We start from the raw sequence: 245526 nt of genomic DNA, 5'->3' as shown, positions 1-245526 counted from the left end.
AATTACATCTGACAAGCCTCTTCCAGTCTCGTTGTGCTCCTACCACTCTCACCTAGGGGCTATGGAGCACACCAGGCACTCCTCTCTTCCACTGCCTCCCACAGTTTGGTCAAACTCATGCTGGTAGCTTCGAGAACACTGTCCAACCATCTCGTCCTCTGTCATCCCCTTCTCCTTGTGCCCTCCATCTTTCCCAACATCAGGGTCTTTTCCAGGGAGTCTCCTCTTCTCATGAGGTGGCCTAAGTATTGGAGCCTCAGCTTCACGATCTGTCGTTCCAGTGAGCACTATGGAGATACTGAATAATTTAACAAGGGTCCTTTACCACCCTGCGAGCAAATTTGTCATAAGCTTTTGTAGTCTCAAATCCACTTCATCAGATCTGTGTTACTGTGTGCTACTTGATCTATAAAAGGGTGATTCTCTGACTGCACAAAGATCTTAGCAAACTGTACTGAAATAGGCCATTGGTTCTGTTAAGTTGTGGGTGAACATATCAGACAACACAGCGATTCTTCAAAAGGCTCTTCTTTATTCAGAGGCCAGAACAGAACAGAACTGAAGGGCTCAGTCAGCCTGCTTATATAGAGCTCCAGTACCTTGTTACTGTAACAACTTTCTAAAACTATCCAATCACTGAACGTCACTTTCGATCTTTCATTTGCATAACTATCTACAGTATCCATCCAATCACTGAATGTCACTTTCGAGCCTTCATTTGCATAACTATCTACAGTATCCCCCTGCTGGCCCAGGGTGAGAACTTCAGTACATAACAGGTTTACCTAGCTCAAACTTCATATAGTTTACAGTCAAGTTTTCAGACAGCCCTACTGAGATTCCAGCGATTCAACCTGGGCCCACAGAGCTATGGCATTTCCCTTGTCCTGCTCCTCACATTCTGATTATGAATCTCCCGTATGATGTCTAGAAGCCTAAAACAACTTGTGGGCACTGAATTAATTGCTGTTGCCTCATTAACATCTTCAGGTGCTTTGCAGAGCTCTAAATATCCCTCAGTAATGTAACTCAATTCTGAAGAGGATTCACTCCACTCAGTGAATGAACCTGGTGTATAAAGAAATACTACCAGCTCTCCATTGGTTACATCAAATATGGAGTATCTTTTTTAAAAGTCCTCTTCCAAACACAAGAGTTCCAAGACATGCAAGTGGAGCATAGCTCTACAACAAACTGCTGCTTGCTCAAAGGTATGTAATTGTCAAGTGGGCAAGAGGCAGGAGATATAGACAGGTTGTAGGTCCAATCCTATATCAGGCAAAACAAGAATCATATGTCAGGGACAGAATGCATAGTCATTTTTATAAATTGTAGAGTTTGGGGAATTAGGGGAATAGCAGTATATTTGCACTGGCCATCCTTGGCTGTGGTAATAATCCCTTCAGAAGTTGCCTGCATCAACTTTCTGTTGAAAATGACAGTTCTGTCTCTTCAACTATATTATATCTGACACAATGACCTAGTCTACTTAGAACATCAATAACATTTGTACTTCCCATCACACTATTTATATCCATGCTAAACTTTGCAGGCTTCCCTCTTCCATTAGCTGCATATCATAAATATATCATGAGGTAATTATTTCACTTTCCTTTTGTGAGGAGAAATCAAGACAGATCTGGACAGAAATGAGCTGACTTTCAAGTATATATGAGGGTCTTTTACGTTGGGGTGACTAACCCACAGCCCACGAAGAGGTTTTGGGAGGCCCCTGAGAATCCTAGCATAATTCTGTAGCTGCTGCTTCTTTTTTACAAACAGTGGGTTGTGCATGTGTATGGGTGTGCATATATGTCCTACTCCAGCTAGATCCATTGAAATTAATGGACCTAAGTAAGCCACATCCATTAAATGCAATGGGCCTCTTCTGGCGATTCCCTCCACTTTTATTGTTGTTAATTACCGTACTTTCATTGGGCTTTTCCAAGTGCCTTTGGGCCCTTTTTAGAAGTCAACTGAGGCTTCAAATCTCTCCCTTCCAATCTTTTTTTCTTCTGTAGCTTCCTCTGGGTGCTATTAATAACATTTGTTTGAGGGTGTCCTAAAGAACAGAAACCACAGCTCTGCAGAACAAAAATGGGCACATAGATCTGAAGCTCAACTTTCTCAGTCCCCTAGGAATTTATGAGCTGTTCAGCTGCGTAAGGAACCGTGTACATTTCCCAGTGCTAACACATTATGAAATGCCACAGCCTTGTGTGAGAGTGCCAACATTCCTCATGCAGTATCAGAATAAATGCCTCATTTAAAATACTCGGCAACTGCAGCTTCTACTGTCGTGCCATGTATTTGTGAATTACTACAGTATCTGTGAGTCACACTTCCTTCGGTCACATTCCAAGTAGCACAAGATGTACATCAGCCTAAATAAAGTTTATACACTTGATGATGAAGCCTGCTGTGTAATCTGTTTCTCTTACCGAGTAAGCCTTGGTAACAGTAATGGATTCTTTATTGAATGAACAAACCAAAGGACACTGTAATATGTTATTATTCTAATAATATTTGGCAAATATCCTAAGTGTATTGAATGCTTTAGGTACATTATGTCAATAATCCTAAGAGGGGTGGCACTTCTGTGGTGGGTCAGATCAGGTGTGCCTAGTCACTTCAAGCAGGCTGCCAAGACCTCAGCAAAACCAATTATCTTGAAAGGACACTTCTTCTCAAACTTCCAAAAGTGTCACTTCTTCCTATTGTACACCACCATTGCTAGCAAGCTGGAGTGCTCTCTTCCTGTTTCTAAGCACCTCCAACCTGCTAGCAATGGCAATGTACAAGAGACTCCTCTCCTCCCAGCCCAGCACTGCAATGAGAAGTAATATCACTGTCTCTGCTCTTCAGAAAGGTAGTGTTTCATTCCCATCATCACGTTGCAGTGGGAGGGGTAGTGGTGCTGTCTCTGTTCCTTAGAAAATACATTTTCCTCCCCTCCCCACTTTCCCTTTCTTCATTATTGCAGCATTTGGAGGGTCCCCTAATGACGCTGCCCCAGCAGTCCCAATGTCTTGCTTGTTATTTTTATTTTTCAGTGAAGCCCCTGACAAGTCACACACACAATCTTTAATTCCCCAGAGTGCCTCACTTTGAGAAATGAAGAGGACAGGCGAAACAATTCAGAGTTTTACTTCACCAGCATTACATTCAATGAGAAAAGCTAACAAGAAGAAAGATGTTGTGAGAGTGGTGCTACTGTCAGCTTGGTTGGTAAAGAGGAGGCAACAAGGGGAAAGCAGGCTGACGGCAAGTAAGAGACCCTCCCATTTTTCTAAACTTTGTACAAAATTTATTAGAGGTTATTGGAAGTGCTGGGAGGCAGCATACCACAAAAACTTTTTAAGTTGTTTTGGGGGGAAAAGTTAGAAAAATGAAAATCTCTTCTCTGCTGCCTGGCAAAAAGGGTAAGGAGAGAATGAGTTCTTTTCTTTCTTTTTGGACAGATAAAGGAGCCCACTTCCCCCTTCTTATCAAGTTTAGTTCCCTTCCCTACAGTCTAGTAAGGAGAAGAGTGAGTAAACAGAGCAGTGCATAAATTAGTGGTGGTGTAGGGCCCGTCAAGAGGGTTGTGAAGTGAAAATGCATATTTGTACAGTCTGTATGCCAGCAGTATGTATGTGACCACTTTGGCCACAACCACTGCTGCCTCGTGGCCTTCAAAGGGTTAGCTAACCTTGAACGTTGCCCTCAGACCAAACCCCTGCAAGCCTGTATTGTTATTGCCATAGTAAATGGTGTGCTGGGGCTAAAAAAGATTTGCTTGCCTAAAGTCACTCAGTAAATTTTCAGTCAAAATTTTAATACGGATGACTACCGTCTAACTTTTTTCAAGATCTCAATAAGTTTCCTTTGGGGAAACCATTTTAGTCTGTAGCAGCAAAAACAAAGACGACTCTTGTGACACCTTAAAGCAGAACTTTCCAAATTTTTCATGTTGGTGACACACTTTTTAGGCATGCATCATTTTGCGACACGGTAATAAAGTTTTACTAGCAAACCGGAGATTATACTAACCCCTTATAAGATAGGAACACACATCACACAACACATACTGCAGCCGACACACAATGTCACGGCACAGAGTTTGGAAAGCTCTGCCTTGAAGATTACTACATTTATTACGTAGCAAGTTTTCATGGATCAGAGTCCACTTCATTTGGAAGAAAGTAAATGTTATCTAGGAGATAACAAATGGAACCCTTAAGCTGCATGATAGTGCCACAGTACCCCCCCCCCAAAAAAAAACACCTATAACCACAATTCATCTCATGTGCAAATATATGATCTTTATTCACAGACTGTACCACAAAAACGACAGATCTTATACTACTATGAAAGCCACTATGGCACAACAATATGGATCCCTAAGAATTCACTTGTTTATACAGGTTTCTCTACCCACTCCTGCAAACCACACCCACATTCCACAAAAGCGACAGATTTGGTGAGCTGCCTTGGGACAAAAACATAGATCTGGAGCACTGATCCTCATGGGAGTTTCTAGATTTTTGACACAGGTCTTGCCACCACGAAAAAAACCCACGAGGTGCTACAGACATGACACTAAAAACATGGTGATCCACGGGTATCTCTTGCTGGTGGATGGGGGGTGTGAATAACGAAAATTCAAGAGCCTTTGACTTACTGGATCCCCTTTTACCCAGACCTTACTTCACGCATCTTGTGAACCGCCCTGAGGGTATAAGGCGGTATACAAATTTAATAAATAATAACGGGCCTCTTCCTTCGCTTTTACTCCACAGCAGTCTCCTCTTAGGATACACAAAGATAACTGTATGACCCGATAACAATGAGAGTAACTTGAGATAATAGGCGTCTTTGCAGCACTCCTGTGAAGCCTCCTGTGCTCGGATTAGTCATGTTGCTCCCTCCCTTTTCCCGCCTCCTGGGCGCTTCTCATAAGTCACGTCCCGCAGCGGGCGCCCGCGCTCCCTCCCCTGTGACTCCGAAGGCGCCGCGCTCCTCCCTTGCTAGAGATTTCCAGGCACCGCAGATCAGACCCACCATCCCCAAAAGGATCGGCAGTCTCCCTCTCCCTTCCCCCGCCCTTCTAGCCTCTCCGCTCCCTCATCCCACCCCCGCCAGCGGCTGACTCAAGAGGCGCCGCCAGACTGACGCAAGGAACAAATAAACTTGCCCCTTCCGCGCTTCTCCCATTGGAAGAAAACCAGGCCCGCCCCCTCCCAAACTTTTCCTGCTGCGCGGAGTTGCGGGGGGGGGGGAGTGCGAGCGGGGGAGGAGAGGGGGAAGGAGAGACTCCGTCAACGGCCACCTTCCACCGACTTCCTCGTTGCCCGCCGGCCAATCAGGAGGCTGAAATGTCCACCCGTCGCCCAATCCGGAGGGGCGGCTCGGCGTCGGCGACGCGGAACGCCCGGTTTCTGTGATGTAGCGGCTGGGGGGGCGCGGCGTCATTGGCTGCCTGGTGTCCCGGCCCCTCCCGCTGAGTGTGGCGGCGGTGGGTGGGGGGGAAAAGGCCGCCTCTTGTCTGTGCGTCTCGATCTGTTTACTCCTCGCGCAGCTGCGGCAGCGCTGAGTGGGTGGCGGCAGCAGCAAGGGAGAGTCGGCAGCGCGGATCGGCACCTCGCAACAACCCCCGCTTATCTCCCTCAGCTCCTCCGCAGCCTCCCGCAGCAACGAAGCCAACCCCCCACCCCATCCCCCCCCCTGCGCGCGCACACACAGAGAGTGTGGGGAAAGATAAGGACCGAGTGAGGCCGCGAGGGAACTGTGGAGGGCCATGAAGACGGAGATCTCTTCGGCTGCGGGCTTCATCACCCGCCTCCTGCGGACGCCCGGCGGCATCGGCGACGAGGAGCTGCGCTGCTTCAGCGAGTCCCTCCAGGAGGCGCTGCGAGGTGAGGCGGCGGAGGAGGATAGGGGCGCCCCCATGACTCCCAAACCTCTCCCCCCCCCCCACCCAGCGCCGTTGTTGTTGTTGTTGACGACGACGACGACGATGGTGATGGGGGAGTGGAAGAAAAAGAGCCCCGAGAACCCCTCAGCCGTCGCACGCGGGGGGTAGGGGAGTCGATGCCTCCCTCCTGCCACAAAGAGGAAGCCACCCCCCAAAGAAAGAACCCCCCCCAACGAACAGAGCAGCCTCTCGTCGCTTTTCTCCTCCCCCCCCCTCGCCCCAATACCCGGGTTGGATTTCGAAATATCTTTCCCCAACTCCTAACTGTCCCTGCTGTGCTCCTATTGGGTTCTTATGGACCACTTTTCCTTTCTCCTTTCCCCCCTCACCCCCCACTTTTCAACGGTTAAGGAGCTTAAATTCGCCTCAGTTTGAGCCCCTCCGACTTGGAGGGGGAGGCTGGCGACCTGTCTCCTTGGCAGCCCTCCTTTACTTTCAGTGATTACAGTACTGACATCCTCGTTATTTGTGTTTCTAAACAGGCTCCCCCCCCCCCTTTGTCGTTTTCTCCTCTTCTCTGTGTTTTGAATCCCTCTTCAGGCAAGACAGCTGAAGGACGGGGACTGTGAGCCAGAGGCTGTAACTCTTCTTCCTCTTTCCTTTGTTTCCCCCACCCTCTGCAGACCATTATAAGCACCACTGGTTCCCCCTGATGCCTTCCAAAGGCTCAGGATACCGCTGCATTAGGATCAATCACAAGATGGACCCCTTGATAGGAAAGGCAGCGGGTATGATCGGACTAAGCCACGAGAGACTCTTCCAGCTCCTGCCCAGCGAATTAACTCTTTGGATCGACCCCTTTGAAGTGTCCTATCGCATCGGAGAAGATGGGTCGATCTGTGTCCTCTATGAAGGCCCTCAGCCAGCAGTGAAGAATGCCAAAGCTCTTGAGAGCATGAGCAGCTGTAAAGAGGAGTGGAGAATTGGCAGAGCCAGCCCTTCCAAAAACTACAACATGATGACAGTTTCCAGTTAAAAAAATTAACATTCCCTGTACAATGATGTATGTATGTATCCCGCTTTGATAATGAAGTTAGATGATGTAATTGATATGTTGATTTTCACCCCATAGTCATTAAAGTTGTAGTAGTACTGCCAAATTCTTTGTTTTGTGGCCAAGGGCTAATGTATAAAAACAGTTCTTTAACTGTGTACTTTTTCTGGATTGTATACTGTAAATGAAATTGTACAGTCAAGATGATTGTTTTACAGATTTATATTTTGGAAAAAAATCCTTGGCTATTTGTAATAAAAATGAAATTAATTTAAATCTTTTTTTTTTAACAATGGCTTTCAGTTCGCAGTAGCTATCCCCTACCACCTCTGCATTTATTGAGCAATAATTGGAGGGGGGATAGGGAGGAGGCAATGTGGGTGGTGGGAATTAGAAACTCTGACCAACTGGAATTTTTAAACCTCTCTAGTGACTTGGCAGCGCAGACTATTTCAGGATCATAAACACAGCTGAACAGAACAAATATGAATTGTCTAATGTAAATATCCAGGCCAGCTTTTTATTCCCAAACAGCTGTCATGCATGGAATCAAATTTCTTGGAAGTAAAGTTCTAGAAATTTACTCCATACTTCTTTGCCACTTGCCCAAGAAAATACCTTTTTAAACATCTATTTACACCAATAATATTAGATAAAAATAGGTCAGTTAAAACAGAAACATATTTTGGTTTATATAACATCCCAGTGAAATAATCTAATGTGTACAGTATGTACATTACAGAATGTACAGTAATGGTTGTTAAAGCTTTTCTAGAATATCATGAATCTAGGAATCTGCTGCGCTAAATGGAAATTATTGTCTTGATCCCAAACACCTTTTGTGGAACTTCCATTCATTTCAGTAGGAGTTATTTTCATATAAAGTTTTTGGGATTAGGGTGCAAATTTAAAGTTAGCGTGCTGCTTCATGTTTTAAAACATTTTAATCTGTTAACTACTAACTCCCCTTTTTATTTTCTATTTAAACATGTTTGTCATTCACTAAACATTAAACACCACTCAAAATTAAGTCTTTCTGCCCTTCCCCAACAGTCTCCAAAGCCAAGAACTGATCCAAAAGACTACCTTAGATACGCCTAAGGCCTTTGGTCATGCTAAGTGGAATTCTTGGTAGTTTCTGAAAGAGAGCAATGTAGACTATTAGCACATCAACAAACCTAGCAAAATATCACATTAGCATGGTAAAAGAGAAAGTTAAGGGGGCAAGTCTGGGCAAATTCAAAGTGATACTTCCAACTTGGCTGAAAAGGTAGTGGGAGTAGGAAAACTTTTTTAAGTTTAACATTTGATTATGGGAATCTAATGCCTGTTTTTAAGTAAGAGTTCTAATAAAAGCTATTTTTAAGACTTAGGATGTAACATTTCAAAATACATAATGAATAAAGTCTGCTTCTGAATAATATATTTCAAGAGATTGGTTCAATTATCTCTTGTTAGCTGACGACAAAGCCCAGTGAATTCAGTGGGGCTTCTCAGTAGGAAGACTTTGGACTGGAACTTCAGTTAACAATTCTGTGCATTGATAACAAAACAAAACTTACTGAAAATCATTTTATTTTTACTTAGTTAACACTGCTGATTTTTATTGTATTGCAATGATTTTTGGTTCTTGCCAGTGAACCAAGTCGCATGAAAGTTATGGTGAGGACCAGACGCTGGAGAGAAAACAGAAAAATAATCCTAATACATCTTTTGTTTTCAGACAGGTAAACCTCAGTCTAACTGGAGCTCAAAGAAAGGGAGCAGGGGAACCTCTATTACTGTTAGGCAGGTCTGGTTCTGGAGTTGGGTGGCCTGTGGGGGGGGGGGTGCTATCAAAGCCACATTAAAAAAACACATTAGAACATTGGATGTTTCTCAGCCCTCTCCCTGGAGGAACAAAGATTCTGTTACATTAAAAGGCAGCCATGGCTCCCCTGCTACCAGTGTTGGGAGCAAGAGCCCACAGCAGCCCATGTAGGTGCTGAAGGTTTATAAAGAGTAGGTGCTAGGAGAGATGGGGAGGGACAATCTATTCAACTACAAAAGCCCTAACAGCATCCACCAGGCTTTGGCCAACGTCACTCACAAGAAAAATCTCACCCTTCAGGCAGCCGTAACAGTCTCTGGATTGCTTGGCATTGGTGCCACACATGTCCTTCAGCCATTCACAGAAGAGGTCCTTGTCCTTGAGCACTAAGAACTGCCCCAGAACCATGTAAGCCTTGTCAAAGTCTGTCTTCCAGCTTCCAAGTACATCTCAGTCCCAGTGATTCTGTCTGGTAGTCATATTGCCTGCAGCTCTGACTGCTTTCTCACCTCAGCTGTCGCTCCTGCCCCCCCCCCCCCGAAATTTCATTTTAGGCTTCTGAATAAATGTTAGCGAGTGACCTATAGGTTGGAAACATTTCTTGTTAGAGCATATTTCCAAGATAATGCTTTAAGCTGTGAGCCTTGTTTTTTATATACAGTGGTATCTCAGGTTACATACGCTTCAGGTTACATACACTTCAGGTTACAGACTCCGCTAACCCAGAAATAGTGCTTCAGGTTAAGAACTTTGCTTCAGGATAAGAACAGAAATCATGCTCCGGCTGCGCAACGGCAACAGGAGGCCCCATTGGCTAAAGTGGTGCTTCAGGTTAAGAACAGTTTCAGGTTAAGAACGGACCTCTGGAACGAATTAAGTACTTAACCCGAGGTACAACTGTACCTAAAACCAAGAATACTGATTGGCAGTAACAACAGTTTTTCTATTAGATAAGGGTATTATACACAGAAAATTGAATTTTAAGTAACATAAAGGCAATCTTCTGATACCAAGACTCTGAACATTTTACAATTACTTCCCAAATGCTTTCTTATGCTCTCATAGACAGATCCATGAAGGATAAGAAGAAGAAGAAGAGTTTGGATTTGATATCCCGCCTTTCACTCCCTTTAAGGAGTCTCAAAGCGGCTAACATTCTCCTTTCCCTTCCTCCCCCACAACAAACACTCTGTGAGGTGAGTGGGGCTGAGAGACTTCAAAGAAGTGTGACTGGCCCAAGGTCACCCAGCAGCTGCATGTGGAGGAGCGGAGACACGAACCCGGTCACCCAGATTACGTGACTACCGCTCTTAACCACTACACCACACTGGCTCTGTTCTTTGTTCTACCATTACTGGTAGAAATAGTGCAGTTCAGAATATCAGCTGGAAACAGCAGGATTAGAGAAGTCCTACTTGTGGTCTTCCCATAGGTGTCTATTGGCCACTGTGAGAACAGGATGCTAAACTAGATGGATTATTGGCCAAACCCAGGAGACTGTTCTTAAGTTCCTTGGCAAAATGATTTCTAATGTGAGTTACAAAGCAACAGATCTGTTACTGTACTTAAGGAGAGCTGGATTGTTACGTAATTCTGTGCAAGGCAAAATGTTGCAGTACAATCTTATACATGCCTACAGTGGTACCTCGGGTTAAGTACTTAATTTGTTCCAGAGGTCCGTTCTTAACCTGAAACTGTTCTTAACCTGAAGCACCACTTTAGCTTATGGGGCCTCCTGCTGCTGCCACGCCGCCGGAGCACAATTTCTGTTCTCAACCTGAAGCAAAGTTCTTAACCCGAGGTAATATTTCTGGGTTAGCGGAGTCTGTAACCTGAAGCGTATGTAACACGAGGTACCACTGTACTTAGAAGTAAGTTACATCAAATTCAGTGGAAAACTTGCATCGGCAGCTGAAGAGTCACAAACAATTATGAGGGGAGTTCAACATAGTGCGAAGGCAAGCTTTCTGTTAGTGCAAGGAAATCTTCTTGTGCCACAAATAGCCCCCCTCCTCCCCTATGTGCTCCCAAAATATGTTCTAGGAGTTCTCCCAACCCTCTGAAGCAGAATTGGAGACCATGCAAGGTGTGTGCATGGGAGGCAAGAGGTGAGGAAATTCCTGTTGTGCAAGTGAAAATTGATCCACTTAGACATTTATTTAGTTGACTACCATCTTGTGTTTGTAATATTTATTACCAGTAGGTTGTAAATGTGCATGTAAAAGGTGCACATGCGATCAATAGGAGATAACCAAATGGGAGATAACCAACATTAGTCATACTCACAGAAGACTCGTTAAAATCAATGGACAAATTGGATTTCATCCTATATGGGTACAGAGGATTGCACTTCATAATACTTATGAATTTCTAGGTAGTTCTGTCACATTTATAAGAATATATAACCTTAAGATTGGTCTTAACTAGTGTTTGAAATATATATATGTTACACAGCAGCATGGAATTCCATATGATCATTATTTATGTTTGATTTTATCCTTGAGACACCAAAAAGTGCTATGTATTCAATGTACTTCCCTAAGTGTAAGACTTTTTTCTGAATTAGATACCTATTTGTCTTCAAACATTATATGTTGTAATGCAATATTCTATATTAGTTCCTTCATACTGCAATCCTCTCAGAGTAAGTCCCATTGAATATAGTGATACTCTTAGTAAATGTGTATGGGATTGCACTATCACTAGAATTTCTCTGCTAATGTTATTGTAGATATAGTTCTAGTAAAAGCAAACTTTTAAAAAGCTAATGTAGTATAATTATAAACTATTTCATTAGGCCAACTCAGGTTTGTTTAATACACACAAACGTTGGGGGAAAGATATGGTACAATGACATATTTAAATCTACCTATCTACTTATATAAAAACCTGCATAAAATTACAGAAATAAAAACAAGATCAGTTCTGACAGAAATGATTGTGTGAAAAAATATTATGTGAAAATAAGTGATGGTAATACTTACAACATAATTATTAGTCTTTATGATCTATCTTGTAAAATCTACACCCAAAACCAGAGAAATGCTGTAATTTTAATATTAGGTGACACCCACTTACGACTGTCCACTGAAAAAAGGAATCTGCCAGCAGAACAAGGTCGTTCTCCAAACAATGAAGGCCATTTCTGCCGATACTCTTCCCACCCTCTGCAGCACCCTGATGCATCTAAAAGTCTGTCCAGATATCTAGAATTTTGATGTGTGTTTTAATCTGTTTTAAGTTTATCACTGATTACATTTTAAAAAATGCTTTAAATAGTTTTTTTTAACAATAATTTTATGGTTTTCGTTTTGCAAACTGCTTGAGGAGTTTTTTTTCAATCAATCAATATAGACATTGTATGAAATAATGATAAATAAAACAGTTCCAGAGGGCTAGAGATGAAAGGGGGGGGAGTGTCACAAAAATGACCCCCTTCCCCATTCTGCTAATGAGACTGCTGCCATCTATGAGTGGACAGTCGTCATTGAATGTCAGCCAACAGAAAAGCCCAGGAGAAAGGAATAAAATCCAAATGTAAAAGCTAGACCAAACAACCAGCGTGGAAAAAGCTGGAGATGTTTTACATATGGTGGAAAGTAACAAGGGTGTGGGTGTTTGTGTGTTTTTAAAACAGCAACTATGCTACAATATAAAGCCCAACAAATTCCAGGGGTGTCTACTATACCATTAGTATCTGCTGCCTTAGATGTTTTGTTTTTATTGCTGCTGTTTTTGCTTCTACCATACTGACGATAAAAGAATTTGGAAGTTCCACAATATACAGTAACTGGATGCTGGATGCAAGTAGCTCTTTTGCAATTGAAAATGACTGGCTTGACATGACTAAGGATTACACAGGAAGAAACACTAGATCTCAAAAGGTAAAAGCAGAAAGGGCGGGCGGGCACTCAGTCAACAGAAACTATGAAGTATCTTTTTTTCTGCAATAACCTGTTTTTTTAAAAGTCATATTTGGGTAGATCCTAATGCAGTTGCTGGGATTCCATGGAAAATAACTGCATGCAATTCAAAACATGGAACGCTCAGCTGTATGACAAACCAAGTTAATATCTCTGTATTAGGTAGTCTGAATCTCTTGGTAGCGACTTTGTTCTCTGCCAAGGCTGGTATCAGGGCTAAGCATCATTTGAGACCTGTCAAGGTGCACAGCCCTGCAAGGGGACCACGGTTGACCCTCCAAGCCTCCTGCTTCTCTTCCTTCTTGCTGTGCTTTCACTGCCTGTTCACCTGCCTTTCCTGAGCATGCAAAAGGGAGGAGATAAACCAGCATCTTTCAGCTGCCCTGTGCTTTCCCCCTCTTCCCAATCTGCCGAGAGGCAGAGTGCAAGTAAACAGGCACTGTGGCCTTCCTTGATGAGAAGGCCCCCAATGCCCCTCAAAACTTGGAGCCAATACCATTCTCTACAGTCCATGCATTATTCTTCCTGTTTCAAGACTAGGTTACCCCTATTTCTCATTCTCATCTACTATGAAATAGATTTGCAGAAAGCAGGTGTAACTCCCGGAAAGTGCTTTTGACCTATGCCTTTCCTTGTCCCCACAGAGACACAATTAGCTTCCTGAACTCACCCTAACAACACAATGCTGTGATTACCTGTTTTGATGTCTGAACGCCTTGCCTCAGCTAATGCAAAGAGATGTCAAAGAGAACAACAACTACCAGACTTTTAGAAGACATCTGAAGGCAGCCCTGTTTAGGGAAGCTTTTAATGTTTGATGTATCACAGTATTTTAATATTCTTTTGGAAGCCGCCCAGAGTGGCTGGGGAAACCCAGCCAGATGGGCGGGGTATAAATAATAAATTATGATGATGATGATGATGATGATGATGATGACGCAGGACTTTTTAAGTTATAACTTTTGAGAAATATTTAAAAACAACAACACTTGGCGGCATTGAATTAAGCCAATCTTTCACATTCACTTGTGGTGGATGTGCCATGGAGAAGGGGATGACTATCAGAGACTAAGTTTCTCCTACCTAACAGCATGTATTGCTCACTGAGAGTCTTGCCCTGAGTGCATTGTAGTTGGACATTTGATTGACCAGGACACAGGATTTGGCTTTTTCCATAGTGGAGTCCAGATTGTGGACTTCCCTCCTCTGAGCATTCTGATTGGTCCCTTAACTATTGGCATTAAGATGGAATATTAAGACCTTTTTGTTCTGTTGCATCTTTGTTATTTCCTTTTTGGTTGTTTTATGCATCTGCTTTAGCCTGTCAATTTTTTGTTTCTGTTCTTGGATATTATTTTATTATTGAGTGTATCTTGTAGGTTGTTTAAAATTATGTTGTGAGCTACACTGAGGGCATTTGGAATGGAAGGCAGGTAAAAATATTAAATAAATACATAAACAAATATACAGTATAAACAAGTTGTATGTATTTAAAGCGTTCTCTGTTGTAACTCTGTTGTGACCACTTGAAAAAGTGAACTTTTAATGTACATGAAGAGATGCCTACACAACAGAGTTGACAGAGTTTTTAGCAAAGAAATAATGGCTGTTATCCTCACATCCACTGTTCCTAATTGTTATGCCCATCATGTCCAGCATAACAGCAGGGCTGTTATGTTCTTATGTTATCTATATATGGTGACATGGGTGAAATTGTGCAAATTCAGCATTATATTGGCTGGAAAATATAGCACTAGCAGTGACTGGTGCATGAACACATTTCTAAGATTTTGTCTGAGGGCCTTATAGGGCCATTTTTGTTTGTGAAATAAATAAAACACATCAAAAAGTACACAAACAAATAGAACAATTTCCACATAAATCATAGATCTAAAATAAATATACACACAAAAAAAATCAATAACAGCAACACCCCCCCCCAGCAAAAAACCCAAACAATACCCCAGCCCAATAGTCTCTTCCGCAGCTTCAGCTTTTGTAGCTGGAGTCAGTCAGTCCCCCACCCTCCCTGGTCAAGTGAGAAAAGGGCTGCAAGGCAGGGAGTAGGCCTTCCAGGATTCCCAGCCAATATGGCAACACTCCCACATGACTAGACAGCATCTTGACATTTTTTAAAGTTAGTCATCAGAGCTGTATCAATCACATTGTTGTCTTTGTGTCTCATGGGGTTAATCATCGGAAACATGTTTAAAACTGAGTCATTTGCTAACACCTTTAACCAATCCTGAGAATGGTTGGAGTTGCTGATTAAAAACTACTACTGGGATGCCTGTCCTTATGACAAACAGAAGATGGTTAGCAGTCCCTCCCTCACCTACCCTGCTCACAAACACCTCTAGCTTCCAAATTCTGGCTTGTTTGGGAGCCATTAACTATAGTTCCTGGGACATGGATAGCGCTGTGGTCTAAACCACAGAGCCTAGGGCTTGCCGATCAGAAGGTCTGTTCGAATCCCCGTGACGGGGTGAGCTCCCATTGCTCGGTCCCTGCTCCTGCCAACCTGGCAGTTCGCAAGCAAGTCAAAGTGCAAGTAGATAAATAGGTACCGCTCTGGCGGGAAGGTAAACGGCGTTTCTGTGCTCTGGTTCGCCAGAAGCGGCTTAGTCATGCTGGCCACATGACCCGGCAGCTGTACACCGGCTCCCTTGGCCAATAAAGCGAGATGAGCGCCGCAACCCCAGAGTTGTCCAGGACTGGACCTAATGGTCAGGGGTCCCTTTACCTTTACCTTTAACTATAGTTCCCACTTCACACATAGTGAGGAGCTATGCTTAACTATAGCTTTCTGATTCATTTCCCTGCTTGCATAAAGGGAGCAGCCAAGCAGGAGCCAAGTGTGTTTGAGTGTGTGTGTGTGTGCCAGAATTTGATCATGAGAACTGAAACACAGAGCACAAGCTTTATAAAAGTCTTCACCTCCTTACCTGCCTTCCATTATAGTCCCTATGAAGTAAATCTAAATCCCATTATCTTCCTTAACAGGAATAAAACCAAAATTAGTATTGGTCTTAGTCTTGTTGGCTAACAATCTATCCTAAATGCAGGACCGGTTTCAAATCCTCTGGGGTTCCATTCCTAGTTCTGTTTATTCAAACCACAGATACAGCCTTAGGTTTAAAGATTCTGACCTGTCAGAGCTCATTGGAGCTCTGTGTACAGATGATTGTTACCAAGTAATTGCAAGTATATCCTGGCATGTGATGCATATACAGTATGTTGTTTGCTTGAGGTGAAACAGGGGCTTCATTAATAGAAATACTTATTGTGTAAGATGCATTTCTGCTGTACATTAGTATTTTATTGTTTGTACCGAAATATGCAGACTGTGAGACGGTTTGCACAACAGACATGGAATAAAATACAAAAAGTGTATTTAAATGTTGCAAAATGCACACTGGAACTTGAGATAATTATGCAAAGCATGTTCGACAAAAACATTATGGGTTTGGATAAGGGTGGTAGAATTTTTAAAGTCCAGTCACCACCTCTATATTTGACCTGAATTTGTGAATTTCAGCAGCAGCATTAAACACATTATTTTACAAAACAGCTGCCTTATCATTGTAACCCAGAGTCTCTTGTGGTTTGTCCTCCTGTTTTTATCCTCTAATGTGTTTGTCTTTACTGCAGCTGCATCTGTTCCTGGGCTGATGAAATATTACTGAAAACAGCAGTGAGGCCCAAACCTTTTTTTCAATTGCTGCATTGAATGATTGTTCTGTTGAGCAGAACGTCCCCCACTCGGTACATGTGCTAGACTAATTATATTGAATATGACTGCATTGACTGCAGCGGGTGCACTTCACCAGCCCAGTGACCTAAATAAAAGTCTTTACGCATCTGTGTCCTTTATTCCCTTTGACTTAACGTCCATTTTAGTTTTATTTGCAAAGCGTATGATTTGTTTCCTATAGTGTCTGAAGAAAATCTCTTTTAAAGGAACTCCTTATATATATTACTCACAACCATTTTTCTACCATTCTGAAAGTCCTTGTTTGAGACATTGAACTGTTTTGTATCAATATACCATATGCTTTTGGCTGCAATTCTGTACACTCTTACTTGGGAATAAGTCTAATGGACTTAACTTCTTCACAGACATATATAGGATCGCACTGGTAGTCTTGCCTTGTAGAATCCCCAATTTGCAGAATCCCAAATTGTCTTGTAGGACCCCAAATTTAGAAAAATGTAAATCTGATTTTCACGATGTTCTGTTAGGACTGGGAAGGTGTACCGAATTAAGGGAGGTAAGCAAGAGTTTGTTATCACTAATAACATCAAAATGGACCCCATGGTTTCCAGCTTCTTGTTTCTTGTGCTATTACATTGCACATATGCACTAAATTTCACATTTTCCAATGCTTGGAAATGTTTATGTTTATGCAGAGTCGTATGGTATGTATGCCAAGTGCCTGAGGCTCCTTTGACCTGTGCTAGCAGTTGGAACTTTATCATTTGTTAATTTTCTTACTGAGCTCTCTGCTTATGTATTTAAGTCCAGATTATTTATTTTGTAATACTGAATTTATGCTATGTTTGCTAAATGATTTTTGTCCCATTTCAATTTACTAATATGTGTTGCAAACTGACTTCTAGGCCTCCACCCCAATGATTTGTACTTTGATAAGATAAGCAAGTTTTAAGGCTGCTTTGGGCACAGCTCACTGTGGAAAGGTGGCATATTAAAAAACCTCAGCCAATCAGTTAGCCTGGCGCAAGATTCCATAGGCCACATCATTTAGCCAGTAGGAAGCCAGTATGTAAATTTTTTAGAAATAAAATAAAAATTGAAGCAGAATATTATTTTCATTTTAATCAATTGGCTTTCTTGAAAGAAAAAGGAAACAATGGATGGTATATCAGATGTCTGTACTTCTACCCAGTGAAAAACATCTAGCGAAGGACCACGAAAGATGTCAGTACGTACAACACACTGAAAATAAAGCACTTTTAATCAGCATGAAAAGAAAACATAGTAATAAACAGTGAGAATTATGTCACAGCAAGGAGTCTTAGCGTTCAGCAATTACTGATCCGCTTTATGCATTATTCTTGATTGCCAATTCACAGAAATCATTTTTGTCAGTAGCATTTTGAAGGAAGGTGGTGAATAAAAAAGCAATACAATTACCATCATGTAGGCTGATAGTGAGAAGCTGAATCTTGCCACCACTGCATAAAGAATGAAAGGGATGTAGCCCTGATTTCGTAACAAATATTTTCATTGTTCTCTAAGATTTCCTGGTTCCTCTGTGATGTGGCACGGGGATAAAATCAGGTATCTAATTCTATCAAGAAATCTCTCCCCACCCCCTTTCTTCTTTTACTCTCAGTAAAATTTCTTTAAGCAATTTTAACTGTATACATTTATTTTTTTACACATGCTTTCTTTTTAAGCGCACATGCAGTAAAATGAATGGTACAGCTCCTCATTCTATGAATAGTTATTATTTCTTTTCTGGAACAAGACTGGGTTTCTTTTTCTCTGAATTCTGTTTAAATATAGTGTTCAAACTGTTCAGAAAATTACTATTATATATGTGGTGTGGGGCAAGTGAGGGCAGAGCCAAGCAAAATGTTTGGAAGTTCAAACGTGTCTTTGGGACATTTAGGCTAAAGCACCCACAATACATATTCTGTGAACCACCCTAAGACCTTATGATGAAGGGTGGGTTTAGAAATCAAATAAATAAACAAAAATAAACAAAACATAGACTTTCCTTTTTCTGTTTTACCAAAGGCAGTTTGGTATGAATCACAATCGCTATGATTTATGCATAGATTAACAACCTCACCCTGGCAACAGTCTGCTTTATTAAGCCCCCTTCATCCTATCCAATCACAAGTTGTTTATAAAATCTCAAATGATTATTTCCCCACAAAGCTGCTTATTGACTACAGCACTGCTTGGTTCATTTCACAAGTGGGTGTCAAGATGGATCTTGAGGTCAGACACATCACTACTCCAATGGAAAGGCTAGGAAAAAATAAAGCCCTGGGGGCTTGCGGCCATGGCGAACCCACTTTGTGTTCCCTTGTGAAGACATCAGAAATGGGAATGGGCTACTGGCCAGGGATGGGAATCTGCTAGCCATTGCAAAACCAGAGACACAACTAAAATAGTCACAGCTTTTCTGGAACAACCCCTGTGGTGGAATGAGTGCTGACAGAAGCATGCTGCCAACCTTGGTCCGAGCAAAGTTGTGTGTGAGAGAAGCAACAGGCACGGTTTTCCTTGTCTGAGTGATGCATGGGAGCCCTCAGAGGGAAAAGGTGAGAATATGTGGGAGGCCATGGTGGCTGGTCCCCACTGGGATTAGGAGGGCGGAAGGGAGGAAGGCTAGCAGTAGGTGGGGTCAGACCCAGTCACAGGCAGAGCTAGCTGATTCTAGTTGCTGTCTCCATCCTGCTCCCTGCTGAGTTCTACAATGGCAACACTGACATTGAGAAGCAGGAAGCTGACAGACCCTGCTACCATGTTGACTGAATGGAAGTAAAAAAGCAGGCAAGTCAAGGCTGAGGTAGTGTAGTTAGTATAACTGACCCCTGAGGGAACATAGTACAGTAGTACCTCGGGTTAACTTCTTAATTCGTTCCGGATGTCCGTTCTTAACCTGAAACTGTTCTTAACCTGAAGCACCACTTTAGCTAATGGGGCCTCCTGCTGCTGCCGTGCCGCCAGAGCACAATTTCTGTTCTCATCCTGAAGCAAAGTTCTTAACCTGAAGCACTATGTCTGGGTTAGTGGTCTGTAACCTGAAGCGTATGTAACCTGAAGCGTATGTAACCTGAGGTACCACTGTATTCTGATTGTGTCTGCAGCTCTTCCACATCTTCTCAAATGCCGCTCCATATCAACAGCCCTGCTGCATCAGACCCAAGCCCCAATCTAGTCCAGCATCCTCATAGGAGCTAACTCCTACAGGCTGAGGGGTCTTTGGCCCCCCAATAAAATATTTGAGGGGGCCAGACCCTCCAAAGTTGACGGGCATTCCCATTCAAATGGTGTGTGAGCATCGCATCATGTGATTATGTGGGACAGGGCTTACCTGCCCCCATATTTTATTCAAGTTGGTACCCCTGGGCATCCTGTTCTCACAAAGGCCAACCAGATGCCCAGGGGAATGCAGAGGCATAGCATGGTGGGGAGGCCTACCAGGACGATTACCCCAAGCACAAAAAAATTAGGGGTGCGTTTCTGCAGCTGCCTCCCCGACTGGAGGTGCTTTCCGTCCCACACACCTGCCTCATCTGAGCAGCATGCCGAGCAGGAGCTGTTGAGAGGGTGGGCCCTTGTATCTATCTCTTGGCCACACGGTGTCCCCACATGCAGCGGTGGCAGCGCCCCAACCCATGGAGATGCACACGCATGTGCTGCCACTGCTCCACAGCTCCCTCCAGCAGCAGCAGCAGCACTGCATGGAGTTGCTGGTTAGGGAGCACAATACTTTCCTTGCCCTGGGCCTTGGAAACCCATGCTATACCACTGTGCAAACGGAAACTGTGTGTAACAGCGACCTCCCCCCCGTGATTCCCAGTAACTAGTATTTGGAGATATACTGCTGCATATGAATGCAGGACATTGCTTTATATGGAATCAGACAATTGATCCATCTAGCACAGTATTGTTTACATGGGCAGCAGCTCACCAGGAATTCAGATAAGCGTCTTTCCCAGCCCTGCCTGCGGATGCCAAGGGTAGCCATTTGCACGCAAAGGATGTGCAGTACCGCTGGACTTTGGCCCCTCCAAATACTACTCCCTCTCCCCGTCTCAGTCAGCAGGGCCAATGGTCAGAGCTGACAGAAGCTGTAATCCAACAACCTCTGGATGACTCAGGTTCCCCATCTGTGTTTGAAGACTCCAACAGCTTCTATGAGAAGAGGCAGTCACCAAGATATGCTGAACCTTTTGTCATTTTCAGCTTTATTTCCAATAAATATCATTTACAGTGTGAATATTACCTTAGGCAATGGGGCAGCCTTAGCCAAAATGTTGCCCTCCATTTGTTTTGGATGGTATCTCCCACCAGCCCCATATAGCAAAATAACAAACAATAAAACGAGATATCTTACATATAATTTGAACTGGATGCTCAAAAGCCGAATAGCTGACATGTTGCTTGTGCAACGTTGTACACTATTAAGTTTTCTGTGTGCATGAAGTGCAAATGGAATTGCTATTACGGACAGAATTTTTAAAAATAAAGGTTTTTCATGTTTTATGGTTTCAAACTTCAGAACCTGTTCAAAATCCATGATTCTAGCAAATAGTAATGATGATCTATTTCTTAGAATAATGTCAGCATACCCCAGGAAATTTAAAAGCGCCAGCCCCATCTTTATTGCACTTAAATAACATGTAAATAACTTGCCTTAAGCAAGTAACCATGAGAGGAGGAAGCTGAAAAACATTTTATAAAAGAGGCCCAATATTATTTCAACCACTAGGTGGTGCAGTTTAATACTAAACCTATGCCTGAGTTGGGCGCTGCCAGAATATTGACACCTCTCTCATGCCCACCCACATATCACATGTAAGAAAATGCTTTTCTTACAAGTATCTTCTACTAAATAAACAAGCTACAATTAATAAATGGTTTGTCAAAACACAGAAAGGGGGAGAATGTGTGTGTGTGTGTGTACATAACAATGAGTTTGTTTGTTTGTTTGTTTGCTTGTTTGTTTGTGTATACATAATAAACTAATTAATGCATAGGAAAAACAATCTCAAAGGATGCTAAACTATTACTTAAACTGTTTCCAGCAAAATAGGTGGGCAGATACTTTGTGGGGTTTTTTTAACATGCAGACGTGGGTGGAAGAATGAACTGAGTTACATTATGTTTAGATAAACTAACAGGAAGGATTTGAAACTGGCGGGACCAGAAATTCACGGAAGACTGGAGTAAATTTACGGACTATCTGAAAAGTATTAGTGAAGATCAGATGATGTATGTAGGTTTGCAAGAAGTTTTGTGAGGAGTATTATTGGAAGTATTGCAAAAATGGATTGGGGAAGGATGATCTGTTAAGAAATGTAAAGGCAATATAAAGTTAAGAAATGCATAAGAAGTGATTAAAATGGTGGGTCATCAGAGGTGCTGACGGAAGTCTAAAAAGATTGTATAAGTGATAAGTTTTGTGGTACATTTTATAATTTATATGTTAAAATCAATTACAAATATATAAAAATAAAAAGAGTTGCATTATGTTTAAGCAATGCAAAGTGTTCCTCATTTTACCAGTTTACTATTAATTTAACAGACAGAATCATTACTACACTTCTTTGGAATTAAGTGCTAAGGAATATATTGGATTTACTTCAAACTAAATGTGGATACGGTTGGGCTGCATGTAGTAGATCTCTTTTCTGCATTGTGTCAACTGGGCTTGTTTCTAGACATGGATCTAATTTGTCAACATACTTGGTAAACCCAGAATTCTATTTACAAATACAAGATCTCTCTTATATCACTGTTATCACAAATAGTTTTAGTTTCAAGTAAGAACATAACTTGAGTCTTTTTCCATGCAATTGTATTCACAAAATACAGAGTCCTTGATAAGAGCATACACATCCTGACTCATTGTGTGGCTCAGGATTAGACTAGAACTAGATGTTAAAAGTTGGTTTCTGGCTGCTGCCGCCACCTGTATTTCTCCTTCCTCTTCTTTTTTAACATTTCATAATGTCATGTGTAACACAACATCATAGATTTTCCCTTGTCCTCCAAGCCACAACTAATGAGAATTGAGGAAAGATGTGGAATGTTGTCATTAAGGATGCAGTTGTGCTCACTGAACATTTTAAACATTTCAAAATACTGTTGTTACATTATGTTTAACATGCATATTGTAGCAGGCTGTCTTATTTCTGTGTTGTGTGCATGGCATAATGGATTTTTATATATGAAAAATAGCAGTAGTGGCATACACATACACAAATGCTGTTCCAGAATGCATGAAGAGTTCAGTAGTTTGAATGTCCCACAGGTTAAAAATTAAAATTCAAACAAAGCAATTCTTTGTGTATAAACCTAGGCATGCTAAAACCCTTCTCTCCCTTACCATTTATTTTATGGGCACCAATTTTCTTTTATATAGATTATATATAATAATGCAATCCCCTACAGCACACTGAATTTATATAGCCCCAGTATGGTTGTGAAGAGAGAAGTGCCTGGCGTGCTCTGGTCCATGGGATCACGAAGAGTGGGACACGACTAAACTACTAAACAACAAGAGGTATGGTTGTACTGTGTTTATTGCTGAACATGTACATTTGTCTTAAGGCAGACAAGAAAGAGGTGGAGGGAATGATAAAAATTAAATATCTGAAGTGGGGTCGTAGAGGAAATAATGTGACAGGTACAGGCCTAGTGCTTGCATAATGCATTAGAAATAAAAAGAGTAATAAGAGGAAATGAGAGAAAAGACCTCGCAACAGTAGCTGACAACTTTAAATACAAAATGGATGAAGAGAGCAACAGACATTGAAGTGTAGTGTGTGGTGTGATTAAAAGAACAGGTGAAGATTTCAGTATTTTCATACAGACAAACTGAATTAATATGGGAAGTACTGCAGTAAGGAAAGCTAGAAAGGAGGAAGTGAGTATAACATGGCAGATATGACCAGACCAGGCAAGAGTTTAGTACATTCAGAAGGAACAAAAAGGTCGCTCTATGAGATGTCATGTCATGAGTCATCAACTATCTCCGCACAAAAGAATAAGGAACGTGGCAGTTAAAGAATATCCTCCAAGTGGCAGAGAAGAGTGGGTAAGAAAGGACACGAGCAAAAGGATCATTAGGGCTTCCATTTTGACATTTTTGGTCTAAAAAGACAGGATTTTAACACCATTCATGGTTACCATGACACTGGAATGTATGTGAGCATTCTGCACCAGTCTAGCAGTACTGCCAGAATATGGGATTCGGACAGCAAATAGAGAGTAAGATAGACATGCCGAAAAAAGAGGTGCTAGATAGTCACAGCTGGGGATTTGAACTTGTACCAGTTTATGATGTACCACTTTCTAAGCAGCCTTGACATGTTAGGTGAAACTCTGCTACCCCTTTACAGGACCTGCTGGAGGAATGGTGGCAAGACTGGGTAGTGGACAAGGATTAAAATCAGATTTGGAAACTGTCAGCATAAGTAGGATTGCTGTCCTGTCGGGTTTTCTGGCCTTGTAAATAAAAAGAGGCTAACAGGGCATGAGAGAAACACAGTAACGGAGCAATCCAACCCCATCCCTCTTGCCTTTCTTTTTTTTCTTTTATTAAAGATTTCTTGGTTTACGAAAGTATGTGCAATGTCTCTTTTTTCAAGTTACATTTTATACAGATCAGTTTCATTTGTTGAGACACTGGTGTTACATTAGGAAGAAAAGGGGGGAAGAGGTGGAGGGGGCCATGGTGAGTGGGGGTGGGGTCCGGTGGCGATGTTTCTATTTTACTTAATGTATGTGGGGGGTTTTGTTTCAGCGTCGTTTGTGCAGGTTCTCTTTGGTATTCACTTGTGTTCCTTTGGTGGTGAGAGGGGTTGGGGTTGGCCTAGGGTGTGGTTGTTTGTTTGCGATTGGCTGTGGTGAACTTTGTTTTCATGTGTGAGTGGGGTGGGTGGGTGTTTTTGAATCAGGTTGGTGGATTCTTGTCGTTGTCTTGTTGGGCTGTGTATGTGAAAAAAGGGAGCCATACCGGGGTGAAGGCGTCTTCTATTTGTCCCCATGTCGGTTTCAGTTTATTAGTCAATTTTTCTAATAAGGCTGTTTCCCATACTATTTGGTACCATTGGTTCCTCTTGCCTTTCTTTAGATGTGATTTGAACATGTGATCTTGCCACTGTCACTAGCACCCTGGGCTTGAGTTAATAAGGGAGGAACAGTAAACAAGGAGCTGTGAAAGAGAATAAAATGGATAAGGTCAGCTTTGACCTTAGTTTTCTTCTAAAAACACACAGTAAAGCATGCTGACATGTATATCCTATACTCAAAATATCAATCTAATTGACGTTTTAAAAGCTTTCCTTCTTTCCAGCCTGAGGACAACTGAGATGTGGGGTGAAGAGCCAATGTATTTTTTGTTTGTTTGTTTTATAGGTGAATGTTCCAGTGCTTTCCATATCAGGAATATAAGACACAAACATGGCAAAGTAACACTAACATAATTTGTAAGCATTTTACCACCCCTTTATTACAAGGAGGACATTTTGGTTATAAAATTGGTTAGGAAAAAAATGTGTTCTACAGATCCTCTGAGAAGCAAACTAAACATTTTAGGGACTAGTGTTCTGTGGTTCTTCTGCTGCAAACTTTGAATTTATCCAAGACAGTTCATTGTTTGTAGATAAGCCTTATGAAATTCTTTCATATAGGTAGATTGGAGACGCAATCAAATCTAAACATTATCTTTTTTAAAAAATGTATTTTTATTAAAGATTTTCTTGATTTACAAAGGTATGTGCAATGTCACTCTCTCATATTTCCCCCCCCATGTAACACTTTAAAAAACAAAAAACAACAACAAATTGGTTTCATTTGTTGAGACATTAGGAAGAGGTGGAGGAGGGGGGGAGGAGAGTGGGGGTGGGGTCGGGTGGTGATATTTCTATTTTACTTAATATATGTGAGGTTTTGTGTCAGCGTTGCTTTTGCTGGTTCTCTGCTGTTATCTAAACATTATCTGAACTGCAGATTCCCATTTATCAGAGAGACTTCTTTAACAATCTTCAGGCTCAATTATCATAGTACCCAAGGAAGCAAAGTACCTTGGGTTGGGCTATTGACCCTGGGAAGGTTGTGACTAGTCTGTTTACTCTGCTTGATGCAAAGTAGGGTATATTCCTCTGCAAGCAATGTATGGTATGAGAAGCTACAGAACCCATACAAATAAAAGGAGTTTGAACTGATAGTTTAACTTAACGTCAAGGATGTACAAAGGTTTGCTGTGTGTGCTGCTAAATTCCTAAGGTTTAAGCATCTTTCTGAAGATCTCTTTCTCAGCCTCAGAATTAAGTTTCCTGCTTTCATCTGTCTTTATAATATTATTTTATTTGTTTTGTTGCCTGCCTAATAGTAATCAGCGACAGTTCCACCTTAGGAAGGGAATGACCAAACCTCTTTTGGTAGTGGGAGGACGTACAACAAGAAAACCAAAAGGCTCTCTTCTCACAAGGAAACTGACCCAATCATTTTGCTTTTTACTATGTCGGGAAGTAGGCAGGACTGCTGGTTTATGGGTAACAACACTAAATTCCCCGGAAACACAGCTCTGAAAAGCCTGACTCACATTTCAAAGCATTGTGCTGGTCTCCTGCTCAGGTGATTGAAGACTACTGTGAATGTAAAGAGACACCTTCAGTCCAAGAAAGATTACTGTGTGTGCAAATGTCATTGGCAGCATTAGGATTTATACAGATGCATTTAGATGCATTTATGTTTCAGAGCCTTAATTCATATTAGTCACTTTGGGAGTGTTCTGACTGTAATAGTCAATAAATCTCATTTCTAGATACATAATGTCCCTTGAGCAGCAATGTGATCAGAACTGTACATTCCCGAACCTTTTGGAGCCATTCCATTTAAGACTAAATCGCAAAGTGGCACATTACATCAGCTGACTGCAGGTTTTATTACCCCATTCTGTAATATAACCCAAGGGGTCCAGCATTCTTTGGAAACAATCAGCTCTTTTAAAAATAGAAACATACAAGTCATTGATGTGGTGCCAAAAATATCCAGCCTTAGTTCGTGACACAAACACCATTCACTGCATTAAATTATTCTCCCTCAACTACAAAACAAAGAAAGAATACACTGGCTTCCTTTATGCAATTAATTTTTTTTAAAAAAATACGTTTTCCTGGCTTGCATCTCTCTTGCAAAACACAACAACAACAACAGCAAACCCAACACATTTTCTTAATTAGCCTTAAGTTTTTCCAAATTTAATATTTAAAACATTTAAATAATGAACGGCTGTAGTGCACAGGCCATTTTCTGAAGGTTGCCTCATCAAGGCATTCAGGCATCTGGCCAAGTCAGGTGAAGATTATGTTATGGCTATGTAAAACTAAATTATCAAACAATATTGCCAACAATGTCAATCCGGACTCTGTTATGCCTGCAGAGTCAACAACTACAGCAAAATTAAAAAAGTGCAGCAGAGACGCCATGGTAGATCAAAATGGGTGACTGTGTCATTTCTGTGCAAACTGCTTGGAATTTTGTGCTAGGTTTCCCTCATGCTAAGTGAGAATCTGGTGTATTGAGTTATGATAATAATATTATGAATTTACAGGGTGCCTTAAATTCTTGGGTCTAGTAGGTATCAGAATTTAATCAATGCTTGGAGTATTCACCTGGTGACAGACGCTGGATTTAGTGAAGTATTAAAATACGGGAAGAAACAGCTTCCTGTGTTCAGGAATTGTCTGGGAGATTAGCCATTAACCAAAGACAAAGGAAAGGTAATGGGCCATTAGGAAAGTCAGAGAGAGGGGACCCTCCTCCAGCTCTGAGTTTCTTAGCAGGATAAAGGCCAGAGTTTTGAAGGAGAGCAGTTACTTAGGATTGCAGTTGGCTGGGATGTGAACTCAGGGGAAAAGGCGACACTGTTAAATGCAGCAAGATAGAAGCAGAGAAAGAGCTGTGACTGGTGCCTGTTTAAATCCAAGGCTGCTGTGGCTATGGGAGAAGCAGAACTCTCTTGGAGTGTTAATGCTGTGAGCCCCTCCATCACAGGCCCAGGTTGCATATATGTGTAAATAAACCATATGTCGTAAAGACACCCCAAGCTCCAAGCACCCAGGCACCATGGGTCTGTGTTTCCTTTTGGAAAATGAGAGGGGGCATGACTACATTCCAGCCAGAAGGCATTTAAGTATATCCTAGCTGGATGTTAGAGAGGGTTGCTGTATGAAAGGTGAGCAGCTAGGTAAGAGATAGCGGGAAGTTGAGAAGAGAGGGTAGGGGCAAGGTAATTCAAAAAGCTAGGCACTGCAAAGAACTAGTAAAGAGAGATTTAAGAGACAGGAGATTTGGCTAGGGAAACATGAGGATGTTAGAATAAAAGGAGAGTGGAAAGGAACAAGGGCAGGGGAGGAAGGGAACTACTGGTCTGGGGAGCCAAGGGTTAGGCACTTATCAGAAGCCATTAGGGCTGTTCCTCAAGAAATGAAGGCTTGACATTTGCTGAGTTCTCCAAGTTGCAATGCCTTCATCTGGGATTTTTGACCCAAGTGGCAAGACCTCCACTCCATCTTCCAACTAGGAAGCTTATAGTTGCTGATCCTTACCATTACAGAACTATTGGACTGAAAATATTTCCTGAGGAGTTCCCAAGTGCTGTAATTAAATTAAATCGAAGAATTGTACAGTTGGAAGGGAATCTTTTGCTCAAAGAGATTAAGAGTCTCATGCTCTACCAAATGAGCTATCCCAGCAATTACATTACTGTTACATTTTATTTTATTTCTGTTTTGTTGTGCCCTGGCTTTGGGCTCATTATGAGGAAGGGTGAGAAGGAAATATTTTAAAATAAATGACAAAATAAATAAAGTATTAGTCTTAAAATAATTTAAAGTCTTTGACAAATGCACGTTTCAGGACATTTCACACTCGTATGCATGCAAACTTCACGCAAATAATTTACTAAGCCGTTGCTGGAGTCAGGTCTAAAAGCATGACGACATACCAGTATTCCCAAGTTTCAACATTACATTGCATTATTCTCCATTCCAGGAAGTGAGTCACAATGCATGGAATTATGGATCTAGGAAAGGGCAGCAGTTGTGTAACATTTTTCCTTAGAACAAACAATTGACCTCATCTCCAGAAACCTGTAGTTTCTAGCCCAAGGTCTGTGTTTCAACAAGTTAAAACTATAAAACTATTCTTTTGGAAGTTTTCACAAACCTTTTTTGTTTTTGCGACCCTACACAATTTGGTGGCATGATCAAGCCTGGTCACTATATTGCTCGCCTTCAAGTCATTTATGAACATGTTAAAGGCACATGTCCCAAAGCTGATCATTTGGGAACCCTACTGCTTACACTCCTCCATTGTGCTAACTGTCCATTTATCCCCACTCTCTGTTTCCTCTTCCTTGTCCTCTTATGGATCATTAACCAGTTATCTCTATTTATTCCATGACTATTATTCACGAATCTTTGGGAAGGGACCTTATTGAAAGCCTAAGTACACAGTGTCTACTGAATCACCCCTATCCATATGCTTAATGAAACAAAATGTTAGTTAAGACAGGATTTACCATTAAATGGCATCCTATCTATTTGCTTAATGACACAAAAGTTTAGTTAAGACAGGATTTACCATTAAATGGCATTTAATCTAGGTTTCTGGTTACAGTTTACTGTGGCACCTCAAACCTGCCTTGCTAGAGCAAAGCTAAAAACTAATCTTCTACAGGTTTAACACTCCAAGTTTCAGCTCCTGAGCTGTAAGTTACCTATCTTCTGGCTGTAGGAGGTGCTTACCTCTTTTGGATCTCTTAGCACACAATGCCTTTGCTGTGTGCTTGTTAGTTTTAGCAAATGCTTTCTCACCCCTTCCTGGATATGCCTGTTAGTTTTAGCAAATGCTTTCTCACCCCTTCCTGGATATGCCTAGGACTGAACATGTGACTTTCTACATGCAAAGTGCTTAGTCTGTCACTAAGCTACTGCACCTCCCTTGAACGGTTCATACTGCAGGTGGGGGAATCCTTTTTTTTAAAAAAAAATCCCCTATGGAAAAGCCTCAATGCTGAAGGAAAACTAGGAACATAGAGAGCTGCATTATACAAAGTTAGAGCATTGGTTCATCTAGCTCAGTAGTGTTCACATTAGCACAACAGGGAGGGGGCTGTGGCAGAACCTTTCTCCTAAGTAGTAGTCTTTCATTTGCAGAGTGCTTATGCAAAAATGTTCTTCACTTCTGCAGTGCAGGAACTGCAGCCTGAATCGCTAACAGTCCACTCTGCCACCTCAAAATCCTGTGACGCCATTGTTGTATGTATGCAACAGCCATCACAGATAGCACAGCTGGGGAAAAGATCTCACTTAAGGCATCATAGCATTGCTGCTGGAGTCAACAATATTGATAGACCAAATTTCTGATTTTGCCTAAGGCTGCTTAATATGCTCCTAAATGCTGTAAGCCAGGACTGCAAGAAGCTGCCCTATACCTGAGTCAGAAACATAGTCCATCTAGCTGAGTACTATCTTACCCTGACCAGCAGCAACTGAAACATGGTTTCAACCAGGTCTTTCACAGCCCTACCTGGAGGGTAGCAAACTGCCCTGTGAGGGCAGGGGCCTCTGAAATGTGGGCTGGAAGCCTTTTAAATATGCAAATGACTAAATAATTATTTTAACTAGTGTGCAACTGGATATTTTAATTTCGTTTTTAACATGTTATTACATACTCCAAGCCTCCATGGTAGGGGGCAGAAGATATATTTAAATAAATGAATAAAATAGTGAGCAGACTCCTGTCTACCTCCGATGCTAATGAAAGCCAGGGTCTGCCGTACAATCAGATGTAGGCCATGTGGTTAAAATTATATATATATAAGAAGAGGCGACCATTTTGCAATCAATTCCTGAAGCCGGTTTAGAAGGGACGGCGGCCTCTGAACAAACCGCCAAAACCAGCTTGCCGCCGCTCTTCCTTATCATATCACACACGCACACCTATGAACCGCGCTAAGGCTCCTGCGCATGCCCAGGGTCTTCCCGGTCAAGGGTGACGAACCTCTTTCTTCCCGAACTTGCCAGAAATAAAGATGGCGCTTGCTACAGCCGTAGCCTTGCGGGAAGAATAGGAGCTGAGGCTGATGCCCCCATTAAATAGGGCCGGTTAAGGAAGTCCCGCCCCCCATACAAACCTGCAGTATATTATTTTCTCGGGTGGGTGACCTCCGCGTGCCCCAAGGCGGAAGGTGGAACTTCCTGTTCCGATCCGGGCGAGGACGCTAGTGTGGGCTGGGAAACAACCAGGTGGTCGGCTTCGTTGAGCGCGTTGTCCAGAGAGGCTGCGCCTCATCGCTGTGTAGGGACTTGTGGGCGGGAGGCCGCGCGCGCAGTGGGACGGGGTGAAAACGGAGGCCGGAGCTGAGGGAGAAGAAGCGGCGAGGAGAAGCAGCAGCAGGAGGCGACGACGACGACCGCCCGCTCGCCTTGCCGGAAACCAAAACGGAGGGGCCATTGGCTGGGGGATGGAAGCGGAGAAAATGGATGAGAATGAATGGCGATACCACGGGGAAGGCAACAAGAGCCTCGTCGTCTCCCACAGACAGGTAAAAAAGAAAAAAGGCGCCGGCCGCCTCTTGCCTCGCGCGCGCCTGAGGTTAGCTGCCAACCGCTCTCCTGAGTCTCGTGCTTAACGGTTTGGGCTTTTTTCTTCCTTTTTTGAAAAAAACAAACCCAAAAAAACCCCAGCCCCCACCCCCGCCTTCCACCCTTAACGGAAATTTTGGCCGGTCAGTTAGAGGGGGGCGGGGAAGGAGGGAACTGAAGGCCCATCAGTTCCTCCCGCTTCACCTCTTCAGGGCTCCCTCCGCTGCTCCCCGCTTCCCTTGCCTCGGAAGAGGTGCCCGGGGGAGGCGGGGAGGGGAGGGAGGACACCCCCGCGGAAAGCTCGCCTTTCTCCTTCATCAGCGGGTGAGCGAAGTGGTCCAACAGCCTCTCCTCCTCCTCTCGCTCCCCTCAGAAGCATAACGGTAAAATCAGACGCTCCTTATTTCTCTCTCCGTGACACTTTTTTGGGGGGGAGTGGGGGACATAAAACATTTTTATACCGCTTTCGTTAAGCTAACAGACTTTGAAAGAAGTTGGTATCTTAAAGTATAACAACAAAAAACTGTGTCGAGACAACGAACTCTAATCGCAGTTGATCAGCAAATCAGATCTTCGGTTTTTTTGTGGGGAGGGGAGTAAGTTTTGGAAACTCCCCTCATGTATAGGGAAACTCACACTGTACATGAAAGATATATAGCTAAAGGCTCCATCCCTGCCAAAATGGGTGCCATCCCCGATTTGTGTGCCGGAGAAGCATCGTTTTATTGGATGCCCATGGTCCTTAATCACACTGTGCCTTAATGTGTGTTGCGTTGTGATAATTCAAGCTGAGTGACTTTCTTTTTCAGTGCTGAAAAGGGCTTGGGGGAGGAGAAAGAGTATCTTAAAGCTGACTGGAAAGGGCCTGAGTCATGGTTGTGGAGCAGATCTTACACCTCTGACAAAATAAGTGGGGAAAATGGCTATGATGTCCTGGGAGGAAGGCTATTCACTGCACCATGGCAGGAGGAAAAATTCCAAAATGGTGCAAGTCACTATTTAAAAGTGCTGGTGTGTTTAACATAGATGTCTTCTTTCTTCACACATCAAATGTAGTACATTTTATGAAATGGCAGACTTCTTTTCTAGGAAGGTGTAATCTAATGAAAGCTCTGTGCTAATTGAGATTTTTTTCGTTGTGTTTCATCTATTGATTCCCTCCTCCAGTGACAGCTAATGTAGTATAGACCAGGAGACTCATATTAGAATCCGTGCTCAATCACAAGGTTGCTCTCAGCCTAACTTAACCTCACAAGGTGGTTATGAGGATAATATGTGAAGGGGGTATGTGCTTCTTGGAGTGGAATAAAAATGTACATGTAATTATTAATATTATAGCATTATGGTACCTTTTTTGGGACCAACCAAGAATGTCACAAAAACATGACAGGCTTTCAAATTCTCCAGAACCTTTCCTCAGGCAAAATTTTGCACAAAGCAGGGGAAAGGGTGATGAGGAAGAGGAAGCAACTTGAAAGAAATTAGGCTGATACAGCCATGAGGTTAGTTTATAGACTTGGTTTCAAGATTAATATTTCAGGATGAAAATGTCCCTCACATGTGCTGCTGTGATATATATACTTAGGGCTCTGGGGAAAAGAAGCAATGGCTACTTTCCATCTCTGAGAAATTGACGTCTGGCTTGTAACTTCAGGTTGATAAATAAGAATCTAAGCATCCTTTGTCTCCCATTATTTGGCACAACCATAACCATCTGTTTTAGTCCTCCTAAAAGAAAGTTGAATGATGCTGTTGCTGACTTGATACTGAATATATGTGGTGTGTACTGGGTTTTAGGGGAGGGGTAGTACCTCCCCTCATCATGCTTCTTTTGGAGTAGTTTGTTCACCTTTGGTCCCCACCTTGCACTCAGCTCTCACCAGTGACTCCTAGACACTGCCAGCTCAGCGTGCAACAGCAGCCATACCTGAGGTAACGGCTTTGACTAGTTGGCTAAACCAGCTGAGGGTAGCTAATGGATCTCAAAACCTTGGTGACTTAGGAACGTCTCCTGTATGCAGACACTTTCCAGCAGATTGAGTGGATGAAACCAATAGCGGGCCCAATGGCCAAGAAGGTGGTTTCTGTATGTGCTGTAGAGGGAAGTGAGAGACAGATGGGGCTCATCAACATGGGAAGGTATCCCATCTAGGAGAAGGAAAACTGATCCTAAATTTCCTCTGCCTTGAGGGATATCTTCTGGAGAAGAAATCTGGAGTGGAGTCCTTAAGGCGCTTAGATTGTGCCTTGTACACCTTCTGGCAACTCCCGCAGCCAAGCTGGTGTCAAACATATTGCTCTGCTTTCCTTTGGACCACATCATTATGCCGAGAGGGTATTGTTGTCTGGGCAGCCCAAGATTTCCATATACCCTTTCCAGGCTTGTGCCCCAAGGTCACGCTGGTGCTGCTACAGCAGCGTTTTGACTTCACCCCCAGAGGTGTACCCCATTGTCTCTTGACAATGCCAACAACTGAATATATTTACCTGCCTGTTATAGAATTAGAAATGTGACTTGTGCAAGTAATTAATCCCTGAAACATGGGTCCAGTGCAAATGTAACTCTGCCCAGTTGCCTAATTCCTCCCTCATCTCTTTATCTTTCAAAGCTAATTGTGGTTAGCATTACAACTAAAGTGGCATTTTCAATTTTAATTATTGTCAACAAATCAGTTAATTTTTTGAAATCACGGTTGCAAACTGTGGTTTGGGTTTACTGTGGTTAGCATTAGCTTTATTGTAAATGTAATGCTCATCATAGTTTGTTCAAAAAGCAAAGAAGGGGAAATACCTTTGTGAGAGGAGATAAATTCATGTGCCTGCATCAGGGATGGGGAACCTTTGGTCCATGGGCCTAATTTGGCTTGCCAAGCCTGCCCACTTGGTCCATGAGGCAGTTTTGGCCAAGCCATGTTTGCCCTATGCCTGGCATGTTTGATATCAGATGTGGGGCTTGGACAAAAGGGGCTGATGCCTGCAAAGCCCTTTGTGCAGTGCCTCTGAGTAACTATTTTAGTTATTTTTTTGCTCCTCTATTGGCAGGGGTAGAAAAAAGGAAACAGGTGTGTGAAGAATTGTATATTTGCACGGTATTCCGTGAAATATTCTGTCCCTTGCTGATCCTGTTCTTCTTCTCTTTGTAATAGAGCTTGAACATGCACACGGAAAAGGTCTGAGCAGGTTCTGCTGCTTTTTCCTTTTGTGCGCAAAGTTTATTGATCTTCCCAGTGCTGTTCTCACCCAAGTCTCGGTGTATATAATATGCTGAGCTAGTTTTGGTGCAGTGCTTGATGTTCGGCATAGTTGCATCTCTCTGTTCCCAGCATTTGGATAAGCTGAAGAAACTAGTTACTAGGATATGAGGCTTGTATCTTTTTCTGTGGTGCCAAGATACTTGCATGTGATACCTAAATACAGTTGCATTTTCAGTTAACCAAAGTAATAGCAACAGGGCAGAAAATATACTAGTTTGTGGTAGCTTAGCACAACCAAATGCATGTTCACGCATAATGGTGCATATGTGTGTCCTTGTCAATTTCAGCATCAATTGAACAGCAGTGTGTACTAAAATCTGACATACAACAGGACATTTGGAGTAGTAAGGCATTCAGTGATTATTGTGTTTAGAAATAATACTAAGCCATGAAGTTCAGTTTGTGCAACTCTGCTGTGCAGACAACTTTTCAATGTCGAAGCTAGAACTTGGGGCTTGTTATCAGCTTCCTGAACATGTTTTGTTTAGGAGAAATAAAGTGTGAATACTGTATTTATAGCATATCACAGAAAGTACTTAGACACTTCCCTTAAGCAACTGGTTACATAAATATTGTGGGAACTGTGGGATGCTTGCTGGAACATGCATAAGACTGCATGTAAGGACTTACAGCACAGCTACTTCCACAACATGGTTAATATAATCACAATAAACAGTTGGTATTTATTTTTGACTAGTGAAGTCATGATAAAACTGAAGTAGCTCAGTTCCCTTGTGTTGACCAACAAATATTTTCCCTTGACCAACAAATATTTCCTCCCGCACCTTAATTGCCTGACAGAACAATGGGACTTGCAAAAGCATTTTTGTATTCCATTTTGGAATATGATGTTTTTGAACTTGGGGCTGGGGCTGCACAGTTTTCTTAATCCAGTTATATTCACATGTTTCCAATACATTGTTAGACACAGAATTCAATTGTTAAATCTGTCTTTTTCAAAAGCAGGTCATACTAAATCTCAGAAAGAAATCTTCCTTTCACTGTTGAAAATAAATGTTCACTTAATTTATAGTATTGTGACTATATGGTAGCTACAGCTTTCTGAGAAACTCCTATTTACTTCAATAATTTGAAAAATCCTTTTTTAGTAAGATGAACCTACGGAAAATGTGAGGGACGTGCTAGTAAGCTTACAATAATAGAAATATTCAGGCAAGCATTTTACTTCCATGTAAGCAAATATGCAAAGGAGAGTTTCGGTGTTCTGCCAAGCCCTGCCCCCCTCTGTACATCACTTTCACCCTGTTTAGAGCCTTGCTTGTGGAGGGCTGTAATCATGTTGAAAGTTATACAGATTTTTGACTTGATCAGTGTCATTGTAACCACATATAATGTAGAAGCAACTGATACTAATCTTATTAAAATCTTGAGTCTGTTGTTAACCCTATAAATTATTTTTAAGAACCAAATTCCCCTGTAGTGCTACATAGTACTAGTCAGAGTCCAATACCATTCATTAAATGCTCATTTTTGCCTTTGTTATTTTGGAAACAAGGACAGTATAATAAGCTAAGTTTCCCCAGAGACCATATGTAATGAATTAAGAAGCAACTTCACTTCTTGTTGAGAGACAATTTGATGGTGTTAGGTAAATGGGCACCAGAGCTTGAATATATAAACTACTTTAATTGCTTTTACCCAATGTCTAGGCTTGCTGATTAAATGTTCACAGAACAGGTGGTCTTGAGCATTGCCAGAATTAGTGTTCCCAAGTTAAGGACAACTTCTTCTTGTTGCTTAAAGCTAAGTTAACACTCCCTTTTATTTTAAGGGGTGCTGCAGTAGAAATAAGTATGAGAGATGTATGCTGTGAAGTCTGCTTTGAGATTTCCAAGGGAGCAACACCATGTGCCTCACTGTAATAGTTCTCCTACACACAAATAGAACATTTTGAAGAGAGGGCTTCATTACATACGCAGCCACTGCTTGAAGATGTTGAGAAATACAAATTGAAGTTGTAGTCTTATTGGACAAGCATATTATCCATTTGTTTGCATCTCTACGATGCGGTGGAAAAACCCATTTCAAACTTGGTCATCAGAAGTACCAACATCATGTCCCCTCTCCCACACCACCAGAATGATTGGTCCTATTAATCTTGAAAAACCAAGCTCAACTGATCATGTTTTGTATTGCATTCTTGGCACAATGTTAGCCTGAACAAAAGCAAGGGAACAATACACACAGCCCTGCTGGTTTGAATAAAATCTGGATTATCAGCAGTATGGTAAACATTTTAACTGTAGCTGACCACAGATGTGGCTTTTGAAAGTCCTCCTATTTGGCTGTAAGAAACAGAAGAATTTACTGGAATCTAGTTCTGTTATTGAAAAGTTCATTTGCTGTGTATTTTGTTCTTGTACTTTTCAGAGTAAATAAGAAAGCAAGTTAGAAAAATAATTTAAACATAAAAATTCTTGAAAAACATGGAATATCAGCAGAATGTTACTTAATTGTACAACTTTTAGTCTTACGTTTGTTTTTTTTAAAAAAACTTGATTTGATTTCAAGCCTGGCAAATTCAGTGCCATGTTACTGTAAACAAAGTGAGGAAATCTTTGCTTCCTGTAGCTTTCAAGGAAGTATTGCACATACGCCAGCAAAGGACATAAGGTAAATGAGTTTGAAATAACAAAATTCGCTTTTAGTGCCTATTTGTGAAATATTTCTATAAGAACATTTAGCTGGTTTCCGTAACAGCTGACAAACTGTAAGCTTATGAATAGTTGTGTTTACTGTGTTTCCTTAAGGAGAAAAGCTGTAAAATAGATGTGCATGCAACCTCTGTTGCTATAAAGCATAGAGGGATACATTATTTCTAAAACACCACTTATGGACTAAAATAAATATATTTTGTATTAAAGTAATGATCATTATCTACATATTGAAAATAATGCCTAAAAGGTCTGAGATTTGGAGAATAATACAGGTTGCACAAATGTGTATTTTTTAAATAATGACTAGGTCTGCAGAACATGTTAAACTTCTGTATTGCCTTTTTTCAAAGTTTGATGTGTATACAAATTCATAAGATAACATGTCAACAGACAATAGAAGGATAAAAGAATAAAAAACACAAAATCACTGTATATACTCGAGTATAAGCCGACCCGAATATAAGCCGAGGCACCTAATTTTAGGACAAAAAACTGGGAAAACTTATTGACTTGAGTATAAGCCAGTTCACCACACCACAAACCTGGTGGTGACGGCAGCGGAGTAGGAAGAACAAGCGGCCCGAAAAGGCTCCTTTTGGGCTGCTCGTTCCCGCTCCGCTGCCGCCAATAGCAGCAAAGGCGGAGGAGGAGAAAGGAGCAGCCGCTTGTCCCTCCGCCACCTCCTCTGCCACTTGCAAAAGCAGGCATTGGAGCCTGGTTGGGAGAGGCGCAGCACAGCGTCTCTACCAGCCGCGGCTCCTGTGCCTGCCCTCGTCCCTCTGCAGCCGCCCGCCTCACTCGAGTATAAGCTGAGGCAGGCTTTTTCAGCATTAAAAATATGCTGAAAAAGTTGGCTTATATTCGAGTATATACAGTAGTATTAACTTAAATAATAGCTGTCTGAAACACAGGCAGTTATAAAACTTTCTCTTACAACTGTTTAGATATTTCTTTTTTTGGTCTTCAGGCTAAATACATGTACAGTGGTGCCCCGCAAGACGAATGCCTCGCAAGACGGAAAACCCGCTAGACGAAAGGGTTTTCCGTTTTGGAGGTGCTTCGCAGGACGAATTTCTCTATGGGCTTGCTTCGCAAGACGAAAATGTCTTGCGATTCCTGGGGTTTTTTTTTCGCTCCCCGCCCCCTTTTTCTAAGGCACTAAGCTGCTAATAGCCTTTCAGCAGCTAATCCGCTAATCCCTTAAGCCTTTAATAGCCGCTAATAGCCGCTAAACCTCTAATAGCGCTAATCCGCTAATGGGCTTGCTTCGCAAGACGAAAAAACCGCAAGACGAAGAGACTCACGGAACGGATTCTTTTCGTCTTGTGAGGCACCACTGTACCCCATGTACAGATTTTCATATTTTTATTGATTCTAGGATAGTTGTTTCTGTTTTCTTGCACTGAAGACAGGGGAGATGTTGAACGTAATCAAGGCAGGCACATTCTGATTTTTGAGACAGTCTTTAACATCTGCTCATATTTGCTGTGTAGCAATATTTGCAGAAAATAACTTCTAGGGCCTACCTGATCTCAAACCTATCATAGGGAAGATCTATCCTGGTGGCTAGGGGAAAAGGAATGGCAAACTACAGAGATTCCAGGGAAAGTGCATTCAAAAGGAAGAGAATACAGCAGGTCTTTAGGAGCAGGAGCCCTGTGATTCATGTTGCCTGGTATCCAAACAACTCATTTATCACTGGCTTCACTCAATTGTTAAAATATCTGAGAAACAGGAGCAGACAGATTGGCTTATTTCACAGAAATTGCTATGAATACCTGCACATTTTGGTTTATAAATTTCTTTCTTGGAGTGCTAGACACTTTTTAAAAAAATCAAATGAAAGTTTATAGTTTAGGGCCTCTGGCACCAGTGTTTATAGTTTATAGTTTAGGGCCTCTTTTTTAAAAAAAATCAAATGAAAGTTTATAGTTTAGGGCCTCTGGCACCAGTGAAGGCCTTTGTGGGTACCAGGTTGACAGTTCCCAATCTAAATGGACTGCTGATCTGATCCAGTAAAATCAGTTGATATGCTTTGTTTGATAACTAAATAAAGAATGCACAGAATACTGAGCAAATGTATGCTTGCTTCCCCTAAAAGCAGGGGCACTGCTAAGTACTTAAAGGCTTCAGGAACAGGCTTACAACACAGATTTGCAAATGAAGATAGTGGATGGCTGGGATATTATGGGCAACGCACTTTGCATTGAGCCTAGCTGCCATGTAAACAAAGTAAAAAAATAAAAAGGTAGAAAAGGGCAGGAATCCTGAGGTCTGCCACATACAACAGTGCCCCTGCTTAATAGATAAAGTGGTTTACTTGTGCAAATTATTTTACTCCAATGGGTTGGTACAGCTTGTTTTCCAAATTACAAATCTATATTAATTCACTCATTTTTTAAATTAAATTTCAGCGTTGTGTGGTACTACGTTTTTTGAAGTTTCCTCCAAATCGAGACAAGGTGAGACCATTATCATTTGTTATTCCCTTTTATCCTTCTTGTTTCCCACCAAAGAAATTTCAGCTAGTTCTATTTAAAAAGGAGAATTAATTTTCATTCCCACTTTCTGTGAGCTCAAGAAGGCCTCAGCATAATTTTTTTTAAAAAAACCAACAGCAGCTTGATTAAAACATTATCCAAGATCTGAGGATTTGCAATCCTTTGATTAGCTGGGCTTTTAACCAATTAGTAGATTGAGATATTGCCAGATCTTGATAAACGTGCTTTTGATGATCTTCAGTGAAAAGCACTGTAGAATAGTAACTATTCATATGAATTATTTCATTGTAATAAGCAAAAATGGCTCCAGTAGAAGAAACAAAGTCAATGCATATTAGTATTGCAGAAGACTTGGGATTTTAGAACACAGTTTGATAATCAGTTAGATCCCCCTGTGGAGAAGTGTCTTTGCTAACCGGATTTTGAAAATCAAGTTTTGCATATGGGAGCAGTAGTAGAAAAACTTGCTGCTTATAATGGCTTGATTCTCATGTCACATTAACCCATAGTTTAAAAATATGGTTCGATATGAACATGCAGCATGCTGTTTTATGTTGTAAACCTCCCTATGATCTTTGGATGAGGGGTGGTATATAAATTTAATAAATAATGCTTGAGTACACTGCTAAAAAGCCGTCATTGTGCCTTTCTCCCACTTCTGCTATTGCCACTCCACAGGGACACAAGCCAGTATATGGCTTGTCGTGACGAAGGCCTGGCCCGGCTGCAGCTTGCCTCTCTGCAGCTGCAGGAGCTCAGCTACATGGCATTGATGAGCGGGCCTGTAGTGAGGACACCTGGTTGCGCCCCTTCAGAATTTTGTGCCCAGAGCAATTGCCCCTATGGCCTTGCCACACCACTGCGTACAGCAAGAAGATTTAAGCAACATGTCACTTCTATTTAAATTCATTTCTGACTAATATGACATGTGAGTCAGACCATTTTGTTTGGTAGCTTATGGTGGGTGTTGTGAACTTTGCAAATTTAAAGTACAGTGGTAGCTCAGGTTACATACGCTTCAGGTTACAGATTCTGCTAACCCAGAAATAGTACCTCGGGTTAAGAACTTTGCTTCAGGATGAGAACAGAAATTGTGCTCTGGCGCCGTGGTGGCAGCGGGAAGCCCCATTAGCTAAAGTGGTGCTTCAGGTTAAGAACAGTTTCAGGTTAAGAACAGACCTCCGGAACGAATTAAGTTCTTAACCAGAGCTACCGCTGTAATCTTTTTCAGATGTTGTTTCTAAGTGGATTTAACTGTTATCTAGTAATGCTGCATAATCTGTGTTTCAACAGCAATTTATAATTTGTTTTTTAGACACCAGAAGAAATCTTTCAACATCTTCAGAACATAGTATACTTTGGCAAACATATAATGAAGCAGTTTTTTGGGGAGAAGTATGTTCACCATGGGGTAACTATTATTTCTTGTTTCATTTAGTGTTTTTCCTACTGTTGTGTTTTTGTTAACATCTGTAGCCAAGCTGGTTGGTTTGGTTTTTGTATGAAGGAACATTGCATTAAATCTCCATATTTAACCTGCTTTTAGATTGCTCATATAGAACATAGAGCAGTGGACAAAATGTCTATTATGTATCTCTAGGATTAGTTGTGCTCACCTTTGCAGCATAGACTGAGCTGTAGAGTAGCAACAGGAGTGTGTGGGGGTTTCCTGCAACTCTATTGACTGTTGAGTCTTAATTCTGCTACTAAAATTTTAAAATACCCCAATTCTGATAGGTTATCCTTCAGTTGAGTGAGGAATGCAGTAAACATTTACTCCTTTTTTTTTAAAAAAAGGTCTTAAAATGTTTATGTGAAAAGAATCTCTGAAGGAAAATGTAACTTGTATACTACTTCCTTATGAAAATGTAAACTGTTGCATATGAAAGAATCCCAAAGCTCTATATTTGAAGGAAAAGAACCCCCCCCCCCGATTAGCATGATGCTACCTTTATATCAGACTACTGTTTCTTCCAAGAAGAACTCTTCTCTGATGTGTATGTTCTTAATGTCTTTAATTTTTTTGTATTGTCTGATTCCCTGGGCTCCTTTTATGAAAAAGGGCAGGATGAATGGATAGTTACAAAGCTGACCTATCAGAAAAACTGCCCTACTCTTACAGGGCTATTTTCTGTGCTTCATTATCAATTGATCAAAAAATTTAAAACTGTTCTGGTTGATTGCTACTTAGATATAAAAGAGAAAATACTACTTAAATATTCAGCAGTAACCTGAATATTCCTAAGAAGTGCATATTGCTTAAGATTGAGTCTCCTTTGAGTTCAGTGGAAAGCCTAATCAGCCTTGTCTCTTCAAGGAAAGGTGATGGAGCGCTGGGGACTTTCCACTTAATTTATTCTTCTGAATTCCAGCTGGAGTGTTTAATGCTAATGATTAATGACTTAAGGGCTGTTTGCTCCTGACTGATAAACTTAAAATGTGAAGACATTTTATCAGTCACTGCTGTGGCTACAGAAGTGCTTAGGAGCTTAGCACATAGTGACAAATGGGACGAACTGTTAATGTAAACATGAGTACTTCTTACTAGGAATGTGACATAACTTGAACACCGGTTTTTCCCATTTGTCACAATTACGGTTTTATAAGAAGAGTTGGGCAAGATTGCCAGACAAAACTAATTTTTGTCTTTTTTTATTCCACCTTTCCACCTAAAGGATCCTCAAAGTGACTCTGTTTCAAGTCAGTGCTCTTTCACTTTGTTGCAACTGTGCAATTCATTGTGTAAAATATTGTTTCCTTTTTTCTTTAGGAAGTTGTGCAGCTGTCTTTGGACTTTCTGAAACAGCTTTGTTTAAAGATCCAGTCAGAGAGGCCAGGTAAGGAATTAAAATAATGGCATGACTACTTGCACAAAATATGGAATGTGCCTTATCTGAAATCTGCTTTAAAAAAAATACAGAATTGCAAAATGTGTCACACACGTTAATCAGTATTGGAAATGCTTTCTTGGTTGCCTTAGAGAATTGAATTGCCTCTCAAGTGAGCAGGCAAGAGAGCCATGTGTGCGCCCTCTGCAATTTTGGGGTTGGTGTGTGTGAGTTTTTACTTTTCCCATTTACTGGAAGGCAAAATGGGGCTGTTATGTGTCCTTATTTCTGGAGGCAGAGTATAGGGGTTGCTTTTCTGAACACCCTCCCTCCTTGGAGACAGAGAAACATCTTTGTGCACTGCTCCAGAATGGAGCACCAGAATTCTGAAGACTACTGCTGACTGTGAGTCTCTTTCCTGGAAGGGAAGGGTGAGGAGAAAATGTCACACGCTGCCTCCAAAAGTGAGACATTTTCTGGCTAGATCAATTCCTCCAGTATGTGAGCTCTTTGTTTTCATTTGAGTCTTTCTTATCCAGCTGGGGCATAAATGAAATTTGGATGGATTCTGCCCACCTGATTCTCATATTGTCTACTAGTTTCATCTTGTCCAAGGATTTTTGTTAGGGGGCAAAACAGCTGTCCCCCCCCCCCGAATAACCCTACAAAAATGATTTTTCCCCTTCTGTGAAATTAATAAAGGTAGGTGCTGCCCTCAATTACCTCTGTCTACAGATGCATCTAAGTTAAGCATAACCTGAATAATCCCCTGTATGTATTGCCTCTCTCCATCCATACCTCCCATGGAATGTTTGTGGAGTTGAGTTTCTGTTTGGTAGCAGGTGGGCACTAGTACTTTACTAAAGGAGTGTTTCAGTTATGGTGTATGTTTGCATTTGAATCGAATTGTTTGGCAGTGAAGCTTGTGCTGGTTAATAGTTTAAGGTGGTGTTTCTGAAAAGTTAGCCAGGCCCATGCAAACATGTTATATCACCAAGATGATAAAGAATATAATCCCTCTTTCAAAATAAACTTGCCCTAAAATAAACTTGTCCTCATTAGGGATAAAAAATAGTACAATGGCCTATTGTTTTGGTAAAGCTGGCGCATTTGTATTTGGATGCAAAATGATACACAACCCGAGGCCTTGCTAAGAGGGAGAAAATTTGCTTAATATTTGAATGGTGGGTCACTTAGTCCTGGTGAAATTCCAGTTCCTGTGATTAATGGAGCCTAATTTATTTGTGCACATAATCCTGGTGGATGAATTATTCACTTCTCTTCTTAGATCTAACAATATTGTGCAGTGTTGCTGGCTCAGATAAATTCTGTTCTAGGTGTCACACCTGTTAAGTTAGCCATTTTCTGCAGCATGGTGCAGATTCTTCTGTCAGGTCAGGTCAGGTAAATTTACAGGCTTGCATTTTTCAAGCAGCTACTTCACAACCAGTGCATAAAATAACAGTGGTTTTTCTGTAAAGGTTTCAAAGATGTGCTGGTATTCATGCATATAGTTTCAGCAAACCAAATTCTCTAACTTTGGGAAGCATTTGCAAAAGGAAAGTTAAAACTATGCATGTCGAATGTTATAAAACACTCTGGCTAGAAAATAGCTTATGCTCTATTTATAACTGCACTTGACTGAACTTTTCTCTGGCATTTATGTTGCTTTGGAGAAGGGACACAAAACAAAGTTATTGACCTCTTGTAGTAAACTTCATGGAGGCTTTTGACAGAATGATGTTGCCTGCAATTTTATTCTACTCTTCCTTCCTCCAAAGAACTCAGAGCAGCACTTGTAGCCTCAACAATTATTCTGAGGTAGGTTAAAGCTGTTTGTGCCTCATAGTCAGCAGGGCCTTAATGTGGGTTTCCCATGTTGAAGCCCAGAAGCTTAGCCATGGTACCACATTGATTCTTTGGTCAGTTTAAAAGATTTGCTGAACTGCCTCTGGCCTTACTGTCCTGTAGTTAATGTACAGTGGTACCTCGGGTTAAGTACTTAATTCGCTCCAGAGGTCTGTTCTTAACCTGAAGCACCACTTTAGCTAATGGGGCCTCCTGCTGCCACGCCGCTGGAGCACAATTTCTGTTCTCATCCTGAAGCAAAGTTCTTAACCCGAGGTACTATTTCTGGGTTAGCGGAGTGTGTAACCTGAAGCATATGTAACCTGAAGCATATGTAACCCGAGGTACCACTGTAGTTCTTTCTAAGTAGTAGTTTCTTTTGCAGCGTCTTGTACAAAGATGTTAATAGATTATGCTTTTAGTCTAAAGATTGTATATAATTCTGGACTTCAAAGAGATCTTTCTGTGTTTATGGAAAATTTTACAAAATAGTTTCCAGTTGTGCGAATAACTTAATGGAAGTCCTGTTTTATTAGTGCGTAGCTGGTAAAAATCAGAACCTCTTAGATATTGTATGATGCAAACATTTGTAGTAAGTGTAATCACACTAGCTAAGTGCTTTGAAAATGCAGGGTTTGCTGGACGACTTAAGCAATGGAACCATGCCTCAAGATTGTTGGTCCTGCTTCACACACATGACTTCCTCTCTGGAATAAAGCCACAAAATACAGTTTGTCCTTGCATTTGAAGTGTCCTGCTAGCTTACTGTGGCTGTCAAGTTGTCTGTGCACAACAGCATTGGTGCTACATCATGCTTGATGTAGCAGTTCTTTTTGCCTGAATGACTGTGGCACCTTGTGTCTCCCACTACATGTTTATGGGATCTGCCTTTCTTGCACTTTCTTCAGGAGACATGAGTAAAGAGTGATACTTAATTTTGCTTCTGAGGAAGATGGGAATAGGAGAGAATGGCCTTTTCTAAAAGTATTTTTGATGCCTGCTAGACGGGTGGACTGTTATGTATTAAAGAGGCAGGTTGTTTGGGTGAAATGCAAAGTGTTCTTGCTCTTATATAGGTGAAAACATGCTTGGAGATCCCTTTTACTCAAGTTTTTGAATGTTTGGCTTGACTGTGCTGGTTCACAAAAGCCACATCAAAGGTGTTTTCTGCTTAAACTCTGAAACATTTGGTGTAGTTCTTCTATTGATCGGTTTTATTACACTTATAGGGACACTTCCTTTGAAGTCCAGAGTAGCTTACACTTGGGCTCTAAGGTAGCTTCACAGCCAAGTACTGACTAGACTTTTAAGGCATGCTTATGTTAAGCAGTGGAACAACATTGTGTGATTTCAGTATATTCACAAAGGTAAATGAAGCAGGAGTATCTCCTGCATGCAGGCGAAGCAGTGTAATGTGGGTTCCTGTCTGTTTTCTTTTTACTTATCGCATTTCATGATGGATACAGATGCGGGAGAGACTATTTCTGGAAAAATCTTCTACAGTGTAATGTAAGACAACATTTCCTCTTAAAGGTGGTAAACTGATGGCTGTGAGTTTATTTGTATTGCCCATAACACTTCAGCACTGAACATGGATGCAAACAGTTATTTCTTTTTATCCACAGAGTCTCGCTGTGATAAAGACATGGATGCTCTTAGTGGTTATGCTATGTGCCTTCCTAACCTTACTAGGCTACATGTTGTTGAACATCGACCAATACTTTGTGTAGAGATTAAGGTGAGTCTGTCAGGATTTTGAAAGCAAAAAAAAAACCACCCTCAACTTTGAACAGTCCCATTCGCCTGGCAGCTGGTCTGTCAAGAAAAATGTGTCTCATTTTAAATTATTGGAGCCAAGGCCTGTTCTTGTATACTCACTTTGTGTTTAGTAATAACTAGTATGAGCCCCTGTTTCTTTGGTCTTGCCACCCCTTCAACTCCCTGTGGAGCTATTTTGCTAGAAATTATGGGCCCCAAAGTACTTTGAATTTGAACAGTCTAAATTCTGTGTCACCATTAGAGGTACAGTGAAGAGGTGATTTGATATAATAGGTGAAACATTTTATGCCAGCCAGTTGTTTAACTTTGTATAAACAATTGAACCTGTAGAATTAGAAGCTTAGAGCAATAATAATAATAATAATAATAGTAATAATAATAATAATAATAATAATAATAATAATAATAATAATAAATAATACAGACTGTTTTCCCTCATGCTGAGAGTTGCTCTTGTCACAAAGGAGATAGGAACAGACAACAGGACTACAGAGAATGATTTTGTATTTCTATTTGATAATACAAAAGACATGTATAAATGACCTCTTCTCATATGTTAATTTTTTGGCATTTATGCAAATTTAAATTATTTACAAACCTGAAAACTGAACAGTTAACACATAACTCTTTCTAAAAACTACCAGTTATGCGTTGGATTGGTTAAATGTTAGTTTAACTGAGATGTTTTATAAGTATTGAGGGAGATACTGCTTTGGGATGTATCAGAAATCATTAAGGTAGCCCTTCTCTATATTAATCAGAGAGCATGAAGAGAGATAATCCTGATGTTCACATGTATCTGGGGTGGTGCGAATATATACATTTCTACCAAAACTTGTTTATGGAGAAAGGCTAGATCCAGAGAGAAAGACACTTCAAATGTCATTTTAGACCCCCTCGCCCAAATAGTGCCTTTTAAATACAAAGTGTGCTAATAATTTTAATATATTTAAATATTTATTCTTGCAGCCCAAATGTGGCTTCCTCCCTTTCTCCAGTCATGTTTCACAGGAAATAAAGCACAAAGTATGTCGTTACTGCATGCATCAACATCTAAAGGTAATGTCTTATCTACAAGATATCCCCCCCCCCTTTGGTTAGTAAAATGATAGAACTAACATTCCATCTTGGGTACAGTCTACCAAACAAGAACTATTGAAATTGTGCCTATTGCTTGCTTTACTGAAACATATTTTAAGGAGATTAGTACTTGCATATAATTTTGTTTTCTCTAAGGAATAAATAAAGTACCATTCTTAGTTGAGCATTTTTGGGTGTACCGTATTTTTCGCTCCATAAGACGCACCAGACCACAAGACGTACCTAGTTTTTGGAGGAGGAAAACAAGAAAAAAAATATTCTGAATCTCAGAAGCCAGAACAGCAAGAGGGATCGCTGCGCAGCGAAAGCAGCAATCCCTCTTGCTGTTCTGGCTTCTGGGATAGCTGCGCAGCCTGCATTCGCTCCATAAGACGCACACACATTTCCCCTTACTTTTTAGGAGGGAAAAAGTGAGTCTTATAGAGCAAAAAATACGGTAATTTGTAATTGAGAACTGGGATGCCTCAGAGCATGAGACTCTTAATCTCAGGGTTGTGGGTTCAGGTCCCATGTTGGGTGAAAGATTCCTGCATTGCACTGGGTTGGACTAGATTACCCTTGTGGCATCTTCCAACTCTACACTTCTATGATTCTGTGAATGCCTTTATGATAAAAAATATATGAAAAAACTCATTTAACCCACTGTGTCTTCATCAAAAAGCATTAGTGTAACTTCTTCTATTCCTTGACATATTGTTTTCATTGAGAAACATATAGATTTATGGGGAGGAGAATTTCCACATCACCATAGACCTTTCTGCACTTGCAAAAATTCTCTGCATTACAGTGAAACTAGAGACGAAATGCTTTTGTTAGAGAAAACAAAAGACAGGTAACTGCTAGCTGATCGAATCTTAACATTTAACAGGTGATGTTATATGACAAATAACATGTGGACACCACTGAAGTTTAAATTGCATGAGCTACTTGTATATTTGAGATCCTAAAGGTTCTACAGGTGTAATGCTTGTTGCAGATGTTTTCTAGAAAATGTGAATACATAGTTGGGATCTCCCCTTGTACTCATAAATAATGTGTTTTAACAGGTAGCAAAAGGAAAGTGGAAACGGCAAAGTAAATACTGTCCTCTGGATCTCTTCTCAGGGTGAGAGCTGTTACGTTTTTATGAATGCTTTGTGTTAGGTTTGTATCACTACCATTAATACTTCTTATTTACTGTTACTTAATTTATTTATTTTTAAATTTCTGTATTGCTTTGTATTTTTAATAAAAATCTTTTCAATTTTGTGTAGGGTCAGGTGCTATAGGTGCTGAATGAAAGGCAAGGACAGTATTCCTAGCTTGAGAATCTTCTCTGTTAGAAAAAAAGGATGGGTTCTGGTGGAGATATCAAAGGGGCAAGTAATGTGGCAATGGCAGTTACGGGCAAGTGTAAATGTGGCTTCAGAAAGACCTTGCTGAAGAAGGAGGTCTTGAAGATGGTGCCCAAGCATTAGAGGCAGGTTCCTTGAGAATAAAGGTTAGGAAGGAAATATTGAGTACAGATTAGAGGCAGCAAGAGTGTTTTAGTGTTTGCCTGGTCACATTTCTTCATTTTAAATAGTCCAATGTGGTTTTCCTTTTAGAAATAAACAGCGAATGCACTTTGCCTTGAGAAGTCTGCTACAGGAAGCACAGAATAACTTAAAAATATTTAAGGTAAGGTGCACTGGAAATTGCAATAAGTTTTTGTTCTTCACCATGTCTGTTGCCCCTTGTTAGTATGCTTTACTGGGTGATCAGCTGCTAGTCCCACAGACTTAAATACAACAAGGTCAGTCTTTACTGGATAAAAATTGGATACATATTGATGCATATAGAAACAAAGTTATTTATTTCATTTCCTAAAATAAAAAAATCTGTAGAGATAGGCAAGGAAATGGAGGAAGTTCAAATATGGTTATGTAAAGTTGAATTGAAGTGTGAAACTACTGCCTGTTGCTGTCAAAAAGGACACAGAGGCTTATTTTTGATCTTAGTACTAAGTACTACAGTACCAATATTTGCAATGTCAGCTACAAAGATCATATGATGAGAAAGATCTGTCATCATATGACTTCCGGTGGCTGACATGTTGGTGTGTTTTACTCAAAATGATCTTATTAGCCAAATTCAAAGGCCTGGTGGGATTAATTAGACCTGAGGGCTAAAGGTTCTCCTGCTGTACTAAGCCATATTTTAGCATTTGGCTTGCACACTTTTGAGATGTGCTACAAGGAGGTGTTTGGAAGTGTTTACTTCTTGTTTAGCTTGACTGCAACTTGCCGTGTCTAAACATGGTCCAACTGGCTTAATCTTTCCTATAGTTAGCTAAAATGAGCCTGCTTCAAACCATGTTTTATAAAGCTGCTTTATTTCAGTTAACCATAGTCAAGATTAACTACATTTTAGGGTTCAGGCAACTTGTAAACTGGTTAATATAAAATGAAAGAACTTGCTGATTTCATGACTGAATAGCTGTGCAGTGTGATCCCAAGGGTTGCTCACTCAGCCTTATTATTGCAGTGCCAGCTATAGATAAGCATTGCATCTCAGCACAACCACTGACTGTCCTCCCGAGTCTCCTTGGTTTATGTGATGGTTCTTTTGGTGAATCCTACCACAACAGAGACCATGGGAGGAATTCAATGTCATAATCTTCTGATTGTTCTGTCAGTGCAAGCATTTCAGCTAGCCAGATGAAATGGTTCTCCATTTCCCCCACCCTGCATATACTGTTCTGGGGGTTATCCCAACCTCCAGAGCCATTTTTTTTTGGGGGGGGGGTGTACTGGGGAGGAGAGGGTAAACACCCATTGTGTAAGCGTATGTCCTCATTAGGTGTATCCCGCCTGCTTTCTCATTTTTTAGCCCTGTATTAGCCAAATTCAACAGGATCTTTCCTTCCTAGTGGCATTCAGATAAGGTGTGTGGTGAACATAAGGAATTGTTCTATAAAGGAAGTCTTTATCTAGCACTTAATCTCATTATAAACCAAAATAGCAAACTTGACTAGTTGTACACCAGTACATGGCTGTACATACTCTGTGTTTTAAAAGTGCAGAGTCTGCTCCATGAAAAGCTTAATTCTAGAAACTACAAAAGTTCATAAGCAAATGTTTGTGTTTTGCATTACTTGTTCCACTTTAAACTGAAATAGTGAGAATTCTGAAATCTGCACCTGCATGGCACAGTTGTAGATTAATGGCATACATACACCCTGTCTCCCTCTGCTGACTGTCTTTAGTTTTTGATGGTACTGTTAGTAATTTGATCTGTTCAGTGGTGAGCCTGTATGTTAGCACAATGATCAAATAATGTTTTGAACAAACCTTGCCTTTATTAATTTGTTAATATGCTTTGTACCGATTTATCAGATAATTCTGAAGAAAGCAAAACGAGAGGAAAAAGACTTGCTTGCTAAATATACATGGCTAAACTAATTCACTGAAGTCAGTGGGTGTCTTTCTATCTAATTTGTTTTTAAGTTGTGTTCTGTGTCGATAACTTTTTTTGTTTATCTTTTTTCCTGTCAGAGGCTAAGCTTCTTCCTCATGACTTATAATTAGTAGTATCCCACTTAGCAATTGAATAAGCTCCTTGTTTTAACTTAGGTTTGTATTTTGGCCTTCTTCCAGAGAGCTGAGGCTGGAACTATGCTTGGCAGTAGTTCTAGGTCTGAGAAACCAGGTTGCTGCTTAGCTCTTGAAAAAGTGGTAGTGGAGACTGAAATTTGGAAGAGGAAAGCAGCAGCATGGCTTCTTAATCTCTAGCTAAGGTTTGCAGATGTGTTTGCCCCTTCCTTTGCCTGCTGCTTTCCTTGCCAAATCACACCTTTCTCCTGCCACACTTCAATCTGGCTACCCAGATTGTCCCCAGACTTGATCTGCTGCTGTACATTTAGTTCACAACCTGACAATATCTCTGTGAGGTAGGAGAAGTGTCCCCTTATGCAAGGTTATTTTGTGTGTTTCACAGCTGAGCAGGAATCAGTCCTTAGCTTCCCACTTTGAAACCCAGTTTTCCAAGCCACAAAAACACAGGACATACAAGCATGCAGTGTCTGTTACTCCATACATTTTGCTAATATGAAAAAATAAAATTTTAGATGTATGACTTCTTTTTCCTTCCTGTTACAGAATGGTGAGCTAATTTATGGTTGTAAAGATAATGAGGACGCTCTCTCTGATTTGAATGAACTTACTTGCCACCTGAAGCCTTTTTTCTTTCCTTCAAATGGCCTGGTCAATGGAACTCATTGTACACGGACAGTTCTGAAAGAATTAATCCATGTAATAACAATGGCTCTACTGAGTAGCACAGATGCCTGCAAAGCAGGTGATATGAAGACAGTTCCCTCCTCACAAGGAAGGAGTTTCTGTGAAGCTAGTGCTTTCAGTAAAGAAATAGCAAGAAATGGTAAGCAATTTCTGAGTTTCATCTGCCCATCTAGAATTCAAATGATAAAATACTGTACAGCAAGATATGCATTGCTGTCAGTGTGGTTGCCACTGGGTTGAACTGTAAGTAATCTCTGTCTAATCTGGGTTTTCTGGCTTCCCAATAATGTACTTAGCTTTTAAATCAGAAAATCTGCTATGCTTCCGACCTTAATACTTGTCAGGAAAGCATACAAGTTGAGTCTAGATGTGCATATGCTTCCCCACTGTGTCTGCATAATATACATAAAAGTATGTGAATCAATCAATTACTTTAGTAATCATTTTTCAGAATGCATTGATAAAATTATTGTCTGCACTGTAATTTTCAAGTTGTTTATTTGCTGCAAAACCCTGTGTGTTTCACATGTATATTGCAGAGTTTCCAAGAGATTTTTCGGTGTAGAAAATGCAAAGCTAATTCTGGGCATCCCACTTCTTCAGACTTGTAGAATTTGCATATTTTGTTTTTCTAGGCCTATGCTGTTGCTTTTAGAGCTGTAGTTAATAGAATATATCAGCAGCTTCTGCACTTCCCCTTCTTGCCACGGACTGCTTGAAAATTGATGAGTCCTGACAGCAGAAGCCCGTGCAAGAACTTCGGTTTGTGCATTGGGGCTTCCTCCAACTGTGCCTCCCTAAATTATCTCATGAGGGTGTAGGAAAACCTCCAGAACAGCATGTGGTGGGAGATAAGTAGTACTTGCCCTAATGAAACAATCAACATAGTGCAACATTGAAATGTTGAGAAATAAAAGTGGCAATAAAAACACAATTAAAAATCAATATGAATACTGAATGCACTGTACGTGCTGTTCACAATTGCTGCTCCTGCTGTTCTTCATGGCCACACTTGCAGACCACCTGAATGAAGCTTGCAGACCACTGATGGTCTGTGGACCATAGTTTGGGAACCCCCGGAATATGGCATTAAAAATCTACACTGTGTAAAATGTGCCTTTTATACAAAACTTAGATTTGCAAAGATGTGCATGATTAAAAATCAATTAAATCAGTTTGGTGAAATTTTTCTTCTGAATAACTTGAGGGTGGGGAACTGGGTATTTTCAAAATGTGCTAAGATAATATTTCTTCTTAGGATTGACTCTCAAATATTGTACAACTTGAGGCCTTGACATTTAAAAATGTATGCCATTTGCAATAGCATTAGCATATCACCATAAATCTTCCCTCAATATTGGGAGCAGTAAAGGACTTACATTTCTCTGTTGTTTTGGAAATGTCCTTTCTAACTAGAGCTGAACATTGAATTACAGTGCCTCATTGTTTCCTTTTTTGAACTGGGGGTACAAATCTGGCTTTTGTTTTGAAATACGTAAATTGGGCATGGTTAATCTCCCCTGCCCCATAACTTTGCTTTTGTTAGTTGTGAGCAGAGAGGTTTGTATATATATTTTTGTCAAACCAGTTTTGAAAACATACTTTCCTTTCAGGCAAAAATAAAATGGAGACCTCCGGCTTGCCCAAAGAATGTCTCCTCTACAAAACACTCCAGGCTCAGATGCTGGATATGCTGGATATTGAGGGTGTATATCCTTTGTACAACAGAGTGGAGCAATACTTGGAAGAGTTTCCCAAAGAGAGGTAAGATTTCATGGCACCAGTTTTTAACTTGTCAAGTGGAATGGAGTAGAGCTTAGTGAAGCTCACTGAGCAATGTGGAAGATTGTTCTCAAAGGCTCATTAAGGTTTCTTTAAAACTCGGAGGGCCTGTTCAGCTATTCTAGGATTATCTTCACCATGATACTGGGGATTAGGGCTTGCGGGAAGATGCTGCATTTATTTGACCCTTCAGATTTACCAGTTTAAGAAAACAATGATGTCACTCTTTGTACAGCTCTGAGTCGTAATATACAGCTTAGCTTAGCGTCTTGAGTAAAGAAGGTGGTCTGTAATATTACAACCTCTGCATAAATCCAGAAGTTATACTGCAGAAATTACCCACAGTTCACTGACCCAAATGCCACACTACCAATATTGTTGGCAACTGCCCTTCTTTCATACCACATTGGATAAAGGACTCCTGTCACAAAATAGCTTTTTTGACAGTTCTTGTTCTTATTTACACAGCTTTTCTTTAACACAGTAATAGTTATTCACTTTCTGTGTTGGGAAAAGAAAGACAGTAATGGGCTGGTTCTCATAAAATGCACACTCCTCCTCTGTTGAGAAGAGGATCTACCAACAATATTGCAGTGTGGCATTTGAGTTAGTGACATGTGGATTATTTCTGCAGTTCTGGAATATAACATTTGGACTGATGCAGAGGTTGTAATATTCTTTTCTGCCAATATTGCTTTTGGTTTCAAAGAATATAACATATAACATAGTGTTATATGTGAACCAGGAGTCCTGGTTTAAAACAAACAATGGTATCTGATAAACAAGCCAACTTCAAACTGTGGATGGCGTTTTCAACTAACCATTGCTTATTTTAAACCAGGATTCCTGGTTCACACACTAAGCTCAGTTTCTTCGAACCTGAAATTAAACTCAGTGGAAGTGGACATTGTTCAGGTTCACCCACACAGCACTACATGCAGGGGTGGGGGAACCTGTCTGCTTCCAGACAACTCCCATTATCCCCTGACCATTGGCCACGTTGGCTTGGGGTGATGGGAGTTGGAAGTTGAACATCATCTGGAGGGCCATAGGTTCCTCACCTCTGGGGACTAAACCAAAATTTAATGTTAAGTGCAAGCCAGTGGATTCTGCTCACATTAGGAATTAAAGAGAGACTTCTGCATTGTTAGGGACTTGCTTTGTTAGGGACTTGCTTCTTTCTAAGTCAGTGTAGACCCAAAAAACAAGAGTGTTGCTAAGTATTTATATACTGAATTTCTTATTTCAAAATGTACACACAAAGTACACACAAATGGACTGACAAGTTGGTCTGGACTATGAAGAGCATCTTGCAGCAGTACAAAAACACTTTAAAATGGACATGATAGACTAGACGGAACTCTGAACAAAAGCACTTTGCTCTGCAACATTTTTATTTCAGGTTCTATTTCAAAAACAAGACTAGAATGTTACTTTGGAGATGTCTTGTTTTTGCAATATTAGTTCCATGGCTCATCTCTTGTGATTTTAGACAAAGGTCAGTAGAGGGTGCAACAGCCTCACTTGTTAAAAACACTTTTTTTTTTGAGCAGCTAGATGTACGGTAAGAAAACAGCAGCGGAAACAAATTTGGTGCAATTGTTTAATGATACACAAATATAGATAATTGGCAATACAGTTATGTAATTCTAGTTTTTGACCTGTTCTCTAATTGGTTTCCCCCCCTGTTTTTTAAGGAATGTGCTACAGATAGATGGGCCTTATAATGAATCATTCTATGAGAAGCTACTAGATATCTCAACTGAAGATGATGGAACAGTAGCATATGCACTGACAAAGGCAAGGATCCGAAGTTCCTTCTTATTAATTATTAGTAGATGCCATTTTCAGATAATTATTATACTCGCATATGTTCTGAACAGTTGCTGAAGAAAGAGAGGCTAGGGCCTAGCATAGCAGAAGATCTACATCTCAGTCCTAATGCCAGCTTCTCTGTTGGGAGGCAGGGGAAGATGGGGTTCCTGCTGCAGGCGGCCTCCCTGCCTTCTAGGCCACCTGGTACCAACTGGCCTGTGAGAAGATACAAGGAGGAGACAGACACCAGATGCCTGCTCCAGACACACTCATTTTGTTTGGCTTTTTACATATCAATTTGCATTTCATAAAAGTTGTAAGCTGTTCTGAGGACTCCAGTTGAAAAGGAGTTATTTACATCTAGTAAATAAATACAATTCTGAACATAAGTGCAAAGTAGGAAAGTTGTGATAAGCCAGCTTAGACTGCTTGTCCATCTATTCCATTACTGTTTCATCTGACCGGTGGTTTATCTCCAGAGTATCAGGCAGGAGTCTTCCCTGTTATCTGCTACCTTATTCCTTTTATTGAAGACGCCAGGAAATGAACCTGCATCTTTCAGTATGCATAGCGTGTGGTCTACCACCAAGTTATGATCTTTCTAGACTGAACATAGATTCAGCCTGGTAGTGAGAAGGAACATCTTTTTGGAAGCCTCTTTATGAGGCCTCCCTCTCCAGGACTTAGGATGATCCGAGGCAGCAGGTACTTGTGAAATATAGTTCCCCAAGGCATCTGTGCCTTCAGAAGGCCTTCTGATGGGTAAGATGTAGTGGTAGCGTACCAGTTACCAGACAATGATTCACTTGCTCAGATAACAGTCCAAACTGGAGGAAAACGTCTGAGACAAATCATGCTTAGTTTATAATACAGATGAGGTAATTACAATTTTTGGTGACACCACTAATTACTATGCAGATTTTGCTAATGGTACCGTATATTAAGACCAGCTTTGCATGGAAGGCATTGCCTTACTTTGAACCAATTTTAAGTAAAGATAAGAAGTCCCCCCCCAAGGAATTCTTAATGCACTCCCAATTCAGTTTGTATTAGCAATACAAGTCCTTTGCCTTTGTACACCTGGTCAAAGGGAACAAGAAATGGTTTCTTTCTTTTAGTAAGTAAAATGCTGTTATTAATAGCCACCACCCAATCATTTCACTCTGCATTAGAAGTGGAACAGGGCTTCATCTGACCTTGCCACATATTGGGGCTGATGTGATTGACGCAACCTGGGTGCTTTCTCCCACATTGCCCCTGGAACCAATGAAGCCATCCACCTATGCTTGAATTCTTTATGTGCTTACGTGACTCAGAAGTGATGGATCACAGCATCATTTGTGTGCTATATAAATAGAGACTAACATTCTAATTGGACACTCCTGTGGCAGGAAATGGAAGGCAATTTTGAGCAATCCCCCAAACTACCCCTGCTGTCTCTGCACTACCTCTCACATTGTTCCAGGGAATACAGTGGTTTCCCGCAAGACGAATGCCTCGCAAGACGGAAAACCCGCTAGACGAAAGGGTTTTCCGTTTTGGAGGTGCTTCGCAGGACGAATTTCTCTATGGGCTTGCTCACAAGACGAAAATGTCTTGCGATTCCTGGGTTGTTGTTTTTCGCTCCCTATCCCCTTTTTCTAAGGCACTAAGCTGCTAATAGCCTTTTAGCAGCTAATCCGCTAATCCCTTAAGCCTTTAATAGCCGCTAAACCGCTAATAGCGCTAATCCGCTAATGGTCTTGCTTTGCAAGACGAAAAAACCGCTAGACGAAGAGACTCACGGAACGGATTCTTTTCGTCTTGCGAGGCACCACTGTACTCTGACTCTCCAGAGCTTGTTTTCATTCAGCATAGGATGCTGCAGGTGGGAGGAATTGGTGTCAAAAATTGCCCCTTCCCCTTGTGTCAGTGGGAGCCTCCAGTTAGCAAAGTTCGGCCAAAGATAAGTCTGGAGCCAGCACAATGAAACCTAAACACGTTAAAGCTCTAATAAGGCTCCAGGTGTAAGAACTGCTGAATTTTTTTTTGTTGTTTTATGACTTGGTTTTATTAGCAGCTTTGAGGGAAAGTGGTGTATTAATGTTGAGAATAAAACTGTCTGCTAAATGTGTTGGCTGATATTTCTCTGCTGGTTACTAGTGTTGTAGGCTCCAACATGTGGCTCAGTAGAACAGAGGTAGGGTTGTAATGTTGTCAATTAATTGGTTACTTGACTACTTGGAGTACAGTGAAATATTCCATGAAGTTGATGTACCTATAACAGTGTGGCCTACCAGTGGCATAATTTGACAACAGCATGAATACAATCTGATTTTTGCTTGATCAAATTCCCAAACATATATAAATGTACAGGATTGTGTAGAGGAACATAAGACCCATTCATGTGGGTAAGGGGCAGCCTCTTGCATCCATGCAGAGTTGGTGTCTGACCAGGGGAAGGCTTGCAAGCATAGGTCTCCCTATATGTATATGTTTCCATGCAGACTGCATGGAAGCTTACACATAGGCTTCATTGTAGGGGCTAGGGCCGGCAGCATGCCCTGCTTCCTAATAACTACTTAGATTCCTCTTCCTTGATTAATACAAGAAAGGGACTCTCTCATACCCCAGATAATATACGGGTACAATCAACAGTGGCCAGCAGCTCTTTCTGGTACCATATCAACTGGCAAAATTGAAATGGGGGCAGACCCTTGCAGTATTTATCTTATGTATACAGGAGGTCAAGATTTATACTGTTGTTTTGCCACACAATACAGACAATAAAGATGTAAGAGGCTGGCTTGCATTTGTGATTGGCTGAGTCACCTTTATAATTCTTAAGTAATTGTCTGTTAGATGAGTCCTGTCTTAATTTTGTTGCAGATTCAGCAGTACAGAGTTGCAATGACAGCAAAGGACTGCTCCATTATGATTGCCCTCTCACCTTGCCAGCAGGATGAATGGTAAGATGATCTAGAATGTTATGCATGCTTCTTGGAGGTTCTCTGTCTGCACTCTTCAGAATGATCAGTATACATTGAAGTTAACGCTGCTTTGGTTCAAATTTTATTGTCCATTGATCATAATTTAAGCTCCAAACCCCATTCAACTAAAAGCATGCAAAAGTGATGATCCCTATGACAGCCTTTATTGAAAACCTAGTAATCTATTTTTTAGATGTCTTAATAGTACACATAGCTTGGTCAAGAGGTTCGTGACATATTAGAATGTTTGGGGTGACACCCATATGTACTGGCCGATGGGCACTTCTTCCCTTGAGGGGAACTCCTTCATTTTGCCCCTTGCTCTGTCAGCATTGGCCAGTCATTGATAAATATGTCTGCTACATTCTAACTCACTTTGCAAAGTTCTGAATGTCTCTAGAAAGGCTCTGGTTTTAATTTAAAATATAATTATGGTAGTTACATTGAAATTTATATATATATTCAGTTAGGGAAACAGTTAAAACATATAAATAGGGGTTCTTCTGGAAAACCTTGTGTGCACATCTACCAACCACTGAAAGAACTTTACTCAACTAAAATTTACCAGGATAGCTTCTGCTCCCTGCTCTTATGCCAGTAAGGGAATAATGGTAAAGTCTTTGTCCCATGAGGATGGGAGTCTCATATTGTGGTTAGCAACTGCACAGATGATGCACCTTCCAAGGGACTAGCCATTAATGCTGGTTTCTATCTGCAGTGTCAGGGGCACATAAATGAATGGAATACTTGACACATTCCTGTACTGGTATGGTAGCACCAGAATGAATGACTTGACTTACCAGGGAATCTTAGAGAAATGCCTCATGGGACCACAGCTATATTATTTACCATATTTTTCGCACCATAGGGCGCACCGGACCATAGGGCGCACCCAGTTTTTAGGGGGGGAAATCAAGAAAAAAAATATTTTCCCCCCCCAGCACCAAAGAGCAGCGTACAGGCTGCGTACAACCTCTCCCTGCCGGAGGGGTTGCGGCGGCTATGGAGGAAGCCAAGGCAGAGAGCAGGATGGATCCCGCTCGGTGTTTTGGCTTCCTCTTTAGCCCAGCGCAACCTCTCCTTGCCAGGAGACGCTGCGCAGGGCTAAAGAATCCATAGCCCCGTGCAGCCTCTCCTTGCCGGAGGGGTTGCGCGCAGCTATGGAGGAAGCCAAGGCTGTTTTGGCTTCCCATTTAGCCCGGTGCAGCTTCTCCCTCCGGGGAGAGGCTGCGTGGGGCTAAAGAATCCATAGCCCCGTGCAGCCTCTGCTTGCCGGAGGGGTTGCGCGCAGCTATGGAGGAAGCCAAGGCAGAGAGCGGGATGGCTTCCCCTTTAGCCCCGTGCAGCCTCTCCTTGCCGGGAGACGCTGCGCAGGGCTTTCCTGGCTTTACTGGGAGGTGGGGGGATTCCCTCACCTCTCCCAAAAGCCCGCAGAAGCCACGCAACCCCTTTAAAGAGATCGTGGCTTCTCCTGGCTTTCCTGGGAAGTGGGGGAATTCCCCCACCTCCCGCAAAACCGGCAGAAGCCGAGCGCACTTTAAAAGGGCTGCACGGCTTCTCTTGGCTTTCCTGGGAGGTGGGGGAATTCCCTCACCTCTCGCAAAAGCCCGCTTTAGCCCCGTGCGCGCTCTCCTGGCTAGAGAGGTGACGCGTGCCTATAGAGGCTCATGCTATAGGCGCGCGTCACCTCTCCAGCCAGGAGTGGGTCGCGGGGGGCTGCTTTAGCCCCGCACGCGCTCTCCCGGCTGGAGAGGTGGCGCGCGGCTATAGAGGCTCATGCTATAGGCGCGCGTCACCTCTCCAGCCGGGAGAGGGTCGCGGGGGGATGCTTTAGCCCCGCGCGGGCTCTCCCTGCTGGAGAGGTGACACGCGGCTATAGAGAATCCTGCTATAGGCGCGCGTCACCTCTCCAGCCCGTGGAGGGTTGCGGGGGGCTGCTTTAGCCCCGCGTGCGCTCTCCCGGCTGGAGAGGTGGCGCGCGGCTATAGAGGCTCCTGCCATAGCCGTGGGTCACCTCTCCAGCCAGGAGAGGGTCGCGGGACTATAGCGTCTTCGCTCCATAGGACGCACACACATTTCCCCTTCATTTTTGAAGGGGAAAAAGTGCGTCCTATAGAGCGAAAAATACGGTACATATCAGAACAAAATTTGTGTAACAGGACATACTGCTATATTAACTTCTATGCAGATCTTTATTTCTTCAGATTTAAGACCTAAATGTCTTGGCTTAGGGATATGATTATTAATACTAGATATTCTCCCTGTGTTATAACTGATGCAATAGAATCTGGTGAAAATGGTGACTTAAATTTAAGTAAGCAGATTGCTAACATCTCAGTGCAGTTCATTTTTATGGCGGTGTTGGTGGTATAACAATTTAGGGATGCTTGGCATAAACTGAGGTGGAAAATGATCAACATGATCAACTAAATTTTCATTCCACCACATTTTGGACTGGAAAAGCTGTATCTTATTTAAGACCACAGCTACTTCAAAAATGCAGCATCAGCTGAAGCTGGTCATGATTAGGTAATGGGTAAACTTTTTCATGTGTAGAAGATTTTTAAAAGTCTATTAATGTCATATTTTTTTCTTGGGGCAAGAAGTAACTTTTCTTTTTAAATTCAAACTACAGTGCAGTGCAGAGGCCACTGGTTTTAACTTCTAAATCAAGATTCACCTTTTCTGTCTCCGTCTTGGACCTAGACCTTAAGCCATATGAAAGCATTCACCATCAGTACAAACTTGATAGGAAGATAGTAAACTTCTATTTGAAGAACACACAGGCCAAAGACGACTCGGTGATGTCAAATCTCTTGAAAGAAAATGAAGACTGCACACTACTTCTCCATAAAATGTAACTGGCTAAATATTTATCAAACACAGAATGGGAATAATTAAGTTATGTTGGTTTTCTATTATTTTCAGTTGTGCTTTAAATTTATCTGCCTTTCAGAAACACAGAATACCACTCAGACTACCTTGAAGGAATGTATTTATGGTAAAAGAGTTAGACAGACATATGCACCCTACAAACCCTTAGTAAACTGGTTGCTAGGAAAGTAGTTAAGTTTGAATCAAATGACTACTGTATGAAGCAGAGAAGTGAGTATCTTGAATTTAATTCTTCAATGCAGGGAACCAGTGTTCCTATGAGGTTTGCAGATGAAACTTTGCAAACAGTAGTATGTGAACTGCTGAACAGCACTTGCTCAAATTAATTGTAAAAGTGAACCAGCTCCTATTTAAAGTAGTTATTAAGCTGGAGACAGGATATATGGTGCTGCCTAGGTTTTCAGCTTGAATCTTAATATTTTTTAGTCTTGTGACAAAATATGAGTTTGGTTGTTTCCAAAAATGGTATTGTAGTAGCCATTCTAAAAAAGCGATTGGAATACATGCGAGTAAACTTACAAAACAAAGGAAACTTAATGGTATAGAGAAAAACAGCCGCGTCCTTACTCAAATAGGTGTTGCTTTTAAAAGTTCACTAGAACGATTTAATTATGAAGCTCTTTCAAATGGTCCAGTGTTAACACAATTACATTCAATTGTCCCCCCGCCCCCCGATATTTTTAACTCCATGTAAAATAACTATACATGTGCCTCATTTATATACAGAAACCTTCCAGTAAAGCAAGCCATCCTGTGTTTTCCTGCTGTGGGAAGCATTTGTGAAGTTAAAGAGTGGCGTTGATTTCCCCCTTCTACATTAAACACCTGCAACTCTCCCAGAGCTGGGTAAAATAAAGTCATTGCTAATTGAGATGTTCCTCAAAGTGAACTCTATGAATTTGAAACTTACCTCACATTAGTTATTAGTTAGCAAGGAGCATTTTCTCTAGAAGTGCCTGTGCATGATTATTACTGTCTCTTACCCTATCTTGCATACAGATAATAGGATATATGCCTCAGGTTTGGCAGGCTGCAGGGCTCATCTGCTCAGACTCTTTTCCCACTGTGCTGTGCAATGGCAATAGGCTTCTCTTATTGTATAGGAATATTACTGTTCTTATTCTGGCTGCGTGACTTGAGCCTCTGAATTCAAAATGCTGGAAAGGCAAGTCATGTCATGGGCTTTTTGTAGAACAGGAGAAACTTTCATAGGGGTTGCCTGGGGGCATGATACTTGAAGTGGGTGAAGGCTATCTGTGAGAAACCCAGATTTTAAGCTGCTTTAGCTATTCAAAAATTAGTATCTATATTCAACTGTAGGCATTTATGTTCTAACTGACATTTTGTGTGTGTCATCAGTGATCCAGTTTATTCATTGTTTTTAAGGTACAGTATCTATCCCTAAAAATCTAAAAGAATACTCCTGCCATTACCAATTAAGCTGCTACAGTTAACATTAAATATAATGGTAACATTTCAAAACTTGTATAATTTGAATACTTGTTCTCATCTTACACAGAACATAATTTTGTTAGTGTCTCTATTCATTCCCATTACTTCTAAAAACTGTCTTGTGATAGCTGTACAGCTTAATTATAAGATGTGGTTATATAGAGGTTACAGGCCTCAATTCACAGGATGTCAAGGAACCCAACTGCAGGTTAAGGCCTTTATCTAGAATAAGACTTATAACTAGGTTGAAGTTAGTAAACTGCTATGCCTAATGGTTGGTTACAATCAGTACTTAAATTTGTTAGCTGACTGAAGTGTCAGGTAATATCTTATATCAGGTTTCCTCTTGGTATGTAAAGGTTCTGCAAGGAAGACTGTCATTCCCATATTCCTGAAGCAATAAGCAAAACAAGGCAATGGCACAAATAGATGTGCAGCAATGCTTATTTGATTTTGCATATTCTGGTCAGAAGTAGGTAAAATTCTACATTTATACTCTAGGGCCAGGGAGTCAAGTGAGTTAAATTGCTGTTTAAGGGGTTTGCTTGAGGACTAGGTCTCCACCTTTTGAGAACAGCTACAAAGCTTGCTTTTATGCAAATACTGTTGCGGCACTCAAAAAGAGCAGGGAGACCTTTGAAATGGTTGTGCTACTTAACTTGGAAAGCAAAAAAACAGCAAGTACATGGGATAAGTTGTATGTGGGTCAATGATCTTGACCTTGCTATTTTCATTATAAGCAATCCTGGGACTAAAAATAAATAGGTTACATTTTGTAAATTGTAGCTATGCCTTCTGATCCATTGTACATTAAAATTTCACAATTCTATTTTATGAAAGGTTTGATAAACCTGGTTTTGCCTTTAATCACTGATTGAGGAAAGAAGCTGTTGCGATACTGAGTGAAGTTTTTTGCATCTTGAAACTTCCTTTCATTTAACTTTTCAGTGTCATTTCTAATCTAAGAATCTGTTACATATACAGCTGTGAACAGAAACTGTCACTTTTTATAAACTTGAGTTTACCAGGTCGATCTGAAGAGGTTCTAGGAAATGCTATTGAAGGGGGGGGGGAGAAACCACTTCGATTCAGAAAGTTAACTTTTTAAAAATAAAATTCACTTATCTATTTGGCATTTTGTATTTAAAATGGCTGTATTTATTTGTCATGATGATTTATATATATATGTGCCATAATTGTACAGATAGCATGTTTTATGGGTTTGATTTCTAAATGAAAAATAACTTAATGTTTATATTCAATAAACTATAGATGCATATTTTATTGTCCTGGTATTCATTTATCATTGCAAAGTGACTTGATCAGTGTTTCAATGCATGCTTGTATTCCAAGCACATGTAGTAGACTTCTGAAGCAGTACGGAGCATCTGATGCAAACTTGTTAGCTTCCACCACTGTAAGAGGGGAAAAAATTGAGTTAACAATTCACTTTAAATACTAATAATGACTTGAAATGGTCTAGCACTGCAATTTTGAATGAGGTCCAGAATTTATGCATTCATCTGTATTTAGGAAGAAAATACTTTTTTACATTAGCAGTATACAACCCATTTCTACCTCTGTGTCATTAGGATTTGTACTGTCTCTCAGGTGTGGATAAACTAAGCCTGGCTATGTACTTTCAGTTGCCTACTGGATTACCTATAAGGGGAGGTAGATGGTGGGAGTACATTCCTGTTATTTCCCTAGAAGTCTGAAGTTTTTGATTATGCTGGTTATGCTACCCTTTGCAAACTGGGAGATGGGCTTGGAAGGTGTCAGGGGTTCAGGAGCAGAGGCACAGGGAAGAGAGGAAATGGAGAGCGAGGGGGAGGAGTCTGAAGGAAATGTCAGCGATGACAACGGTCCGAGGTCTCTGAGTCTTTCCAGTGAATCGGATGATTCACAGAAAGGGGCTCCCATGGTCAGGGCAAGGGGCGTGCCTAGGGGGACACCCCAGGAAGAAGGGGCCAGAGGGGACTCAGAGAACAGCAGCTGGAAATCCGGACCAGCGTCCACACCAGAGAGCAGTAGGGGGGAGGAGTCCCAGGCATCGGGATCAGGCAGCGCGCTGCCAGCAGGAGAACATGAGGGAGGATTGACCACGCCTCCGTCGGGGAGCGAGGAAACGGTCAAGAGGAAGGTTGAAGGCTGTGCGAGCGCGCCAAGTTCAAATGTACAGGAGGGCGGCACTGTTGGCAGCCCGGATAGGGAGCCAGGTCCTAAAGCCCGACGAAGAGAGAGGGAGGACTCAGGGGGGTCAACGTCTGCGTCGGAAGAGTCCAGGAAGGAAGGAACCCCGGGGGGTAGCAGGACCCAGAGGAGAAAGGAGAGACGGAAGAGGTGGAGTAAGGCTAGAGTCTTAAACTGGTGTACAGGGGGCGGAGATTCAGACGGAGCTTCGCCGGTCTAGACCCTAGATGTAGAGCTGGGGTGCTGAGGCTTGGAAATGGAAACTATACTTCAATAAAGACTTTGTTACATTACTACCGGCTAGCGTTGGTCCTCTGTGAGCTGGGACCAGGAGCCAGCTCTGACAGAAGGATATTTTGGTTTGGTGGCTTGGATACTTTCTTGAAGGGAGGCTCCCTAAAGAAAAGGGGGGGGGCACTAGAACTATCAGTTCTACCCCAACTGCACAGGCCTATAGGTACACTAAATATATATAGTCTGTTCTCAACATCTAGCATGTCTATCACTGTATATATCTTTGTCTTATTCTAAGCTTTGGTAGTTTTAAAGACACTTTGCCTCCACACTCAAGAATGTGACTTGAGTGTAAGATAATAAATAGATGAACTAGGTATGCCGTACGAAGTTGCATAGCAGCCTCACAGGGTGAATCAATCCCTGGCTTCTGTATATTACCCCAGGATGGTTTAAATTTTAATTTCCTGATAATGATTTTCAGCGTAAAGTTTGCAGTCCAAAATCGATGTAGGGGGCATCTAACGGATAACTAATAGGATGCATGCCATATCATAATTATCTAATTTATAACTTGCCAACTGTTGCAAACATTTAATATTTATAATTTGTATTGCCTCTGTGGCTTTGCCAAACTGCCTAAGGAGCAACACTGCCAGAATTTTCACAGAAGAAAAAGGAAAATGAGGTGTTGAAGACAGGAAATCTTGGGCATCTGGCTAAAGAAAATGGTAGTGGCTGAAAATCAGTGGCAGGTCTAAAGAAATTGAGTGGAGAAAAGATGATCTCCCTGTCCCCCCCACTTCTTTTCCATCATTTCCTCACTCCAATGGGGATGAACAAAACCCATCCCCCCACTGATCTACATGGGCTGTGGGTGCGTGTTCTTGCTTTAGGGTCTGACTCCACCCACAGCTAAAATGCAGCCCCCAAGAGCTATCCAGCCTGAAAAGGGGTCATAACTTGGTTAGATGCTTGAACGGGCTGCTGCTTAAAACAAGCAAAATTAGGTCAGTTACTTTTTTATAAAAATAATAAATGTATAATGGAAATTGCAAATGTTAATAGCCAAGTTGTAATAAGGGGCAACCATAAACCCTTGAAATGTGTGTTCATTATTTGCCATCTCTGAAATTTCTTGTCAGATTGGCTAGTCTCTGTGTCACAGAGATTCCACTCCTTCAATACAGGAGATTTATAATTAATATTTTTGCTCTTCTGGATAAATGCCAAACAAATTTGATGTTTAGTTCACACTACTCAATACCAGTATTCAAGCATTTCTAAATTTGGGGACAATTCAAACAAAATATGGAGAAAATCAGCTATTGGTTGAAAGTAATTAAACCCTGTAGGTCTTGAATTTCTGTTTATGTAGGAAGTTTGGCAAGATGAAGAGGGCCTATACTGAGTGAATTGAAAACTTGCAACCCAGTATGTCCCCCCCCCCATTAGTTGTAAGTTGACAGGTAATGAATGGGACAATTATCATTTACAATTCTTTACTAAAAATCAGACTTTCAAAGGGGGTTTCAGGTCCCCAGCCTTACATTCTCAGTTGAAAATACTGAAACAGAGAGAAGTAAATTGGTTATTTGGTGGCTTAAAGAATTTCCTTCTTGGACTACCTCCCTAAACTGTGTAGTATTATAGTGGATCCAGTGGAGATTACTCCCCTTAAACAAGAAAGTCACAAATGAAGCAGTAGTCAAGGCTTCATGCGTACTACTATCACAGCTGTATTTTGATCTGATAGCCTACAGGGAATAACAAGGGCCAAGAAGCAGGAGGAAAGTAGCTGAACATCACATACCAACTGAACTAGCCAGCAAAGTCTTTGTAGGCATTTAATAAACAGATGCGGATTTTGTTGAACTACATATTATATGCAAGTGTGACATACTAAACCCATTGGGGGCTTCATTAAACTAAACTGAGCTAATCTCAGCAAGCTGCAGCTTGGGGCAGAGAAGCAGGAAGGGTGTGTGTGTGTGTGTGTGTGTGTGTGTCTCCAAGATGCTTTTTCTTTCCAGAGAAAAGGCTAAATAAGTTGCTTTCTATTTAAAACAAAGCGAACGAGGACTTTATTCTTGTTATTAATATGTATTGTGTAGTTTGTCTTTAAGTGCTGCCAAAAGAATACTGTTATCAAGACAATGAATGTTTTGCAGGATGTACTTTCAGGAATGCAAAGCAAGAAGACTTTCAGAGAGAGAATGAAGCTGGAATTAAATGGTTGGAACAAGGAAAGAAATACTTTATACAGTACTGTGTAAGCATACCTGACATTGGTATTTTGTGGAGGAGATCCAAGACTGGTGTAACTTGTCCTTCTCCATCTACATCTATCTTCCAAACAATCATTAACTCAAGTCTATAAAAGGCAAATGATATTAAATGTCAGAGCTTCAGAGGTCAAATTCTGTATTGCAAAAAACTCTGCAGTTAGCAAATACACACTACTAGGCGTATGTATACCTGCTGCTGCAGAATTTCTGATGCTAAGGAAGAATGTTATTTTGCTCTTAAGTCTTTTTCAGCCTTTTCTCTTCGGGCTGCTGCTTTAAGAGGCAGGAAAACCCTACAGTTACCCCTTCAAGAGATGTGCCTGGTACCAATTGTGTAGTTGCTAAACACACTTTTGTACACCAGGACTACCACCTCAGCCATATCCTGCTAAGGCACATTAATGCTGGGCAAGGTCAGTTGCAATGAAAGCAATTTCCTGTTCCAAGACTTACCTACCTATTGCAATTTATTCATGTAAAGGAAGGTTGGCTCATAGGAGAAGTGCACTATGGAATATGGAAGGGCACTTACAATGACTGAGTTTTCAAACAAAATAATGAAGGGTGCGTACTTTCTGGTACTAGACTTTTATCATGGCCTTGAGGCCTTTATAAGAAATGCTAGAAATTGTAAATCCACTTTGAGGATTTCAACATCTTTTTAGCGAAGACTATGAACCAAATCATTAATTTACTTTCAAATGTTGAAGCAGGTAAAGTTATGAAACTCACCTTAGTCTGCATTTTGAAGAAATGCATTTTGCAGATTCTAAAGAGATTTTATTTTGAGAAATTTTCCCTGCTAAAATATGTGTTCCTGCTCAATCAATAATACAGTGGTGCCCCACAAGACGAATGCCTCGCAAGACGGAAAACCCACAAGACGAAAGGGTCTTCCGTTTGCAGAGGCGCTTCGCAGGATGAATTTCCCTATGGGCTTGCTTCGCAAAACGAAAAATGACGAAAAAAGTTGAATTTTTTTTTTTTGCTCCAAAACCCCTTATTTTGAATCGCTAAGCTGCTAAAAGCATTTTAGCAGCAAAACCGCTAATCCCCCACCCCTTAAAAAGCCGTTTTTAGCCCTTAAATCGCCAATAGCGCTAATAGCGCTACTCGGTCAATGGGCTTGCTTTGCAAGACGAAAAAACCGCAAGACAAAAAGACCCGTGGAACGGATTCTTTTCGTCTTGCGAGGCACCACTGTATTTCTATTGCCATCAGTTTCAAATACAGCAAATTGTGTCATCATGTTTCAATACTGTGAACCTTTGAAAAACTACACCACTTTTCCATTATGTCAGTTTCTATGCAGTTGCTGCCTTGGCCTCCTTTGGAAGGAAGGAAAGGCTGTAAACAGAATAAATAAATAAATTCCACTTATAATTTATAACTATAACCATTCATCAACAACTTTCATTAATGTGTATCATAAAGCTTCCTTACCCAGGAAGGTTAGCACTTCTTAAGATCATGTAATCTCCAGATGATCCTTCGGGAAGTACTACAACATCAGGATACTTGTTCTATTAAATGTAAAAGAAGACAATACTATAGCCAGTCTGTAAAGATATTAATAGGTACAATCCTACTGATGAGCCAAATATTAGTTATAGCCTGCCTCCCCCCACCCCCGGAAGTATACATGAGTTGAGATTCAATATGAAGTAATATTGAGTAGACTCTGGACACTGATGATGATCCAACAATTGTGATTTTCAGGTAATTATTATACTTGCATATGTTCTGAAAAATTGCTGAAGACAGAGAGGCTAGGGCCTAGCATAGCAGAAGATCTACACCTAAGTCCTAATGCCAGCTTCTCTGTTGGGAGGCAGGGGAAGATGGGGTTCCTGCTGCAGGCGGCCTCCCTGCCTTCCCGGCCACCTGGTACCAACTACCCTGTGAAGAAGATACAAGGAGGAGACAGACACCAGATGCCTGCTCCAGATGCACGCATTTTGTTTGGCTTTTTACATATCAATTTGCATTTCATAAAAGTTGTGAGCTGTTCTGAGGACTCCAGTTGAAAAGGAGTTATTTACATCTAGTAAATAAATACAATTCTGAACATAAGGGCAATGTAGGAAAGTTGTGATATGCCAGATCAGGCTGTTTGTCCATCTATTCCATTACTGTCTCATCTGACCGGTGGTTTATCTCCAGAGTATCAGGCAGGAGTCTTCCCTGCTATCTGCTACCTTATTCCTTTTATTGAAGATGCCAGGAAATGAACCTGCATCTTTCATTATGCATAGCATGTGGTCTACCACCAAGTTATGATCTTTCTAGACTGAACATAGATTCAGCCTGGTAGTGAGAAGGAACATCTCTTTGGAAGCCTCTTTATGAGGCCTCCCTCTCCAGGACTTAGGATGATCCGAGGCAGCAGGTATTTGTGAAATGTAGTTCCCCAAGGCATCTGTGCCCATGGTTTGAACTAGAATTCCAAGGCCTTCTGATGGGTAAGGTGTAGTGTGCACGGATGATGATACAACAATTGTGATTGCACAAAAGACCACTTGAAAAATTCTTATGGGTTGGACATAATGAGACAAGGTGATTTTTTGCCAGTGCCTCGTGCAACCCTCTGGTATGGCCTCCCCACAACCCTCTGTAGCAGGTTTTAGTTGGGCATTGGGGGCTGTAGGGAAATTAGCAAATATGGCCTCCCCACTTTTCCTCCAACAGAGTTGTTCAGTTAGTGGATTTCCACTCTCACCAAGTCTGGATTTAACAATATAAAAACAACTATCTGACAGCCCTGTTTAGGGAAGTTTTTAATGTTTGATGTTGTAGCTTTTTTATTATTATTCTGTTGGGAGCCGCCCAGAGTGGGTGGGGTATGTATGTATGTATAAATAAATATTACCATACACCCACATTCACTGGGAAAAAAGTCCAAGTACAGCAGACTGTTTCTGCTATGATAAAAAAAACCCTTTCCATTATTCTTTATTTTGTGTCCAAGTAAGAGGAAGCAAATACTTCTACAGGGAACTTTATATGAGTGTCATGAAACGAATTCTCATATAATTACTTGTGTGTGTATTAGATCACTTTCAGTTTACCATGCTTGCAGAGAACTTTGAATTGCATCCTTTTTTTTACACTGTACAGTACTTGGATTTATATCCTGATCATATAAACAAATATAAACAAACAAACTGAAGTGATCACTGGAGCTATTATTCCTGAGTAACTGCTGCATTAATAAGCATGATCTAAGCTGAAGATCCTCAAATTGCTATGATGTGTTTACAAAAAAACCAACCCACATTACAAACAAACAAACAAAAACAAACAAACAAACCACTTTCTTCCTGCTTGATATTTGGCTGGTTTACAGAGTAAGAAATATTGTGAAATGTGAAAAGAAACTAGTTTAAATTAGTTTACACAGATCAAAGCAGGAAGAGAATAAATGGTAGTGATAAAGGGTCAGGATGTTTCTTTGAAGTGCACTGGAGACAAATCATTTTGCAAGATCCTATCTACATCTGGCAAACAGAAATGGCTACCACATGCTCCCTTTTATTGTTGCTTGGGAATACAATACATTAAACTGCGATCTCAGTGTAATGTGCAGACCTTGCTGCTGGAATCCATATTGTCAGGAAAACAAGAAAAACAAAAGATCTTGCACTGAACTGAGTAGTGACAAGAGATTTATTACAAAAAAGGCAGATAACTAGTATGCTATTTTACTACAGTGAGAAAAGCATGGAAGATTATGATGCAAAATTATGATGCTCAGTACCTAGGCCCAGGGAAGTCCACCCTTCCCTCTTCCCAATAAAACACTGCAAACTGCAGTATGCATATGATTTTGTGACATATTCAAATTGTGGTTACCTAAGTCAGCAGATTTGGGTCATGATCTAGAGGTGTTTATGTACTGGACTTTTCCAGTACATGAGGAGTTTCCTCCTCGGCAGAGTCTTCTATAGAACCCCCAGTGTTTGGAATTTGCTTACATAAACTTCTACTGACAACACAGACTATTTTTGCAAAGGCTGTAGGCAAATAAAATGCTAGACTTCCTCAAACAATGAATATAAAAAGAAGGGTTTTCTCAAATGTTTTCCAACCTTAACTTGAATGGTCAGCAACTGAGCTGGCAAAGGAAGGTGAAGGGCAGACAAAGAAAGGGAACCCACAACAACCCACAATGGTTTTCTCATGATTATTTCCAGAAATCTTATTCCAGTACGGAACAAACTGGATGGTTAAAGAAAAGAACAAGGATCAAAGGAAGGAAAGAAGGATAGCATTTTTCTTTGGCTGGTATCTCAGCTGAGGGCCTGTAGTCAACCACTGAATAAGTCTTGCTGCATCAAGTCCTGCTGGACCAAGCTGTTTTTTATCTTGTATTTTATTCTGTGAACTTCCCTGAGATCTTTTGATGAAGGGCTGTATATTTCCCCCTTTCAGACCTTGTTTCCTTCCTGTGCCCCCCCAATGCTATCTGAGGTTCTACCGCCCTAACAAAAGCCTGCCCCCTAACAAAAATCCTGGCCACGCCCATGCCCCCTCCCAGTCCTACCGGTAGAAAGGTAGCTATTTAAATGTTTTCTTTGTAAATTATGACTGGTAGCCACTGGTAGCCTTATCCTCCATGAATTTGCCTAAATCTCTTTTCAAGCCATTCAGGTTGATGTAAATCATAACATATGTAAGAATGAATTCCACAGTAACAGTGCACTGTATTTCCTGTTATCTGTCCTGAAACTTCCAACGTACAGCTTCACTGCATGACCTCAGCTTCTGCTATCATGAGAGACCGAAAACTTCTATGTACTTTTTCACAGCATTCCTTATTGTCTTTTTTCATTTCTTTTGTCAAAGTTTGTATTTCTTTTTACTCCCTACATTTAGACAAAACTTCTATTTTTCAAAGGTAGCCTTGTTGTGCCCAGATAGCTCCCTTTACTCTTTGTGGCCCTGGTCTGCAGTATACATTCTAGCTGAGTAGAATATCTAGCAAGAATTACAGAGAAATTTGACCTGCTTCACTTTCCCTTTCAGCTTCCTTTTTACCAATCCCGTCATTTTTGGGAAGCTTCCTTTTCTGAACTCAAAAGTTACTGGACTTCCTTGGCAATTTCCCCACATAAATATGTGTTGAACCTGATAGCACTGGGGTCATTATTAGTTTAATAGCACTTACATCTCACACCAAGCCCTGGGCATAAGCCATAAATAACTAAAAACCTAGCTACAGACATTGGTTACTTTGGATGATTTTTGCAACTTCAACTTCCTTGACATGTTCCTAAGACAAAGGAAATGGATTCCCCAACAAAAAGATCTAGAATATTCACAGGGTATTTTTCAACAGAGACAGAGATTCACGTGTTGACAACCTCCATTCTTAGAAGTCCTGGATAAAAAAATATGATTGTGTTAGGATTTCCTCACAGGAATGAAAAAACTTTCATATCCAAGGTGAAAAGCAATCACTCATCTTTTAATGTTTCTACACCTTTGGGAGATAACAAAGAAATATCTGTAGTCCACATTTGATGAAACAGAATTGAAGATTTCCAATAAGACACATGTTTCAGTTTAGCACACAGACAAACCCAGCTGTGGTATGCATATTTGTTCCAAACAACTTTTGAAACTGTCAGTTTTGAGAGAGATCCTGCCCTTTTAAGGTCTGCATAGAAGGGAAAGTGATTCTGAGAGAAGACATGTCAGTCATTGCAACCCTGTAGTTGGAAAAGCCACCCCTAGATGCTTTTAGGTCTCGGCCTGGACAACCTACCCAGAGCTTGTTCCAGATCTCATGTAACTGTCCTCAATTTCTTGTTCCCTTTCAGAAGATGCCATACAGTCTGCAGAAGCTGCATATTGATGTGACACCTATCTCTTCTCACCTACCTTCCACTAGCTGCTGTCGAGACAATAATACTATTGAGCAACAACTAATTTAACTTATTGCTAATTTAACTTATTACGCTCTGGCTCTTAAACTCCTGGATGCTCTAGGAACACCTAGCTATAAAAATAATGTTCTAAACATTTTGCTAGTGCTGGGAGAAAGCATTTTCAGGCAGTGTATATTATTTTCTCACTCACCCAAACTGAAAGCCTAAAACTGATATCCTGATATAATTAGAGCACACTGCTTATAAGCTTGATGTGGGACATGTGGTTGGGTGTCCTTCCTCTTATATAGACTGCTGAAAGCAAATAGCTGAGTAGTAACTTATCATGGTGTACACACAAGGGATATCTGGTAAGTGTGTACTCTTCTGGAAAGTGGCGACTCATCTCTTGTCAGGAGAATACAGATGACTGGCGGTCACATACAGTGTGGTCAATTATCATTTGGTAAATGATCACCTATATTCACCCCCCTTTGCAGATGTAGAACAACCAGAAGAAGGGCGATGGAGAAGAATCATCAACAGAGACTGCTTTCCAAAGTTAGACTCAGCTGTCATATGTGTGAAGGCATGCAGGCCTCTGTTGAACAACTCCACTTAGGTAGATGAGAACAGTTTCCTAATCCCTTTCAATCGCATTGATCTTACAGTGGATTGGACTTTGCTTAAAACAGAGGTGGTTAACCTTTGGCTTGCCAGATGTTGCTGGGCTGCAGCCCATGCTGGCTGGGGCTGATGGGAGTTTGAGTCTAGTAACAGCTGGATGGCCAAGATTAGCCACCCCTAAATTAAAGGGAAATTTTCCATCCAATAAATCTGTGACCTAACTAAATAAAGGAGAAATGGGAAGCTAAACTTTAAAAACAACGCTGTGAATGCTTCACAATCCATGAAAAATATGTTTCTCTAGTTTCAGTGCCAATTGTATTACAGTTTCAAGGACTTTTTAAAGGGTAGGCAACTGATTCATTCTACAACTCAGCTGGGTTAAAAAAAGTGCATGTCAGACACCTCAGAATGTACACCGTTTTTGTTATTGGAGTAGATGAGGAAATGGAAAGTATTTTTGGTTGAACCAAACACTTCACTTCATTTGAAAATCCATTATTTTTCCAGGATCTGGTTATACTTTGCAGCAAGTTAAGAGTTTAAATGGATGTTCCTGGGATTTTAGAAACATTAAGTAACTGCCCTGTCTGGAATTGTTTTCCAAGTCTCACAAGCACTGTCAGCTACAACAGATGCCAAAACCAAACTGACTGAGTAAGAACTTTAGTTTGTACTTGCTAGTTGATTTTTTATTTCTTATTACCTTTGTGCCTCTCCCACTCCCAACATAAAAGTTGTGTAAAATGTAGAATCTATTGAGTTGGAGATTTTTGCATAATTGTAACATAATCCCAGGGTATATTCTGGAGGCACACGAAGCCACCATCTTGCTGAAGATGAGCAAGCAAGATAGAAAAGCACCTGGAATTTGCGTGTATACTTTGGGTCCTTGATAGAAGAAAGGCCAGATAAAAATGTAGTAATTTTTTTTGGAAGTATACTTATTTCATAATTTTTTTACACCAGGTTTATATCCACCCAACTCTTTGCTGGATTATGGTCAATATCTATGGGAAGTTGTATATCACATTCTTTTCAGCACAGAAAATCTCATCAGAAAGTGGATGGAACAGCAAAGTGATAGTACAAAAGGACTTATTAATTCCTATAGTGCTATGGTCTGAAAAAGTTAAAGATCCATTAATTGCTTTTTCAGGTCACACCCCTTCACCACAATTTAGCATTTTGTAATGGGAATGCTGTGTGATTATTTGCAGTCCATGTGCTATTGCTGTCATCATGACATATTAGAATCAAAGAAAAGCAATCTGAAATTTGACTACTTAAGCTCTGTACCACAAATTTAAATTTAACATGTCGCAACAAATGTAGCTACTGAAACAGCAATACAAAACAAGAAAGAAACAGCACACATAGGGTTTGTGTGACTTTTACTGGAAAAAGTGATGGATTAAGACTTAAACCTCAAGGACTTTTAAATTAAAATCATCTGAACAAAGAATGTAAATTAAAAAACATGAATGTTATAGCTTAAATACAATTACATAGTCAGCAGTTTTTCATAGAGCAGACTAGAGGATTGTTTAGTATACAGCACATGGAAAATATTAAATGTAGACACCACCACCACCGAGAATTTTATAAGCTACAGAAAGTAACACACATTTACAGACACAATTCCTTTAATTTCCAAGGGGAAGCTGTGTTAGTTTGTTGGAAAAACAACAATAAGTCTTTTGGCACCTTAAAGATTAACAAAATAATTTAATATGACATAAACTTTTATGGACTAGAGTCCCCTACATCAGATGAATGGAGTGCAACCCTCATTTTACCTGCAACTGAAGGTGACACTTCATGCACAATCAATTATGCCCTATTTAGATATGTTAGTTTTCAAGGTATCACAAGACTTTCCATTATTTATTTCCTTAATGGAAAGCCAGAGTATGAAATTCTATAACCCATTCTATTGATGTGCTGTTTCCTCAACTTTGAAACACAGTGTTGGTAGTAGGTTACCTTACTATCTCACAGATGCAACAAATGTGCAGAGGTGCCAATCCTCAGAGCCAAGGCTTTCCTACCCATGGAACATCCAATGAGGCTGGACTCACTGAAAAGGGTTAACTGTAAATAATCTGAAGTAAGCATTGCTTGTTAGATTAAAAACCAGACCTTATAGGTTCATTAATCCTTGTTGGTTATCTTGGATTTCAAGGGCTGTTCCATGCCTAGCATTCTTATGCTTAATAATTAAGACTGGTGTTCATACAAACTTCTGTGTTCCACTGCATTAGCAGATTCCAGAAGTGTGGCTGTGTTAGGCTGTTGTAGATTTAAATCAAAAGTTTTTAACCTACTAGAGCATCGTTTATCTGATAGATAACTTCAAAAATATATATTAGCCTAGGTTCTGTCAGTTTAAATGCTAATTAGTCACAAGAATGTACAAAATATAGCTGTATTGGGTGGGGTGGGGTGGAAGAAGAATTAAGATCCAATTTGTGGTTGGGAAGAGTTAAGATACTGGTGCCAAGAAGTTTAGAATTGTTTTCATGTCTTTTCCCATGCTCTTGGGACAGACACAAATGATAGTACTTACCCAGTTTACTGACTCAGAAAAATCCCTTGATAATAATTGTGGTTTTTTTAAATTATATATAACAATACATTAGTATTATTTGGAAGGAAATATACTATATCATCAGCCAAGGTTCCAGTTGCTATTATAAAAGTTTTTATAAAAGACTCTTTCTCAGGAAGGAAGGCCACTTCCCCAAGGAGTTACCGTATTTTTTGCACCATAACACTCACTTTTTTTCCTCCTAGAAAGTAAGGGGAAATGTCTGTGCGTGTTATGGAGCGAATGCCTACGGGTGGCGGGGGGATCTGCTGCAGTCGTGAGCAGAGGATCCATGGTTCCCCTTCCTTCCCTCCTCCGTGGTTACAAAGCATGGATCCACATGGATCCTCAGGATTTTTGCATTGGGCTACTCCAAACTCACTGTCAGATCACATGTCTGTGGCCACAGCATGAACCACAAAAATCATATATCCACTATTTCATTTAGAATATTTTTTTTCTTGTTTTCCTCCTCTAAAAACTGAGGAGTTAGTGAACAGAACTGAGCAAACCATCATTCTCTGTATTATTCACTGCTTTAAAGGGACAAGGAAAACGAGAGTAGTCCTTCCTTTCATACTCTTAATAGAAATATGGCATCCTATAGTCAGGGCTTGAAGTTACTTGTCTCTCTCACAGTTGTAAATATAACAAAACTTTCTCAAAAGGGCTGTCACATGATGTCTTTCCAAACGAAAGATACTTTTGACTTCTTTTGACACTAAGTGTATTCATGCAGAGGACAATAAATGGCAGAAATAACTGAAAGAGATACTATTGTTGTACAAGTTGCCTAGCAACTAAAACAGAGATATGGCACAGGAATGCTTTTCAATGCCCTTAGTGCAGCACTTCAGAGGCTGGGTATAATATTCATCAACTTGGTATGAAACTATTCTAAAATGTTGTTTATGTACACATTCCTGTTCAAGGCTTAAGTGCACTGGACAAAAGGAGGGTTCCCCCTCCCAACCCAAAATGAGATTCTGTAGGCTGCTTTTAAATAGCTGCAGAAACACTATGCCAAATTTACGTAAGAAGACTGTACTACGACATGTACTGAAACTTCAGATTTTGTGGGAAACAACACTGTTCTCTAGAACATTTTAAAAAGTAGTAATGCATTTTCAAGACTGGCAAATTAGAAGTCGTTCAGAAGAGAGCTTTGAAGATGTGGGGTAGGCTTAGTTTAGTCCTAGAACAAACTATATATTAGGAGGCTTACTTTGGTCAGAATCGAGTATATACTTCCAGGTAAAGGTAAAGGGACCCCTGATCATTAGGTTGAGTCGTGGCCGACTCTGGGGTTGTGGTGCTCATCTCGCTTTATTGGCCGAGGGAGCTGGTGTACGGCTTCCGGGTCATGTGGCCAGCATGACTAAGCCGCTTCTGGCGAACCAGAGCAGCGCATGGAAACATCTTTCGAACTGCTAGGTTGGCAGGAGCAGGGACCAAGCAATGGGAGCTCACCCCGTCGCAGGGATTCAAACCGCCAACCTTCTGATCGGCAAGTCCTAGGCTCTGTGGTTTAACCCACAGTGCCACCCGTGTCCTTATATACTTCCAGAGTTAATGCTAAATACATTACTTCTGGTAAATGAGCCATCATAGCCACCAGAGGGCCATGAAAATTTGTGTACCAGGCCTTTTAAACTCAGCTTCCCATAGAACTTATATTCCACTTTCCCCCTCCACAAAGGAATTGCTCAAAGTGGCTTACAAATATAAAGGCAATCATAAGAGCACAACTATTAAAACACATTTGAGATGCTGATATTGCTTTCATATCAATACTTTGGCATAGTCTAGAATCATAAACGCTTTTTTTTTTGGCTAAAAGAAACTTCAACATTTCTTCAATAAGCTTTATGAGGCTTGTAGAGCTTATTTTCTTGTTGTTAAAGAGTGTTCAGGTACCTTTTAAATTATGCACACATGCCTTAATATTGGAGGGAATTGCTATCAAGACTAACTCAAACCATGTCTGAAGTTTCAGGTAGTCTGGATGCAAGTTATTGCACTTCTGAATATTATGTGCAGCATAATGCTATAAAATTTTCTTGATGAAAAGCTTGGGTAAATTAAAATAATTACCTCAACACTTGGCATTCTGTGTTAGATCCTGCCTTTATGCAACAGATATTGTCTAAAAAGCCCAAGTTAACACTAACATCATTGTCATGAAAGAAACAAGAACAGCTTTTAAGCTTGAGCAGTTTTTCAGGAATGCAACCCATTTTCTTTTTGTCCCAAAGAAGATATTTGTGATATGAGAGAGTTTCATTACTTTGTTTTCCCCCAACTCATACAAATGAATTCCAACTCTCTCTCTCTTTTTTAGACCCAAAGCTTCATCTGGTAATTTAGTATCACAGGCACTTCACTTTGTATATCTCTTCAGGTTGTTTTACATAGAGCAAAGTAATTAAATAATGTTTTCTCTGTATGCACTTTTGATGATGATCACAAAAATGTACAACAGTCTTATTAACTAATGTGGTGGGTACTGCCGAGATTATTATTTTTTAGATTAGGCATTTGACAGAAATTGAAAATTCCTGAGTTATGGTGAGGATGCCATCATGAAAACAATCAAGTGACCCAGTCTTAAATTTGGATGTGTTGCCCAGAGACTTTGAAATCCCTGATCAACAATAAATATCACATCACATATACAATATACTCATATCACCAAAAGGTTCCAATCTCGCTTTAGATGCAGAGTTGCCAGCTGGGATTGGGAAGAGTTTTGAGTGTATCTCAGAAAGGCTGAGACAACCAGTAAAATGCGCTGGTTAGTCTGAATGTCTGGAGTACAGGTATGGTGAAGAGGGAAAATATATAGAGAGAACACTTCCCATGATGTGATTCCCCTTGTTCACAACCCCAGTGTAGGCTTGGGTACTGCATGCCCTGCAAGCAGAAATAACCTGAATGTGGAACTCTGTCCCAGATGGCCCAGACTTCTGTAGTGAGATTCTAGAGACCTTGCCATTTCCTGCTCTGGTTCTGTGGTTCTGTGGTATGACAAGAAAGGTGGGCTCCACATACACATTTGCCTTTGGAGGCTGAATGAAGATGCCAGTGACACAGTGTCCCACAATCCCAATGAAGGCCTCTGCCCTCTGTCATTCATGCCTATGACTCAAGGAGTGGCTCATGGTAAGAGTACAAACTCATCATGTAATGCCATCTTTCACAAACACAAGAAGGATATTACAAATTTAAGTGCAAATATTCTGAATAAGTTGAAGGGAGAACTATTACTTTATTGATTTATTTCACTATGGGTTGGAGTCTGAATTTATTATCATGGGCTGAATGGAGTTCTACTCATCCCAGCACCACCTCCCATGCTGTTCTGGGATTGTTCAGGGGGGTATTTTTACTTTAAGCAATTTTATCACAAATCTTCAAAGACAGGGAGGGTTGAGTTTCAAATATGCTGTTATGAAAGAAGAAAAAGTGTTTTTGAGAAGCTCAGGGATCAAAGCTGAGAATTGGTTAGATGAGGTTTTCTGAACTCTCTTGCTGGGATAACTGGGCAATATCACCATGTGAAAAATATCAGAAAGCCATAAATTAGCTATTAAATTCCTGTACTTCTTTGAATCCTATTGAATCTTTGTCTAAAGAAAGCAAATTCTTCCTCATATGTACGCACTAGACAGTTTCATGTTGAGCTTGAAGAGTCTTACTTTACAACTGAATGTTCACATGCTATGACTACATATGTTTCCTATTTATTCATTGATGAGATGAAAATCTGACTAAAGTGCTTACTTTGATGTTTAGTGTTAAATCAAAAGCATATTAAATGTACTAAACCAAGGTAGAATATGCTTCAAAAACAATTTGAAAACCTGTGAGAAATTTCTGATTCCTGTAGAAGTCAGTGTCAGAATATGAATTATATATATTGGATATGGCAGAGTAGATACGATTTATGTCCTGACACTTCTACATTTTCAACCCAAGGCTTGCATTTCCCTATGAGCAACTTTTCAGAGGCCAAATGCCAGTGGTGAACATGGCCAGAGGCAAATGTGGGTGAGGTAACTGATGCAACTCTTTTGTTTGAACAGTAGGCTACATTTCAGCCATGAAAAAGCCAGAGGCTTCTACACTCCCTCCTCATCTCTTCATCTTCCATCCAGGCATTATCACACTTCAAGTACACATTCCAGTCAGGCAAAAGCACTCAAGGAGGATGCGGAGCAAAGTCAGTGAGGAACTGTGGCTTGGGAAAGAGGTGTAGCCTAGGAAATTTCCCAAGAATCTGGTAGAAAAGCTGGGAGGAATGCATTTGTCTTACCCACCTTCTAGGCCTTAAGTTCCCTGCATAATTATAGCGAGTTCCAGAGCATAATTATAGCCATTCTGGGTGGATGCTACAGACTTCTGATTCTATTGCAATTAGAAAATAGTGTTGGTGGCATCCATTTGTCTCGGGAGACAATGGAGGAGTGCACATTTGGGGGTGAAAATGGAATCCTGCAAACTGTTCAGTTGGGAAAATTTACATTGCTGGAATGGGAAATTCTGTATCTGTTACTGTTCCAGAAATAGCTGTTCCCCGTGTGTTTCTGGAGGATAGTGAAAATGATTACTTTAATATTTGCATTAATTTTTTTAAAAAACCAATTGATAATAGAAGTAAATGTGAAGCATTTTACCACACACAGTAACCGATCCAATCTAACAGTGCAATGTTTTACACATCTATTCAGAAGGAAGCACCACTAAGAACAAGGATACTTTCATGTCCTATTTGTGGGTTTCTCATAGACATCTGATTGGTCACTCTGGGAATCTAAATACTGGACAAGATGGCTTAGACTGCATAGAACTGTAGCCTAAAATAATCATGTTCACACTTACTGGGAATAAATTCCATTTATATTAATGGGTATTAATTATAAACAAGCATGCATAAGTTTGTACTGTATTTTTAATAAGCATATAAATATTGAAATTATACATTTGTAAACATAAATATATAAAGACAAATGGGGCCTGCAACAAAATGTTGCAGTATGGAGTGCTTCTGTTCAGAGTTGCAGCAACTCTATTCCATTCCTTCTCCAATGCAGTTTGCTGTCCACCCGGCTTTACAGTCAACATTACATGGTCATTTATGCCCAGCCCTCATTAGACTGCTTTTGGTCCTGCTCTTAGGGTTGTCTCCTAAAGTTTGTACTTCTGCAAACCTTGGGGCTCTCCCAAGCCTAGTGATACCTACCTCCTGTGAATGGGTGCTGACATTTTGGCTACATAAGCAATGGTACTCACAGCCTGAATACTGCAAATAGAGGTAATGATAGCCATGATTGTAAAGGAGTGATTCATGGGGCAAACAACAAAAGACTGTAATGGGAGAGTTATGTTTAGTTTTTAGTTAAAAGACTTCCTTCCAATAGCATAGTCTTTTAATAAATGGATTTCGAATGGAGTCCTAATTTTAGCTTATTTGAAGACCATGCAGCACGACATATAGGTCAGAGAGACAGTAAAAGGTGATTCTGTGGGATATATTTATTCTGAATGTATTTACAGAGGTACCTCGGGTTAAGTACTTAATTCGTTCCGGAGGTCCGTTCTTAACCTGAAACTGTTCTTAACCTGAAGCACCACTTTAGCTAATGGGGCCTCCTGCTGCCGCCACGCCGCCGGAGCATGATTTCTGTTCTCATCCTGAAGCAAAGTTCTTAACCCGAGGTACTATTTCTGGGTTAGTGGAGTATGTAACCTGAAGCATAAGTAACCCGAGGTACCACTGTATTTAAGAATGTAAGCAAAATAGTCTTTTATGAAGTGAAAGGTGTCCGGCTCTTCATGTTTTTGTATCTGCTCAAAAACCTGAGTCATCTGAATTCAGACTGAAAATAACACGATTCATTTTCTCCTTTGCCATACTCCAGTCCAGCTGTTTTCAGTTTATTTCACATGAACCAAAAAGGCTGTTTGCAAGCTCAAAACTTGTGTCTGTAAAATTCCCAGCCCATTTCCCCCTCCTAAGTCAGTAGGAACTAGAGAACCTCTTGTTCACCAATGAAATCCAACCAAAAATGATTCATGACAAGTTGAAATATATATCATCCTATTCAGCATAAACAGATTCCTTACTACTACAGAAACCATACTAATTTAGAAACCTAATCTATATTATTTTCCTAACTTGAACTAAATAGTATGTCTGCAGTAATGTAATAGGATTCTTTATGCTTAAATGGCACTGCTTTATGTACCTTAGAAAAGCATTTGCTTTGAATACAGCCTCTTTAAACAGTAACCACATGTGTATAAGTATAGGATATTTTAGGTATTGTTGTAAACCTAAAATGAAGTAGGAACAAAATGGATCCAGGCAATGACCACACAATGAAAGGCCAGCAACTGAGAACTGGGCTGGGTTTGTCTTACACTATGGAATTATGAAGAAGTAAACATGATAAAGCATTCTCTGATGTGGATCCCCCAGCAACCTATGGCCCAGACCTATAAGCCGCTGTGCAAAATCAGTTCATAGAATCCAGCCCAAGGATTGTAGCACCAACCAAAGGCAGACTTAAATTCTGCTGGAAATTTCTATTCCATACCACAGATGAACCCTGACATATGTGAAATGTGTATTAAGTAAATTTTAACTGCAAAGATGAAGTGTGCCTTTCTTCAACAATGGAAAAGCCACAGCCTATCTGCCCCACCCCCCAAAAAAATTAAGAGCAAGGAACAAGACTTCTAGACAGGGTTGAGCAGCAACTTTTTCTCTTAGAAACTATACATCAGGCTACAGGAACAGAGCTGCCATCTTAAATTCAATATGAGTCATGAAGCCAAGTAGGAGGGTGAAGATTACAGAAAACAACACGAAAAATATATTCTTTTTAAAAATGAAAACCAATATTTATTCAAGAGTCCCGATGCATTTCAAACCAAAACATTTCTTCAGAGCAGTTCATTGCAATTCACATGTACAGAAAGCAGATCTGTCTTTTGACAACCTGAATTCCCCTGAAGAAACAGGCTGTGACTCTTGAAAAAACACCGGCTTACACCATTTTGAATTCCCCCTTTTGTCCTTGTCCTTAAATTTAACCCCAATTCTTGTAAAAGAGTATTTCTTTGCACCCTACTGTGCCACTGTTTTTCCTTTAGGCCTTGTATGGCACAGTTGTGTTGTAATACCATGTCACATATTGACATGCGATCATCAAGCTGTTCTCTGATTTCTAACAGCCACAAAACAATTCTACAACAGAATGGCACACATATTCTACCTATTTTCAAGCACAACCATTTTAAAAAGATTGTTTGTTCCCATTTGTAGAATTACTTCAGTTCTCTTGGAAAGAAACTTGTTTTGCAAAGAGAACAAGTGTTAGCAAGCATGGCACAGATTCTAAGATAACGTACGCATGCTAAAAAGGTAAAGGGACCCCTGACCATTAGGTCCAGTCATGACAGACTCTGGGGTTGCAGCACTCATCTCGCTTTATTGACCGAGCGAGCCGGAGTACAGCTTCCAGGTAATGTGGCCAGCATGACTAAGCCGCTTCTGGCAAACCAGAGCAGTGCACAGAAATGCCGTTTACCTTCCTGCCGGAGCGGTACCTGTTTATCTACTTGCACTTTGACGTGCTTTCGAACTGCCAGGTTGGCAGGAGGAGGGACCGAGCAACGGGAGCCCACCCCGTTGCGGGGATTCAAACCGCCGACCTTCTGACCAGCAAGTCCTAGGCTCTGTGGTTTAACCCACAGCGCCACCCGCGTCCCTTATACACATGCTGCTATTAGTCAATTGGCTGATAAAAGATATAGCTGAAAGTAGGGAAAAGGTTGTTTGCTGTACATGAGATGGTAGTCAATGAATACTCTAATTTCATTGTGTGTTTTGGCTTTAAAAATAAAATTGATAGTGTGGGATTGATTGTAAAACCAAGCAGAATGAGCACGTATCTATTCAAGGGTATCATCACCTTTGTTTGTTATTTTATGTTGCTATTGTTTGTGGGGGTTGAATAGTGGTACTCCACAATGAGCATCTGGCACAGTAAGGAAGTGCATGTGGAGTTTATCACAGTCCCTTTGTGATGGCTGGAGCTTAGGTGACAGCAGCCTTGGTGGATCAGGGCATAATTGTATGCCAGCTGCAAATTTTAATGGTTTGAGCATAGTGAATGATTCTTGAGTTCATAGTGTGTGGAGATGGGTGAATGTAATAATCTTTACCTTACTTGTTAGCTGCTGTATTGACAGTACTATTTTATCATCTATAATTATTTATAATGGTTTTAATGGTGTTTGTTAATTATGCACAGTGCTATTTTTCTATTAAAAGGGGTGCCAGCACTCACCATGAACACCTCCCTTGTTCTCTAAGAATGGCAATGGCGCCAACCTGAAAGGTGCTCTAACTGAATTTCAGTGAGTTCTGGCTGGAAAAAAACCTTGATTATATAGGCGGTGACCATTTTAGGCGCATCAAATTGATGCACAGGTCCTTTTGAACCCAGAAGAAGGCGGAACAGGGAGGAACATGCTTATATGCGCTCTGCCAGTGCACGTGGGGGCCAAGTATCTAAGATGTGGTGTAACTAAGATGTTATGTTATATCGCTGCTGTTTATCATTTGTAAGACATCTTGGAATACATTGTATGGAAAGTGGCAGAGAAATACAATAAATCAACCATATTGTATCAGTCAATCATGAACACAGGTCTGCACAGCTTAAAGGCCAAGAGTCAATTGCTCCCCCCAATTTGTCTGTTTATGCTACTTCCAAAGGAAGTCTTATATTCACTGTCTGTGTTCCTTTTTCACTGTTGGTAAGAAAATCTAATTCATCATATGTGGTAGAGGGAACAGAATAATGCCTCATCACTGTTTTTGTAGCTTCTCTGCCATGAGTTAGAAGTTCATGGCTGAGTTACCTCCAGTTTTTTTCATCACAATGCAGCCAGTTCTATTGAATGGTCTAGCTATGCTCAAACCCCCTTTGCTGGTGTGGAGTCCTACAGACTGAATGGCTTGTGTGTTGCTGCTGCTCAAGTTAAAAAAAAGAGGAGTGGAGATAAGGAGGAACTGGCTGAGAAAGGAGGCTCCAGAGGGCCCTGTGGATGAATAGCAGAAAAAAGGAGGAAAAAAACAGGGTTGCAGTGTTCTCTTGACAGACAAACAAACAGCACGGAATAGAAGAGATAGAAAAGGAGAGGAAATTAACAGAGTGGTTCAGAAAGAGAATATTTTTATGGGGTGAACATAGAAAAAGAGTGTTAAAGGAGAATGTATTAAATAGAAAACAATAACTTGCAAATGATTTTTTTAAAGCAAAAAAATGTGGTGCTTTGGATATAGCAAAAATATAAAAATTGCATTCAGTGTGATCTGAGCTTTGTACCCTGCTTTAATTTAACAGAACCAATACTTAATGCCATTAAAAATATTATACACAAGTGATAATTTTTCCTTTTCTAATTGACACTGGGAGTCACTGGGCATGCTCACTCCACCTGATAGGTTCCCCTGTTTTAATGTTTTGCACTTTTGCATTCTTCCAGAACATATCAATACATTAATCATGCTTCTTTGTGGCATCATTTTGGCTCCAGTCTTAATGAAATTCAGCTATGAGAAGGAATGACATCAACTCTCAAGGCAGCAATTTAAAAATTCATTTCACATTAAAATTTTGAGGGGTTGCCGCCTCTTCCTCCTCGTTTGTGCTTCATGCTGTTGCCTCCCCCCCCCCCCATATTTCACTGGCTCCCAAGTCAATAGCTGGTTAATCTTGGATGGTTTTATAACATTTACGTATGGAAATGTTGCAAAATCATATAAGATTATCCAGCAATTGGTGCATATTCCATTTGCTATCAGCCAGAGATTCTATTTTGATATAGTTTTAATTCTTGCATACATGTGTTAAATAAATATATGCAGTGCATTTATACCTTGATTTCATTTGTTTACTTGCCTTCAAGCTGGGCATCATCTTTGCAATGTAACACCCAAAAAGCTATCTAGCACTTAAGGAGATTGCAAAATATTATTATTGTAATTTGCTAAATCTCTGAAGATGTGTTTCAAACCATTCTCAAATGCACATGCTTTCTTTAAAAAAAAAAAGTCAGAATGACTATACAGCACTAAATCATTATTTGGAAAGGTCTAAGCAGACATGTTTTATGATCTCACATCTTAAGTATTGTTTGTTTGATTCAGATCCTTTGGCAATGAAGCACTGGGTGGAAAATTATTAAAATATGCTCCAAGGAATGGCTTGATTTATAATGCGGCCTTTCCTTTTATTTAATAAAACTTTTTGGAGTTTAAAACATAGCCAATTAAAAAATATTAATTTTCATTAATGAATTTTTATATAAAATTAACATTTTTACACACACACAATTGTTATTTATTAAAAATTTACTGAATTCTTAACGTATTATTACTTAATATTTTAAACACATTAATTTTTTTAGCACAGATCTTCATTGCCTATTTAACAGAAATGTCCCAAATGTCTCCAAAACAAAAGTGACAAAATTTACCACTTTTGGTTGTTTGAACCATAATTCAAGGCAGTATCAGATATATCTGGGAAGGAGGGAAAAGGTTTTCATTCTTATTTCAGAACTATTAAAAAAACTTTTCAGTGAATTGCTTTAAAATGAAGGGGGCAGGGAATCACATTTGCTGATGATTTGTTATTATCCATTTCAATCCAGACATGATGTGAATCTTGGTTATACATGTGTTTCAGGAATGCAACACATGTATAACCAAGGAAAATCATATTTTCCTAGCATTCAAATTGTAGCAATTGTCTCTGTGGACAACTAGTGACAGCATCATAATGTTGATTGTTGTTTGGAACAGGGTTGTACAAGTGCCATGGGGACTAACTGAATTGTTCCTCTGATATCACTGATCACTTTCAAGGTGTTTTGTCACCCTGCCACTAGAAGGGATTTTCACAGGAGCTGAAAGAGCCAAAGACAAAGAGCCTTCCAGCAAAGTCATTGTGTAAGAGGAATGTTTCCTTGCACAATTAAATCCCCCCCTGCCCTGCCCTGCCCTGCCCTCTCAAATCTGCTACCTCAACCCTCCAGAGCAGATATTTTTTACTAGGTTGCTGATAGTCTAACATGTCTGTGTGCTGCCAGAGCTTCCTTTGGCTGTTATGTTTGTTTGCTTGCTTAGTTTTATGATGTAATATAATTAATTTGTGTTTTTAATAATGTTGCAAGTTACTTGGAGACTTTTGTGAAATAAGTGACTAACAAGAGTAATAGATAGTAATAGACAACAACAACAACAGACTGTCAGCTCTTGTGCAAAACCCATTTCAGTACAGTGGTACCTTGGTTTTCGAATTTAATCCATTCCAGGTGTCCGTTCAACTCCTGATATGGTCCAAAAACCAAGGCGCGGCTTCCAATTTGCTGCAGGAGCTTCCTGCACTCAATCAGAAGCCGCAGAAGCCACAGAGGGCTTCCGAAAAATGTTTGCAAACTGGAACACTCACTTCCGGGTTTGCGGCGTTCAGGAGCCAAGCTGTTCAAGTACCAAGGTACCACTGTACATTGAAATGAACATCCATATTTATGATTACAATAAAAACCAATTGTACTGTTGAACAAGCCTAGATTCATTAGCTAGCAGCATATTGACTACACAAGGGCATAACATGTTATGCTTATACTTAAATTTGTATGTCAGACAGAGGACCAGATCTAGTTCACAAGCTTATATGCTGACAGACCATAGCAGCTATGATTAATTACTGCCTGGGGTCAAAGGAGCAGGGGACACAGACTTGCTGACAAAGGGAAGGGCAAAAGTTAAGTAATGTAAAAGACTTCTTCATGCATTTGTATCCATGCCCTTCTCCAAAGGAACACAAAGTAGCATACATCTAGTTTCCAGGCCATCTTACTTCCAGGCCAAATACGGGTTAGCTTCAGAGATGGAATTTCCAGAGCATGTTCTGGGACTTGCTGTTCTTGATACACAGTCATAGTAACTCTGTATTTAGTTATGGAATTCTCCCTACAGTCAGAATATTGAAGGACTATTTTTATCCTTTCTTCTTCAACCTGTTTTTATATTACTTGTTTTCAACATTCCTGCAGCTCTAGAATTTTTCATTCAACTACCAGAAAATGGTTTCTGCTTTCTGCCATTGGTATTAACATGTGCTCATATTCTTTGCATCACTGAACTATTTCTAGCTGGATAGCTAGACAAGGAGATAACTGATCTGCCAACATGTCTTTTAAAAAAGCAAAGCAAAGCAACATGAATATTGGGCTTGGACAGTCTTTTGCACATACCAAACACTAAAAACATATGCTACTCCTGGATTCATAAAAAACAGAACTTAATTCCAAGGGCAGGAAAATTACTCATTTTTATATACTCTGCATCCATTTTTTTATAAACCACAAGGGTGGAAAGGTACTTTACAACTGCAATTTCTATCAGACATTCATCTGTTCATGTTCTGACATCACAGTCCTTGGTACTTATAATACAAACAAAACACCAGGCCAATAGTTCAGATTGTATTCTCATTGACTGGTGTATAAGTAAAAAAAAATACTGTCCATGCTTATTGGAATTATAATGAAATTCTATAAATACAGATGAGATCAGAATTGGCCCACTATTCTAACTTACTGCAACTTACAATTCTTGAAACTAGATCTGCTTAATACCATCTGAAGTGAGATAAAGCCCCCTAACTGGTTCAAACTAGTTTTCTCCTTCAGAAATCAGGAGTAACTGAAAGGGAGGTGCAAAATTACAGGGAGGAAGAGGTTCCCGGGGCAGTTAGAGCCACTCTTTCCCTATGAGCTAAGAACTAGGGGGACTGAATGGCACACCTTGGATTTGTGAGGATGTATGCATCCCTGGTACCCACATCATCCCAATTTGATTTGGGAAGAAGAAAGATCAGTTTTTTCTAACAATAGTCCCCTGTTTTAGGAGACCGGAGATGTCCTACTCATCTATACTGTGTTGGATAAATAACTCAATCCACAATATTTTCCTGCATCAGGAAGCTGCCCATAAGGATCTCTGTGTTAAACAGATTAGTATGGGGGTGAAGGGGTATAAGGTAGAGCGAGTTCAGAAGGGGCTAAATTCAGAATGTCTGAGAGGCATCACACATCCGATATCCAGAAAGGCATTATGTTTTCAGCTACCTATAATGTGGAAGTAAATGAGTTGTCTTCAGTTTTTGGAAGAGCAGTAATATTTATTTATTTATTTCACAGGATAGCTGCTCCTTATGTTGCTCTTATGTTTATTATGACATTTTATTATTATTTTGCTCTTTTTTGTGAACTTGGTTTCCTATTTTATTTATCTAAGATTTGTACTGTGAAAAGTACTTAGGAGCCTTACTGGATTGAAAGGCAGTATGTAAGTTTCAGAATAATGCAAGCTAAGTATTCCTGATTCCTTTGATGAGAATGTATAGTTCACAGGAAGTAAATCAAGCCCAGCTCTACCAGACTCAGACTGAATTTGTTATTACAGTCATACCTCGGGTTAAAGTTGCTTCAGGTTAAGCGTTTTCGGGTTGTGATCAGCGGTGACCCGGAAGTAATGGAACATGTTACTTCCAGGTTTCACCCCTCGCGCATGCACAGATGCTCAAAATGACATCACGCGCATGTGCAGAAGCGGCGAATTGCGACCTGCACAGATGCGGGTGCTGTTCGCTTCAGGATGTGAACGGGGCTCCGGAACAGATCCCATTTGCATCCAGAGGTACCACTGTATTTAAAAATTTATTAACATTCAGCTTTCAGTTTATAGTGCTAAGCAGTATAAATTGAAAGAAAGAAAAGATTAAAGCAGTTAAGACTAATTTGTGAGGAGTATTTTGGTCTAGTACATTCTTAACTTTAACCTCCACCCACTCCCCCCAAAAATCAGTTTTTTAAAAAGGTACCCAGAATTTATATTTTATCCATAGAAATATTTTCCAGTTTACAATGTAAGAGGCTTTATGAGAAGTTGCTCAGAAAAACTAAACTGCATAGTCTCTTCTAAAATACTGAACTAAACTTCACTTGAGTTTATCAAATAAATATGTCCTTCAGATTCCACCAGTTGTGTTGTCAGCTTTCTAAATCCTAGAAGTCCTCACCCATAATATATTTGTGACTGGACAATAATGATCATACAATCAAAGCTTTCTATCATAATGTGTGTAAGCCTATTTTTCAGGTACTGAGTTCGCGAGAAAAAATGGATCTGAACAGCAGCCATCTGAAAAAGTCCCAAAACCACTACATGGTCTGGCCCTCCAGGCAAGAGAGAGAACCTGTATATGTAGTGACATGTCCTTTCCAGGAGGACTTTTCCATCATGAGCATCTATCTGAGGGATAAGATGGAACTAAAGGCTGGAGAAGATAGTTAAGACAATTTCTCAAAAGACAGTCCAGGGAGATGTGGCAGATAATTAGCAGTTCCGATGAGAATAAGAAAATAAAGAAAAGCCTGTAAGAAAGGTGAGCAGGCCAAAACATGCCAGTGCAAACCAAGGGGAAGAGTTTTTGTGCTGCACAAAGTCTGCTAAAACATGGATGAGGTTTGAGGGTATAATCAGAGTGGGATGGGGTGAAGAAAGGCAAACCAATAAACGTGATTTAGGTTCTAGGAGCTGTTAACAAAAGCAGTGGCTCAGGGAGTTCCATCCCTCACTTCTCTATACTCCATTTCCCTTCCTCAGACTAAATATCCTATTTATCTATTTGTCTCCCATCTAACTGGGATTCAGTTAGTAATTAGCAACTGTTATTCAGAGGCATACCACCTCCAATAACGCAGTTCGTATATAGTCATGGTTAGCAGCCAGGATAACTTTATCCTCCGGCTCCCTCACCCTGAAAGCAGAGATGAGCACCACACCCCACAGTTGAATTCAATTGGATTTAACCGTCCAGGGATCCTTTATCATCCATTAATTTACCTAAACCCTTTTAAAGTCATCCAAGCTGGTGGCCATCACTACATCTAGTAGGAGTGAACTCCATGGTTTAACTATGTGCTGTGTGAAGAAGTATTTCCTTTCGTCTGCCCTAAATCCTCCAACATTCAATTTCACTGGATGCCCCTGACTTCTAGTATTATGAGAAATATATTTCTCTTATCTAATTACACACAATGTATAATTTTATACACCTCTATCATGTCCCATCTTACTTTTCTACTAAACTAAAAAGTCCCGAATGTTTTAGCCTTTCTTCATAGTGGAGTTGTTTTTGTTGTTTAGTCATTTAGTTGTGTCCGACTCTTCATGACCCCCATGGACCAGAGCACGCCAGGCACTCCTGTCTTCCACTGCCTCCCGCAGTTTGGTCAAACGCATGTTGGTAGCTTCAAGAACACTGTCCAACCGTCCTCTGTCATCCCCTTCTCCTTGTGCCCTCAATCTTTCCCAACATCAGGGTCTTTTCCAGGGAGTCTTCTCTTTTCATGAGGAGTTGTTTACCCTATTATTATTTTGATTGCCCTTTTAAATTTGCAAATATTCAGATAATAACTAGACTAATATGAAATAATGTGACTGTAAACATGTTAACCCTATAGTTAAATCCTTAAATGGAATCATGCCTCTATCCAACAGAAAAGCCTCCTTTAACTCAGTCTATGTAAATGAAATACCAATTTGAACCTTCTCCAATAAGGCTCTTTACATTCAAATATAGGCAAATGGAAGAATAAAAAAATTAAATCTCTTTCGAAAGCTGATGTAGATCAAGGTCCAAAGATGTTCCTGGGTGTCTACAAATGTTCTCCACAAACCTAGACTTTCCTAAATTCCCTTTCTGTCCAAAGCTCCTCATGCTGTATAAAAAGTTAAGTATTAATGGACTATGATGAGAGCTTGTGGTCCCAAAAGGAGATTCTAAGACCTTGCCCATGTAACCCTTTTGATCATATCAATTACAGGTTAGTATCAAATAGCAATGCACATTATTTTTCCGCAGCACAGAATGTGTCACAACTGGAATGTGAGCTCTAGACAGGTCTTCCTAATCAAGTTTGACATTGTCTTCAAAAACTGTTTTGAAGTATTCCAGCTCAAGGTGATGCTGACATTGCACAGATACACTTGTGGAAAACTGAACAAAATCTTTCTTGTCCCACTTTAAATATGCCCAGTTTCATGTAAACTGAAGTAATAATGAAACCATGCTGACATTTACTTTGCAAGGAAAAATAGGGCTAAAGAAACTTGTTAAAATAAGGATGAACATTTCAGACATATTTTATACATTAAGAGAACACAAATGTGACCAAACTATTTTTTTAGCCGGTGAATCATCTTTTTATGTCTTGCCAGCTGGGCAGGCTAACAAAAACACAGCCAATGTGGCATGGTGTGGAAGACCTCAGACCTCTAATGGGAAAGTGGGGAAACTTAGGTACAAATCCCAGCACAACCACAAAGCTCACATTAGGTCAGTGACAATTTGTCACCCTAGCCTATCTCATAGGACTATTGTGGAAATAAAATAAGAGCAGACTTCATATCTACTGCCCTAGTTGCTTGGAGGACTGGAAGGACATAAATCTAACAAACCAAAATACATGGCAGCTGCATTAATAAAAAATAAATATAAAACAGTTATAATTTCCTTCCTTCAGGATTCTCAAGGGTGACTGAACATCCAACACATCAAGCTCCTCACTTTTAAAAGGACACTGAATAACATTTACAAATATAATGAATACAAAAATGAATGCCAACATTTCTTACAACTTAAGTATTAGACTTTGCAGTCATTGAGATTATTGTGAAGATATCAAAAGTCTTTAAGTAAAGCATGCCAACTGAAAATTAGTATTTTCCTAGAGCCATAGGCTCAAATATAGTATTTTCTAAATATATAATATTTTTGTAAACTAAGTCATGCTGCAGTTCCTGTGGCTGACAGTACTCAGTTACCCAAATTGCAGTTTGATAACAGCGGGCAGAGTGATTGAGCAAAGCAGGCAACTGGCAACATGAGTGAGCAGGCTGGCAGAGCCAACAAATGACTGGGAAGGCAGGCCTTCCCATGTTTCCCTTTTGTTGTTGCAGCCACTACGACAACCACCTGCGTATCCACTTGATTACTTGCTCTCCACTGTTACTGCTGCTATTATTACCATGGAAGCAGGAAGTCTTTCTCCACTTTCTCTGTTGCAGGAAGGAAGTGGGTTGGTGAGGATTGGGCAGTCTGGGTGTGGAGTTAAAAGCCTATGAGAGTACAGGGGTTTGTGGGGAGGAGGTAAAGGGAAGGAGTGGGAGTAGGCAGGGTCAGAGAGCAATATGATCAAGGATGATAGCCCCTAGTGGAGTAATACCTAAGGAATAACAGCATAATGAATTATTGCCTCACTGATTGCACTTTCCTATTAAAAACTAAATACTGATCACTTGATATCTCTGGTGATATTCTAATAAATCTGAATAAGGATTTATTACTGCTGCAATACAAAATTGGTTTTAAAATTACTGTAAAATTACACAGTGATTGCTGAAGCAAAAATAACAAATTATAAGATAATAATGTTTACCCATTTAAACTATTGATATGATTCAAGGCTTTCACATCAGACTCATTAGATTTAAATGTTGTCAATGAACTCAGACTATTCATAAACAGATGTGTTGAAAACAGCTGAAAGTTGCCCATCTAAGCTATTCCTGAATTAAATAGGGATGTTTTCTGAACAAGCAGCACAGTCTGATACATGTCCACTCAGACATAAGCCCCACTGAGTTAAATGGGGCCTACTTCCAGCCAAAGGTTGCAATCCTAAAGATACATTCCATTGAATATAGCGGAACTTACTGCTGAGTATTCCTATAACTGTTAAGATATATTTGTTCAAAGGGGACATATTCTCAGGAAAAGAACTATGAAGAATGGAATCTATATATTCACTGTCTAGCTTATTGTTTATTCTTTTATTATGTAATCCCTGGAATGTTAAGGCTGAATGCTTGTAAAAGAAAACAAACAAAACACGATTTTTTTTATAAGAAAATGTTGAAGTGGATACAGATATAATAATGATCCCATGAAAAATAACTCTGAAAATGCAACATCATTGGAAATACATACAACTAAGATTTATTCAGCCAAATAATTGCTTAGGTTTAGGCAGTTAATCACTTCAAATTCTAATAAGTTTTAGAGAAAATAATGCTTATAACGCTTATAAATACAATGAAGTCAACTGTCTGACAGGGAGCAGCAGCAGAAACAGAACTTATCTAGCAGATATATGGCTAGGATCCACGGCCTGCTGATGCTCATGTAAGAGGTTTGTCTGAGTTCAGTGGGGTTGACTTTTTCATAGAACATCAGACCCATTTACTATATCAGAATCTCTTTTTGACATTCCTCTTGGTTTAAAAAGTCATTTGCCATGTTACTGATGTGTGTGTATGTGAGTTGTTGTTGAAGAGAAGAAAATCTGGGGTCACAGAATTAATGTCATATTTTTACAAACAATATTGCCCAATAACACTTAAAAATCACTACTCCTAAAGGTTCATCCTTACACAAACACCCCTCCCACTTCCACTGAATACATCTGTTTCTAATATTACAGAATGTCTTTCTGTGTTTGTTCCCCCCCACAATTCTTCCATATTTATGGTTGTAAAGGAATTAGAGACCACTCATTAAACAAAAGAATGCAACTACTCATGGTTTCATATATGTAGTTTACTGTGCCAAGCCACTTCTTTTTGCATTTTGCTGACTATTATAAAAATAAATTGCTATGGGTTTGAACTCCCATATGGAGCAATGGGTAATTTTTCCCAATAACATAAGAAGAGCCTGCTGGATCAGGTCAATGGCCCTGTTTCAGACAACCAGATGCCTATGGGAAGCCTGCAAGGGGACCAAGCGCAAGAAAAATCTGATCTACTGAGGTTTCTAACAACTTGTATTCAGCAGCGTACTGCCTCCAACCACTAGGCAGAGCACAGCTACTGATAACCTTTAGCGCCATGCATTGGTGGTCATTGCTGCCCCCTGTGAGAACGGATTCTGGAGTTCAACTATGGCAAATGTGGTAGCAGTAGTGGATGAGATCAAACTTCAGCTGATTTTAATCTGATTTCTTTGGCTTCAGCATTTATTTTTTATTTATTTATCAAAATATATACCAATATACCATGAAAATATAAAAGCAGATTTCAAAAATATCTGTATATAATCACATAATAATTTAAAATCAGAAACTACCAACTAGCCCTTATGGAAAGATCTATTCTTAACTGACAGTGCAAGTTCTGCTAGTTGTTGCTTTTTAGCCACTGGTGCAGTTTTAGAGTCAGTTTTCTGCTGATCCCACAATTGCCTGATTTATTGTGGGCAGGCATACACAATCCTAGAGTTTTTAAGCTCACCTAATGAGAATGAGTTGGGCTAAATGGTAGGACTATGGCAGAAAAGAGCAGTCATGATTCTGTAGCATGTGTGGAAATAGCATGATGGAAGTGAAAGGGGGCATCCATATGAACTGGTAATCTCACTATTAGTTCCAGTTTTTGTTCTTTCCAGGTTTGTTTGTGTTTGTTTTTGCAGGAGTGGGGGAGAGATAATTCATGAACAGAGAGCCCTAGTCAGCATGGTCAATGGTCAACAGAGAGTTGAACAGCAGCTGGAGGATCACAGGTTCCCAGCTCTATATGGCTGGCTATTTGTGCAGAGGAACTGGCTTATACAGAAACTTAGCTGTCTGGTGGAGGGACTTGTGCCACCCCTCCACCGAGCTATTTCAGTGTTGGCCTCAGTGTGTCTATGAGCTGGGCCTAGGAGCAGAGGCTCATTTAGTCTTCCCAGATATTTTTTTTTTTAAATGTTCAACATATGTGTTAAGCTGCTCAGCAGTAAGTGCTATTAAATGTTAAACACCTTTCCACTTTGGGAGTTGTTTTAAAATAGACAGTAAAAATAGTAGGATGGTGAGGGCGGTGGAATATACTCAGTACATACTAAGGTTACAAGCAGACCTCAGTGAGATGGCTGCTGTTAACACCTATAACAAATTTAAATGTATTTCTAAGAATGATTCAGATGCAGAAAAAAACCATGTGGGTTTGAGGCACTTTCCTGGACCAAGAAACAGAAAGCATAACTCACTTTTTTATCCAAGAACACAACATTTTCACCAAACGCAGGTATGTGGTGGGGGTAAATATAACATGTTGAGTATAACTTTTACTGCTGGTCCATAACTTTATGATTTCCTGGGTTTTTTTCTTTTCTTTTGTAAATCACCAGTATTAGAATTATAACGTTCCATTCTCTCAAAAGGTGGATCTGCACTCTACTCTGGTATTTGCAGGGTATATCATGGAACAAAGCTATCCATGTTTTCATTAAAAAGTGTTTATGCAATTATCTGAAATCAGCAATCAGACAAACTCCCTACCGTATTAAGCTTCCAGTCAGAGAATTTAAAGGCCTCACTAAATTTCATCAGTACTTACCCACGTGAAATCGTTCTAGGTACAGAGCCATTTCCCCCCAAAGTAACAACTGGCACCTTATCTATCATAGCTTGATACTTCAAGGAAGAGGAGGAGAAAACTTTCCTAGCAATTAAATGCACTTTTCTCCTTTTATATTGTGGAAAAGAATGTAGCATTTTTCCTTGTGAAGAGGAAGCTGTTCGGACTATAGCTGCTGGACAAAGTGCTTTGAAGCCAAACTGTTTCTTCCAATCTCCTCAGTGAGACTCTCTGACTTGTTGTCTGGCAATGACAGGGAGCCTCAGATGCAAAAGAACAATTAGAAGTGCTCTTTAAGCTCCCGATGTCAGGTGTGGGACTGGTGGACATGGTGTGAGGGAAATGGCATTGTATGCCAAATTGGGACTCATACCAGGCCCAATTAGAAGCAGTGATGAGCTGGGTGTGGACCAATAAACAGAAGGTGAATCCTGAAAAGACAGAGCTGTTAATGTGTCCTGAGTTCTCATGTATGGGAAATGGGGAGACAGCCTGTCCTGGATAAGGCTGAACTCCAGTGATAGGAGATCTGTCGCTTAGGGGTGCTTCTGCATTTAATACTCACTGGAGGCTCAGGTGACTTTTTGGGGGGAGGGGAGTTTGTATCAGCTATGGCTATGGCTCCTTTGCAACAGAAATAACTTGGTCACTGAGCTCCATGCTCTGGTGGTATCCAGACTGAATTATTGAAATGCACTTTGTGTGGAGCTGCCCTTGAAGATAACTCTGAAACTTCAATCAGCTGACAATGAAGTGGCCAGATTACTGACCAGCAGTACCTATTTATCTACTTGCACTTAGGGGTGCTTTCGAGCTGCTAGGTGGGCAGGAACTGGGACTGAAAGACGGGAGCTCACCCCGCCGCGGGGATTCGAACCGCCAACCATATGATCGGCAAGTCCTAGGCACTGAGGTTTTACCCACAGCGCCACCCGCGTCCCGTTTAGATCTTACACAACCCCTATTTTTAAACAGCTGCACTGGTTTCCAGTTGGTTTCCAGGCCCAATTCACAGTGGTCAAATTAGTGACTCCAGTCCCAAATACCTGAAAGACTATCTTATTCCTTGCAGACCCTCTTGGGTGTTAACATCAGCAGAGGGGGCCCAAGTGGTTGTTGCGCCAACCTCAGAAGCTTGAAGAGTGGTTGCATAGCATATATCCTGTGTGGCTGCCTGCAGCGGTGTAGCTAGCCACATGGGTGCCCGGTGCGGTGCGCACGTCCTGCAGCTGGGGGTGGGGCGAGCAGCCATGGGGCGGGGCACACTGCGTGGAGCCTCTCCACCGCATCCCCCTCAGCTGTAGGGCAGCTGAGGGAGAGGCGGTGGGCAGAAGCAAGCCCCAGCTGCCGTTTCAGGCAGCGTGGAGCCTGCAGGCGCCCAAACCACCATGTCACTCCCGGGAGAGACGCGTGGCTGGGGCACACTGCAGGCCCTGCAGTTAGTGCCGGCTCCTGCATGGTGGCACCCAGTGACAGCCACGCTTCATTATGTTTGTTGATTGAACTAAAAAGGTTTGTGGGCCCAATTTTTTAAAAATTGTTTTTTAGAACTCATGTTTTTGTCATTTTGTCACCCCACCTCAGTGATCACACCCGGGGTGGCCTGCACCCCCCACACCATCTTTCTCTGCCACTGGCACGCTGGCATCTTCATTAAACAGCTTTTGGCAAATGTGGAAGGCATATTTTTTTACTCTGGCTTCTGCCACCTAGATGTATATTTTTAGGACCCAGCTTATTTCTGGGATTGCAAAGTTTTAAACTGTTTTAACATTGAGATTTAATTGTTGTCACCCACCGTGGGACCTTTGGGTAAAGGGTGTGTAATTAATAATATTGATGATGATGATAACAACAACAATAATAACAATGCCTGAAGACCGAAATGTCCCCTCTGACATAATACGAGTTTGCTACATATCATTGAGTTTAGGATTGCTCATTAAGGATAAATGATCACATAAAACAGACCTAAAGTGAAGCACACCTCAACCTTCACAAAATGATAAAATGATACTTTTTTTCCTAATGTGACACTGACTTTCAAGTTCTAAGCATCTATTATGACAAATTAAATGATGTGACTTCAAACAAAGGATTGTTCAAAGGTTTTGTTCTGTTAGATGTTTTTAGCATTTTTGAAACTGTGATACACTAAGAAACATATGCCAAACAATGGGAGACTTCACCCCTTTGGCACAAAGAGAACTTGTGAGTAATGTATACTTTCCTTTTTTGGTTAAAAATCCACTGTAGTTTCTACAGAGCTATGTGCAAGTGTCATATTTCAGGACCTAGTTACTCTTTAATGGCAAGGCAAGAAGAAATGCTTCAGTTACTCAGTTTTCAAAGTGCAAAGATTTCTGTTGTGACTAAATCTATTACTTCAAACAAAGCAGAATTTGTATTCTAAATAAAGCCTGCAGCACAGAGGGGAAAATGAGATACAGTGTTAGCAGAGAAACTTGGTCATTACATAAGGAAATAATGAGTTCTTGGGGTGCTTCTACTTAAAATTTATGATATGTATGTAACCTGTAAAATTTATAAACCTACAATGAACTAATACTAAAATGTTTATAAATCAGGATTAAAATACCTGCAAATGATTATCAAGTTTGAAAATAGTCCTGTTTTCTTTTCCTTATGTAAGCATATTGTTAAAGGAAAGTTTCCAGCTGTGCCTTGTCAGCCTAAGGACCTAAAGTATTGTGCTGCTTTTCATTTTCTCTAAGTGAAGTTTGCACAATTCTCAATAGCTGTATTAGCAGAATCTTTGCACACAGGGCAGAGCAGTGCCTTGTCCCCAGGGAAAGGAACTATTTCAGCCCCTAAGGAGTCATCTTACATGTTTCAACATAATTCTACTGTTGCTTTCTTTATTTTAAAGGCAGCCGAAGTTTCTTTCTTTTGCAGCTGGAGATTAAATAACAGCAAGCAGAATCTACTGTTAGATTAGATTACCAGGTAATATATTGCATTTACATTTTAAATTATTGCTTAAAGATTGGTAGATTCATGTGAAATATATGTAAAACTTTGCTTAACAATTTGAGGTTTAAAGTATGATGTACTTGCATATGATAGAACAAATGTCAAATATATTTGCAGAAAGTACTATGTATTTAGTATCATTAATTTTAATAAGCATGAATGCCACCAATAACAGAGTTATATAGCAAAAGAAAATGCAATGTGGAGTACTGTTTATCCATTTTTATGAATAATAGTAGTGTGTTGGCAAAGTTTTAATTGCTATGTAGCTAAATTCACAGCTGTGAAAATATGACTTGATAATTAATAATGGTGTTGTATAACTATCAACTCCTTGTTCCTAGATATATTGCGTAAGTCCTACTTTTACTGTTTCAACAGTAGTTCATTGGAATATCAAATGTAATGTTTATGCAATTTAGCTTAGAGTCTAAGTACCTTTAATGAAGATCAGTTGAAGAAATTAACCATTTCCTCTGCCTTGCTGACAGAAATGTACTAACTATAAAGAATGACCAGCATTCATAATGCAATATTACGGTACCTGGGAAAGTATATTTTTCTAAGCATTCAGTGACATTGTGGAGGATGCATTTGTGCAATGCTGGCCAAATCAGAAGTTACTTCTTGAATGTGGTATGAGAGGGAACAAATAATAGAATCATAGAATTGTAGAGTTGGAAGGAATCTCCAGAGTCATTTAGTCCAACCCCCTGCAATGCAGGAACTTCAAAAAAATCCTGTGCGTAACATGCTCCCAGTCACTGTTGCACACTCCATTCACTACTGCTAGGCAGGAAGCAAAGTCTGATTCAGCTGATCACATGTTCATTCCCATAAAACACACACCAGCACAATGAAGAATTGCTATTGCCTTCTTATAGATTTTATGTAAGGATAGTTGGCATGTTATCAAATCTGCTCGTGACTATATGCACATATATGTGAATACATGTTCACAGAGGTATCAATTTGGGGATCTTTACAGCAGTCAGTTGCTGAACCCAGGAGTTACTCAATAGAAACAGTTACATTAGAAATGCCCAAACTACCTTCCATGCCCATGGGAATTAGCAAGAACCAACCAATCTCAATACAAATGAATATACAATATTTATTTCAAAAATGCCTTTGTGGATTGAAGAACAAGCACAGAGATATAAAAAAGCAAGATAGATAGTTGCTACACATTACACAAACTACCTGAGTCCATATTGCTAGGCCTGTAAGCATAAAGATTCCTACTACACAGACAGTCACTACATTATATGATGTGAAGATGGATGAATTATAGAATTGTAGAGTTGGGAGGGCTCCCAAGAGTCATCTAGTGCAACCCCCTGCAATGCAGGAATCACAGCTAAAGGAAGCTGGTAAAATGTGGGTTTAATGAGGTAACTGATAGGTGGATTTAAAGCTGGTTGACTGACCGAACCCAAAGAGTACTCATTAATGGTTCCTTGTCATCATGGACAAATCCTATATTTGTGCATCTGATTATTTCTGCCTTAAGTGTACAACTTTACATTTGTCCCTATTTAAATTCATTTTATAAGTTGTGGCTTAGTTTTCCAGTCTGTTAAGGTCATCTTGAATCCTGATTATATTTTCTGAGGTATGTATTAGCTACCCTTCCCAGTCTGGTGACATCTGCAAATTTGATAAGCATCCCCTCAATTTCTTCATCAAAGTCATTTATAAAGGTGTCGAACAACATCAAGTCCAGGACAGAATCTTGAGGCTCACCACTTGTCACTTTTTTCCATGATGACGAGGAACCATTGGTGAACACTCTTTGGGTTCAGTGAGTAAACCAGCTACAAATTCCCCCTTGTCTAGCGCCTTGTCAAATTTTACCAGTTTCTCTGCAAGAATATCATAGGGGACTTTGTCAAAAGCCTTACTGAAATCAAGATATATTACAGACACAGCATTTCCCTGATCCACCAAGCTTGTAACTCTATCAAAAAAGGAAAAAAGGAACAAAAGATTAGTCTGGCATGATTTGTTTTTGAGAAACCCATGCTTGCTTTTAGCAAATACAGTAGCCTTTTCCAGCTCCTCACAGACTGACTGACTATCTGTTCTAAGACCTTTCCTGGTATGAACAAGGTCCCAGGCAAAATTGTAGTGGAGGAATCACCACTACCAATTTCAGTGAGTCTGCTGTGAGTATGAATAACATTGGATATAACCTACAGATTTTAACAAATCTACCCTGAGTGTGCTTTAGTTGGATACATCCCATATAGTATGACCTACACTGACAAGCAACAAAAAAGCCCATTGAGAATCTTGGCAATAGAGAACCATGAAAATAATGTATCAATGCTCCATCCCACATCTTCAGATATTTTAGGCTAGAACAAATCCTTGGCACTTGGTCACACACCTCACTGCCCAATTTAAACTATAGAAAGCTGGCCAAAAAATAGTGGGCATTAATAATCACTGCAACAGCTGGGTACAAACATAATCCACTTCAGAGAATTTTCTACAGTACTATATCCTAAGGTAAAGGTAAAGGTACCCCTGCCCGGTACTATATCCTACAGTTCCATTAATCTCGAAAACTCCTTTTTTGTGTTTTCTGTAGGATACAACACTAGAAGGAGAAAATGCAAAAAGCAGCACTATTCTGTTACATTCTGCTTGTTTCTCTGTGCATTGCTGTTGTTCAGAATGAACGCAATGTAATGCGTAGGAGGGCAAGGAGGAGAATGCGCTATAGAGGGTTAAGAAAGAGCTCCTCAGGAAATCATAGACTAAACAAGAAACAAGAAATCAAATCCCCAGTCTTTATTACTCCAGTACCAAGCATTCCGCTTATTAATATTGATGGTGATATCACTGAAGTATTTGACTCTCTGATTGGTCAGGGTGGACAAGAATCCAGTTACAATATTTTACCAGGTAAGCAGAGAATATTTACTTTATTATTATGCTAACTAAAATGCCAAGCCTATACTCGCTCACTTATATACTGAACTCACTTATATATCTGAACTAAAAAGGACTTATTTCTGAGTAGAAATGCAAAGAGTTGTACTATCCACATATTTACTAAACATATCAATTGCTTCCCAGAATTCTGCAAACCATGTATGTACTTTGCCTGCTGTAGAGAAGTTACAGAAGCTGAGCACCCTGTGCAATGAACTAAGCAATAGGGACATGAGTAGCGCTGTGGTCTAAACCACTAGGCCTCTTGGGCTTGCCAATTGGAAGGTTGGCAGTTTGAATCCGTGCAATGGGGTGAGCTCCCATTGCTCTGTCCCAGTTTCTGCCAACCTAGCAGTTCAAAAGCATAACAGTGCAAGTAGATAAATAGTTACCACTATGGCGGGAAGCTAAATGACATTTCCGTGCGATCTGTCACTCATCACGGTCCTCCATGTGCCAGTAGCAGTTTAGTCATGCTGGCCACATGACCCAGAATGCTGCTTGTGGACAAATGATGACTCCCTCGGCCTGAAGCGAGATGAGCACTGCACCCCATAGTTGCCTTTGACTGGACTTAACTGTCCAGGGGTCCTTTACCTTTTTACCTTTTACAAATAAGCACACTAATTTCTCAAGACTTTTATACCACTGTTCATACAAACATATTTCAAGGCAGCTCAAAATTGGAAACAATAAACTAATACAAAAACACAATTCAAACAAAAGATTTATATGTTGACTAAGCTTTTGTTATTACAACACCAATGCCAAAGAACAAGATATGCTTTCAAAATACTCCTTTTCTCAATAGATAGTAAATAAAAATCAGTTCCAAATTATTCATTTTTTTCTTTTTGTCCTTTACTCCTTCTTTAAAACAATAATCCAAGAAACAGGCAAAGTATTCTCCTTCATATTCTCATAACCTTGCTAGCAAAACACATGGAATTGAGTGAACTATTCACTAAGTAAGCTTCAGCACATAATTTCAACTCTTCATTGTTGAAGTATTGAATCTGATCCAGCAATTGGACAGTTCTCCAGTTAACATTTTCACTACCAATAAATGGGCAAACTGTGCATGATCCAAAACCCATCTGTGACTCATAAACAATGACAAGAAACCAACCTCTTAAATATGTATGCATTATACAGCAGAAATAAATATGAAGCAATGGTCCAAAAAGGGGGAGGGGGGAGTTTGATCATTTCTCACAGTCTCAGCAGGTATGAATCAAGGCCCAGCAATGAACTGCTGAAGAAATGCATTCCACATGTTCTATCATCCAGAATGCTCTTGCCCCCCTACTGCAATTCAATCATAAACTCCCAGAGTATCCTTCAGAATGCAGTGATGCTTTTCTCAGTTAAAGTGCCTCCTATATACTGAAAGGTATAATTTCTCACAAAGAAACAATGTGAAGAATAACACACTTTGCATGGCAACGTATTAAATAACATTTTTCAAAACTGAAATGTTTGTGGTAGAAACAAACTATCCTACCAATCTATATGGGAAAGGGTGGGTAAAAATATAAAATAAATATGTGTTTCACCAATAATAACAGAATCCACAGATGGGGAGTTTAAATTGGAAACTTGAATATAAAAGTGAAAACAGAAACATACATATGCTCTGAACTCCTCCTATTAGTAACCCCATACCCTGCTTTATAATGCAACTAGTTTATATAACACTAGTTGATAGAAATTGCACATGAAAATGTTCAGAATGACATATATGCATTGGATTTATCAAGAAGTTACTGCAAACTTAGCAGTATATGACAGTGTGAATACATCTACTACATTGCGGTCACTAAGGTGCCAGCTTGGCTGAAAATTGACCATGTTACAGAATTCTAGCCATGCAACTGGTTGAGAAAACTCCTCTTGCCCCAAACGGCATTTGGCTACTTTAGAGAATTGTATTACTGTTGCATATGAAACTGGATCATCTTCAAACATATATTCACCCTTCCTTCTAAGGCATGATAAACATTGTGTTGGACAAATAATGTCAACTTTAAAAGAAATGGCTATGATAAAAAAGAATCTGATCAGAAATGATAGAGAACTATCATGTCCCATTTATAATATACATTGTTGATTGAAAACTGTTCATTTTGAGGCATTTTTTAAACATTAAATACAACTGGCAATACATGTACCAAGCATTTCATTAACTATTTCAAATCTTGCTGTCAGAAATCATCAGCTGAAGTAATATGTGGTTTCCTCCTTTCCCCATTGATTCTTGTCTTTTTAAAACTGGAATTTTACCCAAAAGCTGAGCTAAACCACTAGACATTTTAGTTGAAATATTGGATCTGTACCATATTTCCAAAGGTTGAAGGCATTGAGATATCTGCCAATGATTTAAACCACAAGGTATTTTTCTAGTCTAGTATTTAGAATACAAGTTAAGGTCAGATTTGGAAAGAAGCCTATTTAACAACAGATCCTATAATCAATCTTATGTCCATATTTTTTTTTTTTTAAGGAAGATCATAAGCATCTCTGGCTTTAGCAGAACTCCACATCTTTCTTTCTTCAAATCTCCTTTTGTGTTTTCTTTTCATGATTCACATTTTAATAATATATATGTAGTGTGTAGACTGCAAGCAAGCTTTTTCAATTGAACTAGCGATACTCTCTGTTCCATTACCCCTCTTCCTAGCCTAGTCCTACAATCAGAATTCTTTGATGGTGGCTTAGAGATTAGCAAGCCTTAACATTGCACTCTGAAAACCATCAGTGACCCCTGCAAGTAGCTTTCCTACTTCTGTCTGATGGTGATAAGGAGATCTTGCATGTGAGGCTGGTACCTGATCCGTAACTATAATTAAGGCATGGTGGCTAACCTTTGGTCTTTCATATGTTGCTAGACTATGAATCTCCTGATTGTTGGCATCCGCCTGTCTCAAGAGACAATGGAGCGTGCCTCTGGGGGTGAAGTCAAACTGCTGGAGAATCACAGTGCTTGCTGTGGCTGCAGAGGCCGGAAACACTCCAAATCCCTAGCACGTGCTAGGCCGTGCTAGGGAATTGGAGACCCACAACAGCTGGATAACAACTGATTAACAACTCCAGCTCTATACTGGACAAAGTAGGTGTACCGAAAGGTAGCAAGTAACTTCTGAGACACATGTCTGATATATGAAAACAACCAAGCAAGCTTTGTTAGGGTTGTCAGCTATTATCATATGAAATTAAGTCCTAATCTTGTATTTCTCAACTGTTGGATGAGGATTAACATCAGGTGCTTGGAAAGTATTGCATTTCCTTTTAGAGTTTTAGGAATGACCACTACCCACCCTGTTTTGAATGGCAAAACTAATTATGCTCCTGTAAAATGCTTTCAACTGTAGTACCTGAAACCCAAGATACCAGGATTGCAAACTATACCAAATAAACAGGAAAAAAACACAGTAACATCAGTAAAAACAATCTAAACACTAGACATATTAAAGAAGCAGAAAAAGCAGAACCATGAAATTCTGCAAAAGCTTGCTGAAATAAAACTTTTCATTTACTATTTGGTGGGTGGAGTTGCTAATTTCCGTTGGCATATTGTGGACCTCTCTTGAGTTTAGCTAGCTTTTTTAGACTAAGGACTTGGATTTTAAGGATTTTAAGATTTTAAGATTTAAGGTGCTGCTTTTGACCTTTAAAGCCCTTCACGGCCTAGGACCCTCGTACCTACGGGACCGCCTCTCCTGGTATGCCCCACGGAGAGCCTCAAGGTCCATAAATAACAACACCCTAGTGGTCCCAGGCCCTAAGGAAGTTAGATTGGCTTCAACCAGAGCCAGGGCCTTTTCAGCTCTGGCTCCGGCCTGGTGGAACGCTCTGCCTCATGAGACCAGGGCCCTGCAGGATCTGATTTCTTTCCGCAGGGCCTGTAAGACAGAGTTGTTCCGTCTGGCCTTTGGCTTGGAGCCAATTTGATTCCCTCCCTCCCTCTCTCTCTCTCTCTCTTTTTTTTTTCTTTTCCTTCTCCTCCTGCGATGAGGCTACATTTTAATATTTTAATGTTACATTATTTTCATGTTGTATTTTACTTTTGTTTTTAAGTTGTAATCATCTATCTTGTTTTATTATTGCTTGTAAGCCGCTCTGAGCCCGGCCTTGGCTGGGGAGGGCGGGGTATAAATAAAAAATTATTATTATTATTATTATTATTGTTGATCAACAGAGGTTAACAGGCAGTGTAGAAGGCCAAGTAAGTTTATTTCTGTAGCAGAGTAAAATCTTACAAACATTTACACTAATTTAAAATTTAGGTGATCAAAAACTAAGCCTACATGTAAATCTCAATAATGTAATATGACTAATTAACTGTAGAGGGTAGGGTTATAGATTTAGAGATACTATCTATGTGATAACAAACCTCCTTACAATGTTAAATAAAACTTATTTTGATATAAAATAATGCAATTCATGTTTGGTAATCAAACCACCAGGATAGACAGGTGGCTACAATGACACAATCTTTTTGTCAACGATATCTAAATTAAAAATATTTCTATATTAAAGATATTAACAAAAAAAGTATAATTTACATGGCTCTCCCAAGACAGAACATGATCCCTCAATTGCATCACCCAGTTCTTTATTATTTCGTTCTTTAATTTATAATAGTCCTTCTTCTAAGAGCTGGATGCAGTTTACATGGTACTTTACACATAAACATTTACTCTTGTAAAAACCCTATGTTGTGTGCTAGGGTGAGAAATAGTGGTTAGCTTGAGGTTATCCAGTGAGCTTCATGGCTAAGTGGGGATTTGATCATGGGTCTCCCCGAGACCTAGTCTGACATTACGCTGTATCTCCCATGTTGGATACATACCAAGGATGGTGTGTAGCATCCTTCTTGTCCATGCACAGTTGTTTTCAACATTGATTTGGCTGGGGAGTCTTTGCTCATGCATACACTAGAGCCCCCACAGAGATTTGTATGAAGTTGGGTATCTGGAAAACCAACCCACCAAATGTTTTAATTTACCAATACATTTTATACCAATTTTAAAACTTGCTTTTGTTTTCCATTTATCAGGAAAAGAAAATAAATGTTTTGCAAATGGGATGATTATGTATGATAAGTCTGTGTGGTCTCCTAAACCCTGTGTTACGTGCCTCTGCTCAAAAGGAAAGGTGTTGTGTGATGAAACCTTGTGCCATCCTCTGACGTGTCACAATACCAAGATACCTGAAGGAGAGTGTTGCCCAGTGTGTATGGATATTGGTACAGTATATTGATTTTTTTTTGCATACTTCAGACACACAGTATATATACAGGATACAATTTAGTGTAAGTAATGTAATCCTTTGAATATGTGCAACTGTTAAAAGGCAATGAAATTAGGAATTATTCTTTGACCTTTTATTATTTGCATAGATTATGGTAGGATGTATATGTACACAGGCATTTCCACTGGGGATATCTATTGCTGTCCTGATTGTCCATGATGATGGTGGCATCTTTTTTTGCCCCTGTCAGCGCAACAACTAGGCCAACACGGACACTCTTACCCATATGGAAATGTCAGCAGACGTGAACAGCATATCTGCACAAACTTAACTGAGCCACAAGCCCATGAACAGATCTGCCTGCTTTCCTCCTCCCTCCCTCCAGTGAGGAAACAAACCACAAAGCAGCTGACTTAACGTTATATCTGAATCAGGATTTGTGGTTTGTTTCTCCCAAGCAAACATTGATCAAGATGCCTAGAATAAACCTTGGTTTGGTTTATCTTGGTTTGCTTAGAGGGAAATAAACCATGGACACTGGTTCTGATGTAATGCTACATCACCCACTGTGCTTGCGTTTTCCTACTGGAGGAAGAGAGAAGCAAAGCAGGAAAGCTCAAGCTGCATGTAGGAGCACATAGCTCATGCATAAACTAATTTCCTAATAGTTTATGGTTTAGTGATGTGTCCAAACATTGCCAATGTGTAAGCACATGCTGCCATTAAATCAAAGGTGGGAAACAAAGCAGGATAATATACATTTTGCATTTGAATTTTTCCTTCATAATTTTGAGTTAATAACTGAAAAATTATATACGGTAGCTATTGGCACTACCGTTGAAAAGGGCAAAATTACCAGACACCTTAACTCAGTCTGTATATATGTATGTGCGTAAACATACAAAAAACGCACCAGCAAAACCACTGTAATTTTCTTATCTTAGGGATTTTATGCACAATACTGTATTTTATTAAAATTCTTCACTATAATAGAATAATTATTCTCTTCAAGCACATATATATTAATGCCTGCTACTAAAAACTGTGTTATCATTTTTCTTTATATTGATATCGACTGTCCACTTTCAACACCATGACCTCCTTGCTTTCAGAGCTAAGTACTATTTCACTAGGTGACACATCTGAATTTTCTGGTGATAATCTAGAGCCCAATGACCATACTGATCCAGTCTTGTACAACCGACAAACACAAGATCAAAATGCTGAAAAGAAGGGGAAACGGCTTGAAAAGAAAGAAATTACTATAAAAAATAAAGAGAAAGAGAACCAGCAAAGAAGAAAAAGCCATGAACAGAAGGAGAAACATGTACACACAAAGGATCAAAGGGAAGATGAGAAGATGAGAGCAGCAGAAGAAAGGAGAAGAGCATATGAAGAAGAAGAGTTGAGAATAGAAAAAGGACTCAAGAAAGAGGAAGAAGAAAATGAAGAAGAAAGTGAACAACCTGAAGGAAGTGAGGAAGAAGAAAAAGAGGAGGAAGATGTTTTGCGTGGTGATGTATTCAGAATGCCGCCTCGTTTCCCAATTCCTGAGCCTTCTACTGAAGTGCCTACTTTGCCAACCGGATGCTCCATCCTGGACAACACAATCAGCTGTGTTAATGCCAAACTCAAACAAATACCACCAATCATGGATGCAGAGCTTACAAGCATAGAGCTTGTAGGTAAGGACAAAACTGACCAGTTTATTATAATAATTTTCAAATGCATCCCACATTAATGTTAGCTCTACTATTTCTATTTGCACCGGACAACTAATGTCCAATGTTCTCATTGTAAAAAATGGAGGAGGGAAGGGACAATGTGATGTAAGTTTTGATATTCATTGCCTGGCTATATCAAAATCCTTGCTTTGTTGGTTTATGAAGAAGCAATATGGAGACATCGTAATGTTTACTTGACACTAAATATGGTACTAAGCATCTGTGTGATAAAACCATAAGGGACATGGAAAATGATTAAGAAATGGAAGTGAGTCTTAAAATTCCTATTGCTATTACACACCTTTCCTTTTCCTAGGTAATACTATAACTTCCATCCCAGATGAAGCTTTTAATGGGATTCCCAATTTGGAAAGGATTGATCTTCGTAGAAATAATATCACATCATCTGGCATAGGTCCACGGGCATTTAAAGTAAGAAAATCTAGGATTTTTTTAATTCTGTGTGTGTGTCAATGTATAGCAATGGCTGTTTTGCTGAAATTGTTTGTCAAAGAATCCATGAGAGTACATTAATGAATACTCTGTAACTCTTCACAATTGCAATCAATAATGAAATCATTGACAGAACAAAGTGAGATCTGGGGATATTTTGTGAGAATTACTACTTTTACAGGTTAGGGAGGTGAAAATTAGTGGCTTCAATTTAATTTTAAATTCCCCATGTGCTAGTGTAAGACAACGCAAGGCACATACAGTAATATTCATAAAGCACACGTGAACCTAAAGCAAACAGTGCTAGAAAAAAATATTTTAAAACTTAAAAATCAAAGTTAATTGGATTTCTCAATTTGTATCTTCCCCAACACAGATATTGAAGAATTTGCAACGTTTATATTTGGATGGAAATGCACTAGTACATATTCCGACTGGTTTGCCATCAACTTTAGAAGAACTTAAAATAAACGAAAACCAACTACATGCAATTGATGAATACAGCTTTGAAGGTATATTGTAACTATGAATGCAGATGACTAAGGTAATAAAAGCTTACAAATTCATGACAAGAAAAAAAGTAGGTAGAACAAAAGTAGGTGGAACAATAACTTCCATATTATTTAAAAATGCATCCTACAATTTTTTCGTTTAGTAACTATGAATAAGAATACCGGAAGAGGCTGCATGGGGCTAAAGAATCCATAGCCCCGTGCAGCCTCTCCTTGCCGGAGGGGTTGCGCGCAGCTATGGAGCAAGCCAAGACAGGGGGCGGGATGGATCCTGCTCACTGTTTTGCTTCCCCTTTAGCCCCGTGCAGCCTCTCCTTGCCGGGAGACGCTGCACAGGGCTTTCCTGGCTTTACTGGGAGGTGGGGGGATTCCCTCACCTCTCCCAAAAGCCCGCAGAAGCCGCACAACCCCCTTAAAGAGATCGCGGCTTCTCCTGGCTTTTCTGGGAAGTGGGGGAATTCCCCCACCTCCCGCATAACCGGCAGAAGCCGCACGCACTTTAAAAGGGCTGCACGGCTTCTTCTGGCTTTCCTGGGAGGTGGGGGGATTCGCTCACCTCTCGCAAAAGCCCACAGAAGCCGCGCAACCCCTTTAAAGAGATCGCGGCTTCTCCTGGCTTTTCTGGTAGGTGGGAGAAGGGACTGATGCGGCCAGTCAGTCCCTTCTCCCTCCTGTGGAAAAGCCCGCAAGAGCGCACGGAGCTTGTGTGCAGCTCTTGGGGGCTTTTCCCGCCTGCCTGCCCCCTGCATTCGCTCCATAGGACGCACACACCTTTTCCCTTGCTTTTTAGGAGAGAAAAAGTGCGTCCTATGGTGCGAAAAATACGGTAGCTACACGCTTTACAAGAGGGACAACCGCCCTCTACTCAGATGCATAAGAATGTAGCTGTAGCCTTGATTTTTACCCAGTAATCTGCCTAGAGGAGATATACTAGGTAACATACTCTTTTTAATTCCACCTACTCTATAGAACGCAGGTGGCGCTGCGGTCTAAACCACAGAGCCTATTGCTTGCCGATCAGGAAGGTCAGCGGTTCGAATCCCCACGACAGGGTGAGCTCCCATTGCTTGGTCCCTGCTGCTGCCAACCTAGCAGTTTGAAAGCACGCCAAAGTGCAAGTTGATAAATAGGTACCGCTCTGACGAGAAGGTAAATGGCGTTTCCGTGTGCTGCTCTGGTTTGCCAGAAGTGGCTTAGTCATGCTGACCACATGACCTGGAAGCTGTTCGCTGGCTCCAGTCGTTCACGACTGGACCTAACAGTCAGTGGTCCCTTTACCTTTACCTTTACAGAAATGTATGTAAGCTGCCTTAGGATTGCTTTTCCTGAAAGTCAGTCTAAAAATACTGGAAGTCAATAGATTATTTATTTATTTCATAAAATATATACTGCTGATTATAAGAAAAACCTCAAAACAAAGTTTACAAAAAGAAACTGTGTACTGGTGTGGCTAAAACATGTAAATTACCCGGTTCAGAATGTGAATTGATCTAGCTCTTAATGCTGAAAAGCAGTATGAACAGAACATTATTTCACTCAAAATTTGTTTATAGCTTGGGATGCAAAATAATACACAGTATGTTCATTTTGCTACTTAAAAATTGTTCAAAATACATATCTTCTTTTTAAGACCAAATATCTTCGAAGGCATTAGTTGCTGATAACAGAGAATCTGGTTAGTTTTAAAAGTCTGTTGCCAGTGACTCATTTGCAGTATCTAGATGCCACCTTTGTGAAATTAAGTACCTTCTTGGGGGCACCCTAAAGTGAACCTCTCCTGGCCCAAGAAGCACTGCAGAAGATCCGGGAAGACCTGAGGCTCCCCTGTTTCTCACAACAGGAGATAGAAATGGGAGAAGGGGATGAGAGATCCTTCTTATGAAGGACAGGAACTTTTATTTGAATCATAGCACAAAGGTTAAAAAATAAGTTTGCTTATCAGACTCAGAACAAGGCACAGTTATATTTTCAATGCATGTGGTTTCTACTTGAAAACTAGAATAAAAAAATTAGTGTATTCCATAATTCTTGTGTATTATATTTATTCCTAATTTATTTAATTTACTATAATCATAGTTGTGTCTTAGTGAACCAATAACAAACAAGTGTGGAGAATTATAAATTGTATTCAAATAAACATGAAGTTCTCCTGCTATTATTAAATAACATTAGGATTAAAATTTCTCTCTGATATTCTGGAGGCATAGGTCAATGAGAAGAGAAATTGGTTAGAATATTGGTTAGAATATTAAATACCAATATTCAGATCTTACCGGATGAGCACAAACATTTCACCATGTTTGCTTTATTTTCTAAAGGTTTAGAAAAGTTGGTGACACTGGAATTAGAAGGCAATAAACTCAATGAAGCTAATGTTAGTCCATTAGCCTTTCAACCTTTGAAGAGCCTGTCTTATTTGCGCCTTGGACGGAATAAATTTAGGACCATTCCGCAGCGCCTTCCCAATTCTATTGAGGTAAGTTTTTTTAAAAATAAAAAAGATGATCTGTTTCCTTTTCCATAATAGTCAGGGCTCCTCTAGGTGACCTATCCTGATTTGCTTGCACAAGGCTTACTGTAGAGGTTAGGTTTAGCATTCTTTCTGATTTGTTTGTGAGGCAGGTATATGACAATCAATATTCATCCTGATATGCTTGTGGGGCATTAATATGTTGTCCTGCTAATCACTTGTTTGTTCCATACTTTTAAATGCATTTTCCATCACTTTCCTAATAGCAAAACCTCATTTTTAAAAAGTGAATTTGTTGCACCAGAGCAACAGAGAACTTTAAATTTCGTGGCATGTGCAAGAATCTCATATCCCACATCCCCCCATGGCACAAAATACTGTGAGATTGGAGACAACCTTAAGCTTTGATCCTGGGCATGCTTATTCATTAGTAATTGCCAATAATTTCAAAAGCATTGAGTCAGGATTGAAGTCTAAGGGCAGGTTTAGGGACATGGGGAAAATAGATGCAATACTCAATCACACAACCCGTGCAACATATGAAGGGGGAACTTGGGCTTCTCCCCCTTTCATTTGGAAGTAATGCCTCTGAACTAACTTTGTCTGGAAATAAGGAACAACTTTGTTGCCACTTTTGGAAAATAAGTAAAGCAGCTTTACGCCACATATTCTACATTTTAAAATAACCACTTTAATGTATTATACAATACACTTTTCACATATTTCTTTCTTTTACCGTGCATTCTAAATAGGAATTATATCTCGATAATAACCAAATTGAAGAAATTACAGAAGTTTGCTTTAATCATACCAGAAATATAAACACAATTGTTCTGAGGCACAACAAATTAGAAGAAAGCAGAATAGCTCCTTTGGCATGGATCAATCATGAGTAAGTGTAAACTTTGTGTTATTTTCCAATCACAACATTTAATTAATTAAAGTATAGAATAAAGAAGTTGTACTACATAGAAGATGGAGGTTCCACAAATGTTTTTCTTGGCATATTAACCAACTATTTGCTGGTATACAAAGAGAACTTGGGAGAGAAGAGTGTGGTCTTCTTACCGTGCTTCCTTTTGGAGAAGGCAGAGCAGTGAGAGATACACATGCTGCTTCTGCTTCCTGTAGAAAGCTCAGGGCAATTTGAAACTAACTCCAATGTCCCACTCCCAGTCTACTAGCACAGTACGGGGTACTAGGGTATTTTTCATCACTTTGCACAGAGCTTTGTAGGAAGATGGCTTCAGTGAAAATACATTTCTCAATTACTTGATGTGATGTGGGATATAAGTAACTTCACAAACGACTCTTTCTAACATGATGGAAGGACTTTGTGTATTTCCTTCTAAACATCCAAAATGAGAGAAAATCCTTTCTCCTGTCCCAGTGAGTCTTCTGTGCATGCCAATGGATTTGGGGGCTGTGCTGGCTCTTGCTTGATTTTGCACAGAATTTCTGGAGAACAGAACAAGTCCCTTACACTGTTCTATCTTCAGGACAATTTTATTTCCAGACCCTTTCTCTCCAGATTGCTCTACTCTTAGTGAACTACTGAGGAGTGGAGAGGGCCAACAATGATCATGATAGCAACACGGCAAATGAATTTGTAGACCTCTGACCCAGAAAACTGTCACCTTAAAAAAATATCAAACTATTTCATACTCCCCAGGCGAGCTTATTTTTGGATTTTGACAACATATACCACGCAGGTGTCTAGTTTACTTAAAGCAAAATTATAAACACCGGAAGCATCTTCCTCTGAAGAAAGGAACTCTTGTGTTTTTTTATTCTTGGTGTTAATGAGATAGTTATTCACTGTAAGCAGGTTACATTCTACCAATCTATCTCAGTAGATAGTAGAATCCCGATGTCTGGAGGAAAATGTCCAATTAAAGGATGTGGCTATTAAGTAAACATTATGCTAATGTGTTACCTTTTAAAATATAAAAATAAGGAACTATGGGTACAGTTAAGATGGGCAGGAAGAGAGCATACATGTAGCATTTATTTATTAATTAATAAATAAATAAATAAGCGACCTCGGTCCAGTATACCTGAAGGAGTGTCTCCACACCCATCGTTCTGCCTGGACACTGAGGTCCTGTGCTGAGGGCCTTCTGGCGGTTCCCTTGCTGCGAGAAGCCAAATTACTGGGGACCAGACAGAGGGCCTTCTTGGTAGCGGCACCCACCCTGTGGAACGCCCTCCTACCAGATGTCAAAGAGAAAAACAACTACCAGACTTTTGAAAGACATCTGAAGGGCAGCCCTGTTTAGGGAAGCTTTCAAAGTTTAATAGACTATTGTATTTTAATATTTTGTTGGAAGCCGCCCAGAGTGGCTGGAGAAACCCAGCCAGATGGGCAGGGTATAAATAAATTATTATTATTATTATTATTATTATTATTATTATTATTATTATTACTACTACTACTACTACTACTACTACTACTTTTTACTGCTTTTTGTGCAAAAATGCCTCTGATCATATACAACATAGATTCATACAATCCAATAATAAAACTACTGACCAATTAAAACATTTCAATCCAAAGTACACAAACCAGGACTCTGGATGGAGATAGATAATGCTATCATCCTGGCAATAATATATATTGTTTCTTCCTTCAAAGGGAAATGCATTTGAACACTTGAGATTTCTGATGTGTCAAGTATTACAAATTGTATTTAAAAAAACTTGACTAATGAGATAACTGAGAGTGGGGAGAGTGGTTTTAACTCCAAAAGAGTACTTGAGCACAGATGTCCTGAACTAATGGAAGAGAGGAAAATTAAATAGAAGGTTTGGCCTATGAATGTGACTATAGTTATTATTCTTTTTCTTATACAGACTTGAGCAATCTGTCAGATCCTGGACAGTGACAGTTATGTAAACATGTTTGGACAATAGCTATGGGAAAAGAGTAGGTGGTAGGGAAAAAGTTCTCTTTAGTGTGAATTTGTTTTGGAGAGCTGAGATATGCCCTTTGACTTTTTACAGTCCTGCCCTTTTATTAATTAGTGCAGAGTAGAATGTACTGCAGGCTGAAAACTACCAGTTGCTATGACAAAGAACAGCTGCTCTCAGGCAACCCAAATAATTCACCATTTCTCCTTATAGCCTGCTAACTCTTTATGGCTAGAAAGCAGGATGGCAGCCCATCCCTGCATTGTACATGTAAAAATGCCCATGGATGGTTAGGAAGATAGAAAGAAGTACTGCCAGTGTGGTGTAAGTGGTTAAAGCAGCCTTTCTTAACCTTGGGTCCCTAGATGTGGTTAGACGACAACTCCAAGCATCCCTGACCACTTGTCCTGCAAACTAGAAATGACGGGAGTTGGAGTTTTAGAGCCGAACAACATATGGTACAAATATTGCCCAAATGGTTTCCAGAAAAATAGATAAGACTGTACGCTTCCAATCTTCCTGAACTCTTAAAATGCATGTTATGTATGAAGACAAAATTATTTACTTTATGCTCTTACTTTTTAATATCTTTTCACTTTATTTTAGGAACCTGGAATCTATCGATCTTTCTTACAATAATATATATCATGTTCCCTCCTATCTGCCAAAGTCATTGGTGCACCTTGTGCTTATAGGCAACCAAATTGACAGAATCCCAGGATTTGTGTTTGGACACATGAGGCCAGGGCTGGAATATCTGTACCTTTCATTTAACAAACTTGATGATGAGGGAATTGATCCTGTGTCATTCTATGGGGCATATCACTCTCTAAGAGAAGTCTTCTTAGATCACAACCAACTGAAGTCTGTACCACTTGGAATTGCAGAAATGAGATCCTTAAATTTTCTGAGGCTCAACAATAACAAAATAAGGTAAATAAATAAATACACATCTTAATTGTAAATACAATAATGTTATACTGGCTTTCTATTATAAATGTTCAAACACAGCAAATCATGGTTTATGGAATTCTTGCTTACTTCTTTAACTGAATCTTTGAGGCCACTAGTGCAAGACATTGTTGATTCAATAGGTCATACTGATCCCAATAATTGGGATGCCATATTTTAGGTGGTCCTGTTTCACTTCCAGACCAATGGTCCCTCAAACTCTGAAGCCCCCTACTAGATGACTTTGTGGAAGACTGATTTTATGAACCTCAATTAACCCCGATGGCAAGACTGGATATCCACATTCAGATGCAGCATAGCTCTGAATTGCAGATGCTGGGGGGAAAGCCATGAGGAGGGATGTTGCCTTCCTACTCTGTTTACCCTGGATGGGCACTGAGGGAAACAAATGCTGAACTAAATGGGCCTTTGATCAAATATGGCAAGGCTCTTCTTTTGTTCTAACTAGTTATTGTTGAGCAGTAGTCATCTGAAAATTCCACAGTGAAGTGTAAATAAGCATACCGCATTCTTCAGACCAAACTTCCCTTAACAATCCAAGGATGGTGCCTGACATGCACTTAGGACATTTAAAATTATAGTGGTTGAACATCAGACTACAGCAGAAAGAAAATAGTATGCTCCCACTAAGTCTTTTTTCATTTTCTTTTCTATATGAAGATGGCAAACAGCAGTAGGAAATGCTCAGATACATTCTTCACAAAGCCCACAATATAGAAGATCATTGAATAAATAACTGCATATATTAGATTTATATCACCTTATTTCCAAACAGGAAATTAGATTTATATCACCTTATTTCCAAACAGGTTTACATGGCCTGAGCATGTAAAAGCAACATGATATGAGGATAGCAGCATTCCCATTCATCAGCAATATTTGGTATCGAGAAAGTAAGAGGCTGTCTAACCCTCAAAAGCAGGATAGGAAGTACGTGGTACTGTCATGAATAAAAATAGTGTCTAAATTTTAGGCCAGTATTAAGAAATAACAAATGTGAAGGTTGACCAAATTTTCTAAATGAGTGAACCAAATTTCCTGTTCTGAGGATTTTCTGCAATGCTGCATAGGTTTCTAAATGTGACTAGACATCAAAACATGTGTACACAAACAGAAAACACACGTGTATGTTATAGAGGTACATACTGTGTTGATGTTTTTAGTAGTGTGTGCTATGTGTGCAAATGAGAAAATGCTTGATAGTGGCTTATAATATGCCTAACCAGAATATATGGGGACCCATAAAATGAAAAATTCTGGATACAGCTCTGTGTTTTTTCCACACATTTTACAATAGTTTCCATCTTGAAAATGAGCTGCAAAGAAAAAGGAAATTTGCTAGCAAAATGTAATAGTTAATCTCCTTTAACTATTTCATATATGGTTTTACAGAACAGTCCCTACTGAGCGCATCTGTAGGAGTAGGTCGGATAATGAAGAGGAAGAGGAGGAGGAGGAAGATGATGACAGTGAAGAGAATCATGATTATGAAGATTCACAATTAGAACACCTTCATCTTGAATATAATTACATCAATACAAGGGAACTTTCACCATATGCTTTTTCATGTGTCAGATCATATTCTAGTGTGATTCTGAAACCTCAGAAGAGCAAATAAAAGAACTGTTTTTGCATGTAAATACTATAATTAGAATATTTGTTCTCCACAAGCAAGAAAACCAAAGCACAAATTATGAAAGGTGCCTCAGCACTATTACTTAACAGAATTATTTATTATTAATGAAGGCTAAGGTATAATTGTAGGAATATCTCCAGGAAGCTGTTCGTGTACATGCCTAGAAATATACTTGCAGCCTATTTTTCACTTCTAGTAAGATAAATATTGCATACCAACGTGATAAGTGAGTACAAGAAAGATTCTTGAACTTCATTGACCTTCTGATTTTCCTCAAAAAATTGACTTGATAAATATTTTCAATGCAATGAATTATAACCCTACAGAGAGGGGAGGGCTGTGTGTGTGTGTGTTTGGAATTGCATTTCAAATTAAGAAAATACTGTAAAATGCACATATAAATCAAGACAGTACCAAATGTAGAACATTTGGGGCCTCTTCATACATGGCATTAATGCTAACCTGTGCTGTAGGTTGCTCATGGGAACTGCAGTTTAAAAAAACAAACAATGTAATACAAATCAATACATCACACAACATTATTTGAGTAACACATCTCACTAAGCCTCGTTACTGAAAAGCTCAAGGAGCAAGGAAGTCTTGGTGGGAGTAGTTGCAAGCATAGTCTGACTATTCCTTTAAGGAGTGAAGGAGGCATGAACCAGAGCTGGGAGAGGGGCTGTGCCTGAGAACGTAGTAATAGTCTACTATAATACCACAATAAGGGAGAACTTCTGCTTTGCAGATGCAGAAGGTCCCAGTTTCAATCACTGGCATCTTTTGGTAGAGCTGGACATGTCCCATGTCTGAAGAGCTGCTGCTAGTCCATGTAGACAGTACTGAGTTACATGGACTTATTCAGCACAAGGCAGCTTCCTCTGTTCTAGGAGAATATGTGATGGCATTTAGTTCATGCAAAAATAATACCTGCTTGAAAACAGGCACATGTTCCAAAGCAGAAGTACACTAAGTTCCAAATAAGCTCCAAAGCAGGGAAAGCAGTGGCTCCATAATATACAAGCATTGAAAATCTGTAGCAAAGGAATGGCACAGTCTGCGCTAGTTCCTCTTGAGACTAGATTGCTTGGGAGCAGGATAAAAATAGTTTCAAAATAATAGGCAGAGTTGCCTCTATCACAGTTGCTTACCATTCACACTTCTCATAGTACAACTGTCATCTATTACCTCCACTTGCAGACAATGTAGATTACGCTCAGAGCAAACTTAGAAACCGTACAACACTTTGCAGATTTAAAATGGTATCAAATACCATGAGGAAATGGCATGTTGCTTATGGATAGGATCTTAAAAAGGACAGAATTGACAAGTGACTCTAGCTTATGAACATATGGATCTGCCTTATACTGCGCTGTGTAGCCTAGTGTTGCTTGTTTAGACTAGCAAAGGCTCTCCAACCTGAGATACTTTTAACTGAAGATGGCATATGCTAAGCTACACCTCTGAGCTACACCCTCTTCACTGTTTGATGCATCCTGACCATTATGTGGTGTGATAAAGAAGCAGAGGATAGAGAAGCTTTCTTCATATAGATGTGTGCTATTTGAGGCATAATCAAAAGCTATGCAACTTGCATTTATCATCAAAGGTCAATGCAAGCTGACGTCTTTGTCATCCACTAATGATATGCAGTTTTTGCTTGCATCATTAGCAAATTAAAAGGCAAAATTCCCCACAGAAAGTAATTCCATGCTAGTTCACATCGCAGTATTAAAGCTTTCATGGAACTGTGAACACTAACAAATATTTCAAAGAAATAGAACAAGTACTACAAAAAAAAAACAAAACATTTTGACTGCACTCATAGTTGCCTGAGGCAATCCAAAGTATGTTCAATGAAAACAAGATAAATTGGAAAATCCACCTCCTAACAAATCTGTGTTAATTGAGGTGGTGACAAGAATGAATTACATGCCTGAGATGTAGCGGCTGGATGGCTTTCCCCAATAATTCACATTCCAGATAAAAACTTGAAACCATGGAAAGCAGACATAGGATGATACAGTTGTTCCACTGTAAACATTCTTAGTTCCAGCTGCGGAAGCCGCTGCTGAAATCATCATGTGTACATGTTCTAAAAAGATTTTGACAGACAACAGCTTTTTCTAAATTTGGAGGCTTCTTCCACAATCATGAACTGAATGGCTGTTGTCCCTGAAAAGAAGAGGTGACTCTAGAGTCTGGTCACAAAATGTATATCATGCCAGTATCCCTTTGTTTCAATAACATGCTCTCACTATTCAAAGAGCCACTAAGAACTGAGGGAAATTAAAACAAGGTGTAGGAGCAGGAACTCTGATTTTACACTACCCCCTGCCAGCTAGCATTTTGCATTACCTGCTTGCTCCATTATGCAACATGGATACTTTGCCAGACTTCATGACACATGATATTTTACTACAAAATACACTAGCAAAACACACCAGTCCAAAAGTAAGCTAATGGTCAGGAACCCAGGAATCTGACAATGTGATAAGTAAATGGTGGGAAATAAAATGTTTTGTATACTTGCTTAAGATACAATAAGATTTGTGACCTTTTCTCTCTCTTATTTGTGCCTTTAAGCATCTTTGTGGTCAAAAATATGACTCAATATCTGCTAATATGTAATCCTCTTGAGAAATATTTTTTACCCCTAATCTGAATTATTAGATCACAACTGTGGCTCTCCAGTTGTTGCTAGACTGCAACTCCCATCATTCCTGACCATTCGCCATGCTAGTTGGGGCTGATGGGAGTTCAACAAAATTTGGAAAACAACAGGCTCCTCACCCCAGATCTAAAGTAAAAGGAAAGGTGCCTTGGTAAGTGATATATTTTTGGTCTTTTTGTAATTCTTATAACGTTTTCAAGTTATTCTATCAAGGTTTTATTACATGTTCTCTTACATGTTATGCACTTTTACAGTATGGTATAAGATTGCTCAAATATTACATATAACATATGTGTTTTCCAGGAAACATACATGGAGTGGGTAGCATATTCATGGGCCAATAACATGCATAATACATGTGCTTGCAATTATGTGCATATATATATGCAAACAGACACACACATATATACACAGATGTATCTTTGGTAAGATAAATAACATAAAAAATCTAATCAAATGATAACGTATATTTTTAGCTTTGAAAGTACTATTGTTTGATAGCCATTTTCATGCTATATAAGGAATATTAGTAATTATAACTGTCTTCAATACTATAATAATTATAGTATTAGTAATTATAACTGTTTTCAATACTATAATAAAGTATTTTCAAAATACATATTGTCTTCATATTGGTTAGTACAATTACTTGAGCACTGTACAGTACTAATAGCAGCTGGATAATGGGAAGATTTGGAACCACAGCCTAGCTGGAGTAACTTGAATAACTGGGATGAATGGGGACTAAAAGGGAACTGGTGATGAGGGTTACTAGAGTGTATAATGCTAAAATCTAGAGTACTGAGGGAAAGTTAGGGTATTAGTAATGATTGGAGATATTTGCAACCAGATTACGGGACTGGAAAAGGAATTTGGCAGCATGGAAATGTAATAGAACAAATCAATTATCGGGAAGACGTCAACTGCACGTCTTTTACAGATATTGTCTTTTCAACATAAGCAAACAGAACACTCCATTCTGATGAAAGTATAAGCTCAGAAAAAAATTCCATGGTCTCCTTTGTAATTCTTCCATCATTTCTATTTACCTTACCATTTGCCAGACATTTCTCTCATATTTGGTGAACTGTATTGGTATGGTATTATATGGATTGGCTATTGCAGTGGTAGCCAAAGTGGTGCCGTCAGATGTTCCCAGATTTAAACTCTCCTCATCCCTACTGGCCATGCTGGTGGAGGGTAATAGGAACTGTAGTCCAACAACATATAGAGGGGATGAGGTTGGCTACCCCGAGCTACTATGTCTCATGAAACTATGTAAATATCATTGTACAACATTCCAGTGCTGGGTACAGTAGACAGTAATGGAAAATAAAGCCTGTTCTTTCTGGAACAGAGGTTGTTTAAAAAAGTGAAGGATGTATGATCTCAGTGTTTATTCCTTCAAATCCCATGTCAAATTCCCCAAGACAGTTACCAGTAAGTGGCTTGTGATTAATACAGCAGTCATTCTTAGCAATTTTTATTTTGTAACTTGAAAAAAATACTGAAATTATATGACAGGTTAGGAGACCTTTATTTTCAATATTACTGGTTTTGCTTCACTCACCTTTACATGATCTATAATACTATAGTCTTTCTGTCCCAGTCTAGGATGGTTGTAATAGGTCTGAGCCATTGCCTTAGGCTAGTGATAGATAATTAAAACAATACAGAAGTGTTCTTTGTAGTAAGGCCACTGACCTAATGACTGGGTGGTACTGTGACTTTATATGGTTGCATTTCCCTTCAAAAAACAGCTTCACAACTTTGGGGTGGTTTCTTTTTTTTAAAAAAAAGATATTTATTAAAGGTTTTATACTTACAGGAAAAAAGAAAAAGACAGTATATATATATATATATATATAAAGAGTGGTTTCTGATGCTCAAGAGGCAGCTGTCCACTAGCACATATTTTTCAGCTTTTGCTGGTGCATCAAATGTGCTAACTCTGGGAGCAGTCAAACCTGGCCGACAGTCACATTTAGTTACATTAGTTATCACTAGTTACATTTAGACTGGACTACTGTAATTATGAGGGACGCGGGTGGCGCTGTGGGTTAAACCAGAGCCTAGGACTTGCTGATCAGAAAGTCGGCAGTTCGAATCCCCACGACAGGGTGAGCTCCCGTTGCTGGGTCCCTGCTCCTGCCAACCTAGCAGTTTGAAAGCACGTCAAAGGGCAAGTAGATAAATAGGTACCGCTCTGGCGGGAAGGTAAACGGCGTTTCCGTGCACTGCTCTGGTTTGCCAGAAGTGGCTTAGTCATGCTGGCCACATGACCCGGAAGCTGTACGCCGGCTCCCTCGGCCAATAAAGCGAGATGAGCGCCGCAACCCCAGAGTTGGTCATGACTGGACCTAATGATCAGGGGTCCCTTTACCTTTACTGTAACTATGCCTTATGTAGAACTGCCACTGAAAATTGTTCAAAAAGTTCCACTAGTGACAAATGCTGTTGCTAAACTTTTCACTGGTGGTACATTTCAGGAGCTTCTCGCTCCTTTGCTATACTGGTTGCATTTGTTGTCAGTTCGCCTCAATGAGATTTAAATCCCGTAATGAATTAGGACCAAGTTACCTAGAAGCAAGGGAGAAGTGGGGCATGTACAATCTTAGAAGTGTGTACTAACATGCTGCTTATTCACAGTAAGCCATGGTTTGTTTTGGACTATGTTTTACCATGATGGGTGAATGGGGCTGTGGACCTCACTGCATGAGAAGGTTAGGTTATCTTCTACTTTGCCAGTGTTCTATTGTCATTTAAATACTTTTATTGTCCAGTGTGCTTTTAATTATTTTTCTGCTTAAACATTTTTCCATTTTTGGCTTCCTTGCTATTTATTAGTTCTGTAGAGTTTATTGCATTTTTATTGCATTTTAAAATTGTTTATATATTTTGCTAGTTGTTTTGGGGCATCTCCATGTTTGAGCTGAAAAGTGGGATACCAAACCCTAAATAGATAAACAAACAAACAAACAAACAAACAAACAGATTCCACTGTGTACATGGGGCTGAGTTCTTCCACTGATGAAAATCAGAAACCTGAGTGCTCATGACTACCAAATTCTTGATGCCTTATAAAGAAAGATTGTATCCCAGTTTAATCTAAGAACTGAGAAACCGAATAAAAAAAATGGATGATAAAATAAGGCCCAGAAGCTGCACCCAATGATTCTGCTTACTTCATTTTTTCGTACTACTTTATGCATGTGATTTTGAATTGCTCCCTACAATTATGTTTGGTAATTCTCCCACAGAAATATAAATATTTACAATTCTGGTGAAAGAACAAATGCAGAACACTGTATTTTCAGTAAATTACTAGTTTATTCTATAGTCCACATACCTCCTAATCAAATGATATTTTAGATTTTTGTTTTAGAGGAGGTAAGTATCTGGTTTATAAGTTAAGCATTATTGTTTTATATCTTAGATAAAAGTCAGATATAATCAACTGCATGGTTTCAAGGAGGAGCCAAGTTTTAAGAAGAGTATTATTTAGCTCATGTATGTATGCATGCTCAGAGACCAATACCCCAATGGCTTAGTCTTCATGCTGGTAAACAAAAAGGAAACGAAAATAGAAGTAACATAAACTCTTGGCTTTCAAGAATCATATAATTGTTAGCTTTTGCTTTTTAGACATCTTTTATAAAGCAATGGGTATTTTTTTCCAGGCCACGCAAGCATAAAATACGAACAAGCACTCCATTAAATTACAATAATGCTACCCAAAAATGTTGTCCAAATACCAACATTATTTGATACTTCTGGGAAGGGAGTGGAAGAGGACATGACAAATACAGTTACAGTACAGCAAGTGAACATTTCCTGCAACCAATGAATGACATAAACCAAGCCTATATACTGGAAACTTTTGATGACCTGCTCAGATAAGATTCACCCCATTCACTTGTTAATCAAAAGAACGGTGGTTCTAAGTAAAGGCAACTGAATGTTTCCGGGGGGCAGTGCCCCCAGACGGTACTCAAGGGTACGCAGTACCAGCACCTCTTTTTGTTGTTGTTAAAAAGTGTGACACTTACTGTACAACTTCATGGTGAGTACCGGCACCTTTTATTCTAGAGACAAAGCACTGCCATGGGGGTTGCATTCTGGGTCAACACTCACATTGGTCAAACACACATAAGCCTGCTACATCCCCATTCTTCCCTCTTTTGGGTCCAGAAAAGGACCCAAATGTTGGCGGTCGCATATCAATTGGACATGTCTAAAATGGTCGCCACGTGTACTACTGCTTTGAGACCTAGATGGTGAGAAGTGGGATATAAAATTTAAAAAGAAAATAAATGACAGAGACACTAATCAAACTTCTTGATACTAATTGTGATGGTAGGACAAGCCAGAACCTACCTATCTGGAACATCCTCTATAAATCTGGTTGTTAAATTATGAAATTCTGCCAAAAAAAGACATGTTGCAACTCTTTGGTTTTCATTTTTCCTCCGACTTTTACATTTATTGAGCGAGTTAGCCTTTCCTCCTTTGATATTTGGCCAATGGGGCTTCAATCTTCAATAAGCTTTCTTTTTATTTTTAAAAATGCAAGCTTATCTAAAAACTTTAATCTTCCCAAGGCTACTCTGTTCATAGCAGAACGCAATTTTCTATGGCCCGAATTCAAGATTGTATTCATTTCATCACAATGGTGCTCTACTAGTCATACACCTGTACTCTTACTACTGTTTCAGTAATTCCATGATGGCATTACACTTCTCACACTTGTAGATATATGGTTTACTTCTCCAGTCTGTTCTTCTTGCATGCATTGTATGACAGAAAATAGGGAACACAGGCATTTGATATCTTGTTTTCTGTTTACTGATATTTCAGTTTGTCCTAACTATTATCAACACCAATATAACTTACCTTAGTACACTTAATATACAGTTGCAATCAAAATTATTCAACCCCCATTGCAAATCAGGTTTATTATCAAAATCAAACAAAAGCAATTGAAATAGCTCAACACAGTGGATGCTTCAAGTGGTTTCTCCATTTTTTTCTGTTTGCAAAAACTCTTGCACAAATATGTTGTGTTGCACAAACTACCTCTCAATATCTTTCCATGGATTAGTAAAGATTATATACTACAGCCTCTATCTTTCTTGTTCACCATTTTTCTCATACTGGAATGTAGCCCTCAATATATCAATCTTACAAGTTCCTACATAAGAGTTCATTACTACATTTTCTCCTTTTGTCCGTTCATGATTCTTTCTAAACCTCACTGTACATCTCACAAATCATGCCTGGCCTTCTTGCTGGAACTGCATGCTGTTAACTTCATGACTTCTATGTTTCTTATTGTTTAAAAATCACCAGAACAGCTTATGCTGTGTGAAAGGACTGACAACTAATGAATGAAGCACCAAATCAAAATGCTTGACTGATCCCAGAGAGCACTGAATCATGACCAGTACACAAGACAATCAAGAGCAAGCATAGCTTTCTTTCAGGAACATTTTCAAATTTCAAGTAGCTATATTTATCATCTGGGTGCAAAAGTTTAGAAAAATGTATTGTGCGGTTGAGTGTACAGCGTTTATTCTGGTTCTCTAACCCAACATACCAGCATATTTCAATACAATAGTCATCCGTCCAGCACTTTAAAAAAAGCATTGAATTTTACAGTGCAAACAGAGAAAAAAAAGTTACAGAGAATGAGCCAAAACTTCTGAACAAGGTTTAAGTATGCATTAATAAATAAAAGAGTAAAAAAGCTTCTGTGCAGTATTTGTGTTTATGTAAATGTTTATGTTATTTTTTTTTCTTTTGACATCTGGTAAAAGATCAAAAAATAACTAAAGTTCTGAAATAATGGATTTTCCATAGTCAAGCAACATAAACAATGTACAGCTTTTTAAAATAAGCCAGACTGAACTAAAGTCAAAACATATCACTAGAACATTATGTCATATTAAATCATCTTGGCCCAATTCAAAAATGAGAATTTGTATTTTCAGGAGCTAGTATCATGAAAAAACAATGGGGGGAAATCAGCGAAAAATGTATTGCAGGATGTTCATATGGAAATATCATTTTAAAAATGTAATGCAAATGTTATATGAGTATATAAAGAAAATGGATGAAAAGATACTTGAGATTTTAAAATGTGTGTACTAGTGCTAATCATATTGCAATAGGACAGGAACCCCAAATATGGCTGCTATTTATAGACACTAACTGACATATTACTATTGCATAATCTAATGGCATTTTTATATTACACAAAAGGCCAGTTGGAGCATACTCTGCCATAATGTCAACTATTTTAAAGCAGTGCTATTATTCTGAATTGATTTGCTAGGAAACTGCATTTTGATTAGTTTATGTTGATTTAACTAGAATCAGCTGTTGTTGTAATAAGTTTTTTTAATATAAAAAATAGGCTTAATATACACAAGGTTTGCTCACTATTATTAGTCTGATTATTGCTTTACTCAAGATATGTAACTTCTCTGCTAAGCCCTAAAAATCATTCAAATTATGGAAGAGACACTTGTTATCTGATTATTTTCCCCAAATGTGACCTCTGTTACTTTACTATAGTAATGTCTGCTGAGATGATTACCCACTGGGCCAATTGTTGCAGGATCTGCCAATAATACCAGTGTGTTGTTATGACCTGATGGAGATGAATTGGCCATGGCTGGAAGAATTAACTGTGGCAACTGGGAACAGACAAGAAAACTCATGAGATCTCAGAATCTTATGCTGTATTTGAGTGGAAATAAAGAAAGACTGAAAAGTAAAGGACTCACTATGGAGCTCCCAAAGCAGGGCTTGCCTTAGGAAGGAGGATGAGGATCACAAGTGCAGCTAAACCTTGTCACTTACTATGACAGATGGCCCAGGTAAAGTGAAGTTTGATGGTGCAATATGGGCAAAACTCTACCAGAGTGATATAGCTCTCAGTATGCTGAGCTAGAGCTTCACTCTGATTGGCTGTGGGTACGGCTAGCCAGAAAGGGGTAGAGACAACACTTTGAGAGGGAAAGGGAAAGAGGGGTTTGGTTCCTGGCATTGGACTTCATAACAGCATAATCTCTGAGCTGTATAAAATCCTCCCTGAGGGAATATTTGCAGCCAGAGAAGTCAGACTCTGAGCAGAGAGTTAGCTTGAAAGATAGTGTTTATTATCTTTCAAGGGTATACAGACACGTGAGAACTGGGAAGCTCAATTTTGGGAGCAGAGAAGTGGAGTTGTGAGGGAATACTCTATGTCAGTGGTTCCCAACTAGCTAATTACTGAGGACCCCCTATTTTTCAAAAGCCAAGCCACAGACCCCTACTTTTGAAAATTTTGATCACCTATGGTAGTTACCTGTGGCAAAGCAATTTTTTGAAAAAAATGTGTGGTAGCCCCTAATAAGCAAAGGATTTTAGATATACTAAAAAACAGACCATAAAAGTTGTGATATTACCACAAATTGCCTATCCCCAGACAGTAGTAAAAACTTGTCTCCATTGCTCCACTACAACTGAATTAAAAAAGCAATTGTGTCCCTAACTTGTAAGTGTTCTATATGCAGAAGGCTTTTTATATGAGAGAGTGTTCCTTATTGAGATGGTACATCTTAGCAAAACTAAGGGCCAGGCTTAGATTTTGCATAGTTGCGCTTTTGTTTTTGTTTGTTTTAAGGTGCACTCTGCATCTATTCTGGGTCTGAGTCATATACCCAAGAGACAACATTTCTGAGGTGGGACAATATATAGAACTAAGCCGAAGAACTACACACACTACCACAAGGCTAGCTCAATTGCTTCAGGCTTTCTGGTTCCCCAGTATTGGTGGTAAAAATCTGCCTCAAGCAGGAAGAAAGGTGCAGGTTCAGATTCACCTACATTTCTGCATCATGGGATGGGAAAATTACCGTATTTTTCGCTCTATAAGACGCACCAGGCCACAAGGCGCACCTAGTTTTTGGAGGAGGAGAACAAGAAAAAAAATATTCTGAATCTCAGAAGCCAGAACAGCAAGAGGGATCGCTACGCAGTGAAAGCAGCAATCCCTCTTGCTGTTCTGGCATCTGGGATAGCTGCGCAGCCTGCATTCACTCCATAAGACTCACACACATTTCCCCTTACTTTTTAGGAGGGAAAAAGTGAGTCTTATAGAGCAAAAAATACGGTACATAAATTCATGGAGATTATGGCTATCAATGGCTAGCTGTCATGATGGACTACCTCAGTCCATCATGGAGCATGGAGCATCAGTGTCTCTTTTTTTTACTATCAATGCTCTGTTATGTTACCGTTTATGTTATCTAAGTATGGATAATGCTATGTCATTCTAAGATGCTATTAAAGTGCAGAGAAGTCTTACTTTAAGACACACCTGTACAAATTACCCTGCTGTTAAATTTTCTAGTGAGTAGATTGTCCCCATAAAAGGAACTTTCCCAGTAAACTCATTGGGACAGCCACATGGAATTATCTTCCTTGAAAGGCTCAGCATGCATTCTACTCTTGCTTGGTGTGCTTGGTGTTCCCCTGAGCATCTTGAATGGATTCTTGACTATTTCTCGGAACATAACATAACATAACATAACATAAGCCCTGTTGTATCAGTTCAAGGTCCTTTTAATTCCATGGCTAATCAGATGCCATTGGGAAGCACATAACGAATCTCCATTCTTTTCAACTTGGAGAATAGGGATCATGTATGGGAGAGGGTTGTTGTATCCATTCCCTGCTTACGAGTTATGAGAGAGGGGAAAGACCTCTCCCTGCTGTTTCATAATGTGCTTTTTGAAGTTCAAGTTATAAAAGATATTTGTTATGTGGCATGGGAAATTACAATTTTAGAAACATAAGCTGAAGTTCCTTTGAGTGTTTGGACTTTGTTGACCAGTTTGTAGGATCTTGAGCAGCGTGTTTCCAACCAATCTGCTGGAGCATACTGAAAAATCATAGTATGCTGGCCTCTTCAAAGAATCCAGTTCAGTTGGATGTCCTACTTCTTTTATGCTGACTAAGAATGTGTGTGTAAATGGAGTGGTGGTCTTTTCCTCTCTCTGCCCAGTAATCATTAAGTGAGGTAAGTGGCTGTATTTGGTGCAAAACTTTAACTAGATGCATTTTGGGAGAAGGGTGTGTCAGCAAACTCACTATGCACCCCAGTGGGCACCTTGCTTGAGAGCTACTGCCATATGATCTATATGATCATCCTGTAACTTAATACATAGCTGTTTCTTTAAATACCTCTGCCTTCAGCTCTAATGATATCCCCTTAAATATAACCAAGATAGAATAATTCATTTACTGTTAGGTTGCCCTGGGTAGAAAGATGGAGACGTCTTCATTTATGTAAGAAATGGCACACTGCAGAAATTTTATGAGGTGTGTACTTGCACATCAGAAATGGACTTGAATGAACCATATGGGGCTTGCACTGGCTTTGTGCCATGCATTATTAAGCTTCAAATTTAACCACATCTTCTGCTTAGACGTCTAGAATTAAGCTAGAAGTTTTGGCTGTGATACAAGCAGTGATGAAAAACACATGAGTAGTAACAAGTTTTCTTAACATCATTCTTCAGTGCTCAGATAGACTAATCTACAGAAGCAGTTTATTCAAGTATCACCCAGAGTGCCAGAAGGAACGGGAACTTTAAAGCGACTTTTTTTTACCCTTTTATTATTTATTGTTCATTTTACAGGCTTGAATCTGAGTTCTATATAGTAAGGAACTGGATATAAACTTCTCAGGTGGATTTTTATCTTTAGAAGAATTTGACAAACCAGAAAGGTATGTTTTAGTTTTGGGTTTAAAAACAAAACAAAAAACTTTTCTCATTGTAACTTAACAATGTGCTTTTATCATTACTAATGTAAGCTAATTGACTACTGTTCAGTATTTTAAAGGATATATTAGATGATTGTACACTGTAGTAGAAATGCTTTTATATTGTGAACTGTATGAAGAAAGGAAAACAGGAAACCTGTACCTTTTGAACTGGTCTACCATAGCACAGTTATATTTATCTAGGAGAGAGAAAATAGCATCCTATATAGTTTTATAGACATTTAATGATATTTTTTAAGTTTAGCAATGTTTACAGGCATTCAGAATCTGATATTTACCAAAAAAGCAAAACAAACTGGAAGAAACTCACTGCCAAATAATTGTTTACAAAAACAGGAAAGCAGTATAAAGTGCCTCTTCTTTGATGTTTTGAAGAGATGAACATAATTAATTCCCCTCCAAGACATAGCAAGTCTCTGCATTTAAAAAATGTTTGACTTCCAATATTATACAGTAAACATTTCTGCAATGTTTCACCTTTATGCTGTAGATATTATAAACACAAAAGAGCTTTAAATGAATCAATTTATCTGGGAGAATGTATGAAAGCTTAGTAGATGCTAAGTTTATAACTAACTCACTGCTCAGGATTCCTCTTTTCCTTCCATGGTTTCTGTTTTTGTGCAGAGCAATGACTGGGGGTTACTAGCAAACACAAGAATTTCCCATGGCTCTTCACAAAAAACCACAACATTTTCTTGCTACTGATTTACATTATTTAGAGACAAGGTTGTGTGAGCACCCAGCTCTAGACAATGGAAATTTTAGCACTTTTAAAATCTGCCTTTTAACCATTTAGAATACACTCCAGTGTCAGCTCTGTCATGAAAACAAGTACCAAATATTATAATATTATGCAACTGGCATTTTGCCACTAGACAACTAAATGGTGTTCACTGTAGGTTTGCATACAACCCAATAATTGTTTTTACACTCTGTTCTATAATTGGTTATTTTAATATAATTGAGATGCTTTCCATCCTAGTACTTTTTATTATTTTGACTGCACCTTAAATTTTGCATAATTGCACATGAGTTACCTACTAATATCCTGACAGACAGCATTTTAAAAATACTATATAAGAAAGAGCACTGACTGCTGCACCAAGTATTAATGTGGAAAAAGCACCTGTGTTCTAATCCTAATCTATTGAGTAATTTTATTTATAAATATTAATACTTAGTGTGGCACCCTACCATTTATGCAGAAAGAAATATATCAGAAAGTTTAAGGTATTGACTTGATAGTAAGGCTGCTATCTTGTGAAAGTCACTTAGGCTGCAATCCTATCAGCACTTGCCTACAAGCAAGTTCCACATCTACTTCTTAGCATAGAATCGTGCTCTCAGTTTCTCAGATTTTCCACATATAAAAGTTAATTTGTCTTGATAAAGGGGCCATTGTGGTTTTTCTTTGTACATGTAAACCTGTAGCTTTAGTTTTTAACTGTATACATACATTGTTAAAGCAAGAGCAAATCAAGAGTGAGTATTATTTGGCAAAAGTCAGACAAAAAACATATTCCGACTACTTTTTATGTTCCATATATACTTGAAGTACATATCCCCAATGTCTCAAATCAATCTAACTCAACTTTCTGATGTAAAGTTAATTATTGAAGTTACAACATACTTCTGGCCAAATTGGCAGCATGAAACAATGTTTCCCTACCTTCTCTAAAATAATGATTTCCTGTGCCAAAATAAAATACTTAGGAAGTTTTTCCCGTAAGACCAGGGGCTTAGTTAGGACTTTTCCTACTGTTAAGACAGTATGTCAACAGCACAGTTTAACAGCATGCAAAATCTCTGAGGTCAGGGTATTTTTTCCTATTACAGATGTTGAGAAAGTAGTTAGGTTTCAGTGTTATTTCATTTACCAATCACTTGGTTCAAAGGAATGCCATTTTTTTGCATTTCCACCAGCCATTCAGGATTTGTGTTTGGAGTTTATCATACTGTTAGGGCCAGAATACATATTATAATTCACATTTAGCTTTTAGACCATAATACATTTTTATATATTTTAAGTATATACCTAAAAAGGTAAGTGCTGATTTACTCATTGGGAATTGTGTCTGGCTGTAGTTTCTTGTTGAGTGTGCACTCAGTGGCAGAGCTGAATTTGCATCTTCATTATATGTGAAATTACTCTAAGTGAAATGGGAAGAAATTATTGCCTTGAGGAGAAAACTGAACAATAGTAACAGAGACCACAGAGTTTTATTAGCAAGGAAGGAGAGATTTCCTTAATTTCATGTGTGGACAGAAGTTTCCTTCACACAGCATACATATGGAGGGAACTCCATATAATAATAAAGTAGCAGTGCTGCTGTCCCTGCCCCCAGCATCAGGTGCTGAATGTTTTCTGGTTAAAACTTTGTGTATCCTGAAGTATGGGGAGCTTTTCAGACAATCTGGCCACAGCAATGAAAGCACATAGTCTGTTTATTTAATTGCTTGCGCTTCTTATCTGTGCAACTATGAACGAAACAGTAAGAAGAAAGTCATACAGGCCAACAGATTTGTTTTAAACATTATTGAAAGCTGCTCTGTTTTGCTGTGAGGGTGCCTAAGTATATAGAATGGAACAGAATAGTTCCTTCAGAGAGGGAGGGATGAGAAATGTATCCACGGATTCATTATAAAAATCACTTAATAAAGTTGTATCCAACTAAATTAACTTTGGGAATGAAGGCTAGGTTGCAATTAATGTGCCAGCCTTTAAAAAGCCACAAGATTCTTTGTTGCTACAAGTGCTATGCATATGGAATAATAAGAGAGTCATTTCCTTGAATGAGTTAATTCCAAAATTCCAAAGAATGAGAGTGTAATTGTGTACACACCCTCAGAAGTATGAGAGTTTCGGTAGTTCATAAAGTTCCCTTCCCTTGTTGATTTCACTTCACTGATTCAGCAAGAGCCCTGGACTTCTTAAGACAATTTAATACAATACTGCCAAGTAATAATACACTAGTTTTAATCTTCATGCACTATATAACGGCTGCAAATCTCAAATAATTCTACACCTCACAGTGTCATATTGGCCTTGTTCTCATGTTATATTAAGACAAACTATGGCACACAAGTATGAGCAACCCAGGGTTAAAAATGCAGCTGTGCTGCTCCTGCCACAGTCATGCCGGTACTGTGCTATCTGGAGCTAAGTCAAGGCTACCCTGAGGTAAGCCATAACGCAGCTCACAATTTGCCTACCACAAACAAGCCATAAGCAATAAATAAGAACAAACATTGGTTGTAGCAAGACAAGCCACAAACCTGGGTTTGTCTGTAATGTATAGCCCTAGATAGAATGATAGCTGCAGGACCAGGGAGGAGCAAAGTGGCTTCAGTTTTTGTTCTGGATAACTGAACACTTGTTTGTTCTTGCTAAACCAAAGTTTGGCAAGTTGGTACATTGGATATTAAGGTGCAAATAATGCAACACAATACAGTCAATACCCCCTGTCCAAGAACTAGGAATGAAATCTGACCCACTTTATGTGCACATTGGCTGAAACTCTCTAAAGCCATTAGGGCAAACTCAAAGTCTTTGTAGTATTTCTTTTCAAACCCAGGCTATGAGGCCATGAGTTCATCAAAGCATCTAAATGGGCCCCATTAAAGAAAACTTACATCCTGTGAAAATTCGTTTTTATGGGCTGCAACAGGGAAACACTTCATATTGGAAGTACAAACTTCTAAGAAGAAGTTCCAGACAACAGCATACAAAGAAAGGAAATGCATAAACAAATTACAAACTAGCTTGTATTTTTTACTAGGAGTGTGTTCTCTGAAGATATGAGAGAATATGTGCTTCTCCTCCTCTTGGCTTTGTGCTCTGCTAAGCCTTTTATAAGCCCTTCATACTTCACCTTCAAGAACATGATGCTCATGGATATGGAAGACCTTGACGACGACGACGACGACGATGACGACAAAGATGACGATGACAGAGATGATGACAATTCTCTTTTTCCAACTAGGGCACCCATAATACCCTTTGATTTATTTCCTGTATGTCCCTTTGGATGTCAATGCTACTTGAGAGTTGTACACTGTTCAGATTTGGGTAAGAATAAATCTGTACTTTATTTTCATTGGATCTATATTGTTTATTTGTAATACCCACACACTTTTTTGAAATGGCACAATTTGGAGGTGGTAATAGTTTTTTCTCTAGAGCCTATGAACTCTAAGAGTATTTCCCAGAAATAGAGTTCAATAAAAGTCTGTTCAGTAAATTAATATGTTAACCAGAATTATTTCAACAGCTGCCATCACCAAGGTATTAGGGTTATTTGGACACCTCAAAAATAAACACAAGCCTAGGGAAAGAACTGCTTTGCTATCTGTTACTTTCTTGTGTATCTCTAGCATAGCTTTAGATTAATCTTATGCCTAATTAGATATAAAGTCATTTTAAAAAAGCATAACCATGCCACCAGAGCAGTCTTTTTGTAAGAGTTCAGTAGAATCTCATCTGTTCAATTTATCGGATGCTACCTTGCCCATGTTGAACTCTCTGATAAACTGAAACCTGATTCCAGGTTTCTAAATATAGCTTCATCTGTTATTCAAACAAAGGAGAAGGGGGCACAATCAGCATTAGATTTTATTGATAGTTGGAAGGGGTCATAGCCAACCAATTCATATTTAGAGTAGACCCAGCAATATCAATGGGTCTACTATGAGTAACATTGGCTATACCCAAAAGTTGGAATTAATGGTTACAAAACATTTTAAATTATTGCAAAACTGAAACAAACATTTCAGCATAATACAAACAAATGGAGATTAAAGGGTCTTTTGTTTGTAGATGAATATTTATTTTTTATTTCTAATTAATAGGTTTGACCTCAATACCAAAGAATATTCCCTTTGATACTCGCATGATAGACCTTCAAAATAACAAAATAAAAGAGGTCAAGGAGAATGATCTTAAAGGACTCACATCGCTACATGTAAGTCTGCTTTCTAGCATTCCTAGTATTTGTCTCTATCAAGGACTATGGCAATCTATCTTATGTCAAGTTGATGTTTTCTACCCTGACAGCCATTAACATAAAATGTATGGAAAGCAATGTGAGAAAAGATCAATAACACTTATGGGAAAAGTCAGTTACAGTGGTACCTCTGGCTAAGAACTTAATTCGTTCTGGAGGTCCATTCTTAACCTGAAACTGTTCTTAACCAGAAGCACCACTTGGGGCCTCCTGCTGCTGCTGCGCCGCCGCCACGCAATTTCTGTTCTCATCCTGACGCAAAGTGCTATTTCTGGGTTAGCAGGTACTATTTCTGGATTAGCAGAGTCTGTAACCTGAAGCGTATGTAACCTGAAGCGTCTGTAACCCGAGGTAGCACTGTATTTGGTATCTAAAGCACAGAAAAAAACACTTTCCATACACAAAGTTGATCAATATTCCTGGTTTATTGTTTACCTAAACTACAGACAACCTTCAGTTCACCATTAACTGACAGATCTTGGGCTGAATTCACCCCTAATGAGTCCTGCCGTAGAAGCCTGTGCAAGGACTTTCACTAGTGCAATGGGGCTTATGCTCTCTTCTCCCACTATGTGCCCCTTAAATTGGCTCAGGGTATATGTGTGTCTGTCAGGAGAACCCCCAGAACAAAGGGGAAGGAGAGAGGGGATCGTTCTGCCTCGCAAGCTGAAATTGTTGCACTGACAGAAAGACTGCTGTAGCTCATGTTGAATTCCTCCCCTTATGTCAGAGTGCAAATGTCTTCATATGCCGAAGTAAAGAAAATCTCATACATTTTTTGTATAAACTTTCCCGCGTCTTGGATTCCAGCTGAATGGCCAGTTGAATGCCTAACTAACAGAAAGTTCTTGGCCATATAAGAAATACATTTTGTTTAGCCTAGCACTTGAATTATAAATAAATTGACTACAGTCTTTTAAGACAAATAAACATTTCATAGCTTAATGTAAAATCCTGTTGTTTACTGACAACCAGTAGCAAAATATTGTGCCTAGCCAACATACAGCCTTCTGTTTAAATCAAACTAGCACACATGTTTTTTGAAATCTCACTGAACAGGACTGGGAAACTTTTTCCAGCCTAAGGGCTATATTCCTTATTGAGCAAATGCTAGACACATGTCAGCGATGGACATGTTTTACAACGCCCTCTTGCAATTGTGATTATTGTTTCAAATGTCTAAGATTGGTACTGGAATCAGGAAACTAAATGGGGGAAAAACACATTTTTAGGGTGGCAATTCTGCCAGACCAAGAGAGGTCTGTCCCTAAGCACAGATTTCAGCCTTCTCTAGGAAAAGGGTCAAAGTTCCTCTTCCTCAGCTGCCTCAAGCTCTTGGGAATAGTCATGCCAAGGTACCTTAGGTCACCTGACTGAAGTTTCAGCCACGTGATGTTCTAAAGTCTTACCTGATGCTCAAGGGGGAGAGCATACACAAAGTTCTGATTCAGGTTAGTTAATGTCCAGTTCTGCTGGAATTTACTTAGAAGTTGTGATTTTTCTCTCACCACTGCAAAAAAGGAAGGGGGACAGTAGACACCATCTTTGGTCCCCCTGCTTTGAATGAGACTAAGCCATTCACGCAAACTTGCGTTTGAGAGGGAGAGTAACACTGGGAGTAACACTGGGAGCAGAGCAAGGACATGATGGGCATGAAGTTTGATGTAGAATTTGCTTTGGTGGCAAATGAATTGCCATTCCACCCTGTCAAATATTTTATAAACACTAAACGACAACAGAGTTACATGGCATTTAATGCTACCACTGTGGTGTATAGCATTCAGTGTTCTAATTACAGGATCTGCCAGCAAATTGGTAAGAGCTGCACAGTGAGATAGACACTGTGGTGTCATAGTTCAGGAGGGCTGTTGGGTGGGACAGATCCAGAGACACTGGATCTTTTCCCATCTTAAGTACCACAATCAATATGGACCATAACCAGGATTCTGGGAAAGCACTTCCCTGCATAATTTCACTAAGCAGCATCAGCAGTTGTGGGACCGTTCCAAAATATTTTGCAAAATTCAGCTCTAAAGTTATCCATGGCAGAAGACTTCTGTCACAATCACACACAGTTGGGATACAGCTTACGTTTTGACAGTACATCTAAGTGAAACTAAATGTTAATTCTTATTTCCCATTCTTAAGTCCTGACTGATTTCACTCCCTCTTGTTACTTGTTACTTCTTCAAATCTAAACACACACACACACACACACGTTTCATTTTGGAGCTTTCTGACGCGTAGATGGTGTTTTTGAATTCAAATGTGCAAAATACATATATGCAGTTTTAAAAAATATGACATCTTCTGAATGTGAGACGTAAAATAAAATAAATATTCTAACTTCACCTTTTCACATTTTGCCTAGGCACTTGCACTGAACAACAACAAAATAACCAAGATCCACCCCAAAGCCTTTCAATCAACAAAAAAGTTGCGGCGCCTCTACTTGTCCCATAATCACTTAACTGAGATTCCAGCAAATCTGCCAAAGAGTTTAGCTGAGATAAGAATTCATGATAATAAAGTGAAAAAGATACACAAAGAAGCATTTAAAGGAATGAAGGCTTTACATGTGTTAGGTAAGTGTGTTTTTTATAAATCAAGCTGTTGCATAACACCAGGGGGGAAGCAAACTACAGTACAGTATTATTTCATTCATCAGCAATGTGATAGAAATCAGGGATTAAATGAGCCCTAGATGAAAGGAAGGCTCAGAAACAGAGCTGAGACAGAGCTGTCTGCATCCAAATGCAGCCATGGGGTTTCTGCTGAACAAATGGTTCCCAATAGTAGATTATTTTTTCTTAGCCCAAGCTTTGTAGGTAGAATTCAGATTCCTTTTTGGCTGCCTGTTATTTTCTACTCTACCCAGCAAATGCAAACAGAATGGTTGCTTTATAGGGCAGAGAAAAAAACAAACCATCACCTGCACATGGGAGTGAATTGTGTGGGAATGATTTCTTGTCTGGCTACAGTTCACACAGAAACAAGGCAGGGAGCCCAAGTTACTGCATGGTTCTCTCATACATCCCTACCCCATCTGAGCAAACTGTGTGCATTTGTGTGTATTAGACTTTGTCCCAGCTGGTTGAGTTTTTCCAACTATGCTCTCCTGCTCTGTGTTACATGCCTAAGTGGTCAAACTCTCATCTGCACCAGGATGACAAATACTGAGATCATATTCCTAAGTGTGGGTGCTCCTAAGTTTCAGATGACTAGTTTATTTTTATTCTTTAAATAAGATGTTTTAGAGGGGTGATTCACTTTGGGCAAGTAAGGTCAAGAAAAGTGTCTTGCCAGGTTACTTAAACATTTTAGAAATACGACAAACTGAATGTAAGGGGATAGTACAACTGCATTCCACCCTCACTGTGGAAGATTCTGCCATTTCCCAATAGAACAAATTAAGGAACTGATATATTGCATTGTTTTCTTGTAAGAATGTTTGAGGAAAGATTTGTCAGGTAAAATAAAAAGTATGGATTTCACCCTGGCACCCTATCTCCTCCATCCCTTAAAAAAAATTAAATCCAGGAAAGTGCCCTTCCTTATCACAGTCATATGGAGATAGGTTCTGTTTACTCCATGATGGGAGGCACACTGTACATAATCAAACATTATTTTATTTATTACATTTATATACCACTTTTATCTTCCAAGGATCTCAATAATATGTACATGGTTCTCCTCCCTGCCCCATTTCATCCTCACAACAACCCTTTGAGGTAAGTTGGACTAAGAGATGGTGACTGACTCAAGGTCACCCAGTGAACTTAATGGCTGAGTGAGGATTCAAACCCTGCTCCTCCCAGGTCCTAGTCCAGCAGTCTAACCATTATGCCACACTGGAACTGAACCATAGCTTTGAAACTAGATTATGCTGCTTTGGAGGGCCCTGGCTTAAAATAAACTCTCACACTGGTCTGTGTGACATGGACAATTAAAAACATAAGGAGAACCCTGCTGGATCCACAGACAAGTGCCATTTAGACCAGCATCCTGTTTCCTACAGTGGGCAACCAGATGCCTATGGGAAATCCACAAGCATGCGTAAGGGCAAACAACTGGTATTCAGATGCATGCTACTGCCTAAGGGATTGCAGCTTAAGGCTACAAAAGCAGACTGAAGGTGCAAATTTACATGCCTATGCAGAAGTTTCAAAGAGTAAGATAGCATATGTCATGATCTTGAGGAGAGACAGCAGGGAGTATAAAGGACATTGACTACTTGAATTAGGAAGAAAAGTAAACTGAATCCTGAGAGTGAGGTACATTTCTATTTTACACTTTTTCTGCCCCAACACTAGGTTGCGCTGCATAACTCATCATAATGAACTTCACCAACAACAGAATTAGTGAACAGACTTACATGTCTATTCCAAGTTCCAAGGAGTAAGATAGCATATAGTCATAGAATCATAGAATAGAATCATAGAATCATAGAGTTGGAAGAGACCACAAGGGCCATCGAGTCCAACCCCCTGCCAAGCAGGAAACACCATCAGAGCACTCCTGACATATGGTTGTCAAGCCTCTGCTTAAAGACCTCCAAAGAAGGAGACTCCACCACACTCCTTGGCAGCAAATTCCACTGTCGAACAGCTCTTACTGTCAGGAAGTTCTTCCTAATGTTTAGGTGGAATCTTCTTTCTTGTAGTTTGGATCCATTGCTCCGTGTCCGCTTCTCTGGAGCAGCAGAAAACAACCTTTCTCCCTCCTCTATGTGACATCCTTTTATATATTTAAACATGGCTATCATATCACCCCTTAACCTCCTCTTCTCCAGGCTAAACATGCCCGGAGAAGAGGAGGTTAAGGGGTGAGATAGTCATCAAGGTTAGCAGCCAATGACAACCTTATTCTCCTTGAATTTGGCCAATCCTTTAAAGCCATGTAAGTTGGTTGGTATCACATCTTGTGGAAATTAATTATTTCCATCTTTGATAAATGTTTGCTTTATGAAAGGTTGACTGAAGTTTTTGAAAGAATTGTATGCAACTAGGAGCAAGTGTTCCCTGACATTTTAGAAGCTTTGATGTGCATTGCTTTGGTTTTTGGTTGTATTCTCCTTAAAAACAATGCACGACTTCAAGAATTTCTGCCATGTGACATGGCTCAATTTCTAAGCAAAAAACATTGGAGCTCAACTTTGTCTGGGAGTCATGCCTTCACATGGAAGCCACTACCCATACCTATGAGTATGAAGAGAACATTTATATTTCTGAATGGAGGAAATCGTGCTACACATGTTTAAAGACATTCTTTCATTTCTTAATGCTGTAAAAGCCTCAACCAAGGAAAGGTGTCTTAAAAACTACAGCCTCACAAGCCACAACTGTTATTCTTTTGGCAGAGATGAGCGCAAATCCTATTAATAATGAAGGAATAGAACCTGGGGCCTTTGAAGGTGTGACAGTCTATCATATAAGAATTGCAGAAGCTAAATTAAACTCTGTTCCTAAAGGTATGTGATCTTTTTTATTATATAAATCAGGTTTTTTATCTTACATTTTCTCATGTACATTGCTTTCTAATTTTGAGTTTGGTATTATGCTGATTGAATTAAAAATAATGGTGGTGATATACTTTTTAATTACAGTGCATAATAAACATCAGAAGCCTATGGACACACCAAGGATCACCCACAGAACGGCCAAAATATGCAGATACCTGGGCAGATAGCAAAAAACTTGGAAGCACAAATTTAAAGGATATACCGTAGATTTCGGTGTATAAGGCGACTTTTGAACCCCGGAAAATCTTCTCCAAAGTCGGGGGTCGCCTTATACGCCAGGTATGTGTGGCACGGAGCTGAGCCCGCCCCCCGCTGCTGCTGTGCCGGCGGCTCCGAAGCAGCAGTAGTGGGCGGCAGACTCAGCTCCGTGCCGGGCAGCTTTCTCCCTGACCGCGCCCCTGTTGCTGCTTCTGAAGCAGCAACAGCGAGCAGGAGGCTGAGCTCCATGCCGGGTGGCTTTCTCCTGGCACGGAGCTGAGCCCGCCCCCTGTTGCTGCCCAGTGTATTGGGCAACTGGGCTTATAAGACGAACCCTCAAATTGCAGCTGCCAATTTGGGGGGTCGCCTAATACGCCCAGTTGCCTAATACACCGGAATCTACGGTACATTTTTTTCTTAAGTGCCTTAAAATTCTGAGAAATCCCAGAAGTAGGTGTTTCCTGAGGGTCACTACTGTAGCTACTCTAATGACTATCTACCTAGGAAACCTGATCATTTGGAAATACAGATGAACTCATAATACATTATCTCCTTTCATGACTCAGGTTCATAGAGGTGTCACTGCACAGTGGCAGAGGGTAAAGCTGTAGAGTATCCAAGTCCTAGACAGAGGACTTGTCTGTCTTGTTGGACAAGCAACAGCAAATAGCTGTTATCTTGGGATCAAAACCTGGGGCAATGTATTATGGGAACTGGGGGCAAGACTAAGGCAAAACTAAGGCTAACCGGCAGGCAATCTGAAACATTGCTCCAGTGCTTGTTTGAAGCCAGCTGACAACTGAAATACTCTTTTAGAATGGTACATGTTGTTGAAGGCCATCCTGGCAGTCAGTCTTATTTAAAGAGCCAGAATTCTCCTTTTGAAGTGTACACTGACTCTAGGATTAGCACAGTGGTGAAGGCATGATGCCCAGAGCTGGGCCACCTTCCAGGAAGAAGTAATCAATATTCTCAGGAGAAGTCAATGAGGAAGTATGGTCTGTTTATGTTACTCTTCCTCTTTAAGCAAGGAAGAAACCTCAGCAACCGCTTCTTGAGATGGTCTAGGGAGAAAACCTCCCAGCTTTCCCAGGGTCCTGATGTCCCAGGAGTTCTCTTTTGCTGTTGAGATATCTAGTAATGAGCCAGGGATACATACTCACTATGTAGTCACTACAGAGGCAAACTTCTCTGACATTATTATGACAACTTGAAAGAATTCATAGAACTCTACAGAAAATAATTTCCTAAACTAGTTATAACAACTTAGTGAGGGTAGAGAACTACTAGCTCCTTGTACCATTTTCGGGAAATATTTGCCTTCTAAATAAAAACTCCTGGGGAAAGCAAGACATCCTTTCATGACATGCCATAAAACATAGGAAATCAGCCTGAATTGAAATCCTCTTTGCTTCCCAGTTCCTGAATGAACACAAGTAACCGCACAACTTATGCATGTTTACCCCAAAGTAAGTCCCATTGAATTTAGCAATGTTTACTCCCAGTTACTAACTGTAGGCTTGCAGCCTTAGGTGATCCTAAACCCACCTAACTTTTTGTTGACTAAACTCAGGGTCACAATGCAAGAAAATGTTAATGAGAAAACATTAATTCTCCCTTCTGAGTAAAAATTAACATTGGTAGGCAAACAAGTGTGAACAAACATTTTTGTTTAATTTACCAACAAATGACCAGAAAAAACATGAATACATACACTAGAAAAATATTAGCATGCTAAAAAGAGTAGGGAAAGAAAACTATTAGTTGGTATTTTCATACTAGTGTTGCCAGAAGTAATAGCACTGGCGATTTAATATTTTCCTAAGCCACTATGGAAATTAGAAACATGCTTGAGGTCATGGTACTGCACAAAAAATGATAACTAAATATAATAAACAGAAAGCTCTTGGAATCTAGAAGTACTAAATGCCTTCCATCTCTAATTTTAAAGCACACCACAGAAACAACTTTTGGCTATTCCCTGAATACAGAGGCCAACAGTTCTGAAGTATGGGTGGCTGCTTAGATTTAACTTGGAAAGCTATTCTGCAGATCAGCATGAAAAGAACACAACAAGGATACTATTATGCTTACAATTTCCACAGCCTATGCTATCATAATATCCTTGACAAATATAAAATTGCAACTCCTATATCCTTTGGAAAAATCCTACATGCGGTGATGATTATCACATATTTTTATTAGAAAAAAAAATGAACTTGCTCATCAGCTGCTGAGAAATTGCACACAATGTTTGTATCTGGTTTTGTCCATTTTAGGAAGTACTAGGGCAAACTCAAAAGTCTAGCAAAAGATACATGGTGAAATTATAACATTTGAAATATCACAAATATATGCAGGTCCACTATAACACTAGATGTTGTGTCCTTGCCACTTATGAATAAAGTGGGTTATGTGGTTATAAGGCACCACGGTGCACAATGCTGTCTGCAGTGTCATGCCTGTATGCATGTAAAGCCACTCATAGACATACTTTATAACCCTAGGACTAAGGAAACCCTATTCCTGCATCCCAGATTCTTCAAAATAGGATATGGTTTGAACAGATCTCAACAGGCAAGAATCAACATATAGGGAGATATATTTTCCATTTACCATGCTGGGTAACCTTAGGCTTGTCACTCTCACCCTAACGTACCTTCAGATTGCTGTTGTGATAAAGTAAGATAAATTAGAACTATGGATGCAATATTACTCATTTACTTGTTAATGTTAAATCAAAACTATTTGACAAAAAATTGTTGCCAATTAATTTGGTAGCTATTTTAAACAAATCATGTATGATTTTTAATACAAAAACCACGAGTGTTTTAGAGGACTCTCACAGGACGAAGTGTCTCTTCTAAGATGCATGCCCACTGCTACACATGCAGGAATCATCTTTTTCTAAAGGAGTGTTTTTCTTCCAAAACTATTATTTTAGTGAATGGAAATACAACAATCCTAACTGGGTGAAGTGATGGACACTTGCAAAGCCCTGCTGGCTTATGGTGGAGGTGAAAGAGTGCCTTTTTTTATTTTCGTCTCCCAGCAGTTCCAAGACTGCCTCTGACCCTCTGTTTCAGAGTCTACCCCATCAAATCTTTCTGCTGATGTATATGTGACCACCAGAGCATATTACACACACACACACACACACACACACACACACACACACCAGCCAGGTGGAGAAGTATGATTGCCCCATTTTACCCCTTCTAGCCAGCAGATCTAGGGGTTAGGATTGCTCTCTAAGTCAGTAAATCCCACTGTGTCCAAAACAGTCCATGGAAAATGTACACAGGATTGCTGTTCAACACCACAAGCCTATATATGCCTATTCAAAAGCAAGTCCCATGCAGTTCAATCACGTTTACTCCCGGATTATAGTTTTGCAGTCTAAAACTTAAGCAATAAATTGAACAAGATTTTTTTAAAAAACCACCCTAATAAAAATTTGCCCTAGGTCTTTTATCTAATAGTAGGAAAGGGAATGACAGCATAGAAAAATTCCAGAAACTTATTGCAGAATTTCTGCACAATATTATTTACAATAGTGAGACTTTTTCTATCAGGTGCATTAAAAATAACATCTTAATGCTAAAGGCAGAAGTCCTGCAAATGAAATAGAACAAACTATTTTCCTCAACACAATTAATACATTGCCTCTTGAAACTCTTTGTGTCCAGCTTAAACACTTAATGTGTGTCTCTCCCTAATAGGATTGCCTTCCAGTCTATTGGAACTTCATGTAGATGGCAACAAAATTTCTGCAGTAGAACTCGAGGATTTTATTCGTTATAAAAACCTTCAAAGGTAACACTTAATATGGAAAATTCTTTCCAAACATTTGATATTATGTAAACATTTTAGGATTTTCTTATTTTTAAAACTATGAGGAATGGTGCAGTGATTGAAACAGCCAATATTTCCTAAAAAACAATAAGGGCACTTCGAGGTGGAACATTTCTCAAGTGATTCAGTGTACCTGGCAGTGTACCTGGCATCTGATCAGTTATGTAGGAACTGGGCCAGTCCTTTTGTTCATTCATGTGGCATTTAACATAGTCAAAAAGCTGGTGTCATGGTCCAAGCAACAGGTCACAGCAAGCTGTTAAATTTCCATGCAACACTTTAGCCATGGGCATTGCTTAAGGAAGCGTGGCTGTGTAATCCATTTGTTTCACTCAAATTAATTTAAACCTTGCTTTTTTTACTTCACTAAGATGTGGACAGTATTGTGATTATATTACAGTCTCTGAACTAAAGTGCCTTTATCTTGTAAGACTCACCACACATAAAATCCTTAAGAGCTATTGCTAAGGGGAAAAACAGCACTTACCATGAACTTGTTTTGCTGTTTAATTTAATTAAATTGAAAAATATGAAGAGCAAATGGGAACTTGAGCCAAAGTATGCTGAGGGACGCGGGTGGCGCTGTGGGTTAAAGCCTCAGTGCCTAGGGCTTGCCGATCGAAAGGTCAGCGGTTCGAATCCCCGCGACGGGGTGCGCTCCCGCTGTTCGGTCCCAGCGCCTGCCAACCTAGCAGTTCGAAAGCACCCCGGGTGCAAGTAGATAAACAGGGACCGCTTACTAGCGGGAAGGTAAACGGCGTTTCCGTGTGCGGCTCTGGCTCGCCAGAGCAGCGATGTCACGCTGGCCACGTGACCCGGAAGTGTCTTCGGACAGCGCTGGCCCCCGGCCTCTTGAATGAGATGGGCGCACAACCCTAGAGTCTGTCAAGACTGGCCCGAACGGGCAGAGGTACCTTTACCTTTTACCTTATGGTGAGTAAAAGACAGCTTCAGCACAACTGAGAGAAAAAAGTAAGATTAAAGACCTGGTGAATAGTAGTTCTCATTATTTGTTTCACCAAGTAATTTCAGAAGACAGTGCCCAGTGCAACTGATTTTAGGAAGACAGGTTTACCTATCTTGAGAAAATAATAAAATAACGCGGAGGGTGTGTGAGGAAAACTCAGGACAATGGCTACAGTTCAGAGGGCTATACAGTACGTTCACAGAGTACAGAGACTGTTGTTTGAAAGAAAGAAGTCAAGAAACCTGTGTATATAACCAAGCCTTTCGATCTCAAATAGAATTGCCAGTTTAGGTTGCACATGAGGTCAGCTGGAGATTTGGATTACTTCCAGATGAGCATTGTTGCAAAAGAGAGAGCAGCTGGCTGAAAATAAGACACTGTTTGTTTGTCCAGGGAGCAACACAAGGAAGGCAGAGTTGCTATAGAGAGGGAGCGGATGGAAGAAGCCTTAGAAAAACCCACTGACCTTCCAAAAAACTGGATGTCTTGATTTATCAGAATGATTAATTATTAGAACTTCTGTTATAGGCATCAGATTAGACAGCCTATATATAATTCTACCTCTGTAATTAGCTCTTGCTTCAACTGAATATGAGATTTGAATCAGATGCTAAGTATAGACTCTTAACAGAATAAAGACTAATGATGAAAACTGAGAATGGTCAGTGTCCACTACAATGTTCTGAAACATACTTTTGTATTCTTTCTCATTGGGTTTCTCTTTGCCGGAGGTATCAGCATCAAGGTACCACTTATTCTTTCTGGAAGACTTGAGTACAATAGCAAGCGCCCCACTTTCCTCTAAATTCTCTGTACACTGCACAGGATCGTGGGAAGGGTAGGTCACTGGCAACCAAATTATGGGTTTGGCTAGTAAGCCAAGACTTCTTAACCACTGTTTCTATATGTTCATTTCTCTATACAGTATGTTAAATGGTTTCTTAGTGTTATCTTAAACCATATTGTCTCAGGTACTCTTTTTTAACATTTATCTTTAGGTTGGGGCTAGGAAACAACAAAATCAAAGATGTGGAAAATGGCAGTTTTGCTAATATGCCAAATATACGAGAAATCCATCTAGAGAAGAATAAACTAAAAAAAGTGCCTTCTGGTTTTCCAGATCTGAAGTATCTGCAGGTAATACACAATGCAAAATCTTATCCTCTTGACATTTTTGTCCTACTTATTCAGTGTACTGTCAATCTATACAATAAAGGTTTTTTAAAAAATGTGTTGGATTCAGTTTTTAGCCCACAGATGGGGGCAGGAAAACCTAACTTCCTTGCTACCACCAGTCTTCAGAGTTCCCAGAAAATACTTCCCATGTGGCATGGGACCTTTAGAGGAGTGGACTAGAGTGCAGAACTTTCTGCTCTACACAAAAAAGGAGCCTATGCCCAAATTTCACTCTCCCTTCACCCCCCACTTAGCAGGGTCTTCTGACTCTCGGGGGGATGTCATTTTCAGGGGGCTCTAGGGGCTGGCAGGGAGAAGGATGAGAACTTCACTTTCCACCTATCCCCAGCTGTGTACAGGTATCTGGATCCAGCCAAATATATTTTATGGTTTTTTATTTAAAAAACCGGTCAAGACATGGGTTTAATGTAAGTATGCACTCATGTGCAGCAATTACCAAAAGCTGAGAGTTAAGTCCCAGTGTAAATGCAATACTACCTGACTGCCTGACATGGATACATGATCAGGAACAGAAGTTTACAAACTCTTCCATTTTCCCCATCTCAAACTGGCATATCCGCCCCCTCTTAATTCCAAAACTATCACCACTGATACATCTGGACTTGTGTTTTCATTATCATAGTGACTCTGGCAACCCAATTTCCCCCAATTTTTACCTTTTGTCCTCAAAAAGCATATCTAAGAAGTATCAAAAATTAAACATTAAAAGTATATTGAATATTTTTCTATAAATCAATATAAACCTCACTTTCCCCTTTGAATTTTAGATGCAAATATCTAAGGCTGCAATCTATACACTTTTACCTAGGATTAGCATATATTTCAAATCTTCACATGCAATTTAATGTAGTCATGGGATATGTCAAATATTTATTTTTTCTTTCTGTCCTCTTACAGGTTGTCTTTCTTCATTCTAACAGTATTTCAAAAGTGGGAGTGAATGATTTTTGCCCAACAGGAGGAAGGCTGAAGAAGACGTTATATAGTGGCATAAGTTTATTCAACAATCCTGTTAAATACTGGGATATCCAGCCTGGAACATTTCGCTGCATATTAAATAGAAACAGTGTGCAGATTGGAAATTATGGAAAATAAAGGTGTATATCCAAAACGTCATTCAAATTGCAATGTTAAAACCAGCAATATAATACTTGAAATCTGTTGAAGATGGACAACTTTATACTGTCCAATTGCTTTATAAAATACTAATGTAATATCCCATAAAATTCTAATCTTATGTTAAATTTACATATCTTCCAGAATAAAAGGCCTCCTGAACCCTAAACTGGAAACTTATCATTAGGTGTTTCCTATCATTGTTGTCTAAGCTATGCTTATAAACTATTTTTTTCTTAGCAGAAAATAATGCAAAATTTTGAAACATTTTTTTGATTAACCTATATTTTTTTCTGTATTGCAAACGTATCCTGTAAAGGTATTTATCGGATTTCAAGGGGGAATTGTGAACTTTTAAGTTAACAAAAGTAAACTAAACTGGCTAAGAAGAAATTTTAAAAGGTACTGTAGTATTAATTTGTTGGTAAAATACATCAGGTCAGGTTAGATAATATGTATATCTTTGTAGTAAGCTGAAAGGCAAGATTGATACCATACACTTACAAGCCTCAAAGCCTTTAGTATTTATTCATGTAGTTTCTCCCGAAAACTATATATTCTGTTGGTAACAAAGGTGTATGTATGCTAAATATTAACAATGTAGAAATCCTATAACTTTTTTTCTTTTTTCTTTTTAAAGGAATGATAAAATTCTCTGCAGGCCAGTACAAATACACCATTGTTATATACTGTAAAAATAATTACTCAAGCTGGCAGTTTGGGACACAGTTAAAAGACCTGCAGTCATAGGGGCCTAGTACACTGTTGCAAAGGGATTTTTTTAAATGAATGGACAGGAATTCCAAACATGTGTAGCATACCAAACTTAGTTTACAGAGGAAAAAAGAGTAGCCCCTGTGTGCACAGAGATGTGTGTACACCACAGCCACTGAATCACTGTCATTGTATGCTGACCTTGTATTCCATATTACATCTTGAGTACTGTAACTTTGCTGAATCCATATAATGCAAAATGTGTTTGATCATGATTGAATAACTAATGATGGGACTGTATAAAAGTGGCTATCTTGACTATAGATTTAATGTGCTGTTCATATAAACAGGAAGTTGAGAATTTAAAAATTCTAAATGGTGTCCATTAAAATGCTAGATTGAAACCTTTAATGTTGTCATGCTGTTTCCTATTCAGTTTAAGTAAAATAGTAATATTAAAAATATACTACTTATTGTAAACTTTGCAGCCTGATTCTTGGCATGTTTTATCCAAAAGCCTGTCCAATAGATTTCAGTACGAGTTAATTTCTAGTATGAATGTCTAAGATTCCTATATTAGATTTTGAAATTTTACTGATTTCTTATAATCTTATTTATTTACTGTAGACTGTATCCAACCAAGTTAGAATAAAGCCACTGAAATCAATAGCCTTGATTAACTTAAATCTATTGTACAATTCATTCATATTAATACTTATATCTAGGCTTTTGGCCTATTACCAATATTTCTTCCAAGAGCAATTTTTATGATATGCTGCTGTGGGACAGGTGGGGAAAAACTTTCCTTTCTGTGTACCTCCTTCACTTTATGTAGCAAATCCTGTGTGTGGTTTGCCTCCTTGCACTCATGGTGTTGTTACTCCCTTTACAATAATTTAAATATATGGTCCTTCCTATCAGTCTCATTGACAAGGAGAACAGGTAAGGTCCCTACAGACTGGAGGTGGGCAAATGTTGTCCTCATCTTCAAAGTGGGGGGGAGAAGACCCAGGTAACTACTGACCAGTGAGCTTGACATGGATACCAGAGAAGGTCCTTGAACAGAAAATTCAACAGTTGATCTGTGAGCATCTAGAAAATGATGCTGTGATTACTAAGACCCAGCATGGGTTTCTCAAAAATAAGTCACGCCAAACAAATCTGATTTCTTTTTTTGATGGAATTACAAACTTGGTGGATCACAGAAATGCTGTGGACAAAGTGTATCTTGATTTCAGTAAGTCCCCCATGATATCCTTGTGAGGAAAGTGGCAAAATGTGGGTTGAACGAGGTAACTGTTAGGTGGATTTGTAGCTTGACTGACTGAACCCAAGAGTACTCATTAATGATTCCTCACCATCCTGGAAAAAAGAGACAAGTGGGGTGCCACAGGATTCTGTCCTGGGCCCATTGTTGGTCAGCGTCTTTATAAATGACTTGGAAGAAGGAATTGATGGGATGCTCATCAAATTTGCCAATGACACCAAACTGGGAAGGGTAGCTAATGCCACAGAAGACAGAACCAGAATTCAAAATGATCTTAACAGATTGGAGAACTGGGCGCAAGCTAAAAAAACAGAATTTCAATAGGGACAAATGTACGGTTCTGCACTTAGGCAGGAAGAATAAGATGCACAAATATAGGATGGGGGACACCTGCTTTACTAGCAGTACATGTGAAGACGATCTAGGGGTCTTAGTGGACCACAACCTTAACATGAGTCAACAGTGTGACACAGCAGCAAAAAAACCCTAATGTTATTCTAGGCTGCATCAACAGAAGTATAAGGTCCAGATCAAGGGAAGTAATAGTACCACTCTATTCTGCCTTGGTCAGACCACACTTGGAATACTGTGTCCAATTCTGGGCACCACAATTTAATAAGGATGTTCACAAGATGAAACGTGTGCAGAGGAGGGCAACCAAGATGATCAAGGGTCTGGAACAGGCATAGGCAAACTCGGCCCTGCAGACATTTTGGGATGACAACTCCCATCATCCCTAGCTAACAGGACCAGTGGTCAGGGATGATGGGAGTTGTAGTCCCAAAACATCTGGAGGGCCAAGTTTGCCTATGCCTGGTCTGGAAACTAAGCCTTATAAGAAACACTTGAAGCAACTGGGCATGTTTGGTCTGGAAAAGAGGAAACTGAGAGGAGATATGATAGCGGTCTTCAAATATTTTAAGGGCGGTCACATGGAAGAGGGAGCATGCTTGTTTTCTCCTGCTCTGGAGGGTAGGAATCAAGGCAATGGCTTTGAGTTACAAGAAAGGAGATTTGCCAACTGCCAGACCTTTTGTCACTCCTGATTTCATGTGTGTTTTCCTTGTTTTTGTTTTATTTCCTTTTTACCTTGAACAATAGCTGGGTAGCCTAGAAGTAGTATAGGCTGCTACCTGTCCCATCATCTTGCTTTCCATTCCCCAGAATGCCTCTGAGCCCCACAAGGCTCAGGGAAATTCTTCATAGGGAATGAAGAAGGGAAAGAGGGAATGAAGAAGGGAAAGAAAGAGGGTGGAATAGCCTGTCTCCAAAGCTCTTCAGAAACAAAAATAAAAAGGGAATCTGCCATAAATGTATGTTCTTCTCACTTGTTTTGGATTTATTGTTTTGCCCGCATTTTTGTTTGGTTGTTTGGGAGTGAACTGTTTTACCTGCTTTTTGGAGGTTGTGTGTGTGTTGGCTATTCTTTGGCCAGTGTTGGCTGCTTTTGTTTTGCTTAGTTGGTTTGTATGTGTGCATGTTGACTGCTTTGTTTTCAGGAGTCATTCTTTGCCTGTTTTGAGGTGTGAGTCTGTTTGTGTTGCCTGTATTTTCTTTGTTTTTGCTATGTGTTTTGCTAGTTTCAGCATCATGAGTTTTCCCACTTTGAAATAGGTATAGAGTCGTGCCTGTGACAGTTTCTTAGATTTCCAAATGTGTCCTAGCAATTCACTAAAAGTATTTCAAAATACTACAAATTTTTCTGTGATTGGTACTAATTATTATTAAATTTATATACCATCCTTCATCCAAAGATCACAGGGAGGTTTACAACATAAAATAATGGCAGCAACACAATTAAATACATGAAAGTTTATCTGGATTTACTTCCACTTTTTGCATTTTGTATTTACTGTTCAAAAACTGTGGGCTCCATTTGGATGGACCATGCAACTTAAAAGAGATATCAAACAGCTGCAACCAAGATGATCAAGGGTCTGAAAAATCAAGCCTTATGAGGAATGGTTGAAGAAGCTGGGTATGTTTAGTTTAGAAAAGGGGAGACTGAGAGGAGATATGATAGCCATTTTCAAATGTCTCAAGGGCTGTTACATGGAAGAGAGAACAAGCTTGTTTTCTCCTGTTCTGGAGAGTAGGATTCAAACCAATGGCTTCAAGTTACAAGAAAGGAGATTCTAATGAAACATCAGGAAAACCTTCTGACAGTAAGAGCTGTTTAGCAGTGGAACAGACTCCCATGAGAGGTGGTGGACTCTACTTCCTTTGTGACTTTTAAGCAGAGGTTGGATGGCTATCTGAGTCATAGATGCTTTAGCTGAGATGCCTGCATTGAGGGGATAGGACTAGATGACCCTTGGGATCCCTTCCAACTCTGCTACTCCTGTGTGGACCCTATGTGCATGCCAGCTGAAGACTACAGTTGATGCATCTGAAGATTTGGATTATAGTCCACAAAAGCTTGCACCATAGCTGGTTGGTCTTGGAGACATCTGTTGTTTGATTACAGATTAAGCCAAATTTCAATGATTATGTACAACATACTGCAGGATTCTAATTACCCCAACATAGCCTGGAGAACCAAAAATTTCCATGAAACAGTAGCTGATACGGATATCTCTTTGCGCTTATTTTTATATGGTAACTTTTAAGATGTTTTACAGTTAGCTGAATTCCTGCGTGCACAGAATTCCTACAGATCTTTATTTTGCAGGAAACTCAGGAATGTTGTAAGAATTTAATTAAACAATGACAATGTACATAAATTTGTTCTGATACCAAGCATCTGAGTAATGTTACAGCAAACACTTTCTTCAGTTGCTGTGCTCTTGTCCTTTGCTGAACTAGTGTCCTTATCAGTGAGTTAGAGTAGTTGCAGCATGCCAATATATTATGAAGTAAATGATAAGAATAAATCCAGTTTTTAAAATAATTCCCTCAGCCTACCCTTAATGCCATGATCACACTGCTTTGTGACTAGTTTCCTGCTTCTGATTTATATATGAAAACAAAATGTTATCATAGTACTTCCAGGATTGCCATATAGGCTTACCACTAAACCACCAAGAGATAACTTGCACATGAGAATAGAGTGGTGGATGTAAAGGCAAGAAGAAGCTATATTGTGCTCCATGACAAGGAAGGCAAGCCATACAGGCAACTCTAGGCATGAGTGCAAGAGAAGGGAATTTAAAATGGATTTTTTAGGTACACCAGAATGAGACAAAAAATTACAACTGGGTCTAAGTTGGCACATGCTGAATGTTATTGGAATGCAGAAGGAACAAAGAATGCTCAAGGTTTGGTGTTTGTTTGTTTTTTACAATAGCATAAAACCACAGTTTGCAACTATGACTGCAAGTAGGTTTGAACATTGTGTTCAGTAACTACTGTTACGAAAACTGCTTGTGCAAAATTAATGACAACCATATTTATCTCCAAAACTGTAATGAAGGGAGAGTGCCTGCACAAGAATAGCCATGTGCGCATGGGTGGGGCACCCATCTCCTAACTGTGGTCGTTTTGGTAAGTAGTATGTCTGCACTAAACTTGGGAAACTATGACTTCTACTTAATATCACCCATACTTATTATAAACAATTCAGGACAGAATTTTGTATCATTAATGACTCTGCTAGTTATTCTAGACAAAACAATTACACATCAGCATAAAAGGTATAAGAGGAATATATCAATGTCATTATATACAATGTGGACCCAGAAAACAAAACTAATTTTTGTGGTATCTCATCACCAAAGAGGGACAATGATTTTTGCCCCTCCCTCTTCACTTCCACTTGTACTCTGTCATCTGGTCCAACTAAGGAAATATACACATGGAAACACATTTTCCAATATACTTTAAAAGAACTGGGGGGGGGGGGAGAAGAATTGTGCTCAGATAATACTTTAGGGTACAGGTTTTCCAAGGCCAATAACTCCATGTCCCACACCCACAATCCCTTAAACTGGAATGGGGCTGTTTTCCTCCTTACAGTTTGTAAGCATATTTTAGTGTGGGGTGGGGAACTAGGCTCAGAAGAGGCATGTCAGGGGGGCTTCCTCCAAGGCTAGTCACCTCCACAACTGTTTGAACTGCAGGATCACCCACTTTAAGGTTGGGAAACCTTAGGCCTGGGGCTTAAAAGTAACCTCTCAGGACTCTCCCTTCAAGGCCCTGCTCTGAGTCCTACTCAAGTGCTTTTGGCTGGCTAGAATGTGTCCTTGAACTGTGATAATGCCTGTTTCTTTCGTAGATGGAGGATAGCGGTGTAGGCGGGTGGGTGGAAGACTCTAGTTTTTGCATGGCTGCAATGTAGCCTGCTGCACAAAGGTAAGAGTCCACATTCATTGCTCTGTTCACTTCTTGCTCTGGCCCTACCCGCTTTTTGTCTCTGACCCTGCCCAGAAATAGCCTTTATAGCATGCAGGAAGGTTGTCCATGAGGATGTGCAGTTCTCAAGTTGAAAAATGTTCTCCATCCCTAATTTAAGGGATCCTTTGATGTGAAGAAATTTGGAGAATATGCACCTAAGGACCACTGAATCAAAAGAAACCAGTAACCAAGTCCTATTGCTCTTCTGCCTTGATGCAGCAAGTGCAGGCTTACACTTGCCTGCTTCTCTATTCTGTCAACCTAATAGCCAGAGTTTACCTTTACTGTGGAATTCCCAACCCTTTTCTCTGTTTTGATGTCCCAGAATGTCTGCATGTGGGACAACCACTTACACATCACATCATATATGTTATTTTTTCCCATAATCTAGTAATCTATTCAAGACGAAGGCTTTTATGCTCAATTTTTGTTGTTGTTTGTTTCTATTTTTGGTGAACACAGGATAGGAAGACATCCTTCAGAGATGTGAGGTGCACTTATTTGATCCACAAATGTAAAAAACCATCACAAAAATAAAGGCTACTCTTTTCTAGTTTAGTTCTTTAGTGTAACAGCACCACCTAACTGTAGAATAATAAGCAAAGGCACAATTCCTACACTTTTATACCTAATTATGGACTTACAGGAAAGAAAACTAGAAATAAACCAAACATCTATATGTATATAGATCTTAATGGCAACTTCCTAACATTGCTGTGACTCAGTTAACAGAATGTCAACAGACTGTTTGGTTCATTTTTCTGAATCTATTCCTGCAGTCAGTTTTCAGAATAATGGAGAACTGATTGTTCCTGTTAAGTAAATAACTGTAATGCACAAAAAAATTAGAAGCAGTGCCATGTACTGCCTCAAAGCAGCCTTTCAGTCTGCCATTCACCTAGTTACTGGCACATCCATTTGCACAAATAGTACTTTGTACCCTGGTGCCTCAGATTGGCAGAGGCAGAAATACAAAACAGTAGGCAACCTTTTTTTGGTGTGCAACCTTAACAGAGCTATTTCTCAATTCCAAAAAGCAAATGGTGAAGGCGATTGGTTTTTCTGTACACCATTAGTTTCTACAAGGTTCCTCCTTTAGTATAGTAGAACACAGGGAGTGGGGTCTGACAGTGGGTACAAGGCTTTTCTTCACAAATGTAGTAATGCATCTAATCAAACAGTGGCTCTGTATCTCTTATTTTAAAGAACTATGCAAATATTTCATAGAATCATTTGCTTCTTTAATTACATCCACAACATTCTGAACATGAGAAAAATGTTCACCATATGAATCTGACAACTACAGATGTAACCTACAGAGGCACAGCAAGCTGTCTTATATCAAATCAGATCACTGTTCCACCTAGGTAAAAAAGGTAAAAGCGGCGCTCATCTCACTTTCAGGCTGAGGGAGCTGGCATTCATCCACAGACAGCTTTCTGGGTCATGTGGCCAGCATGACAAAACTGCTTCTGGTGCAACAGAACACCATGATGGAAGCCAGACTGCATGGAAATGCTCCATCTACCTCATCATTGTCTACGCTGACTTGCAGCAGTTATCCAAGGTTTCAGAGTCTTTCCCATCCTTCCCTGGAGAGAACCTGGTACTTTTGTCCCTTGTCCGCAAGCCTCTTGCACCTGCAATAGACTGGTGTCCTCCTGACACCTCCAGCTCAAACAAACCTCAGATATACCTGTGGTTCATATATAATATCTCATTGGCTTAGCAATAACTTCTGATACTGTGGGAAACTTGCCCTGGATGAAGAACATGAACCAAGATTATGATTTCTACCAGAACCTTTAATACTTAAATTGGTACAGTACATAAGCAAAGTAAAGTTCAAATGTACAACACATGGCTAGGCCACAGCTGTCAACGTTTCCCTTTTTTAAAGGGAAATTCCCTTATTCCTAATAGGATTCTTTGCAAGAAAAGGGAAAAGTTGACAGCTATGGGCTAGGCAAGCTAAGATGCAGATCCAGCAAGCGACATGCCCCCTGATATCCCATTATATGGAAATGGGGTGGTACAACTTAGGGAGCAAGTGGGCCTGTTTCTTAGACTAGGCAAGCAAATGGACACTGCGTCAGGAAGGTTGGGCCTGACCTATCTACTTATGTCTGAGCTGGTGTCTCCGTGACCTAGGTGATGGAGGAGGCATCAGCAATTTATCCAGATCAGATCAGATGGGTGATTCCTCTTTAGGGACTGAACCAGAGGTGGACTCGGGTAGCTCTGGAGACAAGTTGATCTCATAAGCAGAGTGTCCAAGTCAGACCCTGTTTACTCCAGAGACAGAATAGAGCCCACACGTCTGAGTAATGGGCAGGGAAACAGACAAGGAGATAGGATGGAGAGGAATCCCCCCACTAGGACCTTCCCTTGTATCCTCTTCAATCTTTCCCCCCAAAACTGTGGCAAAAAGTCAGTCCAATCCCACTGGAATCCAGGAGGGGAGCCCATAAGGCTGTTTCAGGCAATCCATGCCCACCTCTCCTACACCTATGCTATACATGTCAGGTTGGGTTTGGCAGAAAGAGGCTTTGCAAGCACTGCCAATTAGCAGTGCCTACAAAGCCCCTTGTGCAACACTTTCCAAGCACCAACAACCAGCTGATTGTCAGGTGCTTAGAAGTGTTGAACACAGAACTTGCAAAGTACTTTGCACACTACTTTCCGAAACCTCAACAACCAACTGACTGTTGGGTGTTTGTGAAGCACTGCACACAGGGTTGAGCAAGCCCTTTAAATTATCTCTTCCCAACTTCACAGGTCAACTCTGACTGGTGTCAATTACCTGGGATCATTGATGATTGACAGGTGCTGCCCACCCATCGAAGTTGGCCCACAAAGGGTGGGGGCGAGCAAAGGGATAAAGATCTGGTCTGCTGAGCCGCAAAGCTTTACAATCCAAGTCTACCTTGAGCAACGGCAACTCTCCGGTGTTTCATACAATTTTTTTCAAGCCCAGCGATTAAATTTGGACAGTTCTCCATACAAAGCATGGGTTCTATCACTGAGTTTGGCCCTATCCCTATAGCACTATGGAGGTGCTATGTCAACATAGTTTATCAGGTCCATTCTGAAATCCAGAGATGCTCAAACATATGTCTAAAGAGTAATGAAAAACATGTAGCGATTAATCTTTCAGGAATATAACAATGGTAAAGTACATATGGCTACTCAACTTTTATTGGTATCATTCCTGACAATCTATACTTTTGCTCCCAAGTGCCATGAAATATATTATTGTAAGATGTTTGTATTGTCATATAAAATGCATTCAGAATTTGTTTAAGTCAAAAACTGATCCTTAATACTTATGCGCTAATCAGTATAAATGTTTAATTAATATGCTTTTATCTCTGAATTATTTTAATGTATTTAATGTCTTTTATTACTTTTTCACATTTAATAAACGTAAGTTAAAATACAATTTAACTAGTCCCTCAGGTATGAATTATGATGTATTTTTATCTTCTTTTGCTCTTCTGCTTACTGCAAAAATAGAAAACTCAGTCAGACCATAGGATGGCAGTCTAATCCCACTATATCAAGGACTTATAAAAAAAAGGGGGGGAATGGAATGCAAATAAACAAGTTTCTGAAAAATGAAGGATACTTTTACAAAGCAGTTTGATATACAGTGGTACCTCGGGTTACATATGCTTCAGGTTACATATGCTTCAAGTTACAGACTCCACTAACCCAGAAATAGTACCTCGGGTTAAGAACTTTGCTTCAGGATGAGAACAGAAATCGTGCTCCGGCGGCGCGGCAGCAGCAGGAGGCCCCATTAGCTAAAGTGGTACTTCAAGTTAAGAACAGTTTCAGGTTAAGAATGGACCTCCGGAACGAATTAAGTACATAACTAGAGGTACCACTGTATTAGAATAAACTTTCACACTATAGAGAGGATACTGGTCCACATGAAGTAGCTCTCCTTCTGTGTATCCTACAGCTTCATTTTAAATGAATAATACATTATATTATTCTATATAGCATTAGCTAAAGATTGATGATTAAGTAACTTCTACAGAAATGTGCTTTATCCATAGTTAATCCAGTACCTAAACACATTTACTAGGGAGTAAATCCCACTGGAGACAGTGGGGTTTGCTTCGAATGAGCCTCAGAAATAACCGGAAGACAGTGCATTTCTAGGAGGACTCATGCAACACACTCCCATCAGTTCATACTTGCCAATAAACAAGCAAGCTCATCCTGAACCAACTGACCTGGCTCCCACACATGGGCACAGTGTGAAGACCCTGGCTCAATTATACCTGACTACTTTATTCCAAAAATCACTAAATGGCTTAAATGTACATCAGGTTACACATTACACAGTTCAGGAGTTCAAAGCAGAGCTCTAAGAAACATAGATAGGCACAAGCTAAGACATTATCTAAACACCTGACACATACCGTCTTTTTCGCTCTATAAGATGCACTTTTCCCCTCCTAAAAAGTAAGGGGAAATGTGTGTGCGTCTTACGGAGCAAATGCAGGCGGGAAGCTCTGCTCAGCGCTCCCTTTAAAGAGCCGCGTGGAGCGTGTGCGCAGCACTTCGGGGCTTTTCCCCAAGGAGGGAGAAGGGCTGCCTCTTGGGGGAGCCTTAGCCGCCCACAGCCTCTCCCGGGCAGGGGATGAAGGCTCCCCTTGCCGGGAGAGGCTGCCGCGGCTATCCCATAAGCCAGGGCAGCCAGTGGGATCGTGGCACTGAGATCCCACTGGCTGTCCTGGCTTCTTGTTTAGCCACATGCAGATTAGATGATTAGGAAAGACAATGATTAGGGTTAGTGCTCTTCCCCACAAAATAAAACCCAAATGAAGATACAGAAAGAGAAGCTGTCCTTCTCCGAATAATAACACATTTGTTGTAAGATGAAAGAAAAAAATGCCAACATTATTTCTTCAATGTAGAGAAGGCCAGAGAATATCTCCACTAGTCTGCTGCAGTTATTTCCAGCATCATCAAGGACTTATATTTTTCTTTTTGGCTATCTTCTCTTGGTTTAGTGATAAATCTACCTATTCCTAATGTAAAATAATCTTAATGTAAAATAATCTTAAATGCCATATTACGTTTATTGTAAACTAGGGTTATTGGCGGGATTTCTACCACCCACAAAGAATCAATGATTACATATTATGCCAAGAGAAATTCTGCAAGTAATTTTTATTGAGAACTTATGAATGCACTGTAAATTGTATGTTGTTGTTGTTTAGTCGTGTCTGACTCTTCTTGACCCCATGGACCAGAGCACGCCAGGCACTCCTGTCTTCCACTGCCTCCCGCAGTTTGGGCACAAGGAGAAGGGGACGACAGAGGACGAGATGGTTGAACGGTGTTCTCGAAGCTACAAACATGTTTGTAGCTTCAAGAACACCGTTCAACCATCTCGTCCTCTGTCGCCCCCTTCTCCTTGTGCCCTCAATCTTTCCCAACATCAGGGTCTTTTCCAGGGAGTCTTTTCTTCTCATGAGGTGGTCAAAGTATTGGAGCCTCAGCTTCACGATCTGTCCTTCCAGTGAGCACTCAGGGCTGATTTCCTGAAGAATGGATACGTTTGATCTTCTTGCAGTCCATGGGACTCTCAAGAGTCTCCTCCAGCACCATAATTCAAAAGCGTCAATTCTTCGGCGATCAGCCTTCTTTATGGTCCAGCTCTCACTTCCACACATCACTACTGGGAAAACCATGGCTTTAACTATACGGATCTTTGTAAATTGTATACAAAATGATAAAACTGCTAATATAGGTCAAAATGAAAAGCACAGCTCATCCTCCCACAATAAGAATGGAGAAAATGAGTCAAGGACCTTCTTATTCTTCGAAGAGGAGTAAAACAAACCATACCCAGCACCAGCAATTTCTTTGAGGTTTTCAAAGTATGGGTAGAGATCAGGAAGGATCTGGCCAACATGAGAAGTATGAAAAAGATACACATCTAACATTTCTACCATCGTAAACCAAAAATCACATGCTAGTACACAAAGGATGCTACTGCATACCACCGAAGGATACTGCTGAAATGTACCTGGAACACAAGCCTAACTTGAACAACAACATCAATTGGTGGTTTATATTTTTTCACAAGTAAATTAGCTATTTATTGGAGAAGATCAGCAGTAGCACAGTATATAGCATGCCAGATTTTTAGGGACACTATCATGTTACAGTGGTTCCACTTCTACTACATTTCATGAAGGTGGTGCTGGAATATTACAGCTTTCCCCCTACTATTCAATGTCTACACAAAAGCAGAGAAAAGTAATCTGGGGTGTGGCTGAGATGCGTCAAACTTAAATCTAGAGAAGACGAAGGTACTGTTCATGGGTGATTCAACTGCTCAATAAATGGTTCTCAAATTAAATAGTTTTGAATGGGCTTACACTTCCCTGAAAGAGCAGGTTTGTAGTTTGGTGGTTCTCTTAGCTTTTAGCTTTTTCACTTGCAGCACAGGTAGCCATGGTGACAGAGAGTGCCTTGTATCAGGTTTGGTGGATAAATAAACGTGTTGCAAAGTTATCAGTGCTCTAGTAAACTCCCAGGTAGATTACTACAATGAGTAATCAGTGGGCTGCCTTTGAAAATGCTCTGGAAAAGAAATTTCAGTTAACCCCCCCCCCCAAAGACAAGATTATTAATAGGAACGGGTAGATATCAGCACATGATGTCAGTGCTTGGTTATCTGCACTGGTTTCCAATCTATTTCTAGGCCCAATTGAAATGCTGTTGTTAACCATTAAAACCCTAAATGGCTTGGAGACAGAATACCAGAAGAATTGGCTCCTTTCATATATACCTCCCCGGACCTTAAAAATCTTCACTACAGGCCATTCTCATAGTTCTTCTTCCTAATGAGTTGAGGCAGTTAGGAAAGAACATATTCAGTAGTTGCTCTCATATCAAATGTTAATTTTACTGCTGGTTTTCATTGTTTTCATTGTTTTATTGCTCTCATGTTGCTGACTTTTGTGCTTCTATAGTTTTTCTGTATTGTTTTTAGTTGTGATTGTATCAGTATCATTTTAAATTTGTGAATTGTCCAGAGAACATGTTTAATTGGGAAGTAAAGGTAAAGGGTAAAGGGACCCCTGACCATTAGGTCCAGTCGTGGCCAACTCAGTCGTTGCAGTGCTCACCTCACTTTATGGCCGAGGGAGCTGGCGTACAGCTTCCGGGTCATGTGGCCAGCATGACTAAGCTGCTTTTGGCGAACCAGAGCAGCACACGGAAACGCCGTTTACCTTCCCGCTGGAGCTTTTGAACTGCTAAGTTGGCAGGAGCAGGGACTGAACAACGGGAGCTCACCCCGTAGTGGAGATTCGAACCGCCAACCTTCTGATCAGCAAGTCCTAGGCTCTGTGGTTTAACCCACAACGCTACCCACATCCCTCAATTGGACAGTAGATAAAAGCAATAAAGAATACAATACCATGCAGTGTCCTATTGAACACAATGGAATTTACTTTTGAGTAGAAATTTATAAGATTGCAAGGTAAATCTGTAAGAAATGTAAAAAATATGAGAACTTGTTCTTTGATTTCCCCCTGCTTTTCTAATTAATGCAAACATTGATAGCTGCTGTTCAGTTTTTAAACAATTTGTTGAGTATTATTTTCCTAGCTAATAAAAGTCACCAGAAAAATGCAAGTGCAAAAGAAGCATATAATTCAATAAGAGTTTTTAATCTCTTCTCTTTTAAAACTATTACTGTATACACTCTTAAGAAATATGGTTACTCAGTTGAAAGAGACTGAGAATACTTTTTGTGTTCAGTAAAACTTAAGAATCTGCTTTCTATTTGTTTCTGGGAAGACTCGAGGTTTCAGAACAAAGCTGCTAACAAGAAACATATGGGAAAGTTTTGCAGTAAGTGAACAACTGGCTTCAGCTCCAAATGCCACGTATCACATTCCAGTGTCTCAGACAATCTGGGAAGAAGCTTGTAACAGTTACCTTACTTGTTCAATCACACAACAGTGCACATAAAATGTCAATTTTAAAAGATTATTATGTAGAACCACTAAAAAATCAACAAACTTCTAAACTGACAAAGCTGGAAACACTAGATATTCAATTTGAAGTAAGTAGTTGGCCAGCATAAATCTGGAAAAATATTCAATAAAAATTAGCTGAGCTACATGTGCTGCCAGGAGCCAGACTTGCTGCAGTTTGTTTACAAAATACGAATGTATCAGTACAAATGTGACTTAAGAGTTTTTAACTATATAGTTTCTGGGAAATAAGGATAGGCTATCATTCCCTGCTTTTTACTTGACACCAAGTTAATACAGAATATTCTTAGGAAGCATTCTAGGCGAAATGTTCTTATTTTATTCCACAATCAGGCTCCAATGAAACATGGTAATACCTTCTTTGTAGTTTCTGAAACTGAGCACATCAAGTGAGTGTGGGAAATGTCTCTTTCAAAACTCAAGCTAACTAAGGGAAGTGTATACACTCATAAAGCATAGCTTCTCGGTTTAATTCTGCTGAACTGCATTATTTCTAGTTTTTAAACATTTAGTGTGATGGACACACATTTCCAATAGTAATATCTATTTCAAGCAATTATATCCCCGCCCACTAAATCCTTGTTAACTAGAAGGATTAATAATTTAATTTTTTCTCATTTAAATGTGTGCATACCAGCAAAACATAGGTCTTGCTGCTAATTGTGTTCAATAACCACCACACTCCAACAGAGTAGCCTTTAAATCTTTTTAAAAATAATTTTTATATACAATAAGACATATAGCAGTCTGGTTCATACATGCTTTCATCAAATTCCTTTTATAACATCATTGTCCAAGTGACATGCTATCTGTGTCTCTGAAAAGTACAGTCAAGATGACAGCCACTGATCCTATTCAGGAGCCATGTATGTGTTTCATAAAAAGGTCAATCTCCACGTACTGATCAGCATGAAGGCAGATGTTACCTTCATGCATCCACTAAGAATGCATAGCCTTGGAAGATTATATCTTGAATCATTTCTACCCAGTTTCCTGATTCAGATTCTGAAATAGCTTTTGTCACCCTGATTGATGACTTCTATATGCTAATTTTTCTTGCTCTCTCAGCAGCTTTAGATAACATAATCTATAGTATCTTTCTAGAATGACTTTATGGATTGGGAGTTAAAGGCATGACACTACAGAGTTCTTGCAGCACCCTACAGTTCCTACCCATTGGACTAGTTCCAGAAAATAACAGTGGGGGACCTCTCCTCAGTTCCTTGGAAGTTGTGCCATGGGGCCCTGCAGGGATCCATTTTGTTCCCTATGGTATTTAACCTCTATATGAAACCTTTCAGGGACTTTTGGAGTGAGGCTTCCCCAGTATGTTGGTCACCCCCAGCACTCTCTTCCTTTTCTATTGAAATCAGGTGCAGCTGTACAGGTACTTAATTGATACCTAGAAGCGGTGGACTGAATGAGAGCCAATAAACTGACACTGAATTCCAACACAAAAAAGTGTTGGAGATTTGCAGTTATTGGGAGCAGGCTATTCTGGATGCATTCCACACAAAGGAGTAGATGTGTAGACTGAGGGTATTTCTTCATTCTAACTTGTCAGTGAATGCCCAGGTGGCTACAGTGGCATGAAATGACTATTTCAGCTGCAGAACAAAGGCATTCACTCCTGGACAGGTATAGCCTGGCCACAGAAATCCATATCCTTGTAATTTCCCAGCTAGACTACTGTAATGAATTTTATGAGGGTTGTCCTTGAAGATGGTTCATAGAGTGGAACAAGTACAAAATGTAGCTGCAAAGGTGTTATATGATCTCATACAGCCATCTCAGACAACACAGGTCCTGAAATACTTGCACTGGCTGCCTTTTCATCACAGAGCTCAATTGAAGGTGCTGCCTTTGATGTAAAAAGCCCTAAGCAGCTTAGGACCTTGCCACCTAACAAATTGTAATGAATTATTTGCTTCATAATCTTATATTTGATGAATTTTATAGTTATGACCCATTTTGTAATGATGGGCAGGACAGAAATGTTAAATAAACAAATAATTCTTTTAAATATAAACATGATTGATGACACCAACATTTCCCACAGAGAGATATTTATGTAGGGCATGCACTGTTTGAACACAAGAAGAGGTTTACTATTACAAAATATTGATATATTTATTGTTTTGATGTAGAAGTTTATAAATGACTGAATAAATAAATAAATAAATAAATAAAGGCTACTTTGTGACAAATTGATATCACTAGCTTGTCATTTGTTGCTTTGAAGACTTTCCCCAACTCCTACTAAAATGGCATATCACAGATTTGCTAATTTCAAACTTTTGCTCTTACTTTTTTATTTCAGCATTTGAACTAATAAGATCAGATAGAGATATCTGAAACATGATGTTCTTATGTAAACTACAAGTGTTTTGTTTACTATGTGAATTGCCTTTCCATTAATGGAAGTCTTCCTTCTGTTGACAGAAGTGACTCTTGATACAATGGAGGTGCCTGCTGCCAGAAGAGGAGAAGCAGTTTTCATTGGCAGCCCCCAGAGCCATCTCCTATGATGGATGCTTCAGGGAGTGCTCCAGCCGTATGAAGCAGATTCTTTTTTAGGACACACATGGCTGCTGGGGTAGGGGAGGGTCACATACTGCCTTTCCACCAATAGGAACACCCTGTTAGTGGAAATCTGCTCACAGAGTGTTAGGATCCAATCCTATATTTCTGTCTTAAAGCATACTATTGAATTTCCAAAAATAATTCAGGCAACATAGTAAATCTTGTATTGATAAAAATGTAAGGAGAACCCTGCTGGAACAGGGCACAGGTCTACCTAGTACAGCACGAGATATGGAAATTGTGAAAGTGATTTTTAAAATGAAAAGTTATGAGTGCATCATCCCACCCATCTGCCGGGCAGGAAATATGTCGCTCCAACACATTTTAATACTTCTGTCTTAAAATTCAAAAATTCAACTACTGCATATCTTAATCTACTGTTAAATATCTGTGGCACATAAATGCAAGCCAGGAACCATCTTACATTATTTGATTGTGAATGAAATGGCTGACCTGGTATTTGCTGGCTATATGAAGCTAGGAGAGCAGAGTTGGTCCAGCCCCAGACAGTGTCACTGAATACTCAGTACAGCATTAGGCTTGAGTGGCAAATATCACTCATGGGGCAATCCCAGCAGACAATTCAATTTTTTTATTGATGCATTTTAAAAATTGCTGTTTTATAATTCAAGTAGGTTATCAAACCAACTTAAACCACACATTACTCGCTAAGTGACCTTGAGCTAGTCACCATCTCTTAGCCTAACCTACCTCACAAGGTTGCTGTGAGGGTGAAATGAGAAGAACCATGTATACCACCTTGAGCTCATTAGAAGAAAAACAGTGTTTTAGGTCTTCAAATAGGCTCTGTGTTTTGTTTGGCCATATAGAACATGGGGTTTTCACCATCTGCACTCTTTAGTGATGTCCTGATGGCAAAGTAGATATGGATGTCTAGGAACTACCATGTCTATTCCTGAGGTTAGCCTTGTCTTTCATAATTCATTTATACTATCCACAGGATAACCATTAACATGAATAATCCTTATTTTATATAGCTCAAACTATATGCACAACTTTTTTAAATGTAAGGCTGTGTTCCTGTCTCAAGAGATTTGCAATCCATACATAAAACAGAGAAGATTACATAGTAAGGGGAGGGAAATGGATGCAGGAATAGAGACACCAAGAATATGAAACTATTTCAGTTATACATACTTTTGTACAGGAGGGTATGGAATTTAGGGGTTGCTGTGAAAACATTTTCATAATAGAATTTCCCCTGTAGAATTGTGCAAGCCAGTTGGATCCATTAGGCTCCAGGTATGAACCAGCCTAATTGATTGTGTCATAGGGAGGGTTTGAGAGGCAAGAATCCAGGTATTCACAGGGTGGTAATTTAATGTTAGGGTGAAGGGTCAGTAATAAATTATAATAGTGTTAATAATAATATTTCACTTATTTCTTCTGGTCAACTTTTCCAGGCAAGTTCCAATTTGGAATATGCTTCCCAGAAAGGACCATCTGTCTACTTTTTAGTGAGCTTTCAAAAATAGCCCAAACATAGAGTTTCAAACGACCTTTTTCAAAATAAAACTTTATTTGGTGTTGTTACTTTTACTGGTTTTTATTATATTTTGATCGAGTTTGTCGTAATGTTATTTATTTATTACATTTGTATACCATGTTTTTCTTCCACTGTAAGAAGTTGTTCCATCTGCTCAGTGTCATCCAGAGGAGCTCTTTCAGGTGACTAGCAGGCTATTCAGTCCTGGTCATGTTGGACTGTCCACCCAGAGTTAAAACTGCCAAGAGCCTGCTGTGATAAGTTACATCCTTTCCAGTTTGAACAGTAATTAATACAGTCTATGCCAGAAAGATCATTAGCTGCTTCTTGTTGTGTTTGTCTGGATCAGTTTCAGTCTTTTTCTCTCCAGTGCTGGCAGGTTGCTTAGTATGAGCAAACATAAGCAGCTAGATAGACAAAAGTTTGTTGTCAGAGAAGGCGACAGCAGGGAGTGGGACCTAAATGTGAGTAACATCTTCTGGATGCACTGTTATTGTTCAAAGCATGTTTAACAGAGTGATCCTATACATGTCTACTTAGAAGTAAAGTCCCAATGAGTGCAATGGATCTTACTCCCAAGTAAGTGGGCCTATGACTGCAGCTTTAATTTGTGACATAAATAGACTAGGAAGACTAGGAAGATTAGGAGAGCACATGAAGATTTCTGGAAATCTTGTGAGTATGCAGCATTTACCGGTACTCTGTAGTTCCATTTCTACCTAACAGGGTTGTTCCAATAAAGAGTTGTGCCATTAACCCCATGTCAATTGTACTGAATTCTGCTGAGATGTTTAACAATAGGGTTGTATTTTTGTGTTTTGCCTTCAAGTAAAGAAGGTCCACTCAAGCTAACAAAAGAATCTCTGACCAATCTGAAAGATTAACAAGTGGTAAGAAATAGAGAAGTCTACATTATCTGGGAAACTCTCAAGCATCATTTCTCAAACTTGGGTCCCCAAATGTTTGACTAAGTTCCATCATTCCTGGCCACTGCCATACCAAGATGATAGGGGGTTGTAATCATTGGGGAAGAGTGCTTTAGAATTAAATTGCAAACAGATGTTAACCACCTTCTTCAATAAAGGAGAAGAGGGACAGTTAAAAGCAGAAAATGTCACCAGCACTCAAACAGACTTTATAAGGTGGGTAGTACAGTGGTACCTCGGGTTAAGAACTTAATTCGTTCTGGAGGTCTGTTCTTAACCTGAAGAACCACTTTAGCTAATGGGGTCTCCTGCTGCCACCGCACCACCGCTGCACAATTTCTGTTCTCATCCTGAAGCAAAGTTCTTAAGCCGAGGTAATATTTCTGGGTTAGCGGAGTCTGTAACCTGAAGTGTATGTAACCCGAGGTACCACAGTAATGACATGTATAGGATCACAGTGTTAAACAAGCTTTGAACCATTTGTATATCCAGAAGATGTTAGCTACATTTAGGTCCCACTGAAATCAATATAAAAAGTGAGTTGTGACTAATTTATTTCAGCAAGGATTATAATCCAATGAAATGAATTGCTGAAATGCATTTAGCTTGATGTGGTGGTAGATTATGACAGTGTGTTACAATGGAGCAATCAATAAATCCAGATGTGAGTCATAGACTATTCAGGAATCACAAATCAGAAGGAATCAAGTGATGTTCATGCTTGCACTAGCTGTAAGATTTAGCTTATAACAAGAATGTCAAATAGTTAGCAATGTAAATATGTTGATATAATTTAACAGTAAGTGTCCTTAAAAGGAGAGAATGGTAATATACTTAACTGGACTTTCAGGCAGTAAACAAACTGAACGGACACAAGAATTGGCACTGACAATAAAACAAACAGAGTTGGATGGATCATGCTAAAAATAATCTTGAGCCACCCCTTCAAGTGAAGGAAATTCCTGCCACACCTCAAACCAAACATTAGAGAAAGCAGGCTAAAGCCACATAATTTCACTAGGGTAAAAGTATACTCTTATTTGAATAAACTATTTTGTGCAACAAGCAGCATTTTAAGCGTCTCCGGAGGATTTTTGCAGTAAATTACATTTCATCAAGTACTCATATTCTGAACTAGATACTTCTTATATGGTGACTATGGATTTTAAGGGAAGCACCATCTGACACTTTCTAAAGCTTGCTGCATATTCATTGGCTGAAAACTACAAAACAATTTAGAGGTAGGAATTTTTTTGTTTTAAATACTTCTATCTTCTTACTGGTAACGTGCTTCAGATTATTATACAACCTTATTAACCAATTATCATGCTCATTGATTATATACATTTGGCGTATATCCAGTGTCATTTCATCTAATTATATTTGTCATGTAGTTTTATCATTGGAAGCATCCAGTGATACTCAGTGATACATAAAACCTTTTGCTCAAATGTATACGGTTAGACATATTTATGTATAAATATAAATAAATTACTCTGATTAGTCACTAAATTCAGGAATTAACATTTGGTGATCTCTTAAAATGTTCTTGACCATGTTGCATAGATATAAGAGAAAACAGAACTCTGGCAACTGGAAAATTATGTAATATTGCATAATCCCCAATAAACAGTTAATAGTCTGATTTTATGTTTCACTACCCCCCCCCCAAAAAAACACACACCCTACATTCCATCTTTTGCCAGTCTACTTTGCTGAAATATTTCCCCTGCTCTGGAGAAATGGTGATGTCAGTTTTGCTGTGGGGGAGGATCAATGTTTTTGGGAAACAAGAAGGTAGTTCAGGTAGTGGTGAGGTTGATGCCTCTTATAACTATCAAAGCAACTCCATTCTATCAGTGCTGGGAAAATGGTGTGCCAGCATTTTACTTCATCTTGGTGGGTTGGAAAGGCATGCTGAGTGGAGCTGTTTTAATTATTTCTTTTTTACAGTTATATAAAACCTTTTCCTCCAAGGAAGTCAAGGTGGTGTACATGTTTTTCCGCTCCCCATTTTATCCTCACAACAACTCTGTGAGATAAGTTAGGCTGAGAGATAATGACCGACCCAAGTTGATCCAGTGAGCTTCATGGCTGAATAGGGATTTAAGCCTGGTCTCCCTGGTCATAGTCCAACACTCTTAACCAATACACCACACTGGCTATGTTTTACTAGACTAGCACCCCAGATGCTGTTTCAGTTGCAATGTTGCATGCCCTTGTCTTCATTACTGCCACTTATGTGAGGATCAAGTTATTAGTCTTTTATTTAGGAGTAAGAGTAAGTTGATTGAAGTAAATAATACTTTTGACCTATTCAATCAACGTGACACAACTTTCAGTTGTTTTTCACACGCTAATAGAATCAGTTCATTAACAAAAATGAATTCAACATCAGAAGAATTGAATAGCAAATTAGGAAGCATGAGAACTGGGAAATATATGTCAACATTTAAAAGCTAATATTGTACGGCCAAATCTAGATAAGGAAAAGATGAGATATGAGGAAGCTGGACTTGAAACAAGGGAGAATGTAGGTGAACAGCCACTATAGTACCAAAGCTTGAGAAGAAAGAAGTATCGTCTTCTTTTTGCACACAAAAAGTAAGCTTTTGACCTCATTATCTTCATTTTTGTAAGGGAAGGTGTTTAAAGTGAAGTGGAAAAGACAAAGGGGAAAGTTGCTAAGGAGAAAAGAGAATACAGCCTTAAAGAAGTGTCCCTCGGGAGCTGTGGTATATTGGATTTGTATGAAGAATGGAAGGCAGAGTGTTGTGTGACTATACTACGAAAATGTTGTTTAATATGCTTGGAAGGATTTCACTAATAATGGTATCACAGAAAGTTGTAAGATCAGAGCCCTAGTAAATGTTATAGAAATCTAGAGAGCTTCTTTATAAATAAATAATAATACAGATTATTTAGATTAGGATATCAATTTTCTCAAGTCACCTCAACAGCTGAATTAGGATTTTTTTTTTTCATTTTTAGCATTTGAGCTTGTACAGTAGACATTTACTTTGAAGATAGAATACAGTAAAATAAATATAGCTATGGTCCCAATATTGTCTTTAAATTGATTTAATATCTTATCTTTTAATGTTGAGAGGGAACTACTAGTAGTTTTGCATGCATTATTGATATTTAGACAAAAAGCATGCTTTGTGGTATTTGCCAGTGAAAACAACTAACTGCACAGTATTGTAGTTTTATAGTTTTATATTTTTAACTCATAAACACTTCTCAGCTAGACTTTAAATATATTCTGAATTAGAATAGCTAAACATATTTCATAATTCTGGTCCTATTGCAATATCAGATCATATTCCTGTTTCTTGGTCCATTTTATTTTTGTGTAATGTCTCCTTTTGAATTAACTGGAAACTGAGTATTAGATACTTTTAGTATTAGTAGCAAGACATGAAATTTCTAGTGTCAGGGACATCAATTCAGCAGTGGCTGTACATCAGACTTTATGGGACAGGCCCAGCTATAGAAAGAAGAAAACCATAAGAGAATAGATTTACAACATAATCCTATACGTGATTACTCAAAAGTTGAATCAAATGGATTTACACCCAGCTAAGTGGGTTTAGGACTGCTGCCCTAATGTCCTGTGCGAGACCTACTCTTGATCTCTGGAGATACTTAAGAAAACTAAAAACCACATTTAACTCTTTCCACATCCTGAAGAAATGATTTCTCTTAAGAATTTTGCTGACCAACATTGTGGGAAGTCAGTGATAAAAAGAGCAGATTACTGGTACATCAACTGATGCAAACTAAAAACATGAATCATATACTAAATGTTAAAGCTACAGGTAATATTATTGATAGGGTAAGATTTCCCTTGGTTAGGATCCAAACACTTCTCTGCATCTCATGTAAATGTCCTGTTCATGGGCAAGATGACTGAGATGGTCATGTATAGTCAGCTTCAGACGTGCTTGGAGGAAGCAGTTTATTTTGGTGTAACGTGGGTTAAACAAGGTAACTGTCAGGAGGATTTGTAGCTCCTTGACTGACCGAACCCAAAGAGTACTCATTAATGATTCCTCACCATCCTGGAAAAAAGAGACAAGTGGGGTGCCGCAGGGTTTTGTCCCGGGCCCATTGTTGTTCAATGTCTTTATAAATGACTTGGAAGAAGGAATTGATGGGATGCTCATCAAATTTGCCAGTGGCACCAAACTGGGAAGGGTAGCTAATGCCACAGAAGACGGAATCAGAATTCCAAATGACCTTAACAGATTACGGAACTTAGGCAGTAAGAACCAGACGCACAAATATAGGACGGGGGGGGGGGGACCTGTCTTACTAGCAGTACATGTGAAAACGATCTAGGGGTCTTGGTGGACCACAACCTTAACATGAGTCAACAGTGTGATGCAGCAGCAAAAAAAGCTAATGCTATTCTAGGATGCATCAACAGAAGTATAGGGTCCAGATCAAGGGAAGTAATAGCACCACTCTATTCTGCCTTAGACCACGCTAGAATACTGTGTCCAGTTCTGGGCACAATTTAATAAGGATGTTGACAAGATGAAACGTGTGCAGAGGAGGGCAACCAAGATGACCAGGGTCTGGAAACTAAGCCTAATGAGGAACACTTGAAGGAACTGGGCATGTTTAGTCTGGAAAAGAGGAAACTGAGAGGAGATATGATAGCCATCTTCAAATATCTTAAGGGCTGTCACATGGAAGATGGAGCATGCTTGTTTTTTCCTGCTCTGGGTAGGACTCGAGGCAACGGCTTCAAGTTACATAAAAGGAGATTCTGACTAAACATTTGGAAAAACTTTCTGACAGTAATAGCTGTTTGGCAGTGGAACAGACTCCCATGAGAGGTGGTAGAATCTCCTTCCTTGGAGGTTTTTAAGCCATCAGTCATGAATTCTTTAGCTGAGATTCCTGCATGGAAAGGGGGCTGGACTAGATGACGCTTGGGTCCCTTACAACTATGGTTCTATGATTCTATTATTTCATTCTAGCTTCAGACCTGAGTATGGCACTGAGGCAGCCTCTGTTACACGAGTAATCATCTTTATCAGGAGAGAAACAGGAGGACTATGGCCTATCGCTTATCGTTGATTTCCTGGCAGGTTTTGATATTACTGATATTATTTGTAAACCAACCTTAATCCGAAGATCCCAGGGTGGCTCATACAAATACAAAATGAGAAAAATTAAGTACACAATAAAACAAAAACAAACCAATAACCGCCCCCAACAGTTTTATAAAGCCATAGAATATTGATCAGCTGAACACCTGGTTAAAGAGAAACACTTTCACTTGGCACCTAAAGATTTTAATGAAGGGGCCAAGCAAGCCACCCCGGGGAGAACATTCCACATATGGGAATTCCACTGCAGAAAAAACCTGTTCTCATGTTGCCACCTTCTGGACCTCTTATAGAGGACACAGAGGTGCTTTCCATTAGCTTTGGCTGGTGGCCCAGATACACTGCTATCTGGATAGGGATATCCTAACTCATGTTGTCTATGCTCTAGTTAAAGTAACTTTCAGGTTAGATTATAGCAATGCATTATACATAGGGTTGCCTCTGAAGATGGTTCAGAAACTTCAGCTGGTGCAGAATTTGGCAGTCAGGTTTCTCACTGGGGCAAGATAGTTTGAGCATATTACACCAATCCTGGCCTGACTGCACTGGCTACCAATTAGTTTCCATGCCCAATTCAAAGTGCTGGTTTTGACCTGTTGTTGTTGTTTAGTCGTTTCCGACTCTTCGTGACCCCATGGACCAGAGCACGCCAGGCACTCCTGTCTTCCAGTGCCTCCCGCAGTTTGGTCAAACTCATGCTGGTAGCTTCAAGAACACTGTTCAACCATCTCGTCCTCTGTCGTCCCCTTCTCCTTGTGCCCTCCATCTTTCCCAACATCAGGGTCTTTTCCAGGGAGTCTTCTCATCTCATGAGGTGGCCAAAGTATTGGAGCCTCAGCTTCATGATCTGTCCTTCCAGTGAGCACTCAGGGCTGATTTCCTTAAGAATGGATAGGTTTGATCTTCTTGCAGTCCATGGGACTCTCAAGAGTCTCCTCCAGCACCATAATTCAAAAGCATCAATTCTTCGGCAATCAGCCTTCTCTATGGTCCAGCTCTCACAGCTCTAGGTTTTGACCTAGAAAGCCTTAAATGGCTCAGGACATCCTACATGGCCTTAAAGGGCTCAGGATGGTCCTACATCAAGGACCATCTCTCCCCATCTGAACCAATCCAGACCCTTGGATCATCCAAGGGCCTGAGGCCCTTCTTCAACCACTTCCTCCTTTTCATCCACTACTTAATCTCATCTACTTCCTTTAATCACCCTGACATTCAGCCATCAATAACACACAACTTTTCTAACTTAAGCATTCTGTTAATTTCCCCCACATTCCCATAGTTTCATTTGCCAGTTTTCCTCTTCACTCTGTGTATTCTAACAATTGTGCATGTTCATAATTACATTTTATAGCTATGTACTTTGGGCATTGATAAACGGGTAGTAAAGGAACCCAAGAAAATATAAATATTTCCCTGGACCTCTGTTTCCTTTATCCACTCTTTCCACAGATGCCTCTCTCAGATTAAGCAGTGGGTGAGCAGCAAGAAACTTTAGTATATATTCTGACCCCCTGCTTCCCAGCACTGCCTCTGAACTCTCTGACCTAAGCTTCCCTAGTTCCTGGGATCTCTTCCAAATCGTCTTCTAATCCTCAACCTACTACTTCTGTCTCCATAGCTGGAGTGAAATTTTAATCCAAACCCACAACTTTCCCTTCCACCACAGAAGCTAAACTATGAATATTCCTTTCCTTGCCATCACTTTAGTGCTTGAGCTGTTGAGAAACACGTGGAAATAAATGCCATTTGACAGTTATGCCTGTATATTTCTCTTAGAACCAAACTACATTAAATTTCTGAGGCAGTAAATAATTTTTATATGGCATCTTTTCAGAAGACCTGTCATATAGCTGGGTTACATCAACTGTGTTTATACTGCCAGCAAGTCACAAAGTTTCCTTAAAGGATCTTTTGCCGCAACTTCCTTTCCTTTCCTTTCCACTGGACACCACAAAATATAACTTGTAGTAATGTATTTCTCCCCTATTATTTAGCTTACTCTTTCATCTGTTCAGTAGTTGTACAGTATATGTTTTACAGTTTAAATAGATGTGCAGTATGCTATTGAATTTTGAAAGGTTAAAAACAAAAAAATTATTTAAAAACTGGGTGGCAAAAGAAAAAAGTTTCAGAATATAACCTTAACTATGAACTTCCTCAACACAAAACATGACTTACAAACCTCTAGTCTCATACACTTACATACTAAAGTAATGTATTTAATGTATATGTCAGGATACCAACAACCAAATACTTATTGTGCCAACAAAAATGTTTAGGAAGGGAAATAACAAACATTTTATGTCAACAAATCTTCTCCTCATACTGCAGTGGCAAGGTACCTGAAAGAAAGTGGCCAACACAAGCAATGGTGTGATCCGCAAGAACAGGCAATTAAAATGTCAAATTAATACACTTTTGAGTACATTTTGATTCATTTATTTTTGTTGTGAAGAGTTCATGTATTATCATCAACAGTTCTTAGGTTTGCAGTTGAGCTCTGAATTATCTGGAAGACTTGAAAATAGTTGCTAGTTAAGAGGTAGCAGATCTCTTTCATATTTAGCTAAAAGTAGTTGAAAAACATTTCAACTATTATATAATAATTTACCAAGAAATGTTCTGATTCAAACCATACACAGTATTTTAGCCCCAAGCCTAAAGTATGTTTTAGTCTCAAAACCGTACAATGGTTAATTCTCAGACAAAACAATATTAAAAAATGACAACATTTTGCCAATTACACAACAGTCTTATTAATACATTTTGTTTTGTTTTGTTTTGTTTCCACAGGATATCAGATCAGAACTTGAATATGGGAATCCTGAGTCAACTGTTAACTATCACTCTCCTCTTTGGAGTCCCAGTGTTCTGCCAATATGACTATGAGGATGACTATGATAATGAAATGGATAATGAATATCCATCCATTTTTCATCATACTCCTAGCATAGAATACGTCATTCCTTATCCCAGCACACCTGCTCAGTGTGCCAAAGAATGCTTTTGCCCACCAACTTTCCCACTAACAATGTACTGTGATAATCGTAAACTTCAGACTATACCGAGAATTCCGAGTCACGTCCAGCAACTCTATCTACAGAATAACAACATTGAAGCTGTGCCTGTGGAATCCTTTGTTAATGCTACTGCCCTGAAAGAAATTAACCTGAGCCACAACAAAATTAAGTCTCACATGATTGACATAGGTGTCTTTGGCAAACTTTCAAATCTAGTACAACTCCATTTAGAACACAATCTGCTGGAAGAAATTCCATCCCCTCTACCTAGAAGCTTAGAACGATTGCTCCTGGGTTTCAATCAGATTTCCAGGTTGCCCAGCAAAGACCTAGAAGGTTTAGTAAACATGACTATGCTTGACCTCTGCAATAACCACCTTGAAGATTCTCAACTGAAACAAACACATTTTTCAAAGATGAAAAACCTAATGCAGATCAACCTCTGCAGCAACAGACTTCAATCAATGCCTCCAGATCTACCATTTTCACTTATGCATCTTTCCCTTGAAAATAACTCAATTTCTCTCATTCCAGATAATTATTTCCAGAAACTTCCAAAGCTTACTGCTATAAGAATGACACACAACAATCTGCATGAAGTTCCTTATAATGCTTTTAACCTTTCTAATCTTGTGGAACTCAATCTTGGGCACAATAAACTGAAGCAAGTATTCTACATTCCAAGAACCCTGCAGCATTTGTACATAGAAGACAATGACATGGAAGGTTGGTTGAATTACTATTTTAAAGAGTTATTTCTGTAATGTAATCCTTTGTTTTCAATTATCTAGTCTCTGTAAAGTTAATATTAGTTTTTAACCATTCTTCATACTGTTAGCTATGCATGGTGACAGAGAAGTTAGAGCATAAATGGTGGAATATCTACCCTATTCTTCTAAAATATTCTAAACTCTCACTATGATCAACTCCTGCCCAGAAACCTATGTCCCCACTGTGGAAGAACGTGTGGTCCAGAATTGGCCTCCACAGTCACTTACGGACTCACGGTTAAGACCGTGTTCATGGAAAACAATCTTACTCAGCTACGAGTTATTGCCAAAGAAGAAGAAGAAATTTCCTATTTGAAGTAAAATAAATAAATTAATGGATATATGTAGACCAATACAAGTTTCTCATGATCTCTCAGACTGTTGTGTAAGACCAAGGTAGATGCGTAGAAGGAAACAAATGAGAAACTGGAAAACTTAATGGTTTAAAAAATATGAACTGAAAACCACAGCCTTTCCAGCAGCCCTGGTTTCTGTCTTTGGTTGAGTTGTGGTTGAGTTGATTAAAACTAAAGTTTGAGTGGGTAAAGTTGAAGTCAAATTATTATTATTATTTGCTCTTACTATATGCTTGTTCTTTACAAAAGTGAATAAAAATCATGACAAGACAGAAGTAATATTAGTAAAGAAATCTGGTTCTTTGCAAGAGATAGGCTTGCTAGTAATCACTGGGTTATCTAACCCTATCAGACCAAGCATATAGCTTAGTTCTCCTGAACCTATAGTCCTATATAAGCAGGGGTCTTTAATAAAATACTTCATCCAATACACTAGCTGGAGCTCATCTTCTGATAGGCCTAAGATATTCAGCCAGAATTGCAGCCATTGCAGTGGATTATAGAGTTGTTAAAGGTGCACGTGTTGAGGTTGAGGTCTGTATGTACCAAATAGGACATTTTTTCATGTATGAGTTGCCTTGCATCAAGGTAAAAAAGATTAGTAGCAAGAAAAAGGTATTTTTTGCTGGTATTGCTGAGGCTCCCCCAGAAGAATTTCACCAATGTTCCTTCTGTTGTTTTAAAAGAATGTATTTGTTCAGTTTCAAGTAGAAATAACTTGAATGGCATATAGATGAAGGATCAGGTGAGGACATAGGAGGATTGCACAGACTTACCATTTCTTGCACTGTTTCCATGTCGTTCTGCAACATTGACAGGGGTAATGACTCTATTGGTACCTGCAGGGATCCACCAGTTGTGGATACTACATCTGTGATCAGACTGTATCCAGCAGCTGTCTAAGCTATTTTTAAAGCTGCTTTTTTAGTATTCATTGAGAATTTTAATTATTATTAGATTGTCTTATGGATGTTCTAATATTGTCTAGCAACTAGAGTGAAATATAGCACCTTATTGTCAGCATATGTGAGAAAGATTTGATTTTATCTTATTTTATGTGAAAGTTTGAATATGCATTTGAGACAATACTGTACTGCAGCAAAGACACAGGGGAAAAAACAAAATTATTACTTTATCATCACTCACATAGCAAGTTGCAAACCTCACATCCTTTATGGCATCTGTTCAAAGTTATTCTGCATGGGTTGTAATGAAGAAAGCAACATGCCATGTGTGTTGTCATGATTGCAAGGTAAGACTCCACTCAGCCAACCCTGGTGGTAAATGCTATTGTGTGAAAAATGAAAGGGAGGGGGGGGGCAGCAGTCCATATACCTTATTGTTCTACAAGCTTCGTCACCTGCTTAGCACAGATACCCATTATTCCCAAGATTCTCATATTCCCAAATTGATTCAACTCAGACTCCCTGCAAAACCATAGTTTGCACCAGCCATAGTTGAAAATCTAAAGTACATTTTGACCTCTATGTTACAACCAACCAACCAACCATGGTCTAGCACTGTTAAATGAATTGCTTTCATTTAACATCTTAGCATTCTGTCTCATAATAGCACTCTTATATCCATGGTGCAATCTCTTTCATTACTACAAGCTCAAGTTATACAATGTTAGTTCTTAGTTAAATCACAGGTGGGGGTGGGGAGTCACAAAAGCTTGAAAGCAAAGATTCCTACAATATATAAGATTAAAAGCCTCACAGAATCATGTTATACTTCTTAAACAAAGAGGTTACAGTGTAATTCTGTACATATCTACTGAGAAATTAAGTTCCACCAAGTTCAACGGGGCTTACTCCCAGGAAAGTGGATATGTAATTGTAGCTTTATATTGTTAAAGTGAAGAAGTGGTTTCATCTTAACTACAGGTAGTCTGACATAACTAATCATACAGTTCTATACATTTCTACTCAGAGGTAAACATCACTGACATCAATGGGACTTGTATAATGTATGAATGTCTCAGAATCCACTCTTAGCAGTAAAAGTATCTTATAAATGACTACAGAAGGAAAAAATCAGCTCCTTTTAAAGCATTCCTTGGTTGGATTATACTGAGTACCATTTTTGCTTCTATGATAGCAAATCAGCATTTCAGAATTAATAGTTCCACCTTTTTAACACATTGCTTTATCTTTTTACAGTAATCAATGTTACCTTAATGTGTCCTACTATTGATCCACTGAACCTCAATCACTTAACCTACTTACGAGTGGAACACAACAAGCTCACCACTCCAATAAGTACATATGCCTTCTTCTGCTTTCCACATATACGCAGTATTTATTATGGTGAACAAAAAATTGATGCCAACCAGCAAACACAGCTGAGAACGCCAGTGTTCCAAAGATATTTAACACCAGAAGAGTATGAAGAAGCAGAAGATCACGAAGAACAAGATCATGATCATAATCAAAGGGAAAGGGATGATGATTACTTTGACCCTTATGTATATTAAGAGGTTATAAGGTATAGTAGTATTGTGACAATTTATTTTCTTATAAATAGAGAAAATACCCATTTAAAAAAGCAAACAAAATCATTTTGAAAATGCAAAATATTTGTGGGACTTGTGAAGCAGGTCTGCATATTTTTCGGCATTTATTTATCAAATTTCAACCTACAATGAAAAAGTACTTCCCATATTTTCAAACCAGACAATGTTGGAACAGAAAACGATTCTAAATATCTTACCTACCCAATTAGAAACTTTCAACTATATATACAAACACACAGTATCAACTTTGCTTGTGTGATATATTTCTAGCTACAGATATCATTGAACTTACTGTCTGCATTATGGAATAACGACATTCTCAAATGAGAATATTATTTTTCCTAGGTACGCCATACATAGTACAAGTTAAAAGCATGGTCACAATCCTAGGGAGGCCAGTGTAAAAGTCATACTGATCTAAAAGGACCTGGACGGGACTTTAAGAAAATGTTAGGATTCCATTATGAGAACCAGCTACAATCAAATAATTAAAAGTCCACAATTACAACAGGTTTGGGCATAATTCAAATTTTGCTGCTTTATAAATACTTTATTATTCAAATATATGCTCAGAAAAAAATACTGCAACAATAGTCAGTTAAAAAAGAAGGCTATTAGAAATGTGCTTCTAGTGTAAGTTTTCTATAGGGTGCTTAGTGCATTTAAACTGGATCTAGGATGTAATCTGCCCCAGTGTTCACCAACATTCAAATGTTTAATGTGAACATACAAATACAAAACCAGAACTAGTTTACATTCAATTCAGTGACAATACAGATCAATTATGAGAGCAGAGTTGTCTTTTTATGAAGCATCTGGTAATTCTTTTACTCTGCTGGCTGGTTCCCATGGTTTAACACTATGTAACCAAGTCTCAGAGGGCCCTTGGGCTTGCAAGCCATCCTTGCTCCCATCTCCTCCTCTTGCACAGCCAAGAGGAAGGACTTCTGTCAATTTCCTTTCAGTTTCAATAATCTCAATTTAGTTTAATGTGCAAACCAGGAATCCTGGTTAAAAAACAAACAGCAGTTAAGTAAGGCAGCTTTATAACCCATGGTTTCACATTTTCTTGTTTAGCAATTAACTTTTTTTTTTTGTTTTGAACCAGGATCTGTTGCAAATGGAAGAGGTTTTTTGGGGTTTGCTGGTGGCTCACCCACGAAGTGCTAAGCCATAGACTTAGCATTACAGTCATACCTCGGGTTACAGACACTTCAGGTTGAGCGTTTTTGGGTTGCGCACCACGCCGAACCTGGAAGCACCAGAACGGGTTACTTCTGGGTTTCGGCTCTCGTGCATGCGCAGAAACACAAAATCACGCTTTGTGCGTGCACAGGCACGGCGCTGCGGGTTGCAAACGTGTCTCTCGCATGGATCACGTTCGCAACCTGAGCATCCACTATACATGTGAACCAACCCAGCATTTCCTCTTTGTACATAACTTTGTAACAGACAAGTAATTATGCAAACCTGATGCTTGTCAGCAACACACATAGATTGAATTATATAAGCAGCTAGATTGTAACTATGTAATGTTTAGTTAGCTATATATCTAAGCATTTACAAATAAATGTACAATATACTTTAAAATGTAACAGATTATCTAAATAAAGCAGATTATCTAAATAAAGTTATCAGTAAAAACATGCACTGAAAATGTGACATTTATTATTCATTTTGCCCCTCCCCCATGGGGAAAAGCTTTATTATGTTTTTCTAAATAAATTCTGTTTCTGACACTGCACTGAAGTACTTGAGAAGCAATACCATTTCTGAACAAGAGGTTGCTCAGCATTTAACAGATGTTTTGTATTCTTAGAGATTACTTATAATATATTAACATTCCAATGTAATACATATTCAGTTTCCTTTCTTTTATTGCTTTCTAAAGCTCTGAATTGCAAAAACAAAAAGATATCCGATAGGGGCAACTTCAATAGATGTACTTCAGAGTTAATATCAAAGTTCATTTTAGCTATACCAGACTATACATTTACATTGAGATATTATAGAAATAGTGACCTACCTACCTAAATCTCTTCCATTCCAGAGAAAAGGTCATAGATGCATTGGAACAGCCGTATTTTTCTTAGTACAGTTACTCAGGAAGTGGTGGCATATTATAATGTGCTGCCACTTCCTGGGCTGTTTTTCAGTAAACATGGCAAGCACCACACCTTCTAGCTGCTCCAAACAGCTAAAGTTGGGTTTTATTAAGGAAAAAAGTGACAGGAAGCCTTCAGGCCACCTTATTTTTAAAAAACCAAGTAGGAACAGATCATGCTCAGAAAGGTCCACGGGCTTCTAATCTATTTTGCATATATACATTACAGTCAAAGCATGTTTTGTCAGATGTGGTCACAGGAAGTTTGCTACAAAGTGTGGAGTGAACTGAAGTCCTTTCCTCTACCTTTGACTAGCTCCTTTGCCTGTGCCCATAACCCATCTTTTGTAGTGCTGCATCACTTGGTATTGACCAATTCACACTGCACATGGCAACAGTATTTTTTGAAAAAATGTCATGCCTTTATGAAAAAATAACAATCCAGTAAGACATATGAAATAGAATGAATTTTAAAAAGAGAAAAAGAAAAGTACAAAATATAGGGTTCACAACTATTACCTCATAACTTTAAGTACATTCTTAAGAGACTACAAAGTATTTGACTTACTGGTATATACTCTAGGGCACACTGTGCTGAACACTGCAATATCAGCAAATGTTGAGTGGATACACTATTCCCATGGAGTGGATTCAGTATTTAAGGTGGCAGGGGAGGGAATAGTAGTCCAGCAATGTAGGAAAAACACCAAAGTGGTTCCCTTCTCATTATACAGACCACTACAATTATTTCCCATAATTCAGAGTATTTAGTGTCCCATATTTAGTGTATTTTTTAGGAGGATAAGCAGAAAAAATGCTTCCTTTTCTTCCTTTTAGGAGACAGTGGCCTGCTGCTGTGTCTCACTTACAGGCAACCAGGCAGAGGGCCTTCTCAGTAGCGGCGCCTGCCCTATGGATTGCCCTCCCATCAGATGTCAAGGAAATAAGCAACTATCCTACTTTTAAAAGACATCTGAAGGCAGCCCTGTTTAGGGAAGTTTTTAATGTTTAGTGCTGTATTGTGTTTGTAATATTCGATTGGGAGCCACCCAGAGTGGCTGAGGAAACCCAGCCAGATGGGCGGGGTATAATTCTTCTTATTATTATTATATTTCCTTGTGATTTACCTGGGAAGCCAATCTGGATCAGAGCACAGGTCAATCTAGTACAGCATTCCATCTCTAGCAACTACCAATGAGATGCCTCCGGGAAGCTCACAAGGGAAGCTCACAAGGTAGCAGCTCTCCCTTGCTGTTAGCATTTTGTAATCATCACTATTTTAACCTGAAGCAAGGGTGAAATATTATTAATCATCAGTTATGAAGCACCTACATTTTAAAATTTAAAAGGTGGGGGGAGTCTGTCCCTGCCTGCAGGTATGCAAATTAAAAGACATGACACAAAAAGGATGGGGAATGAAGTCTCAGACAAGCAAACTGAGGGCTCAATTTCTTAGTCACATAGCTGATGTTTTGACGACCAGTATAAATGCAAACAGTTCAGGGAAGGAAGGAGCCAAATGGCACCTGGTCTGTCAGCCAAGCAACAGCTGCATCTTTCCATGTCTCAACTATGAAACTAGAAGCAAGATGCTAAGAGGGTACAAAAGCTACAGGCCGAGAAGACTGATCTACAAGTAGACAACATGTGGTGCTCCAGATACTTTTGAACTCCAACTCCCATTAGCCCCAGTCAGCATTTCCAACAGTAAGAAATAAAGGCGGAAGTTGTAGTCCCACAACATATGAAGAACACCACAGTGGTTACTCTGCAGATTAATAGTGTTTCCCAAATTTTCAATAAAATTAGAGACACATTATACACTTATTTTTAAAGTGTGTAAGAATGATACAAGGAGGTATTTAGGTTCACAGTATTGCGCATGAGCAGCTACAACATACTGCGGCACACAGAGGTGGTATCTACTGTCAGATGAATTCTCTGTACACTAGTAGCTGGGAATGGCAAATGAGGACTATTGCATTCAGATCCTGCTTGCGAGCTTCACATAAGCATCTAGCTGGCTAGTGTGGGAATTGGATGCTGGATCTGCGTGGGCTTTTGGCCTGCTCCAGCCACAGCACAGCAGCAACTAGATTTTACTGCACCATACAAATAAAAAGAACTTCTTTCAAAAACAGGAGAATTCTTTTGTCAGAAATCTGTTCCAGCCCCAGAGAAGCCCAGCCCCTGTGTATTTTAAGCATCACTGAGCTGCATGCAATTTGAAGGAGGCAAACCCAGAGAGCACTGACTTAAGCAGACACACAACTGAGAACTTCCTTCCAGTGGCTAAAAATCCTAGTGTTTCTCTATTACAGCAATGACTGAATTATACCAATCACATACAGTTCAGAGATGTGGCAGACACCCTCATTATGACTACAGCATACTAGCACAGAGCTTTCCAAACTGTGTGTCATGACACATTAGTATGTAGGCTGCATCCTGTAAGTGTGTCATGCAAATGCTCCTCATGCTCTTCCCAAGGCTGGAAAAGGGTTAGTTTAACCCCTGGGTTGCTAGTAAAACTGTGTCGTGAAATGATGCATGTCTAAAAGTGTGTCACCAACATGAAAAGTTTGGAAAGCTCTATATTAGCAGTTCTGTTACAGTACACTCATTTGTCCTGGCATACACTTTGGAAATTACTGAGCTAGTAAATGCATGTCTGCAGGAGTAATAGAGATGAAGGGAGGCCTTGGCCCCTTCCCTATACAGTTAAACAAACTGAGAAAAATGACTGGGGAGTTCTTTGCCTTATAGGCAGAGCCTTATTAAAATCACAATTTGCAACCAAATTTGAGGGGATGAGCTTTCCAGTTCAATTTACAGTCTACCTGCCAACATACAAAGAAATAAAATCTCAGAGGATCATATTATAAAAAGAGTCAAAAGAGCAACAACAGTTATCTCAACAACAACAGGCTCAATTTTACTTTTCTTCTTAAACACCACAGGTTGCAATCAAAGCAGTGCTCCTGCAAAGTGAATGCTCTACCCTCTCCTCCCCTGCACAGTTGTCTGCCCATCCAAAGCATATCCCAAGGGTCAAAAAGTTTCAGGAATGGCCTGGAATGTTGGGTGGGTGAATTGTGCAAGAGCTTTCTCCAGTGATTCCTTACACCCACTCCTGACAACTCTCTTTTCCCACCCCACTGTCAGGCCTTTCCCCGGGAGTGGCTTTTGGAGGAGGATAACGCTTGAGTGAACACTGCTCCGGATGCAGTCCAATCCGGGACTGTCCATATAATAGCTTGAGTTGTAAAAGTGGCATAAAAGTGAGAGAAATTGTCATCAGTCATTGAATTTAAGAGAAAATGAAACCAATGATAGGAACAGTTGGGCTAAAAAACTTTAAAATTCTTCTGGTGCCTCAGTATTAATATTAACAGGACACATAGTATTTTAATATAACATGCACTGATTTTCAGTTTTGCTACCATTATTTTCCATCTGCACAGTGAATTCAGGGGAAACATTTATGTTCAGAATGGATCAAGTTTCAAATGAAGACTGTAAACCAGCAGATGTACTTAAAGCAAAGCATCCAACTCCAACTGAGATGGCGTTCCACAGCAAACAGCTGGTGTCTGAACTTTGGCTTTTCTTGGAGCAATAAACATTCTACAACAACATAGCTTTGGGCTTACAAAACTAATCCAAATGAAAATATTCTCAGCTGATGCATCTTCTATTTGGAGTCCCAGCTAAAAGTAACATACCAAAGCACAGACAGTTTCAGCAGTGATGTCTTTCAATAATAAATGCTGTTTGTACATTTAGGTTCTGTTTATCTTCGCTGGCTGAAAGATTTCCCCTCTTTTAAGAGGTATAAAACATAGGAAGCACTTTTCATATCAAGACATGAATCTGAATTATTTTTCAATGAAATGTAACTTTTATGCCATATGCACTTTCTGTCATATGTCATTTTCATATGCAAATCTGCTTCTATTACAAACTGTATTCTCAGTGAATATACATCACACTGTTTTCCGTAATGAGCTGTTAAGGTTGGAATGCTCTCAAGATTTTCAAAACCTACAACCAACTAAACTGCAAACTAAAAGCTTGAATTTCCTCTGTGTGTATCTTGAGTTGCAAGTTTTAACTGCACAAAAAAAGTGGAATGCGTATGCCTAAACTGAAACGGAAGTCAGCTCCTTTGTCTTCCATTAAATGCTAAACTAAATGAGAAGCATATGACTTTGCTTGTCTTTATTGCATGAAACTGCAGTTGGTCCAGTTAAAGCTTTGAACGATAAGAGCAACTATATTAACATATTAAGTTGAATATTTTCCATTATATTAGTCGAGCAGGACTGATTTATCATTTTGCATTCAAGACTGCATGCTGACCCAGCCTTATTTACCCCACAGAAGGTGCTTTTAAAGTTTTTGTAGTAGTATCATTTCAGACTACTGAAAATAATCTCACTCTTGTCTAGCCATTTGGAATTAATGAAGAGAAAACCATATTGAAACAGTCACACAAGAGATCTCAATCAGCGAAAACGGTAGGTGTTATCTTCCAAGAAGTTATCTTATCAGTTTTAACAAGTTATTGTAAAAGTTTATTATATACTAGATTACATATGTTAAAAGTTATAGTATTTTTTTTCTATTGTATGCATGCTATTTTTTATATTTAAATGCATTGTTATTACTTTGTTGCATATTTCAAAGTTTAGTTTCCTCTACAAAATAGTCCTTAAGACAATGAAAAAAATACTTTTCAGTCCCAGGCTGGGCTCAGCCCTGTTCCTTTTAACTATTTCATCACCATACATTCAAAATCTAAAACAATGTTTTGTATGTATTTCTATCAGCACTTAACTCACAAAACAAATCTGCAATGTATCAATTTGTACTTCTATTTTTCTACACTGCACTTTGTCAACTTTTTAACACTGGAAATATTTATAGAAAGAATGCTAAGAGTTAATAATTTTTCCACGTTCCTTAAGCATTAGAAATCACTGCCAACTAGACCTCTACGCTTTAAATATTGTTTTGAGAGATTGCTTTTTTTATTTCCAGTCACAAAGAAATCATTCTACTTAGTCCTTCCAGCTCAATACAAGCCTCAGCCTCTCAAAATGAAGACTTTGCAGAAATTTGGTCTCTTCTTTTATTTTTTGTTGCCCTTGGTGAAGTTGGCACCACCTAAACAACACTCAGCCACATTTTATGACCCTGGTTTGGCCACTCTTGAAGAGACAATATTTAAGCAAAGTTATGAAGACATAATATTTAAGGAGGATTATGAAGACAAGCCACAGGATGCAGTAAAAAATCAGGTATTTGACAAGTTCTGTGTTCATCTATGCATGCAAGCATGTTCCATGGGTAATTATGAAAACAAGTGGAAAAAATAAGGATAATGTAAAGTTAGCCAAAATAAAATCATAATATAGTTACACATAATTGTTTTATTTTGTTCCTTTATCATAGTGGAACTGTTTGGGCGCATAGGAATGGGCAATGTGACATACCTATGTGGGCCACAAACAATGGGTGTGAGCCCACGTCTGCCTTAATGCATGAATTTCTTCCCCTTTTATTTCAAAAGTACATTTTACCAATTATCTGTTACATTATCATAAAGAGTGACCATTCTGCACTGATATACAAAAAATCAAGTGTGGTCCATTGATCTATCATGAACTCATTTTCTGGTCTAGACAAGTCTTAGGCTTATCCCAACCCCCCAATCCCTTTTGTGTAAAAAAGGTTTAACAGTGGCCTATTTTATGAGGGCAACATTAACATATATTATAAGGAATTTTGTGCATTATATAAATGATAAACAGCTATACAGTACAACCCTCAATTATTCAAACCAAAACAGAGCATTGTACCTTAACAAGCCTTATAAACTGCCACTACATTTAATGAATTTACAATGTGCTGCCCTATTCAATAGTATTAAATACCTGCCTTGCGACGATTCAGTGATGGGCGGGCTACAAGTACAAATAATAAATAAATCAGTATTTAAAATTATATTGTCTAGAATGTAGTACACATATGCAGAAAACCTATGGTGGATCAAAGCCTCATAACATGATGTTCAGAGCCAATGCCAAAAAGAAATTTAAGGTTTTAGCATTTATGTTGTTGTTGTGGTTGGGCATGTGACAAAGCTGGAGCCAAAAACACTCCCATACTGCCTACTTGCTCTTTCAAGGGAAGTGCAACTCATCCAGGGCAGCAGTATTCATAGAATCATAAAGTTGGAAGGGACCCTGATGATCATCTAGCCCAACCCCCTGCAATGCAGGAATATGCAGTTGTCCCATACGTGGATCAAACCTGAAACCTTGGCGTTATTAGCACCATGCTCTAACCAACTGTCACAGTTGGTGACAATTTAATTATTACATTATCTGCACATGTATTAAGTTCTTAACTGTTTATTCCTTAAAGATGTCTATTTACTATTTTTAAAATTGTTTACCTAAAAAGGAGAAAGTGTAACATTTTAAATAGAGTAAACTGTGCTTTGCACCAGTAGATGGCGCTTCAGTAAGATGAACTTCAGTTTATAGTACATATCTTGCGAATTTGTTTTATGCAAAACTAGCCCATGTAATGTAAGATACATTTAATGATGTTTGAGATTGCTATAATCCACCCTGGGTCCTTCAGTGAAGGATGAGTAATACATTTAATAGTGAAAAGAAGAAGTGAGAAAGGGGTTAAAGAAGGGCAGCCAAAGCGATTAGAGTACTAAATGGGGAGAAGCTAATGTTTCACTTAAAAGAGAACCAAATACAGGGGTTACAACTGAAGGGTATTAAAACAAAGACAAATTGCTTTTCTATTCATAATACTCAAACAGGATATGGACAACAAAATTAACTCAATGAACATTTAAGTGCATCAAAGACTTAAGCTCTTCTCATATATTCCATACATTTACCTGAATTTTTGCAAGTAGGACAATAGTTTGTCACCTCATATTTTAATACCATTTATGATTTCCCTGTCTTTAATTCATGGACAAGAACAACATCAAAGCAGAAATACCCAAACTCGGTGGCACATTTGCATACCTTGAGGGGGACTGGGGTATGATTTATAATTATTTATAAAACAGCCTGAAGGAAAAAAAGACCCAGTAGAACAAAACCCTGCTCACAAGTTTACAGTAAATTAAATTAAGTCACCTTGTTGGATCCCTCCACCATTCCATGTCTCTTCAAAACATGACTACATAAGGAAAACCCTGCCAAAGATCTAGCTTGTCCAACATTCTATTCTCCAAGGGCCAACAAGATGCCTATGGGAAGCTTACAAACAACTGGTTTTCAGAGGCATGCTGCTCTCAATGCTGGGGTAACATAGCCATCTTAACTAGTACCCCTTGGAGCCAGGAAGCTCCACATATGGCAAGTGTTCCGCTACAGCCCCATTGCCAATCTATGGGCAGTGACATCCTCCTGAGGAAATGCATACCGGGATTTCCTCCTATGCAACTGAAGGCACAAGAAAATCCCAGAAACATCACTGTTGTACAGAAATAGCTGTAACTATCCATAGTCATGCTGCTCTGAGATTTTTAAATAAGGCAACTTGTTTACGTTGCAAGACACTGCGTGTGTAAGTGAAATCACATGTATTAGAAACACCACTGAAAAAGCCGGCAAACACCCCGTTCTGCCCCCGTTCCTTTTTGTGATGTTTTTGGGTGGCTTCCAGGTTCAGTGTGATGCACATGTACACAGTCACACACATATCAGTCACACCTAAAATGGCCACTGCCTGTATTAAGCAGTTTATAAATGTTTCATATACTTAAACAATAAATGAAAGGTCAGAGGACCCAGTTGATGTGATGAGGGGTGATCCTGCTTGATGGTTGAGCAATATGGAGTTGCAAAAAGGATGGTCAGCTCAGTCCCAGTAGTTGTCTCAACTATAATGCTGATGATATGGAGCAAAACACAATCAGTTGTTTGTCCAGCTTCAAAGTGTTGTTGTGGTATCTGAGAGGCTTTTATTCCCTCATTTCATTTTCCCAGCAGATCCCAGGGCAGGATTCTGAACTTCCAAAATTCTGATGGAACTACCAAGAGGGCCCCCTCTGCTAATATTAACACTGGGGAGGGTCTGTAGGGAATCAAGGGGCCTTTCAGATATTTGAGGTCTAAATTGTTTGGGGCTTTAAATACTAGCGTAAGCACCTTAAATTGGGCCCAAAAAAGAATTAGCAACCAATGCAGCTGTTTTAGAACAGGGGTTATATATGAGTAGTAAAGTAATCTGGCTGTTGCATTTTGAACCAGTACAAGTTTCAAAGTCATCTTAAAGGGCAGCTCCAGAGTGCACTGTAATAATCCAACCTGGAAGTTATCAGAGCACTGAGTACTGTGGCCAAGTCATCTCTGTCCAAAAGGGGCCATAGCTGGCAAACAAGCCATAGCTGGAAATAGGCATTCCTAGCCACGGAGGCCACAGTGCTGGAGCCAGGAGTATCCCCAAGCTATCAACCTGCTCCTTCCAGTGGAGTGCAATCCTGTCCAGAACAAGCTGTGTTTACCTCTTGGACTCAAGAAATTGGAACATACAACACCTTTGCTGGTCCACATCCAGCCTGCCACTGCCTCCACACACCATCCCACTTCTTATTAGTCTGAGTGTTCATTGCAATTCAGAATTGGTAACCATGGTTTGATCCCAGTTACAGGGAGCACTGGGACACGGGTGGCGCGGTGGGTTAAACCACAGAGCCTAGGACTTACTGATCAGTAGGTCAGCGGTTCGAATCCCCACGACGGGGTGAGCTCCCATTGCTCGGTCCCTGCTCCTGCCAACCTAGCAGTTTGAAAGCACGTCAAAGTGCAAGTAGATAAATAGGTACCGCTCCGGTGGGAAGGTAAACGGCGTTTCCGTGCGCTGCTCTGGTTCGCCAGAAGCAGCTTAGTCATGCTGGCCACATGACCCGGAAGCTGTACGCCGGCTCCCTCGGCCAATAAAGCAAGATGAGCGCCGCAACCCCAGAGTCAACCATGACTGGACCTAATGGTCAGGGGTCCCTTTACCTTTACAGGGAGCATTAAACCCACAACCTCCCAGTTCAGTCATCACAGCAAACTACCAGCCAGGTTATATTGTATTAAACTGGGTGTGCCAGGGAAAGAAGCTCACACGCGGTGCATGCCTGATCCAATAAATCATGGTTATTGTGCCAGGAACATGACATCTGATCTGCCAACTAGCAAATGGAAATAACAAAGTATTGCTTAATTTAACTGTCTGTATTCAACATAAGGTGTCACATGAAGTTACGCTATCCCAGAAGTACTGCTGAATGTTAGATTTTGGTGTGTGTGTTTTAAACTAGATTGTTTCCAGTGCTCCAGGAAATGTTCCAGACAATGTGGTTTATTAACTTTTAAAGGTTTTACCACCACTATTGAAAAATAATATATTAATCCCTGCATGTGTTTTTATAACTTCCTACATATAAGGAAAGCAATGATATGCTCCTTTTCCACGAAAATGAACTGCAAATGCAGAGAGATGAAGAGATACTTAGTGAGGGATCAACAAATTTAACAGGTAAGATTTTACCACATTACAGTATAATATCAAGCTTAAAACAAACAAACAAAATAGTTACCAAAAATGTGAGAAAGTATGCACACCGACATAAGCATCAGAATTCAACTTGCCACTTGCTTGGAGCAAGTAATGATTGCCCTGAATGAACCACAAAGTGCAAGATGCACTGGTCTCCCCTTCTCCCCTATTTCTAATGCTTCTAGTCAGAGAAGCATGTTTTGGCAGCTGTGTGCATACACACTCACATACTCCAGGCTTTAAAAACTGTACTTTTTTTATAAGCCTAGACAGCAAGCACATGCTCACAGATATCACAGAGTTGCATTTTCCCAGACAAAAATGATGCCAGAGAAAGCAGAAAGCTCAGCAACAGATCTCACTTCTCAACTACAGTGTTAGTGCTGACAATATGTGATCAGTCAGTATTGGGTCTAGCTGCTTCAGAATCATGACTAAGGTTTCTCAGTGTCAGAAGAACAGGGGATGGAGAACAAAAATACAGTGGTACCTCGAGTTAAAAATGCCTCAGGTTACAAACTCCACTAACCTGGAAGAGTTACCTCGAGTTGAGAACTTTGCCCCAGGATGAGAATGGAAATCATGTGCCAGCAGCACAGTGGCAGCAAGAGGCCCCATTAGCGAAAGCACGTCTCTAGTTAAGAACAGTTTCAAGTTAAGAACGGACCTCCAGAATGAATGAAGTTCGTAACCAGAAGTACCTCTGTAGGCAATAGTGAAGTGAGTAAATTCCTCTCCTTGAAAACAAATGAGGAGGATTGAACCCATTTGTCATATCAAATTTCATTCCAATATCCTAAGGTTTGAGAAATATTACAATTAAAGCAAATAAAAAGAAAATAGAGACTATTTCTCATGATCTGACTATTAAACCTGGAATTCTAGTTAACCTACATTTGTTATCCTTTCATCTATCTGTATTTTTCAACCCATACAACAATAAGAAATGGAGTTGAAAACATTTTAGAAAGAATACGTACACTATCTCAAATTTACAAGATATGGTATGTACACTATCTCAAATTTACAAGATATGGTAAGTTTCTATGCTTTAGAAATCTAAATTCTAAAATTTACTAGGTCAAGTCTGTTTGAATAAAGTGCTATGTAAAAAATTCTGTTGACTGACGCTAAATTCAAAACTGTCCGAAGGCCTCATGTGATATGAGTAAAAAAATGTTTCCATATCCTAATGTCTGCAAAATGCATGTAAGACAATTTGAATATAGCATTTAGGCCCCATAAGATGTGCCACTAGGACTGATAGACAATCAACCGTCCAACATTCCACTTACATAGAAACAAAATTATCTTATTTCAGATTTGGCTACTTGTCTGCTGTGTGTTTGTTTAAGTGGTTCAGTTTACTGTGAAGAAACAGATATGGAAAGTGTTCCAGCTCTGCCAAAAGAAACTGGCTATCTTTATGCACGTTTCAACAAAATCAAGAAGCTGAAAGTATCTGATTTTGCTGAAATTCGTAAGTATATACTTGATTTAAAACTACATACCATACTTCTTGACTATACTAAAGGTTTGGGTAAAACATTAAAAATACATTTCATTACCTTTAAATTCATGTCCATATACTACTACTACTGAAGGTGAATTACATCTCATTCATAAAATTTTAACTGCAACCATCTATATTAGTAAACAAATAAACACTGACCAAGATCACTCTATTCTTTTTAAGTTCAATTAATTTATTATTCTTATTTTTAAAACTTATTTTTTCAGATAAATAACCACAGGTATTGTATGAATCACCATCCTGGAAGAAGCAATCCTTTCCCACACAAGGGACTATCTCTTTACATGATTCCTGTGGCCACAAAGTCAGACCTAGATAACAACTAAGAAAGAACATTTTAATCTTCAGCAGTACCATTTTCTTCATATGCATATACATGTATGGTTAATTAAGTATCTAATTGATTAATTAATTAATTAATTAATATTTCTTCATCAATGACAACCCTAGAAATAAGATAAAACAGCATAGTACTTTCCTTGAACAATGCCCACTGAATGAGAAAGGATTAATCCTAGAACTCCTTTCTGTAAGTTGAACACAGTGCTACTCTAGGAGGAAGACCAAAAAAAGAATACATGCTCATAGATTAGCAGGACAACATTGTGTAAGCTGGCAGGAAGCAGACACTGGGTACCCTTGAGCAGCCTGATCAAATGCCAAAATCTCAGCAAAAAGGGATAAAAAAAATAAAGTAGCTTTAGTGCTGTGGTTTAAACCTTCCTACTGAGCCAACCACCCAGCTCCTCAGAGGGCTGCAGAGCAATCATTTGATTAAGTGGTAAAAGAGAGATAACAGCTGAGGAGGTGAGCCTGTTTGTGCACTTTTATTACTGAGTGTAGTGGTGGGGGGCTTCCCTTCCCTGACAGCCCATGTGCACAGAAGAGGAATGAGCACTCCCTTGCACTAGTCTGCTCACTCAGTTGCATGAAATTCCTGGTCATCTGTGGTTACCAGGCTAGTGCTTAAAAGAATGAATTAGACATATAGAATTGGTGCTGCCACTGTAAAGGAAGAACATTGGAGGACATTGAAGGCAAGCTTAGTTTATTTGAAGCTCTCCCGAGGAGAAAAATTATCAGCGCAATACCCAGGACTCCATAACTAGGTTGCACAGCACAGCCTACTATGCAGCAACACTTTACTAGGGGCTTAGCAGGTGATTGCTTACAAAAAGCATCAGAGCCTATCTTTTCTTTCTTTCTTCTTTTTTAGCCACACTGAAAAGAATAGATTTGACTGGAAATATGATACAAGATATTGAAGATGGGACCTTTGCAAAACTAGTATTATTAGAAGAACTTTCACTTGCTGATAATAGACTTGCCAAGCTTCCAACTTTACCTCCAAAGCTAACTTCACTGAAAGCAAACAATAACTTGATTAAAAGCAGAGGAATTAAAGCAAACGCTTTCAAGGTAATAAAATTTATTATTACAATTGATTCCTATGTCATGCTAAGCCAAACCATGGCTTAGTGCAACATGTATGCTCCATGAGAGAACATCCTGGCCACTTGGTTCCTCCTCAGTTGTTTTGCTGCTGTGATACAGTGAGCCATGGCCTGGTGTGTGAACGTTGTCCGAACCCAATCTTGTGGTTTAGCTCTTCAGACTATCTAAGAACTATACCCAAGATTTGACCTGTAGTTTATAGTTTATGCTTTGGGAAGCTTTTCTACTTCTTCAATACAATATTGCATGGGATCCCAATCCAAAGGACCGTACAACTAGTTTTGCATCCCCAAGAGGGCTGTCATCTTGTTTCTTAACATAGCAGCCCACCATGCTAGATAGCATTTCACCATTTTTTGCTCAAAATATCCAAAAACAAGTTGTTCAGAATTAATGTTATGAAAAGGAGAAGAGGTAAAGTAGCATGAATAAGCTGGGATTTAATTCATTAATTTTGGCATGCTGAATGGCTTATATATGCCCAGTGGAATCTTTGATTCTCTTCATGCTCCTCTCTCTGCATCTACAGCATCTATCATATTGGTGTTGGTCCAAAAGAACTGAAGGAGATCACTTTTTTAAAAATGTGTTATTCTTTTTAGATTAAGTAATATATTTATTTATACTACAGGCTTCAAACATCTTTCAACACAACTGAATAGCCCAATTCCTATCAATAGATCCAATTAGTAACCAATTATCTTGTTTAAACTGCTTGTAAAACAGTTTCTTTTCCCCTCCTTTTCTGTTTCTCTTTTACAGAAGCTGACCAACTTGTCATTTCTCGACCTAGGACACAATTTACTCGAGTCTGTCCCACTTAACTTGCCAGAGAGCCTGCGTACTCTGAATCTTCAGGTCTGAAAACATTTTGTTGCTGTTGCACAAAGAAATATTTGTGTGTGTGTGTGTGTGTGTGTGTGTACACACACATACTACCAATGGCCCAAGAGAACTCAGCTTTACATTTTTTTGTTTCATTTTTGTATTTTAAAATACTTCATCAGAAAGGTGGTTTATAAATTAAGTTAATAAATAAAATAAAACAGAAGCTGTGCACTGAAAGCCTAAGCAAGGGAAACAGCAACCTGCCCAATAAAGAATACTGTTCTCTGGTAACTTACAGATTCTTCTGAAGGGATATGTTACTGTAGCGTAGCGACTCCCACTTGTAATCTATAGGAATCTGCAAGTTTTATTTTTCTTCATGTAAAGAAGAAATTTTCAGGGCAGAATACTATGCAATAGACAAACAATGTTGTATAGGAAGAGCCATGAAGGAACCAAACATTAGTGTAAGGAGTTTCGAAAAACCATGTCCTATATACAATGTACATATGTATAACAGAAATCATTATAGTGCTATCGAGAGATGTATTGAATAGGATTTCAATGAAAGAAAACATCAAACTAGTATATCTTTTAACTAGCATTGGATCTTCAGATTTTTCAAGTTCACTGTTTTGATTTGCAGTTCAACAACATAACCAGCATCACAGATGAAACATTCTGCAAAGGGAACAATCAGACCCGTTACGTTCGGCAACGCATGGATATCATAAGAATGGATGGCAACCCAGTCATCTTGGGAAAGTATCCCAATGCTTTTATGTGCCTGAGAACCTTGCCTATAGGCACATACTTTTAATTATTAACAAAACTGAAAATGGTAAAAAGTAGGTAAAGATTACCATTTTATCACGGTTTCAATTTGTCTTTCCATGTTAATATCTTCACATATGTATATTCAACACTTTTAGCCGTTATAACTTCTACCTTAACTTGGTGAAATTGCACCTTCTGATTTAATAAGCCTGAGCCTATTTTATTTCTAGAACTTAGACTCAAATATAAAACCAGTAACGTATTCTTTTTTCAAGGGAACCAATCTACAGGCAATGCCCCATCTATGTGCATTCAATATGTGCATGACCATGTAAATGCGCATCACGCTGAACCCAAAAGTGGCCCAAAAATCACAAAAAGAGGCAGAATGGGGCGACGGTGGGGAACAGGGTGTTTGCAGGCTTTTGTTTTCAACTGTGTTTCAAGTATGCACTATTTCACTGACACGTGCAGTACCTCGGAACGTAACCCCCACATAAATGGGGGGTTGCCTGTATTTCAAAAGAATAAATGCTTTAACACTGTGTGGAGAATAATCAGCTGATGTAGAGAGAATGGGTAGCATTCTCATGTGACCAGTCTAATGTGTTTTATATAGGAAACACATAATGCACAACATGGGAGAAATGAGACAGACTTTGCTGAAGCAGAATAAACTTTTGTTATTTTCTAGCAAACATAAAGTAGCTGGATTTAAGACACCAGTTTTTTGTCTAATGGCAAAGTAGGACACAATATATTGGGGATAAAATGGAGGCAACAAACAGCTTTTCATCTTTAATCAGTAACAGACCTACAAATAGATCTGAGGAAGTTTCCCATTGTTTAAAGTTGGCAACTTCTTAGTTTGCTTTTCCACTCACAGAAACAGAAGTGTGAAGAGAAAGCAAAGGGTCTGTGTAAAGGTGCATGAACCTCATACAAATCCTAGGTTATTAAGCCAGGATTTCATCATGTGAATGAGACCAGTCAGATTGAGTTGGTTAGATTTCTGAAGCAGAAATAGTCAGCACCTGAAACTCATGCTTGGCAATATTAATATTGCTTAAAAGATACCATGCAACATAGTCTCTGCATTGAACACTGTTACCAAGAAACAATTACTCATTTTCTGAAAAACCCTGAAGAATATTAATAACTGAACAATTCATAATGCACCTTATTGACACTCTTTAAGCTGTCAATGTACTTAGAAGGGAAATGCATCCATTTTGGTAATATTAATTACAGTCCTATACAATTCAAATAGGTATTTACAGACAACCACAATCTTATGCACAATTCTAAGTTAGTCCTATTGAGCTCTGTGGAACTTGATTCTACCCAATCATGCATAGTACTTTGCAGTAAGAATAAGCAATAACTGTGATTTTTTATTGTATTTAATATATCACTCTCCTCAAGCCACCACATGACTATTTTTAGATTGTGGTACCCGTGTTGTGATCAGCCAGAGTTTAAACCCTTTTCTCAAAACAGAAGTCATTTGGGCTGGTTTGAATATAATTGTCCAACTTTGTGCATGTCAGCTGAAGACTTCTTCAGAAGTACCTTCTTTATCAGTAAATTCTGATCTGCGTGCTCTTTTTTTTCATACCAGATATGTTCTTTTCTGATTTAATTATTTACTAACATTGAAGATTTTTACAACTATTAAGCTCTGCTCTAGCTCTGCTGCTTTAATTGTACTATGTATCCAATCTCATTTACATGGCAAAATCTTTAGAGATTACTGTTTGCTTTTAGTTTGTGTGTATTACCTGTTGACTAAAACTCTATTGACTAAAACATGTCTAATAATACAAATCATCAGAAAAAAGAAAGAAAGAAAGAGGACATACTTCACTATTACTTTGTAAGTAAATGGACTTCTGTGACTGGGCAAAGATGGTAATACATAGTTTGTCTTTTTGGCAAAATATGTGGTTGGGCAATGGCACCAAACCTCACTTCCATTTTATTACCTCAATCCTTTCCTTGTTTGAGCACTTTCAATCTCCACCTACAGCCAGGTAGATTGAATATTTATTTGATCACAGCATCTTCCTCAGTTTTACGTTCCATGATTTGCCACTCCTTCTACTACATCCTATGACAGACAAACTGAAGCCTTTATTTGCTCTCCACTAAACCCTTCTCCCCTTCCCTCAATAGGCATATTGGGGGAATCCTCAAATTGTTGTGAGCCAGTCCCCAGTCCTCTTCTATGACAATTCCAGAGTTACCAGACTCGGAATCTGTGACTAACAGTTCAGACTTAGATGAGGAGTCTTGTCAGCCTACCAACCACACAATGCTCTTGACTCTCCCAGAACCTCAATAGACAAGACAGTGAAAAGTTTCAACTCGGCAGTCCACACAATCATAAAACATTATTTTTGAGGGACTGAGATTTTTAAAATAGCACAGAACCAAACAACCATGAATTTATATTTTCCCCAAAACTTGCAGTACCATTAAATTAAGCCATATTTCAAAAACAAATGTCATTCAGTTTCCTCTTGTTCCATAATGAAGCTGGTTAACAGAGAAAAAGGAAGGTTTAAAAGAAAGCATAACTTTTCAAAACACTACCTTGAAATGGGTCAAAGTGCGTTTCCGATGATCGCGCCACTCAGTGAAACAGGAGAGGCATTTGAAGAACAGCAAGAGATTCCCACTCTCTTCAACTCTAGAAAACAACATTATGCCATTAAAAAAATATTTCCATACCCCTTACAAAAATTCATTTATAATTTTTAAAAAAATATTTAGAACATCATTAGATTTTCTTTAGGCCCTCTGTTGGAAAGAACTTGCTAAAGCTGTTCAAACCAAATACCACATCATTTTGTGTATCTTCTGTTTAGGGTGATTTGTTGTGCTGTTTTAAACAGATCTTGAGAGGCTTAGTCCTGATTTGGATGCAATGCTAATCCATAGTTTGTTTAGCTTAACTATAATTTGTTTGTACATCTGAAACCATAGTTTGGGGCCATCAAACCAGTACTGTAGATTACAGTTTGCAGTTGCTTTGTAAAACTCAGTTTGCGTTAACTGTGATTTGTAATTACATCTATGTTCCATATCCTGGCTTAATTCTAGTTTGTTGCATTGCTCCACGAATGCTGCACACTCGCCTACACAGATACAAGTGAAGAGTTACTGAAAATTAATCTGCTTGCTTGGTTAAGAAACTGTCACTGACACTTTCACAGACCTCACACACCCTACTCACTCTGCCCGGCAGCTCCATTCCCTACCATCTCATGATTGTCAAGCTTCCAGCAGCAATGATGGAGTGGGAAGGCAGGGAAGAGACCACAGGCACTTTTACTCATATCTAACAAGGAATACATGTTAAAAGCACACGTTTGCAAGCCCTACCATCACCAACAAACTTTGGGCAGGATTAATCTAATGAGTCCCATCAGCAACTCCTGAAATTGATTAAGGTGAACAAAAAAGAAAATGCTTCTGAAGTTATTCAGCCATGTGAGAGGTGGGAACATATAAGCCCAAGGCTCACTGCAAATTGTGCAAGTCACGCTAAACCACTGTTTACAGTCACATGAAAATGAAGTCGTTAAAAGAAAATTGTAACACATGCAAAAAACAACAACTTATGAACCACAAGCTATGTGTGATAACTTTTAATGATGTTGAACAAGGAAATGTTTCAGAATTGTTGGAATCTACATTAAGTCTTACAAAAAAAAAAAAAAAGTTTTTAAGTACCAAAGCATGATTACGTTTTTGCACCCATACTGGGGTGGGGGGGTCGAAAGCAGTGACCCTTCCAGTTATGGCAAAAAATGCTTCATGTTTTACCCTCCTCCACTACCTACAAATGTAAGAGTCTTTCAGTGCTTAACTGGATCCAGATGTGATTTAATACTCACTTCTGGCACACTACTGATGGACTCAAATTTCAGTTGGCTGGTAGGCAAAAGTCAAGTTTAAATGCTTCATACTGCATCAAGAAAGCAGCTTTTGAAATAATTACACAATGAGTTAGTTCTGTGATGATGATATAACAATCAAATCTAGCATGAAAACCAAACACTCGCTTATAATATTTTTTTGGGAAACTCTTTCCCATCATTATTTTGGTGAATGTGCCACATCAATTATGTTAGGCAAGAGCTGGTATGCCAAAGTAAACCCAGTCTGGTTTGCTAAATATCAATGGGCACTATGTACGTATTAAAACTGTTATTGCATAAAATAAACACAGTAAATCACTTTGTGTGACCCATACTACAGATTACACTAAACATTGGCTGCCACTTTTTATATTGCTCTCAGAAATGGGCAGAACTTCTGAGATGCCACTGCCTATTTCCACAGACGAAGGGAAAGAGTCAACTGTACTGCAACCGGCAGAGAAATTCAAGATCAGTTAGGCTCTGGGAAATACCACATGCTGAAATAGAAATCCTGACAATAAAACCTACATTTATGTACTGCAAAGATGCTAAGCTTATTTTTTTCATTTTGCAGCCAAGCATGTTTCTAAAGGATCTAAACAGTTAAAAAAATAAAAATAGCCATATTGAGGGTTTTGTGTATGCTTTTGACTTCCATTTGGTTTGATTTGAAAGGGAAAGGAGGGGGGAACTATGCGCTGTAAATATTATTTATTCCAAGCCTGCTGTTGTTACTGGGGGAGGGGGAGAGAAAGCCTTCCTCAGGTGTATTTTGAGTAGCAATTCTCAAAGGCAAGGGATGCTTTAGTGACTCCCTTGACTTTAAGAATTGCTTCTAGAAACATGCCCATAGTGATTCCCCACAATTCACTGGACCAGGACTAAATCATATTTCTAACACTTGATTTCCCTACACAAACCTCCTATGTGACTGTCACTACCCCCATTTCTGCATTTATTTGAAAGGGTAAGGAAACAAGAGTTTAAAAACTCATGTGATAAGTTCTCTAACCTATGAACATCTTACATATAAAGTATTTGTGAGTGTGGTAGCAATTCAGCTTCAGGTACTTTTAGAGGAAACTATCTGGACACATTCCAATCTGGGTTCAGTCCTGGTTTTGTCCCAGACTTGGCCTTGGTTGCCCTGACAAATGACCTTCCAAGTATCCTTCAGTAGCGATGGGGAACTGAAATCCTGCTGCTCCTGTTATAAGTCTCAGCAGCCTTTCATACCACTGACCATGGTATCCTCCTGGACCATCTCTGTGAGTTGGGGATTGGAGGCACTGTTTTATGGTGGTTTTGCTCTTACATATTATTGTTTAGCTAATTTCTTATGTGCCCTTCACCTATAAGTTTCCAGGGTGCATTTCAGCAATTTAAAAATACATTATTATTATTATTATTATTATTATTATTATTATTAAGTTTTCAGTTTTCCAATAATCACATGTAAATCAATACATACTCAGTTTGACCTTTCCTCCTCTTAAACATCAGTTTAAAACAAATTACAGTCAACAAATAGGGTGGATACTGAAAATATGTATTTCAGCTGTCAAAGGCCAAGATAAAAAGGTGCCCCTTCAGCACATGACAGATACATACTTGCATGACATGTCTTAGAGCATAGCATTGGGAAACTATGTGTCTACAATCTGGCAAGATAGTTGCAGGATACCATAAAGCACTCTCTATTTCCAGGGTTGTTTAGCATCAGTATGAAGCCATTGGGAGCAGTCACTGGGAAGTCTGGGGTACAATGTCATCACTGTGCTGATGCCACCAAGACTGTTTCTCCATTAAAACTGAGTCAGGAGCGGCTAGGCACAAGCTGAACCCGTGCCTGGCAGCAGTGGTGGGCTAGACAAGGGCTGATAGACTGAAGCTGAACCTAAGGCAGAGACATTGCGGGTGAGTGATTCCCAAATCACAGATTGGTGCACCTTTAGAATAAGGTAGTTCATTCTCAAACATAAAAGCTGTATTATCTTGTATAACCATATATGCCAGCAACTTAATTAAGAGAGCAATTTTATACCACATGTGGGTGAGGGACATCAAGCCCAGGGGCTGAATGTAGCCCTTCCTATCCCACCCTCAGGACTCTCCCTAGGCCATACATTCTCTCCCCAGGCCAAGTCAGTCACCTGCCCAGTGTGAAATGCTTTTCCCTGGGTGGAATGTGTCCTTTGACTGTGATAGTGCCTTTTTGTTACCTGAATGGATAGGTGTATAGATGCACCACTGGTATGTAGTCTGCTAAACTATGAGCCACATCTGTTGATGCTGGCCCCACCAACCACTGACATATGGCCCCTGGAAAATTACCTTCAAGGGAATAAAAGTTACCCTATGGGCTAAAAAGGATTCATTGCCTTACTTTACCACATAGCTGAATGTCTCACTGAACTCAGTGGGACTTGGAACATACTATATGTTGTGTGTAACTGACATTGTCCAAAGCAAAGAAAGATATTCCTCTATATATTAGTAGAAGTCTTACCTTGATACAAGCTTGCTTAAATCCAAATATTCGTCAGATTCTATCACAATGCTAAGGTCCGTAACAATAGCTGAAACATTTTTGTTACACTGGTTCAGAAAAAAAGAAAATGTTTTATTAATAGATAAAATAAGTAAAAAATACTCAAATATAGGACTAAAATATGATCAAATTACAATGATTTTTTCTATATATAGTACATAATAAATCAATGAAAGGTGACCATTAAGAGAAACTGCAATTTGGCAGAAATTTGGATGTCCTATGTTGATCTCTGCATGAGTTAAGGCTACTCCAAATTCTCTTCAACATTAGGGAAAACTAAGATCTGAAGGCACATGAGTCAGTCATGCTGCTGATGCCAAGGAGGCCAAGAATAGGGTTCCCTACTTCTGTAATAATACAGAAGGTGTCAAACTTGCACTATACTGCTGGCTTACCCTTCTACCACTGTAAAGTGCGCATTTGACAAGTGTTAAACTACTCTTGGAAGATCTGGCAATGATTACTGCTGTTTCCTCTGGGATGCTTTTAAGAGATGGCATTTTTGGCTTAGGGCTAGAATGTATCCTTCCAAGTAGAAATAATAGTTGGGAAGAATTTTTGATCTACTGTGACTTTATTTTGTGAAGTACTATGGAACAGCCACTGCTTTTAGAAACATAGGAAGCAGCCCTTTACTGAGTCAGACTACTGCTCCACTGGTTCAGTATACTCTACCCTGAATGGCAGCAGCTCTTCAGGGTTTCAGATGGGGGGCCTTTCCATTCCTGTCAGGAGTTGAATCTGGGGCCTTCTGAATGCAAAGTGGATGCTCTGAGACAAAGGAACAGTAGTAGCTTGCTACCTACCAAAGCAGTAATACAAAACTAGTACCCAAGTTAACATTACCACAGAAGTAAACTACTGCTGTCTGAAAAGCTTCCATGTGCACTCTGAAGAGCAAAACTTAGCAAGGGTGAAATATTTTAGGCAAACTAAAATCTTCAGAGGCTGAAGTTACATATTTATATCCAAGTGCCATCTTGTGGTTAAAAGAGAAAATGACAAATGCAGCGTCCTAGTTCTTGAGGAAAAGAGATTTTATTTTAGATTTATATCCCCAAAGCAGCGCAAAGCATTCATGAGCTACCACAAGTCCATTCTTAAAAATATAGAATAACTGAAACCATACAAAGAAATGGACATTTTAGGAGATAAGTGAACAAGTTAAAAAAATTACTGGCGAAAGGGCTCCAGAGAGGGGCTGCTTAAAATGGCGGCCACTCGAGACTACTGCTGCTGGCATCAACAAAGCCCAGCCCCCTTCCTCCTCTAGGCAGGGCGGGGAGAAGCCAGGAGGAGGGAGGGAGGTGCCGCCGCCGTGTGAGGGAGGGAAAGAATGTGTATGCTGGCAATCCATGCAGCGATTCCCAGACCGTCCACGGGACGGATCCAGAAGGCAACTGGGCCTGATCCAGCCCACGGGCCTTAGTTTGCCTACCCATGGATAAGGCTATCAAGAGCTGCTAGCCATGATGGTCATGAGATATTACAATGTTCTAGAACTGATTATCCTAAAACACTTCAGCAAGATTCTTTAGATGAGCTTAGATATCTCACATACTTTAAAAACTAAAGGTTTGGGGTTTTTTATTTGACCTCTTGTTTCATGCTATTGTTTCCACAACATGTGGAGAACACACTAAAATACCCATACAGCTGGTTTCCAGGGATGTCAAATACACGTATAACAGCAACATGCAAACAGTCAACCATTTTCACTCCCTTCACTTTGCTGCACTCCTACCAGCTTTCATTTTACTTAAGGAAAACCTATTACTTGTTTTTACTTTCCTTCGTTCTCTGATCCTGGCAAGACACAAATAGTAATTCATGGAATTACCATGTAAATGGAAAAGTCTTAAGGAAAGACCAACAGATTACATCAACTCAACTATGCTGCAAATGGCAGTTTGCCACTTATAATTGACATCATGTGAACAATTTCTGGTCTTTTAATTTTCACAGAAAAATTACTTCATTTCAGCAGACAACCTAAAGCTACAGACAGTATTATCATACAATTCCACTGTATGAAAGATCTACAGGTAAATATTTAGGGATAGCTGAATGCCCTCCCAGAAGGCACATCTTCTGCTTACATTGTGATCTTTTTAGCACAAAGTGAATATTTTTTTATTTTCCAAGTCTTTTTAATTTTTAGAATTGTAGAGTTAGAAGGGACCATGAGGGACATCTAGTTCAACCTCTTGCAATGCAGGAATCTCAGTTAAAGCATCCATGACAGATAGCCATCCAATCTCTGCTTTAAAACCTTCAAGGAAGGAGAGTCCACCACCTTCGGGGGGCGGCGGTTCGTTCCACTATTGAACAGTTATGCCATCAGAAAGTTCTTCCTGATATTTAGTTGAAATCTCCTTTCCTGTAACTTGAATCCATTGGTTTGGATTCAACCCTCTGCAGCAGGAGAAAACAAGCTCGCTCCATCCTCCGTGTGACAACTCGTTAGATATATGGCTATCATATCTTCTCTTTCCCAGGCTAAACATACCCAGTTCCTTCAACCATTCCTCATATGGCTTGGTTTACAGACCCTTGATCATCTTGGTCACCCTGGAATAAATTTTACCTTCATGCCAATGTAAGACTAGCCAGTTTCCTTCTTTAATCAGGATTTGAGATTAGAGTCTGGAATCGATTAACAAAGCTAGGTTAAGTGGGGACACTATATAATCTTAATAATAAGCATTAATGTACAATTAAATGTGGGAGATAATTTCACTCTAGAGGAAGCATGTTACCCCACAGCCTAGCACTGATTACCTAACCACAGTTTAAAAAGCACCAGCATTACAACTGAACTGCCCCACTGAGGGTAGATGTTTGTTGTAAGGCAAATGCTGCACATGACAGACTACTAACCAATTCCAAGCAGGATTATCACAGCTACAGTTGCAGAGGTAAATTACAGGAAAGTGCTATTTTGTGCTGTATTTAAATTATAAGTGTAAAAAAATAACTAAGGTTGCTAGGTATTTGGTGTTTCTCTGTCAGAAACCTAGGATGTCACATAAACAGAGGCTCCTGTTTTAATGACAATGTCTTATTCTACATAGCTTTATAGTATATTTCAGAGCAGAAGAATACATAATCCGCAATACTCACTTTGTTCATGCATCACAATCAACCAGTTAATAGTTTACCATGAATGAACAGTTGGCTTCCAATTCAGCTCCCCTAGCAGGAGCTGAAACAGCAATCCTTGGTTTAGTGTTATATCCAAAACCATCCCAAAATCAGCCATAAATCGTGGTTTGCAATTCCCACTCATGCAGTGGGGTGGGGAGTTGAAGCAGAAGCCACTTGCATACTCACAATGAGACATTGTCTATCCTACTGGGATATGTGAACAAGGTGAGTATGACGGACTTTAGACCTACATTATAAAATATAAAATAAAAGTCTGGATTTCAGTGCTAGTTTATGTAACACTGGTGTACGTATATTTTTCTAAAGGGGAAACAATTTTTCAATAAAGATACAAATGGCAAATCTATAGTAATTTATATGTTGATACTCATGACTATGTCATTATGACATGGAAAATGCTGCCATCTACTGGCAATTTAGATTTATACCTTGTTCTAATCTAACAGGACGTGGTGGTCTAAACCACAGAGCCTAGGGCTTGCCAATAAGAAGGTTGGCAGTTCCCTTTACCTTTAACTTGTTCTAACTCAACCCTCCCATCACACCCCATTTAGATTACAATCCTATACACCAGTGGTTTTCAACCAGTGTGCCGTGGCACACTGGGTGCCTTGAATGATGGTCAGGAATGCCGCGGGCAACACTGGCCTCTGTCCCTCTTTTCTTCCCTCCCTCCTCTGATGCCCTATCCTGTCTCTGCCTCCCAAAGGTTTGCACAGCTGTTTATCGCAGCAGCCCTGGCTATAAGCTCCTCAGGCGAATGTTGCCTCTCGGAGGCACCTCTCTTAGGGGGATGGTCAGCTCAGACACCAGGGACAGCAGCAGCAACTTCTCCCGGGAGGACTTCCAAGGAGAAGAGAGAGGAGAGGAGGCTGAGGGAATACTTCACAAGGGAGGGTGTTCAAAAAAGGGTGAGAGGCTACCAGCTTTTCAGGCAAGGGGTGACCTAATTGGGCTCCTGAGCCCCAGGGGTGCTGCAGAAAGAATGTAGTTGGTTAAGGGAGCCGTGGACTCAAAAAGGTTGAAAACCTCTGCTGTACACACTGAAATAAGCAGCTGGACTCAATGGAGCCTACTTCTAAATAGGCAAACACAGGATTGTGCTCTTAAATGGAACAAGTCATCAGAAGAACTAATCTTTCATGTGTTTCTAGATTAAATACACATAAAACACTCAGGGGTGTAGTCTTTTACTCAGAGAAGACCCATTGAAAGTAATGATCATGACTAGCATAGGTTCATTAATTCCAATACTAAAAGTTAGTTGAATACAACCCTCAGTACTATTCATTGCATTCTATCAGAAGGAGAGATGGGATGAGAAGGTGACTCAAGCAACTCTACTCAGAGACTAGTTAAATTTGGCTCTCCTTCAACTACAGTACTTCCATGCAAGTTTAACTGTAAGAACTGGTGCTAGAGGTTTCTCTCATTTACTTCTTTCCTCTTCAGCCCTTTTTCATTTTGCATCACTTTACATAGTTGGCCTGAGAGTCAGTGCTGCCATATCTGTTAGTGACCTTATTTAAGCTACTCTGGATGCCGTTTCAGCTGAAGAGTGTGACATAAATGCTTTAAATTAAATACTGCAATGAGCTTTCTTTTTAGAAACACATGTGCGCACACCAAATACTAATCATTACCAAGGAAAAGTGATGTTATATCTTTCATGCTGAAGGAAAATGCTACTAGGCTTTCTAGAAAAGTAGTTACCAAAAGAATCAAAGTGACGCTGTGACCAAATATAGATGGTTGCCAAAGAAAAATCAGACTTCCTAATATATACCTGTTTGATATGAACGTCTTCTTCCTTTGCCTGATTTTCTTCCATGAGTTGAAATTCCAACTGAAAGGACACTGAATGGCAATTTCCTGATAGCCTGTATTTGTGTGTTGTTCTAGTTCCACCTACTACAAAAGTAAACAAAAAGAGACCTTTATTAAGGTACTGATATCTGCTTAATTCATTTTAAAAAGTAAGTAAGTAATAACATTAAAATTAGCCATATTTAACATAAAATATTTATTCTACCAACCAGTTCATGATTACAATTGTCTGAAGCTGGGCTGGAGGAACTTGTGGACCCTCCAGGTGTTGCTTGTTCTGAACTGCCATCTTCCCTGACTATGCTGGCTGGGAATGATGGGAGATGGGAGTCCAGAAAATATTTAGAGGACCCCTATAGAGTGAAGCAGCCACATTCATTCCAAACCACACCAAGGAACAATCTGTACTGACAACGGACTCACAGTGAGTTCCCCAATCAATGAAATGTCTAAGATCAAGTCAAGGTTATGTCCAGCCACGTGTGCTGGGCCAACAATGTACTGACAGTCCTGTCATTGTCATGGAGGCTATGATGTCCAGAGCCCACCTGCTTGGGCAGCCTTAGTATGAATACTGAAGTCCCCCATGACCACTCTGAAAAAGCTATTCAACATAATTTTCGAGACTACTCACACCTGCTTGGTCAGGGAGATTGTAGTACACTGGGATGAACAGTACATTAACAACATCTCTGATCTGTCTCTCTGGCCCAACAACACATACAATCCCTTGAACCCAGACAATGCACATCAGTCTCCTCCTAGAAAAGGGGATGAATTTTTTATGGACTGTGGTGAACCCCTCCCCACCATTAATCTCTCTGACATGGAATGATGTTGCACCAAATACACAGGTGAACACACCTGGGTTAGTAAATGGCCACCAAGCTCATCAGTCCAAGTCTATTATACACACCAAGTCAGCTTGGTGATAGATGTTTTATTCTGGGCAGATCTGGCATTAGTCAGCACCACCAGTATAACCAGTGTTGGTTGACCAGTATCCCCAGATTCTAAAATACATAAGGAAAAACAGAAGGAGGGGGGGGCTTTCATTTAACTAGGCCTCTTCCTCTCCTCTGTAAACCTTCACTCATCTCCATACCTCCACCTATCTGATATCATACATCTTATGTAGAATTAAAGACTATACAGAAAACGGAAACTACAACTTGAGGATTTGGACAACAGGTTAACCTACCCCAGCTGTAGGATCTTTTCAAATATGATAAAGTATGACATATGACAGAAGCTTATAGAAATTAAGAATGGGTGAGGCATAAAGAGTCAAAATACTTACTTTTCTCCACAGGTTTTCTAGAACAATGTGTGAAGCAAATGCCTGTAAATTTCATCATGAAGAAGAGATCAGACTCTAAGAAGTCAAGCTGAGTTTTCAAGTCTGGAGAAAATTCATAGTGCCTTAAGTCTTCTTGAGATTTTCCTTTAAATGATTTCCTGATAGAAAAAAACTTCAGCTGTCAGCAAGAAAATGAGAAGCCTACTTCCAGCACTGACATATTGGCAAACAGCCTAGTTTTTTGTGTAAAGTATTTCAATACACATCTCCCTAGGATTGTTTTACATAGCACTAGACTTACATTGCACTTGACTGGCTCAAACTTAATGAACTTGGTCGAATAAGCCATATTTTATTCAATTAATAATGAACTGTGTACCCAGACACTCCCTTCTCTCTTCCTTTCCTTGCAAGTTTGGCTTTGGCACCAGTATCCTAGATTATTAAATCTAGGACTTCCAACAAATCAGAATATCCTGGTTTCATATTCTGTTTATTTTTTTTGTTAATCCTTAAACTAATGTATTTCTCATCTGGGAAGTCGCAAGAAACAGTGGCTTAAGAAACTATCAGTGCCAAAGCTAAATGCATGAGGGGAAGAGGAAGCCTCCAGGAACACAAGTTGTTCTTGTTGCAATAAGCCACGAACCAAGATCATTATGTTAGAAATGAGCAAACTGATCATTTTAGTTTTAAATCTAACAAATATGATAATTAGGCAGGTTGTACACAACAGTACTCAAGCCCACCTGTTCTTTACACTGGTGTTAATATTTATTTTCCTTTTCTAACTGATACAACGTGAAAGCACATCTATTGTTGAAACAAAAGATCATTTCCAATTTTAAAGTACCAGCTTCCTAATCACTGCATGTACTGGCTGCCACTAAGATATCTGTAACAGATGCCCTTTTACATTTGAGTAACAGAAAAAAGTTCAGTTTTACATTGCCTGCATATAAGATAAAGACAATTTTCTACATTACTGTTCAAACCAAACTCAGGACCCTTCAAGGATCAGTCCCAAACTGTACATTAGTCAGTTGGCTTTACATATGAATAAACATGGATTGGGCTAATTAGACAGACAGACAGATAGATAGATAGATAGATTTGCATACATAGCTTTCATTATCTCCCCATCAGAATAAGCAAAATATCCATGTAGACTACATTCATATTCTTCTGTTAGCATCTTAATTTCTTCTTCCAAAGACTGGATTTCATTTTCATAAATCTTAATATCATTATTATTCATTTTTCACACCCCAGGCTTCCTACAGAAAAGAGAATGAAAACAGCAGTTTGGTAAGTAATGGGTTCCCCATCCCTCTCCAAAATTAATGTCATTGAAATTAAGGTTAAATTTTCAAACTTAAGTGGAAAAATTAATATTTATTCATTGGCTTTCTTACCAGACATTCTGGTAATCACACCTAAAAGCTTTTTAAGGTTGGCATTATTTTAATTGTTTATCTCTTAATATCTTAATGAAGAAATTAATTTGAAGTAAGTGAATTTGAATTTTGGGGTACAATCCATGTAGCTAGCTCATCTTAGTTGTCAGAAGCAAGAAGGAGATTCAGCTTAACTATTCCAGAAGTTTATAATATGCAGTTAGATTGCCTGAACCGAATGGAAAATGTCCTGAATCCCCTCAAGATCATTGGATATATTCTGTGGGGCGGTGACATTAAATAGATACAAGTGCTGTGATCTGAGAGTCTAAAATACCAAACCACACAGGCCAAGTGCATTTCTTTATTGTCAGCAAACTTGTCATTTTTTCTTTCTTTCTTTTTTTGCTCATGAAGTTTTTGTGTGTCATGAAGGTAGAAACACAGGGCAGAGGAGACAGCAAAATGTGCTTTTCAACGTATGCACACATATACGTCTAATGGGGACAGAGGTGGGCTTCCTTTATGGCCACCAAATGCAAGCCCTATTAAGAGTACCAGGCTTCACCAGTGTTTTCACCCCGAAGGGTTTTTTTTATCCGGTGCTTTGCCATCAAGGCATTACACTAACCTCACCGTCCGTGCCATCAACTCTGAGGGAGTCGAGGCGGGGGCGAGAAACAGTTGCTGACGGAGGGCTTGGACGCCAGATGAGGCGAGATGAGGCGGGATGAAGCGGTCCTCTCAGGCGGCAGAAATGCAAGAGGCGGTCCCGCCCCCCGACCCTGGAGAAGCTCCGCTTTGCCGCTGGAGAGGCCAACACGGAAGCTCCCACCCAGGCAGGGGCAAAAATTTCCCTCAGGGGCAAAAACGCCTCACACAGGCCGACCCCGGCCGAAGCACGCGCCTCAACTGTGAGGCCATTTGGCATGGAGACCCGCCGCGACTACGAAGGGTGGGGAGGGCCAGGAGGCAGGGAACGTCACATGCTCAGAGGCACTCTCGCCAAAGGCAACAGGGGTCCCCGTCGTCCAAAGCAGCTTCAGCAGCGACTCCTCGCAACTCTCCCCTGGCCCCACCGCCCCGAGGCTGACGTAAAGACAGCAACGTACCCCTCGCGCCGCAGCAAAAACCGCCCTAGCTCGAGCTCCTCCGACCAGGCGTTACATCTGAACTAACCGCCAAACGAAGCGCGTCTCAGACGCTACCATCGCTTAGAATAAGCGGGGGGGGGAGATAAAGTGTCTAGTAAGCTTCGTCATAACCCTGGGGTTGGGTTAGGTCTCTCCACAACACGCCACGACTCTTTCGAAGAGCCTTGCCGCGAACAGAAAAAGATTCCGCGGAACAGCCCATAGCCCACTTTTTCACACACCCCACTACCTTCCGTTTCTTCCTCTTCAGGATGATCAGATAGTTCAGTCCAGAAGTCCGCCGAGTATATTTGTCCGGCTAGGAAACAGTGAGCTTGCATGGCACGTAGAGATAGGAAAAGGTTAGAGCGGTGCAGAGCTCTAAAACACGCGCGCAGTATCTGCTTTGGGTTGTTGGGAGAGCATTGGAGGGAGCGGTTCAGGTGGCCGTTTTCTATGGCTGGTACCCAAGCTGTGTTTTGTATAGATTTTTCATTGATTCAGGTGGGAAAACGTCCACAGCTACAAAAGGACAAAACGGGTAGCTTTCATCGCCCTTCCATTACCAACTCCCCCCCCCTTTTCTAAATCAAGAGCGGACCTGAGCCGATTAAGCCCCATTGAATTCATTGGGCGCCTACCTCTGAGAAGACATGGTCAGAACTGCACTTAATAACCCTGGGCTATACATTTCAGAGCCGTGGCAAGCGTATTTTCATGCTTACTCCCCTCTGCCACCCCGGGAAAAACAACACCGACTGCAGGGTCGTCACGAAGAGCTCAGGCAGCAGTTCTCAACCTGTGGGTCCCCAGATGTTGTTGGATTACAACTCCCATCATCCCTGAGCTCTGGCCTTGCTAGCTAGGAGTGATGGGAGTTGTAGTTCAATAACATCTGGGGACCCACAGGTTGAGAAAGGCTGCTAGAGGGTGGCCATGTAAGCCTCTCTATCTGGCCGGGGAGAGAGGAGACAGGCACGGTTCCCTTTTATCACAGCTACGCGGGAGTCGTTTGCCGCAACCCAGCTTCCCAGGAATTTGTTTTTCTACCACTTCTGTCGGGGAGAGTGGACGCAATGTGTTTTAGTAGCGACGCGGAACGTGACGCTGTGGAGCGCACGGCGGAAGTGGATCGAGGAGGAAAGGTGAGCAAGGAGCACCCCGCGGAGACCACGCTGTGAGTAGCGCTGGGTGGCGGCGGGGGGAGAGGGACTGTGACGTCCCAGTGCGGACCCCGAAGTTGCAGGTTCTCCGCGGGTGAGCCCTGAAGCCTCTTCCTTCTCAGTCGGAATTGTTTGTCCTGGGCGTGGGGGAAAGGCAGCGGATCTCTTTAGATCCCCTTTTTTCACTGGTCTTGATTCCCACTCAGAGCCTGGTGGCTGTAGGGGAGGAAAAGTAGCTCAGGGAGAATCCTAGAATTGTGGGGTTGGTAGGGACCCCGAGGGTCATCTCTTCCAACCCCCTGCAATGGAGGAATCTCAGCTAAAGTATCCATGACAGGTGGTCATCCAAACTCTGCTTGAAAATCCCCAAGGAAGGAGAGCCCACCTCTTTAGGAGGGAGTCTGTTCCACTGCCGAACAGCTCTTACTGTCAGAAAGTTGTTCCTGATGTTTAGTTGGAATATCCTTTCTTCGATCCACTCGTCCAGTGCAAGAGAAAACCGGTGCTAAATAGATCAAAACATTAGAATGAGTTGTGTGTTACCCTTATAAAATCAGAAGTGTATCCCTTTGAGGGGAAGCCACTTCAAAGCAGACTCAGTGGCTTCCAGTCGGGATTTTAAACTTCTACGCCAGGGGTCAGCAACCTTTTTCAGCCGTGGGCTAAAACTACAACACCAATGAAAATAGAGTCCACAAACTGAACAAAACAGCACTGAAGGTGGTTTATTTCCTATCCTTGGTCTGGCTGTTCTCTCCTTAATTAATTTCATCTTTAAAAAATATACTTTCCTATTGTTAAACACCTGCTATTTTACAGAAAAGTTAAAACGGAAAAGACCCATGGTAGACAAGGACGTTTGCTGAATTTCTGAATATGGAGGAAGCACCAGTTATAAAGAGACTATATGTTGGTGGACTTGGCCATACAATTTCTGAAACTGAACTGCAGGAAAGATTTGGCAAGTTTGGAAATGTGACAGAGACAGAAATTGTGACCCGGAAAGATGAAAAAGGTAATATGTTTAAACTCTGTAAAGTCACAACTGATCTGCAATAACAGCCCTTATGCTGCAGTTTTTTAATTGTGCCTTTTTGGGGTAAACATAGTTTCATTCTTCAACAGGGAACCCTACAAAGACATTTGCCTATATCAACATCACCCTTTCAGAAAAAGAACTTAAAAAATGTAAGTACATCACCTATAGGTGTATTTTTTGGCAGTGCAATGTTCTGTGTTTTAAGTGTCTGCCAGATGCCAGAAGCCAAACCAGCTTATGACACTGAAATCTGTGGCTAGCAGAAGTGTTGAAATTCACAACTATTTTAACTCTTAACTCACCTATAATCAATGTGTTTTGCTTAATTTTTTGGCAAACCACTTGTAAAAATGCAAGTACTTGTTGTATCCTTGTAATACTGGTAAACTCTACTATCGTCCCGCAGGTAGCTACTATTGGAGTGCTTTGAAACAAACCTTTGAATAAAAACAATTACACATCTTATTCATAGACACCTATCCTTTGTGGCATTTGTCTATCCTTATGATCATAGTTGCACTGAATTTCTTACTGATTTGTTCTCTTTCTATCAGTATCAGTCGCCAAGCGTTCAAGTTTTTCCTCTGTCACCTGACTCCTCTAGAACTTCTCCAACCTTGGCTATCAAGCTATCCTTCCATTATTTCCCATCATTCAGGCACAAGAATCTTGCCAATGTGGCTGGATAGTGCTTCAACCTATGTTTCTCATTTCCCATATTCACCTTGACTCTACTAGACCAGCCTGGATCCCTCCTGATGTTGTTGGACTCCAACTTCTACCAGCGCTAGCCAGTACAGGCAGTGGTCAGGGTTGATGGGAGTTGTGGTCCAACACATTTGGAGGGCTCCAGGCTGGGGGAGGCTGCACTAGAGCACATTGGCTCTTGCATGTTTCCTTGATCAGTGGTACTTGAGATGAGTTCTGCCCTGGGCTCCTTTGGGAGGAAGGGTGGGACAGAAATGAAATAATGAAACAAATACTTTAAAATGAGGGTAGTGGTGCTTTGGCCCTCTAGATATTGATGGACCACACAATTGCTATCATCCCTATTGTTCAGGGTGGGTGGAGCTGATGTGAGTTGTAGTCCAACAATGCCTGGTTCCCCACCCCTGCTTTAGAAGTTTGTTGAGGAGAATTGCTTAGCATATTGGATGAGTTAATAATTCTGTTTCTATTTCTTTTCATAAAGGTGTATCTGCTTTAAATAAGACAAAATGGAAAGGTGGGACGCTACAAATAGAATTGGCCAAAGAGAGCTTTTTGCACAGGTAATATTTTGTATTTTACAAACAGCTTTCACTGAAAATGTTGGATGAGGCATCAAATGATTTTCAGTAATCCTTCATTATATAAGTGAATCTTACTCTCACAACAGAAATGAACAATGCATTGAATACATATTGTTTTTCCTAGTGGATGTGATTGATTGGTATTGGGGATGCACTGTAATGTACAATGTCATCTTTCATTTGTGTGGAGGGAGGAATTTGCAATGAACTGAAACTATTAGGACGTTTACAGTGTCTGTAAGTAGAAGCAACCATCTTGAAAGTTTACAAGATCTGTGTTCTCTTTTCTTTTAATCTGGAAAACTGTAATTGCATGCTACCATGTAGACTGGCACGAGAGCGTCAAGAGGCAAGTATAAAGAAGGAAAAACCAGGCAAAAATGGCATGACAGATGTCTTAGAATCTATGAAGAAATCTGGATTTACAGATTTTCACATGAAAGCAGTACCAGGAACAGAAGTACCAGATCACAAGGTATGGTGAATTCAGTGGCAGACATAAAATTTGAATGCCTAGCTAGGGATAACCAACATGGTGCCCTCCAGACGTTCATGGACTGCAACATCTGGAGGGCTTCCCCAAGCCTAGACAGCTGTTTACCATTTTATTTAAATGCTGCTTTGTAATTGTATTTATTTCCCCCCAAAAATAATGGTGTATTTTCTTTTTCTTTAATAGGACTGGGTTGTTGGCAAATTTGGCAGAGTTTTACCAATCCTCCATCTTAAAGGTCAACACAGAAGCAAGATATCCTTTCCTAAAGGCTGGGTAGATCTTACAGGGCCTTCTCGGTAGTGGCGCCTGCCCTGTGGAACGCCCTCTGATCAGATGTCAGGGAAATAAACAGCTATCCTGTTTTTAAAAGACATCTGAAGACAGCCCTGTTTAGGGAAGTTTTCAATATTTAATTCTGTAATGTTTTTAACACTCGATTGGGAGCTGCCCAGACTGGCTGGGGAAACTCACCCAGATGGGTGGGGTATAAATAATAAATTATTATAATAATTATAAATGGAAGCAGGTTATCATTACCCGGTTATTAACACTGTCTACAATGTGATAATCCAATTGTGCCATATATCTTCTTGCCTAGAATAAAAGAAGCCAAACAAGAACAATCCATTGAAATATTTAATCCATAGCAACGGTAATGAATAGTTTTAAGAATGTGACAAACACTTTTTATAAACATTTTCCGAACTAAGTTGGACAACATGTAGCATATGTGCACTCTTTCTAATATGTTTGTTCCCAGGCATTCTTAAATCATAGTGGCACATTAATAAGCATTTTCTTTCCTTCCAGATAGTGTTGCAAACCTATCTATAATTGGTGCAAGAGAGTGATTTGTTTTTCCTTAATTCAGGCAATTACACCATAAAATATGACCCCTCCAAATATTGTCACAATCTTAAAAAACTGGATCAAGACCTTACTGAGATGGTTCCTATTTCCAAGCTCACGTGGCATTTGGAGGAAGGCGATGACAGCATGAGCAAGAAACGGCAAGGGCACTTTCCTGCATATGAGCCACCTAAAAAGAAAATGAGAGGGCAGGATGGGGACAGTGTGAGCCGGACAGAATTGCATTCATATGGTCAGTTTTCATCAAAAACAACAAGCATGGCCCCAGGCAAACTAGTTCAAAACCGCACACCCAAGACCAAAAAGCAAAGTAAAGAGCACTCAGCGCATCAGAAGCTTGGAACTGCTTCAACACCTTGCAGGAATAGAAACCGTCCGTCTGAAAGTGATATTGATTCTGAAGAAGAAATTCGAGCCATAATAGAAAGGGAGAGAGAAGTGCGTCAAGATAATCCTGATGCTGAACAGGAAGAAAATATGGAAGTTGTCAGAGAGGATTTCGAGCTGAAATATCGCACTCATTGGTCCTTACAGAAAGCACAAGATGCTAAGCAAGCACACACCGGGTGTAATGGAGTGCTGAGCACCACTGACAATCAATCTGGTTATGATTCGGCTGACACTGATGAAATTATAGCTGTGACTAGAACACCAAATAATGAGAAGAAGGAAGCTCCAAAGGAATCTAAGGCAGTCACGCAGGGAAAGGATGGCAAGCCTAAGATGCATGCTACAAATTCCGGATCGTCTGACTCAAGTGGTTTAATATTGGATAAACCGAAAAGCGTGGGGAGAGTAAAGCCTAAGAAAGCACCAGATTCTAAGGCTGCTGCTCAACAGAACAGCATCAGTAATAAGTGCAAGGCTGGGGACAGTGAAAGTTCCGATTCATATCTTGACACAAGTGAGTCTGAAGGGGATGAAGATTACGAAACCATGATGCAGGGATGTTACCGGCTAGATCTTACATTAGAAGAATTAGAAAGATTAGCCAGTGAAAATACCCGGACTATAGATAAAGATACAGCAAGTAACCAAAATGGCGCTCCGTGTAAAAGTACTGAATTTCCAGTTAACAGTACCGGCAATATTGCAAAGAAATCCAAAGAGATCACCACCCGGAAAAAGGGCATTTCTCCTGAAGAGATCATTTCTGCCATTTTAGAAGGAGGAAGTTCTGATGAAGAGAATCCGAAGAGAAAGAAGTTGAATTTGAAAGTTCCGCCTTTCAGAGGAATAGGGTCATTAAGTCGAGAGCTGACTAAGGGTGAGTTGGGCACACAGGACAGTCAAGAAAACCAGACCTCTTCCGGCCTTGTTGATCTGGAAGCTCCCAAAAGTGTTTCTCAGCGCTCCAGCTCTGCAAGCAAAAAACTTAACTGCAAACCGTTAAAAGAAAATAGCACGGACTCTCTCAGGGGAGCTTGTATTCTAAAATCAGGGGAAGATTCTGACTACAGTAAACTCAGTGCAAAAAGTAGTGAGGTAGAAAGCAGTGGTGTGAGTGTTCTGTCTGAAAGAAAGAACTCAAAAAATCTGAAATCTCTTTGCAAGGAAACAAAGATAGAGGCGAGCATTAAAGGTTCCAGTTTTGCACACTGTAAGAACATGAGAGGTGAAGAGCCCGTCCTGGATTCTGCCAAAGCTACAAGCATGTCTGATAAAAAGGAAAAACAGCTGCAGGATAATGAAAAAAGGTTGACTGCTCTACAGGAGAGGCAAAAAGAACGAGAACTACAGAAGAAACTTATTCAGGGAGCGTTAACCAGTCTGGTAGTTTTGATGTTTATATTTTGATTATGATGGGAGAAATTATGGTATTATTGGGGTGGAACATGGGAAGCGGGGTAGTGGTTGAAAAAATGATTCCTGCAGGTGGTCATAAAACCTTGAATTTCACAATTTAATAATTATGCCTTAGAAAAACACAAAGAAATAATATTAGTAAATAATAATATGAAACAACATCTGCCACTACTAGGGAGCTGCCATTGAAGAAAATGCATCAATGGTATTTGACACCAAGAAATTTATCCATGATAAACCATAATCTTTCCCCTATATGTTGAAGATGCTGTGGCATGGTCAGTAGGTATAAGTGTTTTGGAAACTGATATTCCAGGAGGTCAGTGAGATCACTGATCAATGGATACAGCCCTCTCTGACTTGTTAATGATTTTGGATTGAAATTTAGATCATATTCATATAGAGCTGTTAAGTCATTTACTCATCTGTGTGAGCAGTGGTAGCTCGAAACTGGAAGACACTGCAGAATGTAAATATTGACCCATGGTATAAAAAGATTTGGTAGTGTGGTCTTTCGGAGAAATTAACGCAAAAATGAAGGGCAATCAGCGGGCAGAAAATAAAGGACCCATTTGAGAAAATACAGACAGAAAGTGTTTACTATCCAAGTGTAAAGGATAATTCCCCCCCCCCCCCCGAAAATACTGTAACACACACTCAGTTGTGGACCTTCTGAGTTATTTCTTCATTTTGAAACCCAGTAAAGAAAAACCTTGCAGAGAAAACCCTGTAAAGAAAAATATAAATGAGAAAGGAAGAGTACCGTATTGGGCTGAATATAAACCTCACTTTTCCCCCAAATTCCAACCATGAAAAGTTAAAGTGCGACTTAAATTCGCGACCTTACAAATTCCTTAGGGCCCGGGACCTCTAAATTATGATTATTCATGGACCTTAAGGTCCTCCGCGGGGCCTGGTGACTCTGTACTTAATCTGAAGTGGCTGATTAAGTCCAGAGTCACCGAGCCCTAAAGAAGTCAGAGAATCCTCCACCAGGGCCAGGGCCTTTTCACTGATGGCTCCGACCTGGTGGAATGCTCTGTCCCATGAGACTAGGGCCCTGCAGGATCTAACCTCCTTCCGTCGGGCCTGTAAGACAGAGCTATTCTGCCTGGCCTTTAATTTGAATTTGAATTCCACCTGATCTTTTCTTCCCCTTCTCTTCCCTCCCCCTCCCTTTTTATGAAGACCACCTGCTGTGAGACCCCACAGCTAATTCTCCCCTGGCCTCCTCACTGGCCGAAGTAGGATTAATTCAGCCAGCTAGCCCTGGGGACTGTCTAATGCTTATTGGATGGATTTCCCCCAAATGATTTTTGAACTTTGAATTTTATTGTTATTCATGTTTTTATACTGTATTTTATGCTGCTTCTATGTTGTATTACAATTAAGTGTTTTAAATTTGTTGTTAGCTGCCCTGAGCCCAGTTTTCTGAACCGGGAAGGGTGGGGATAAATAAAATTTTATTATTATTATTATTATTATTATTATTATTATTATTATTACCACCACTCTGGTTGGCTCCATGTCCAACTGCTCTAGATATATGGAAGTTTTTGTTTTGTTCCCCTGTTGAATATTTTGTGTACTGCTAATGTTTCATCTTCATAATTATTCACTCTCTGGTTTTGTAGGAAACTCAGCCAGCAAATAAACAGAAGCACATAGTATTTGATTCAGACGATGAAGCTGAAAATAAAGATGAAGTACAAGAGAGCACGCAAGGAGGGTCTTCAGGACAGCTGCTGGGAAAAGTGAGAGGACTACAAAATTCAGCTGTATTCATAGTGATAGCTATAAAATTCTAAACATGCATTTTGCATAGCCGACTATGGAGAGAAAAATAAGCATACACATGTCTGGGTTTTTGTTTTTGTTTTAGAAAAATGAATGCTTCCACTACTTTCACCCCCGTCCCAGACAAAATTTATTGAATTTTTCTGAGATACACATCTAGAGCAACAACAATAAATTCTTAAGTACAGGTAACCTAGATATTGGACCCAAATAAACAGACATGGTAAAATGTCTGACACTTTCCACTATCCTGAGTAGGAATAGACAAACTTTCTACAGCTCGCCTTGGAATAACTCAAATTACAGGAGTTTTTCAGGGGGGAAATCAGAAGACATCACTAAGTTTTCTGAATCAATCCAAGGGCTTGGAAGCAGAGGCTTTCTACCTGGCTCTTTTAATGTAATAGAGTGTCCTCCATTCATTTGAATTGGAATGGGTAAAGGGTGGCAGGGGGCAAAATCTGAGTTGGGGAAGGCACACAATGGCTTATTTGCCATTGTAGTTTCTTCCCATTCACCCCTGGATAAACCAGTGGAACACTTGCTAAAACTGTAGGAATTTTTTTTAGAATTAACTGATTAAGATCCTGTATTTGTTACTCTGCCCAAGGAATTTGCTACTAAAACCTCTGGAAAGTTGTTTGAGAGCAGTGATGATGAATCGGAAACAACAGATGAAGAAGATGACAGATTCAAAATCAAACCTCAGTTTGAGGGTAAAGCTGGAGAGAAGGTTAGTAAATCTACGTAATACATTTTTCTTTCAGCTTCCTCATATATTCCTATAACTGAACTTTATCCTAAGCATTTTCCAAAACAGTTCCAAAACGCGAATGTTTACAGAGGGCTTCCAATCAACCCTTTATAGGTATAAATATTGTTCTTTTCATGACCTTATATCCTAAGAAATAGCAATATTTTCCTGACATTCTAATATGTCTCTGACAATAAATGGCATTTCTGTTCCTTCATGTCTGCTAATCTGCCTCATCTCTGCTGTAACAGGATGCTTATAAATGCTTCGTTTAGCTTGCACATAACACGAAGCCCAAACTTTTGGCTTAGCATGGACAAGCAAACAGTGCGGTGCATGTTTAGAAAATCTTTCCACTTCGTTCTTCCTCTGGTTCTGCTGCTGAGAGATAAGCTATGGTTTGGTTTAGTGTTGCATGCAAACTCAGGCTTGCTTCAAATCTTAAGCTGATTTGTTCTTGCTTTACCACCGGTGGTTTTGGGGGGGAGACAAACCACAAGCCCTGTTTTGGATGTAACACTAAGCCAAACTGCAGCTTAGTTCCCCATAGCGCAGCAGTAGTAGGTAAGAGGGAGAAGTGAAGAAACCACAGTTTTAAAAAATGTGCACCAGAGCACTTGCTTATTCCTGCTAAGTCATAATATGGCTTAGTGTTAATACAAGCCAGGTGTGTGTGTGTGTGTGTGTACACAGAATAACAGTCTTCATTATAACCACATTGCAATTATTGAAGGTAGAATGAACATCTGCTATAAACCAGGAAGAAGGAATACCAACTTTCTGTTTCTGTTGTTTCAGCTTATGTATTTACAGTCACGATTTGGAACAGATGAAAGATTTCGTATGGATGCTCGCTTCCTTGAAAGTGACAGTGAACAAGAAGGTTAGGTGCCTTCCTATTGATTGCTCTAGAGAAAACTTCATTAAAACAATTTTATATGCTGTAACCTTGTTATATTTATTGTTCCTTCTTTACTACTGCTCACCTTAAATGCTTTAAAAGGCAGTTAACAAATACTGTTTCTGTGGCCATAGTGATATGGAAAAAGGGAAAAGGAATATACTACAATTGTATAGGAATAGTCTTCACTGCCACCTGCAATCCTTTGGAAACTTGCCACGTCTGACAGAATATCAGTAGATCTACATCTACACATTTGGAAGAGGCAAGGCAATTTTTTAAGGCTATCATAAGATCATGGATTGCCATGATGTAACAACAGTCTCTTGAGGCTGGGCCATAACATTGGTTTGTCAGTGATTTGTTAATTCAGACAGCTAGGTTAAACTAGATTGCATGACAGTTTCACACCATTTATTATCACACTATTTGGCAGCCCGCTGCATAGGTTCGGATGTTAAAAACAAACAAGCCATGGTTTGGTGTGATGTTTGAATTCAACCAGTATCATTTGGTGGTGCTGGCAATTAAGGCTCCTTTAATTGTTATTACTTTTTCTTCACTTAGATGAATCAAAAGTGGAAATAGATGAAGAGGAGGAACTCACTTTAGAAAAAAAGAGAAATCTTGACATCTTGAAAAATCTTCTGAATATTGGTGCAGAACTTTCGAAACCTCGCAAGCAGACAGCAAATGCCAAGAAATTCAAGTATGGGTATTTCTTTTATCAGATAAACTAAGGCTTGTTCTACACATACAGGAGAATGAAGTGTTGGGATGTACTACATCTTTTTACACTGCTGATGGTTCTCCCACATTAATAACTCCCTGAATGCAGAGGGCTATCACAGCAGACCAAGGCCTGAGTAGAACCTTTCAGCCTAAGATGGTTTTCTGTTTGTAGGAAGCTTTCTGTATAAGGAAGCGAAGTGAAGGAAGCTTAGAATAGAACTACTGCTTTCTGCTGCTAAAGAGTGGCTCTCCCCCCCCCATGGAATGTGATTTTAACATTAACTCACTAAAATAACACAGATTTCTCCTATTTGTTAATGTTTTGTAGTCATCTTTGAGGTTATTATTATTAATTTTATCAGTTGTTATATACAATAAAAGTATATTATAATAATAATAATAATAATAATAATAATAATAATAATAATAATAATAATAATAATTTATTATTTATACCCCGCCCATCTGGCTGGGTTTCCCCAGCCACTCTGGGCGGCTTCCAACTGAATATTAAAAACAGTACAGCATCAGACATTAAAAATTTCCCTAAAGAGGGCTGCCTTCAGTTGTCTTTTAAAAGTAAAATAGTTGTTTATTGCCTTGACATCTGCTGGGAGGGTGTTCCACAGGGCAGGCGCCACTACCAAGAAGGCCGTCTGTCTGGTTCCCTGTAACCTTACTTCTCGCAATGAGGGAACCGCCAGAAGGCCCTCGGCGCTGGATCTCAGTGTCTGGGCTGAACGATGGGGGTGGAGATGCTCCTTCAGGTATACAGGACCGAGGCCGTTTAGGGCTTTAAAGGTCAGTACCAACACTTTGAATTGTGCTCGGAAACGTACTGGGAGCCAATGCAGATCTCTCAGAACCGGTGTTATATGGTCCCGGCGGCCACTCCCAGTCACCAGTCTAGCTGCCGCATTCTGGATTAATTGCAGTTTCCGGGTCACCTTCAAAGGTAGCCCCATGTAGAGCGCGTTGCAGTAGTCCAAGTGGGAGATAACCAGAGCATGAACCACTCTGGCAAGACAGTCTGCGGGCAGGTAGGGTCTTAGCCTGCGTACCAGGTGGAGCTGGTAGACAGCTGCCCTGGACACAGAATTAACCTGTGCCTCCATGGACAGCTGTGAGTCCAAAATGACCGCCTCTTTCAGCGGGTCTGGGAAGGCTCCCTCACAGAGGGAAGCATTCACCACCCCGCAGAGCCCATCGCCCAGCCCTTCCCAGCTCGCTTTTATCAGCCAGGATGGGCAAGGATCAAGGAGACAGTGACTAAGCAAGATAAAATACTACACATAAAAGCAATTTAAAACAAAAAATTGAAACAATGAATACAAAATGTATAAAATTCTCATTCAGCAACAAATTAACAAGTCTTACCCACCTCACTAAAGGATGATCATAGAAGACAATTAACTCAAGGCCTGAGTAAACAAAAATGTCTTATCCTGGCATCTAAAGGCTGATAATCTCATGGCTTTTTAAGTGATACCATTTTCTGTGTACCATTATGCATTACAGAAATAGTAGAATAGCAGGAGTTCACAGTCATTGCAACAGAGCTTCTAAACAGCTGTATCTAAGAATACTGCTATTTTTATGAAGGTTAAAAGTACATATCATTTTTGTTTCAGGAATATAAGCTAAAAGTCTGCCTGTATTCCACTTGGTTGTAAACTGGTGCCAAATCCTTTTGGATTGGAGCAATCAAATCAAGAATTGGGGTTGAAGGGAAATAGAAAGGAGGAGAGTGATCAGAAGCAAGTTCGGAAGGGGGCAGGAAGAAGGAATGTTGGGAGTCAAAAGAATAAGAAAATGAAGGAGGTCAGAAATACAGGAACAAATAACAGAAGGAAACAATGAAAAGTGAAAACAAGCCCCAAGTGTACAAAGAAGTCTGCAAAAGGAGGGGAAGAGAATATATTTAAAGGTGGAACTCACACAAGCACACCTGTACCTTTTCCTCTCACACATTTTCCAAAGAGTCACTAGATATTTTTGGAGAATTCAGGTCAGTCTCCACAGCTCTGTGGGCACTTGCTCTCGGAGAGAGAGAACCTGCAGATAGAGAGGCCTTTGATACACCAGACTGAGGCCTCGGAATTCTTCATATAGTCAAAGTCCATTTTGGCATTTTCAGCCAAAATTACATCATAAATCATAGCATGAAAAATTTCCTGAGGTGACATTACAGGGAAGATAAATAAGTCAGCATCAAACCATTACAGCTTTGTGTTTAGCCTTCGGCTGATCTTAGAAAAACAGCTAAATGATGGTCTGAAGGATTCCTCTCTATTCCCCCCCCCCCATAGGATCATAGATTTATGCACATGTACTTTTAGAAAAGAGGAGACATACTTTAGTCCTAAGTGAATGCCCCAAGTATACTATGCAGGACTCTCAAGCAGTGCATGTAAGAGCATATTTTGGCATATATCCAATTCATCTCTGCTAGAACTGCCATAGATCGTTGTACAGTAAAACAAGCAAGATCTAGTTTTAGCAACAAAAACATTTATAAATAAATATTTTCATAGAATGGAATCTTGGCGCCATTGGAGGAATTTTAAACTTTGCTCGTGACATCTTGATTTACTTAGTTGTTTTCTTTTATAGAGATATGAACACCCTGCGCTATGACCCTACAAGGGAAGACCATGCTGTATTTGAAAGGAAGCCAGAAAACACTGAGAAAGAAAGGTAATTTATTCCACCAACTGCTCATTGCTAGGAATCTGTTTGTCTTCCACTTAGCACCTAAGGCTTTCCTTCTCAACACTTTCCTGATGTGACACTTCAAATCCTCTGCTATAGGAACTTCATGAGCTTTGTTCTCTTTGCTTTATTATATGAGTAACTGGAACAGGAGAAAAGGACTCACCTAACTTTACAGAAGGCACAGGATAGACTAGCTGTGATTTCAGAGCTGTCACTTGCTAGTGAACCAGGCCTTGCAGAAACATCAGACTCCTGTTTTAGATCTTAGAGAGTGACAGTGATATATATAAAAAACCATGACTGGCCAGCCATCAAATGCTGAAATGGAACAATGTGGTGCTTCTAAAGATGGGGCATGACTTATGTCAAGTCCCTTGCTATATGAAAACACAGCCAAAGTTAGTGAAGCAGTAGTACCAGACTAAGGGCTTTCGCACACTGAACGTTCCAAAGTAAATGGGCTGAGAAAAATGCTACATTCCTGTTTACCCCACCGTAGGCTCTTGACAATATATGAATCACCTGTGTATTATTAATCTGTAAAATATGAGACACTAAAATGCACTCACACTTAATTCCTACAGTAAAGCTAAAAGGAAGAAGCAGAAGGAGGAAGCTCAGAAACTGCCCGAGGTGTCTAAAGAAATATTTTATGATGTCGCTGTGGATTTGAAAGAGATACTTGGATCTACAAAGTGTGATGAGAAAACAGAACAAATACCTTGGGATAAACATGAGGATGTGGGAGAAGCAACTCCAGCTGAGGCAGAGACGTTAGGATTCAGCACTGGAACCGACAGAGAAGAGGAAACCAGTGGTTTCAAATTTTCCTTTTTTGGTGCTGAAGAGGAGAGGCCGCCAGTGAAAGAAGGTACTAATGCCTGTTCTAAGGCTGCAACTTCAGCATGCAAGCAGAGTGTTACTTAGCTCATTTTCACGGCCTCATAACTTTTGAGAGCTGACAACCATGGAGCACTTCATCCAAGGCAGGCACCCCCAAACTCAGCCCTGCAGCTGTTTTGGGTCTACAATTCTCATCATCCCTGACCACTGGTCCTGTTAGCTAGGGATGATGGGAGTTGTAGTCCCAAAACAGCTGGAGGGCCGAGTTTGGGGATGCCTGATCCAAGGCTTCCATTTATGGCAGCTTAGGGATTTGAGCTCATTCCAAACACTGTGACTCATCTTTTTGATGGGGATGAATCATTAGGAGCTTATTACACTAGTATTGCAGCATCTGCTTGAGCTACCTGTTTCTTTCTAGGCATAACGCAAGGAGCTAGTGATTACCTCTAGAGCCCGTAGCTGTCTGAGCATAGCATAGCCAAGAGACTGTACCCATCCCTGTGTTCCATTGTGGGTCATTCCACGCCAAATTGCCTGGTGCCATGTGCTCTCACAACTCAGATTTTCTTCAAAAATAAATAAATGTGTAGATACCTATGAGATAACCGCAAATTAATTTTTGGTCCAAAATTGGATTGTTGGGTATCCTTAACCTGTGGGGTGATACACTGTAAGTCCACTAAAATACATCCGTAGAGACTAAGATAGCTTCTGCTGCCCACAATCCCATATGTGTATTTGCAACTCTCGTGTTGGTCAGCATTCTGAGCATGACTCCTCTGCATATTGCAGGGAAAGGGTGGGATAGCTTGGGAATGATTTCTTTCAGGTGGAAGTTTCTATGTTGGACTGCTTTCTTCATAAGCTGCCATCCTCTATTCTTTCTTGTGTCTGTTTTGCAGAACCCTATGTAATTGAAACAATAAAGGCTTCCAGGGTCGCATGGCAAGAAGATCCACGTTTTCAGGACAGTAGTTCAGAAGATGATGAGACCGAAGAAGGTGAAAGAGAAGATGTGGAAGAAATGTAGGTGGTCCTTACAAATGATATTTATTGAGAATCCCTAAAACTATATTGGGGCTATATGGGCCCCAAATATCAGACATTCCTTAGACCACTCACAGCCAAGCTTCTCAACCCCTGTCTAAACTGTGGTTGTTTGCCCCTTCCACCACATCCCTTTGTGCCATATGCAGACCCTTCTTGAAACATCTCACTGTTCAGGAAAGGAGGGCAGGGCAAGGTTTAAAAATGTTGCATGATGCTTTTAAGAATGTATACTTGTTCCTCAAGTTGAATGTACTATTCATGTGTTCCTTTTGGGGACTAATAATGTTCTTGTTCATTTTTTAGGTCTCCAGTTCTGCCACAGTCTAATATTAGATTTTTCTTCTTCTCCCGAGATGATGATAGATTAAAAGGTAGGTACAAAGGAAAAGGAAAACAGACTGGTAACAAATACATGCTTAGCTGTCAGTCCCCCCCCCCCCCTTAGACCCTTTACTGAACCAAATAAAGAACAGGAAACAAGAAACTTCATGGTTGGCATGCAGACCTATTTTCCACAGCCTTGAGGTCTATTTAACAATCTGAAGTTCCCGAGGACTCATATTTTGTCTTTAACTTGGAATCGGTGCCCATTGTGTCAGGGTAGATGTTAAAGTGTTAGGCCATAAATCTCAAGATGGTCTTTGCTAATACTGTCTGAGATCCTCCTTTGGGTTGTCACTTGCATACCCAAAGAGTTTCTCTTTCCCCATTTTCTGTTCATTAAGGTTCATATTTATTATGATGTCATCTTCCTTTCTGCTGCCCATATTTTGAACTTTATTTCAAGATAAAGTGTCATGTTATTGGGTATGAACAGGAAAAAGGGCAGGGGGGCAGAATTGGGGGTTCAGCAGCAGGTGCACCCTTAATACAGTCAACTGAGGAGGAGATGCAACTCAAGTTTTTAATATATCTTTTTAATTTATTTCAGTGGAGCAGCCTGTGAGCCTTTACCTTACACTGTGAATGGTCAGGCTTTGAGAATTAGACTCATTGTGCTCACAATGGCAAGTGTGAGGAGGGACCAGGCCTCCTCCCATATTTGAAGAATTGGGAGGGAGGCCGGAAGTGATTTGGTAGAACCTGCAGGAGCATCATAGACACACCAGGCCAAACCAGCACCCCTTGCCAAAGGCAGCCTTTCCTACAACGGAACAAGAAAGGCTGGCAGGTGGGGCAGGCTTAGATAGCACTGGGCCCAGTAGTAGCCAAGCTAGTACACTCCCATCTGTGCCAGTCTTTCCCCTGGGAAAGGCTGAGGGTGGGTTTGACACCATTGATGGAAGGGAGCCAGTGCCTTTCCCTCAGGAACAGCCAGCAAGAGAGTGTAGCGAGCACTGTCTGAACTCATGCATGGCCCCTTCAAACAGCTGCTCCCAACACACCTTGCTCCCACCAGTCCTTCCCTTGGAAAAGGCTTGCCTCAGATGCTACTGTGGGAAGGTGCTCAGAGAAGGCCTGGAAGAAAAGGAGGAGCTATTGGAGGCTGGGGTGGTGAAGAGCGTTTAGGGCAGCTGGATAGTTCAGTAACCAGCAAAACTACCGTAAAATTATATTGTTCTGTCATGCTTTCCATGCACATGGTTTTTCCTTGTTTATGCTCTTCTAAACTTCTGATTTTTTTTAAAGCTGCTTTTCACATGCCTGTCAAAGAACATTAAAATGTACGTTAGTTGGCAGTGAAAGTTAGCTTGATTAGCACTGAACTCATAAGATGTGATTTTAAAACAATATGCTTTAGCTTGGGCAGGAGTTGCCATTCCCCCCTCCCCAAACAGGATGGTGTTAGATTGCCATCTCTCCTCCCTGGTGTTTTTAGTATGTTTTGTTGCTGACAACATGGTTTTTAAAGAACAAGCTCAGTTTTGGGAACGCCATATGGCTGAGAACAGCATGTGATTTTCTCAGGCTGTGGACAGCACAGATAACCTTTTGTCCTTTACAAGTATGTAATTCATGCTTAACGTAGCAGGCAGTGGAGTGGGAGGGGGGAAAATAGGCCACAGCAGCATGTGAGGTAGTAAACACTATCATGGCTTCAGCTATCAAAGCCATCAAGCATTTCATCTCAGGAGTTGGGATCACTGTCTCACAGTGATAACTTCCTCCCTTCGTACGCCTGCTGAATGCAAGATAATTTAAAAGAAAATACTGGAGTTCTTCTTTGTGCCTTTTGTAGAGGGTCCAAAGCTGTTCTGTAAATCTTCTAACCTTGATGAAGACAGAGGTGATTGGGAAAGTCGGCGCCAGACATTACTTGAGGTATGTTGACTGAAGAGATTATTGGTCTGATTTAGAGATACTTGTGGAAATAACAAGACTCTTGCACCCATTTTTGTAAAGTTATTTTCACAAGCTTGGTCATGCAGTTCACATTAACTGTACTCAACTAAAATATGCAGTTGAACTATGACCAATTCATTCAGGGGCAGGGAACCTGTCCCTGTTGTTGGTGGCAAACACCTATCAGTCCCAAACAACAGAACTAATGGGCAGGCATTATGGGAGTTGTAGTGTGCTAATACTTGGAGGGCTGTAGGCTTCCCAGCCATGCCCTAGTTCATTGTATATCTGTACTATATTCACGGTTATAATTAAAAGGGATGGCGGGTTGAATCTAATGATTTGTGCAAGCAGAGAGGGAAGTTCCTCTCCCTCTCCCCCCCCCGCCTCCCAAAAATGTGCTACAGATATTTGGGGGGAACCCATGGAGTAGATTTGAGAGGGCGGCAGTACAGGGGCAAGCAAGGGGAAGAAAGGGAGGGAAAGTCCAATTGCACAAGAAGGGCAGGGCTTCAGACAAAGCTCGAGGGCTAGTGGAAAGGGTTTCAGGGGCAAACTAGGGCCCCTAGGCTCCAGATCCAGCTTGCCAGGTACTTGGCCACTGCTACACCAATATACATCTGTCAGAATAATCATGGTCACAAAAGCCTTCTAGAACCCCTCATTACAATGGATCCAGAAAGCTATCTTAGTGCAGTTTAAACAGAGGTTCTGATATAGCTGTGGTGGATGCCTATCCTAATTTAACGAGGGACAGAATAAACTTTCATAATTCCTACTAATACTTTACAAACAGTTGTCTCTCCCTGTCTGTTATGGAGCAGGCTAGTTGGTGAAACTGACAATATTTAAAATGTTAACTTAGAATAACGAACTTGGAATATTTTCAGGATTGTCGGAAGAAACATAAAGATGCAAGAAGAAAAGTTAAAGCAAAACACTGAATACAGCGGCCCTGCGAAACAACAGTGATACAGAAAACACTGGGCATTCAAAACTGGGATAATGGAAGACATCTCAAGAAATGCTTCTGCGAGTTATTTGAAAATTGGTGCTAAACACAAAGTGCCGTGAAATCTGGGCCTTGCACAGGTTGGGCATCTTTATGAAAAGTAGGTTTCTGGTTTGAGAAGAGCCATGAGCTGTAGGCAGATCTCCTTTGATTTGCCTGCATTCATTTACTTTACCTGGTTGCAATAATAAATTAAAGTAATCCAGAATAAAATGTCAACTGGACTATAAGGGTGGAGTCCATCCAGATCTACTATGCCTACCACCATTCTTTTGGATGTAAGACTCTATGCCACAAATATTTGGAAGCGGAGGTTTTTATTATATCATGCATAGCAGAGGGTTGGACTAGATGACCCTCGGGGTCCCTTCCAACTCTACAATTCTATGTACACCAGAAAGTAACATTTGGGAGCAGTTCATAGAGCAGATAGATCTCAGTGTAAATTGATACACCTTCCTAAAACATGTAAGTGTAAGAAACTGACTAAGGAGAAAATGCACAAAGGTCTTAAACCTGCAATGTTAGATACTACATTTAAAGTGCAATTAAAGTGGTGGAGAAGAAGAGGGCAAAGGTATTCAATTCAAATTGTACTTGAGCATGTGCTGTTTTCCGATGTGTTCAACATGCATCAGAGCGGGACAAGTGACAAAAAACAAACTGCAATTCCATTACTTTACAGGGAGTGAGCCCCCCCCCCCAAAAAAAAAACTTGGTGTGACTTCCTTGGGATAAAGTTAAACATATTTAGGATTGGCCTACTATATTGCAGTCCAAAACTATTTAAATGTGAGCATTGTCATTGATGGTAGTGGGGGGGTTGATCACATTTTTAGGCTGAAATCAGTTTCATTGTGTTGGATAAGCAGCTCCCAACTGAAAATAATGCTAAATTCTTTGCTATCTTGCCACATTGGCTGTTTTTACATAACCAAAATTTTAGTTTCTGCTGTAAAATAAAACTGTAAATTATATTTTTTCCAAAGTGAAAATTGTATCAGCAACATCAAATATGTAAATAATTGTATTTCTAAATAATACAAATTGATAATTTAAAGCATGTGTCTATAACTAGTCATCCCATTGGATTTGTGTGGATGTGCTGTTTTGAGTAATGAACCACCCTGCACAGGAGTTTTCTTTTCCCCGAACTTTCATCCCTGGCAAAATTATCATCATCATCATCATTTTATTTGTATTTCGCCTTTCCATAGTTAAAACAGTTGCTCAAGACTTCTTACAACATGACAAGATTTACATAATTACCAACATAACAAAAGTCATAAGCAATAAATAAAACACATCCAAAAGTACACAACCAAATGGAAAACAATTTCCACATAAATCATAAAATCTAAAACAAAGAATACAGCATTAATATCAATCAGTTTAAAATGGCATAGATAAAAATAAAAGCAATTTAAAATACACATATTAAACAAATAATAAAATGCTATGGCAGAAGGGATGGAAGATAGCAAATGCTGTTTGCATTTAAACTAGGTGTGATTTTTCATGTGGTTGAATGCTTTCAGTGTTTAGAAAGGGTAGTGCCCAGTCATCAAGGAGACGGCATCGGAGCTAAACATTTGAAGATGACAGGACTGGCCCACCCATGAGGCAAGGTGTGGAGGCCGCCTTATGCTGCAGAATCTATAGGGGCAGAAGAGCCAAATGTAGATCTTTATTCCCCCCCCCCTTTGTTTCTCAGGTAGAACTTCACTCATCTCTTCTCTTCTGGCAGGGAGAGGGGCACCATTTTGTGATTTGCCTCGGGTGCCAAAATGCCTTGGGCCGGACATGTAAGACAGAAAGGTCAAAGTTCTCAAACTGCTTAAGTGTGAACAATGGAGGGGGGGGGTGGCGGCTGAAAGCTAAGACCATGGAAAGGACGAGAGAAATCCAGTCAAAAATAAGCTTGAAAACCCAGTGGCAGCATGTCCTGACTCCTCAGAAAGCAAAGCTCACTGGATTATCATTAAGAAGCTGACACACATTTTTTTTCCTTTTTTTTAATTTAAAGAGAGCTGTTTGACAGTGGAATTTGCTGCCAAGGAGTGTGGTGGAGTCTCCTTCTTTGGAGGTCTTTAAGCAGAGGCTTGACAACCATATGTCAGGAGTGCTCTGATGGTGTTTCCTGCTTGGCAGGGGGTTGGACTCGATGGCCCTTGTGGTCTCTTCCAACTCTATGATTCTATGATTCTATGATTCTAATTTTTATTTGCACATTAAAAGTTACATATAATGAGACACAATATTCTATTATAAAGGGGGAAAAGAAAAAATGTCTACACCAAAAAAAGAAGAAAAAGGAAAAAATAATAGAAGGAACGTTAAACAACATATCTTGTCAAAAACATAGTGATTTAAGAAACACAAACCATCAATGACATTATTAAAAGCACATATTTCCAGACACACGTTTTTTCACTTCCTGTTCAGAACTATTACCTAGAAATTTTGTAGACATATGGTGCTTATGCCTTGCAACTTACATGTAGTTAAATGGCTGGAGAGCAATTTCCAGCACAGTACTCTTTCTTGCATCAAGTTCTCCATGGGCATTTTTTAAAAAATGCTAATGCGTAAAATACAGTTCTACACAAACAAGCAGAAGGAAGCTGTGAATTGCTGTTCTCCCCAAGCCAAGAAGGAAGACTTTTAGCAGTGTTTAGTCTGTTTCCTTTAAACTCAGCTTGTCTTTTCATCCAGACTCGGGATTATGATTTTTCACTAATGTCAGTTTTAACACACGGTTGAAATTGGATTAAAAAAACTGACCATCGTTAGTAAATCCTACATTCGGATGAAATGACAAATCTAGTTGCTTCTAAATGCAGCCAGTGGGGTAGGTCAAGAATTGCACCAATAAAGAAAGAAATTACGTTTTGTCTTTCCTAATTTTCAGTGTTTGAGTCTTGCTGTAGAAAAAGAACACTTCATAAATTCTAACAAAACAACAGTTTCAAAGCAGATAATGATGGCTATCTTGGACAAAAATCATCGTGAATAATAAGTTGTATTCCAGATGCCTTTCTAAGCACTTGGCTTGGGGGGAAGTTGTGCCTGAAGCTATTCTTATTACAGTGGTGCCTCGCAAGATGAAAAGAATCCGTTCCGCGAGTCTCTTCGTCTTGCGTTTTTTTTTCGTCTTGCGAAGCAAGCCCATTAGCGGATTAGCGCTATTAGCGACTTAGCGGGCTTAGCGGATCAGCTAATAAGCGGCTTAGCGGATCAGCTGTTAAGCGGCTTAGAGGCTTGGGAAAAGGGGGGGGGGAGGGAAAAAACCCCGCAGGAACTCGCAAGACATTTTCGTCTTGCAAAGCAAGCCCATAGCAAATTCGTTTTGCGAAGCACCTCCAAAACGGAAAACCCTTTCGTCTAGCGGGTTTTCCGTCTTGCGAGGCATTCGTCTTGCGGGGCACCACTGTATGTGAAAATTCTTAAATATCCCTTACAGATGTGTAAAGCACAGTATGGTTCCCTGAAAAAAGAACCAATGGCAATTTTAATTAGATAATACAAAGTGGGCCAGCTAAGAAGTAACGATTGCCACTTGATAAACTCCAGTTTGTGAAACCAAGGTAATCTGCCATGCGGGCACACTGTTTTATCTCTTCCTTTGTGTGCCAGCTTTGGTTTGAGATTGTGGATCATTTAAACCAAAGTTTTCAGGTCTGAGTACGGTGGTAAATTATGGTTTATATGCAAACAATGTTCAATGCCAAAGCCCATATGTGAGGGGAACAGGATGTGGCAACATATGGACACCCTTCCTGTCCCTGGGTTAGTAAAGCACAGTTTAGTAAGCCAATATAACTATGTCTGAAGCAGCCTAGTACAGTAATACCTCCATGAACATCTGCCTTGTCTAGCATCTATTCCAGTGAACATTCGCAGCAAACCTGGAAGTACCGGAAAACGGGTTACTTCCGGGTTTGCTGCTCCCACATGTGCAGAAGTGCTAAATGACGCATGCACAGAAGAGCAAACCGCTCCGTACGTGTGTGCAGAGCGGCGCATTGCCCTGCGTCCTTTTTGGCAAAACAAAGTACGACTATCTAAAAAGCTTATTTTACCTCAGCCATATTAATTTTCTTTTCTTTTTTTTAATGGTCATTAAGTAAGGAAAAGTAGCCTACACCAGTTTATTCTTTAGAGAGTGCTATACTGTATTGCTAATTCACTTCCAACATGGAATGGAAGGCTCGGAGAGGCATATGGCTCACAATTGCCAAGCCATCATCTGTTGCTTTCTAGCAGATTGATAAAAGACTTATTTTTAGTTTCCTCCAAAGTGACAGTGGAAGTGTATGAATTCATTGGCTTCTCTTACAAGCTCCCATCTACCCCGGAGCTGCATCATGCAAAGAATCCTGGGTTGTGGCTGAATGGTATATACACCAGGAGAATTCCACACTGCCTGAGAAATCACTGTTATATTTACTGGCATTTGGCACTGTCAAAGCAGGTAAAGAATTGTATTTAGGTATTTCTCACCCTGTTCCAAGCACTCAAGGCTACGGTATATCATCATTCTTGCATAAGTGCTATAAAACTAGGCTACAAGACAGTAATTTGTGCAAGGCCTCATAAGAAGAAGTGCCTGATATATTCAGATCCTTGCTATCTGATTTTACTGTGTTTTCTGTTCTAGCTTTGTTTTCCTACTCTTCAATCTCCATGATGCAGAAAGAAGAAGATAAAGGGAGGAATTAAGAGGATCTGCTTCTCCCCCACCTGCTTTTTAATAGCATTTATCTAGCACCCAATTTACTCCCCCCCCCAACCACATGTGCACACTATATAAATAAGCTACTTTTATTTATGGGCATAGTACAGGATGTAAATACACCTGTTTAGATACAACTGTGGGTGTTCATATATGGCAGGCTTCCCCAATCTGGTATCTTCCAGATCTCTTAGACTGCAACTCCCATCAACCCCAGCCAGCACAGATGAAGACTGTAGTCCAAAACAGCTGGGAGGATGCCAAGTTAGAGAAGGATGATATATGATATTTTTCTAGTGATGCAGAAGGTTGGCCTATTGTACATAGGGTTGTGTGAGCTATTCTTATTTTTCCCCTCCAGATGGTGTCATAGAGCAGGTTTTAGAAGCCAAACTGAAATGTTGTTGTTGTTGTGCTAAAGAACAGCAATGATCTCAGTGTCCTACAGCACACCATAGGCGTATTTTTACAGCCATAAACCTAATACTCTTCGGGCAGTCTTTTTTTTTTTTTTTAATTTACTTTTAGATGTTGCCAGCCCCTGCAGAGATGGCTCAAGCATGAAACCCTCTGGTAGATTTAAGTCAGTTCCTCATTGGCGCACCATGTTGCAGAATTTATAACTCTCAGTTTTCAATTATCCATGCACTGAATTCAAAGCAAGCTATATGATCAAAGAAAATTCTGCCTAAAGCCACATTTGGTCCACTGGAAAATCATGTTACAGTTGCAGAATAATCAAAACACTTTCTATCTGCTGTTTTAAAATTTTGAGGTGGTGAAGAAAGGCAGAAGTCTGACTTCCTTGTTTCACTATACAGAGGTCTTTGCTCTCTCTTGTGTAATTATACAGTTGTTGCAAAAGCCCCCAACACACAGTCAGCAGTCTACCAAAAGCATAAAATGTTCCAAAAAATGGTTCGTCTGCACCTCATTTTTGATGGTTTGCTTCTAAAACAAATAAATTCTTATGAATTCCTAAAATTCATAGTGTTGGCACTGACCTTTAAAGCCCTAAACAGCCTCAGCCCTGTATACTTGAAGGAGTGTCTCTACCCACATAGTTCAGCCCGGACACTGAGGTGCAGCTCCAAGGGCCTTCTTGGAGTTCCCTCACTGTGAGAAGTGAGGTTATAGGGAACCAAGTAGAGGGCCTTCTCTGTAGTGGCACCCATCCTGTGGAACGCCCTCCCATCAGATGTCAAGGAAATGAACAACTATCTGACTTTTAGAAGACATCTGAAGGCAGCCATGTATAGGGAATTTTTTTTATGTTTGATTGTGTTTTTAATATTTGTTGGGAGCTGCCCAGAGTGGCTGGGGGCAACCCAGTCAAATGGGCAGATGATGATGATGATGATGATTTTGTAGTCGCAATGACTCTAAAATGCAGCTCTCTTGAAGAGCAAAGTCATTTAAAAGGTTTGCCATCTTGACCCTTCTAATCTTTTAAGACTAACACATGTATTATCCAAGTTGAGTGGATACTCACCAAGTTGATAATAGCTTTGCTTAACCATGATTTGTTTGCCACATATGCTTGCTAAGCTACAAAGACATAAGGCTAGAGAAGCTGGGAAATAAACCAAGCTTTTGTGAAATAAGCCTTGGCTTGTTTGCTAGTCTGTAAAACAACTCATGATTTGTTGCACAAACCATGGTTAAAACAAACCATTGTTTCTTGTTATCTATTCTCTTTGATTTCCTCCTCCTCCTCCTGATGATGATGATGATAGATTGGAGCATGACTTAGTTCCATTAGCATTGGTAAAGGGATGGGCAGCAATTTTCATCAATCCCTCCTTTCCCTTACAGCTCCTTGTTCCTCTAGAATAAAACTCAGTGGAACAGTCTGGGAGGCAATGCTGGAACTGAAGGGAAAATCAGCAAAAATTACCACCCCATCTCCTTCCTCCACTGGATCCCAGTTTCTTCTCTGAACAGAAGCTCTTCTACTCTGAGTTGCAAGGCTGGATTTAACCCATGGTCTTTTATTGTATGAACAAGTAGTATGCTCTGGTTTGTGACTTCTGGTGTTGAAGTCAATGGGTTAGGTTTTAAGTGTGGGTTAGAATTCTATTTCCTGTTTCTTTTTATATCCCTATTTTGGTTCTGATTTCCTAAATAAGCCTTCCTACTGAACAGTTCTTGCTTTGGCTGTGAATTCCTCAAAACTAATGCCAATTTTTACATGGACTCTGCAAGATGTAAGCAGGATTAAATGCACGGTGCTTACGAAGAGCTATATTCAAGTTATCCTTCCCATAACTCTGTAAAGTAGGCCACCACCACCCCTTTAATAAAAGGAGGGGGCTGAAGCTGAGACAACTACCTGGATTTTCCACATATGCAGAAGATGGACTCTATCCTTATCACTGGGCACTAAAAGCCAGTCTAAACAAACAAGGCTGCTGTCATCTCTAATATCTGAGCAGGTTTGAGCTCAAGCAACCTAAAAGAGGGGGGTGATTAAATAGCTTCTTAATTCTTTTTTAAACTTCTGCCATCATTTGAAAACAGTGAGAAGGGAGGTGGACTAAAAGGGAATAAATTGCCTGTTTGGAACTTCTCCTTCTTCTATTCCTCAGCTGCTTCATATGAAAGAGATAAAGGATGCAAAGCCCTCAAACAGTCCAGAGTACTACATTTCCATAATATATTTCACTCCTGAAACTATTTGTTCTCTTCAGCATGATGTTCCAGTTTCAATATAGTAATTTAGAAGCAAACAAGCAAACACCAATATATGTACAACATTCACCGTCAGCCGAACTTAGCCTTCTCTAACTTGCTCATAATGTTCTATTCATCTTAAAGAAAAATTAGTATGTATCAGCATGGGCTCTGTAGAATAGGAGGGGGCATGGAAATGGGTGATGGCCTGTGTGCAAGGAAAAGTTGCAAAAAGGATGAAGGAGAAGGTAGGAAAAGGGGGGCAAAGGTGATAAAGGTGTCCGTGTGTATGCAAAAGAGACTGCACAATAGGAGAGGTGATAAGGCATGGAAATAGGGTTGACCTATGTGGAAGGGGGGACGCGGGTGGCGCTGTGGGTTAAACCACAGAGCCTAGGACTTGCCGATCAGAAGGTCGGCAGTTCGAATCCCCGTGACAGGGTGAGCTCCCATTGCTCGGTCCCTGCTCCTGCCAACCTAGCAGTTCGAAAGCACGTCAAAGTGCAAGTAGATAAATAGGTATCACTCCAGCAGGAAGGTAAACAGTGTTTCTGTGCGCTGCTCTGGTTCGCCAGAAGCGGCTTAGTCATGCTGGCCACATGACCTGGAAGCTGTCTGCGGACAAACACCAGCTCCCTTGGCCAATAAAGCGAGATGAGTGCCGCAACTCACGACTGGACCTAATGGTCAGGGGTCCCTTTACCTTTACTATGTGCAAGGGAGAATTGAGAAAAGCTAGGAGGAGCACGGGGGGGGGAGTAAAGGGGAAAACGGGGGTGCAAAGGAGGTTGTCAAAAAGGAGGGATTTGGAAACATTGGAATGGGGTTGAAGATGAAAGCAGCGGCATGAAAGGGTCAAGAATAGGGTGCTTAGTAGTTGCAATGCGTGAGAGAAGGGAGATGCAGGAGGTTACCATGGAGGCAGTTTGTGTGCTAGGAGGGGTTGCACAAAATGAGGGGGATGGCATGGGCACAGGACGAAGGTGAAAATGGGTGCAAAGTGGAGCTGCATAATAGAAGAGGCTTTAGAAATGGTACTGGGAAGGTGAGAAGTGAGCTCTGTAGTTGTGCGGGGTGGGAAGGGAAAGCTCAGTGGCATGGCAGCGGGGGTTGGCAAGTGAAGCAACAGGGACACAACCCCTTGTAATTTTTCATGCAAGTGTATAAAAGTAGAGAAAGTGGATAGAGAGTTTTTTTTTCACCTCCTCTGCTCATATAATACTAGAAGACAAGGCCATTCAATGAAGCTGCATGTTGGAAGTCCTGCTTCATGCAGCACATAGGTAAACTATGAAATCCACTACCCTGTATTTAGTATTAGATTTAGTGGCAGAATTCGCTTTAGAAAGGAACAGGACAGATTCATGAAGGATAAAGCTGTCAATGGCTACTAGTCACGCAGCTCAGGCATGAGAGGCAGTATGTCCCTGAATACCAGTTGCTAGGAACCACAAATGGCGCGAGTGCCATTATGCTCTTGTGTGTGTGAGGGCAGGATGCTGGACTCAATGGGCCTATTTCAGCAGGTCTCCTGTTCTCAAGCATTCTGCACTTTCAGCTTGCTTTTAATTGCCAGGACTGAGTGTATGAAGTACACTTAAAACCCACTCTCTAAATGTTAATGGTGTACAGCTAGAGAGCATAAAAAAAGAAAGAATTTGACCAGAGTGTGAGGAACAGGGAAGGCCTTCTTTTCCTGCTAAAACGAACCTGCGAAGTGATTACTCTTGCAATGTTCAGTTAGAATTTGCCAGCCAAAGTCCTAGCAAAGAGCCAAGCTTCCACCTCTTAGGTTATTTTCCCACTCCCAATTCCCATAAAGCCACCGCCCTGCCCTAAGAGCTAATTTTCACATGCAGCAGGCTCATAGCAACAGGCTTCACGGTCTCCAATGGTTGGAAGGGAGAGGGGAGAGAGAGAGAGAGAGATCGAGATCAAACAATCCAGTGTATGTACATAGTATTCTTCAGCTCCTTGCTTGTTATTGGTCTGAATATGCTACACTCCCCTCTTTCCTCGCCCAGTGTGATCTGTGCTCGCAACTCGCTGCCTGGGTCTGGGCCAGCTGGAACACACCTTCTTTTTCACACATACACAGACCCACGAGCCAGCTCTGGCCTACAGGGTGGAAACTTGATGCTCTTGTCAGTGCAGCCACAATTTGACTTGCTGGGACTGGAGCAGAGGAGGAGGAGCAGCAGCCACAGGCTTCCAGTGCCCTTCACACAGAAGTAGTGGGAACGTGACAGTAGGACAGGACCAGTGGGAAAGCCCCACTTTGCCCCTCACACCATTGTACATCATGTGAGAGTGAGCACCCAAACATGGCTTGTATCGTTTACAGTAAGTTTCATAGCTATATAAGAAATGTAGGTCACCATTCACCAGCTTTAAGAGTGATCAGACTGTCAAGGCCTCACCCATAGATTAAGTGCAGTCTCCTTGGGGTAGGAAGAATGCAACTATTAATTACACAACTATTAATATTACCTCATCAGTGTGCATTGCACATGACAGCATTGCATATGAAAGAAAAAGAGCACAGGTTCCTTCCTTGTGAAGCTTGCACTCTGAATGTTGAGAGTGGAGAGAAACAGCAAAATTAGTGAGAGAGAGGCAAGGATAACAAGGCCTTAAAATGCACTGTTATGTCAATTTGGGACAACGTAAGAGGAACAGTCCAGTTAAAACAATATACGAAGAGAGGTAGAATAGAATCTATAAATATTGTGGGGCCACTAGAAGATCCTTGCACTGTGTTCAGTACAGGACAGGAGCTGAGTAAATCTAAATTTCTCTTGCCCTTCCCATTCCCCACCCCCAGTCAGTCCCTGTAGCAATTCCTGTTCATCTAGTCCTGTCTTCTACAAACAATTTTGTATGAAAGGAATGCAGGAAGTTCAGTTAAAAATTAAACCACCAGCATAAGCTCTAGATTGTAGTTGCACAATAAGAATGCTTGTATTCACAGAGTAGCATCTGAAGCCTTCTTGAAACAAAACAAAACAAAACAACAAAACCCTAAACTACGAGGATGCAGAAATTAAGAATTTGCGCTATTGTTTATTAATGCACATTACTGCAGTGGTACCTCGGGTTAAGAACTTAATTCGTTCTGGAGGTCCGTTCTTAACCTGAAACTGTTCTTAACCTGAAGCACCACTTTAGCTAATGGGGCCTCCCGCTGCCACCGCGCGATTTCTGTTCTCATCCTGAAGCAAAGTTCTTAACGCAAGGTACTCTTTCTGGGTTAGCGGAGTCTGTAACCTGAAGCGTCTGTAACCCAAGGTACCACTGTATTTAAAGAGAGGGGTCTTTGTTAGATCATGGATACATTGCATGCCATGCAGATGTGAATGAAAATGCTGGTTCTGGCTTTTACTTTACTTTTTTTTTTAAATCACAGATACAAAGCTTGATTAAACTAATAATAATCCAGTAGCCATGTCAAATGTCTGAATTCGACACACATTCTGGAAACTGGTGCCTGAAATTCAAAAGAAAACAGGCAGGTAACTTTTTTGCAGGGTTAAAGCATCCTACTGAAGAACAGGCAGAGCAATTCTTGCCTTTTCCAGATTGCAGCATTCTAGTCCTGTGACTGTTAGATCTCAGGACTGGCTGGACAAGGCAGTGAAATATTTGCTGAACATTTGTATTCTGCCTCTCTGCTTCTTATAAAAACACTTGTCTTCTTAAAACTAACCAGTACGAAGGAAGCAGCAGGAATGTGTTCAAGCCCCTGGGATTCAATAGCACTTCTCCCACATATGTGTCATTCAGAAAAAGCAGGTCAGATTTTTAAAAACAAAACAAACTCCTACTTTCAAGAGTGCTGCTGAGCTGCACACAGCTTGTGCTATGGCTACTTGCTGATTTCATCTGACTACACTCTTTGACTGGAGCAGCCTTCCCTCGATCTCTTTTTTCCAGCTTAAAACTAAACTAAAATAATGATCAGACAATTCCCCTCTCTATTATTTTAAGTGGAGTTTTGATCTGATAAATACATGAGCCACACTTTTGGTTGATTTAGAAACAAAGCAAGGCAGGAGAACATTATACAACTTTAACACAAAAGATTTGCAGCTTCAAGGCTTTGCCTGGCAAAAGCTTAAAGCAAATATTCTTTTTATAAAAAAGAAGAAACCCTTGAGGATAGAGCAAATTACAACTGGTTCCAAGTCATGTTGAAAGCAGTGCAGTGCCACACAGCTGGAGAAAGGAAGCACACACATTAGCCTACTGGTAGTTTTGTTGCAATTACATCCTGTAGTCAAGAGTCTAAACTTGTCCTATGCAGCAACAGCCCTCTCAGCTGATTAAAAAAGAAAAGGCAACTGGAAATCTCTGAGGCACTAATTTCCCCTCTTTATTCTTAGTCATCAGCACACACACCCATTCAACAAAAAGACATGCAATCGGGGCCACAAACCCACGAATAAGCTAGGAAAAAAGGGACTCCCTTCAAGCCAAGGCATGCCTTGATTCCATGGGCACAAAGCAGCTGGAAATTGTGACCATTAGGGCAGGTGACAACAATACAGTGGTACCTTGGGTTACATACGCTTCAGGTTACATACGTTTCAGGTTACAGACTCCTCTAACCCAGAAATAGTACCTCGGGTTAAGAAGTTTGCTTCAGGATGGGAACAGAAATTGTGATCTGGTGGTGCGGTGGCAGCGGGAGGCCCCACTAGCTAAAGTGGTACCTCAGGTTAAGAACAGTTTCAGGTTAAGAACGGACCTCCGGAATGAATTAAGTTCTTAACCCGAGATACCACTGTACAGTATTAAAATCTGTTTAAAAAAAATATAGTCAGGAGAATAAGGTTGGGGGTGTGGGTGTATGGTGTTATGAGGTGATTGGGAGTGGGTACCAGGTCCCTCTAATTTCTGGATCCAGCAACTGTTGAAAGCCAATCAAGTTTTCCAATTTCGGGAAACAGCCAAGCTAGCTTCCTGGTGAAAGGATGGGGGATTAGGGGGCTCAGTGCAAGGCGGCAAATGTTTACCCTTTTGTTCTTCTGTCTCGTTCAGACCAAGAGAACAGAACAGCCTCCATAGACTTAGACTGCTTTAGAACTACTCCACCATCTTTTTTAAGAGGTGGAGTTTTGATCAAAGCAGCGACATAATGGGTAAATGAACCTCTCATCATACATCTACTTCGGCACTCCTTGGCTGTTAACTCTCCTGTTGGTAGCATTTTATCGGTGTGTTTATTTTTTTAATTGATATTTCATTTGTGCTGGAACACTTTTCCTTCTATATTTTCAAAACATATAATTGAAATAGTCACACAATTGCATTTAAAATCACAAATTTCAACATGCATGTGTGTGTGTGTGTGTATGCATGTATATGTATATATATATAGGGACGCGGGTGGCGCTGTGGGTAAAACCACAGTGCCTAGGACTTGCCGATCGTATGGTCGGCAGTTTGAATCCCCGCGGCGGGGTGAGCTCCCGTCTTACGGTCCCAGCTCCTGCCCACCTAGCAGTTCGAAAGCACCTTTAAAGTGCAAGTAGATAAATAGGGACCGCTTTATAGCGGGAAGGTAAACAGCGTTCCGTGTGCTGCGCTGGTGCAGGCTCGCCAGAGCAGCGATGTCACACTGGCCACGTGACCCGGAAGTGTCCTCGGATGGCGCTGGCTCCCGGCCTCCAGAGTGAGATGAGCGCACAACCCTAGAGTCTGACAAGACTGGCCCGTATGGGCAGGGGTACCTTTACCTTTACCTTTATGTATATATATACTGCCTTTCCAGTCAGTGCCATTTTAGCAGCCTGGGTTGTGAAGTTTGGGAGATTTATCTGGGTAGTGTTGCTGATCTTATAATTAGAAACGAACACTTTTTACCCTACCTTTGGTGGTTTTGGGGGATCCAAGGACAAAATTCCATGCAAAAGCTGTATTCTTCTGCCTATTCACCTAAGACGTCCTCGTCCTAGACAAAACTCAGTGGGGAAGATTGGCCTTGCCCATTGCTCTTCTGGCAACTGTTCCAAAAGCAACCAAACAGCCAATCCATTTTGTTGTTGTTGTTCTGGCAGGCTGGCATCTCTCCTAGGTGGCTGTTCCTCAGAAGAGAAAGGTTCACCCATGGGCGGAAAAGAGAAGAACATGGATGAGACATCCAACAAAGAATCCAAATATTATCCAGCGGTTCTGCCTAATTTTCCAGGTACAATTTTCAGCTTGATAAAAATCTGGAAAAACCTACATGCCTGTATCTAGGCTACAGCTGAGAGAGAGGGCGTGTAGATTACCATTACAGTGGTACCTCGGGTTACAAACGCTTCAGGTTACAAACTTTGCTAACCCGGAAGTAGTACCTCGGGTTAAGAACTTTGCCCCAGGATGAGAACAGAGATCGCGCACCGGCAGCACAGCAGCAGCGGGAGGCCCCATTAGCGAAAGCGCTCCTCATATTAAGAACGGACCTCCGGAATGAATTAAGTTCGTAACCCGAAGTACCACTGTATATCTGAAAAACAAACAGGGTGTGGGTTAGGCCTGAGGAAGACATTTCCAGTTAAATTGGTAGGGCTTTCATGCTTGGCATTGTAACACCAGGAGGCACTTTGGGAAAATGACAGTTGTGATGCTGTGTCCTGGAAGGTCCACCACAGCCTGTAGCTGGTTTTTCTTCTGCCAAACTTCGAAGGCTTCCCCTTGCAATAATAAAGTCTCTGTGGGGTGGAGTTGTTCCCTGTGGCCTTGTTTGTAGAAAGCGGCAGTCAAGGAAGCTTCCTTCTCCAGGGCACATCTTGAAAGAGCTGATGCAGCAATGCAGTCTGAATATTTGTGGGTTTATCCATGGCTCAGAAGTATTGGGGCTAATATACTTAGGGAAACTGGTGATGATGCAAGCTATCCACCTACTTGCTGCCTTTATAAATCTATGGGGGAAGGTTAATATTATCACTAAAAAAAGTCTGTTGCATATCAGTATTTATGACAAGGGTTTGGGGAACCTCCAGCCAGTGGCGTAGCGTGGGTTGTCAGCACCCGGGGCAAGGCAAGTAATTTGCGCCCCCCAACCCAGGGAAAGGCAAGTAATTTCCGCCCCCCCCCCCGCTGCACTGTCCCTCCCCCAGATAGTCCCTCGCTCTCTCTCTGCACTGCACCGCACGCCTGGCACCCCCCCTCCACAGTGGGCGGCGACCCGGCGGCTCGGATCGGATTCGCACAGCCAGCACTGCAGTGAGAGAGAGTGAGTGAGCCAGGTAGGGGCAGAGAGCTGCGAGTGCGAGCGTGCCCCCCCCAGATGTTGCCTCCGGTGCAGCTGGCCCCCCCTGCACCCCCCACGCTACGCCACTGCCTCCAGCCCAGTGGACTCTTCCCAAGACATGCTACCTCACTGCCCCCACTTTGTGCCCCCTACAAATGCTTTTGCTGGACTGGAATGTGACTTTGAACTTTGACCACCTATCTTGTTTGCCTGGATGGAACCTGGAGGGCCGTGTGTGTAGAAAGCTGCTGTACAAAGTTAAGGGTTGGATGGATACACACCATACCTTTAATGCACATCAGATGCCCATTTAAAGCATATAACTTCTCCCAACAGATCCTCACAGTTTCCCCCTCACAGAGTTACAATTCTCTGCATCCTTAACAAACTACAGTTCCCAGGATTCTTTGGGGGAGGTTGTATGCTTTAAATGGGCATTGGCTGTACAGTGGTACCTCTGGTTAAGTACTTAATTCATTCCGGAGGTCCATTCCTAACCTGAAACTGTTCTTAACCTGAAGCATCGCTTTAGCTAATGGGGCCTCCCACTGCCGCCGTGCCACCGGAGCACGATTTCTGT

The 245526-nt window shown here is 40.0% G+C and overlaps 8 protein-coding genes and 3 long non-coding RNA genes across 33 annotated transcripts; 9 read left to right on the top strand and 2 right to left on the bottom strand.

Annotated features, from left to right (window-relative positions):
* The first annotated feature begins 5263 nt into the window (after window positions 1–5263).
* Window positions 5264–7226, top strand: LOC310672285 (protein BTG1-like). Its single transcript, XM_083429262.1, has 2 exons — window positions 5264–5897; window positions 6580–7226. Exons 1-2 carry the CDS (start codon window positions 5780–5782, stop codon window positions 6930–6932), a joined length of 471 nt encoding a protein of 156 aa, XP_083285388.1. The 5' UTR covers window positions 5264–5779; the 3' UTR covers window positions 6933–7226.
* Window positions 7227–10106: 2880 nt separating this feature from the next.
* On the top strand, window positions 10107–16543 carry LOC310672298. Its single transcript, XR_014508504.1, has 3 exons — window positions 10107–10292; window positions 12523–12644; window positions 16335–16543. It is a non-coding gene; the product is annotated as an uncharacterized lncRNA (long non-coding RNA).
* Window positions 16544–26535: 9992 nt separating this feature from the next.
* On the bottom strand, window positions 26536–30262 carry LOC310672300. The gene is made up of 2 exons (XR_014508506.1): window positions 29337–30262; window positions 26536–29292 (listed from the first exon to the last, which is right to left on the bottom strand). It is a non-coding gene; the product is annotated as an uncharacterized lncRNA (long non-coding RNA).
* Window positions 30263–30442: 180 nt separating this feature from the next.
* IPPK (inositol-pentakisphosphate 2-kinase) lies at window positions 30443–63489 on the top strand. 3 transcript variants are annotated; one of them, XM_083429197.1, is made up of 13 exons: window positions 30443–31009; window positions 39396–39443; window positions 40798–40893; window positions 42253–42319; window positions 45784–45896; window positions 46907–46996; window positions 48085–48143; window positions 48625–48697; window positions 51157–51436; window positions 52911–53061; window positions 54777–54879; window positions 57763–57842; window positions 60499–63489. In XM_083429197.1, the coding sequence occupies exons 1-13, from the start codon at window positions 30929–30931 to the stop codon at window positions 60722–60724; spliced, it is 1467 nt and encodes a 488-aa protein (XP_083285323.1). In that variant the 5' UTR covers window positions 30443–30928; the 3' UTR covers window positions 60725–63489. The 3 variants fall into 3 exon arrangements, with proteins under 3 accessions (XP_083285323.1, XP_083285324.1, XP_083285325.1); XM_083429198.1 differs by lacking the exon at window positions 30443–31009 and adding an exon at window positions 31087–31432; XM_083429199.1 differs by lacking the exons at window positions 30443–31009; window positions 39396–39443; window positions 40798–40893 and adding an exon at window positions 43599–43704 and having other exon boundaries at window positions 42262–42319.
* Window positions 63462–212120, bottom strand: CENPP (centromere protein P). 3 transcript variants are annotated; one of them, XM_083429238.1, is made up of 9 exons: window positions 211793–212120; window positions 210134–210289; window positions 209013–209170; window positions 207672–207793; window positions 202673–202761; window positions 198830–198926; window positions 68369–68448; window positions 66920–67011; window positions 63462–63625 (listed from the first exon to the last, which is right to left on the bottom strand). In XM_083429238.1, exons 2-9 carry the CDS (start codon window positions 210268–210270, stop codon window positions 63507–63509), a joined length of 894 nt encoding a protein of 297 aa, XP_083285364.1. In that variant the 5' UTR covers window positions 210271–210289; window positions 211793–212120; the 3' UTR covers window positions 63462–63506. The 3 variants fall into 3 exon arrangements, with proteins under 3 accessions (XP_083285364.1, XP_083285362.1, XP_083285363.1); XM_083429236.1 differs by lacking the exon at window positions 211793–212120 and adding an exon at window positions 211522–211761; XM_083429237.1 differs by lacking the exon at window positions 211793–212120 and adding an exon at window positions 211041–211509.
* On the top strand, window positions 99302–121718 carry ECM2 (extracellular matrix protein 2). 5 transcript variants are annotated; one of them, XM_083429121.1, is made up of 11 exons: window positions 99302–99531; window positions 101325–101361; window positions 102154–102470; window positions 107560–107748; window positions 108866–109438; window positions 109794–109909; window positions 110307–110442; window positions 112761–112918; window positions 113665–113804; window positions 116429–116755; window positions 118187–121718. In XM_083429121.1, the coding sequence occupies exons 3-11, from the start codon at window positions 102176–102178 to the stop codon at window positions 118410–118412; spliced, it is 2160 nt and encodes a 719-aa protein (XP_083285247.1). In that variant the 5' UTR covers window positions 99302–99531; window positions 101325–101361; window positions 102154–102175; the 3' UTR covers window positions 118413–121718. The 5 variants fall into 5 exon arrangements, with proteins under 5 accessions (XP_083285247.1, XP_083285250.1, XP_083285249.1 ...); XM_083429124.1 differs by lacking the exon at window positions 101325–101361 and having other exon boundaries at window positions 99302–99530; window positions 108920–109438; XM_083429123.1 differs by lacking the exon at window positions 101325–101361 and having other exon boundaries at window positions 99302–99530; window positions 108887–109438.
* Window positions 130357–150177, top strand: ASPN (asporin). Of its 3 annotated transcripts, XM_083429222.1 has the most exons (9): window positions 130357–130470; window positions 130791–130879; window positions 134719–135008; window positions 135788–135900; window positions 138314–138527; window positions 141302–141412; window positions 145384–145477; window positions 147482–147620; window positions 148578–150177. In XM_083429222.1, the coding sequence occupies exons 3-9, from the start codon at window positions 134738–134740 to the stop codon at window positions 148773–148775; spliced, it is 1140 nt and encodes a 379-aa protein (XP_083285348.1). In that variant the 5' UTR covers window positions 130357–130470; window positions 130791–130879; window positions 134719–134737; the 3' UTR covers window positions 148776–150177. The 3 variants fall into 3 exon arrangements, with proteins under 3 accessions (XP_083285348.1, XP_083285347.1, XP_083285349.1); XM_083429221.1 differs by lacking the exon at window positions 130357–130470 and having other exon boundaries at window positions 130515–130879; XM_083429223.1 differs by lacking the exons at window positions 130357–130470; window positions 130791–130879 and adding an exon at window positions 132674–132750.
* Window positions 167370–181596, top strand: OMD (osteomodulin). Of its 9 annotated transcripts, XM_083429212.1 has the most exons (4): window positions 167674–167811; window positions 176078–177030; window positions 179593–179917; window positions 180291–181596. In XM_083429212.1, exons 1-3 carry the CDS (start codon window positions 167786–167788, stop codon window positions 179904–179906), a joined length of 1293 nt encoding a protein of 430 aa, XP_083285338.1. In that variant the 5' UTR covers window positions 167674–167785; the 3' UTR covers window positions 179907–179917; window positions 180291–181596. The 9 variants fall into 9 exon arrangements, with proteins under 9 accessions (XP_083285339.1, XP_083285341.1, XP_083285338.1 ...); XM_083429213.1 differs by having other exon boundaries at window positions 167370–167696; window positions 179593–181596; XM_083429215.1 differs by having other exon boundaries at window positions 167372–169399; window positions 179593–181596.
* OGN (osteoglycin) lies at window positions 186040–200794 on the top strand. 2 transcript variants are annotated; one of them, XM_083429234.1, is made up of 7 exons: window positions 186040–186569; window positions 187093–187352; window positions 191529–191619; window positions 192962–193120; window positions 194391–194593; window positions 195392–195487; window positions 196104–200794. In XM_083429234.1, exons 2-7 carry the CDS (start codon window positions 187152–187154, stop codon window positions 196275–196277), a joined length of 924 nt encoding a protein of 307 aa, XP_083285360.1. In that variant the 5' UTR covers window positions 186040–186569; window positions 187093–187151; the 3' UTR covers window positions 196278–200794. The 2 variants fall into 2 exon arrangements, with proteins under 2 accessions (XP_083285360.1, XP_083285361.1); XM_083429235.1 differs by having other exon boundaries at window positions 186262–186569; window positions 187117–187352.
* A 23-nt stretch (window positions 212121–212143) lies between the features above and the next one.
* NOL8 (nucleolar protein 8) lies at window positions 212144–231361 on the top strand. 4 transcript variants are annotated; one of them, XM_083429104.1, is made up of 17 exons: window positions 212144–212687; window positions 213525–213720; window positions 213831–213893; window positions 214937–215015; window positions 215364–215511; window positions 215716–215779; window positions 216404–218175; window positions 219843–219962; window positions 220616–220738; window positions 221558–221642; window positions 222228–222369; window positions 225006–225089; window positions 225692–225978; window positions 226856–226979; window positions 227307–227374; window positions 229183–229265; window positions 230177–231361. In XM_083429104.1, exons 2-17 carry the CDS (start codon window positions 213582–213584, stop codon window positions 230228–230230), a joined length of 3435 nt encoding a protein of 1144 aa, XP_083285230.1. In that variant the 5' UTR covers window positions 212144–212687; window positions 213525–213581; the 3' UTR covers window positions 230231–231361. The 4 variants fall into 4 exon arrangements, with proteins under 4 accessions (XP_083285230.1, XP_083285231.1, XP_083285229.1 ...); XM_083429105.1 differs by having other exon boundaries at window positions 212144–212719; XM_083429103.1 differs by having other exon boundaries at window positions 212672–212799.
* A 2376-nt stretch (window positions 231362–233737) lies between these two features.
* On the top strand, window positions 233738–237602 carry LOC310672306. The gene is made up of 2 exons (XR_014508512.1): window positions 233738–234772; window positions 236849–237602. It is a non-coding gene; the product is annotated as an uncharacterized lncRNA (long non-coding RNA).
* Window positions 237603–245526: the final 7924 nt, after the last annotated feature.

Source organism: Podarcis tiliguerta (genome assembly GCF_965153285.1).
Source record: "Podarcis tiliguerta genome assembly, chromosome: 2".
NCBI lineage: Eukaryota > Metazoa > Chordata > Lepidosauria > Squamata > Lacertidae > Podarcis > Podarcis tiliguerta.
Note: the sequence above shows the minus strand (reverse complement) of the source record. Positions and strands in the feature narration are given on the sequence as shown.

Excerpts from the sequence above, each read along its gene's own strand:
- LOC310672285 (XM_083429262.1), top strand. The coding sequence starts at position 5,780 with ATGAAGACGGAGATCTCTTCGGCTGCGGGCTTCATCACCCGCCTCCTG. Across the intron at positions 5,898-6,579 it reads CCTCCAGGAGGCGCTGCGAG|ACCATTATAAGCACCACTGG; the intron begins GTGAGGCGGCGG and ends CACCCTCTGCAG.
- IPPK (XM_083429197.1), top strand. The coding sequence starts at position 30,929 with ATGGAAGCGGAGAAAATGGATGAGAATGAATGGCGATACCACGGGGAA. Across the intron at positions 39,444-40,797 it reads TTCCTCCAAATCGAGACAAG|ACACCAGAAGAAATCTTTCA; the intron begins GTGAGACCATTA and ends TTTGTTTTTTAG. Across the intron at positions 42,320-45,783 it reads GATCCAGTCAGAGAGGCCAG|AGTCTCGCTGTGATAAAGAC; the intron begins GTAAGGAATTAA and ends TTTTATCCACAG.
- ECM2 (XM_083429125.1), top strand. The coding sequence starts at position 102,176 with ATGCAAAAAGCAGCACTATTCTGTTACATTCTGCTTGTTTCTCTGTGC. Across the intron at positions 102,471-107,559 it reads CAGTTACAATATTTTACCAG|GAAAAGAAAATAAATGTTTT; the intron begins GTAAGCAGAGAA and ends TCCATTTATCAG. Across the intron at positions 107,749-108,865 it reads CCCAGTGTGTATGGATATTG|AGCTAAGTACTATTTCACTA; the intron begins GTACAGTATATT and ends CCTTGCTTTCAG.
- ASPN (XM_083429222.1), top strand. The coding sequence starts at position 134,738 with ATGAGAGAATATGTGCTTCTCCTCCTCTTGGCTTTGTGCTCTGCTAAG. Across the intron at positions 135,901-138,313 it reads AAGGACTCACATCGCTACAT|GCACTTGCACTGAACAACAA; the intron begins GTAAGTCTGCTT and ends CATTTTGCCTAG. Across the intron at positions 138,528-141,301 it reads GAAGGCTTTACATGTGTTAG|AGATGAGCGCAAATCCTATT; the intron begins GTAAGTGTGTTT and ends TTCTTTTGGCAG.
- OMD (XM_083429212.1), top strand. The coding sequence starts at position 167,786 with ATGAGTGCAATGGATCTTACTCCCAA. Across the intron at positions 167,812-176,077 it reads GCAATGGATCTTACTCCCAA|GATATCAGATCAGAACTTGA; the intron begins GTAAGTGGGCCT and ends TTGTTTCCACAG. Across the intron at positions 177,031-179,592 it reads AGAAGACAATGACATGGAAG|TAATCAATGTTACCTTAATG; the intron begins GTTGGTTGAATT and ends ATCTTTTTACAG.
- OGN (XM_083429234.1), top strand. The coding sequence starts at position 187,152 with ATGAAGACTTTGCAGAAATTTGGTCTCTTCTTTTATTTTTTGTTGCCC. Across the intron at positions 187,353-191,528 it reads AGGATGCAGTAAAAAATCAG|GAAAGCAATGATATGCTCCT; the intron begins GTATTTGACAAG and ends CCTACATATAAG. Across the intron at positions 195,488-196,103 it reads TGCGTACTCTGAATCTTCAG|TTCAACAACATAACCAGCAT; the intron begins GTCTGAAAACAT and ends TTTGATTTGCAG.
- CENPP (XM_083429238.1), bottom strand. The coding sequence starts at position 210,270 with ATGAATAATAATGATATTAAGATTTATGAAAATGAAATCCAGTCTTTG. Across the intron at positions 68,449-198,829 it reads GCACTTTGACCCATTTCAAG|AACAAGTATCCTGATGTTGT; the intron begins GTAGTGTTTTGA and ends TACATTTAATAG. Across the intron at positions 63,626-66,919 it reads CCACAAAATACCAATGTCAG|TGGTGGAAGCTAACAAGTTT; the intron begins GTATGCTTACAC and ends CCCCTCTTACAG.
- NOL8 (XM_083429104.1), top strand. The coding sequence starts at position 213,582 with ATGGAGGAAGCACCAGTTATAAAGAGACTATATGTTGGTGGACTTGGC. Across the intron at positions 213,721-213,830 it reads GACCCGGAAAGATGAAAAAG|GGAACCCTACAAAGACATTT; the intron begins GTAATATGTTTA and ends ATTCTTCAACAG. Across the intron at positions 218,176-219,842 it reads AGGGAGCGTTAACCAGTCTG|GAAACTCAGCCAGCAAATAA; the intron begins GTAGTTTTGATG and ends CTGGTTTTGTAG.